The following is a 288358-nucleotide window of genomic DNA, read 5'->3' as shown; positions in this document are numbered from 1 at the left end:
TCTCCTTTATAATTTAATTTAATTTTTATTTATAATTCTTTTTTTGCTGAAAGTCATTTTTCCGCAGTGTATACCAACTTGTTAAATGTTTGAAGGAAAATACACGATTTTATATGATTTTTAAATGACATTAACAGAAAGATACCGAGTTCAATAGTATACAACGATTTTCAGTGAGGTGGCAAAAGTAAAGTTAAATCTGGATATCACATAAATGGAAGGACAAAGAAGTCGTTTTTCTCTTCTCTATCTCTCTTTGTTATTTAGATGCCGTTTTTCCACAGGGTATACCGACTTGTTGAATGTGAAAAAAATAAAGAAGTTCATGTAATATTTATTTATTTATTTATTTTTAATATTTATAGATATATATTTTCATATGATATTTTTTACATAATAGGCAGAAATTTTCCAAGTTCATTAGTATACAACGACTTCCAGAGTGGTGCCAATTACACGATTTAATCAGATTTCACAGAACTGGCTAGGAAAAAGACGTTTTTGTTTGTTGTTTTTTTCACTCTCTCTCAATTATAATTTAATTTAATTTTTTATTTATAATTCTATTTTTGCTGAAAGTCGTTTTTCCACAGGGTATACCGACTTTTTGAATGTGAAAAAAAATAAAGAAGTTCATGCAATATTTATTTTACTTATTTATTTTTATTATTTATAATTTCATTTATTTTCTGTTTTTTTGATATGATTTTTTGACATTATTGGCAGAAATTTCCAAGTTCACACATATACAACAGGTTCCAGAGACGTGGCAATTACATAATTTAATCATGATTTCACAGAACTGGCTAGGAAAAAGACGTTTTTGGTTTTTTTTTCACACTCTCTCCTTTATAATTTAATTTAATTTTTTATTTATAATTCTTTTTTTACACAAAGTCGTTTTTCCACAGTGTATACCGACTTGTTGAATGTGAGAAAAAATAAACAAGTTCATTCAATATTTATTTTACTTATTTATTTTTATTATTTATAATTTCATTTATTTTCTGTTTTTTTGATATGATTTTTTTTGACATTATTGGCAGAAATATCCAAGTTCACACATATACAACAGGTTCCAGAGACGTGGCAATCACATAATTTAATCATGATTTCACAGAACTGGCTAGGAAAAAGACGTTTTTGGTTTTTTTTTCACTCTCTCTCCTTTATACTTTAATTTAATTTTTTATTTATAATTCTTTTTTTGCTGAAAGTCGTTTTTCCACAGTGTATACCGACTTGTTGAATGTGAGAAAAAATAAACAAGTTCATGCAATATTTATTTTACTTATTTATTTTTATTATTTATAGTTTCATTTATTTTCTGTTTTTTTGATATGATTTTTTTTGACATTATTGGCAGAAATTTCCAAGTTCACACATATACAACAGGTTCCAGAGTCGTGGCAATTACATAATTTAATTATCATTTCTCAGAACTGGCTAGGAAAAAGACGTTTTTGGTTTTTTTTTTCACCTTTATAATTTAATTTAATTTTTTATTTATAATTCTTTTTTGCTAAAAGTCGTTTTTCTGCAGTGTATACCAACGTCTTGAATGTTTGAAGGAAATACACGATATTATATGATTTTTTAAATGACTTTAACAGAAAGATACCGAGTTCAATAGTATACAACGATTTTCAGCGAGGTGGCAAATGTAAAGTTAAATCTGGATATCACATAAGTGGTAGGACAAAGAAGTCGTTTTTCTCTTGTCTCTCTCACTTTGTTTTTTAGAAGTCGCTTTTCCACAGGGTATATCGACTTGTTGAATGTGACAAAAAATAAACAAGTCCATGTGATATTCATTTTTTAATTTTTAATTTTATCTTTTTTTCATGTGATTTTTTTTCACCCAGCCAAGAAAATGCTGTTTCACCAAGGAGGCCTCAGATCAGGAGGTCTTGAGCTTTGCACAGATTAAACTGGCAAAGCCGACAGCGCTCCTACAGCCCGGGTACTTATGCCCCCCGGGGCTGGTGGGCGGGGCCAGGGACAAGGGGAAGCTGAGCGCTAACTAATCAGAGGACACAACGAAACAGATAAGGTGGTGAGGATACCTAGAACCCGCCGCCCCCCTGATCAAATCAAAGCGGAAACAGACAAAAAAGAAAAAAAAAAAACCCGAAATGAACCTGAAAAATAAGTATAATGTGTTAAAAGCATAAAGAGGATAGTTTTCAAGCCAAAGTTCTAAACCGAAAGAAAGTAGGTCTAAATCGTGCCGCCTACGATAATCCGGTCTTCTTACCCGCAGTCCCGGAGGAGGTCGATCTGAGAGACGGCTGCAACGACTAAACCAAACCGGTATTTGTTCCACCTAAAGGTATCTCCACAGGCAGACAGCGTCGCCACGATTAACAAATCGACTTCTCCAGGCTCATTAAACAAGAGCATAGCTAAATCAAGATTTCCTGGAGCAATTTGTGCACAAGGAATCTTTTCAGCCAGTGGACGCTGTCTTCTACTGGACTCTAGAATAAAAAACACAAAGAAGTTCAAACTTCCTATTGCAAAAACATGACTCCTAGGAATGACTAGACAAGGCAGGCTCTGTTGCACCGCCGAAACTTCTCACGATGAAGAAGCTGTTTTCAGCGGTATATACCGATTTTACAGGATTTCGTGTAATAAATGCTGGACCGACCTCTCGTTTCTAACTCCTCACTTATTATGACTAAGAAATAGAGTTTGTCCATATACACCGACTTTGATGGCATAACAAACAGAGATGCAGATAAATCTAGATTTACAGAAGTAGCTACGAAGAAGACAATATTTTCCCCAATTTATATCAACTTCGAGGGGATTTAGTAAATGGGGGCAGGGTCTCTCCCATGGCAAATCCAGCATTGGTAGGATTTAAAAATCGCTTTGCCAGCACACATCGACTTCTAAGAGCTTAAGGATGCAACCATAACTCAGGCGGAACACCCCAGAGCTTGCTGCAAATCAGAAAGGGCTTTAGCAAATACACATCGACTTCTGTGAGCCTGACAATCAAAAACAGCAAAGTCCGAATTTTCCAAAAGTTCGTATGAGTGTGAAGTTTATGTAGTCTGTTGATGTGGGCTTCTGGATTTAGTGATAAAAAGCATGGCCAAGGGATCCCTGGGTGGCGCAGCGGTTTAGCGCCTGCCTTTGGCCCAGGGCGTGATCCTGGAGACCGGGGATCGAATCCCACGTCGGGCTCCCAGTGCATGGAGCCTGCTTCTCCCTCTGCCTGTGTCTCTGCCCCTCTCTCTCTCTCTCTCTCTGACTATCATGAATAAATTAAAAAAAAAAAAAAAGCATGGCCAAGGTGGGCTTTCTATAGCAAGAAATTCTAAGCAAAACCATACAAAACCAGCTAAACAGGACAAGAGAGTGGGTTTTGCCGATAGACTCGTACTTCTGTGGGACCCAACAACAAGGGTACTTGTTTCCAAACCACACTTTGCTACCTTCGAGTAACGACAGGCCTCAGAAACAGGCACAGCGTCCTGGAAAATCTGGACATATTCTCTCTTGAATTGAATTCCCGGGATCTTAGCTATCCCAGGCACGGTTCATTGGGACTCACTGCACCTGGAAAAGTGGGGCTCAGCTAAAGCTCCCAGCCTTATGCTAATCTCTAACCTGGGATCTGGTGGGAGGGAGAAATCTCCAAGGCAGGATTAAATACCGATTTGCCCAGAGTCCACGTGGACTCCTTTTCCTAAGGTGTTGCGGGCGTGGCAAAGCCCTTGATCTCCCTAAGCGGGATCTGCCGCGGCTGAGAAATGTCCTTCGCCGGTTTCCCCGATTTGTACAAGCTGCGGAGCGACCGAGCCCGACTTGCGGCGACCAGGAAATCCCGCGCCCCGCGCCGCGCAGTCCACATTTGCTAAAGGGAAGAAGTCGACGAGGACGGCGAGGTCTGGAGCCCCCGAGACCGAGCCCCGCGGCTCCAGCAGTGCCCGTCCTAAGGTCGGGGGTGGGGGCAGGCGGGGACGTCGCCGTGCTCGCGGGGAAGGGGAGCGCGCGGGCTCGTCTCGACCGGCTCGGGGACCGAGCGCCGCGCAGCCGCCCCCGAGAGAGCCGGTCGGAGACAGGAGGGAAGCTGCACCTTGACAGGGCCCGGGCGGCGTGGCTGGAGAGATGCCAACGGGGCCAGAGCGGCGGTGCTGGCCGCGAGAACCCGCGCTGTGCGGCCGGCGGTGCTGCGGCTGAGAAGCGTCCCCGCTGGCAGACGCCGAGACGCGGCCCGGGTCCGAGCTGTGACTCGCGCCGGCGGCTCGCGTCCCGGCCGGAGGGCGGCTCCGGGAGGGCTGGGAAGTGCGGGCACCACGAGGCCGGCGCTGGCGGCCCTGGGCGGGGGCGGGGCCAGGGCCCGACCCCGTGGCCGCGACGGTGCCCTGGGCTGGCCGGAGGCCCCGCAGTCCGCACCCGGACGCTGCTGGCGAAAGTGGCGCCGAGGAACCGGCGGCGGGGACCGGAGCAGGGCGGCCCCCCAGGGCCCCGGCCGGCCCCACCCCCGGCCCCCGGGTTTCGCGGCTCCGCTGGGGCCGCGAACCAAACACCCCGCTGAGCGAAGAGGGCCGAAGCCCGCAGAACACCCCGGCTCTGCGCCACCGAGTCCCCGCGGCCGGGACGCGCCAGCCGGGCTCTGCGGGCTGGAACCTGCGGCCGTGCAAGCGGGGGGGCCGGGGGGGCCGAGGCGGACGCGAGCCGACAGGGGGCAGCGGACCGCGCGGGGGGCAGCCAGGGCCGGCGCCGAGCACCGAGCATCAAGCGTGGAGCCCCGAGCCCCGGGCACCGAGCCCCGAGCCCCGAGCCCCGAGCCGGGCGCGCGCCGGAGGGGTCGGGCTCCGCGGAGGGCGCTGTGCTGCCCCCGCCCCGCCCCGCCGCTGGGCTCGCGCTCCCGGCGTTAGGGATCCAGAGAAATCGCGGCTTGTAGTCACAGATGATCTCGGGCCTTGCATGCCTGAAACACATCTGGGTTTGCGTCTAAAGTTCTGACAGAGAAAGAATTCATTTATTTAAAAGATCATTTATTTGTTTGTTTACTCAGGAGAGACAGAGACGTAGGCGGGAGGGAGAAGCTCCCGTGCAGGGAGCCCCATGCGGGACTCCATCCCAGGACCCTGGGATCACCCTCTGAGCCAAAGGCAGATGCGCAACCCCTGCGCCACCCAGGTGTCTCTGAGATATAATTTATACAGACATTCCCCCCTTTTTGGTTATTAAATAGAGCTCTTTAAAAAATATCACATATACATCATGCCAGCTGAAAGAAAGCCAACCTGCAAATATCTTAGTAAATGCTTTGATCCCCGTCTTACTGAGGACTCTCTAGCCCCGGAGGAGATCGACTTGTCTTTTTTCTTTTTTTTTTTTTCTTTCTTTCCTTCTTTTCTTTTCTAAGATTTTATTTATTTGTTCATGAGAGACCCACAGAGAGAGGCAGAGACACAGGCAGAGGGAGAAACAGGCGCCCCTTGGGGAGCCTGATGCGGGACTCCATCCCAGGAGCAAGACCTGAGATAAGGCAGATGCTCAATCCCTGAGCCACCCAGGCACCCAGAGACCATATTTCAAGTGCTCTGAAGAACTGCTCCGGAGCTTGTTCGCTGTTGCAGATTATACATAGGAAGAAGGCAAAGGGAGAGTGGTACTTGCAAACTGTCTCTGACCAATACTTGGTCATACAAGGTATAATTAGTTTGGTTGTAGAGATGAAGGCTTACTAAGTTCCACAGAGACATGTGAAAGACCCTCAGATCATTTTAACATATGTTTCTGTCATATCTGATTTTGAAAAATATTGCTTGTATGCCTCCACTTAACCTTTTTCCCAGTTTGTTTTCAATATCTCCTTGAGATCACCTGAAATGGCCCACAGAAGGCTAACATCAGCAGTTTTAGTGCACAATAATATATATCCATACATAGGTATACATAAATGCCCAAATGCAAATATTACAGCAACCATCTACAAATGTTAGCCATGTGTCAGGTATAATAATTCAAAATTCAAAAAAATAGCTGGGGACGCCTGGGTGGCTAGGTGGTTGAGTGGCTGCCTTTGGCTCAGAGCATGATCCTGGAGTCTTGGAATCCAGTCTCCTATCAGGCTCCCGGTATGGAGCCTGCTTCTCCTCCCTCTTCCTATGTCTCTGTCTCTGCCTGTCATGAATAAATAAATAAATAAACTCTTTAAAAAAAAATAGCTGGGTCCAAACTGCATTTTTGGCAGATGGTGTAAGTTAAGCTTAACTGCTGGGATGGGTACAGGTTTTCATTAAAGCTTTTTTTTTTTTTTTAGATTTTATTTATTTATTCATGAGACACCACACACACACACACACACACACACACACAAACACACATGGGGGGGGGCAGAGACATATGCAGAGGGAGAAGTAGCCCCGCTCCGCCCCTACCCCTCCACCCAGCAAGGAGCCCAATGCAGGACTTGTGACTCCAGGCGGCACTGGATCCAGGACTCCATCTAGACCCCCAGGATCATGCCCTGAGCCAAAGGCAGACATTCAACCACTGAGCCACCCAGGTGTCCCTTCAGTAAAGCTTTTTAATATACTGTTATATTTTTCGAGGAACCTATTTTCGGAGCTTTTGTTTTTTTTTTTAGAAATTTTTGTATACTAATAAGAGAATGCATTCCTTTGTCTTGGAGAGGTTTGGGATTCTCTTTCTTTTAGATTTTATTTATTTATTCATAAGAGACTCAGAGATGCAGACACTTAGGCAGAGGGAGAAACAGACTCCCTGCAGGGAGCTGGATGTGGGACTCAATCCCAGGACCCCGGGATCTTGACTTGACCCAAAGACAGATGCTCAACCACTGAGCCACCCAGGTGCCCCTGGATTCTCTCTTTTTAAGAGTATCCCTGAAACAGACTTACTTATCAAAATTAATGCTTCCCCAAAGTGGCTGCTGCAACTTCAAACTATCCACAAGTTTACCCATTTTTCAAAAAGGCACAAGATCCTGCTCCAAGTTTTGGATTAGGTGGAACCCATTTCCTAAGACAACAAATCAGCGGAGAACCCAGGAATATTCCACTGCCCCTAAACCCAGGAAAGCAAGGGCATTCTCTCCTTACAGACAGGAGTGTGACTTACCAACAAAGCAAGGAAGTTGCTCAGTCAGTTGCAGAGGTCACCACACAGGGAATGGAGCTTGGATTTGGGAGAGATCACCTGGAACTCCAGGATCAGCAAGGAAGCAGTGAGTACTACGGACTCCACACGTACAGCACTCAGTTACTCACTGGACTCCGGGTTCCTCGGGGTCTTTTCCAAATCCCACTTCTGGCGCCAGTCGCTGCACACAAATTTTTACCAAAAAGTCAATATAAATATTTTCGTGAGTAAGAAGCAAACTGTTCATAAAGAAGGAAAATTCAAGGGCAAATGTGGTCTGAGGTTCAGGGCTTTAGTGTTACAGGGTGGTTTCTAAAATGATAGTGAGGAACCTGCCCTTTACAATGATTGGTTCTTACAATGGAGGTTTCCAGGTGGCTGGGGGTTGATTAAGTGACTCTTATACCGTACTGGAAAGATATGCTTCAGTTATGAAAACCAGACACATTTATAAGAAATAACCTAAGTTTTGCTGATGTTCATGGCATCAGTTAATTTAATTTGCTTATGTGGCTAGTTGTTAGGTTTGCTTGGGAGATTTTCAAACCTAGTCTCTATTTTATTATATTTTAGCACCTGAAAGACAAAAGCAGCCCTGACATCCAAGAGCTCGATGTTGCTATGTATGATGCCTGTGTTGCCATGAGTTAGCCTGAGAATCATAGGTAGGCACTGGTGTTCTTAGGTTGAATATAAACAGTTTCCTAGAACATCACCATCACACAGGGTCATCCTGTGTCAATAATCAAGACAAAAATACTCTCTAATCATATCTGATCAGAGGCAAAAATGTGAATATTATCCTAACCACAAAAAGAAACAAAGATGCCTGTCTTCGATGATACCAAGTGGACTGCCTTTTATTTTATTTTATTTTATTTTATTTTATTATTATTTTTTACCAGTTTTAGGCATGCTCTCTGTCTGGACTTCTATCCTTCCAGAGAGATTAATTAAGATATTGAATCATCGGGGGCCCCTGGATGGCTCAGTTGGCCAAGCATCTGACTCTTGATTTCTGCTCAGATCATCATCTCAGAGTCCTGGGAGTGAGCCCCACATCAGGCTCCCTACTCAGTGGGGAGTTTGCTTGAGGATTTTCTCTCTCTCTCTCTCTCCCTCTCTCCCTGCTTGCACATGCTCTCACTCTCTCTCTCTCTCAAATAAATCTTTAAAAAATATAGTAAATCATAAAATTACCCCTGACTCCACACAGGGATATAATGCAGAGAAAAAGTTGCTTGCTGAAACCCTCCACAAGGTCGGTAAACAACCCCAACACATCCTATAACATGTCAAAACCCTCATATTGAGGCACCTCATGGTTCCCCCATGGCATAAGTTCATCTTGTGTAATGAGTAATAAACCACCTTATTCAACTGCACGTGTATTCCTGGTGGTCTTTGCCTGGAGCACATTGACAATTAAGGGATTAATGAAATCAATATATACCAAGGGCTTAAGGAATTAATGAAATCAGTATATGCCAAGGACATTAGCGGTTCTTTATTTAAGTAATTTGATCTTTCTGATTGGCTTTTATTTCAAATGAAAGCATATAAGAAAGGGATGGCCTAAAGTTGAAGTGGACGCATTGCCAGGAATTTGTTTTTATTTTGACCTTTCCCCCTAGGTTTTAAGAGTAATACTTTTATTCTTTGGGGAATATACATCATGTGTTTATTTATTATTTTTTTTAATTTTTTTTATTTATGATAGTCACAGAGAGAGAGAGAGGCGCAGAGACACAGGCAGAGGGAGAAGCAGGCTCCATGCACCGGGAGCCTGATGTGGGATTCGATCCTGGGAGCCCGATGTGGGATTCGATCCTGGGTCTACCAGGATTGCGCCCTGGGCCAAAGGCAGGTGACAAACCGCTGCGCCACCCAGGGATCCTACATTATGTATTTCAACTCATTGGTAGGGGTACCCGAGTGGCTCAGTTGGTTGAGCAACTGCTTTTGGCTGAGGTCATGCCCCAGGGTCTTGCTGGGAGTCTACTTCTCCCTCTCCCTCTGTTCCTCCTCCTTCCTCCCCACCTTGTACTTTCCCTTACTCTCTCTCTCTCAAATAAATAAATAAACTCATTGGTAAAGAAAGCTTGACCTGATATGTGATGAGGCTATGTACAGTGTTTATTTATCAATTTAAAAAAATTGTTGATATTCCACACTCTAAATTATGACCATTTTCAGTTTGTTGGAATACTTTTTAAAATTTGCTTATTTATGAGAAACAAAACAGAGAGGGAGAGGCAGAGACATAGGCAGAGGGAGAAGCAGACTACCTGCCAGGAGCCCAATATGGGACTCCATCCCGGATCCCAGCATTATGCCCAGAGCCAAAGTCAGATGCTCAACTGCTGAGCCACCCAGGTGTCCCTGTTGGAATACTTTTATAGGGGCATGGTTCTTGGGGTGCCTGGGTGGCTCAGTTGGTTGAGCATCTGCCTTTGGTTCAGGTCATAATCTCACGGATGGAGGGAGCCCTGCACTGGGCTCCCTGCTGGTGGTGGGGGAGCTGCTTCTCCCTCTGCCTCTGCCTCTCCCTCTGCTCCTTCTGTCTCTCACTCTCTCTCAAATAAATAAATAAAATCTTTTTTTTTTTTAAGAAATCAGTTCTAGAGGAAAATTTACTTCATAAGAATCTTTATGCTACCTGTTTGATCAATATTTCTATATTGTTCTTTAAAATGTTGTACCAAATTAAAAAAACCACTTGCTCAAATGACAGGTGTCTCCCCACTCCCAAGTGTCCTCCCCACTGCCTGCCACTTGCTAGGCTGTACACCTACTACCCTGGTGCCTTAAACATTTCCCTTCTCAAACCTACCACTACATCTTTGCTTATTGCTGTGGATTTTAATATGAATTTGAATCATATGATCTGAGCCTCATATGTACAAACATAATGATAATATGTACATGATAAAGGTGTATTGGGCCCAGTGCCTGGGAAAATTAGAAATGACGCTGGCAGTGTACCTAGCATAACACTTGAAACACAGGTGAGTTCTCTAATGGACACAACTACTTAGAACTACCCAGAATGGCCTCACTTGGCCAGTCCTTCCACTTCTTCCTTGCCTGTGTACCACTTTAAACTCTATATTCAGTTAGAAAGCATCACATTCCTGTCAGTTTTCACTTATAACCATTTTTATTTTTATTTTTTAAAGATTTTATTTATTTATTCATGAGAGACACAGAGAGAGAGAGAGAGAGAGAGAGAGGCAGAGACACAGGCAGAAGGAGAAGTAGGCTCCATGCAGGGAGCCCGATGTGGGAATTGATCCCCGGTCTCCAGGATCACACCCTGGGCCTAAGGTAGGCGCTAAACAGCTTAGCCACCCAGGGATCCCTATTTCTAAAATAGATAATCAGAAAGAGAAGAATGGATGATTCTTTCTCTTTCTTCTTTTCTTCCTTTCTTTCCTTCTTTCTTTCTTTCTTTCTTTCTTTCTTTCTTTCTTTCTTTCTTTCTTTCTTTCTTCTTTCTTTCTGATTTTATTTATTTGAGAAAGAGAGAAAGCACAAGCAGAGTGAGCTGCAGGCAGAGGGAGAGGGAGAAGCAGGCTCCTCGCTGAGAAGGGAGCCCAATGCGGGCTCCATCCCAGGACCCTGAGACCAAGACCTGAACCCAAAGCAGACCTTTAGCCACTCAACCGGACTGAGCCACCCAGGCACCTGGGAAGATCTTTCTTAAAGCAAAATTCCAATGGACAAATGTGTAGAGAGTGCTACCATTGGAAAATCATTTTGCAACCAATACATTAAAAGTTTATTTGGACAGGAGTTGCCAAAGGATACTAAATATGGAGGGGGGACTTTAATGAAAGCAGAATATTTGCATTATCTCAACTTGTCTGCCTTCAGATTGCTTATTAGTTGTAGGGTAGGGGTGGTGGGGATTGTAAGTCTGCAGTGGAGACATCATATAACACCTTGTTGGCATTATGAGAGTTAACACTGCCAGTTGGAGGCACACAGAGATTGTATACTTTCAAGTGTGATGCTTTGAAATTACACAAAATCCCTTATACGTATTCTAGCCAGAGATGCATAATGCCAATCTAATTGTAAGGAAACATCAAACAAATCCAAATTGAGGACTATTCAGTAGAATAACTGGCCCTATTCTTGAAACTGTCAAGGCCATGAGAGAGTAGGGAACTCCTCTGTCTTAAACAAGAAAGACGAAGCAGGATAAATAAATGCAACATTTATTTCTGGACTGGATTATGAACTGGAGGAATAAGTATGACATTAAGAATATTTTTGGGGGGCACGTGTGTGGCTCAGTGGTTGAGCATTTGCCTTTGGCTCAGGGCATGATCCTGGGTCCTGGGATGTAGTCCCGCATCAGGCTCCCTGCATGGAGCCTGCTTCTCCCTCTGCCAACGTCTCTGCCTCTCTCTCTGGTTCTCTCATGAATCAGTAAATAAAATCTTAAAAAAAACATTTTTGGGAAAATTGACAAAATTGGACTCTGGAGTTTAGATTACATAAAAGTATAGTATAGAGGTTAAATGTCCTGAATCTGATAATTGTACTGTACTTAAGGCAGAGCCTTAAGTAAGGTACCACTGAAACCTTTACCTATAGCGGGACATACTACATGCAAATTGTGTGTATATGTGCCTGAGAGACTGAGAAAGAGTAAGAAAGAGACAGAGATAGAGATCAAATGTGGCATATTGAAAACTGAGGCATAGGAATAAAAGGTGTGTTGGATTTCTATATTCTATTCCTGCAAAGTTTAGATTATTTCCAAGAGAAAATCTTTAAAAAGTCACCTTTGTGAGCGCTGGGGTGGCTCAGGTGGTTAAGCAGCTGCCTTGGGCTCAGGTCAGGATCTCTGGGTTTGAGGCCCAAGTAGGGCTCCCTGCTCAGCCTGCCATCTGCTTCTCCCTCTCCCTCACCCTCCGTTGTCTCCCCACCCCTTGTGCTCTGTCTCCTCTCAAATAAAGAAATAAGATCTTTAAAAAAAAAAAAAAAGTCACCTTAACTCCTAACTCTGGGAAAGGAACTAGGGTTGGTGGAAGGGGGGGTGGGTGGGCGGGGGGTGGGGATGACTGGATGGCTGGCACTGAGGGGGGCACTCGATGGGATGAGCACTGGGTGTTATTCTATATGTTGGCAAATTGAACACCAATAAAAAATACATTTATAGTAAAAAAAAGTCACTTTAGCTACCTATACTCATCATCTCCACCTTTCCCTTCCCAGCCTCTCCTAAACCTCTACAATGGGATTTTCATTTCCACAATTAGACTTCTGCATCCTCAGGGTCCTCCTAGGGAGCCTATTTCCTTGGCTTCCAGGATATCCCATGCTCTTTGTTTTCCTCTTACTTCAGCAGACACCCATTCTCAGTGGGCTGGGCAGGAAACCTCTTTCTATGCTCTGCTTCTGGAATGCCCCAGGACTAAATATTTTGGTTTACTAAGTATTTTGGTGTGATTGTATACTTGTAAGTGGGGCCTATAAGAATCAGCGTGGCCAGGCACAACAAAGGCACGCTCCCAAGTGGTAATTGAGAAGGTGGCGGGACCCGCTGCCCAGCTACAAAGGGTGGGCGTGGGCAGGTAGAAAGGGAGACCACAGTGGATGGGGAAGCACCCCAGGCTAGCACCCCACAAGACAACAGCAGGAGGAGTGCTGTGGTACAAAGAAAGTGCTGGAAGAGATGGCCACTTCACAACACTTTTGGCTTTAGAAGATGTAATTTACCTGATGCACCAGCTGGGAGAGAGCCGGGAATCCGCTACCCGCCTCACATTTGCGCAGGAAACCGCTAGAACCGCCGTGGTTCCCGCCTGCCTGCCCGCTGCTCTGAGCGGTGGAGCCAAGTGCTCACAGGTGTCAAGGACGGAGGCGGAAAAGGCACCTCTGATGCCGCCCAGGGACTGTGGGTGACCTTTAAAAAGTACATTCCCAGCCCTCAGCAAGTGGAAAGAGGGGCCTTGAGGCGAGGCGGCTCCCCCAGCGCTAGCTGGGCCCCCCACCCCCACGGCGCCCGGGTCCCAGGTTCGGGGTGGGCGCAAAGGGCGCACAGGCTGGCAATTTCGCCCGAATCAGAGAACCTGTTTCCTGGGTCCCCCCCTCCCCCGTTAAAAAATAGACCAGTGAGGGATCCTTTATGATTCCTCCACCCGCCAGGTCCCACCAGGAGGCAGCGAAGCCCCCTCCCCCCTCCCCGGGTCCTCGGGCCCCTCCGCCCGCAGACTCCTTTGCTCCCCAGCTCGGTGGCGCCACCCCGCAGCCCCAGCCCGACGTGAGCAAAAGCGCCCACACCGCGGCCAGAAGTTTTTAAGACTTCATTACCTGGAGAGAGAGAGGGAGTGACAGGGAAGAGGACGAGCAGGGGAAGAGCAGGGGAGAAGCCGACTCCCCCGCGGCTGAGCCGGAGCCTCGGCGCTGGACCTCAGGCCCCCCAGACGGTGACCCGGGGCGAAGGCGCTGGACCTCAGGCCCCCCAGATGGTGACCCGGGGGGAAGGCGCTGGAGCTCAGGCCCCCCAGATGGTGACCGAGGCGAAGGCAGACGCTGAACCCACCGCGCCACCCAGACCCCTGGGTAAGAATGATTTTTCAGACTCTGATATTTTGCAGAAGGAATGGAGAAACAGTTCCTCAATTCCCTGAACGACAATTAATTGTAAAGATGAATCCTGGAAAATTCTCTTTACTGCAAACGGAGGTGATTTCGCCTCGCAGGGGAGGGAAATAAACGAAGAGGAAATGAGAGGGAGACGAACCATAAGAGACTCAACCATAGGGAACAAACGGAAGGTTGCTGGAGGGGTGGGGAGGGGGGAGGGGAGCCTTGGTAACTGGGGGTGTAATGAGCCCTGGGTGTTCTATGAATCTGATGAGCCCCTGAACTCTACCTCTGAAGCTAATGATACACTCTATGTTAATTAATTGGATTTAAATAACATACAACTAAACCGAATAAAATAAAAATAAACCTAGGAAGAGTCCAGAAGGCAGGTTGGGTTTGGAGCCCTCAAGGGTCCCTGGCTGCAGGAGGTCCTGGCAGATTGGAGCCAGAGTCCCAGGGCCCACTGCAGCCAGCCAGGGTCCACTGGCACCCCAGTCTTGGGAGACCCCTGGGGCCCCAGGCTGTGCGCTGCACAAAGGTGGCCTCTGTAATTGCCATAGCCTGCTGGGACAGAACCAGCCCTCCCCTTGGTGCTTCAGGCTCCAAGGCAGGAGCTGGGGCCTCTTCTGGGCTTGGCTCTGTCTCTGTCTCTATCCCCCTCACTCCCAGGGCCCCAGAGAGCAGGGACTTTGTATGGCATCCAGCCCTGCCCTGAGGGTTCAGCAGAGCCAGGGGTTGAGGGAGTAGAGGGTCTCTCCTCTTGAGTGATGGCCACTTTGGGGCTTTACCCTATGCAGAACTGCAAGTCCCAGAGGCTGCCCTACCGCAGCTCCTGCAGAGCTGCAGGCAAAGGATTCAACAATAGCTCAACTTTATGTTTCTTATCCTGATCCCAATCCCATTCTGCCCCAAGGAGGGAAGTTGTGAAGTTTTCCCATTTAAACTTTTCTTCTGGATGAAATAGATGGACAGCATCCGGTAACCGATTCTTCCTAAGTATATTTGTGCAACCGGCATTAGCAAAAGAATGAACTTCATTCAGGGTAGATTTGCTGCCCAGTGAATTTTGCAGTCCCATTTACATTTTGCGGGGTAGGTTGGCATAACTGTTAGGATTTTAGCCTTGCTAAAATGTGGATTATACTCTGAATTTGACCAGCTGCTGATAAGAGAGTTTTTAGGGGACTATTATTCTCTCAATGAATTCAAGATGTGTTTTACTTATTAACCCCCTCCCCTCCCCTCCACGAAGTGTTTCTATTGGAATCACTCCAGAAAAAGTTCTGGATGAGATAAAGAAACAATTCTGAACAATAATTTATATCCCATCTTTACTCATTTTTTTTTTCTTAAACACACTTCCCAAGAAAAAAAGGCCAAAAAAGAAAATGAAGGACTTTGAGTAATTTATGTCTCCAACACACATCTAAGTTAACAGTTCCTAGAGTGGTGAGCTAGCTCTTACTGAAAACAATCCCCTTAAATATTTTTTTTTTGAGACTGAAAAGGCCAAAATATCACCCTGTGGCCCAAGAGAGGTGGATAAGCAGGTACTTTGCAGTTCCCTGCAGACGTGATGTTCACAGGAGTCTAGCAACAGCATCCACATCAGCCACGGTGGCCCAGGAAATCCTGACAGAGAGGAGGGTAGGGTGGGCACAAGGTGGGATCCTGGAACTGAAGAGGTGAGGTGAAGGAAGCAGAGAATTAACCCAGGGCAAGAGAGTCCGAACTTTCATACCACACAGCACAAAATCCCAGTGAATTTTCTTGTTCTAGAGAAATGGCAGAAGAAGGATTTCAAGAGTTATTATACTTAAGCACACACTTAACACTGATGACCGTGCTGGGAATTGTTAAGCCACTGTTCCCTTTGAACCCCAGAAAAGTGCCAATAAACTAATCCATTCCCTTTCTTTCTTTTTTTTTTTAATTTTTATTTATTTATGATAGTCACACACACACAGAGAGAGAGAGAGGCAGAGACATAGGCAGAGGGAGAAGCAGGCTCCATGCACCGGGAGCCTGACGTGGGATTCGATCCTGGGTTTCCAGGATCATGCCCCGGGTCAAAGGCAGGCACAAACCGCTGCGCCACCCAGGGATCCCTCCATTCCCTTTCCTATAAAGAGGTGGAGTGCTTTGGAAGACCAGCAGTCCAGAGTGGAGATTTGAAGCCAGCACACCCACTCCTTACCTTAGGGCATAAAGGCAACACTGTCAAGGGTGGTGGCTTGTGATTTGTTTCCCCTTGCCCAGGCCACATCTGCCTTCCCACAGCACCCCAGGATTCTTCCTGTCTGTGAACTCCATTGCTCACATTACAAATCCAGATCTGGAGAGTGTGAGACCGAAGGAGCACTTCTTGGGATTTTTGTCTGCACCTGAGAGAGAGACAGAACCCTGGCCCTGAGAAGCCAAAGCTTACCTGGGGCTTTTAGGAAGTGAGAGATGGGCAGCCCTGGTGGTGCAGCGGTTTAGCGCCACCTGCAGCCTAGGGCGTGATCCTGGAGACCCGGGATCCAGTCCCAAGTCAGGCTCCCTGCATGGAGCCTGCTTCTCCCTCTGCCTGTGTCTCTGTCCCCCGCCCCCGGAATAAATAAATAATCTTAAAAAAGAAAGTTCTTCCCTTAATTTATCTCTTTAAAAAAAAGAAAGTGAGAGATGCTATAGATACTATAGATGCAGCATAACAACTTGAAGTGATCCGTGGGCCCCTGAGATGAAGTTGGAGAGAAGGGCCAGCACAGTGGAGCAGGAAAGTTCCCTGGCTGAATGGAGTCCTTGGGGCTGCTGGCTGCTGGACCTCTTGGAGGCCCAGTACTTGAGAGCAAGTTTGACCAGGGGTCGTCCTGACCTCTGTGGCTCTGATGTCTGGGTGCCCCCCCACCAGCAAAGCCAGGTGACCAAGAGTCCTGCCTAGAAACAGCATCCCCACAGCCACCCCTAAACCTGGTCCTTCTCCGATAGACAAACCAGGAACATATGGGAGGAAGAATTTCCCTTCTGTGGGAATTGAGAAAAAGAGGAAAATGTACAAAGCAGTCTCAAGGACCCGCCCCCCGCCACCGCAAAGAGGCAGGTGGCTACAGGCTCCTCAGTGGGTCTGGATGGTCTGGGGGTGCCTTGGATTACTTGTGGGTTTCCTTTTTTTTTAAATTTTATTTATTCATGAGAGACACAGAGAGAAAGGCAGACATAGGCAGATGGAGAAGCAGGCTCCTCGCAGGGAGCCCGATGTGGGACTCAATCCCAGGACTCTGGGATGGCAACCTGAGCTGAAGGCATATGGCCAACCACTGAGCCACCCGGGTGCCCCTCCTCATGGGTCCCCTGATGGGTGGGGGCGCCCCGCTTCGGGTCTTCCAGGCTCTCCACATCTGTTACTGGGCAGTGCCAGCATAGCAGCCCACAGATGGGTAAGCATATCCCAGTGGAAGTCTTGGCGGTGGCTTCAGAAGCTGCCAGCCCATGGGGTTTAGTGATTTCCTGGCCTCTTGAACAGTCCTAAATGGATAGAAAGAAGCAGGATGGTGACAAGAAGCTTAGGAGCAAAGTGCAACAGAAGATGGAATTAGAGATATTAGCATAAAAGCCTATCATGTTGGTTGAAATTATCCTGAGTCAAACTCTGTGGCTAATAGATTGGCATAGTGGCTGAAAATAAGTACTTTGGGCTTGGGGGAGAGGACTATTTAAGGGGACCCTGGTTTATACAGAGATTATTACTGCTCGGAATCCTACTGGTAATCCTGGAGCAGAGACTAGATCCCTGTTCTGCCAGCGGATCAATGCTGGCCGGTAGCCCCTCAGGGATGATCTGAGATGTCAATGAGGAGCAGGGAAGGGGTAGTTGCCCAGGTCCTAGCGGGGTCTTTCACTCTCCCAGCTTTGACTTCTATGTCTGAGTTGCTAAATTGAAAGGCCTTCAGAAGGTGTGCATGTGTGTAACAGCCAGAAGCCGAGATCTCAGGCTCCAGAGGAAGGCCGAGTTAAGATGAGTTCTGTGTCTTTCTGAACAAGTGACCCTCAGCAAGTTTTCTAATTTCTCTAGGCCTTATTTTATAATATTTGAAAAGGAAGCCAAATTTGTTCTTGTTTCACAAGGTAGCTTTCATGAATGCATTCGATAGTACTCGTTAAAGTTTTGACGGTGTCTGGCAAAAAATAATTTCCTCAGTTGTTCCTAATATCATTATTACTGATTTTACAAGGCACAGAAAGATGTTCTCAATGGGAACAAATGTAAAATGGCAACTTTTTTGATGTACTCATTCTGTAAGTGCGTTATTTTTACTTCTCTTAACCGTGATGAGACTGTGTTGTAATACATTCTTCATCTGAGTCAGTGTACCACAACATTGATGGACACAAATGGAATTTCTCGTTCAGATATTAGTGTTTACCGTAATGAAATTTGATGATTATCAACATTTAACAGGCAAGTTGGGAGAGTCTTCCATGTTGTAGGTGCTGTGATGGGAGCCACACACACAAAGATGAAAAAGTGCCTGCAGCCTTCACAGACCTTGCAAACTAGTGAGAGCGCAAAGACATAGTCAAGAGACCTTGCTCTCCTGAGTACAGCCAACTCCATGTGCATCAGGCTATCTGTTTAAAGACCAGAAAGAAATGGTACTGAATATGTTTTATTTTCCCCACGGATTGAGAAAAATAGGCAGTTATAGAATAATAGATGAGGAATAATGAAACAGTAAAAAAGGATGATCAGCATCAAGTACCGACAAAGTGCATTAGTAAAAGTACATAACAGGAATAGCAGATCAGAATCAAGGAGGCAATAGACTCGAGTGTAAATATTGACAGAGTGTCTCCTTGGATTACCTTTGGCTCTAAAGTTCTGGGAGAATCCTGACGCAAGGTAATCCTAGCATGTTCATGCTAAAATTTACTGAATTGACATTGGCAGCCCAAACAGATTCTTGAAAATATTTTGCACATGTATCTATTTTGCACACGATTTTTCATCATAAACACACTGTCTGAATGCTCAAGTTTGAATGAATTTATCCTGGTATGTGTCAGACACCTTTGGATGTGGTCCTTTTTTTAATTCAAATTTTTATTTTATTATTTGTTTCTTTTTATTTATAAAGATTTTATTTATTTATGCATGAGAGGCACAGAGAGAATGGTAGAGACATAGGTAGAGGGAGAAGCAGACTCCCTGCGGGGAGCCCAATGTGGGGACTGGACCCCAGGACCCCAGCATCATGCCCTGGGTGAAGGCAGGTGCTCAACCATGGAGCCACCCAGGTGCCCCTCAAAATGTTATTTGGAAAAATTCAAGTACACACTCTATGTACAAATAGAGAAAAAAGTACAAGGAACCCTTATGTATTGCCCAGTCTTCTTTTTATTTTTGAAGATTTTATTTATTTATTCATGAGAGACAGAGAGAGAGAGACGGGAGGGGCAGAGACACAGGCAGAGGGAGGAGCTGGCTCCATGCAGGGAGCCCAATGTGGGACTCAATCCTGGGATTCCAGGATCACACCCTGAGTGGAAGGTAGGCACTAAATCGCTGAGCCACCTAGGGATTCCCTATTGCCCAGTCTTTAACCATGATCGACCTTTGGCAATCTCATTTGATCTATGTGTCCCAGATTTCAGGTAGAATGTTTTATTTTATTTTATTTTATAGATTCCATTCATTTGAGCAAGAGAGAGAGAAAGAGCACATGAGGTGGGGGGCGGGCAAAGGGAGAGGGAGAAGCAGGGAGAAGCAGACTCCCTGCTGAGCAGGGAGCCCAATTCAGAGCTAGATCCCAGGACCTGGAGATCATGACCTGAAGCTGAGATCATGATCTGAGCAGAAGGCAGGTGCTTAACAGACTGAGCCACCCAGGGGCCCCTCAGGTAGAAAGCTTGAAACCAGATCAGAAACATCTTATCATTGTACCTGTCAATACTATAGCATTTACGTAGAACAGATCAGACTTTGTTCATAATGCCATCATCATATCTTATAACTTTAACAGGAATTCTTTAATACCATTTGGCAGTCAGTACTCATTTCATCCTCTTCTGGTTGCCTCAAAAGTATCTTTTTTTAAAAAAAATATTTATTTATTTTAGACAGAGAGAGAGAGAGAGACAGAGAGCGCACCCATGAGCTCGCAAGCACTGGGGGGATAGGAAGAGGGAGAGAGAGAGTCCTGAGCAGAGTCTGTGCTGAGCATGGAGCCAACCCAGGGTTCAATCTCACAACCCTGAGATCACAACCCAAGCAGGAACCAAGAGTTGGATGCTTAATTGACTACCACCCAGGCACCCCAATATTTTTTTTAAAAACTTTTTTATTTTTAAGTGGGGCTCAAACTTACAACCCTGAGAGTAAGAGTCCCATGCTCTACTAACTGAGCCAGCCAGGCATCCTCAAAAGTACCTATTTATATTTGAATTCTTTACATGAGGATTCATGTACTGCATATGGTTAATATATCTCTTGACACTCTTGATTTATGATTCCCAGTACACCTTTTTTTCCTTGCCTTTCATTTCTGAAAAAGCAGGGTAATGTATCCAGTAGAATCATCCACATTCTGGATTTGACTGACTGATTGCTATGTGTTGCTTTTTCTTTTATTCCTCATAAGTCTTGTATGCTGTTAGATTTATAGGTATGATTGGATTTAGACTGAATTTTTAGGGACAAGAATACTTCATAGGTGGTGCTGTGTTTTCTTTTAATTAGGGGCCATGTAGCCTGTATTGTATCACCCTAATCATGGGTCCCTCTGTTAGTGAGAGTCAGAAATTATTAGAGAAGCTCCTGGGTGAGAACCATGCTTCAGGATCGGCTTCAGTATGAGAACTGCCTACAGCTAAGACTAAAGGAAAAGAAGAAGGTTGGTAGCTTAATGTGGAAATCCCGACATGCTTCACAATGGACAATGGCTGGGAAGAGGGACAGTTTATGGAAAGAAGAAAAGCTTCCATTCATTGAAGGATACATGAAAAGTGATAGATGACACTAAATAGAAGGTTAATATAGAATGGCTAAAGTGAACATGGAGAGAAGCTGCAAATCATTCTTGAGAAGGTAACACACTAAATAAAACTATGAAACTATCAAGAAGACACAAGTTAGAAACATGGGTGACTCATTGCTCTGGTGGTAAGGACTTGAAGTGAATAGACCTGTCAAGGGCTGGTATTGCTGTTAATTCTGAAAAGCATGATGGCAGTGTGTGTGGAAGGTCGTGTCCTTTGTTCTTCTAAACCCCACTCCTGGACCCGTATCACAGAAAGGGTCTCCTCTAGGTCCCTGGGGATTCCTACAAGATGCCGCTCATCTCGATATTGTTTGTGAGGGAGAGGGGCTGGAGGCAACTGTGAGGTTTCTGTAAAATGTCCTGTATTCATTCTAGAACACGGCGTGTAGCAGTTGGAAAAACAAGTTGCGCATAGAGCTAAATTGATTAATCTTAAAATCCTAATGAGGAGTGAATTATTAAATAGAAGTTTGTACCAGAATAACATTTCTATATGTGAAGAATGTTTACACACCCAAAGCTACAAATTCTATACAATACATAGATAACTACTTGTAAGCCAAAATTTTACCTGCAGCATTGTTTATAACCTAACTTAGAAGTGATATGTCACGACTTTCATCATATTTACGGATCATACAGATCAATCTCAGAACAATGTGCGAGGGGACCACATAAACGTGTACATGCCAGAACCATTGCTGGCCATCTTGGAGGCTGGCTATCACATTACTTTAAAGTTTAGTCTAGATTAAGAAAAGTAGTTACATAATAATTCTCAAGAGGTATAATATCATTAATGCAGCAAAAGTTCCTACAAACCATATAAAACCGCTCCAAATTTAAAGAAATAGAAATTTAAAATTGGGATATATATTTTACCTATCATAGGTATTTTAAGTTGTTGATACCCCATGTTATTAAGAGTGTAGGGCAGTAGACACTCTCATATACTTCAAGTTGAATTTGTTGCTACTGTATTTTGAAGACAATAAAGCTAAATGAACTAACTTTATAACACACAGAACTTTATACAACATATAAATTTAACTTTTAGCAATATATTTCACCATTCCATACGATAAAGATAACTTAAGCCAAAGAGTCGAAACTGGGAAATGTCTAATCATAGGAAATTGGAAATAAACATTCCCCTTAAAATGACATATATGGTTGGTAAAAAAAAGTGAGCAGTCACTATAGCCATAATAAAAGTTGGCTGGATGTTAAGGATGTTAAGAGGTAAAAGAGAGTCACAATGGTATCTAGATTATGATTTTTTTTTTTAGATTATGATTTTTTTTTAAGGTTTTATTTATTTATTCATTAAAGACACAGGCAGAGACAGAAGCAGGCTCCATGGAGGGAGCCTGACGTGGGACTCGATCCCGGGACTCCAGGATCATGTCCTGGGCCGAAGGGAGACTCAACCACTGAGCCACCCAGGCATCCCTAGATCATGATAAAGTATTTGTATATAACTAGAAAAAATACAGGAAGCTCTACAGTTTTTAAGAAATACTTAGGGCATATTTGGCGTAAAATTCAGAATGTAGAAAATTTTACACAGGCAAGTGAGTGCCCATCCTGATAGAACCCTGAGCACCTTTGCCTGGGGTACCAGTCTGTAACATGGTATTTCCATTGTGGAAAGTATCACTATTTCTGTTAATTGGGAGAAATAAAGAGCATAATACGCCTTCACTTGGCTTCAGATCTGCTTTGATGAAAATAGTCTTGGGGCCAATTGTGTGTGGGTTGGGGGGTGGGAATTCAGGCTTTAATAAATTTTGGACTTTAGAATCTCTAGTGAGACAGTATAGAACTGTACTCCACAGGCTATCGTGTTTAATGGCAAGCAGGATTGTAGAATACTTCCTTGTCTCAGTCTATACAGGAGATATTTTATTTTTAAGATTTTATTTATTTACTCATGAGAGACACAGAGAGAGAGAGAGAGAGAAAGAGAGAGAGAGAGGCAGAGAGAGAAGCAGGCTCCGTGCAGGGACCCGACGTGGGACTCCCGGGTCTCCAGGATCAGGCCCTGGGCTGAAGGCGGCGCTAAACCCCCGAGCCACCCTGGCTGCCCCTATACAGGAGCTATTTATCCCTTTCTCCAACCCCCATTGATTAGTCAGTGTTTTGGAAACAAAAACAGAAAAGTAGAGGAAAAAGAAACTCTAATTTCTGCCAAACTCTTACCTTCAGTGATTGTCACTTTTCTTACATACAATCCTTGGAACCAAAAATTATTGTATTTAAATGAAGGCACCCGAGCACCTCCAACATACCCCAATGTCTTCAATTCCTCAGGTGCTAGAATGTATGTTTCACAGCTAACTGTGTTGGAGAAATCAGAATTGAATCTGTAGTAACAGGAATATCAACCTGCAGTCAAACAGATGGACGTAAACAATGTTTTCCAATTCTCCCAGAAAGGCCAACAGGGACAGGATAAGCGACAGCCTCAGACCAGTGAGGGTGACGCGGTGAATCTCGGTGACAGGGAAAGATGGAAAGGGGGGGATGGATATATCAGAAAAGAAAGGAAAGGAAAGGGTTTAGGAAATAGCTCTTGGGGAAGAAAGCCCGGAGCATTCAAGTACTACAGAGCTAATAGAGTTGGACACTTTGCCCTTCCAGAATTGCTGGAAAAGAGCAACTGGCATCAAATCCCAGTTAACATTTATTGACTTTACACGGTGCTGCATGTATGCCTAAGGGAGTGCACCCTCTAAACACATCGCTAGGGTGGGAAGTATAATTAAACCCTGTTCCCGGGGTCCCGGGGTCCCAGGGGGGCTCAGTCGGTTAAGCGTCTGCCTTCTGCTCAGGTCGTGATCCCGGGCGTCCTGGGACTGAGCCCCGAATCGGGCTCCCTGCTCAGTGGGGAATCTGCTTCTCCCTCTCTGTCTCCCTCCGCCCCTCCTCCCACCTGTGTGCATGTGCTCTCTCACAAATGAACACATGAAATCATTAAAAACCAAACCAAACCAAACCCTGTTTTCCTTAATGAGGACAAAGAGGCAGAAGGGATAAAGTAAGTTTTGAAAGTCAAGAGGTGAGAAATTTGAAGAATGACTACAGCAGACTTCTGATTCTAAAACCATCAGCCTACATAGCCCAGCTGTCTGGGCCTCCATGGTCACTGGACTCCCTCCCACCTGCCCGCTGCCCCATCCTGGGAATGCAGAGACTCCTCTTCCTTGGACCTCCTCTGAGTTCCCAAGGTGACAGATACCAAACAAGCCCTCATCTGGTTTGTGTGTTTGGTGGGAGAGAGGAAATTCAAGAAACACTGGTGCCGATGACAAGCTATCTGAAGATACTAGGAGGTACCTCAAGACAGACTCTGAGGGAAAATATCCTAGGCCTAGCAGCAGAACGTTTATTTTTCTTTCTTTCTTTTCTGTGGCTCTATTCTTTTTTTAAATTTTTTTTTTAAATTTTTATTTATTTATGATAGTCACACAGAGAGAGAGAGAGAGACAGAGACACAGGCAGAGGGAGAAGCAGGCTCCATGCAGAGAGCCTGATGTGGGACTCGATCCCGGGTCTCTAGGATCAGGCCCTTGGCCGAAGGCGATGCTAAACCGCTGAGCCACCCGGGCTGCCCTTGCGGTTCTGTTCTAATAAAACTTTATTTAATTTTTTTTATTTTAATTTTTTCTTTTTTTAATTTCAATTCAATTTGCCAACATACAGTATAACATCCAGTGCTCATCTCATCAAATGCCCTCAATGCCCATCACCCAATCACGCCATCCTTCCACCTGCCTCTCCTTCTGCAACCCTCAGTTTGTTAGGAGTCTTCATGGTTTGTCTTCTTTTCTAATTTTTCCCTACTGAGTTTCCCTCCTTTCCCTGATAGTCCTTTTCACTATTTCTTATATTCTGCATATGAATGAAACCATAAGAACATTTGTTTCTTGATTGATTTTTTTGCCCCTCTTGCTCTTCCCATCATGTTGTCCTATCTCTCGGATCTTAGGCGACAGCTTTGGTGAGACGGTCTTGCTGACTGACTGCCTTCTTATTGCTAATCTTTTGTTTTTGAGAAAGAGATCAGATAAAATGCAGGTTTCATAAGAAGAAAACCACAGTTGTTTTTCTCACCCTGGTAGCACAAGTAGGTGGCAGCTGTGGTTCCACCTGCCTGACAGGAAGGGTGTAATGTGGTGCATACAGCGAATCTCCTGTAAATATTCTGGTTCTAATTTGAACCATTATTGTGCCGTATAAGTAAACTAATTTTATTTATTTATTTTTTTTAAAGATTTTATTTATTTATTCATGATAGTCACACAGAGAGAGACAGAGAGGCAGAGACACAGGCAGAGGGAGAAGCAGGCTCTATGCACCGGGAGCCCGATGTGGGATTCGATCCCGGGTCTCCAGGATCACGCCCTGGGCCAAAGGCAGGCGCCAAACCGCTGCGCCACCCAGGGATCCCAGTAAACTAATTTTAAAGAGGTTTATTTTCTCTAGATAAGTTTACATCTAGGAAAGTCTTTTAGAGTACAGTTTATAAATTGGGTTACCACGCTGCTTTAAGTAGAAGACACAATTGTTTTTAAAAAGTTATCTATTATTTATTCATGAGACACAGTGAGAGGCAGAAACACAGGCAGAAGGAGAAGCAGTCTCCCTGCCGGGAGACTGATGCAGGACTTGATCCCAGAACCCCGAGATCACGACCTGAGCCAAAGGCAGATGCTCAACTATGGAGCCACCTTGTGCCCAGAGGGACAGTATTTTTGAATAAAGAAAGAAAGATATCCAAAATATTGATAAATGACAAGTTGTTGATTCCTGTTATAATAGGATTTCTTTGGAGGGAAGTAAAAATAGTATGTTTACATTTGTGTAAAATTATAGAAAGCCTCCAAAATATATCCATTGTGGTTGCTTGTCATTTGGGCGGTAGAGAAAGTGAGGATGGAACTTCTGCTTTCACTTTATACTTTACTGTTTTATTTCTTTTTTAAAAATATTTTATTTATTTATTCATGAGACACACACACACACACACAGAGAGAGAGAGAGAGAGAGAGAGAGGCAGAGACACAGGCAGAGGGAGAAGCAGGCTCCATGCAGGGAGCCTGATGTGGGACTCGATCCCGGGTCTCCAGGATCGTGCCCTGGGCTGAAGGCAGGTGCTAAACCGCTGAGCCACCCAGGGATCCCCCTGTTTTATTTCACTTGGAAAGAAATATGTATTATTTTGATTATAGAATATTAAGGATAACTAAAAAATGAAAGAATTCTAATGCTATTCACTTTAAAGAATTCTACTGATATTTATGAAGAATGGATATATGATAGGTACTATATGATAAGTTTTATTTTTAGTATCTTATTTATGTATTTATTATTTAGCTATTATTATGTACAATTTACTGGTAAGGAAATGTAGCTTTGCAGAATCTGAGTAATTTGTTTGCATGAGGGGCTGCTTTGCAAGTGTTTAGTCTGGTAATGTAGCTCCCCATTGGGACACCCCACAGCTCTGTGTGTTATAGTCACCACGGCCAAGCATTCACATTCACTTTCCCACTGGAGGGGCCCTCGGGTGGCTCAGTCCGTTAAGCATCTGCCTTTGGCTCAAGTCATGACCCTGGAGTCTGAAGATGGAGTCTGAGGATGGAGTCTGAGGATTGAGCCCCAGAATCAAGCCCCGTGGGGCTCCCTGCTCAGTGGGGAGTCTGCTTCTCCCTCTCCCTGTGCTCCTCTCCCCACTGTTCTCTCTCTCACTCTTACTCTCGCTCAAATAAGTAAATACATAAAATCTTAAAAAAAAAAAAAAAAACAACAACAACCAATACTTTCCCACCTGGAGAGACTTATCCAAAATCACGTGGCTACTGAGTGGATATATAACCTATTCAATTTGCTCTTAAGGAAGATTAAAAAAATGATATACATTTTTGGTAAGATATGGGGAAAAATAATGTGGCCTCAGAAGAGTTCAATGGCAGCAGCTCTTTCTGCCCGAGGACACTGCCCCATTCTTTAAAACCGCCTTTTTCCACTGGAAAAACCCCACAAACAAACCCAGGAACAAAAGAGGCACCCCCTGGAGTGCTAAATCCAGAGAAGTGAACCTCCGCAATTGACTGCGACGTCAAGTCTAGAGAAGGAAGAGACAAAAAATACTTACATTAGCGCATGTGAAGCCTTCCTTGAAAACAAGAATGGGAACTCTCTCCAGAAATGTGAATTCCTAGGGGTGGTCTCTAGGTGTCTGGAGGATGGACCCTGAGAGCAAGAGTAAGCCCAACTGGCAAGGGATCACTGAGGATTCCAGTGGTGACCCCAGGAAAGTGGCTTCAGCATTTCCTGGGCTAAGGAGCAGAAATGTATCTGCCAGGTGTGAACAGTGTATTTCACTTGCATTGTACAGAGTGGGTGGTACCTGGGGGGCTGTCACACCCAGAGCAGTGGGGTTTCACAGTGGGGACTCACATTCCCAAGGCAGAAACCTGCTGAGCAGCCTTGGTTTCATCTAACTCCCCAAACCAGAAACTACTCACTGTGTCAGGAGATTTTATTAGGGAATCTTGATTTATACAATCTAAAGTTACACTTATTCTTAAATCAAAATGTTACTGGTCTCCAGTGACTGTGAAAGTTTCCTTGAAAGATCACTTACAATGTTTTGCTCTTACACATTTTTTCTTTTCTATTCTGTCCTGGAAGACGTTAGTGTGTCATAATTTAGAAACTAAGCAGCCCAAATGATATGGGGTAATATAATCTGATACACTTAGGAAGAAAATGCAAAAACACACCTTTACACACAATTGGTTGGATCTCCCTTACCAATCTCTTGGGTACATCTCTGGCCAATCTCATAATTTACTGGATCAGTATCATATATCTGAGTAGTCTTATTGTCAGCAATCAATTGAAACTGAATTGAAATTTCCATCTTTCATCCAAATCACATCTTACGGTTGTCTGGAGGCCAAGAAGCCCTCTTGGACAGGATGGTTCCAGTCCAGATACCTCCCACTTGGGTCACCAGTTGCTTTCTATCTGTTCATGATTGTATTAAACTTGTTCTAGACTCAGAGCCCTTGTACTTTATATTCTCTCTTTCTGATAACACCTCTCTCAGACTCTGCACGGCTTCCTCCATTACATTATTCAGATCTCAGTTGAAAGGACACCGCCATATCTGACAATTCCTTGACTGCCCTAGCTTAGATAGCACCCTCCCAGCTACAGTCTTTCCAATTATCTTGTTTAATATTCTTGATAGTACTTATCATACACACATATATATATATTTTTAATTTGTGAGCATGTTTCCTGCTTGTTTCCTCCCATGAATGTGTCAGGCACATCACACATAATTCACATCTGTGTTGTCAATCACTGTATCTCCAGGGCCTTGATCACCATGTAGCATAATGTAGGCACTTAGTAGGTATTCATGAATGAAAAAGGAAGGAGTTGGGGATCCCTGAGTGGCGCAGCGGTTAGGCGCCTGCCTTTGGCCCAGGGCACGATCCTGGAGACCCGGGATCGAATCCCACATCGGGCTCCGGGTGCATGGAGCCTGCTTCTCCCTCTGCCTATGCCTCTGCCTCTCTCTCTCACGCTCTCTGTGACTATCATAAATAAATAAAAATTAAAAAAAAATTAAAAAGAAAAAAAAAAGAAAAAGGAAGGAGTGTATGCAAAATAATCTCCAGGCATTGGCTCAACAGAGGAAGGGCAGGTGTAGATATCTTCCTTGGAAGCCTTTGTTCCTTTGTTTCATTTTGCTTCTCAGAAGATGCAAGTAAACTTGCTATGACCACGTAATGCTATGACCCAATCAGTTAGACCTGTAAAGCTTTCCTGAACTTGCTTTGATTAATGTCATGCAGAAAGAGCATATTTACCCGCTTCCTCTCACCACGCCAGGCTTTCTGAAGCAATCCAGTTTTCAGCATTGGGTTTTTGCTAATTAAAAGTGCTAGACTGGAAGACCGCTCCTTCCTTCTCTCTCTTGGCCCAGACACTGTTTTGCCATCCAGGAGCCTGATGGATGAGAGCTTCATCTGTCTTGCTGAGAGGGTTTGGTTGTCTGCCCGCAAGAGGTGGGAACCCTGGTTACTGTCGCAACTGCACATGATAGAAGCATGGACCTGCAGCATCCAGGTACTGAGAAGAGGCTCAGCCGAAGGCCTCAGACTGCTGAGAATAAGGGAGATCTGGAGACTTTCTTCATGCTACCAGCAGTTTGAAAAGCCACCTAGATAAGCTTACCTGGGAGTTGATACTGAGTTTCCAACTGGGCCATAGCAGATCCAGGGGAGGGGAGTTCTCTAGACCATGTGGCTGAATGGGACCCAGAAACGCTGAGACATGTCATTGCTGGTGGAAGCTGAGAGTCCTGTGACCTGATTTCCATTCAGGCAGGGATCCTGGAACTCTGCCCCCTTTAACCTGAACCTGGTGGCTTAGCCACAGCGCTTTCCTCTCCAGCCTGGCTTTTCCACTTCTTCCAAGTCCTGCTGTTGGAGCCGGCAGCCCACCCAGTGCTGGGTTCGTGGTACTGTAGGACAGCTTTTCAAAAGCATTTACTTCATTTTATTTGAAGGGCTACATAGTTTTGGGTTTTCAGATGTACCATAGTTTTCCCCAACTCTTTCCTGTAAAACACGTTTGTTTGTTCATTTTAATAGATTTTCTTCTTTCTTTTTTAAAGATTTTATTTTTATTTGTTTGAGACAGAGAGAGAAAGACTGCAAGAGGGGGGAGGAATAGAGAGAGGGAGAAGCAGACTCCTCACTGAGCAGGGAGCCCCATGGGGAGCTTGATCCTGGGACCCTGGGATCATGACCTGAGCCAAGGCAGACACTTGACCCACTGAGTTATCTGGGCACCCCGACTTTCTTTAAAGTGGTTTTAGGGCACAGCAAAATTAAACAGAAAAGAGGGAGAGTTCCCATGTACTCCTCCTTTCACACTAGCATAGCTACCCCTACTATCAACATCCTTCACCAGGGTGGAATATTTATTCCCAGTTATGAACCTACAGGGACCACCTGATTTCAGAAACGCTGTGCTGGAGAGTTCTATCCATGTTGACAATACTCCATCAAATATGGGTATTGGTGGGTGTTCTGTTTTTCCTGAAGCCATGAAAGACCCCTTAGCCATGTGTAGTGCTGAAGAGTGAATACCCCGGGTTGTAAGTCTCAAACCCTGGGGGATGGAACATTTATGGATCAGGAAAAAATAATGGAATGGAGGGCTTAAAGAATTTGGCAAGTGTGTGCTTGGCGTAATACGATGTACTGATTCAAAGCAAGCATATAAATATCACAGGCATCTGAGTGTTCTATTTCTTCTCACCGTTTGTTACTTTCTGGGCAGTTTTGTAAATATAGATGATGCAACTCTCTGAGCCATGGTTTCCAGGAAAGGCAGTGAAGTAGTAGGTACAGGTCTTGGCCCGAACAGCTGCTACAGTCTTTAACCATTTTCAACCTTTGGCAATCTTGTTTGATTCACGTGTCCCAGATCTCAGGTAGAATGCTTTAAAGCAGATCGGAGACATCATTTCATTGAACTCATCAATACTGTAGCATTCACGTAAAACAGATCAGACCTTGTTCCTAATGCCATTATCTTATAATTTTAACAGGAATTCTTTAATATCACCTAGTAGTCAGTACTCATTAAATTCTCCCCAGTTGCCTCAAAAGTATCTTTTTGTACTTGAGTTCTTTACATGAGGGTTCAAAGGAGGTTCGTGCACTGCATATAGTTAATATATGTCTCTTAAAACTCTTGATTTATTATCCCCAGTCCACCTTTTTTCCCCCTTGCCTTTAATTTCTGAAAGAGCAGGGTAATATATCCTGTACAATTGTCCACATTCTGGATTTGGCTGATTGATTGCTATGTGTTGCTTATTCTTTTATTCCTCATAATTCTTTCTCTTTTTTTAAAAAGATTTTATTTATTTACTGATGAAAGACACAGAGAGAGATGTAGAGACATAGGCAGAGAGAGAAGCAGGCTCCCCATGCGGAGCCCGAAGCCGGACTCCATCCTGGATCCCAGATCATGACCTGAGCTGAAGGCAGATACTCAACTACTGAGCCACCCAGGCATCCCCCTCATGACTCTTGTATATTGTTAGATTTAGTGATGTGATTGCATTTAGACTGAATTTTTAGGGACAAGAATACTTCATAGGTGGTGGTGTGTTTCCTTTTCATTAGGGGCCATGTAGCCTGTATCTATTGCCCTAATCATGGGTCCCTCTGTTAGTGAGAGTCAGAAATTATTAGAGAAGTTCCTGGGAAAGAACCGTGCTTCAGGATCAGCTTCAGTAGGAGAACCTCCTACAGCTAAGACTAAAGGATGAGAAGAAGGTTGGTAGCTTAATGTGGAAATCCCGACATGCTTCACTATGGACAATGGCTGGGAAAAGGGACAGTTTATGGAAAGAAGAAAAGCTTCCATTCATTGAAGGATACATAAACATGAAAAGTGATAGATGACACTAAATAGAAGGTTAATATAGAATGGCTAAAGTGAACATGGAGAGAAGCCGCAAATCATTCTTGAGAAGGTAACACACTAAATAAAACTATGAAACTATCAAGTAGACACAAGTTAGAAACGTGGGTGACTCATTGCTCTGGTGGTAAGGACTTGAAGTGAATAGACCTGTCAAAGGCTGGTATTGCTGTTAATTCTGAAAAGCATGATGGCAGTGTGTGTGGAAGGTCGTGTCCTTTGTTCTTCTAAACCCCACTCCTGGACCCGTATCACAGAAAGGGTCTCCTCTAGGTCCCTGGGGATTCCTACAAGATGCTGCTCACCTCCATATTGTTTGTGAGGGAGAGGGGTTGGAGGCAACTGTGAGGTTTTTGTAAAATGTCCTGTATTCATTCTAGAACACGGCGTGTAGCAGTTGGAAAAACAAGTTGTACATATAGCTAAATTGATTAATCTTAAAATCCTAATGTATAATATAATTTCATATGTATATATAACTAGGAAAAACATAGTACCTCAATAGTATTTGTGAAATATTAAGGACAGATGTGCTTTAGGATTCAGAATGCAGAGGATTTTAGATGGACTAGAAGGTGCATATTCTGAGATATTATTATTATTTTTAAGATTTTATTTATTTATTCATGAGAGACAGAGAGAGGGAGAGAGAGAGAGAGAAGCAGGCTCCATGCAGGGAGCCCGATGTGGGATTCGATCCCGGGACTCCAGGATTACTACCTGGGCAGAAGGCAGGCGCCAAACTGCTAAGCCACCCAAGGATCCCCTATTCTGAGATATTATAACTGTGACCATCCTGGTCTGGGGTAGCATTCTGTAATGTATCATTACTCTTCGTGATGTTAAAAAAATACTCATGATGATTGTAATAGAGAGCTTGATATATATTTACTTCAGATCTGTTTTGTTGCCTCATAGTTTGGGGACCAAATTGTGAAATAAAAAGACTAGGTTTTAAGAAGTTTTGGACCTTAGAGCTGCTAATAAGAAGTCGTGCTCCCATCTCTGTCTGTGGTCATTGGCAAGGAGGATTGTCGACTATCTACCATAGTCCATTCAGGGACTATTTATCCACATTTCATTCCCCTTTCCTGGTGATCAGTTATTAATTTGGAAAGAAGAAAATAAACAGTAAGGTTAAAAGTGAAAAGTAAAGATGGAATTTCTGGCAATCTTTTATCTTTAACAATTGTCTTTTTTTTTTAACTTGCACTTCTTAGAAGGAAAAATTAAACCAAAAAAATTGAAGTATTTAAGGAAAGGCACACCAGTGTCTCCAGCATATATCAACTGCTCAAAGTAGTATGATTTATGTTTTACAGGCTAGCCCTAACTGAAGGAATTGGAATTGACTGAAGTTACAGGAATGAAATAATATCATCTTGGGTTCAATAGGTGGATACAAGCAACGCTTTTTCAATTCTCTGTGGAAAGATCAAGTAAACACTACTTCCTGGGTAAGTTATAGCCTTGGCTCCAGGAGGGGTGGTGCAGAGAATCTTGTAACAGGGGGAAACGCGGTGTGATATCTTAGAAAATAAGAAAGGGGTGCCTGGCTGGCTCAGTCGGTGGAGCATGGGAGTCTTACTCTTGGGGTTGTGAGTTTGAGCCCCATGTTGGTATAGAGATTACTTAAAAAAATTTTTTTAAGTATTTTACAGAGAGAGCCCCTAATGTAGACTTCAAAAAAATATCTTAGGCCTGCCCAAGGACTACCTCTTTTTTTTTTTTTAAGATTTTATTTATTTATTCATGACAGACACACACACACACACACACACACACACACACACACACACAGAAAGGCAGAGACACAGGCAGAGGGAGAAGCAGGCTCCATGCAGGGAGCCCGACGTGGGACTCAATCCTGGGTCTCCAGGATCACGCCCTGGGTGGAAGGCGTGCTAAACTGCTGAGTCACCGGGGCTGCCCAAGGACTACCTCTCAATTGTATTTTTCCAATACCCCTTTTCTCATCTATTGTCCTATCTGCCAAATCTCAAGGCTGTCTTTGAGGCCAGCAAGGTGGCAGCTGCTCCAGTTAATGACCAGGATCACTCACTCATAGTCCCTATCCAAAGGCGACTTTTGGTTATTCCTGCTGCTCAAACCCAGAGTGTCATGGACCCCAGATAAGACCTCATTGAGCTACACACTGACCCTAAGTTGCATCCCTTTCCAACAGCTGTCCAGTTCCCCTACACACACACACACACACACACACACACACACACACACACTCACACAAAAAGACGCTGGCATTTGTGTACAGTTTTATTGAAAAAAGAACAAAAATTTTATAAAGACAACAAAGACAAAAACTTCTTACATCATTACTGAGCAAATTGGAGATATCTTAATTGAGCCATAATTTTTTTAAGAGGAAGATCCAATAAGAAGAATAATAGAGCTTTTATTGAGAATATTTTTAAAGGAGATGCAATCAAGATTTCCAAGCTGAGATCTCAAAGTTCCTGTTTGTCAAATGACAGGTGGCAACTGCCCACGAGCAGGAAGACAAGGAGGAGTCAACCCACTCCAAGCAGATGGAGGAATCTTGGCAGTGTCTTCTTCTAGCTGGCCCCAGAGGAAGGAGGTACTCACAAGGTCCCAGTTCTGGGGACTCTCTCAAGTTGTCTGTGGACCAGCTGGAGCAGGTTGGCGAGGAAAGTATACCTGGAAGGGAGTCTGTCGGCTTCCTGTGCTTTGCCAACTCTCCAGGTAGTGATTTGAGTCCCATGGGAGTTGGAGTCCTCTGTCTGGTTTTGGCATGTCTGTCCTCTCTTCCAGTGTTCCAGGCACTCTACAAATGTTCCTGTGTGGGCACCAGTGTGGCAGCTTGCAGAAACTGGAAAGCATTCCAGTTGAAATGCTGGCTATCCCAAGAACATGTACACAGAACTGGACACTGTTGTAAGTTGCTTGCTTTCACCATTGCCACTGTGGAGAGGACAATTCATCAGAGTGGAAATAGGGATTGTAAGCAAGCATGCCAATTCTGGAATCGCAGCCCATAACGTCCACATTTTCCAGGCTTGGTGATGTGGTGCTCCTGTGTCCAGGCCACAACTGCCTTCCACTTCACCTCAGTGCTCTGACAGCAGGTCACCTCGCTTGTGCGCACTGGGAATTGGGGTTCTCCATAGTTGTAGGCTGAAGGGACACTGGCTGGGATGTCTTTTTTTTTTTTTAATAAAGATTTTACTTATTTATTCATGGGAAACACACAGAGAGAGGCAGAGACACAGGCAGAGGGAGAAGCAGGCTCCATGCAGGGAGCCCGACGTGGGACTCAATCCTGGGACCCCAGGATCACACCGCGGGCCAACGGCAGCGCTAAACCACTGAGCCACCCAGGCTGCCCTTGGCTGGGATTTCCTTGGCGCCCAAGGCAGATAGCTGCTCTGGGCCCTGGGATACATAGTCGGGTAGATGAGTCTGGGGCAGTGGAAATTCAGAAATTCAGCAGGTGTAGCAGGGGAACAAGATCTATACGACTCTAATTTTCAACAATTACAGTCCCAGAGACACACGGGATCCAGTTCCTGTTGTTGAATTTCTTTCAACAATAGCCCGTTTATGGTGCTGTTTTTTCTTTTCCTCATTCTATTGTTTTCTGTCAGCCTTTCTCAGTCATATTCTGAAACTGTTCTATACCTGGATCATTTCCTCTCTCATCTCAATTTTTTTCCCTGAGATTTTCTTTTCTTTGCAATTTCTAGTTCTTGCGCCTGGATTCCCATGCTTCACTGTCTTCCAAGCTCATGTCCTCTTTGATCTTTCCCATTCTTGTCCACAACTTGATTCTGTTGGGCCCTCAAACCTGGCAGTCCCAAGGCTGATGCAGGGTAAAAGCCACTCCTCCCCTATGGAACTCATGTCTTTCCATACTGTGGAGGCCAACCTGCCTCCTTGTCGTTAAAAGATGGAATATTACTCAGCCATTAGAAACGACAAATACCCACCATTTGCTTCAACGTGGATGGAGCTGGAGGGTATTATGCTGAGTGAAGTAAGTCAATCGGAGAAGGACAAACAGTGTATGTTCTCATTCATTTGGGGAATATAAATAATAGTGAAAGGGAATATAAGGGAAGGGAGAAGAAATGTGTGGGAAATACCAGAAAGGGAGACAGAACATAAAGACTCCTAACTCTGGGAAATGAACTAGGGGTGATGGAAGGGGAGGAGGGCGGGGGGTGGGGGTGAATGGGTGACAGGCACTGAGGGGGGCACTTGACGGGATGAGCACTGGGTGTTATTCTGTATGTTGGTAAATTGAACACCAATAAAAAATAAATTTATTATTAAAAAAAAAAGAAATCTGAACGAGAGGGAGGGGAAGAAGAGCAGACAGAGAGACTTTTGGACTGGAAGGGAGGCCGGTCAGATGGGGAAGCTCCCTCCACATCCAAACCACAAAGCCACTCCAACTCCTCTCTGACCATCTACTATTTTTTTTAAGATTTTATTTATTCATGAGAGACCAGAAAGAGAGAGGCAGAGACACAGGCAGAGGGCTCCAGCAGGAGCCTGATGTGGGACTCTATCCCAGGACCCGGGGATCACGACCTGAGCCAAGTCAGACACTCAACCACTGAGCCACCCAGGTGCCCCTGACCACCTACTTCCATTCTCTGATCCCAATGACCGAGTGTGCTTACTCAGTTCTGCAAGGCGGGCAAGGCAAATGTGGGTTTGTCTTCGTTTTTGAAGCAATCGCAAGACTTCAGCTCTTCTACACAGATATCTGTGGTTTACGGTGGTTTGACTTATGATCTTCTGACTTTATGGTGGTGCTAAAGTGATACACATTCCATAGCGATTGTACTTTGAGTTATGAATTTGAATTTTTTCCCCAGGCTAGTGATACATGGTACGATTCTCTCTTGTGATGCTGGGCAGTGACCCCCACAGCTCCCATGATCACGAGGGTCAGGAACCCATGTGCTTCCAACCATTCTGTTCTCATACGTGTTTGCACACAAGCATTCTGTTTTTCACTTTCAGTATAGCATTCAATAAATTATGTGAGAGGGTCAACACTTTGTTATAAAATAGGCTTTGTGTTAGATGATTTTGCCCAACTGTAGCCTAACGGAAGTGTTCTGAGCACAGTGAAGGTAGGCCTGGCTAAACTGTGATGTTCAGTAGGTTAGACGTATAAAATGCTTTTTCAAATTCTGGTATTTTCAACTTATGATGAGTTTATTGGGACATAACCTCATCATAGTGAAGAATGGTTTGTGTTGAAATGTAGAACTGTCTGTGCGAAAGGAGAAATGTCCTCATAGGAAGACTAAATTAATGCCAGCGCCCATTTTCTGGGTCTTGATTTCTAACATCTGAGGGGACAGAAAAATTTAAAAGACAAACGTGTCCTTACTACAAGCTTTTTCACATCTCCCAGCGCAGCCATTTCCATGTAGGGTGCAGGCTGCAGGACTGAAGAAGTAGAAATCTTTCTCCTAGGACACCAACAGGAAAGAGTAACTCTCTGCAGCATCTAAGACTCCGAGGCCACAGCCTCACCACGCCAAATGGCTGCACTCAGGAGCCTTCACGTTTGCTGGATCTTTACTAGAGTCCATATGGATATTGGTACAAGGCAGGTCCCAAGAGAAGGCGGGAGAGGCGGATTCTGTAGCTGCTAGAATTGTCTGACCTGGGGCTGATGCCCTGGAACCCCACAGCTGTCAATTCAGAGAGCACAAGGCTTAAGGTCTTCCTTTTTCTATTTATCCCCCTAAACTTAACCTGTACCTTCCCCCTTGCTAATGCATCCTCCAGAACATTCAAGGAACGCTGACATCTGCTGTCCGCACTCAGCTGGAGGGTCACACTCAGCTTCAAGGGCGACAGACCCCTGACCAGGTGTCCTCTGCTGTTCCCTCCCTCGCCAATAATACCTCTGACTTCGGGCAAAGTGTTCTAGTTCACCTGCAGCTCTTCCTGCCCCAAGGCCACCTATATTCCTATTGAGCCTGATGCCACCCTCTGAGAGGTAAGCCCACACTGGAAAGTAGGAAGGAGGGTTCAATTGCTGTATACATACACAGTAAGAGAACCGTGACAAGTGTAAGTAGAGGTAAAAGTTCCTTGGCACATCATAGATCCCATTAAGAGCGTTTTTCTCCTAACTTAAAAAAATCTGTAAGTCATCCAGGAGAGGAAAAATCAGGAAGGTTCTGTATGGCAGGAAGAACTTCCAGGGGCGGGTCGCAGGCTCCTTGCAGGGCCCGGGCCGAGGCGCTGGGTGTCCCCTATCCGGGCCCGCCGCCGCCGCCTCGGGTCGCGGTGCCCGCAGCTCCGTGGCCGTCCGGGCCTGGACGCGCGCGCTCGGCCGCGGTTCTGGCCCCGGCAGGTGGGGCCCGGGGCTCCCGCCCGCACCGCGGCGCCCGTCCCCGCAGGCCTGGGGGCGCCGGCAGGAGCGCGGCTGAGCCCCCGGCAGTGCGCGGGCGCCCGGGGGCAGGAGCGGCTCTGGACCTGCCCCCGCGAGGCAGCTCCCCCAGCCGCGGCCGGCGGGGATCCCTCGCCTCGGCCTCCGGAGCGGCCCGGGGCGGGGGGGCGGGGGGGGCACCCAGCTCGGGTCGGGGCGCTGCTCTGGGGCCCGGGGCGTGCGAAGGACGGTCTCAGTCCCGGGGGCGGATCCTCATTTGCCTTGCAAAGTGCCTCCGAGCCCCGTAGGATTAAGGAGAAAATTGCGTCATTCAGGGAGCCGCTGCTGAAGGTTTGAAGAATTCCCCAGGAGTGGATTAAGGGAAGGGCAGGGAGAAAAAAGATGGTCTTTGGGGAGAGAGATACAATTCCTGGCTGTTTCCTTTTACCGTAGAAAACCCCTGCGGGCGCCTGGGTGGCTCAGTCCGTTAAGGGTCCGCCTTTGGCTCAGATCCTGATCCCAGTGTCCTGGGATCCTGGGATTGATTGAGCCGGAGTCGGGCCTCCTGCTCCGAGGGTGAGTGTGCTTGTTCCTCTCCCTCCACTCCTACCCCTATTGGTGCTTTCTCTCTCTCCCTCCTTCCCTTTCCCTCTCCCTCCTCCCCCGCTCTGTCTCTCAAAGAGACAAAATCTTAAAAAGAAGGAAAGGGAAAGGGAGAAAACTGCTGTGCTTGTCAGGCACTCGTGGACAGATCACACTTTTGGCACATCAGAGAAGATTGCCGGGTTTTTAGAGGTGAGAACAGCACGGTTAGATCCTTACAAGGTCCCAAAAATGGTTTATGCTAGAGCTGAATGGAGAGTATAGGTCTTCGTGTACACATATCAAGTAGGTAAATGAGTAAAGAAGTAATTAGGTATAGATGGGAAAAGGAAAGGCCCTGCGCCTTTCTTAGAATTATATTTTTTCTATTTTTGTCTTCATCCAATTATTTGAATCAGAGAGTCAAAGAGAGACTTCAAATACTCCATGCTTTTCAGACGCATTGGATAAGTGCATTGAGTTAATGCCACAGTTTTTAGTGATTTTTTTTTTCAGAACCTCTATCCAGTTTTATGTGATTATGTGCATTCTGTCATTAGTGATTGCTTTCTCTCTGCTCTCTGCTCTCCCTACAATTTGATTGTAATTCTTCCCATTACAAACTTTTTATTTGTGTTTTTGTTTTTAAAGATTTATTTATTTATTCACAAGACAGAGAGAGGCAGAGACACAGGCAGGAGAAGCAGGCTCCCCACAGGGAGCCCGATGTGGGACTCAATCCAGTATCCCAGGATCACACCCTGAGCCAAAGGCGGACACTCAACTGCTGAGCCACCCAGGCGTCCCTTTTCTGTGCTTTTGTAGCAGTCTTGTAATGTATGACATTCTTTTAAGTCTGTATATCTTCAATTCATGTATGGTTATTAAATTATATATCTAATTTAGTACGATTTTCCATTCAACTGCAAGTTTCTAAAATTGTTACCTCTACATTTCTTTTTCTTTTTTTCAAGAATTTATTTTTTATTTGACAGAGAGAGAAAGAAAGCACAAGCGGCCAGAGTAGCAGGAGGGAGAGGGAGAAGCCAGCTCCCCGCTGAGCAGGGAGCCTGATGTCGCTGGATCCCAGGATCCTGGGATCCTGACCAGAGCTGAAGGCAGATGCTTAACTGACCGAGCCACCCAGATGCCCCTGTACACTTCTTTTTAAAAATGTTTTTAAAGTTTATTTTTTAGTAATCTCTACACCTAAGGTGGGGCTCGAACTCGTGACCCAGGATCAAGAGCCGAATGCTCTTCTGACTGAGCCAGCCAGGTGCCCCTGCTACATGTACATTTCATAGGTTGTTTCCAATGCTAATATATTACCTTCTGATGAACCCTGCCACATTTTACCTCTCTGCTGCCCGCAGTGGACATTTGGAATGTTAACTACCCACCCTCACCACATATGATAACTCCTCGTGAGAGAATTTCCCTTGTATACCCATGACTAGAATTATTCCATAAAAAAAGTACAAAAGCCTAACTTTATTGAGTAATGCTATATTTTTCTTCAGGATACATGCAACATTCACCCCTCGACAATAATGCATAAGGATTATTCAATGTGCACATTCCCCGCAAGTATTTGGAATGACCCAATAATCTAACATTTGCCAGGGGCTTGGGGATTCTGAACAGATCAGCAGTGGTGGTAGCTGAGGATTCAGTGTTTTCCGCTTTCTCTTTGGGAGCCACTTTGCTGCATGGTACCGAAAGCCATTCCTGATGTTCAGGCAAAAATCTCTGTTCTCATTATTCCATGAAATTAAAAAAAAAAATTATCCCCTAATAAATTATGTTATGCTTACACTATTTGAGCATATTTCATTTCTGTTCCTTTTTTTTTAAGATTTATTGATTTATTCATAGAGACAGAGAGAGAGAGAGGCAGAGACACAGGCAGAGGGAGAAGCAGGCATCATACAGAGAGCCTGACGTGGGACTCAATCCAGGGTCTCCAGGATCACACCCTGGGCTGCAGGCGCTGCTAAACCACTGCGCCACCGGGGCTGCCCCCTCATTTCTGTTCCTAAAAAAAGCATAAAAAGAAATACAACAGGGAGGCACCTGGGTGACTCAGTCGGTTAAGCATTCCACTCTTGATTTCAGCTCAGGTCATGATCACAGGGTTGTGAGATCTAGCCCCAAGGGTTGGGCTCCAGACCTCCCCTGGGAGTCTGCTTGAGATTCTCTCCCTCCCTCTCCCACTGCCTCTCCCTCTCTAAAATAATAATCTTTTAAAAAAAGAAATATAACAGTGATATCACATTCAACATTACATTAACTTATTACAATCTTTTCCCTTTGACAATCTTAGGAGAATGAATCTAGATTTCCTTAATAATATGTAAATATTTAGTTTTTCTTTCTGTTTTTAGGATATTTTAATAATCTTTGTTTTAAACTAAAAGACAACCTATAGAATGGGAGAAGATATTTGCAAATGACCTATCAGATAAAGGGCTAGTATCCAAGATCTATAAAGAACTTATTAAACTTAACAGCAAAGAAACAAACAATGCAATCATGAAATGGGCAAAAGACATGAACAGAAATCTCACAGAGGAAGACATAGACATGGCCAACAAGCACATGAGAAAATGCTCCGCATCACCGGCCATCAGGGAAATACAAATCAAAACCACAATGAGATACCACCTCACACCAGTGAGAATGGGGCAAATTAACAAGGCAGGAAACAACAAATGTTGGAGAGGATGCGGAGAAAAGGGAACCCTCTTGCACTGTTGGTGGGAATGTGAACTGGTGCAGCCACTCCGGAAAACTGTGTGGAGGTTCCTCAAAGAGTTAAAAATAGAACTGCCCTACGACCCAGCAATTGCACTGCTGGGGATTTACCCCAAAGATACAGATGCAGTGAAAGACTGAGACACCTGCACCCCAATGTTTATAGCAATAACGTCCACAAGAGCCAAACTGTGGAAGGAGCCTTGGTGTCCATCGAAAGATGAATGGATAAAGATGTGGTCTATGTATACAATGGAATATTACTCAGCCATTAGAAACGACAAATACCCACCATTTGCTTCAACGTGGATGGAACTGGAGGGTATTATGCTGAGTGAAATAAGCCCATCGGAAAAGGACAAACATTACATGGTCTCATTCATTTGGGAAATATAAAAATTAGTGAAAGGGAATAAAAGGAAAGAAGAGAAAATGAGTGAAAATATCAGTGAGGGTGACAAAACATGAGAGACACCTAACTCTGGGAAATGAACAAGGGGTAGTGGAAGGGGAGGTGGACGGGGGGTGGGGGGTGGGTTGGGGTGACTGGGTGATGGGCACTGAGGGGGGCACTTGGTGGGATGAGCACTGGGTGTTATGCTAAATGTTGGCAAATTGAACTCCAATAAAATAATTTTTTAAGGGCAGCCCCGGTGGCGCAGCGGTTTAGTGTCGCCTGCAGCCCAGGGTGTGATCCTGGAGACCAGGGATCGAGTCCCACGTCGGGCTCCCTGCATGGAGCCTGCTTCTCTCTCTGCCTGTTTCTCTGCCTCTCTTTCGCTCTCTCTGAATAAATAAATAAATAAATCTTTAAAAAAATAATTTTTGTTATTTGTTTTATATTAATCATGATTTTTAGATGAGACCATAAACTTAAAAAGAGGAAAAATTTCAATATACCATCTTGAAATTTTACATCTTTCCTTTCTTACACATCCATCAAGAATTAAATGAGCCACTTTTTTTTTTTTGAGATTTTATTTATTCATGAGAGACATAGAGAGAGGCAGAGATATAGGCAGAGGGAGAAGCAGGCTCCCCATAGGAAGCCCAAAGCAGGACTTGATCCCAGGACCCCAGGATCATGCCCTGAGCCAAAGGCAGATGCTCAGCCACTGAGCCACCCAGGTGCTCCTAAATAAGCCATTTTAATAAAGAATTTGAATCTTTTCTGTATGTGTTAATAGGGTTCCTGAGACAGAGCAAGGAGCTTCTCCAATCTATGGGCACAAAGTAGTCCAGAGATTGGGGCATCCAAAATCTGATTTGGTTAGGGGCTGACACTGGTGCTGGCTGTGAGGTGAAGGGTTGAGGGGACTCTGAAACTAAAGACCAAAGTATAGCACCTTAGCTAGACCAAGCAAGAAAATTGTCTAAGAAAAAAACTTCATGCTTAACCTGATTCCTGCCTCAGCCTACTCATACTCTCTCTCTCTGACTCTTTGCTCATGCTTGCTTTGCTGATGCTGGATACCTTCGGCTAGCTGACCTCTGCAGAAGCCCACTTGGCAAAGAACTCAAGGCAGCTCCCACTAAACATCAGTCAGGGAATTTAAACTGAATCTCAAACTAGTAAAATTTAGCTACTTGGTTATGTTGAAAGCAAAATACCATTCATATCACATACATTTCTCTTTGTTTTAAGTTTATTAAGCAAGGTTCAAATTCCTAAAAAATAAAAAAAAATAGAAATTGAAACCACAGCATGTATCTTTCACCTACCAAATTGAAGATATTGTACATCGATATTACCAATGACCTTGACATTGTAAGGTAATATATACTTCATATACTGAAAGTGGGGCTGTATTTGGTAGTCATACAGTGAGATAAAGGGGCAAAGAAACTTACAAAGCATATATCCTCTAAAAACAAAAGTGAATTGGCAGCCTCTTACACACAGCACACAAACAAGCACACATCTCCCCCCTACACACATAGTATGCCCGCAAGTTCAGCATGCTTACAGTCAAAACTAGGAACTGGAAAGAGTGTAACAACAGGAAATTTGAAATAAATCATTTCAAACCCCTACTGGGTAAATGAAATTAAGAAAATTCATTTTGGGGACAGGTAGGTCGTTCAGTGGGTTAAGCCTCTGCCTTCCTCGAAAGTCATGATGTGGGGGTCCTGGAATGGAGCCCCACAGCGGGCCTCCCTGCTTATTGAGGGTCTGCTTCTCCCTCTCCCTGTGGCTCCCCCAGCTTATGCTCTTTATCCCTCTGTCAAATAGATAAATAAAAGTTTTTTTTAAAAAGTTCATTTTGTAGCTACAAGAAATGAATGAAAAAGCTAGCTACATAAGGGAATTATATTATTGCTCCATTTAAAAAATGATTGCATTTATTTTTTAAAAGATTGACTGATTGATTGATGAGAGAGACATAAGCAGAGGGAGAAGCAGGCTCCCCACAAGGAGCCCGACCGGAGACTCGATCCCAGAACCCAGAGATCCCAGGACCACGACCTGAGCCACCCAGGCTGCCCTATTGCTCCATTTCTGTTACGTATTTATATGCATATGTATTGTAACTAGAAAATCGACAAGTTTGCAATAGCTTCTCGGAAACACTGGGGCCAGATGCGTAGTCTGATTCTAGTCTTAGAATTCATCTAGTTGGGGATCCCTGCGTGGCTCGGCGGTTTAGGGCCCCCTTCCGCCCAGGGCGTGATCCTGAAGACCCGGGATCCAGTCCCATGTCGGGCTCCCTGCATGGAGCCTGCTTCTCCCTCTCTCTCTTTCTCATAAATAAATAAAATCTTAAAAAAAGAAAAAAAGGAATTCATCTGGTTCGGGAACTCCCAAGGGGTCGCACATGCTGAGCCTGATCCGTTCTCAAGGGCAGGCCCTCTCACACCGGGTGGGAGTGGGTACTCTAATTCGAGTCCCTCGGTAGCGGCAGTCACGGCCCTCGGGAGTGCGGGCGAGCCGGGCCTGCACCTTAGAGACCTTGCGCGGGTCCGCCCCGGGCCTGCACCTTAGAGACCTTGCGCGGGTCCGCCCCGGGCCTGCACCTTAGAGACCTTGTGCGGGGCCCGCTGGGCAGGGAGCTCGCAGAGCCGGAAGGTGGGGGGCACTGGCTGGGATTTGGCCAGCGCCCGAGGAGCCCTGACCTTCTGGGTGGGCTCGGAGAGGAGGAGGAGGGGGTGGGGAATGCGGAGGCGGGGGGGGTGCCCCGGGATGGAGGCGCCCCCGGGATGGAGGCCACGCGGCTCCCCGGCGGCCCCCACCGCGCCCCGCCCTTCCCCGGCAGGCAGACCGCGGGCGCCCGGGGGGAAACACGGGACTGGGGCCTTGTTCTCGGCCCCCGGGCAGCGGGATGAAACCATCTAAGGACTCAGATGACAAAATTGCTTCCGCGGTTCTGGTGCACGCGCAGAGCTGTCGCTCGCCGAGGATGCTGCGCCGAGAAGGTCTCCGCGGACACCGCAGGGCTCCCTGGTGGCCAGGGCCGTCTGGGCCACCGCGCCCCGGACCCTGGGTCTTGGCACCCGCGGTGGCGGCCCTCCGGAGAGCCCCCGGCCTCGGTGGCCCTGGAGGGAGGCTCCGCGGGTGGGGGCAGGTGGCTGCAGGCTCCCCAGGGGCGTCCCGCTGGCCTGGGGGCGCCTCGGCTGCCTCGTGGGTCCCCTGATGGGGAGGGGGGGCGCCGGGCTTCGGGTCTGCAGGCTCCCCGCGGCCGTCACCGGTCGGGACGGGAAAGCCTTTCCCAGTTGGAGTCTGGGCGGTGGGTCCCGAGCGAAGGGGGGCGGCCTCCGCGGAGGCGCGGAGCTCGGGGCCGGCGGCGGGGCCCGGGGCGCTGGGGCCTGCGCTGCGGCGTCCCGGGGCCCCTGCCCACGGCCGGGGAGGGCTGCGGGGTAGCGGCCAGCTCACGCCGCATAGTTGCGTCCGAAGACCCGATGATATGCCAATGAAAACCAGTCACCTCGGATGAACATATCCATATCCAATCAACTCTTCGTGGTTGATTGAAAATAGAAAGTATGAGTGCATGTGGAAAAGAAAACTGGGGGACACTGGGTTGTAGTGTTGTAGCGGGAACACAAACCCAGGTCTCCAAGCAGAGCGATGAATGGGAGGAGGGACAAAAGATCATTTGTGATACGAAGGAGGTTGCAGGGGGGGTGACCCAGTTCTTTTTTTTTTTTTAAGACTTATTTATTTATTATTATTTATTTTATGATAGACAGAGAGAGAGAGGCAGAGACACTGGAGGAGGGAGAAGCAGGCTCCATGCAGGAGCCTGACGTGGGACTCGATCCTAGGTCTCCAGGATCAGGCCCTGGGCTGCAGGTGGCGCTAAACCGCTGCGCCACCGGGGCTGCCCGGGGACCAGTTCTTAAAATGGATTTTCACTTTCCCGCTGTTGCCTTCTCCTGACGAATTGCTTAATTCAAGACTTCAGACAGTGTTTGAACCAGTGTGTGTTACTGCCAGAAGCTCCAGAAAGGGACTGCTTGGGTCAAGGGGGACGTCCCACCCTTTTCTAGATGAGTGACCCTCCGCAGACCCTCTCACCTCTCTATGTCGTCTCTGAAATGGGGGGCAGATCATTTCCTCATTACTAGGTAGCTTTCATCAATTTATTTATTTTTAAAGACTTTATTCATGAGAGAGAGTGAGAAAGAGAGAGAGGCAGAGACACAGGCAGAGGGAGAAGCAGGCTCCATGCAGGGCAGGATGAATAAAGTCTACCCCCCCCCTCCCCCCCCCCCGTGGGACTCGATCCCGGGACCCTAGGATCACGCCCCTGGTGGAAGGCAGGCGCTAAACCGCTGAGCCACCCAGGCGTCCCAAGGTTTCATGACTTTAATTTGCTCAATTATTACCGTGATTATCATTATTCTCAATATTATCATGGATAGAACGATAATCTCAAGGAGAACAAATGTTAAATACTGCTTTTTTTGGGGGGGGGGTTCTTTCTCTAAATGAATTATCTGTTTTCCTGAGTAAATCATAATCTATAGTGTATTGCATTGTGATACATCCCTCCTCATCTGTGTCAAGCAACCTATTGACAGAAGAACCCGTGGATACGTTATGGATTTTCTCCGCTAAACATTTATCTAGTTATCCCCAACACTGAGGAAGCACATCTTGATACCTTTCCATGTTCCAGGTGTTCTACGGGGAGCCACACCACACAAAGATGAAGAAACTGCCTATAGCTTTCAGACCTTACGTCCTAGGGAGAGAGCAAAGACACAGTCAAGAGACCAACCATTCAGAGCACAGCCGAGCTGTGAGCATTGCCAGAGATGGTTTGATGAGCAGAAAGAAATATTTTAAATGTGATACCTCCCTTCAAAGCCAGATTTTTGTTTGCTTAACTGTAGGGGGGGGGGGAATAGACTACAGTAGAAATAATAAATGAGAAATAGCAAAATAGAAAAATTGAACAATAGTAAAGATGGCAGATGATTGAGAGCTCTAGTTAGTTGAAAGGTATTATGGGAGCAATTTAGGATTCTCACAGCTGAATTGAAGATCTGAAAAAGATTCACAAATAGAAGAGCCCTGCCTGGGTTGTTAGTGGGGTGAGGCCAACTCAGAATTGTTTGAACCTAGTCACAGCTGAAATCTAAGGGAGAGGGGAAGAACAGCTAGCCTGTGTTGTGGGTGCACCAGAAAGAAGTTGCTCCAGGGAAAATCAGCAATGGGGTGCATCTGCAGATGCTCAGCATCCATTATCAACAAGGTACAATGGCAAAATATATGATAATGTTTCAGGGTGAGAACAAAGAGGTATATCGGCCCTCATACGTGGTTGTAAACATCGACCAAATCTCCCACTTGGATTAGCTAAGGCTCTGAAGTTCAGAGAAAATCCTGATGTATAGTAAATGCATATGACATTAAGCACATTTCATGTCAGATATTTGCTGAATCTGACATTAGGAGCTCAACTGATTTTTTAAAATGATTTAATTACTTAACAGCATGCTGTGGGAGTGCACACATGAGCTAGGGGAGGGGCAGAGGGAGAAGGAGAAGAAGGCTCAAGAAGGCTCCCCACTGAGCAGGGAGGCCAACATGGGGCTCAATCCCAGGACCCTGGGATCATGACCTGAGCTGAAGGCAGACGCTTAACCAACTAAGCAACCCAGGGGCCCCTCAACTGATTTTTAAACATATTTGGAATGTATATTTTATATATACACGGGTAAACTATCATCAAGTTTTGACTGACTTATATTCATATGTGTGGGACACCTTTTGATTCAGTTCTATTTTTATTTTTAAAATTTGTTATGGAAAAATACAACTAGGGATGCCTGGGCGGCTCAGTGGTTGAGTGTCTGTCTTTGGCTCAGGTCATGATCCCAGGATCCTGGGATTGAGTCCCTCATCCTGCTCCCTGCAGGCAGGCTGCTTCTCCCTCTGCCCAAGTCTCTGCCTACGTCTCTGCCTACGTCTCTGCCTCTCTCTGTGTCTCTCATGAATGAGTAAATAAAATCTTTAGAAAAAAAAAAAAAAGGAAAGAAAATACAAGTATATCCACAGAGGAAGATAGTTTATTGAACCTTATTGTATCCATCCACCAGATTTTAACTTTACAACATTTGGCAATTTTGTTTCTTCTAGCCTTTATATTTTTTACCCTCAGAGTATTTTTTTTTAAGATTTTATTTACCCATTTGACAGAGAGAGAGAGAGAGAGAGAGAGAGAACACACACAACTGCAGCAGAGGGATAGGGAGAAACAGACTCCCCACTGAGTGGAGAGCCTGATGCTGCTGTGGAGCTTGATCCCAGGACCCTGAGATCAGGATCCAAGGCAGATGCTTAACCAACCAGCCACCCAGGTGCCCCACCCAGAGTATTCTAAAGCAAATAATAGACATTGTATCATTCACTCTCAATTCTACAGCATCTATATAACACACCAGGACTTTTCCCAATAATCATATTGCCATTACTATATCTTATGTTTTAACAATAATTTTAGTATTATATAATAATCAGTATATGTTCAAATTGCCCCCAGTCTATTTTTTTTAAGATTTTATTTATTTATTCATGAGAGACATTGAGAGAGAGGCAGAGACATAGACAGAGGGAGAAGCAGGCTCCTCGTAAGGAGCCCAATGTGGGACTTGATCCCCAGACCGGGATCAGGCCCTGAGCCAAAGGCAGATGCTCAACCAGTAAGCCACCCAGGGGTCCCGAATTGCCCCCAGTCTTTAAAATGCCCTTTTTTCAGTTGATTTTTTAAAATCAGGATTCAGAGAAGATCTACACATTGCATCTGGTTGATTTGCCTCATAATTTTTTTAAAGATTTTATTTATTCATGAGAGATAGAGAAAGAGGCAGAGACACAGGCAGAGGGAGAAGTAGGCTCCATACAAGGAGTCCCATGTGGGACTGGATCCCAAACCCTGAGGCACTGAACCACCCAGCATCCCTTTTATTTGTACCAATTTACCAAGGCCCTTTTTCTTGCCTTTTATTGTTGAAAAATGTAGGTAATTTACCCTGTAGAATTTTCCATTTTTTGGATTTGACTGATCACTTCCTGTGTGCTGTTTAATTATTCTTTCATTACTCATAGCTCTGTGAACATAGGATCTTGATGTTTGTTAGATTTAGTTTGAATTTTATTTTATTTTATTTTTAAAGATTTTAAAAATCTATTCACGAGAGACACAGAGAGAGAGAAAGAGAGGCAGAGACACAGGCAGAGGGAGAAGCAGACTCCATGCAGGGAGCCTGATGTTAGACTCAATCCCAGGACTCCAGGATCACCCCCTAGGCCGAAGGCAGGCACCAAACTGCTGAGCCACCCAGGGATCCCCTAGTTTGAATTTTATAGGCAAAAATACTTCATATGTGATGCTGTGTCTCACTGTTAATTAAAAGGCACATAATATCTTATGGTGAGATTAATCATTGTAACTGGAGGGCAGTCCCAGTGGCTCAGTGGTTTAGCGCCACCTTCAGCCCAGGGCGTGATCCTAGAGTCCTGGGATCAAATCTCACATCAGGCTCCCTGCATGGAGCCTGCTTCTCCCTCTGCCTTTGTCTCTGTCTGTCTGTCTCTCTCTATGTCTCTCATGAATAAATAAACAAAATCTTGAAAAAAAAATTGTAACTGGATTTAAGTGATATAGGTTTGATCCTTCTTCTGTTGCATTTGCTCACATTAATGTATTACTTGGTGATAATTGATGTATTACTTGGTATTACTTGATCTAGGTTAATGATTATCACCTAGATCCATTATATCATTTGGGGGTTGCAAAATGATGATCACTTCATCCTACCATTTCTCTTCATTTATCATTAGATGTCTACCATAAGTACGCACTTTCGGTAATTGTTTTCTTAGACTACAATGCAATTCATATGGCAATGACTGAATAAATGTTTAATTCTTGCCCTTTGTCAATTTGCAGAGAAAAGGTATGCCTAGCAACATCCAGTGGTGATTAATAAAGATTTTGTTAGTTTTTAAGTATTTGGCATGAACACTGGCTTTTTGGTATATTTGATTTGTTTGATACTAACCGTTCAGTTCTCCCTTGAATAAAAGGACTTGATGCCCAGCTATGAGGAGCATAGTTATCTGACAGCCTCCAGGTCTCAGCTTCAGCAAAGCCTGACTCAGCTTTTGACTCCACCCAGCTATATTTGGAAGGAAATCACCAGGTCCAGCCTGCACTTAACAGAAGATTACAAGAGAGACATGAATACTAGAAGGCAGTGATGATTAGGGACCATTTTTAAACCTGCCCAATGGGCAACGTTCTAATCCCGAGTGGTATGAAAAGAACATCCATTCATGGAGAGCAATAGGATATGAAGTCCACTGGGCTGGGAAGGACTGGGAGTGCCATAGAAGATTGGGCATTGGTTATATATATGCAGAGGGACTCTAAAATTTTTATTTTAACATACTGAGAATCAGGATATATCTCACAAATAGTGGTGTTTATAGCCTTTGAGACATCATGGCTTCCATACTCTACAGAGTTGTTTTTAGGCTCAATCTTGTCTTCTGTTGGTTGGTCATCCCTCTCCATTTATATCACTGAAACTATTCACTTCCATGACAATGGACTTGGGTGTATCTGTGAGAAGCAGAGAGGAATGATGAAAAGAACAAGGGAGAATATGAGCTCATTTTATTTTAAAGATTTATTTTATTTATTTGAGAGAGAGAGAGCGCGAGAGTGAGCGCACATGCAGGGGTAGCAGCAGAGGGAGAGGGAGAAGCAACTCTGCTGAGTAGGGAGCCTGAGGTGGAAGCTAAGTTGAGGGGCTTGATACAGGACTAGATCCCAGGACCCTGAGATCTCGACCTGAGCCAAAGGCAGATGCCCAACCATCTGAGCCACCCAGGTGCCCCAATATGGGCTCATTTTAAATACACTGGTATTTATGCCACAGTCCTCCAAGGCTGCATGAGTCTTGGTTCTAAACTTGGAAAGATGATGACACAGAGGTTTATTTTTTTAAAGATTTTTCTTTATTTATTCGAGAGAGAGAGAAGCTCCCTCCATGCAGGGAGCCTGACATGGGACTCTATCCTGGGTCTCCAGAATCAGGCCCTGGGCTGAAGGCGGTGCTAAACCACTGAGCCACCAGGGCTGCCCGATGACACAGAGGTTTAGAGCTATCAGAGCAGGTGAATCCAGGGAGAAAAATAAGGTGAAAGAGAGAGAGAGAAAAAAAAAAAAAAAAGAGAGAGAGAGAGAGAGAGAGAAAAGGAAACTGTAACCAGGGCGAAGGGGTCCAAGAGCATCTGGATCTGGCGGTCCCAAAAGGACCAGATTTGGCTACTCTCCTCAGACAAAATCCAAAGGAATATTATATCAGTGAAGCCAACAGTGAGAAGACAGTGGACTAACATCACAAAGACTGTGTCCATGGGCAGCCCTGGTGGCGCAGTGGTTTAGCGCCGCCTGCAGCCTGGGGTGTGATCCTGGAGACCCTGGATCGAGTCCCACATCAGACTCCCTGCAGGGAGCCTGCTTCTCCCTCTGCCTGTTCCTCTGCCCCCCCGCCCCTCTCTGTGTGTCTCTATGAATAAATAAATAAAATTAAAAACAAAGAACAAAAAAACAAAGACTGTGTCCAAAGTGCTGAAAATACTTCTAGATTTATATAAGGAAAATGTGAGGCAGAGGTCATTGGGCGGAAAACACCTTATTGCTTGGGGGTAGAATTTCAGTTCCTATCACAGGGTGCTTTCTCCAGAGTCTTTTGTCTGAGTTAAGAGATAAGCTGGAAAGAAGAACTTCCTCAACTAGAAAGTGCAGACTGAGGCCAAAATGGGGGTCGAGGAAATCCTCTTTCAAAACCTTGGGTTGGGAAACAAAAAACAAGCAAAACACCCAAAACTAAAACAACCAACCAAAACACCTGTAGAATTAAAAGAGGAACTCAACTGTGATGGACATGTCACCCTTTGTCTACTAGAGACACCCGCCCCTCTCCCCCAAACCAAGGGTCACCTAAACTCATTTTTTTTTTTTTAAAGACAACTTGGCCCTGGGTCGCTGCTGAAAGTCCCACTCTATCCTCTTGTCCTCGTTGTGTTCATTTTGCATCCACAGTAGGGGAATGGCATTGACGGGGAAAGTGCTGGGATCCTGACTCTCGGCTGAGGGACATCCCAGTGCAGGGCCTCCTAGTGCAGGGCCTGACATCCCTCCTGCCTCCTGCATTATTTCCGGCGGCTGGAAGGCAGGACGAGAGCCCGCGGCTCGTTTCAATAGCCCCGCCAATTCCAGCCTGGGAGGGAAGCCGGGAAGCCCGCCGGCTCGCTCACCGCTGGGGGGCAGCAACACGCCGAGCTTCCGCAGGACCTGGAGGCTCCGAGACGGGCCTGCAACTTGCAGGTGCCTAACGTTGCACCCGGTCTTGAGGATTGATCAACAACCGCCTTTCTAGGTACCGCCACTAGGAGGCGACACTGCCTTCCTCCCGAAGAGTGGAATTTGAAAACTCCTTTTGTCTTTTCTAGCTTTATTGAGCTGTAATCGCTTTATGACATTGTGTGAGTTTAAGGTGCACAAGATATTGCTTTGATTTATATATTGCAAAATGATTGCTACCATAGCTTTAGTTAACATTCTCATTACCTCACATAATTACCATTTCTTTTTTGTGGCGAGAACATTTAAGATTTACTCTCTTGGCAACTTTCAGTATTCAGTACAGTACTGTTAACTGCAGTCACCATGCTGAACATTAGATCCCCAGAACTTTTTCGTTTCTAACTGGAAGTTTGTAGCTTTTGACTGCCATCTCTGTATTTCTCGCAGGCCCCACAGCTCCTGGCAATCATCATTCTACTCTGGTGGTTTTGTTTTGGATTCTACATGTAAGACCATACAATATTTATCTTTCTCCACCTCACTTATTTCATCTAATATAATTCTCTCGAGTTCCATCCATGTTGTTGGAAATGGCAGGATTTCCCCCTTTCTTTCATGACTGAATCATATTCCTACATAATACATACACCTGGTCTTTATCCACTCATCTGTTGATGGACATTTTGGTTATTCCCGTAGCTCGGCTGTTGTGAATAATGTTGCAGTGAACATAGGAGTGCAGATATCTTTTGGAGGTCCTGATTTCACTTCCTTTGGATATATATAACCAGAAGTGAGATTGATAAATCATATGATAGTTCTTCTAGTTTTGATTTTTTTGAGGAATCTCCATACCATTTTCTATAGTGGCTGTACCAATTTACATTCCCACCAAGAGTGCACATCCAAACCCTCACATCCAAACCCTTGTTTTTTGATGATAGCCATTCTAACATGTGTGAGGGCATAGATCATTATGGTTTTGGTTTGCATTTCCCTGATGATTAGTAGTGGAGTATCTTTTCACACACCTAATGGCCATTTGTGTCTTCTTTAGAAAAATGTCTATTGAATTCCTCTGACCATTCTTTTTATTAAAAGATTTTATTTATTTATTCATGAGAGACACAGGGAGAGAGAGAGACAGACACAGACAGAGAAGCAGGCTTCATGCAGGGAGCCCGATGTGGGACTCGACCTCGGGTCTTCAGGATCACGCCCTGGGCCGAAGGCAGACACTTAACCACAGAGCCACCCAGGCATCCCTGACCATTTTTTTTTAATTGATTTTTTTTTTACTGTGTTGTATGAGTTCTTATATATTTGGATATTATCCTCTTATAAGACATATAATTTGCTAATACTTCAAGTGTTATGTTTAAGTCTTTCATCTACTTTGAGTTAATTTTTGTGAGTGGCATAAGAGAGAGATCCAATTTCATTCTTCTGAATGTGGTTATCCAGTTTCCCCAACACTGTTTATTGAAGAGACTGTCCTTTCCCCATTAAGAATTCCTGGCAGCTTTTTCAAATATTAGTTGGCTGTATATGCTTGAGTTTATTTCTGGGCTCTCAATTCTGCTCCACTGGTCCATTTTTGTGCCAGTACCACACTATTTTTTATTACTTTATCTTTGTAGTATAGTTTGAAACCAGGAAGTGTGATACCTCTAACTTTTTGTTTTTCTTTCCCAGGATTGCTTTGGTTACTTAGGATCTTTTGTAGTTCCATATCTTTAAAAACAAGATCAACTCTCAATTTCATTGATCCCTTTTGTTGTTTTTTCTGATCTGTTTCATTCTTTCTGCTCTGTTCTGTTCCTTCCTTCCTTTGCTAGCATGAGCTTAGTTGGTTTTTCTCCTTCCTGAAGGTGTGAGTTAGATTGCTTACTGAGATATTTCTTTTTTCTTAATGTAGGCATTTATGACTACACACTTCCCCTTAGAACTACTTTTGCTGCATTCTACAAGTTTTTGTATGTTGTGTTTCATTTTTGTTTCAATATTTTAAAAAAGTTTCCCTTTTAATTTCCTCTTTGATCCATTGGTTGTTTAGTTGTGTAAGGTTTAACTTCCACATATTTGTTAATTTTCCAGCTTTCATCCTGTTACTGATTTCTAGTTTCATACCATTGTGGTTGGGAAAGAGATTTAATATGATTTAAGTCTTATTAAAATGTGTTAAGACTTGTTTTGTGACATATCATCTGGTCTGCCCTGAAAAACATGCCACATGTGCTTGAGAAGAGTGTTGGCTGGAATGTTCTCTATATGTATAAGGTTCATTTGATCTAAAAATATAGTTGAAGTCTAATGTTTCCTTAGTGATTTTCTGTCTGGATGATCCATTGTTGAAAGTGGAGTATTGAAGTCCCCTCCTATTACTGAATTGTTGTCAGTTTCTATCTTTAGATCTGTTAGTATTTGGTTAATATATTTAGGTGCTTAATGTTGGATATAAGATATTTAGTTGTTATAGCTTCCTGATGAATTGATTCCTTTAAGATTATATACTGCTCTTCTTTGTGTCTTGTTACCATTTAGCTTAAAGTCTATTTTGCCTGATGTAAGTATAGCTAGTCCTGCTCTCTTTTGATTTCCACTTGCGTGGAATATCTTTATCAATCCTTCACTTTGAGCCTATGTGAATCTTTAAAGCTGAAGTGAGTCTCTGGTAGGTAGCATATAGTTGAGCCTTGTTTTTTGTTTTGTTTTGTTTTTTATCCATCCAACTTCTCTATACCTTTTGTGGTTTGTTTTGGTTTGTTTTGTTTTAAAGATTTTATTTATTCATGAGAGACACAGAGAGAGAGGCAGAGACACAGCCAGAGGGAGAAGCAGGCTCAATTAGTTTTTTTTTTTTTTTCATTTTGGATTGGTTGATTTTATAAGATAAAAGTACATTTTAATAAAGAAAAAAAATTCAACATTGAAGGCTCAGACATTCTTGGGGTACTGGGAAGGGGAATTCCCACTTCTTCCTCCCACCTCCCCAGCATCATTGTGGAGGTGGGGTGACAAGGTTTTCTGATCATGGAAGGAATGGGGGGCAGGGAGACTTTCCTCTGTCTGAATGTCTCTCCTCAGGGGCTGCCTGGCTGCCAGTTGGTTTGTTTCTGTGTGACTCTCGCCTACCTTCAGCACCCTTGCCCAAGTCCCCTGTGGAATGCAGGGATGGTGCTGTGCAGGGGGCAAGAGGGCACGTCAGCTGGTGAAGAGACAGGTGATGGTGGTGGTGGCAGCGATGAGAAGGGGTGCAGGGGTGGGCCAGCCAGTGGGAAGTGGGGAGGAGGGAAAGGAGGGGAGAGAGGGAAGAAGACATGGGACTCCATCCCTGGTCTCCAGGATCCCACCCTGGGCTGAAGGTGGCGCTAAACCACTGATCTACCAGGGCTGCCCTCTCTATACCTTTTGATTGGAGAATTTGATCTATTTACATGAGTAATAATTGATAGGCAAGAATTTGCCAATGCAATCTAATTGTTTTCTGACATTTTTATAGTTCCCTTGTTCTCATCTTTCTCTCTTGCTGCCTTCGTGAATTGATGACTTTCTGTAGTGCTATGCTTGGACTCCCTTCTCTTTATCTTTTGTGAGTCTACTATAGATTTTTGTATTCTGGTTACCATGAGGCTTATGTAAGACATTGTATGGCTATAACAGTATTTTATAATGACAAGTTAACTTTATTCACATACAAAAACTCCACCCATTTATTCCATTTTATGTTTTTGACGTCACAATTTACTTCTTTTTATGCTGTGTTCATTAACAAATTACAACCATACCTCATGTTGTTGCACTTCACTTTATTGTGCTGCACAGATACTGTGCTTTCTACAAATTGAAGGTTTGTGGCAATCCTATCTTGAGCAAGTCTGTTGTCATTTTTCCAACAGCTTTGCCCACTTCACATTTTTGTGTGAAAACATCTTCACAACATCTCAAACTTTTTCATTATTATTACATTTCTATGGTCATCTATGATCAGTTTTTCAGATTTGCTGAAAGCTTAGATGATGGTTAGCATTTTTTAGCAATAAAATATTTTTAAATTAAAATATGTACATTGCTTTTTAAATATATAATGCTATTGCACACTTAATAGACCCCCATAGAGTGTAAACATACCCTTTATATGCGCTGGGAAACCAAAAACTTTGACTTGTTTTATTGTGATACTTGCTTGATTGTGGCGATCTGGCCCTGAACCTGCGGCATGCCTGCATTTAGCTACGGTTATTTTTCATATGCTCAGCATCTACACTGGAGTTAAGATGCTGACACACCACCCTATTACAGTTTTAGAGTTTTCTGAAGTTGACAGTGTGTGTGTGTATTTTCATACATTTTCATGTTACTCATTAGCACCCTTTCATTTTGGCTTGAAGAACTCCTTTCAGCATTTCTTTTAAGGCAGGCCAAGTGGCGATGCACTCCCTCAGCTTTTGTTCACCTGGGAATATTTTTATCTCTCATTTCTAAAGGATAACTTTACCAGATATGCTTGACTGGCAGTTTTCTCTTTCAGAACTTTGAACATATCATCGCACTCTCTCCTATAATGTTTCTGCTGAGAAATCTGCTAAGAGCCTAAAGGGGTTCTCTTGTAAGCCATGTTTCATTTCTCTTATTGCTTTGAAGATTCTCTGTCTTTGATTTTTGGTGTATTTATTCTAATGCATCTTGGAGAACATCTTTTTAGGTTGAACTTGTTTGGGGTCCTGTGAGCTTCCTCTTTTTAACATTTTATTTATTTATTCATGAGAGACACACAGAGAGAGGCAGGCAGAGGGAGAAGCAGGCTCCACGCAAGGAGTCCAATGTAGAACTCAACCCCAGACCCCAGGATTATGCCCTGAGCTGAAGGCAGACGCTCAACCGCTAAGCCACCCAGGTGTCCCTCCTATGAGCTTCTTGAACTTGGATGGACAAATCCCTCCTCCAGATTTGGGAGTTCTAGGCCATTATTTCTTTAAATTTTTAAAAAATTTTTATTTATTTATGATAGTCACACAGAGAGAGAGAGAGAGACATAGGCAGAGGGAGAAGCAGGCTCCATGCACTGGGAGCCCGACGTGGGATTCGATCCCGGGTCTCCAGGATCGCGCCCTGGGCCAAAGGCAGGCGCCAAACTGCTGTGCCACCCAGGGATCCCCCATTATTTCTTTAAATAAACTTTCTGCCCCTTCTGGTTCTCCAATAACTTGCAGATTACTTCTACCAAGAGAAAGCTTTCTTCACACTTTAATTCTTCTGCCTCTGTCCTCCTCTGAATGTCTCCTGTTTTCTACCACACAGATTTTCTTTTCTGCTTGATTAATTCTGCTGGTGGTGCTCTCTGTTGCATTTTTTCATTTTATTTGCTACATTCTTTACCTCAAGAATTTCTGCTTTGTTCTATTTTATGTTTTTTATCTCTTTATTACACTTCTTGCTTGGTCACACATCGTTTTCCTGATTTCCTTGAATTGTCTCTGTGTTTTCTTGTAGCTCATTGAGCTTCCTTAAAATAGCTGTTTTGAATTCTTAATCAGGTAAATCACAGATCTCCATGTCTATGGGGTTAGTTATTGAAGGATTACTGCGATCCTTTGGTGACATCATGTTTTATTTTTCATGTCCTTCATGTTTTGCACTGCTGTCTTCCCATTTGAAATGGCATTCACCTTCTCCAGTCTTCACTACCTGCTCTTGGGAGAAACTTGCCTTGTTAGCTCTGCTGGAGAGTCTGAAGCTCTCTCAACCTCCTAAGGGTCCACGTGCTTCATGCTTCTTGCTCCCTCTTGTGGCAGAATTCTTAAGTTTGTATGCCTTCTTCAGATCCTGCAGTGAACCTGGCCCAGTGCTGACAGCTTCTCCTTTGTTCCCCCCTCCACCCCCCCAAGGTGAAGGTGGCACTAAAGCTCAAGTTGAGGGTCTCTGGCTTGCAGGTTTGGGCGGGCTTTCAGTGCATGCACACTAGCCATCTGTCAAGGCTTGTTCTTGCTCCACAGTAGGGAGAGGGCCTCCCGGTCAGCATCCAGCACAGCTGGGGGGGGGGGGGGGGCAGTGCTTGCTCACTCTTGCTTCCCACCCCCACTCCAGAGAACTCACAGGCCAAGGCCTCCTCCCCAAGCTGAGCTCTCCTAGGGGAGGGAAGATGAAGATAAAATCAAGCTGTTTTCTTACTCTCTCCAGTGCATCACATCACGCTAGAACATCTTCAGAAACCTGGACTTTCACAAAGGCTCTTTTCATCTATTGGTGATTATCTAAGACAGTGTTTTCCAGGGGCTCCAGGACCACAGCTGAGAGGGGCTGGAGCTGGTTCATGGACCATTGTAGGGTTCACAGTCAGGACCAAGGTATATATATGCCTATTACCTGACACAAAGGTGAACAAGACTTCTCCTGGGTCCATTAGTGTATGGTGCTTCATCCCACAGCTCCCACACTTTTGTTTGTGGATGGATGTTAAATTAACGTTGTTGAGGGGGCAGATGAAAAGGAGGGAAAATCTTATTCTACCATGATGCTGATGTCACTTCTCTAGAAACTCATTTTAGACCCAGTCCGCTTAGCAATGTCTATTGAAGAAGGTGAAAGGAAGAGATAAGGGATGCCTGGGTGGCTTAGTTAAGTGTCTGTCTTTGGCTCAGGTCCTTATCTCAGGATCCTAGGAGGAGCCCTGCATTAGGTTCCCTGCTCAGCAGTGAGTCGGCTTCTCCCTTTGTGGTCTCCTGGTCCCAAATAAATAAGCAAAATCTTGAAAAAAAGAAAAAAAGAAAAAAAAGAAAAAAGAAAAAAAAAGTAGAGGGCAAATCTTTATAACGTTGGAGAAGGGGGGGAAATCAAGAACCAGGAACAACTTCTGAAGGTGTGGCCACTGAGGACCATTTCAGCTACAGGTGATCTAAAGCAAAGGATGAATAATATATTAAAATAAGATACAATCCAGGAAGAGGAAGAAATGGAATTTTAATACATTTAATCCTTTTCATATGATTTTTTACATGATACAGATTCATTCATTCAACAAAGAAATATTAAGCACCTACTATATGTAAGTTCTGGGAACTTCAAATACATAAGTGAACAAAAAAAAATATATCTGTCTCCATGGAGCTTATTACCCTTAATGAGAACACATGCTTAGTGCAAAAACCTTTAGAAAATACTGAACCTTTTAAGGAAGAAAAGAAAAATATTCTCTCATTCCACCATCAAAAGAAGGCCAGTGTTCATATTTTGTTGCATTTTCCTTTTCACTTTTGTTATGCCTATATTCACACAACTATATAATTCAAAAATCGGGAGATTCCATTGTACCCGACTTACATAATAGTATACAACTTATGAAAGGATATGAAACTGTCAAGTTTTCTCCATTAAAAAGGCCAAATATCTTTCCAGAAATATTGTTTAGTCAGTTGTCTGAAAGATACTAGACTTTAAAATCACCAGGACTTGGGGGGACACTAGGCTGGCTCAGTCAATAGAGCATGCAACTCTTGATCTTGGGATTGTAGGTTCAAGCCCAATGTTGGATATAGTGATTACTTAAAAAAAAAAAACCAACAGGATTTGGTAATACATGAATTCGATTTTTGTGTGTGTGGGAGAAAAAAAGTATTTCAGGTTTATGAGTTGTTCTACTAATGGGTAGATGTAGGTATCAATAACCAAGATTATAATTTCTGTGGGGGAGGAGGTGCCTGGGTGGCTCAGACAGTTAAACATCTGCCTTTAACTCAGGTCATTATCTCAGGGTTCTGGGTCATGGGATCAAGTTCCAGTTCGGGCTCCCTGCTCAGAGGGGAGTCTGCTTTTTCCCCCTCTACCCCTCCCCCCCTGCTTGTGATCTCTCTCGCTTTCATGTTGTCCCTCAAATAAATAGATAAAATCATTTAAAAAATAATAATTTCAGTGAGGGGAATAAATCCAATGTACAGATGTGGGTTTTTTTTTTTTTTTTTTTTTCAGATGTGGTTTTGAGGTAACTTGGGAGCATCCCAGTAGAGCTCTGGAGCTGAATATCAATGCCTAAGCTGGAGATAGAGGTGTGGATTGCAAGACCAAGAGTGAGATCACCTAGCTAAAATGTGTAGAATAAGAAGATAGAAGCTGAATTCCAGGGAATTCCCACTATCCCAAAGATTTAGGTCTTGGTCTTCCCAGTGTAGGGGAGCCTGGGATGGCTAGGATGTATCTAGGACATTCCAGAGTTTTCACCTACTTTAGCATACACCTAAGATGGCTCTCATTGAGTCATCCCTTGGGTTTATCCCTAATAAAATGGGCTCATGGGGGTCAAAGTTGAGGTATAGATTTCTGTGTTTATCTTTCCCATCTTCCTCCCTCTACAGTCCTTGGATTCAGCTTAGATTTTTCCATAAGCTAAACAATATTTCACAGCTTGCAGTATGTGAAAAATCTTAGAATTTTGAATCATGCTAGGAAAGCCTGAAGAAAAGTCATACACTGGAAGTTTAGTAAAAGCACTGCAAAGTCTCAAAATTATGTACAGAATGGAACTTTAAGAGTCCTAATAGAAAACTCACATTCTGGTAACTTGACTTTCAGAAGTCAAATGAATCATTCTTAAAGAGTTTAGCTTTAGGGATCCCTGGGTGGCGCAGCGGTTTGGCGCCTGCCTTTGGCCCAGGGGCGATCCTGGAGACCCGGGATCGAATCCCACATCGGGCTCCGGTGCATGGAGCCTGCTTCTCCCTCTGCCTATGTCTCTGCCTCTCTCTCTCTCTCTCTGTGACTATCATAAATAAATAAAAATAAAAAAAAAAAGACTTATAAAAAAAAAAGAGTTTAGCTTTAAAAACAAATGTCAACATACATTTGTTGAATGTCTGCTCTGAACCAACCACTGTCCTAGGCTCAAGAGTAGGTGCCAGGGGAGGCAGGAGGCCCCTCTGAAGCAAGGCTGCATATGCCTGAAAGGCCTCAACCATAGAACTGCAGTGACAGGAATGAAAGATAATTCTACAACTTTATGCTTTTATCCCTGCTTGCCACTATGAATTACTTTCTCCTCCTCCTCCCTCCTCCTCCTTTTTCCTCCTCCTCCTTCTTCTTCCTCCTCCTTCTTCTTCTCTCTCTCTTTTTTTAAGAGAAGGAGAAGTAGGGGGAGAGGGGCATAGGGAGAGGAAGAGAGAGAATCTTAAATAGGCTTCGCCCAGTGTGGAGCCAAATGCAGATCTGGATCTCATGACCCTGAGATCAGACCTGAGCCAAAATTAAGAGTCAAACACTCAAGGGACTGAGACACCCAGATGCCCGTAGTCACCAGCTTCTATTGATTCTATTGTTGATACTGTGGTATTACTATGTCCAAGATCCATTTCAGATCTTTTCCATTTAATTCTGTGATAGGCAGCTTCTAAGATCAATCCCAGTGATCATTACTCCCAGCACATACATTCTTTTGGCTGTGGGCTACACCTGGTGACTTGCTTCTAACAAATAAGAAACAGCAACAGTTGTGGAATGTCACTTCTGAGATTAGGTTAAAAAGAGACTTTGGCTTCTGTCTTGTTCACTTTCTCTGATGGAATCTAGCTATCAGTAACCTATCGGGAGCCCCACATGGAGGGAGGCCTTGCAAGAAAATTGAAGTCTTCAATTTTCCACACAGCGGGAACTGGACTCTATCAACAACTATCTGCCCAAGTGACCTTGGAAGCAGATCTTCCCCCAACCAACCCTTGAGATCACAGCGACTACAGCTGACATCTTGACTGCAACCTTGTGAGACACCCTGAAAATGCAGGGTGTCTAAGTATCATCCACACTCCTGACTCACAGAAACAGTAAAATAATGTTGTTTTAAGCCACACCATTTGGAGGAAATTTGTTACGCGCCTTTAATAACTAATACATCTTCCAATCTCAAACTTCTCCCCAACACACACACACACACACACACACACACCCCTCCTAATTTTGGCTTTTAGTAGATAAACTGGCCACCTATTTCATGGAGAAAATAGGGGTTTTCAGTTATGCAGGAATCTCAATTTTTGGAAGCAAATGTAACTCCTAAGGGCAACCAATCTATTAATCCTTCAAGTGATAATACAAGAAATGTCCTTCCATCTATATCTAAGTCTGATTCATTCACATATCCTCTCAACTTAATTTTCTCTAGCCTCTCTTGCACACTTAGCCCCTTTTCTTCCTGTATTTTTATCATGTCTAGCAGATCCTTCCCCATCAGCATTTAAATTACTTAAGTCTCTCCCATCCCAAAACACAATACGTAAAATTGGCTTGATTCATCACCCTCTATAAGTACTCCTTTCTCTTCTCCTTTATTTTTAATGAGAATTCTATCATTATTATCTCATTTTATTTTCCTAATTATTCCTTAACCTACTTGGATATAGACTTTTTAAAAAAGATTTTATTTATTTGAGAGAGAGAGCACAAGAAAGGGGAAGAGGCAGAGGGAGAGGCAGGCTCCCTACTGAGCAGGGAACCCAATGCAGGGTTCAAACCCAGGACCCTGGGACAATGACCTGAGCTGAAGGCAGACCCTTAACTAACTGAACCACTCAGGCCCCTGGATATAGGCTTCTTACCATCCCAACTACCTTTCACAGAACTTAATTAAAAACTGTTCTGTCTTCTACCGAAGACATCCATGATGCCAAATCTAATGGTCCAACCATTCCTTTTCTTTAAAAAGATTTTATTTATTTGAAAGAGAGAGAGAGAGAGCACGTGCACAAGCAGGGGGAACAGCAGAGAGAAAAGGAGAAGCAGACTTCCCATTGAGCAGGGAGCCCAACATGGGGCTCGATCCCAGGATCCTATCTTAGCCAAAGGCAGACGTTTAACTGACTAAGCCACCCAGAAGCCCCAGGACCAACCATTTCTAATCTTTATTTAGCTTGACCACTTGGCAGCATCTGGCACTGCTGATCACAACCTCTCTTTTAAAATGTTGACCTCCTTGATGTCATATTCGTCTGTTCTTCCTCCTTTCTCCAGCAACCACATTGTTCTTTCAGGTTTTTCCTTTGTATTCAACCCATAAACACTGATAATGTTCAGGGGTAAAGTTCTTCCATCTTGACACTGTGCACCAAGAGTCCAAACTTTTTTTTTTTTAAAGATTTGATTTATTTATTCATGAGAGACACAGAGAGAGAAAGAGGCAGAGACACAGGCAGAGGAAGAAGCAGGCTCCCTGCAAAGAGCCCAATGTGTGACTCGATCCCAGGACTCCAGGACTATGCCCTGGGCCGAAGGCAGGCACTAAACTTCTGAACCACCCAGGGATTCCCCCAAGACTCCAAACTTAAATGCTTTAGGAACAAGGCAAGCAAAGATGAATGATGTGGAGTTAAATCTAAGACATTAGAAAGTGATAAAAACTGAACTAGATAGCTCAAATCCCACATATATATAGAGGGCAGGTTCCCTTTGGCCTAGCCCAATTGTTGTATAGGAAAGTAGTTCTATACACTAGAATTTCCAAAAAGCCTATTTCTGGGACGCCTAGGTGGCTCAGCAGTTGAGTTGACACAGCACAGAACTTGACACAGGACTCAATCTAACAATCCTCAGATCATGACCTGAGCCAAAATCAAGACTCACACACTTAACCAACTGGGCCAGGTGCCCCCTGCCTACTACTTCCAAGGGCAAGGTATGTAACTGACTTTCCTAAGACAAAAAGCAGAGAGGTGGGCACAGTGAGGAGACCGAAGAGTATGTCACAAATGAAAGAACAGGACAAAACCATAGCAAGAGAACTTAGTGTAACAAATATAAGTAACATGCCTGATAGAGAATTTAAAATAATGATCATAAAGACATTCACTGGACTTGAGTGGAGGACATCCGTGAGACCCTTAAAAAAGAGATTAAAAAGAGCCAGAGATAAAGAACACAATAAATTAAATTAAGAATACACTTGATGGAATAAATAGCAGGCTGGAAGAAGCAGAGGAATGAATTAATGAACTAAAAGAGTAATGGAAAGTAATCAAGATGAACAAATGAGAGACTTACGTAAAATGAGAATAAATTTAGGGAACTCAGTGACTCCATCAAGCTTAATAACACTTGCATTATAGGGATCCCAGAAGGACAAGAGAGAGAAAAGGGGGTAGAACATTTATTTGAAGAAATAATAGCTGAAAACTTCCCTAATTTAGGGAAGGAAACAGATATCCAGATCCAGGAGGCACAGAAATCCCCCAACAAAACCACAGCAAGACACATAGTAATCAAAATGGCTAAAAGTAGTGGTAAAGAAAAAATTTTTAAATCCGCAAGAGAGAAGTTACATACAAGGGAAACTCCATAAGGCTATCAGAGGATTTTTCATCAGAAGCTTTACAAGCTAGAAGGGAGTGGCATATCTATTCTAAGTGCTGAAAGGGAAAAAAATCTACAGCCAAGAATGCTCAATCCAGCAAGGCTATCATTCAGAATGGGAGAGATAAAGAGTTTCTCAGACAAACAAAAACTAAAGGAGCTCATGAACCCTAAACTAGCTCTATAAGAAATATTAAAGGGTACTCTGTGTATGGAAAGGAAACATGGTGAGAGCATGAAAAGAAGGAAACACAAAAACAGTAAAAAAAAAAAAAAAAAAAAAGGCATTTCTGGGACACCTGGGTGGCTCAGTGGTTGAGCATCTGCCTTCAGCTCAGGCCATGATCCCTGGGTCCTGGGATGGAGTCCTGGATCAAGCTGCCCGCAGGGAGCCTGTTTCTCCCTCTGCCTATGTCTCTGCCTCTTTCTATGTGTCTCTCATGAATAAATAAATAAATCTTTAAAAAAATTATTTCTGTAAAGCACCAGTCAAGGATTCATAAAATAAAAGGGTGTAAAATATGGTAACAAATACCTAAAACTTCAGGGGGAGAAAGGAGGAAAAATGTGTTCAACCTTAAGCGACCATCAACTTAACAGAGACTATTATATGCAGATGTTATATACAAACCTAATGGTAACCACAAATCAAAAACCACTAATAGATCTGCAAAGAATAAAGAGAAAGGAATCAAAGTATATCACTAAAGAAAATCAGCAAACTATAAAAGAAAGAGAAGGATCAAAAAAACACTATAAAAATAAGTAACAGAACAGCAACAAATACATATCTAGCACTAAGTACTTTGACTGTAAATGTACTAAGTATTCCAATCAAAACACATAAGGTGACAGAGTGGGTAAAATAAGACCTACCTATATGCTGCCTTTAAGAATCTCATTTCAGACCTAAAGACACTTGCAGACTAAAAGTGAGGGGGATGGAGAAACATTTATCATGCACACAGATGTCAAAAGAAAGCCAGACTAGCAATAGTTAAACAAAATAGAGTTTATTTTTTTTAAAATATTATTTATTTATTTATTTATTTATTTATTTATTTATTTATTTATTTATTTATGAGAGACAGAGAGAGAGAGAGAGGCAGAGACACAGGCCAAGGGAGAAGCAGGCTCCATGCAGGGAGCCCAACGTGGGACTCGATTCAGGGACTCCAGGATCATGCCCTGGGCCGAAGGTGGCACCAAATCGCTGAGCCACCCGGGCTGCCCACAAAATATACTTTAAAACAAAGACTAGGGGATCCCTGGGTGGCGCAGTGGTTTAGCGCCTGCCTTTGGCCCAGGGCGTGATCCTGGAGACCCGGGATCGAATCCCACGTCGGGCTCCCGGTGCATGGAGCCTGCTTCTCCCTCTGCCTGTGTCTCTGCCTCTCTCTCTCTCACTGTGTGCCTATCATAAATAAAAAATAAAAATAAAAAAAATTAAAATAAATAAATAAATAAAACAAAGACTATAAAAAGAGACAAAAAGGTGAAAATCCAACAAGAAGATATAACAACTATAAATATTTATTCACCCAACATAAAACAAATGTTTGTTTGTTGTTAACAAACAAATGTTTGTTAATGACAAACGAAGAAACTAATTGATAGCAATACAATAATAGTAGGGGATTTTAACACCCCACTTACATGGATGGACAAATCATCCAAACAGAAAACCAACAAGGAAACAGCAGCTTTGAATGATATACTGGACCAGATGGATTTAACAGGTATATTCAGAACATTTCATCCTAAAGCAGCAGAATACACATTCTTTTCAAGTGCACACAGAACATTCTCCAGAATAGGTCACATATTAGGCCACAAAACAAGTCTCAACAGATTCAAAAAGATGAAAGTCATACTATTCATTTTTTCTGGCCACAACACTACAAAATCAGTAGTTTTGTAACTACTACAAAATCAGCCACAAGAAAAAAATCTGGAAAGACCACAAATATATGGAGTCTAAATAACATGCTACTAAATAATGAATGGGTCAACCAGAAAATAGAAGAAATTAAAAAGTACATGGAAACAAATGAAAATGAAAACACAATGGTCACAAACCTCTGGGATGCAGCAAAAGCAATTCTAAGAGGGAAGTGTATAGCAATACAGGCCTACTTCAAGAAGCAAGAAAAATCTTAAATAAACAACCTAACAACAAACAAAACCCAAAAACAGCAGAAGAAAGGAAATAATAAAAATTAGAGCAAAAATAAATGATATAGAGACTACAAAACAAAAACAAAAACAAAAACATTAGAGGGGATCCCTGGGTGGCTCAATGGTTAAGTAAGTGCCTGCCTTTGGCCCAGGGCATGATTCTGGAGTCTCGGGATCAAGTCCCAAGTCAGGCTCCCTGCATGGAGCCTGCCTCTCTCTTTCTCTGTCTCTCTCATGAATAAATAAATAAATAACATCTTTGAAAAAAAAAAAAAAACAAAACAAACACAATAGAACAGATCAATGAAACCAGGAGCTGTTTCTTTGAAAATATCAACAAAACTGATAAATCTCTAGCCAGACTCATGAAAGAGACACAGAGGGAGAAAGAGGATTCAAATAAACAAAATCACAAATAAAAGATGAGAAATAACAACCAACAGCACAGAACCAGTGTAAGAGAATATTATGAAAACCTATATGCCAATAAACTGGACAACCTAGAAGAAATGTATAAATTCCTAGAAACATAACCAACGAAGACTGAAACAGTAAGAAAAAGAAAATTTGAACATTCTGATTACTAGCAAGGAGATTGAATCAGTAATAAAAGAATTCCCAGGGATCCCTGGGTGGCTCAGCGGTTTGGTGCCTGCCTTCAGCCCAGGGCCTGATCCCGGAGATCCGGGATCGAGTCCCATGTTGGGCTCCCTGCATGGAGCTTGCTTCTCCCTTGGCCTGTGTCTCTGCCTCTCTCTCTCTCTCTCTGTCTCTCATGAATAAATAAAATCTTTTTTAAAAAAATAAAAATAAAAGAATTCCCAAGAAACAAAATCCAGGACCAGATGGCTTCATAGGTGAATTCTACCAAACATTTAAAAAAGAGTTATAATACCTATTCTCAAACTGTTCCAAAAAAATAGAAGGAAAACTTCCAAATTCATTTTATGAGGCCAGTATCATCTTGATAACCAAAACCAGATAAAGATGCCACAAGAAAAGAGAACTACAGGCCAATTTCTCTTATGAACATAGATGCAAAAATCCTCAACAAAATACCAGCAAACGGAATCCAACAATACATTCAAAAAATCATTTACTATGCTCAAGTGGGATTTATTCCCAGGTTGCAAGCGTTGTTTAATATTCACAAACCAATCAATAGAAAACATCACAACAATAGAAAAAGGATAAAAACCATATGATCATATCAATAGACACAGAATAAAGCATTCAACAAAGAACAATACCTATTCATGATAAATGCCTTCAACAAAATAGGTTTAGAGGAAACATACCTCAACATAATAAAAGCCACCTATGAAGAACTCACAGCAAACACCATGCTCAATGGGGAGAAACTGAGAGCTTTTCCCCTAAGGTCAGGGACAAGATAAGGATGTCCACTGTCATCACTTTCATTCAACATAGTACTGAAAGTCCTAACCACAGCAATCAGACAACAAAAAAGAAATAAAAGGCATCCAATCAGTAAGGAAGAAGTAAAGCTGTCACTATTTGCAGATGACATAGATACTCTACATAGAAAATTCGAGATTCCACCAAAAAAATACGAGAACTGATAAATGAATTCAGTAAAGTTGCAGGATACAAAATCAACGAGCAGAAATCTGTTGCATTTCTATACACTAAAAACGTAGCAGCAGAGAGGTTAAGAAAACAATCATTTACAATTATATCAAAAATAGTAGATACCTTGGAATAAACCTACTAACAAGGTGAACAACCTGTATCCTGAAAACTGTAAAACAGTAATGAAAGAAATGGAAGACAACACAAAGAAATGGAAAGACATACCTTGCTCAAGTATTGGAAGAACAAATACTGTTAAAATGTCTGTATTATCCAAAGCAATCTACATATTACAGTCCCTATGGAAATACCAACAGCATTTTCACAGAACTCGCACAAACAATCCTCAAATTTATGTGGAACCACAAAAGACCCTGATAGCCAAAGGAATTTTGAAAAGGAAGAGTTGGAGGCATCACAATTCTAGACTTTAAGTTATATTACAAAGCTGTAGTAATCAAAACAGTATGATACCGGTACAAATATAGACGTATAGTTCAATGGAACAAAACAGAAAACCCAATCATATGGTCAATTAATCTTTGACAAAGGGCAGCCTGGGTGGCTCAGTGGTTTAACGCTGCCTTCAGCCCAGGGCCTGATCCTAGAAACCAGGGATCGAATCCCACATCGGGTTCCCTGCATGGAGCCTGCTTCTCCCTCTGCTTGTGTCTCTGCCTCTCTCTCCTCTCTGTGTATTCTCATGAATAAATAAATAAAATCTTTATTAAAAAAAATCTTTGACAAAGGGAAGAATATCCAATGGTTTGAAGAAGTCTTTTCAAAAAAATGGTGTTGGGAAAACTGTTCAGATACATGTAAAAGAATAAAGCTGGCCACTTTATCACACCATCCACAAAAATAAATTCAAAATGGAATTAAAGACCTGTGTGACCTGAAACCATAAAAATCCTAGAAGAAAGCATAGGCAGTATTATCTCTGACATTGGCTGTAACAATATTTTTCTAGCTATGTCTCCTGAGTCCAGATAAGTAAAAGCAGGGATCCCTGGGTGGCTCAGTGGTTTAGCACCTGCCTTTCGCCCCAGGGCATGATCCTGGAGTCCTGGGATTGAGTCCCACCTTGGGCTCCCTGTGTGGAGGCTACTTCTTCCTCTGCCTGTGTGTCTGTCACTCTCTCTTTCTGTGTCTCTCATGAATGAATAAATGAAAAATCTTAAAAAAAAAAAAGATAAGTAAAAGCAAAAATAAACGATTGGGACTACATCAAAATAAAAAAACTTCTGCACAGGCAAGGAAACAATCAACACAACTAAAAGGCAACTTACTAAATGGAAGAAGGCATTTGCAAATGACATATCCAATAAAGAGTATCCAAAACATATAAAGAACTTATGCAACTCAACACCAAAAAACCCCCCAAATAATCCAATTTAAAAATGCCTTGTTGACATCCTGTTATTTTAGTTGTCTCCTTAAAATTATCTCTCCGCTCCTCATCGCTTCTCCCCATTTTCCCCAGCTATCTTCTCCATTTTGGTAAAACTGTACCAATAACCCATCCACTCAAGCCAGAAATCTAGGAGCCATTCTTGAGTGTTCTTCTCTCTCACCATCAATATCCAATATTAGTTACTTAGTACCCATGACATGCTTCCCAACCAATGTTGATTCTATTTCTAGATTCCATACAATTCTCCAATCCCACTTGCCACTATGATTTCATCTGGATTACGAATAGCCTCCCCCTGGTCTCTACTCTTTGCCTCTTCTTCCATTTAGCCTATTGTCCATATTGGTGCTTAGAATGATCTCTTTAGAGAGTAAATCTTGGGATTGAGGTAAAATGGCGGGCTCGTCCTGCCGCTGACACAGGGATGAAAATAGTTACACGTGGAAGCAGAATTTAAAATCCGTCTCTTCAAATCATCTTTCACACCACCCAATAGCATCTTGATTCACCATGGCGTTGGCAGCAGTAAAATGGGCAATATCAAACAGAACTGTCTGGAAACATTTATTTCCAATTCAAAATGGAGCTTTATATTGTTTTTGTCATAAATCTACATATTCTGGGATCCCTGGGTGGCGCAGCGGTTTAGCGCCTGCCTTTGGCCCAGGGCGCGATCCTGGAGACCCGGGATCGAATCCCACATCGGGCTCCCGGTGCATGGAGCCTGCTTCTCCCTCTGCCTATGTCTCTGCCTCTCTTTCTCTGTGTGTGACTATCATAAATAAATAAAAAATTTTAAAAAATCTACATATTCTCCTCTACCAGATGACTATAATTGCAAAGTAGAGCTTGCTTTGACATCTGATGGCAGGACGATAGTATGCTACCACTCTTCTGTGGACATTCCATATGAGCATACAAAACCTATCCCTCGGCCAGATCCTGTGCATAATAATGAAGAAACATATGACCAAGTGCCGAAAACCAGACTAGAAGAAAAAAATGAACACTTTGAGTAAGGACTCATGATAGAACCACCTAGCAAAATGTTCTTTACTACTAAGCACCGTTGGTATCCTCGTGGATGTTTCATAGACGTCGTAGGAAACTGAATCCTCCAAAAGACAGATGATACTGAGGTTTTCAGGAATCAAAAAGATGTTATCTTGTGTCTCATTTGCCATTTGAGAAACGCAATGGAGTATATTCACTAATATGTTATATAGGAAAATAATAATAAAATGTCTTTTCGTATGTTAAAAAAATAAAATAAAATAAAAAGTAAATCTTGGGCAGCCTGGGTGGCTCAGCGGTTTAGCGCCTACCTTCATCCCAGGGCGTGACCCTGGAGACCCCAGATGACTGGCATGTCGGGCTCCCTGCATGGAGCCTGCTTCTCCCTCCGCCTGTGCCTCTGCCTCTCTCTCTCTGTTTCATCTCTGTGTATTCTCATGAATAAATAATAAAATCTTTAAAAAAAAAATAAAGAGTAAGTCTTAAGATGTTACTATCCTGCTCAACCTTCAAGGTTTCCCATTTGCGATTGTAAGAAAACCTATCACCTTTAGCACTGTTTACAAGGCCCCTGTGGGTCTGTCCCACCAAACTTCCTTTAGTTCCCGAAATGCTATGATCTCGGGGCCTCTGGATGCGCTCGCTGTCCACCTGCTGACGGACACCCACAGACACTGGCTTTCCTGGCCGCTCCCCACCCCCACCCCATTACCTTGTTCTTCACATCTCATAACACCCAGAAATGCACCCAGATAATTAACTGTCCAAAAATACCTATCAGACTAAGTTTAGGAAGGCAGAAAACACATTCGCCTTGCTCACCAGTGCCCAGCCCGGCGCTGGCGCCCTAGAAATGCCTGTTGAGATAATGATGCCACTCACCCTTGCATACAGACTGCTATTTTGGGTCTTTCCCTGACCCCCACTCTATTTTCTTGTGAGAAAAAAAAGTAAATCTCCACTCGTGATCTTCCAAAGCATCCCCCCGCCCAGGTGAACGGGTGAATGACCCAGCCAAGCGACCAAGGACGCCGCGTAAGTCCCCGGCCTCCTCCGGCGCGGGGGCTGGGGAGCGGAGCGGCAGCAAGAGCGCCGCGCTCGTCCAGGATCGTCGAGGAGCGGAGCCAGGTCGCGAGCCCCGCGAGCACGTGCCGCCCGCCGAGCGCCGGGAGGAAGGTCCCAGGGGCCGGAACGTGCTCGCGCCCGGGGCCGCCGCCGCCGCCGCCGCCGCCGTCGCCGCGACGCGACTGCCCGGGGCGCGGGGCGAGCGCACGTGCGCCGGGGGACCCAGCGGAGGCCGCGTCCGGCGCTCGCGGGGAGATGGAGGGCGAGGCGCTGGGCAGCGGGGGCGCGCTGCGTGGGCCGAGCCTCGCCCCGCGAGGGGAGAGCGAGGACCGAGACGCTGCGAGGGCCCGCCGGCAGCGGGCGAGGACCACGAGCTAGGTGAGGCGGGCCGACCCGGGCTCGGGAGGGAAGGGGCGGGGCGGGGCGGCGGGCGCCGCGGATAAAAGCGCCCTGGGAGCGCGCGGCGAGCTCACTCTCCCGAGGTCGGGGGCGGCGGCGCGCGCGCACCTGAGCTCCGGCGGGGGGCGGAAGGGCGGCGACTTAGGATCCCCGCCCCGGGCTCGGCCTGGCCCGCGGCTGGCCCAGCCCCACCGCCGCCGGACTTCCTCGTTTCGGCGGTCGCGGCCTGGCGCTCGCCGAGCTTCGATCCTCCGGGTCGACTCCGCCCCCACCGGCCGGGGCGCGGCCCGTTCCCTCAGTGGTCGGCGTTGGGTCGGCGTCCGCGTCAGCCGGAGCCCAGCGCGGTGACGCAGCACGTCGACGTAAGTGACGCGCAGGCCCGGGCCGCTCCTCCTTCCCTGAGTGAGTGCCGGCCCGGTCGGGGCGGGGGAGAAGCGGGAGGGCGGGGGAGGGAGAGGCGACCCGGGAGTCGTTGTGGGCCGCGGGCCGGACCGGGTCCCGGGGCGGCGGGAGCCAGGGCCGGGCAGAAGGGTCTGGCGGGCCGTTGGGGGGCCGCCACGACTGTCGGGTCCCTTCCGCTGCCGGACCTGCGCGCCCCGGCGCCCGGAGCCTCCGGCGCTCTGCCCACCCCGCTGCAGCTCGCGTCTCCCGACTCCAATTAGGTCAGGCTCGGAGTCCCGCGGCCGCGGCTCCGGCCCCCAACGCGCGGCGGCCACCCGGCTCGCCTTTCTTTCTTCCCTCGCCTTCCTCTCCTCTTGCCTCACCCTCCCCCCTTCTTTTCACGTAGCTGGGGTTTTGGGGTTTTTTGTTGTTGTTGTTGTTGTTATTTTATGCATAAGGGGTTTTGTACCTCAGCCCGAGCTCATGGGTGTACGTTATCATGCTCCTCTTTTGTAGAGCAACCCGACGGCCATGGAGGCCGAAGAGACGATGGAATGCCTTCAGGAGTTCCCGGAACATCATAAAATGATCCTGGACCGATTGAATGAACAGCGGGAGCAGGATCGGTTTACTGACATCACCCTGATTGTCGACGGTGGGTACGGTGGTGGGCAGAGCATCGAATTTGTGGCTTCCGTTCTTATCTCCCCTTCCCCCACCCGCTTTTTCTACCCACCTTCCATGGCTAGTGCCTGTCGAGTGTGCGCTGGGACCCGGGGGTGGAGTGGGGTGCGGAACTTGTCAGTGTCCACTCGGACCGTGTTGCAGAAGGCTAGGTGGCTAGTCATGCTTTCAACGTAATCATCGCATCTTAACTTTTTGCAGCCTTTTTGAAGTTTTCCTGTTGCACACTTGAGAGCAAGATAATAGCGTTGGAGAGAGGGAAGCTCTCTCTAAATGTTTGGTTAATAGCCTTCTATTCATCAGCTGCTTTGAGGAGCCTTTTACAGCAATCATGTGGGAAATGTGGATTCTTTTTCTCGTTTCCCAGATGGTCTCGGAGGGAGAGTGTGAGAGATTCCTTTGCAGCACTAGTACCCTCTTTGGGAAGCCTCCAAATCCAGTGGGGTCTTTACCAGTATTAGGAGTTGTCGTTCGTTATTCAGGAGGCAAACGCAGTTTGGGTATCTTTTCTGTTTAGTGAAAATAGGCTTCTCGAGGGCAGCCCGGGTGGCTCAAGAGGTTTAGCGCCGCCTTCAGCCCAGGGCGCGATCCTGGGGTCCTGGGATTGAGTCCCACGTGGGGCTCCCTGCATGGAGCCTGCTTCTCCCTCTGCCTGTGTCTCTGCCTCTCTCTCTCTCTCTCTCTGTCTCTCATGAATAAATAAATAAAATCTTCAAAAATAAAAAAAGGCTTCTTGAGGCAAGGTATCCTTTATTACTGATCAGCTGTATTGTAGGTCTGCTGCTTCCAAATAGTAGGCATATTAACATGTTTTCCATAGCAAATATGTCAAGCTTTATGCTTATTCTATGGCTTTTTCTTCTCTCTTTCCAAAAGATGTATAATATTTTGGGTTGTGTTTATATTTAGCAGTTTTAAATGAATAGGATATATCTTGAAGAAGCTCCTTACCTCTTTTAGTTTTGTAAACTGACTTTTATAAAACTAACTTAATAAAAGATCTTTGAGATAATGATTTGGCTTCATGTCTAATTAAGATTGAAATTTAACAAGATAGCTGCTAAGATTATTCTGATTTTAGTTCGGTAATTTATATAGTCTTATGGTTATAATGTGGAGAAAGGTTTATTTTATATAAATTTACTACTTTATTTGTTGGTCTTTTGTGTGTGATACCTTTTTTTTTTTTTTTTTTTTTTTTTTTTGATCTAGGACACCATTTTAAGGCCCACAAGGCTGTTTTGGCTGCTTGCAGTAAGTTCTTCTACAAATTCTTTCAGGAGTTTACTCAGGAACCTTTGGTGGAGATAGAAGGTAAATGTCTGTTTTAAGTATAATACTTAGCAGATGTTATAATTGATGAAGAAGCATTAGTTAATTTAGCAAGATACTATAGGAAATAGCCATCTCAAATAGTTTATATTAGGTGATTGGGTAAATTGTCCTTTTGACACTTGAGAATTCTTACTTTCAGTAAAGTGCTTGGTAAAACGATCTACCATCTACATTGGATGGTAGATGTTGGTCTCTTAAAGGAGTCTTTTCCACTTCTAAAATGAGTGGTCACTCTTTTGGAAACGTGTTAAAAGTAAATTCCCATCTTTGTTCAGTGGGCTTATGTTTCAGACTGATGGGGATGCTTCAGGTTACAGTAGAGAGTTCTTTACTAGCAGAGGTACATATGACATGCACAGAATGAAGTGAGCTGCCATAATATGGAAAAGGCTAGGAAATAGGAAAGATGAACTGAAATAGCATTCAGAAGCTCTAGTGGATATAGAGTTTGGGATAGAAGGAATCATTTAATAGATACTACCTTAAAGTAGAAAGTGATTCTTGTACTTGCTTGACTTTTATAATAGTGGCTCCTCAAGTGCCAGCAATAGTGCTGTGTAGTTTTTGTGCCTTTTCTAAGATTTACAGCAATCCTTTGAAGTGAGTGGTATTATTTCATATTTTTACCTCAGGGAACAGGCTCTAAATGGTTGCTTGCTCATTGTTGTCCAGCTAGCAAGGGATTCACTTTGTGCTGTTAATTACTATGTTTTTTTCTTATACTGTCATGTTACCTACCCTTCCCTGTCATCCAAAACTGTAAGAAAAAAAAAAAAAAAAGCTTGCCTATGTGAATACAGAATTTTAGCTCTCTCAGTATTCTTGAGTCTTGGTTTTGTATCTTTTTCACAGTGTATATAGTTTTTGTTATAAATGAGTTGCCTAGAAACACTATTCCCTTAGGGAAATTTGATGCTCTGGGGAATAAAATGTAAAAAGTTAAGCATATTCTTTTTGGGGGTATACTCCAATTTATCTAGCATGCTGGCCAATACCTCCATAGATAATCTTTTCATTATCTGTGATGGACAGAGCCATAGGCATAATGGAAATCCACGAAGCTTACTGAAGTGAGAATCTAGCTGTGCCTGTACGGTATTGGTTTCTATTACAGGGCAAGACTTCATCCATTTATTTATCTGAGGTACTGTGTGACGCCAAGCAGGTTACTTTTACTTCAGTTGTGTATTTGCCTCTTCATCTGAAGACTCATTACTTCATAGGCTTGTAATGATTAATTGAAATAACATGTGCAGAGTGCTGAGCACAGTATTTGGTACATTGTTAAACTTAGTAAGTTGGGGCTATTTGTCAAATTGAAAACGTGTTATATGTTATGCACTGTGCTAGACCCGGACGTGAAGAATTGATGAATAAGACAGCCCTTAAAGAATTTGCAAATTTAATCACAGATAAGTAGTAGATATTAGAAACACACACACACACACAAAACGCAAAAAAAGTGTTACAGTGACTTTCATGGTGGAATGGTGGTTTAGTCTACCTTAGGAAAGATTTCAAAAAGGAATTGATTTCTGTTTCTTTCTTTTTTTTTATTTTTAAGGATTTTATTTATTCATGAGAGACAGAGAGAGAGGCAGAGAGAGAAGCGGGCTCCTCTCAGGGAGCCCAATGTGGGACTCGATCCCTGATTCTGGGATCACGCCCTGAGCTGAAGGCAGATGCTCAACCGCTGAGCCACCCAGGTGTCCCTGATTTCTGTTTCTTAAGCAGAATCTTAAAAAGCCAAAAAATAAGTGGCCCAAGCTAGAATATGCATTGCTTTTGGAGCAAGGAGAATACGTGGAGAAGTAGGATCTTTTCTTTTATAGATTAATCACCTTGAGATTGTCTCTTGTATCTTTTAGTAGCTCTGACCTGTTAATCTCCGTTATAGTATAGCACATACAAGTCTTCAGTACTTAATATAGACAAATTAGAAAATAAAATGTAAGAACATTTTCTGGTTTTGTTACCAGATTCAGGTTTCAAAAATCAGTTTGGCTCAGTGTTTTCTTAAGCCCTTAACTTTGAGATCACTGTACAACCTCTCTGGGTCACGTGGCTATAGAGAAAGCCCTAGGCATATAATTCAAAAACCTGAATTTTCTTCACTGTTGTCAGTTGTATAATCTTGGATGTGTTGGCTTCCCCTTTTTTTTTCTTTTCTAAATCTGAATCTGTAAGATACGTCAAGTAATTTTTTTTTTAATTTTTATTTATTTATGATAGTCACACAGAGAGAGAGAGAGAGAGAGAGAGGCAGAGACATAGGCAGAGGGAGAAGCAGGCTCCATGCACTGGGAGCCCGACGTGGGATTCGATCCCGGGTCTTCAGGATCGCGCCCTGGGCCAAAGGCAGGCGCCAAACCGCTGCGCCACCCAGGGATCCCAAATAATTTTGTATTATGTCACGGACATTTTGAATATCATGACACTGTGTTAGAGTGTCCTATCCTCTGGATTTGTTGTTCTGATTTTGATTTTTGTTTCTAGCAGGCAGTCATCCTGCTTTAGGTTCCGACTGCCTTATGTGGACTGGATGCAATTGCAGTTTAGTTTTCAAAACTTTGGTTGTGTTGTTCAAGTCCCAGGTATGCCGACCTGGGTGGTAGTCCGCATCATAGTGTAGTACTCAAACCCCTTGCTGTGCTGTCTGAGGTCAGTTCTACATGTGTAGCATGGGGGCTACAGCAAGACTTCATTCACAGAGGACCTTTCTTTAGTTCTCTCCTCTGACTACTGCACTTTAGCTCCTAGGAGCAACTTTTCCTGATCTTCTGGCTAGAAAACTGGGGTTTTAGCTTCCTTGTACTGTCTGTCATATGCTTCCCACAATGGGATCCATTTCCTAGACAAAGTGGTGAGAGAAAAAAATAATTCTCTCCATGCTTCTCAGATCAATAGTCTGTTTCCTAGTTCTCTGTCAGAAAAACTTTCTCTATGAATCAGTGCCTGCTTGGTGGCCATCAGTCGCAGGTGTGCAGCATCAGAACTGGGGGTTGCCTTGAGGCAGCACTGAGAGGAATTAAAAACCAAGAATCTCACCCCTGCCCAATACTCTCCATTGCCTTTCCTGGTTCTCTAGCTAGAAAGTTTCTTCGCAGATTATTTGACTGTTCCTGCTACACAGTTGGGGGTTATGGGCTGTCTTCAAGTCTAAGGTGGGATATGTGGGGGGAAAAAATCAGGAAATTCACTGCTGTTCTTTGAGTTTTGATTTCTCTCCCCAGCCTGCTTGCTTCTGTTTATCTTTGAGTCCTTATATATTTGCTTTATGTATTCTGCCCAGGATTTTTAATTTTAAGTGGTGGACAACATGGAGTGTGGAGTGGTGGAGTCTGCTTTCTTCATCTTAACTAGAATTGGAATCCCATCTATAAAATATGAATAATGACCTCACTATATATCTAGAATGCTGGCTTCTTTTGCTGCTTCTTAAGTGAAAAAGAAGATTCAAGTTAAGGTGTTTATATTAACAGTTTCCTTAGAGCCTTAGAAAAATCGTGTTCTACACATTTCTGTTAGGAAAGGAGCAAGATGGGATGCCTGGGTGGCTCAGCAGTTTGGCCCCTGCCTTGAGCCCATGGTGTGATCCTGGGGTCCCGGGGATCGAGTCCCATGTCAGGCTCCCTGCATGGAGCCTGCTTCTCCTCTGCCTGTGTCTGCCTCTGTGTGTGTGTCTCTTTCTCATGAATAAATAAATAAAATCTTAAAAAAAAAAAAAAAATGAAAGGACCAAGAGATTAATGAGAAAGTGGGCTGAGATTTGAAAGTTACCAGACTAGTTCTGATGGAGGATAGTGTTTTTGCAATTGAGCAGCGTCTGTCACCATGTCACTTACCTGGGCAGGTGTTATCAGTTTGGTTTGTGTTAGCTAATTAGGTCAGTGATTTATTCCTAGGACTGGTGCTGGATTGTCGACTTAAGAAGCACCTAAGATGCTTATTAAAAAAAAAAGTTCCCGATCCCAGTTTTGATTCTGGAGATCAGAGATCCATGTTTTTATTAAATCTACAGTGATTCTAATTAGCCAAAATTGGGAACTAAGTCCACAATTCCTTATGCAGATCCTTGGACACCAGATGTTTCTTGAAATTACAAATTTTCTAAAGATAATACAGTCTGTGTATTATACACCCAGTGGGGTCTGGGTTGACATCCTGTAACCAAATATGTTGGAAGAGCAGAATATTAGTATTTACTGTAAGTGGGATAAAGACTAATAAATAGCCTCATGTCAGTTCAGATCAAATTTTGCTGCCAAATTTAGGGAAAACTTCTGGTCTTAAGTGATTTGGGGGACTTTAGAATTATGAAGAGATTATGGGCCAATAGTGAATGAAGTCATGGGTATTCAAACTCTTTGAAGAAGGAATGTTTCCTGCCATTATCTTATTTAAAAATCTTTATCTTGGCCTTTAGGAGCCGGGCTGTCTGGGATTGATTCTCGTTTTATCACTTAAGTAACTTGCCAAAGTCACAGTTATTAATATCTCAGTGCCTCAGTTTTCCTATCTGTAAAGTGGAGATAATAAAGTTCTCCACAGGACTGTTATGAGGATTAAGTGAGTTAATACTTGTGAGGTGTTTAGAGTCATGCCTGAAATTTGTAGTAAGTATTACATGTGTATCTTTAAGAATCAAAATGTTCCACTTCAAGAAAAATTTACACATTGTTTTTAGAAAGGACTTTTGTTGTACTTTTAAACATTTGGTCAAAATTCCTTTAAAAAATGTAGTTATCTGTACCTTGGGTTACTCTCATATAATAAAGAATAACATGGTCAGAAGACAACCAAGAGAAACAAGATTTAGGAGATTCAAATAAAAGTAACCTTCAAAGAATCTAGTTGTTTTTAGTTTGTTTTTTCAGGTGTATAAAGTACATAGGAAAAGCTTAAAAGTATTTTTGTATTTGCAGTTGTGTATATTGAGTGCACTTTGGACTCGGATGTTTCATAGTGTACGAATTCTGTTAAAAGTAGTTTTCTCAGGACGCTGGGTGGCTCAGCGGTTGAGTGTCTGCCTTTGGCTCAGGGCATGACCCCAGAATCCTGGGATCGAGCCCCACAGCAGGCTCCCTGCATGGAGCCTGCTTCTCCCTCTGCCTGTGTCTCTGCCTCTCTCTCGGTCTCTCATAAATAAATAAATCTTTTTTTTTTTTTTCTAAGTAGTTTTTCTCTTGGGGTACCTGGCTGACTCAGTTGGTGGAGCATGTGACTCTGGATCTTGAAGTTGTAGATTGAAACCCCAAGCTGGGTTGTAGAGATTACTTGAAAACCTTTTATAAATAAATGAATAAATAAAAGTAGTTTCCTCTTTGTTTTGTAGGCTTACATTAGGAAACTGAAGCAGTAATAATACATAGCATTGAAGAGCACGAAGAAGTAGAGTATCCTTTTGGGCCAAAATTTAAACATAAAGCTTGTAAAGAAAAGTTGGAATTGTGGAAGCTTTTGAAAGTCATTTTGGTGTTTTTTGTTTTGTTTTGTTTTTAAAGATTTTATTTATTTCTTCATGAGAGACACAGAGAGAGAGAGGCAGAGACAAAGCAGAGGGAGCCTGATGTGGGACTCGATCCTGGGACTCCCAGGATCAGGCCCTGGGCCGAAGGCGGCACTAGACCGCTGAGCCATCTCGGCTGCCCTGAAAGTCATTTTGAAAGTGACTTTAGCTCTTATTCATTCCTACTTTGAACTGTAATGAACTATAATGTTATCTAATATTACAAAAATATTTTAGGGAGCATTGTGTTTGGTACTGTGAGGTGAGTGTACACAGACAAAAATTAATTTCCCTCAAGTAGCTTAGAGTCAGGAGTTGTCCATGAGTTGTTATTGTCAGAGTAGATACAGAGTTCAACGGGGCAGAGGTATTAAAAGTTTCATTAAATATATGGCAGTAGAATTGGGCCTTCAAGGTGCTAGTATTTGTTCAGAGATAAAGTGACTAAGCAGGAAGAAGGGTAAATGTTAATGAAGGCAAGGAAGCTTTTAGAAGTGAACAGTTTATTAGAAGATCATTATATAGTATGGGATTGATAAACAGTTTAAAATTTGGAAGTGCCTTAAGATAAAGGCAGAGTGGTACGGAGCTTTATTTGCTGAGCTGTGGAAGGCCCTCGAAGATTTGAGGCTGAGTTGATACAGAGATCTCTGGTAGGAAAGTAGCATGTCTGACATGTAATAGCCAATTCATATATTTGAGTGGTAGGTTTATTGTCATAAGAGCCTTAAGAAATCTTTGGAAAAAATCCTAAAGTAGTTGGTAGTTACTGCTGGAACTTGGCTACAGTCTTACTGTAGTGTTAATGAGAATTCCACCAGGAAATAATTTTCCAGAATTCAGATTTTAATCAGGTTTCGAACATTGAGGTGTTTTTTTTCTTACTAACGTTAGAAGATTTATCAACATGCATACATGCTAATGCACATCTTTTTTTTACAGGTGTTAGTAAAATGGCCTTCCGTCATTTAATTGAGTTCACATATACGGCAAAATTAATGATTCAAGGAGAGGAAGAAGCCAATGATGTATGGAAAGCAGCAGAGTTTCTACAAATGCTAGAAGCTATCAAAGCCCTTGAAGTCAGGTAATTATTTTCTGAGTGATGCACAGTTATATTCAGTCGTGTACACCCTGTTAGTCAAGAATTTATTATGTGTGTCATCCCATAGAGAAATGACATTTTAAAATTAAGAATATATAAGGATCTATAAAATTCTGGGTACTGATTACTCTTTCTCTCACACTTTATTTTTTTGTCCTTATGTAAAAACTGCTAAGGTTAACTAAAGTAGCATCTAATAAAATAATAATAAAATAAGGAGGACTAGGCAGCATTTAAGGAGTTGCCTGGGTTGCTGTAAACTGTTTTGTTGGATTTGAATTGTTAGTTACACCAAGCCTTACTCTCAAAAGGGTTTGGCTCACCAAGATTAACCTAGTAGTGTTTTAAAATAAGCAAGGAAATGGACGAAGATAAATAGACCAGATGAGGGCGATAATCAGTGAAGTTAGAAATATGGTAGTCAATATGCATGCCATTTAAGTCTGTATACTTGCTAGAGGGCTAAGTCTAGCTCTGAATTCTGAAGCAAAGACAAAGGAAAGAAAAATCCTCAGTTACATTATTCGTGGGTATGAGAACAAATTAGTTGCTTAGGAGCCATTCCTGGAATTAAGACGCAAAATTTCTCATAAAAAGCATTAAGAAAACAGTAAATGATATAATGAGTAAAGACTTCCAACATCTTACATAATGAATGGTGGTGCCATAATACTGTGACTGAGAAGAGCTCTGGACTCAGGCTGCCTAGGTAATATCCTAGCTCTACCATCCTGTGGCCTTTATGAAGTTACTCAACCTGTTAGCAGCTTGGTTTCCTCATGCATCAGATGGGGATAATGGTACTTTCTACATAAGATTATATGTGAGGGCTAAGTGAATTAATGCATCTAAAGTGCTTGGCGTGGTGTCTGGCATATAGTACTCTAAATGTGAACTGGTGTCTTATTATTGTTTCCTGGCTCTGTTTCTTATCATGACCCTTGGTATAGGTTATTGGCATAACACTAACGTGTAGTTTGGTAAAATCAATTACAAATGAGGCAAAATAATTTAGTTCAACTCAATGGTATGGTTCAGTCAAAAGATATAATTTAGAATAATTCTAAAAAGTAATTGAACTGTAATCATCCAGAAGTACCAATTCTCTTAATGAGCTTTTAATTAGTTTGCTGAGTTCAGAATTAAGCCAAGAACTTCATGTGTATGTATGCTCTAATGCCTAGTGCCTGGCACATAGTAGGTGCATGGTATACATTTGTAAATGGATGGATGGGTGCATGCTTATTAAAACCAGATCACTATTCTCTTGTATTGAGAGCTGAGATATAGGTAGCAAAATCGAGATATGTTGAGGACATATATCTGATGATGTCATACCTTTTCAAAACGGAAGTAAAGGAAACATAATATGGATAAGGCAGATTTGTGGTTAAATCCCGGATGAGAACCTTCTGGAAAAATGTTCTATGTAGTCCCCTTGCTGGTCATAGTAGTGAGTAGTATCTCACTATGGGGAAAGTCCTTGGCAGCAGAACAATGGAACATATTCTGACAATAGCCTAGGTTGGATTTGGAAGGGTTAGGAATTGAGTTCATGTGTGTAGTCATTGGGAAATGAAGGTAAGAACAACTGGGCACAGCTGTTTACCCAAGCCTATTTATTTAGAATCTTTAAGATTTATTATTATATAGGATCCTTACAATAATTACAACCATAAGTGCATGCTTTTCAGTATAAATGCAATGACATGTTGAATTGTTTGTTGAACCAGTTAGGCATACCTCTGAAGGGTTTTGTTTTTTGTTTTTGTTTTAAGATTTTACTTGAGAGAGAGAGGCAGAGAATGCGAGCAGGAGCAGGGATGTGGGATAGAGGGGAGAGGGACAAGCAGACTCCCTGCTGAGCAGGGAAGGATACAGGGCTTGATCCCAGGACACTGAGATCATAATCCAAGCGGAAGGCAGATGCTTAACTGACTGAGCCACCTGGCGCCACTCTGAAGAGTTCTTAAAACAGGAAGACAACAGCGTTATGTATTGGCTGTTTATAATCAATTCTGGAATAAAAATTTACTTGTGGTTAAATTGGTTAAGGCAACTCTGTATTGCGAAGATTATTATATAATGTTTTGCAGAGAGGTGAGTTAGGTGCTCCTCTCACATTTGCAGTATGCAAGTATCTTTGGAATATAGGGTCAACTTTTTGAGCGACACTGAAGAAATCATGAGGACCTTATTTTGCTTTGCCGGAATTGCATTATTTGAAGCTGTAAAGGAGAAAATTCCTGATGTTTATTAGGAAGCAGCAGTTGCCTTACAATTTTTCCTCTTCAGCCTGTTGAGGTGTAATTTATATGTAAAACAATTCATCCAATTAATACGGAGTTTGAATTTTGGCAGTTATATACAGTGGTATAATCACTACCATAATCAAGACATGGGAACATTTCCATCATTCTAAGTTTTCTCATGACTCTTGTCAACTCTGATCCCCAGCCTCAGTTATCCACTGATTTGGTCTTTATTACTGTAGTTGTATTTTATTTAGAATGTCATATAAATGGATTCCTAAGTGTAGTTTTTGTGTTTGACTTTTTTTGCTTAGCGTTATGTTTTAGAGGTTTGTCGGTGTTGTTGTATTACTATTTTGTTCACTTTTATTACCAAGTAGTAGTCCATTGTATGGCTGTACCACCTGTTGATGATGGCCATTTAGGTTGTTTTTACCTATTACAAATAAAGTGGCTATGCTTTCATTTCTCAGTAAATACCTAGGAGTAGAGTAGCTGGGTTGAATAATAGGTGCATTTAATTTTTTTTAAGAAACTGCTAAACTGTTTTCCAAATTGTGCTATTTTACATTCCAACTTGCAGTATATGAAAGTTCTCATTGCTCCACCACAGCCTTACTAATCCTTGGTATGATCAGCCTTTTTTCATTTTAGCTGGGTTGGTAGGTTTGTAATGGTTTTAATTTGCATTTCCCATTCAACTAATGATGAGCCGTATTTCATGTGCTTTTTTGCTGTGTGTTTATCTTCTTTTTTTTTTTTTTTTTTTTTTTTTTAAAGATTTTATTTATTTATTCATGATAGTCACAGAGAGAGAGAGAGAGAGGCAGAGACACAGGCAGAGGGAGAAGCAGGCTCCATGCACTGGGAGCCCGACGTGGGATTCGATCCCGGGTCTCCAGGATCGCGCCCTGGGCCAAAGGCAGGCGCCAAACCGCTGCGCCACCCAGGGATCCCAGTGTGTTTATCTTCTTTGGCAAGGTGTCTGTTCAGATCTTTTGCTCATTTTTAAATTGGGTTATTGTCAAGAACTGTGAAGGGTCTGAAATTTTATCCTATTTGCAAGCTATAAGTTGGCCTGCCAGTTTTTGGATGCTGGCAGAAGACATGAAACTCCTGAGTCAGAGAGAAAAGGACTTCATTTCTCTCATAGCATAAAGGAGCAGCATGAAATCTGTGTTACATATCAATTATTCTTGCCCCTCTTAGCCCCCACTCAGGTCCCATAAGGGTTGCACAGTTGCCTAGATGTGTACTATACTCAAAGGAGTTGGCATCACATCTGAAGAACACCTGACTTCAGGAAACGCAACTTTTTGATAATGAGCTGTAAGCACACCTGCCCAGAGGTGCCATTATCTTTATTGTAAGGGCCAGTAAATGAACCTGTCCTCCCCTCAAGAAGCATTCTCTTCTAAGGCTATTTGCTATACAAGCATTCTCTTCTAAGGCTATTTGCTATACAAACAACCGTGAAAAGATCCAGAGCAAAAGGCTGTCAGTGTCTTTGTTTACAAGACCTGCAGAAACATGAGGTATCCGTGGAGAGTTATCTTCCAACGGTATCTTTGTTTCTATATTATTTTAGCTTCAGGTGAATTTTTCCATGAGTGTACTACTCTGTAGCCACTCTGATTAATCTGATCAGTAGGGACAGGTCCTAATCCATTCCATTTTTTTCACACTGGATTTAATAAGGTAGCTATCAGCAGAACTTGAAGCAGCAGGATGTGACTACCCTGCAGTGCTGGGCCTAACCATCCATCCACTCCTCTAAGGTCCTGGACTCAACCAACTGAATAAGTCCCTAGAAAGCCAGGTAGCTTTTTTTTTTTTTTTTTTTTTTTTTTTAATTTTACTTATTTATTCACGAGAGGCAGAGGGAGAAGCAGGCTCCATGCAGGGAGCCCGAGGTGGGACTTGATCCCAGGACTCTGAGATCACCCCCTGAGCTGAAGGCAGATGCTCAACCACTAAGTCACCCAGGCGTCCCAGCCAGGTAGCTTTTATCTTTAGTTTCTATGTTGACTTTTCCAATTAGCCCTAAGCATTAATCCAAGTATAGCAAGATCTTTTAGCACTTGCACAGTCTCTGTGTTGGTCCACTGGGAGGAAGTCTAGGGCAAGTCTGTCCATAATAACCCTGACCAGTGATATAATACTGACATGAATGCCTTCCAGGGCCCCAAGTAGTATCATTGATCACATAGGCTTAAGTCAGGCACAGGTTTTGTGTCACCTTTTTAATTTGGATGGTTCCCATTATAGGGAAAACTTCCGATATAGCACACATAAATAACAAGTCAGTTATTCCTTCAGGAAACTCCCCAGGTACCCAAAAATTGCCTTGTTTTGGACACATCACTCCAATCATTTGAGAACTGAACTGATCTACTGAAGTGCAAGTCATCATACTTTTGGAAGGGAAGGAAGTTAGTACCTGGTTCTCACATAAGAAGTATAGTCTTAGGGGCATAAAAGTGGGTTGGAAAGAAAGTGTTGTTTATGATTGTGTCCCAGAGTAGGACCTTCATCAGTCAGAGGCATGAGCCTTAAATGTAGCTTCCGCCTTTCCCTGATTGAACTTATTCCTTGTTTTTTGGAGAGATTCCTGAGAGCAGTCAGTTCAGTCCATTCTGTTTGTCATGTGCACCTGAATGCCAGTTGAGTGGTAATTATCTATTCACCTCATGAACTTTGGGAATGGTAGTGGGGCAAATATGGAATATGCAAGAGCTTGGCCATCCCCTGCTGTTTCCAGAAGACTTCTCAGTATAGTTAAGGAAAAGAGCATCAGATCATGGTCTGAGTCATTGGGCAGGGAAGGACAGATCCAGCGGTCAATTTAAAGTTGCTTGCGACAGTTGAGAGCTACATCAGAGCATTTTCCTACTGAGGAAGGCTATAGGGGCGGTTCTAAAGGACAAAGACCATTAATCCCTTCCTCCCCCATACCTCCTGGAACCTAAGATTTTTCTCTTCTCGGGTATCAGGGTTGTTCTCCCTCCCACTGCATAGAATTATTGTGTCCCATTCTAGTAGCTATCACTTTGCCTCTTTTCCAATCATCCCCTTCTCTTACCCAGACCTTTCATCCAGAATGGTCAGGGACACATAGGCATTTTTATAAAACCTAGAGACCCATTGTATCTCCCACTATGACTCACAAGGGCCACTCTTTTTGTTGTTGTTGTTGTTGTTGTTGTTGTTTTTGCTTGTTTTTAAGATTTATTTGAGAGCGAGCGAGCACGAGCTGGGGAAGGTACAGAGGGAGGAACAAGCAGACTCTGTGCTGGATCTTAGGATCCTGAGACCGTGAACTGAGCCAAAACCAAGAGTTGGACACTCAACCAACTGAGCCATTCACGCAGCCACAAGGGCCAGCCACTCTTAAGTGTACCTGGCAAGCGGTATATTCAGCCAAATGATCATTATTTTTAGGATCTAAGGTGATTCAATTCAACAAGAGAATCCAGATAACTGAACTAGAATTAAGTTTGAATCTGCTAAGCCCACTTTTGACTGGGCTGTCACTTGGAAGAGACATCAACCAGACTGTGCCAGGGTTGCCATTGCAGGGGAAAGAAAAGAATTGTGCCTAAGAATGGTTAGGGCAGAATTCAAAATTTTCAATTAGGTTTCTATAATTTCCCACCCATTTTGTCTTGATCCAGGAAGCAGCTGAGAAGAGATGATCCCTTTCTGGGGATAGCTGAATTGAATGACTGAAATGCCTTCCTCAGATTTTTTGGACAAAAAGGAGATAAGGAAAGTAGAGTCAGAAATTTTTGTGAGTCAGTGTTCAAGGAAGCTTCTGCAGTGCTCTATATTATCTTAATCTGTGGGTGGTAGGGAGCTTGAAGGGTTCATCAGTACCTTGACTGTCAGCCAATTATTGAGTAGCTTTAGGCACAGAATTATCAGACTGCAGATGATCCAGAAAGCTAATAGATGACATAAATTAGTCTCAAGGGCACAGTGGTATGACCAGAACTAGCAGATCAGTCTGGAACAGCAGCAGTATAATCTTAAAGTGTTAGCAGTGGTGAGGCAGTACTGATAGCCCTGGGATGGGGCAAAATGTCCAGTGTAGTCAATTGTCAGAGACAGTGCTTTGCACGATGTAGCCTCCGTCGTGAGACAAACAGGCCTGTTTTTGGTGGGTGTCACTGGGATCCAGTGGTAACTTCTGCATCAGAAGCATAGGGTCCTTTATTTTATGCTCAGTCTGTGATGTTGGATATGTCACCATGTTGAGAATAATATTGGATCCAGGGGGTCAGTGATGGAAGTCTAGGCAATGCAGTGCAGGCTCGATCAGCAGCTTCATTCTGGTTAGTATTGTTAGAGAACAGGCCCTTACCATGGGCATCTGAATCAGTGGTCCAGATAGTTTGATCAGCAACTGCTGTATTTCCACAGTTGTGGTTCTGAGAATAGATGTCTTTAATATGTCAAGATTTCCAGCTCTTCCAAACAGCTAGGTCATTGGCAGCAGCCCAGAGTCAATAAATTATAACATGGTTCATTGTGGAGAATGTTGTTCAGAGTTGTGAAGAAAGCTTTTGAGTTCTGCCCTCCGAGCACAGTGACCACCACATCCACTTTTGGTTTTTTGTAGTGGTGCTAAAGCTGAGCATTTTCAGCAACCCAGGGAACACCATCAGTTCTTGAGTTTTAGCCAGACCATCAGTGAGTCAAAGACCCCATTGATCTAGTGGCTTTCTTTGGGCAACAGAGTGGGGGAGCTACCATTTTTTTCATGTAAAGCCAAGAGGTCATCAGCTCTTTCTTGAGTGTCTTATTCTTTTCTTTTTTTAAGGTTTATCTATTTGAGAGAGAGTGAGTGGGGGAAGGGGCAGAGGGAGAGGGAGAGAGAATCTCAAGCAGACTTTCCCCTGAGCATAGAGCCCGACATGGGGCTCGTTCCCACGACCCTGAAATCATGACCTGAGCTGAAACCCAGGAGTCAGACACTCAACTGACTGAGCCACCCAGGCACCCCTTGAGTGTCTTATTTCTTTTTGATAAGTGAGACTTGGGGGTCAGGTTTTACCTTGCTGGTCATGAAGTTGACATCCTGCCAAATGGCGGTATCAAGCTAAAGAGCCTCAAAGCCTCAATGGATCAGGTATCAGTTTCAGCAAGAGCCCAACAGCGAATTAATCCTTTCTTTTCAAAGGAGTCTGCCTTATAGATGTGTCAGGGAATTGACAAGTTACAAAACCCAAGGTATACCTTGTTGATGGAGCCTGACTACCTTTGCAGAAGTTCTAATGTGCAACAGCATCAGTCTCAAAGACTTCTAGTTCAAAAGGGCCATTAAGAGTTGTAGGGCCCCCAAAATTGAGTATGTGCCACAGCTTGATGAGCAACTTCCAGTGTAACCTTTTGGTTGGAGCCCCACTTAAAATATACTGATGTGGGTCGCTTGATTGGCTCAGTGGTTGAGCATCTGCCTTCAGCTCAGGTCATGATCCCGGGGTCCTGGGATCAAGTCCCACATCAGGCTAGCTGGAGAGAGCCTGCTTCTCCCTCTGCCTGTGTCTCTGCCTTTCTCTTTGTCTCTCATGAATTAAAAAAACAAAAACAAAAAAACGCTGATGTACAGATTAGCTGATATAAAAAAGTAGAATGGCTAAGTGAGGTACATGCTATATCCAGTACCCAAAAAAGTTCAATAGCCTGCCGATCCTCATTTTTGGTAGGGAGAGGAAAAAGGTAAAGAAACAGTTTTTCTTTTACTGCTGCTGAAGGGATTGAGTGTGTGAATCCACCTGCTTAGTCCCAAGAACCTTAACTTGATGAGCAGGCCCCTGAAGTTTGTTGAGGGTTTATTATCAACACCTACTGGTGGGGATGTCCTAACATTGCAGTCAGGGCCTTTTAGACAGACTTCTAGCATGCCGGTCAACAGAACATCAATATAGTGTAAACTTTAGTCATCACAAGACACTTGTGCTTAAACCCTGATCAGCTGCTGGTGGCATCTGTCAAGGGGTTTCTTCCAGTAGTTCTTCTCTACCTATGGCTCTTTCCATTTGGGACAATCCATCCCTTGTCCTTACAGAAGAGGGCAGTGTAAATGCCATACTAATTCCTGCTGTACATTCAGATGTCAAAGCAAGAACAATATGTAGACTCCGCGCCATGCACAGGGTTAAGACAGCCTCCCTTTCCTGCTGTGAACCTTGCCCGAATCCCATCAGTAGGATGTAAATGCCTCCTCTCCCCTTGGTAGGATGATGAATTGGGACACCTGAATCTAACAGAGCCATGAAAGTTTGGGTCTCTCCTGTTTCTGAGTTTCCTCAGCATCCTTGGATGGGTACATGGTGTCTTCACTATACCCTTGGGAACAGGGAGACCTTGGCTTCACCCCTAATTATCTTCCTCTAAAGATATGGGGGCAGTGGGAAGGTAGAAGAGGAAGAGAGACTGGAGGGAGAGAGTGACTCCATGCCAGTGAGCAAGGCATATTTACTTTTGGTTTCAAGCAGATGAGAGTTGCATGTGGCTTGACTAAACAAATCTCAAGTGTTTTCAGCCCATAAAAGCCCCCTATCAGCCAGCAAGGTCATCATTACTGACACTATCTATATTGGTTTTGAAGACCCCTTGATTCAACTGCCTTGTACATATTGATTTTCATTTGGGGCCATAAGATTTTTTTTTAAGATTTATTATTAGAAAAAAAAAAAAGATTTATTATTAGAGAAGGCTCACAAGCAAGCAAGGAGAAAGGAAGAGAATCTCAAGCAGACTCAGAGCCCAATACGGGCTTAGTCTCAGTATCCTGAGACCTAAGTGGAAATCAAGAGTCAGATGCTTAACCCACTGAGCCAGCTAGGGACCCTGGGGCCTTAAGATTTATATGTCTTTTGGCTGACTCAGATGACTTGCATACTCTGGTGACTTTTTAAAAAGAGTGTACCGTAATCTTGGACATTTGCTGCTCTGTTTTCACAATAACAACTCTTATGTTTTCACCTGGTTTAACATAAAAGTTAGGTGGATTTTCAGGAGGCCTGACCATAACAATTTATATTGTTTTGGATTCTTTTCTCATTCCGCAGTGACTCGTCTTCATCAACAGTGTAAACTCAATTTGCAGGAAGACTTACTAGTCAGTGCCTCATCACAGGAGTTTGTCTCAGAGAAATCTCCCCAGGAGCATCATAGCACCCTTATGGCAGCCAGGACACATTGCAGAAAAACAAAAAACAAAACAAAAACCCTGAGACGTTTTACAGTGCTCTCCAAATGCATCTAAGGTGGACATGACACACTGCGGGAGAGGCTGAGCCCTGTGATGGCCCAGGTGTTGCCTATTTATTTATTTATTTATTTATTATTTTTTATTTATTCATGAGAGACACCAAGAAATAGATGAAGAAGCAGGCTCCCTGCGGGGGATGCGGGACTCAACCGCAGGACCCCAGGATCATGCTCAACCACTGAGCCACCCAGGTGTCCCCAGTTGCTATTCTTGACAAGTATCATGTTGCCCCCTCATCTTTCACGTGGATTAGCCAAAGTTCTAATGACTCCTTTCTGTTAGTAACAGTTGAAGATTTCTCTCCTGTCCGTGTCACCCTTGGTTTAGGTAACTTGTTTGTCATGGGGCAGAACCTTCTGTCTCCACCCCTGCCCCCCCACCCATGAATCTTAGTTGTTTTGAAGGGGTAGACTTAAGGCTGACCACCAGGTTGACAGGGAGGTCTTCCCGCAGCCCTGGGAGAGCTTGCAACACTAGAGAACCGTTCCAGCAGCTGTCCTTGAACTTACTGCCCAGTACTCATCCTGCAACTTCCCAGTTTTCCCTCACTAGTAGGTGTTTCAGTTTTCTGAGGCTGCCTCAACAAAATACCACAGACTGGGTCCAATAGAAATTTGTTGTCTCAGGGTTCTGGAGGCTAGAAATACTAAACCACAGTGTTGTCTGGGCCATGTTCCCTCAAAAGCCTCCAGGGGAGGGGCCTACTTTGTCTCTTCTAGCTTCTGCCAGCCCCTAGTGTTCCTTGGCTTGTGGCAGTGTGACGCCAATTTTTACCTTCATCTTCACTCACGTTACTGTGTTTTTTCTCTCCTGTGTGTGTGTGTGTGTGTGTGTGTGTGTGTGTGTGTCTGCCCGCCCAAATGAACCTCTCTTTATAAGGACAGGTTGTGTTAGAGTAGGGCCCACTCTGCTGACCTCATCTTAACTTGATTACATCTGCAAAGACCGATTTCCAAATAAGGTTACATTCACAGGTATCAGGGGTCAGAACTTGAACATATCTTTGAGGGACACAATTTAACTCGTATAGTAGGCAATTAAATGGAAGACCACACATTGCCCAGTTAACCGTACAAATTTGGTCACCATACCTGCTGCCAGCTCTAGTGGACTTCCTCACATCCCATTGTTTGCTATATGAGGCCTCATCTTTTGTCTTTCAGAAAACCTTATCTTTTTTGGCATCCTGCCCTTGTTGCCAAAACCTGGTAAGAACTGTGACATGAGATTTTACGCTGTTTGCAAGCCAACAAGTTATCCTGCAGTTTCATGGATTCTGATAGAAGACATGAGACTGTTAAGTCAGAAAGGTTTTACTTTTTGCATAGTAAACAGCATGAGTTTGTATTTGTTCCAGTTTTCCCTTCTCCCCCAAAGGGGTGACAGAATGGCCCAGATGAATGCTGTGCATCTATTTGGTTTACATCATAGCTGAAGAATCTCCAGCTTAAGACGCCCACATCTTAGGTAATGGGCTACAAGCAAACCTGCCCAACCGTTACCCAGAGGGGGACATTATTATATGGATAGTAAGCAAAGCTGCCCTCTGCTCCAGAGGGAGCCACACTCTCTGTCTTTCCAGATTGCTGGCTCTACCGCATACAGCCTTGAAGAGAGTCCAGAAGAAAAGCTGTCAGTTCAGAAGATGTGCAGAAACATGAGACTCATGGATAATTGTCTCCCAATAGTTGTCTTCTCCTATTGAGTATATTGGATTGTGAGAATTCTTTTTATACTGTCTGTACAGACCTTTGGCAGATACACGTGTGCACATGTTTTGTCCTGATCTGTGGCTTGCCGTTTTGTTCTGTTGTTTTGTTCGTGGCTTGCCTTTTTGTTAACTATTTCAAAGGGCAAACATTTTTAATTTTGATGAAATCCATTTTATCAATTTTTGCTATTAAGTTTTCTTTTTGTGTGCTGTTTAAGAAATCTTATCCGTAACCCAATTTTATAAAGATTTTCTCTCTTTTTTTCTCAAAGCTTAATAGTTTAGTTTTTATCGACAGTCTGTGGTCCATTTTTTTGTTTGTTTGCTTGTTTGTTTGTTTTAAAGATTTTATTTATTCCTGAGAGACAGAGAGAGAGGCAGAGACATAGGCAGAGGGAGAAGCAGGTTCTGTGTGGGAAGCCTGATTGTAGATTCAGTCCCAGGATCCCGGGATCATGACCTGAGCCAAAGGCAGATGCTCAACCACTGTGCCATCCAGGTGCTCTGTGTGGTCCATTTTGAAATAATTTTTCTGTGTATGATTCAAGAGTAGTAGTTGAGGTTTATTTTCTCCATATAAAGACCAGTTATTCCAGCAGTACTGTTAAGAGATTCTTTTCTTCATTAAATTATCTTGGAACCTTTTTTCAAAAGTCAGTTGAATAAGTGGGTCTAATTTTGGACTTTACTCTGTTCATTAATCTTCATGTCTCTCACCAATATGGATAATTTACTGTAGTTTTTCAGTTTAGTCTTGAAATCAGGTTATAGTATAAGACTTCCAATCTTATTTTTCGCCTTTTCATATAAATTTTACTATGAGCTTATCAGTTTCTTTCCAAAAGCCTGCTAGGATTTTCACTGACCTTATAGAGTTTTAAGTCCATCTATTATGTTTTCAGGAACAAAGAAAACTCAGCTCCACTAGAGGAAAATACCACAGGAAAAAGTGAGGCAAAAAAAAGAAAGATTGCAGAAACTTCAAATGTTATCACTGAGTCATTGCCATCTGCAGAATCAGAACCTGTTGAAATTGAGGTAGAGATTGCCGAAGGCACAATTGAAGTGGAAGATGAAGGCATCGAAACGTTGGAGGAAGTGGCTTCTGCCAAGCAGTCCATAAAGTACATTCAGAGCACAGGTTCCTCTGATGATTCCGCCCTGGCACTATTGGCAGATATTACCAGCAAATACCGTCAAGGTGATAGAAAAGGGCAGATTAAAGAAGAAGATGGTTGTGCATCTGACCCCACAAGCAAACAGGTAGAAGGTATTGAAATTGTGGAACTTCAGCTGTCACATGTGAAGGACTTGTTCCATTGTGAGAAATGTAACCGTTCATTTAAATTGTTTTACCATTTTAAGGAACACATGAAATCACACTCCACTGAGAGTTTCAAGTGTGAAATATGCAATAAAAGGTATCTTCGGGAGAGCGCATGGAAACAGCACCTCAACTGTTACCACCTTGAAGAAGGTGGAGTCAGTAAGAAGCAAAGAACTGGGAAAAAAATTCATATATGTCAATACTGTGAGAAACAGTTTGACCACTTTGGACATTTTAAAGAGCATCTTCGGAAACATACAGGTAACTGGCAAATGCTTTATGTTAAAAGTATATTTTTCCACATTCGCTTCAAGTCTAAGTGTCTACCTTTTTCTTTTTTTTTAATTAGTGCCACAGAAACCATCTCTTGTATTTTCTAATATGCAGGCTGAGCTCACAATGTTCTGATACTAGCGTGTTGAAATATTGACACTTTAAGAGCAAAATCATTAATTTTGAAGTTAGTTGTTACTCTTACACCTTGTCAGTTTTTATATTTTTAGAAGAAATACACAAAACACAGTTTGTGATTATTTACCAAGGATTATAAATTATGAAATCCTAATTATAGGGAAACTTCGCTCTTAATATTTTTTCCTGTTTCTGATTTATAGGTTATATAGATAAGTACATTTACAGCTGACCTCTGGCATGTTTATACCTTTGCATACACTTAGTAACTGGTTTTGACCTGGTGGCCAGGTAGGCAGTGTGTGTGTTGTTTTTCCCACACCTCTCTAGGGGCACACAGTGTCAGGACTGATGAACAGCGGGGAGATGAGAAAGGTGAAGTCTTTCACTGCCATCCTTCTGGCAGCCCTTAGGCATGCAGGAGGGATCCCAGAGAGGCTCACTTTGGGCCTCTGTATCTATCCCCTATACCTGTTCTTCCCCTTGTCAGATTCCCTGTCCTTCCACTTCCCAAGCATTCTTTGCTGAGTCTTCTGTGCCATACACAGGAGCTACCACCTATGACTTGAATCTTGGGTGTGGGAAGAGCGGTGGATATGGTGTGCTAAGTGTCAGATTCTAGACACTTGTTCCCATGTTCTTGTGTGTGGTGGCTAAGGCTGTTTAGACTGTTTAAGTGAATACAACAAGGCTATTCCATGCTATTCAGTCTTTCTCTTTGCTGCAGTTTGGAGAATTTTGAAGACTTTTTTTCATAGATCTTTTGCTGTCCTGAGTTGCTCGCCACATACTACTTGAAACTGAGGAAATGGAGAGATTGAAATAAATGTGATATCCTTCATTTTTAAATGCTTGGTATCAGTACTCAGGGACTGAATAAATGCTTGGTATCAATACTTAGTGGTTACATGAAGAGCAAGAGAATCTCATAACTAAGTCTCTGTATGGATTTTAAAAGCTTTGGGGTCCAAGTTTGGGTAACTAATAGGTGTTAATGAAATCTTTAAGGGAAAGATGTTCTGATTTTCAAACATAGGCATAATACCTACTGTATATTTAGAAACTGCCTATAGTAATAGTTTTGGGTCCTTAAATGGTCATCTATTTTAATGTAATTAGTTTTGCAAAATGCTATAACAGTAGCACATTAAATTAGTAAATAAATGTTCCTTGGTGTAACTAGTGTGCTTTGATAAAGGTTTACAGTATCCCAACAGATGGTCACTTTTACATTAGCATAAAAGTGGAAGCAAGTTGTCTCCCTAACCCAAAACATTACCTAGTGGCTTACCCACTGTAAAACAGGCAACACAGACTATTTTGGAAGTTTTGGAATGTGCTTTCCATATCCTATCCTTTGTATTTTGGATTAAATAGAAGAAAATAGAGCTTAAAGTGTATTATGTTGTATGTCTTTATAATTATGTAATATAATTTAATTAAGTAGTTAGAAATTACAGAACTAGATGTCCATTGGAAGAACAGTTTAACACCTAAAGCAAACTGAACTTTGTTAGCATTTAACTGCAATTAACTGTACTAGTAATTAGTAATAAGATAGTTGCAGATGTGACCAGTGACTTGGTGAATCAAGGGAGCATAAGTAAACGGTTTTAAATTGTGCTTATGTGGGCAGCCTGGATGGCTCAGCGGTTTAGCGCCGCCATCAGCCCAGGGCCTGATGATCCTGAGGACTCAGGATCGAGTCCCACATCAGGCTCCCTGCATGGAGCCTGCTTCTCCCTCTGCCTGTGTCTCTGCCTCTCTCTCTGCCTCTCTGTGTGTCTCTCATGAATAAATAAATAAAATCTTAAAAAAAAAAAAAGTGCTTATGTTAATAAAGGATGGATCATTTTTTGCTTATAAGAAACTCAGTGTAAATGAGGAAACAATCCCATTCCTGTTTCCTATCCTCAAAATATACATAAATCTCCTTCAGTTTCATATTTTGCATACTTTTACTAGTTTATTTATTTTTTTTTTTTTAATTTTATTCATGAGAGACAGAGAGAGAGAGGCAGAGACACAGGCAGAAGGAGAAGCAGGTTCTCTGCAGGGAGCCCGATGTGGGACTCAATCCCAGACCCCAGGATACGCCCTGGGCTGAAGGCAGGCGCTAAACCTCTGTGCCACTCAGGCGTCCCAATACTTTTACTAGTTTAGCGGTTTGGTTTCTTTAGCATTCTTAAAGCCTGCACTATAATCTGTGGCTTGATTTGCAAAATTTTGGCTGTTTCTTGTCCTATGAATTAGTTTGTTTCCATTTGGAAAATAGTAACGGTAATACCAACCTGCTAGGTCTTAGAGGTAAGGAAATGTTAGAGTCCCTGCCCTCAAGGAGTTCACAGTTATGTTGGGGGAGACAAGTAGGCACAGTCACATGGGATGGGCCAAGGGTTGATAGAGGTCAGCACACAGTCTTATGTGAATGCCTGCCTGGGCTGTTTATTTATGTTGGAAAAGACAGGGATGGTTTCTTGGAGCATTCCCCTTATAATGACTCTCAAAGGAAGAGGAGTTAGCTAGGAGATAGGCATTCCAGGCAAAAGAAATGAAGTGTACACAGGCATAAAAAAAGAGAAGAAGAAAAAAAAAAAAAAAAAAGAGAAGAAGCAACTTGTTTGGAGCACTGCTGCCTGGGGGATTGGGTCCAAGTAGAGGAATGACAAGATGGAGCTGGAAGAGTTAGTAAGGGCTGACTGCGTGGCACATCCTAGGCATCATGAACAAGGGCAAGGGAGAGAAAGTGATGGAAGATGAAGCCAAGACCACACTTAATTTTTGTAAGTGCTGCAAATGAATTTGGATTTTATCTTGAAAGACCAGTCATTTAAAGAAGTTTAAAGGGTATCTGAGTGGCTCAGTCGGTTATGCATCAGCCTTCTGCTCAGGTCATGATCCCAGGGCCCTGGGATGGAGCCTTGGATTAGACTTCCTGCTCAGCAGGGAGTCCGCTTCTCCCTCTCTGCTCCCCCCACCCCACCCATGTTCACTTGCTCTCTCCTCTTGCTCACTTTCCCAAATAAGTAAGTAAAATCTTTAAAAAAAATTTTTTTTAAACCAGGATCAGATGTATATTTTAGAGTGATGACTGGCAGGAGATAGATTGGAGTGAGGTAAAACCTCCAAGATTTTAGGAAGCTGTTGGAGCAGTCTAAGCAAGAGTGAAGAGTTGAGTAAAGGTAGTGATAATGGAAAAAAAAATTAGAGATGTGAATCACATTAAGTAGGCAAAATCAACAGGATTTGGTGACCAGTGAAATATGGGAGTAAATCCTAGCTTTCTGGTTTGGTTTTATTAACTTAGAAAAAAATAAAAGGGTTAGCACTTTAGAGGAGGGAGGAGATACCAGACATTGACAGATTCACCTGTGGGACACCTAGAATGAAAGAGAACCTAAAAGTGACCTTTAACCATGTCTTCAAATAATTGTTACCTCATTTCCTAGAGAGGCAGTGGGGAATTATAGAAAGAATGTGGGTCTGGAAATCAGAATTAGATTCCACCTCCAGTTCTGACATTTGCCAGTATGATGAACTTGACTGGTCACTTTATCTTTGGACCTCTTCCTTGTCTGTGTCAAAAAGGGTAATGATAACCTACATTACAGGGTTATGACAAATAAGAGAAAACACTAAAAGCACTTTGAAGATTGTGCTGTCCACACATCTAAAGCAGAATTAATCTGTTGCTATTTTCTATATTTCATTGGTCTTAATTAACTAAGCTAATTGTTTACTTTTTTATTTTTTATTTTTAAGCTAATTTTTTAAATAGCAAAAGTTCAAATGACATAAAGGCTGAAATGACATACAATGAAAAATGAAATGCTTTCCTACTTCAGTAGATCTCTCCAGAAGCAACTACTGTCATTATTTTCTTAATTTATCCTTCCCCAGCGTTTGCATTTTCTAGTAACCATAGATGGACACAGAGTTTTGGGAGGGTGGGGGGAACAATAGAGACATGCAATACAGTGTCATGCCTTTTCTACTGAACTCTTTAAATATGTGAAAATTGAGGAATTTACATGTCTTTTTTTCCCACTGTGGCTGCATGGTGTTTGGGTGTATAGGTATGCCATAATTTACCTGTATTGATACACATTTCGGTTGTTGCTGGTCTTTCGCTATTACAGACTATGCTGTAATAATAATATACTGGTGCATATGTCTTTGTGTACATGTTCAAGAGCAGAATTGCCAAGTCAAAGAATATGTACATTTTAAATCTTGGCATATGTCATGAAATTACTATTTAAAGAAACTATAACTTTATATTTGTAGATTTTATTTATAGTGAAAAATTATGCACTACTAAAACCACAAAACTTAACCTTTTTATTTATCTCTTAATATTTGAGGAGTCGAAAACAAGTTTCTGTACCAACACTAATTCTAGGTCATAAGGTTTCTAATTTTTTCATCTCATGCATTGCACAAAAAAAATAAGCTTTTTTTTTGGTCAGAGTAAAAACAACTAGTTACTTAACTAGTATGGGGGTCACAACTGGGACCTCAACACCAGAACCTGTTCTCTGTAGGCATCGTGCTATCCCTTGAATCCTCCCTCTCCTTCCCTTACTCTGACTGTTGGACTCTACCTCAGTTAGCCTGCCAGTCCTTCATATCCCTCTCCACCTAGCTTATTGCCCCATTTCTGATTTCTCTATCTTATCTTGTCCTCCTTGTGTACAACTTGAATCACTTTTTCTTGGGGTGCCTGAGTGGCTCAGCAGTTGAGCGTCTGCCTTCAGCTCAGGGCGTGATCCCAGGATCCGGAATCGAATCCCACATCAGGCTCCTTGCATGGAGTCTGCTTCTCCCTCTGCCTCTGTCTCTCATGAATAAATAAAATCTTAAAAAAAAAAAAGAAAAAGAAAAAAAAGAATCACTTTGTCTTACACTCCAAGCATATTCCCTTGGCTTTTGAAGCCACTTGCTCTAAAAAATTTTTTTTAAAAATCCTGGAATTATTGGTCATTTACCCCTACTCCCTTGCAAAGGACTGTTGGAAACAATTCCTATCAGACTTTAAAGGAGGCTTTTTAGTATCTGATTTAGATCTTGTGAAATTATTCTGTACCTTCAGTCTAGTACTCAAGACCCTGCCCACACCCCACCCCAGCAGATGATGTATTTGTCATGTCAAAACCCTCCATCCTCTTTACTTCCAAGACTTTGGAGAAGAATTTCTGTACTGTTTTCATTAACTTGTCTCTCATCTCACCATAGTCTAGCTTCTAACCCCACCACGTCACTCACACTGTTCTCATTAGAGTTAGTAGAATCCCCTGTTGTCCTACCTGACATCTCTGTTCAGCTGACATTGTTTACTGCCCTCATCTTCCTGAATTTCTTAATTTCCCTCGGTGCTCTTTGTTCTGCTTCTGGCTGTTCTGATTCTGTTGTCTTTGCTGCCTCATTACCTGTTTCATTGAGTTCCCTCCTTGATTTTGTTATCACATAACATACTTAGAGTTTTAACCACATCAGAGGTTTTTATTACCACTCAAAGTAACTCCTAATCTGTATATCAGTCCACCCTCTATTTGGCTTCAGATTAATCTACAGCTGTTTACCAGACTTTTCCACCTTGAGTACCTTCAAATCAACAGATACAAAACTAAATTTATAATCTTTACCAACATACTGTACTCCAAACATACTTGGATTTCTGTGTTCTTTATTCCAGTTGGTATTCTAAGCCAGGAATCTGGAGGTCATTACTGATACCTTCCCTCCTTACTCCTCACCCACCATGTTGTTTTATATTCTATGCCTCTGCCTTGAATAAACTTCCTCTTTCCTTCTCTTACTCTATTCTAGGCAGGATACTCTCCTCCTTTCGTGCTGCTGCAATACATTTTCCAGTGCCCTTTTTTTCTGAAACAAGACTTCTACAATACATTGCAGGTGTTCATTGTGTATTTCACCTTCATAAAATACTCTGGCTTGTGATATGGAGTTTTTAACAAGAAGGGCCATTTATTTATCTTTCGTCACCTAGCACATTGGTCTGACACATAGTAAATGCTCAAAAAATTACCGTGGAGTGGATGGTGAGGCATTTCCCAAAAAGAGAAATTGATCTTGATTTTTTTTCCTAAGGGAAAATATATAGTTTTTTAAGAAATGAGAATACATGAAACAACTCTGATCCAAATTTTATTTCTTCCTCAGAGTACAAATAACAATTACAATAATCACTGAAAACTTACTATGTCCACCTCTAGAAGAGCTTTTGGATGTGGTGAAAACATCTTAATTATAAATTCAGATCTTCTTTCAAGAAGGTGCTATTAGAATTTACCAAAAAGAAAAAACTTTGCTTTTTCTGTTTTTCTTGATTTGTCAATATAATTTTTTTCTGTTGTAATAGGTGAAAAACCTTTTGAATGTCCAAATTGTCATGAACGATTTGCTAGAAATAGCACCCTCAAATGTCACCTGACTGCGTGCCAAACTGGAGTAGGGGCAAAAAAGGGAAGAAAGAAGCTTTATGAATGTCAGGTATGTGTGGATGTATTCTGTCCTTCGCAAAGTAGGAGTCTGTGTTTAAAATTAAAAGTGAAGGGTGGGCAGCCCCGGTGGTGCAATGATTTAGCGCTGCCTGCAGCCCAGGGCCTGATCCTGGAGACCTGGGATTGAGTCCCACATCAGGCTCCTGCATGGAGCCTGCTTCTCCCTCCTCTTGTGTCTCTGCCTCTCTATGTCTATCATAAATAAATAAATCTTTTTTTTTTTTTTTTTTAAATAAATAAATCTTTAAAAAAAAATAAAAATAAAAAAATAAAAGTGAAGGGTAGCAGAGTCTAGAGTAAAAAGTATAGAGCTGACAGTTTGGAAAGAATGAGAGTAAAGAACATCACTATCCTCTTGATTTTAGAAGGAAGATTAGAATAGGGTGTTTTTCTATCCAACCCCAGATTACACCAATGGCAATAAAATTACGTCCTCAATAATAGGTAGTCTGAAACCGTGGTTATTCTTAACCATCAGGCGATCATTAGAATTCTAGAGTGAGGCAGTGGGGCACTGACTAGCTGTGATCAGCTCTTTCATGATTCATGTGTATTTAGCCCACATAATGTAAGTGTTCTAAATGTTAATGGTACTATGGGAGAAATTTTAATATTGGTACTTTAATTCTTTGAATTTATATGGCATTTAAGCAATGAAGGCAGCATTAAAACGTTTCTCAAAATGCATTTAAGTTATTATTAGCTACATCAGCTAAAAGGCAAATAAGAGAATTATGAAATCTTAGACAACATTATAACATTTTTCAGAAAAATTCAAATTTTTCCTTACAGAGAATAAATGCACTCATATTTTCTTCAATTTGAATATTAGTATTGTTAAAACCATATGTTTGGTTATTTCAGGTCTGTAACAGTGTGTTTAACAGCTGGGACCAGTTCAAAGATCATTTGGTAATACATACTGGAGATAAGCCCAACCATTGTACTTTATGTGACTTGTGGTTTATGCAAGGAAATGAATTAAGGAGGCATCTCAGTGATACTCATAATATTTCAGAGCGTCTAATAACTGAAGAAGTTCTTTCAGTAGAAACACGTGTGCAAACTGAACCTGTGACGTCAATGACGATTATAGAACAAGTTGGGAAGGTGCATGTGTTACCATTGCTCCAGGTTCAGGTGGATTCGGCACAAGTGACTGTGGAACAGGTCCATCCGGATCTGCTCCAGGACAGCCAAGTTCATGATTCACATCTGAGTGAGCTTCCAGAGCAGGTCCAGGTGAGTTACCTAGAAGTGGGTCGAATTCAGACTGAAGAGGGTACTGAAGTACATGTGGAGGAGCTGCATGTCGAACGGGTAAATCAGATGCCAGTGGAAGTACAGACTGAACTGCTAGAAGCCGACTTGGAACAAGTGACCCCTGAAATCATGAACCAGGAGGAAAGAGAGCCCACCCATGCAGATGCCGCCGGAGCTGCCGGGGACGATCACGAAGATGCTGAGGGTTTAGAGACCAAATCAACAGTGGATTCCCAAGCCGAAAGGGCAGGGAATGAAAACAGAACACCTATGCCTGTTTTAGAATGAAATAACAAATGAATATATTTTTAAATTTATGTGTTCAGTTTTTGAACTGATGATGGGCAGTGTGACTGTCCTTAAGCTAACAGACAAGTGGACCAAAGTTAAAGTCTTTTCCTGTTGTGCTGAACTGTTTCTATTGAAACAAACTGATTCCCCCTCTTAATGCCACAGAGGAGGGATCTTTCCCATACGTGAATGGGAAGCTTTGAGAAGTATTATTTCTGCAAACTTAAATGGATTATATTCTTATTATATAGTTGGGTACGAATGTATCTATTTTCTTTGTGATAAGGGTTCTCCCTTCTCTTTCCCAGGTCACGTCCTTTCTCAGATTTTTTCCATGTTGTAAAATCAAACGTAAAACCATTAGAATACAAGTTTATGTATTCTAATGCATGTTAGAAAATTGAATATATAGGAACACAAGGCTGCATGAAGAAAAGTACATTGTTACTGTGCAGTTAAATTTTGGCTTCCGGCTTTCTTTAGTTTGAACAACCTTCTTGTCTATACTGATAGTCACAGATGTCATCTCTGCAACAGAAACAGTGGTGGTGGCAAAATTTCTAGAAGGAAAAACAAAATAAAACAAAAAAACCACACCCATGTGCCTTTTCAAAACCAACTAAACTTCTATAAAGCGTCTCTGGTTCTTTCAAAGTTTGTGTTGTAAGGAGCAATGTAGGTGATGCTGTAGTACTTTTATGTTTTTGCTTATAATGGCAACTACCAATTCTTTTTCTTGGTAACTTAGGTTGAGAAATTTCATTTAATGGCAACTGAAGGGCCATCTCCAATTGGGAAAATTCATTTATATTTGTGGTAAACTTTTTTTGATGAAAAGTTGCACTAGTATTTTACCACCAGATGAAAAAAAAGATGAGCATCATTTAAAAATTAATGTATTAAAATAAAGTACAGAGAAAAACATGTATATAATATATCAGGCTTTGTTTTGAATGAATCTTTTCCCCCGATCCTTAATGTAAAGATCTTGTGCTATAACTTTTAAAGCCATACAAATAAGAGTGCTAAACTGTGGACTTATAAGTAGGTGTGTAAATATTTTTAATCAGTATTACTTGGAAAATAAAATATAACAGCCACATAAAGTAAACCAATATGCTATTTTCTTTACCTGTTAAATATTGGGAGATATTTACATTTTTAAAGTAAAGTTTAAAATTATGTGTTCATGACTCTTTTTTTCTTTTTGATTACTAGTGTAGAAGTTGGTCTGTGGTCAGAGATATTTTCTCATTCATGACTGATTCATGAATTAAGATCTACAATTCTTAGTATATACCTCTAATCCCCAAAAAACAGTTCAAAAGAATGGAAGGAGGAAGAGGTTGGCATTTGCAGTTCAGTTCCATGGTAGGGAACAACAGCCAATGCAATTTTTTAAATAGAACTTTTTTTTTTAAGATTTTATTTATTTATTCATGAGAGACACACACAGAGGGAGAGAGAGAGGCAGAGACATAGGCAGAGGGAGAAGCAGGCTCCATGCAGGGAGCCCAACTTGGGACTCGATTCCGGGTCTCCAGGATCACATACCCTGGGCCAAAGGTGGTGCTAAACCAATGAGCCACCCGGGCTGCCCAGAGCTTATTTTTAAATAGACCTTCTCCACTTACTACTAGTATGTTAAATTTTATTTATTTTTAAAGGATTTATTTATTTATTTATTTATTTATTTATTTTATTTATTTATGAGAGGCAGAGACATGGGCATAGAGAGAAGCAGGCTCCTCACAGGGAGCTGGATGCGGGACTCGATCCCAGGTCTCCAGGATCATGCCCTGGGCTGAAGGCAGGTACCAAACCGCTGAGCCACCCAGGCATCCCTAGTTGGTTTAAAAGATCAATTCAGCTTATCCTCATTTGGTAATCCTAATATTAAATGGTATCACATGTATGAACTATTCCAAAGGCAGTGATTTCCCACAACTGGTGAGGTCATGGATTCAATATAACAGGAATCGGAAGTTGAGTTTTTAAGATAAAATTTTATTAACATTTCTAAGTCTGTTCTGTTTGGTAGTTGAGTACTTACTACAAAGCTTACATACATATTTTTTTCTTTCTTTGAAGTTAGAAAATACTGATGATAGAGTTAAATTATATTATGTGGGATTTTCAGCTTGCCATAAGATGTCCATGTTCCTGAGTTGGTTGTAGTTTTTTGTTTGTTTTTTTTTTTAAGATTTTATTTATTCATGAGAGACACAGAGAAAGAGGCAGAGACACAGGCAGGGGGAGAATCCGGCTCCATGCAGGAAGCCCGATGTGGGACTCAATCCAGCGACTCTGGGATCATGCCCTGAGCCAAAGGCAGACACTCAACCACTGAGCCACCCAGGCGTCCCTGGTTGTAGTTTATTTATTTATTTATTTTTCCTGGTTGTAGTTTAAAAAGAAAAAAAAATCCCTGACAGATAGTGGTTTCAAGTATGTAAATTACTAGTTAGTATCTAGTGAATTTTGAATGCTGAAAATAGCTCACGATGTGCCCTTTAAGCCAAGGTATGAAGTGAGATTTATTTTTAAACCTAATCTTTCAAGAGCTCTGACCAGAAGGGAGAGATCAGGGACAAGGCACAACAAAGTATTAAAATTAACATTTGAGTTCTCAGGTTTGGCAAGGCCTTTCAAAACTGGTTTAAGGGGTAAGTATAGATAATTTTACTTTCTTCAAAGGGTATAAAGGCCATATCAGTGTACCCTGAATACCAGTTAGTTTGATTGCATAAGAGGGAAGCTACCCACTGGTAGCTCCCATAAACCTGTCGATTTGCAGTTTGCAAAACATTTTACATATAGTAAAACAACTATGAAAAACCACAACATATATTTAAGAACTGAACTGAATATTTTATTCCTTCCATTTTACTCCTAGTGGGGTTTTAGGTCTACAGTGACAGCTGGGCCTTGGAGTGCCAGACACACTGGTCATCACAGGAATCCCAAGTGCACTGCAGAACTGTAGGAGAGCCTCTTTTGTCTCCCCTATTCCACTGTTCTAACAAACAGCAGTACTTTTATTCTCTAGTACCAACTGGGTGTCCAACAAGTCACTTCTGACACCAGCCAGAGTTAGCATAGACTCTGTAAGTTAAATGAGCAGTGCCACAAGACTGCCCTCACTTCAGACAGTAGCCAAAAATGAGGTATCCAGGATATCTGCACTTGTGCCCTGTCAGCTACAAATTAGGGGTTCCCACCCTTGTCAGGTTCAGTACACTAGAACAACTTAAAGAACTGAGGAAAGTGCTACATTTACTAGTATAGTTTTACTCTAAAGGATACAACCCAGGGGCACCTGGCTGGCTCAGTTGGTAGAGCATGTGACTCATGATCTCTGGGTTAAGTTTGTGCCCCGAGTTGGGTGAAGGAATTACTTACTAAAATGTCTTTTAAAAAATGCCAAATGGAAAAGATGTATAGGGCAAAGGGGAGGTGGGCAGAGCTTCTGTGAACTTTTGGTGCTCTACTCTCCCTACACAGGATGTGTTCACCAACCTGGAAGCTCTCTTAACCCTTTACCTTGTTTACTAAATTTCATTACCTAGATGCGATTGATGAAATCATTGGCCATTGACTATTGAACTTACTCTCCAGCCTCTCCCTGGATATCTTGGGGTGTGGCTGATTATTCCAGCCCCCTAATCATGTGGTTGCTTGCACTGGTGACCAGTGCCAAGATCACCTCATTAGCATAAACTCAGGTATAGGCAAAAAGGAGCATATGACAAAAAACATCTCAGGAAATTCCAAGGATCTTAAGAGCTCTGTGCCAAGAACCAGGGACAAGACTGAATATATATATTTTTATTATACCTTACCTACAATCCGATTCAAAGGAAAACTAAACTGAACCCTAATAGGAATACATTTAAAACCCAGAAGTCAGGCAGCCCCGGTGGGGTAGTGGCTTGGCGCCTGCCTTCGGCCCAGGACATGATCCCACGTCCGGCTTCCTGCATGGAGCCTGCTTAAAAAGGCTGACTTCCTCATACACTATTGAAAGGAATATTAGTGTGGAAATATATGTGCTTCTGTTTCTGCTACATTCAACTTGAAATTAAAGATTTCAAGACCGAAAGGGTCTTTGAAGTTCTAGACTATTTGCCCATGTTATAATTGGAATAAGGCAACAGTACCGAGGCCTAAATGTAGATCAAGTCCACAAGAAAATCAAGTATGTTTTAATGTACATCTTCAATTGAACATGAGTTGTTTTAAACACATTATCGGAAGGTCATCAGTGTATTCACATGGAAATAATGTTTTATAACTATGTCATACAAAATTAAAAGGAAATGCCTGACCTTAAAAGTTTAGCCTGATTCTGTTGGAGAAAACTTAGCTTCACATTCCTTAGGTTTAACACTCTTAATTACATCAAGAGAGGAGGGGAACCTAAGCTTAATATTTTTCAGATATGATGTGCTGAGCTGTGCTATGGCTCTTACACCATTTGTCATAAAAGACTTAAAATGAGAAGCGGCAGGAATTAAAATTTAAACCCTCCCCACCACCACTACCAATTAATACAATCCTTTGTAGTTGGAGACCTAGAAGTATATTGCTTTAAAAAGGTAACAGGAAAAAAAAAATAATAAAAAAGGTAACAGGGCAGCCGGGTGGCTCAGTGGTTTAGCACGGCCTTCAGCCCAGGGCCTGATCCTGGAGACCCAGGATCGAGTCCCACATCAGGCTCCCTGCATGGAGCCTGCTTCTCCCTCTGCCTCTCTCTCTCTCTCTCTGTCTCTCATGAATAAATAAAATCTTTTTTTAAAAAATTAAAATAAATTAAATAAATAAAGTAAAAAGGTAACAGAGGCTGTCATCATAAATGTATCCTGACCTTATGGGGATATCTTAAAGTTACTCTGCTGTATGAACATTACTTCATTAATCCTGTTGACATGGTGAATAGGAAGGCAGGCTGTGAATTCAATATTTTTTCTTCTCACTTTTCCTAAAACCTGATGTCATACATAATTATTCACCTGAAATAATGCCCACCTTGATGGTCATTGTTACAAAAGACAGTCTAGGGGCAGCCTGGGTGGCTCAGCCAGCGGTTTAGTGCCACCTTCAGCCCAGGGCATGATCCTGGAGACCTGGGATCGAGTCCCACATGGGGCTCCTTGCATGGAGCCTGCTTCTTCCTCTGCCTGTTTCTCTGCCTCTCTCTCTCTCTTTGTATCTCTCATAAATAAATAAATAAAATCTAAAAAAAAAAAAAGTCTAGGATAGAAAAATAGCATCATGGGCAGTCCCGGTGGCTCAGTGGTTTAGCGCCACCTTCAGCCCAGGGTGTGATCCTGGTGACCGGGATTGAGTCCCCCATTGGGCTCCCTGCATGGAGCCTGCTTCTCCCTCCGCCTGTGTCTCTGCCTCTCTCTCTCTCTCTCTGTGTCTGTCATGAATAAATAAATAAAATCTTTTTTAAAAAAGTAGCATCATTTATGAATCACTTATCATATGCTGAACATTTAATCATCTCAGTGACCTGAGGTAAATATAAATGAGGGAAAGTAAGAGAAGGAGATGAGAAACTGGTGAAGAAGGGAACCAGTATTTGAAACCAAGGAGCTTGACTGCACAGACTACAGTCTTGACTAAAATACAGTTAACCTTTGTATGAGCCTTCTTTTTGGAATCCACATCAGCCCATGATGGGGTTTGGGGTGCAGGGTACAGGAGATCAGAAAAGCTGGCAAGATACATGCAGCAAATTCTTCTGATGTCTCCTTGCCCTGACACTACACCATCTAGGCAGTGGTTCTCCCACTTAGTGCATGAGAATCTTGTTAAAACATACATCGCTAGACTTCACACCCTAGGCGGCTGATTTAATTGGTCTGGATTAGGGCTCTAAAAATTGCATGTCTAACAAGTTCCCAGCTAATACTAACACCCTTAATCCTGGAACCCCTGTCAGTTGGGGAATAACGGACATAGGGCACTCCAAGGAAGCACAGGATGAGTAGTCTTTCTGATGGTCTTTTTCTATAGTGTAGACAGGTGCTACTCTAAAAATATTTTGTTACCTATTGCTCATGTTTATCATTCAAGTAAAGGACTGGACGAAGGCAGCTATCTTCGGTTTTTTTCATTTCAAGCAAGAACATTCTGCTTGTTCTCAGTAAATAATTACTTCTCTGTTTCTAAAATGAAAATGCCACAAAGACAAGAAGCACTGGAGAATAGAGAAATTAAAAGCCAAAGTATCAAAATAATTGGCTAGGAATACTTATGCTGCTTCCAAGTAACCCAAATATACGTAAGACACAAAATGTTAGCTAATATCTGCTGAGAAGTAAATGCCAATATATGAATTCACTTGAGAGAATAGCTGATCATTAGTTGTGGTTTTGCGGTCTGGTAGACTGCCTGCCTATATTTGTCAGGACATAAACTGTCCTGTGAAATAATTGTTACTAGATATAGCTGGGAAAATACTACTGAGGAAATACTATGGGTTCAGAACCCTGCTCCAGTTAAAACAGTGCTCATTAAAAACTAAAGATTCAGGGCAGCCCGGGTGGCTCAGGGGTTTTGTGCCACCTTCAGCCCAGGGTGTGATCCTGGGGACCCGGGATCAAGTCCCACGTCGGGCTCCCTGCGTGGAGCCTGCTTCTCCCTCTGCCTGTGTCCCTGTGTCTCTGCCTCTCTCTCTCTCTCTGTGTATTCTCATGAATAAATAAAATACTAAAAAAAAAACTAAAGATTCAGACAAAGGTAAATGATTTATTTTTTATTTTTATAAATTTTCGTAAGATAATTTTACTTAAGTATCCGTGGGCCCAGGGCTCTTACGCTGTTCTTCATTGCTGAGTTGTAAATAATACCCAAGTGCCAATTATAAGAACATATTACACTAATTGCTACTACGGGGCTACACCTTCAAGAAAAGTTTGGAGTACAGTTGCTACTGTAAGTGAGAATCTCAGGGACTCAAATTTTATAGTGAAAATTACTTTTATAATGAAAATTTCTCAACATCACAATTTGTTTTTTTATTTTTCTTATGTTTTTTGTATTTTACCTTTAGGAAGAAAGTTCAATATTGAACTAAAGGATGCAACGGGGAGATCTGAAGTGAATTAAATAAAAATATTGAGAATATTGGGACACCTGGGTGGCTCAGTGGTTGAGCGTTTGCCTTTGGCCCAGGATGTGATCCTGGAGACCCAGGATCGAGTCCCACATTGGGCTCCCTGCATGGAGCCTGCTTGTCTCTCTGCCTATGTCTCTGCCTCTCTCCCTCTGTGTCTCTCCTGAATAAATAAAATCTTTAAAAAAAATTAAAAAAAATATTGAGAATATTGATAGAACTTAGGCTCACTGGCAGAGGGAAATGTAGTGGCCCTTCACTCAGCCACTGAAATTTGCAACCTCTTTCTTTTTCGTTTTGTTATTTATTTTTTTTTAATTTTTTTTTTATTTATTTATGATAGTCACAGAGAGAGAGAGAGAGAGAGGCAGAGACATAGGCAGAGGGAGAAGCAGGCTCCATGCACCGGGAGCCTGATGTGGGATTCGATCCCAGGTCTCCAGGATCGCGCCCTGGGCCAAAGGCAGGCGCCAAACCGCTGCGCCACCCAGGGATCCCTTTGTTTTGTTATTGATGTTAAATTACACCTACTCAAGTAAAAGATTTACATATTTTAGGAAATAAAGTAAAAAAAACATATCTTAGGTAATAAAGTAAAAAAATATTCTTTAGGGACACCTAGGTGGCTCAGCGGTTGAGTGTCTGCCTTTGACTCAGGGCATGATCCTGGAGACCCAGGATCGAGTTCCACATTGGGCTCCCTGCAAGAAGCCTGCTTCTCCCTCTGCCTATGTCTCTGCCTCTCTCTTTGTGTCTCTTATGAATAAATAAATACAATCTTTAAAAAAAAATTCTTTAGGAAATAAAGTGAAAGTTATTTTACTGGTTATTTCCATTTATCAGAAATAATGATTGTTAACATTGCATGAATATTTGAATATCTAGCTCTACACACACACATATACACATGAAAGAGAGAGGAAGAGGAGGAAGGAGAGAAGGAGAAGAAAAACAGAATTTAAAAAGGAGGAAGGAGAGAGATGAGGGGAGAGGGTGTACTTTTTTAAACAGTATTGCCATGCTAGCTTTAATTCTTTCAGTTTAATCTTGCTTGAATTTAATAAGCTGAATAAAATGGTAAAGCTCAGATAAATCTTTCTTACTGCAAGAAATATTAGTTCTTGGGACGCCCGGGTGTCTCAGCGGTTGAGCTTCTGCCTTTGGCTCGGTGTGATCCTGGAGTCCCGGGATGGAGTCCCACATCAGGCTTCCTGCATGGGGCCTGCTTCTACCTCTGCCTGTGTCTCTGCCTCTTTCTGTGTGTCTCTCATGAATAAATAAATTAAATATTTTTTAAAAAGAAATATTAGTTCTTTAAAGATTCTTACAAAGTTGACAAAGGATTTTAATAAGTATCAATTTTGATTAAATTTTAACTTGTCAGTTGACCCCCATGCTGTGAAAGTATGAACTTGGCATTCTCATACTTCCACTCATTGATTTTGTTGTATTTGCGCTGTCAAGGTTTATAAAGTCAGTGTTCAGGTTAAGCCACTGTTGAGTTACAGCTCAAGAAAGAATTAGTGAAATATAAGATCTGAAGATATTAACAGAATATAAAAGAAGTTAAACAGAAGGTAAAAATTTGGAAAACATCAAAAGACATGAGCTAGAATGAGGTCTGACATACATAATATCCAATTAGAATTCTGAAAGAAAGGTAAAACATGGGATAGGGGTCATAGTCAAAGAGATTGAGAATTTTTCTGAATTGTTGAGAGATATGCATTATCAGATTTAGGTAGCACACAGATCCTAAGCAGTATAGAGAAGACAAATTTTCTTGGAATAAGATATGCCTTTGGAGTTGCAGATCCAACTCCACAGCACTATGAAGTCTTAGAAAACTTTTACTCTACTTCCTCTCCCAAGATTTGTCAAATATCCCTATGGGAGGAAAGAAGGAAGGAGACTAGGGGTAGGAAAACCCTAATTCAGGCTCACATTCAGTAGGATAGAGTATACCAGGTAACAATTCCAGAAAATGAGGACTGTCCCTATATGCCCTAGACTAGTAACTACCAAATATGGAATCAGAACTTGAAATAGTAATAATAGCTACCACTTATTAAGCACTCATTAGAGGAAGCACTGACCTGTTTGTGGCCCGAACTACTTAAAGACTGTGATGAAAGTTGTATCCTTTCACACATTTTTAGTGGGGGCTCCTCCTGCGAACCACCCCAAAGCCCCTAAAGTCCAGATTAAGACAACCTAATTTAACTGTTTGCAAGAAACTTTGTCATTAATTCTCACAATTTCCAGAGTACAGATGAAGGACCTGACATTAGAAGATGCTTGAAACAAAAAAATAAATAATAAATAAATAAATAAATAAATAAATAAATAAATAAATAAGATGCTTGAAACCAAAGAATTCATACAGCTAAGCTAATCAGTGCCAGAACTAGGAGACAAGGTATAATGTTATGACTCAAAAATCTAAACTTTTGGCCATTGCCAGTGTTTCTCAAAGCATAGAGCAAGTACCTCCTGTGTTAGAATCACACAGGGCTGTTCCTAAGAATGTATTTAACTTATTTTCTGCCAAGACAATGGAGCAGAGCTTAGAAAACTGAGACTACCTGCATTGACTAGGTCTGTTTAATCAATTCTTTCAAAAAATGTTTTTTTCTCACATTAAAATATTTTTTCTGACACATATGCCCATTGTAGAAAATAGGAAAAAATGCTGGAAAATATTAAGAAGATCATTTAAATTACCTATGATTCCACTAGGTAACAAAAAAACATTACTAATATCTAGTGTATATCCTTCTACTCAAACATATCACAAATTTGTATCATTTGGCTTTGTAACTTTTGCTTTCACTTAATATCTTGAAAATACTTCCCCATACTATTCAAAATAAGAATTTTTAACTTCTAAAAAACGCTACACTGTAATCAACCTATTGAATGGCTCTTTCTAGAATAAAAATAATGCTTTTTTTCAAGTGGAGGGAATTGAATGAGCAGTCACTAGTCCTATATGGCTGGGGATCCCAGGACTTCCAAGGGAAGGGAAGTATGAAGGAAAGGCTCTGAAAGGGAATAGGCTCTAGCAGAATGGCTGCAAGAGAAATTGGGGTCAAGGGAGCTCCTGGAATGGAATCTGGCCAATGGACTTTGGAAGTGGTCTCTGATGCTGAAATTTTCCTGTTTTCTTTCAGTAACCTTCCAAGCCACTAGAATCTAGCATCTTTGGTGCTCTACAGGGGCATGATGGGAGGGTCTACGAAAGAGTCTATGTTAGGTTGTGAGTTTGAGGCTCTTGGCTTCCAAGCAGTTTCCTTAGGAACTCCTATCCTGTATATTATGTTACAGGATTCAAGTAGAATTTTATATTTTTAAACATGTAATGTCTTACCCTATGCTTTATTGCTTTAGAAAGAAAACAAGGGGGCAGCCCCAGTGGCTCAGTGGTTTAGCACCACCTTCAGCCCAGGGCCTGATCCTGGAGACCCAGGATAGAGTCCCATGTCGGGCTCCCTGCATGGAGCCTGCTTCTCCCTCTGACTGTATCTCTGCCTCTCTTTCTCTGTCTCTCATGAATAAATAAAATCTTAAAAAAAAAAAAAGAAAGAAAGAAAAGAAAACAAGGGGCACCTGGCTGGCTCAGTAATGCTCCACCTTAGTGGAGCAGGTGACTCTAGATCTTGGGGTTGTGGGTTTGAGCCCCATGTTCGGTGTAAAGAGTACTTTAAAATCTTTTTTTCATTTTTAAAAAAAGATTTTATTTGTTCATGAGAGACACAGAGAGAGAGAAAGAGAGAGAGAGGCTGAGACACAGGCAGAGGGAGAAGCAGGCTTCATGCAGGGAGCCCGACGTTGGACTTGATCCCAGGTCCCCAGGATCAGGCCCTGGGCTGAAGGCGCCACTAAACCGCTGAGCCACCCAGGCTGCCCTTTTAAATAAAAAAAGAAAGAAAGAAAACAAACTGATGGCATGTACTATTTTTAAAATCGCTCTTCAAAGAAAAAAAAAAACATTTTTTTTTCTTTTTAGGAAAGGGCCTCCCTTTATTTTTTTATTTTTTAAATAATTTTGAATTTGTCTTTTTTTTTTTTAATTATTTATGATAGTCACACAGAGAGATAGAGAGAGACAGAGATACAGGCAGAGAGAGAAGCAGGCTCCATGCACTGGGAGCCCGACGTGGGATCCGATCCTGGGTCTCCAGGATCGCGCCCTGGGCCAAATGCAGGCGCTAAACCGCTGCGCCACCCAGGGATCCCAGGGCCTCCCTTTAAAGACAAATCTTTCTCACAGAGAATTTTCCTCTTCCACAAGTAGATAACCACTCTCATCAACCAGGGATTGGTTGCTTGCCAATCTCAAGGGCCAGTCCCTGGAGCTGTCCAAGGTTTTGTTTCTTGCTCTTCCTGTTAGTGTCCCCCTTCGTCATACAAAGAGGCAGCAAAGTAAGAAGAAGGGCACGGACTCTGGAGTCCAACTGCCTGGGCTTGAATCCCAGCACCAGCATTGGACCGCTATGTGATCTTGAGCAGTCAAGTAACATCTCTGGGCCTCAGTTTCCTCATTTGACAAAACAGGGATGGTAATAAGAATACCTAATTTATAAGGTTATTCTGAGGATTTAATCAGTTACCGTTGTGAAAGTATGCAAGCGCCTGTCAAATAGCAAAAAAAGGAATCTCTGGCTTCCCTAATTTCTACCATAAACAGACTTTAACTTATTTGACTCCTTTAGCACTTTTGCTTTTTGTAATTATTACTCTGCAATGAGGAATACAGAAGAGTATGAGGAAGTGGCAAGAGTGCTCACCGAGCTGTGCCTTAGGGTGCCCGGTCTTGGCTTTGCCATCAACCAAGCTGTGTGATCCTTGTTAACTGACTTCTCTGACCTCACGTTCCTCCTCCGTAAAACGAAGGAGGTGAATTTCAGTAAATAACCTCTATGCGTTGACTCTCCTGGGAATCTCATTTTCTGCTCAACGCTCAGTTCCGGTGACTCGGCTTCCCTGTTTGTAAACTGTAAAAATATCTGGCACCTACCCTTAGCCGGAGGTTTGCAGCTGGGGAAGAGACAGGCGCTTGCAGAGGCTCCCAGCCTCAGCGCTGCCAAAGCAACGGACCTGACGCGGGCGGGGGTCCGGGCAGAGGGGGCACCCGCGCCGCTTTCTGCAGAGCCTAAGCCTGCCAGACTCACCTGGGGGAACGGTCACGGTGGTTTGCTCAAAACCCGGTTCTGTCGGGAAGGCTACGGGGTCGCGGTCTCCCACGGACCCGCAAACCTTTGATCGAGGGTCTCCAGCGGTTCCGCACCCGGCGTGAGTTGAGAGCCGGGTGTGGCCCTGCCGCCGCTTCCCATCCTTGCTGTGCGAGGGCCAGACCCCCGCCTCCGGGTCTCCGACGGGTGTCCCCGCGCCGCGCACCCCCTCCCCCCGGCGCCTCCTTCCTGGCTGCCATAGAAACCGGCCTACGAGGTCCGGGCCCGCGTCCCGGCGCCCGACCGGCCCCCGGCCACCACCCCCTCCCCCCCGGCCGGGCCCCTCCCCCCGGCCCCTGCCCCCCCCCCGGGCGCCCCCCCCCCCCGGCCCTGGCCTCCTCCCCCGGGCGGCCCCCTCCCCCCGGGCGGCCCCTCCCCCGGCCCCTGGCCCCCTCCCCCCGGCCGGCCCCCTCCCCCCGGCCGGCCCCTCCCCCGGCCCCTGGCCCCCTCCCCCGGGCCGGCCCCCCGCTCCCGATTGGTCCTCCGGGAGGCGCTGCGGGGCGCCTGGGTCCCCGCCGCAGAGCCCGGGCCCGGGCGGCGGGCGGGGCTTGCGGGGGCCGCCGTGGGTCCGCCGTGGGTCCGCCGTGCCTGACAGCCCGGAGCCTCCCGCGGGCCCGCGGCGCCCGCCACCCACGCACCAGCCGCCCGGGGCTCGCGGCCCCGCCACGGAGGTAAGCGGCGGCCGCGGGCTCGCAGCCAGCACCCCCGCCCGCGTGCCCTCCGCCGGGCTGGGGGCCTGGGGCCGCGCGGGGCGTCGGGGACAGGGAGACCCGGCTCCCCACGGGGCGGCGGGCGAGCTGGGGTCCGCAGAAGGGCGCCCCTCCCCTCCCCTCCCCTCCCCCCCTCCCCGGGCGGCGGGGCGCGCGCGGCCGGAGGGCGTTAGGCGGGAGGCGCGGGCGCGCTGGCTGCGCCCCTGGGCCCCGGAGCCCGCACGACGGCGCCCGCCCCGCGCACACCTGGCGCGGGCACCTGAGCGCGGGGCACCTGCGCGACCCCGGACGCCGCCAGCGGACGGCTGTGGCCCCCACCGCCCCGCGCCACCACGCCCCCGACACAGTCGTGCTGCCTCGGAAGACTGTGCAAGTAAGGAAGAGCCTCGGCTCCTCCTCCCGGGGGTCCCCTTCGGGAATATTAGGAGCTCCGGGATGACCCGGAAAGGATGGCAACGGGGTCTTTGAAATGTCATGTCTGGTCAGCGTCTGCGTGCCTGACCCAACATCTGGGCAGATGGACAGGTCAAGGCAACCCAAGGCAACCTAGGGCCGCCAGGATCAGCCGGCCCCCCTTTTTCCTTCCCTTCCTCCCCAACCTCGTCCTCCTCCCCCACCCTCCCCCGCTGCCCCCGTCTTCGTCCTCCCGCGTTCACTAGACAAGGGGGCCCTCTGTGAGACCCGCCTCCCGCCCCCTGGCCCACCCGCTTCAGAATGGGAGCAAGTGAACCACATTCTAAGCTCCCACCCGTGCGATTCAGACAAGTTTGGAAATTAAACAAATCGCGTTTGCGACCGGAGACCGCGGGAATCCAGAAGGGAAACAAACAAAACCAGACCCGAAAAAATCTATTGCAAGTTAAGTCAAGATTTCAAGGGAGAATCTAAAAGGACTATTTGTTTATGGCAATATGGGGTGTGTGTGTGTGTGTGTGTGTGTGTGTGTGAATGTTTGAAAAATCTGTATCACTCAAGCTTGCATCATCAGTATTCAATGGGATTCACAGAAGCGCTTCAAAAGATGGTTTCTGTTAGTGTTGCAAAAGCACTTCCAATTTTGGTTGCCATGGTAACCGGAGAAGTCGCCCCGCACCGTTGAGACGCTGCCTGGCTGGAACCAGGAACTGTTCTTGAGATCTCCTCCCGTCCCCTCATGTCACCATGGTAATAATAATCGAGCTTATAAGACACTTGTTTCTTTTCTTTGAAGTACTAGAAGCCCCGGGCTTGGTGTCTTTAAATCTTTATCGTTTCAGAGTTTGCAATTTGTGGAACAGAGATCTTCCCTCCCAGACAACTGAGTGTAAACACTTCCCTCCAGCCGTGGGCCCTGCTGGCCCAGCTCGCTCCCCACAGCTCTCTCCTCTAACGGGAGAGGCTTGAAGGAGGAGAGTTTGATGTTAAAGGAATCCTGGCCTGGCACCGCATCTCCCTCCCCATCCAGCATTTCAATTTGGAGTCCTAATTAGCTCTCTAATTAGGAGATGGGGGGAATGTGAGTGGAGGTACCAGAAAGACTAGAATGGGGGGAAAAGCTAAGTCCTACTGTCCTGGACTCTCCTGTCCTGTGGGCTGTTGAATTTGCCTCATGGCAAATTTATTTTTGGCTTGACCACTGTTCAGTGGTAAGCCTGGAAAACCCTTCAGAGAGGCCTCCTTCTGTGTTAGGAAAAAATGTGGGTTGGATATTTAGTTTGCGGTATGTGCTTTTTTCTAATAACTGAGCTGCATTTAAAATAAAGGCAGGTTTGTATGAAATCTAAATTTCCTGGTAATAACTACAGCTAGGCGGTGGAGCCCTCTATGCTCTTGGTTTAGCCTTAGGTTTTCAATGGAGATAGATTCATTTGGGGGCAGCAGTGGCATCATTCAGATACTTTCATTAGCAAGTGTTGGTGTCTTTAAAGAATCATAACTCTTGATCTATCCACAATCCCTGAGCGATGAATCCTATAAAATTAATTTTGTACGATGATGGCACATGACTGGGAAATTTGAAAACCTCTAGACTTAGAGTTTTAAAAGAAGGGAAAAATAAAAAAATATTTCATCCTAGTAGGTTAATGTTTTCAGGCAAATATATAGTTTCACTTTGAGAAATTTAAAGATTAAAATAATGTGAAATCCAACTTCATTTTTTGAAGTTCATTACAGTATCTCACTGTTAGAGACTAAAAAGCCTTAATTCGTTGGCTGATTTCTTTCAGTTCTTTTTTTTTTTTTTAAATATTTTTTCTTTATTTATTTATGATAGTCACAGAGAGAGAGAGAGAGAGAGAGAAATGCAGAGACACAGGCAGAGAGAGAAGCAGGCTCCCGCACTGGGAGCCCGACGTGGGATTTGATCCCGGATCTCCAGGATCGCGCCCTGGGCCAAAGGCAGGCGCCAAACCGCTGTGCCACCCAGGGATCCCTCTTTCAGTTCTTGAGAGGATCAGGTGTTTATAAAATTAGCCTCATTCTATTGTATTGTCATTTCCTATTGTTGTACTAGAAAAAAAATTTCTAGAATTGAAGTTATGTATTTTGAGAGAAGGAAATATTCAAATTTCTTGTGAAGACAATAGTCTACAATTTGAATTAAGCAGATCACAGCTTCTAAAATTATTTTCTCCCAAGAACTTCAAAATAGTTCAGCCAGTATTATATGGTATCCTGAGGAATATTAACCAGTTTTACAGATGGGCAAGTTGCATTCAGAAGTTTCAAGTCATTTCAGTTAATCATTACATGGAAAGTGAAGAGACAAAAATACACCAGAGTCAGCCAAGACTCAGAGAAAAATCAAGATGAGAAGAAAGACAACAGAGGAATTGTGAGAAGAATTTAAGATTAGACAGAAAAATAAAACTGTAGGGAAAAGGAGTCTTAACTGAGAAAAGAAAACGCACAGATTAAGGAAAAAGGAGTCAAAGAGAAAAAGTCAGGTGCAAAGAGAATTGCACAGAAACAAACTCAAAACCAAGACAGGGAGCAGGAAACTAAAAGGAACTCCTCATCTTTCATGGAGAACAGGGACCTTGATGTTTTTCCCAAAAGCCCAGGTATCTCATTTAGCAAACTCCTCTGACTTGTGTCGCAGAACTATGGGAGGCCTGAGTGGCAGATTGGGGTGCACGCTGGCCCACTGCCTCCTGTTGCACCCAGACCTTGAGATGAGGCAGCTTTCCCATCTGCAGGCCTGTCACATGAGGTGCTCCCAATCCTTAAGTCACCAGGAAAGCCTGTATCTCCATTTATTGGGGTCATTTAATTGAGATAATCTGTAGATGCACTTGATTATGTAATTGTATTTTTTTACTTTAAATTACAAGTTTTGATCTTTAAAAATTGCCTATCAAGTAATGCATTCATCTAATTTTATGAATTCGAGCATTTTAAAAGATTCTAACAAAAACAACAGTCCCCCTCCTTGGATACAGCCACTCTCTGCTCTTGGCTGTTTGATTACTTAACCTCCCCATTTCTGAATATTTGCTTGTGTAGCTGGTCTTGATTTATCAGTTTTAGACAGAATCTATGGGCCTTCTCTTATTGTAGGAGTGGATATAGCTCTCTCCAATCCTTGCAAATTCCCCCCCTTTATTTTTGCAACATAATTGATGGAAAGAAATCAGCCAGGGCACCATTGACATAACCTTTTATTTGGTTTCCCATTGCCGAGCATGGGAAAGCTCTTAAGAGCATCTGGCTTGGGTCAGGTGGGCTAAATGTTTCCTAAGACTTTAGCCAGTGTAGCCAAAGTTCAGCTAGTGTCGGAAATAGTTGATCATGGGTGGCCCTCGGACAAGGGAGGAGTTGCTCCTGCAGATTAGCATCTATTGTTTGCCTAATTTGGGTTTTATACAAGGGAATGGGGAGGAAAAGTCAGTGGCTGAGTCTTTTGGGATGGTAAGGAGCCAGAGCTGCAGGGGACAAGGCCTTGTGCACATCTCAGTGTAAAATTCTGTCCTACAACACCTCTGTCAAGTAATATCACAATTTTAATTAAATCGATGTTGAGTTAGCATTATGATTGTATAATTATTGTTCACTGCAGAGCCAAGTTGTAAACTACGATATTTCTTTTTTCTGTACAATTTTTTTGGAGAAAAGAATTATTTTTTATTTGCTTAATTTTTAGGAATCTATTGTTATTTCTTCCCAGATATGCTAATGGATCTGTAAAACACCTCTCGTATGTATTTTCTACACAACAAAATGCATCAGATAGTCGTTAGTTCCTTCTGGGCCGCCCCTCATCCCCACCCTCCAAAACGGAGCCCTCAGGGGGATCCCTGGGTGGCGCAGCGGTTTGGCCCCTGCCTTTGGCCCAGGGCGCGATCCTGGAGACCCGGGATCGAATCCCACGTCGGGCTCCCGGTGCATGGAGCCTGCTTCTCCCTCTGCCTGTGTCTCTGCCTCTGCCTCTCTCTCTCTCTCTGTGACTATCATAAATAAATAAAAATAAAAAATCAAAATGGAGCCCTCAGATCCCCAGTCTGAACCAGTTCTTTTGTAGCCTTGACACACACCCACATTGTGAGATTTCCCTTCACTTCACTTCTTTGCGAATTCCTTGTTCTCTTGTTTTTCTCTCTGTTGGTTTACTCTTTCATTTTGCAAAGCATCCACTGTGGTAACTTTTTTTTTCTTTTGTACTGCGGTAGCGTCTTAAAGAGTTATGGGAAAGTTTTGAGACCTTGCATGTCTGAAAATGTCTTGATTTTACTCTCGCACTTGGTAGTTTGAGTATAGATATAGTTCTAGGCTGGAAATTAATTCCTGCAAATTTCTGGAGGCATTGGTCCATTGTTTTTAGCTTCCGGTGTTGCTGTAAGTTCAGTATCATCCTGATTCTTGATTCTTGGCCTGAAATCTATTTTTTCTGTCTGGACTTTGTAGGATTCTCTCATTGTTTTATGAAATGTCACTAAGTATGAATTCATCTTCTATGGATTATGTTCACATACCTACTGGGCCTTAGAAACTTGTATCCTGCCCTTCTGGGGAATTAATGATATAGGCATACTTGGAAAAATCATTCCATTTTATTGGTTACTTTTCCTTGCCATATATTGATTATTTTATTGCATCAACTCAAGACTTCTAGTTTTGAATGACTTGGTTGCTGCTCTTTGGAATCATGCATGCTTCCAGGCCATTTTGCATTCCATTTGTTTTCTTACCACTTTTTGTCTTTTAAAAATGATCAGTGCTCGTATTCATATGGGTCATACCCGTAACTCTACTAATAGTTTTTATACTCTGCATTTGCTATATGGGACATGTGTGTTTTAAAATGTAAATTAAAGCACAAAGACAGCAAATTTGTTGTAGACTAAACAATGATGTGATGGCCAAGTCTAAAATGATGAGGGGGGCAGCCTGGGTGGCTCAGCGGTTTGGTGCTGCCTTCAGGCCAGGGTGTGATCCTGGAGACCCAGGATTGAGTCCCACGTTGGGCTCCCTGCATGGAGCCTGCTTCTCCCTCTGCCTGTGTCTCTGCCTCTCTCTCTGTGTGTGTCTCTCATGAATAAATAAATAAAATTCTTTAAAAATAAAATAAAATGGGCAGCCCGGGTGGCTCAGCGGTTTAGCGCCTGCCTTCAGCCCAGGGCGTGACCCTGGAGACCCCGGATCGAGTCCCACGTCGGGCTCCCTGCATGGAGACTGCTTCTCCCCTCCGCCTGTGCCTCTGCCTCTCTCTCTGTTTCCTCTCTGTGTATTCTCATGAATAAATAATAAAATCTTTTAAAAAATAAAATAAAATAATGAGGGATCTTTCATGCCAACTCTAGGTAATCTGCAACATAAATATTTCTCTAGAATATAGTCTTATTCACCCTCTCATTTTGCGGGTGAGGTAACAAATCCAGAGATATTAACTGTGTGGCCATTTCTCCTGACTCCCACCCCCTTTTTTTAAATAGGCTCCATCCCCAGCATGGAACCTAACATGGGGCTTAAACTCACCACCCTGAGATCAAGAACTGAGCTGAGATCAAGAGTCAGGCACTTAACCACCTGAGCCACCCAGGTGCCCCTCTCTTGACTCCCTTTTAAACATTCATTCTTTCAACCCTCTGTCTTTGGCTACCTTGTCTTCTATTCCTTTTCTTTTTTTAAACTTTTTTCTTTATTATAAAGAAGGATTATACTTCTTTATTATAAACTATGTATTATAAAAGAGTACATATTCCAGAGATAGCAAGAAGTAGTGGGTAAGTCTTACTTACTTTTACTTTTTTTAAAATAATTTTTTATGAAAGATTTTATTTGCTTATTTATTTGAAAGAGAAAAAGAGAGGGAGGGAGAGCGTGAGAGGGGGAAGGAGCTGAGGGAGAGGGAGTGGGAGAGAGAATCACAAGCAGACTCCAAACTGAGCCACTGAGTCCATCCAGCACAGGCTTGATCCCACAACCAAGATCATGACTTTAGCCAAAACCAAGAATCAGAACCTTTTACCGACTGGGCCACCGAGGCACCTTAAGTCTTATTTACTTTTTAAAAAACATTTATAGTTAATATACAGTGGGTTTTTTGTTTGTTTTTTAAATTTTTTTTAAAGATTTTATTTATTTATTCATGAGACACACACACACACACACACATACACACACACACACACGAGGCAGAGACACAGGCAGAGGAAGAAGCAGGCTCCATGCAGAAGCCCGACGTGGGACTTGATCCCGGGTCTCCAGGATCATGCCCTGGGCCAAAGGCAGGTGCTAAACCACTGAGCCACCCAGGGATCCCAATATACAGTGTTATATTAGTTTCAGGTGTATAATATAGTGATTCAGTAATTCCACATCATCCAGTGCTCATCATGACAAGTGCACTCCTTGATCCCCATCATCTATTTTTTTTTAAGATTTTATGTATTTATTCATGAGAGACACAGAGAAAGAGAGAGGCAGAGACCCAGACAGAGGGAGAAGCAGGCTCCCTGCAGGGAGCCCGATGTGGGACTCGATCCTGGGAATCCAGGATCATTGCCCTAAGCCAAAGGCAGGCACTGAACCTCTGAGCCACCCAGGCATCCTGATCCCCATCATCTAAATCACCCATCCCCCACCGCATCTCTCTGGTAACAAACCATCAGTTTGTTCTCTATAGTAAAGAATCTGTTTTTTGATTTGTCTCTCTCTCTCCTTTTGCTCATTTGTTTTGTTTCTTAAATCCCACATGTGACCAAATATACAGATATAGTTAACAGCACACCAGCACTGCAGTGTTTGTAGCAGCAAAGCCTACTATAGCCAAACTGTGGAAGGACTCACGATGTCCTTTAACAGATGAATGGATAAAGAAGATGTGGTGTATATATACAATGGAATATTACTCAGTCACCAGAAAGGTTGAGCACCTACCATTTACATCAGTGTGGATGGAACTGGAGGGTATTATGCTGAGTAAAATAACTCAATCAGAGAAAGACAATTATCATATAGTCTCACTCATATGTGGAATATAAGGAATAGTGAAAGGGACCATAAGGAAAGGAGGGGAAACTGAATGGGGAAAAATTAGAGAGGAAGACGAACCATGAGAGACTCTTGACTCTGGGAAACAAACTGAGGGTGGCTGAAGGGGAGGTGGGTTGGGGATGGGTAACTAGGCGATGGGCGTTAAGGAGGGCATGTGATGTGATGAGCACTGGGTGTTATACTATATGTTGGTAAATTGAATTCATTTTTTTGAATTTTATTTATTTATGAAAGACACAGAGAGAGAGGCAGAGACACAGGCAGAGGGAGAAGCAGGCTCCATGCTGGGAGCCCGATGTGGGACTTGATCCCGGGACTCCAGGATCACACCCTGAGCCAAAGGCAGACACTCAACCTCGGCCACCCAGGCGTCCCGACAAATTGAATTTAAATTTAAAAAAGAGGAAGGAATTAATGAGCTCATAAAAACTAAAAAAAAATTCCACATATGAGTGAAATCATGTGCTATTTGTCTTTCTCTGACTGACTTATTTCACTTAGCATTATACTCTAGCTCCATCCATGTTGTTGCAAATGGCAAGATTTCATTCTTTTTTTTTTTTTTTTAAGATTTATTTATTTATTTATGAGAGAGAGAGAGAGGCAGAGACACAGGCAGAGGGAGAAGCAGGCTCCACGCAGGGAGCCCGTCGTGAGCCCGACGTAGGACTCGATCCCGGGTCTCCAGGATTGCGCCCTGGGCCAAAGGCAGGCGCTAAATCGCTGAGCCACCCCGGGAACCCCGATTTCATTCTTTTTGATGGATGAAGAATATTCTGTTGTAAATACATATACCGCTTCTTCTTTATCCATTCATCTAATGAGGGACACTTGGGTTGCTTTCATAACTTGGCTATTGTAAATACTGCTGCCATAAACATAGGGGTGCATGTATCCCTTTGAATTAGTGTTTCTGTATTTATTATTATTATTATTATTTATTCATGATAGTCATAGAGAGAGGAGAGAGAGGCAGAGACACAGGCAGAGAGAGAAGCAGGCTCCATGCACCGGGAGCTCGACGCGGGACTCGATTCTGGGTCTCCAGGATCGGGCCCTGGGCCAAAGGCAAGTGCCAAACCGCTGAGCCACCCAGGGATCCCCCCAGTGTTTCTGTATTTTGGGGGTAAATACCCACTAGTGCAATTCCTGGATTATATGTTAGTTCTATTTTTAACTTTTTGCGGAAACTCCATACTCTTTTCCAGGGTGGCTTCACCAGTTTGCATTCTTATCAACAATACAAGAGGGTTCCTTTTTCTCCACACTCTCACCAACACTTCTTGTTTCTTGTTTTTCTGATTTTAGCCATTCTGACAGTTATGAGATGATATCTCATTGTAGTTTTGATTTGCATTTCCTTGATGATGAGGGATGTTGAGCATCTTTTCATGTTCTTGGCCATCTGGATATCTCCTTTGGGGGATCCCTGGGCCGCTCAGCGGTTTAGCGCCTGTCTTCGGCCCAGGGCGTGATCTTGGAGTCCTGGGATCAAGTCCCACATTAGGCTCCCTGCACGGAGCCTGCTTCTCCCTCTGCCTCTCTCTCTCTCTCTCTCTTTCTCTCAATCTGTCTCTCATGAATAAATAGATAAAAGCTTAAAAAAAAAAAAAAGTAAAAGGATCTCTCCTTTGGAGAAATGTCTGTTTATGTGTTCTGCCCATTTTTTAGATTGTTTCTTGGATATTGAGTTGTATAAGTTCTTTATATATTTTGAATGCCAACCGTTTATTAGACGTGTCATTTGCACGTCTTTTCCCATTCAGTAGGTTGCCTTTTAGTTTTATTGATTATTTCCTTCACTGTGCAAAAGCTTTTTATTTTGGGACCCTGAGTGGCTCAGCAGTTGAGTGTCTGCTTTCGGCTCAGGGCATGATCCTGGAGTCCTAGGATTGGGTCTCACATCACACTCCCTGCGGGGAGCCTGCTTCTCCCTCTGTCTGTGTCTCTACCTCTCTCTCTCTGTGTCTCTCATGAAAAATTAAATAAAATCCTTTTTTTTTTAAAGATCTTGGAAATTGATTTGTTTTCTTTTTCTTTTATTTATTTATGATAGTCATACAGAGAGAGAGAGAGAGAGAGAGGCAGAGACATAGGCAGAGGGAGAAGCAGGCTCCATGCACCAGGAGCCCGACGTGGGATTCGATCCCGGGTCTCCAGGATCGCGCCCTGGGCCAAAGGCAGGCGCTAAACCGCTGCGCCACCCAGGGATCCCAAATTAAATAAAATCTTAAAAAAAAAAAAAAAGCTTTTTATTTTGATGTAGTCCCAATAGCTTATTTTTGCATAGTGGTTAAATCTTAATTCTGAAAATAGCTTGTTGCATTTGAATCCTGGCTCTGTGACTCACTTACTATGTATGTGGCCTTGGGCATGTAATTTGATCGTTGTGCCTCATCTTTCTGGGGGTAATAACAGCACCTATATTCTAGGATTGTTGTAAGAATTAAATGAGTTGGTTCACATAAAGCTTCTAGAATGGTGCCTGGCACACAATAAATGTCATTGTTGCTAGTATTATTGTAATAAAATACAGAAATAAATGTTAAAATGAAAGAAATAATCATTTATAATTCTATCTCTAATCCTATTTTTTTATTTATTTATTTATGATAGTCACAGAGAGAGAGAGAGGCACAGAGACAGGCAGAGGGAGAAGCAGGCTCCATGCACCAGGAGCCCGATGTGGGATTCGATCCCGGGTCTCCAGGATCGCGCCCTGGGCCAAAGGCAGGCGCCAAACCGCTGCGCCACCCAGGGATCCCTCTAATCCTATTTTTAATCCCAGCTAGAGAGATTACCATGGTTAACATTTCAGAGGGTTGTTTTTTGATAGTTAAAAATAAAGCAAAAAAAAAAAAATTCTTGAGATATTGTACACAATTTTATTTGTTGTTCTTTTCACTTTATGTTTTGAGGTTTTCTCTCATGTTGTTGGATAGTCAGTATCATTCTGTATGGTATATTTGTTTTCTGTATTGATCCTAACCCAGAACCTTACAAATTACATTTTCAGTAAGCACTAATTGTCTGGGAAGACTACCCTTTCTTCTGGACCCTTTGGGTTTGGTTCAGGTGTAAAGAGAGATTCTTCCATTACGAATTTGTGAAGCCCCCCCACTCCCCCACCCCACCCCCGGTTTTAAATGCCACATTTCATTTGTTTTCCTGACCTCCATTTCCTTACCTTAGCACTTGTTTACTCACAGGGGCAGATTCCTTCAGGCCTCTTCTGCTTCAGGAAATTTTCCTTATACATTCACGACACCCAAGATGTTCTCTGAACGCCCACTCTCCTGTACACATCTCTAGCCAAGCGCTTTGTACATTGTATTTAAATGACCTGGGGCACCTGGGTGGCTCAGTGGTTGAGCATCTGCCTTTGGCCTTTGGCTCAGGTGGTGATCCCCAGGAATCAACACCCCCCCATCCCCACATCAGGCTCCCCACAAGGAGCCCACTTCTCCCTCTGCCTATGTCTCTGCCTCTCTCGGTGTGTTTCTCATGAATAAATAAATAAAAATCTTTAAAATATATAAACGGTCTTTGGCACAAAGTAAGTAGGCAGCACTTAAAAATAATGTTTGCAGGACTGGACGTTCCATTGATGCTGATGGAGAATTCCATTGTAGAGTGAGAGGGTAGCAGCCTCACATTGCTTAGGGTGGGAGTGAGGGCAAGAAAGTAGGGGAGAATCATCTGTTTGTCATCCTTCGTCTTTCTAGCAACATCTGTTCAGTGGGATTTCTGTGACACGCACAGCTCCTGCTTGTGAGACCAGATGAAGCAACAGCATCTGCTGTGTGTGAGGCACAAGCTCTGAGGTCAGATGGGCCTGAGCTGGAAATCAAACTGATATGTGTTTTATTGCCTGGATAACTTTGGACAAGTCCCTAAGTTCTTAAGTTTAGTTTCTTCATCTGAAAAATGAGGGTAATTGCAGGCACCTTTCAGGGCTGTTGTAAGGATTAAAGGTAATACGTATCAATTAATTGGAACAAAACAATGATAGCTATTCTAAGTTAAAAATGCTTTTGGCTGCAAGGAATAAAAGAACTTGTCTGCTTAGCTACAAGAAGTTTATTTTCACATAGGAAGAAAGCTCTAGGTAAGGTGTATTAGCCCAGGCTGCTGTAAAAAAAAAAAATACTATAAACTGGGAGCTGAAACAACAGAAGTCGATTTTCTCACAGTTCTGGAGGCTGAGATGAGGGTAAGATGAGGGTGCTGATGAGCGCTGCCTTCCTGGCTCTCAGATGGCCACATTCTCTCTGTGTCCTCACATGGCAGAGAGAGGGGTCAGGCGGGGGAGCTCTCAGATCTCTTCTTGTAAGGACGCTAATCCCATCATGGAGACCCAACCCTTGTGCTCTCATCTAAATGTAAATTCTGTCTCCAAATACCATCACCCTGGGGGTTAGGGCATCAACGTGTGAATTCTGGGAGAAGTACAATTCATACATAGCAATAGGTTATGTTAGCTTTGTTTGAACTGCCATCAGAGACCTAATTTATTGCTTTTTGCTCTGCCATTCTTCCTCTTGCTCTCAAAGTTATCATTTCCTTATCTTTAGGTGACCACTACCCCTCCAGACAAGGTCCACACTGGAAGAAGGGGAAAGGGGCTGTGCTGCTTACTTGGTTTAAGGCCGAGTCTCCTTACTTGGCATTGTTGTATAGGAACCTTTAGGAGTGTTATACCCTATTTTATTTTAGTGTTATACCCAAGTTACCAGAAACTTCTTGTTAAGGTCTTATTCTCCAGAATTATGTCTCCTGGCCAGCCCCAGCTGTGTGTGGTGGGGGCAGGGGGGCTTTCCAGCTTTTTTTTTTTTTTTTTTTAAGATTTTATTTATTCATGAGAGACACAGAGTGAGAGAGGCAGAAACACAGGGAGAAGGAGAAGCAGGCTCCATGCAGGGAGCCCGAAGTGGGACTCGATCCCAGGTCTCTAGGATCAGGCCCTGGACTGAAGGCGGCGCCAAACCGCTGACCCACCCGGGCTGCCCTGCTTTCCAGCTTCTATAGCAGAAGTCAAGGAAGGGAGAAAAGAGTTAGAAAGATGTTCATTGAGCCAGCCTGTAACTTTTATTTTTTTTTTAATTTTCTTTTTTTTTTAATTTTTTAAAAATTTATTTATGATAGTCACACACAGAGAGAGAGAGAGAGAGAGAGAGAGAGAGAGGCAGAGACACAGGCAGAGGGAGAAGCAGGCTCCATGCACCGGGAGCCCGACGTGGGATTCGATCCCGGGTCTCCAGGATCGCGCCCTGGGCCAAAGGCAGGCACCAAACCGCTGCGCCACCCAGGGATCCCCAGCCTGTAACTTTTGTCACATTGTCACTTATTGATAGAGAGCCCATATGTCCCCATAGGCCAGGGACAGCCCTGGTTTACACCTGTTGTCCCAGTGTGATTATTAAATAGCAACTCCTTCTATTCTCAAAATTGTCCTGGATTGAATGACAAATTCTATGTTCCCTCTATTTATTGAGTACTTGCTATTTAATGTAGGCTCTCAGTAAATAGTGGTTATTAATAAAAAAAAGATAGAATGCAAGCATAAGATAAATAATAAGCCAAGATCACATGTGATGAATGCCTGTTTGGTACAGGCAGCCAATGTGTTGGGTTTACAGGAAAGAGAAATGGGTGAATCTGTAAATGAGTTGGGGTGAGCTGATTAGGGTAGAGATGAAGTATAGGGGGAAATGTGACACCATGGCATGGAAAATAAATGGATTGGGTACAGTTCGGAAGATAGGAAAGTTTATGTGCCAGAGTTTGCTTTGAAAGGATGAATAATAACAGGGGCACCTGAGTGGCTCAGTCGGTTGAGCATCCAACTCTTGATTTCAGCTCAGGTCATGATCCCAGGGTCATGGGATTGAGCCCCACATCAAGCTCCATGTTCGGTGTGGAATCTGCTTGTCCCCCTCCCTCTGCCTGTCTCCAGGCTCATGCTCATTTGCTCTTTCTTTCAAATAAATAAATAAATAAATAAATAAATAAATAAATAAATAAATAAAATCTTAAAAAAAAAAAGACTAGCAATAAATAAGTCTTAACACTGCCTTTGTTTGAGTGATGAACACCTTGTAATATATGGGATACAATACTAAGATATTGATTTGGCCTAAGAGTATTTTGAGAACTTATGACACAAAATATAAAACATTTATATATTAAGTCACATATACTTTTCTGCCATCACAAAATTTATCAGAGAAATTTTGCATATGTGAAGAAACATTTTCTAGATTATCATCTTTTTTTAATAATAATTGATTGAGCAGGAGTAGGGAGAGGCAGAAGCAGACTCCCTGCTTAGCAGGGAGCTGGATGCAGGACTCAATCCCAGGACCCTGGGATCATGACTTGAGCTGAAGGCAGATGCTTAACCAACTGAGCCACCCAGGTGCCCCTCTAGATTATTATCTTGCAGAGCATATAGTAGAGTATGACCTTGAGCTGTTTAGTAATAAAACCCTCCTTCATCAGGAGAAAATATTTGTATCTTCTAAATTTTCTTTTGAGTTGATCTGAAAAGAAAATATTTACTTAGCTATTTTTTTTCCTTTGCTTGGTTTTAAAATCCCAATTTGTTTTATATATTCATTCATTCTGTTGGGCTGGGTTGGTTGGTGGGTTGACATAGCGGAAATAAGGTAAAGAAATTTGGTTCTTGTCTTATCCCTGGCCACCGACTAGTAAGTCTTTTTCCTCTCTGGATCTGTTTCTCAAATACAAAATAGAGATTAAATAATCCTATTTCCTCTCTACTTTGGGTTCCTAAGAGTCCATGAGTGGTTTGGGAAACCATGAGACAGCCAATCGTTTTACAGTCTCAGGTCACTTTGGTTTAAGGAGGTATTAAGAAGTAAGTTTGCGGGCAGCCCGGGTGGCTCAGCGTTTTAGCCCAGGGTGTGATCCTGGAGATCTGGGATCAAGTCCCATGTGGGGCTCCCGGCATGGAGACTGCTTCTCCCTCGCCTGTGTCTCTGCCTCTCTCTCTCTCTCTCTCTCTCTCTGTCTCTCATGAATAAGTAAATAAAATATTAAAAAAAAAAAGTAAGTTTGCAGAGGAAAACTGACATCAGGCCACGAAGTCCCTGAATGTCCATCTAAGCAACTTGCCATTCATTTTTGGCAGAAGGAAGCCATTTCCTAAACAGCATGGAAGATCAATGGCACTCTGATGGATTGGAGGGAAGAAAGACAAAGAAGGAAAAGACTTGTTTTATTCCAAGTTCTGAGCTATTTTACAGTGTTCAGTGACCTAACAACATGGTCCAAAGAGCAGAACACCAGTGAGGCTTAGCTCCCCTGTTGCTGGGTTGGTGTTCTGAGGAGTTCTAATGGCACATCACAGGTCTAATCACTGTGACGCTCTTCTGTTGGTAGATCAAGGCCAGCCCTCCCATTCCCATTCTATTATAGCTATCTGCCACTTTTCAGAGTTCACGTTATACTATTCCACTTGTAAAAAAGATCTACGATGGTACCTGTTTTCCCTAACCAAAAGAAACCTGAAGAGGATTTTGGCTTTTATGGAAAAAGTCAAAGAATAAAAATGCATTCAGCATTGGTTTTGCAGCGAGCCCTTACAGAGGTAGTGCCCCCGGAGCAGGGACAGAGGCGCCACCAACCTCTGTCCCTGGGAGCCACACTGAGCATCTCAGCATCAGCCAGCAGAGGTTTGAACTGTTGTCTGTGAGCATCTGTGCTTTATCTCCATTTATTTATTGTTTTTTAATTTTTTTTATTTACTTATGATAGTCACACAGAGAGAGAAAGAGAGAGGCAGAGACACAGGCAGAGGGAGAAGCAGGCTCCATGCCCTGGGAGCCCGACATGGGATTCGATCCTGTGTCTCCAGGATCGCGCCCTGGGCCAAAGGCAGGCGCCAAACCACTGTGCCACCCAGGGATCCCTATCTCCATTTATTTTGTGCAGCTGCTAGCAAAATATTTCCTAAAGTATCAGAAAAGCCCAAGAGAGGGATGCCTGGGTGGCTCAACGGTTAAGCGCCTGCCTTCTGCCCAGGGTGTGATCCTGGAGTTCTGGGATCCAGTCCCACGTCGGGCTCCCTGCATGGAGCTCTGAGGGAGCTCTGCCTGTGTCTCTGCCTCTCCCTCCCTCTCTCTCTCTGTCTCTCATGAATAAATAAATGAAATCTTTAGAAAAGAAAAGCCCAAGAGGGGTTATTTTTGGGGTCTGAGAATGCTAAAAAATTAAAATTAACAGTAATCGCTCCTTTACATTATGCCATCAAAGCTCATGAAAGGTTTTGCAGAAACTCTATACTTTCGAAAAGTGGCAGAAACCTGTATTTCCTTTCTAAATGACATCGCCAATATTCTGCAACCTTATTTCCCTATTACTTTTATTTTTGAAGGGAAAAATTTACAATCTAGATAATTTTTTTTAAGATTTTATTTATTTATTCATGAGAGACACACACAGAGAGAGAGGCAGAGATACAGGCAGAGGAAGAAGCAGGCTCCATGCAGGGAGCCTGATATGGGACTCGATCCCAGGTCTCCAGGATCACACCCTGGGCCGAAGGTGGTGCTAAACCACTGAGCCACCCAGGGATCTCCTACAATCTAGTAATTTGTCTGTCAGTCATCCAAACCAATTTTTGTTTAGATCTTCTCTTGGGAAATAATATTATCAAGTAGTTGAAGAGATTAGCATTCCAATATCATGCTGCCACTTTTAGGAGTAACCACACCATGGATTTTGATATTTAAGTTGCCTGTTGCAGTGATTTTCCCGTACTGATGTCTTCAAGTTTCCAAAGACTGCTGTTCCTGACCTGTTCCAAGATCCCATCTCTGATCACCACCTTTAATGTGGTTTGGAATTATTTTGGAATTTTTTTCTCCTTTTAAGTCTTCATCTTTACCTCCTCTCCTATCTTATCTTTCCCATTCCCAAAAACTCATTTCTTTTTTTTTCTTTTAAAGATTTTATTTATTTATTCATGAGAGACACATACACACACAGAGGCAGAGACCTAGGCAGAGGGAGAAGCAGGCTCCATGCAGGAAGCCTGACGTGGGATTTGATCCCGGGACTCTGGGACCATGCCCTGGGCCAAAGGCAGATGCTTAACTGCTGAGCCATCCAGGCATCCCTAAAACTCATTTCCTTTTATGAAATCTTCTTTAGGTAGATTTTGATTCTCTCAACTTTTAACTTGTCAGATTTAGAATTATCTGCTGAGCACTTCTACTTTAGCTAACTGATGGAAATGTTGAAAAAGATTCCTCCCAGTTCCATACTCAGGACAACTCATTGCCCTATCCAAAATTGTTCAAATCTCTGGGCTTCTGTGGCTATTCTGACCCACTCCTATGTAATGACTTTGCTCAGACCTCTTTTAGAAAGTATGAAGATGTGAATCTACATTATGAAATTGAAACAGGTCTGCTTGTATGTGGGTGGCACGGAGTACAAGACTAAATATACCATTTTAAGCCTTTTCACACATAAAAACACAGAACAGTTCAGATTTCAACTGAAATCCATTAAACTTACAGATTCATTTGGGGGAGAGTTTATGAATTTCTAATAGTATTCCCTTATTAAACATGGTATGTCTTTCCATTTATTAGATCTTGTTTTATGTTGTCCAATAAACACTCATAATTTTCATAATTTATGTCGCTCTCAACTCCTCTGTTGGATTTATGCTTAGGTATCTCATCAATGTTATTGCTACTCATATCAGTGGACTATGTCTTATTATTTCCTTATTATTACCAGATTACTGTTGGTAAATACAAATGTTATTGAATTTGCACTAATCTCATCTCCAGCAACACTCACTGTTAAACCTACGTATTAGTTCTAACGGCTTATAAATAGGGGTTCTGGAATTTTCTATGTTTAAAATCTGTGTCGGCAAATAGGAACACTTTTATTTCTCCCTTTTCAATATTTAGTTATTGTCTTCTTATCATTGGCTGGAGGCTGCAATAACTATTGAATAGAAGAGTGTTGGCCGGATTCTCGTGTTGACCGGATCGTGTTGACTTTGTAGAGAATGCTTCTAATATTGAGCCACTTAAGATATTGAGCCACTTAAAAAGATGCTATAGGTTTTTGGTAGGTAGCCTTAACTTGCTTGAGCAAGTTCCCCTGTATGCCTCATTTGCTAATATTTTTATTAATAATGAGTATACAATTTTATCAAATGCTTTTTCTGCATCTCCTGAGATATCCTTTTGCTTTTCTCCTTTAATTGAATTTTGTGTTGAATTAAACCCACACATCATCTATTGTTAAGCCATGCTTATATTCTTGGGAGAAATTTTACTCAGATGTGCTTTTATAGGGCAGCCCCGGTGGCCCAGCGGTTTAGGGCCACCTTCAGCCTGGGGTGTGATCTTGGAGACCCTGGATCGAGTCTCATGTCAGCCTCCCTGCATGGAGTCTGCTTCTCCCTCTGCCTGTGTCTCTGCCTCTCTCTCTCTGTCTGTCATGAATTAAAAAAAAAAAAAAAAAAAAAAGGTGCTTTTATAAACATATTGCTAGCTTTGATTTGGTACTACTATTTTTATTTTACATTTTTGGTATCTATGTTAGGGAGTGAAATTGGCTTATAATTTCACTTTCTTGTACAGTCTGCCTAACTTTCATCATGTATTCTCTTCCAAAAAAGCCTGAGTTGTGGTTGTAACCTAAAGTATAGTTTTGTTTCTTCTATGGTGTGTACATATACGGCAAACAATGCTATCCCTTCTTATTTATTACTTCCTTTGAAACATTTAAGTAATAATGATAATAATTATGACCCATTTTGGACTTTCTCTGTATAGTTGTCACTCAAAAGCACAATTATCTAGAGTTTCATCAAGTCAGTTTGGATACTTGCAGTAGTTATTTCTTATTGTTATTACTTGTTATTACAAGTCCATTACAAAGTTGAGAATAAAGAAGAATTTAATTTGTATATTAACTATCACTGATGTTCATCAAGCCTAATGGTTTATCTAAAAACAAAGCACTTTAAAGAATATTACTTTCTCATTCTCCTACCTGCCTTTGCTACTGTCACTGATTCATGTCATACCCAAACTTGGACTTCATGGCACTTGCTGGTTCCTTAGAGCATTATGTTCCACAGTAGAATACACCAAAGGAGGCAGCAAGTGGACTGGGGCAGGCTTGGATCCCATGCTGGCACTGCAGCTTCCCAGCTCTTTGAGTTTGGACAAATTCCTTAACCTCTCTAAAATTTTACTTATGCCATCAGTCAAATGGGAATTTTAATAGCTGTCTTGAAGAGTTTGTTATAATGATTAAATCTATAATATAAGCAAGCACAGCCTGGTATATTGTAAATGCTTAATAAAAGTAGCTTTTAGGATTCTTTCACTGTAAAAATGAATAAAATGCTAGCAATACTATGCTAGCACCAAATAAAAATATGGCTTCTCTCAAATGTCCTTCAAAAGGTGCTGTTGATTTGCAGATTTTAAGTTTATGTGACAGTACCTTTCATATCGTATGTCTTAATTCTTTTTCTTTTGACAAATATTTATTTGGTGCCTCCCATATCCTAGGACTAGATGCGAGGGAATATTGAAGATCTGAGATAATAAGCAGCAGAGTTCAGTCTAGAGAGACCAAACATAATTAGAATATGAACTGAGGGGATCCCTGGGTGGCGCAGCGGTTTGGCGCCTGCCTTTGGCCCAGAGTGCGATCCTGGAGACCCGGGATCAAATCCCACGTCGGGCTCCTGGTGCATGGAGCCTGCTTCTCCCTCTGCCTGTGTCTCTGCCTCTCTCTCTCTCTCTGTGTGACTATCATAAATAAATAAAAATTAAAAAAAAAGTATATGAACTGATAGAACATAAGATATGAAATATCAAGATGGGACATAAGGTAAAATGTGAGAATAGCAAGATAAGAGTTCAGTGGGACTCTTGAGAAAGAAGCAACTAACTGGCTAAGTAGAAGAAAACACAAAGAAAGTGATATTTCAGTAGGGTTGTAGAGGCTAAAAAAGGTAAGGAGCAGTGTGTTCCAGGCTGAGCAAACTGGATATATAAAACTATCCGGGCATGAAAAGATGTTTTATGTTAGGAAAGGTAAAACTTTAGGAATAAATTGCATAATTGATTCAGATGTCAGAACCTCCCTTCAGGGCTGGATATGTAGCTGTGAGTCTTTGAGCTTGAAGGAAGGGGGCCAGGGATGCTTTGAAACCTCTGCTAGACACTGACCCTCTGGTGTCCTAGAGGTAGGATTTAATTCCCTGCTAATTAGTGTTGGTTTTGGCTCCCCTGGGGAAGTTTAAACACATAAAGAAGGAAAGGAGTAGGGAGAAAGGCAAAGGCAAGTGCATGGATGTGTATGTTTGCTGAACTGTTTCAGAGGAATTGAGAAGTGCAGAAAAGGTCTTGAAAATAGAGCAGGGATTATTTTGCACGCTTTAAAATAAAGCAAATTTTGCTGGAGGCTGCTAACATCTCACACCCTAAAAATAAAAACAATGAGATATGGAACCTTTTTTTTTTTTTTTTTTAACTCTTAACTGTGATCATTTTAACCTCGTTAACCTTCCAAAGGGAAGCCATAATTGGGTTGCTTTTATTGTCTGTGGGCTGGAGCAAATGCTGGTCTGTAAACATTCTGATGCTTCCAACTCAAATAGCTTTCTTAGGAATGTCTACCCACATTTGAGGTGTGCTTCACTGGGAACCGTAGAATGTTATATAAAAGCAACGGGGCATCTCACCAAACCCCACAGTTTCAGAAATTTTCCAGCCAGAGGTGCTCTGGTTAGGGGCACTTATAACAGAGCCGCCCTTGTTTCAGGAGAAAACACTTGAAAGAGATTTGGAGTTTTAACATTTTTTGCCTTTATTTTTTCTTTATCATAGAACAGTTGTTAGTAGTGCTGTTGTTTTTCCACCAGAGAAGGATATGAAAGAAATATCTATTTCTGTATCTTCCAGGATCCATACTAGCCTTTTTTTTTTTATTTTATTTATTTATTCACGAGACACACACACACATACACACACAGAGAGAGAGACAGAGAGAGAGACAGAGACAGAGAGGCAGAGACACAGGCAGAGGGAGAAGCAGGCTCCATGCAAGGAGCCTGACGTGGGATTCGATCTTGGGGCTCCAGGGTCACGCCATGGGCCGAGGGCAGACCAGACACTCAAGCGCTGAGCCACCCAGGCATCCCTCCATACTAGCTTTTAAACTATCTGTACAACAGGAGCACCTGGGTGGCTCAGTCGGTGAGCGTCTGCCTTGGGTGCAGGTCATGATCCCTTTGGGCTCCCTGCTCAGTGGGGAGCCTGCTTCTCTCTCTCCCTCTGCTGCTCCTTCCTCCTTGTGCTCACGCTCTTTCTCATCAATTAAAAAAAAATCTTTTAAAAAAACATCTATACAACTCAGATCCACTCAGGCAGCATTTATGAACTCCTCCTGGGTACTCAGTGTCCAGAATCCTGAAGCTAATAAGATTGAGGACATGCCCCATAGAAACCCGCATTCCAGTAGGGAGGACAAATATGTACACAAGTAGCACAAGCACTAGACGGAATTTGAGGATCTTCAAGGAAAACACAGAGTTCATGGAGGAAATATCAGGGGAAGAGCTGAATTGTGTGTGGACTATCAGGAAGAGAAGAGAAGGGAATTTAGGCCAAATTTGAATAGCAAGTAGACTTTTAATCATGAGGTGATTGAAATGAGGAAAAGAATGGAACTAATCTCCTGTAAAACAAGAATTTAAAGTAATTGTTGTGCTTAACAACAAAATACACCTGTTTTAATTTGCTTATTCATTCGTCTATTCCATAAACGAGTACTGACTACCTGTGCCAACTAGCTGTGCTGTGCCAGGCACTGCGCAGAGATAGGCGACGAGCACAGCCTTCCTCCCGGCCCTCAGCACCCTCACCGTCAGCAAAGATGGACAGAGACGTTCACACAAGAGACAGTATCCACAGAGACGCGTGCGAAATTCGCTGAAAGTCTCTTGGACTCAAAGGAGGTGAGGAAGCCTTCACAGTGGGATAGAGTTTTGAAGGTTCAGTGGGGGATGGGTTGAAGAAAACAGTCCTGGTAGAAGGAACCATTGGAGGCTACTGCTCCTCGTCAGCCCAACACACACTGTGGATGGAATTCAAGCAAAGATCGCCGAAGATGTCTAATGAAACACAGGTTCTGATTTTTCTTAGGAGCCTTGAAAAAAAATATATCAAGTATCAAAATATTTTAAGACTTGTATTGCCTCCTCCCTGCCAGTGCCCTAAAGCATGCATCTCCACCTATTGTGGGGTCCAGCCTTGCTGGGTTGAGGCAGCAGTCAAGGGTAAAAGGACTGGGGTGGTATTGACGCCGGAAGATTTAGGACTTGCTTCACCTTTAAGACTAGGAGAAGGCAAGAGAGAAGTCTGGGTTGGTGCTCAGATGTCTGACTTGGCTGACAGGGTGTTGGCCACACCCTGCCTTGGGATTTCTACTCCGCCATGTGTCATTCTGGTCATTCCCCATGTCTGGCAGAGGCCCCTCGGAGGCAGGCAGGCCTCCAACACTTGTTGCCCTTGCAGAGTCCCTCCATTTTTTGCACTTAGTCCAGGCTCCAAAGGGTGTTTTATAATGGCCCCCTCTGAGGGCCCCAAGCAAATCCTCACAGGCTTTCAAGTCCTCAGGACCAGATTCAGCCTCTGACATAAGTATCATTTCAGCACAGCTGTCAGGAGGCTCCTGATACATGCTTGGCTCAGGACAGGAGGGCTCAGCAGGGGCTCCCAATCCTCTCACTCATCTCTTGTACTCCCTCCCCTGGCTAGTGCTCCTCCAAGCAAAGGTAACCTGGTCCCCTTACTCCCTGCGGGACTGTGGCTCAGTGACAATAAAGAGAAGATGCAAGGGATCCCTGGGTGGCGCAGCGGTTTGGCGCCTGCCTTTGGCCCAGGGCGCGATCCTGGAGACCCTGGATCGAATCCCACGTCGGGCTCCCGGTGCATGGAGCCTGCCTCTCCCTCTGCCTATGTCTCTGCCTCTCTCTCTCTCTCTCTCTCTGTGACTATCATAAATAAATAAAAATTTAAAAAAATTAAAAAAAAAAAAAAAGAGAAGATGCAGCCTGATGGAGACCCATCCTTATCCCAGCGTCACGCATAATTAACCCACTCCCAGCCCCCAAGTCTGTCTGGGAACAAAGCCCCAGGCAACAGCTAAATATATCTCTGGGATTGTTCCTGAATATTCTGAAGTGTCAAAGACTGAAAGACTTTTCCATCTTATCCTGGGCCTAGCATTCACTACATTGTTTTCTTCAGGATTCCCAAAGCCCCAGCTTCAAGAGAAACAAACAAAAAATATCTACAGGTACATTATCAATAGAGGTTTAGCTTCCTCTCCACATTCTCGCAGGCCCAGGGCAGGATACAGGCTCCCTACATGCCATGTATTTTCATCACCAATAATTGAGCGTCTAAGTCTGCTTGGGAATCTATTCTGTAGTCGGATGGTAACTATGTCACCATTTCAAGTGCTTGATTTAATATGGTGCCAGATTTCATTTCTTTCTAAGTCATCCTATTTCTGGATTCAAAACTTTAAAAAAGATCTCATCTTTGGAGTGCTGGACTAGACCATCTCAGTCGGGGGGGCCAGTGTATCATACTGGGGATGAGTCACTTTTACATTCGTGGTCATCAGAAATCAGCCACAATTCCCAGATATTGGTGAAGATAAGTGTATATTTTTAGCCCTTAAGCCAAGAAAATTTCTGTTGTAATCATAGTCAAAAAAGTATCAACAGCAAAGGTACACACAGAAGAATACAGAGTAAAATATGACAGAGCTCTTCGAATTTTCCCCCTTCACCCCAATTTCATTTCCCTCCTTGTCAACAGCTAGGAACCCCATACATCCAGAACCTTCCCTGCACTTTGCAGATATCTTTCCTTTTTTTTTTTTTTTTTTAAGATTTTATTCTTTTATTAATGAGAGACAGACAGAGACACAGGCAGAGGGAGAAGCAGGGTGCATGCAGGGAGCCCAACATGGGATTTGATCCTGCGACTCCAGGATCACACCCTGGGCCAAAGGCAGGCCTTAAACTGGTGAGCCACCCAGGCGTCCTGATATCTTTCCTTATACATGAATATAGATCCCTGCTTAAGTGAGGAGTGACTATTTCCATGAAGCTCTCAGAAATCCCATTTCATGGACCCTGTGGTCATTCCCCTATGATCTCTTATTTTTACAGTTATACGTAATTCATGAAATTCAAACTCAAGTAGTACAGGGTGGGGAGAGGGGAGTGTGGGCTGGGAATCACAGTGGAACCCTTGATGCATCCTTCTGAATCTTTGCATGTTCGGTCTGTGATCTTCTTGCAGTTTTTTTTTTTTTTTTCTCTTCTTGCAGTTTTATGCATTGAAATAATATCTAGTCTCTAGAGCTCAAGCTTTTTTCCGAGCTGCCCTGTGAGATGAGAGATCCTCATTATCTACTTTGACTTGCCTCCTTGGGGAGATTGCTTCAGCCAGAAATACCGGTCAATTAGCAAGCACGAGGGAACAGTCTGTAATTCTCAGAACTGGCTTCCAAAGCCTCCAGGCTCCCTGGTGGGCAACACTTAAGCTGCCTCCTTAGCACTGTGTAATCACTTCTCCCATCAGCCCCAGAATGGTGGCTGCTCTGGGGAAGAAAGTGTCTCTAATTACATTTGCTTCTCTCTTCCTCAATTGCAAAGGTCCTCTGTGCGGAGGTCTGTGCCAACCGGTTCTTGGAGAAATAAAGGCACAGCCAGCCACGAGAAGGCCCTCCCTCCCCTTTTAGAGAGCAGTTTCTTTTGCTTTTTGTTAAGCCAGGTAGGCCCATGTGACCTTCTACTTCGCTACTCATACTCTTTTTTTTTTTTTTTTAGATTATTTATGTATTCATGAGAGAGGCAGAGACACAGGCAGAGGGAGAAGCAGGCTCCCTGCGAGGAGCCCAATGGGGGACTCGATTCCAGGACCCCGGGATCAGGACCTGAGCTAAAGGCAGGCGCTCAACCACTGAGCCACCCAGGCGTCCCAACCATTCATGTTCTTAAATGGATTTACATCATTATTTACCAGGCTCTCTTCAGATGAAAGACCAGTTTGGTTTTGCTGTATTTTCTCTTCATGTAAAGTCCAGAGTGACTGCATGATTTATGAATTTCCTTCCCCACTTTAGAGGTTTTTCAGTTTCCCATCAAGAAGAACACTTTTTTTTTTTTTTAAGAGTTTACTTATTTATTCATGAGAGAGAGAGAGAGAGAGAGAGGCAGAGAGAAGCAGGCTCCTTGCAAGGATCCTGATGTGGGACTCGATCCCGGGACCCCAGGATCACGCCCTGAGCCTAAGGTAGGTGCTCAACCACTGAGCCATCGAGGCATCCCCACTTTTTTGTTTTAAAAAAGCCACTTAATCTTTGATCCTGGTATATTTATAGGTATAAACCTATAAAGACAGGTAAATGCCCTTTATTACCATTTTCTTTCCTGAGAGCATTTAAAAATGTAGAGAGGCTATATTTTATATGGACTAAATTGCTCTGGTCTGAAGACCTCAGGAATGATTTTCTGTGAGATGAGTTGAGGGGGTGTCCTTTATTGGAAACCGGGCAGGGAGTTGTCACTGTGTCTGCTCCCAGCTGGCCCTAAGCCAGCCTCCTACCAAATTACGAGTTGTTCTTCATGACAACGGATGAAAGGCTGCAGCAGCTGAGATCAGATGTAGTGGCCATGGATGTAAAAGAACGTCTTTTCCCCTCTGGTATGCAAGATTTGAGTTTAAATGTGAACGATGTCTTGAGATCAACGCATTCAGTACCTTTTAGTGATGCAGTAAAGAAAAGTATCCAAAATTGAATAGAAAGATAGGGAAACGTTTGCTTAATGAATGAAGGCTTTTTGGAAAAAATGAGCAAGGATAAAGTATTTTGGGGAAGCGTGGACAAGTCATGTAACCTCTCTGGGCCTTTGTCCCCTCATTCCTAAAACAAAGAGGTTAGAGGAGAGGAGCACTGAGGTGTCTTCTATTTCTAACATTCCAGGATTGCACAGTTCTTCCTTCTGGCCATTTTGGACAGTCTGGGCAAAGACCAGTAGGCAAGAAAGAGGAGTAAGCTCTTAAGAATGTGAGCAGGAATGGAAGTTGCAAGCAGAGATATGAATTACCGAAAAGGGAATATGAATGTTCTGGAAGCAGGTTTTTTAATCCAAAAACGTGGTCCAGGTTGTTACAGAAAAAGATTTGGAGGCAGCTGGCTGGGTGGTTTGTATTAAGTGAATATTTTCTAGTGTAACATTTTAATTCCTTTCATTATTTTAAATGTATTTAAAAGTACACATTTAAAGTATACAATTCAATGGCTTTTCATGTATTCACAGAGTTGTGCACACATCACCACAACCAATCTTAGAATATTTTCATTACCCTAAAAAGAAACATTGCTCTGCTTAGCAGCATTTCCAACCCCTACCCCAAACCGCAGTCAGCCACTGATCTGCTTTCTGGTTTTATGGGATTTGCCTATTCTGAACAGGTTATGTAAATCGGATCATATAATATATGGCCCCTTGTGACTGGTTTCTTTCACTTAGCGTATGTTTTCAAGGCTTGTCCATGTGGTGGTATATATCTAGTACTTCATTTCTTTTTATTGATGAATACTATTCTATTGTTTGTATATACCACATTTTATTTCTCCTTTCATCAGTTGTTGGATATTTAAGTGGTTTCTACTTTTTGGCTATTATGAATTATGTTGCTATGCTTGTATAAAAATTTTTGCGTAGACATATGTTTTCAGTTCTCATAAGTATATACCTAGGAGTAGAATTGCTGAGTTGTGTGATAACTATATTCAGCTGTTATTGATTGATTGTGCAAAAAGGTGATTTTATTAAAGCATGGGGATAACAATTGATTGATTGTGCAAAAAAGGTGATTTTATTAAAGCATGGGGATAGGACCCATAGACAGAAAGAAGTGCTGCTATGCAGCTGTTTTAAAAACTGACAGATTGTTTTTCAAAGTGGTGAACTGTTTCATATGCCCATCAGCAGTGTACCAGGATTCCAGTTTCTCCACATCCTTGCTAACACTTGTTATTACAACTTTTTGATCCTACCCATCCTGGTGGGTCTGAAGCGGTGCCTTATTGTGGTTTTGCATTCCGTGATGACTAATGATGTTGAGCATCTTTTCATATGTTTATTGGCCATTTATATGTCTTCTTTGTTTTTGTTTTTGTTTTTTTTGAAGATTTTATTTACTTATTTGAGAGACAAAGAGTGGGAGGGAGGGGGCTGGAGAGCAGAGGAAGAAGGACAGGAAGACTCCATGCTGAGCTTGGAGCTAGACGTGGGAGTCAATTCTACCACCCTGAGATTATTACCTGAGCCGAAATGAAGAGTAAAATGTTCAACCAACTGAGCCTCCCGGGTTCCCCTGTATATCTTCTTTGAATATATATCTATTCAGATCCTTCGTACATTTTTAAATTGGATTATTTATCTTTTTATGATGGAGCTTTATTTATAGATTCTAGATACAAGTCCCTTACCAGATAAATGATTTGCAGAAAATTTTTTCCATTCTGTAGGTTGCCTTTTCACTTTATTGATGCTGTCCTTTGAAGCATAAAAGTTTTTGATTAATGATGGCCAGTTTATCTGTTTTTATTGTTGTTCTTGCTTGTACTTTTGTATCATAGCTAACAAATCATTGCCTAACCCAAAGTTGTAAAGATTCATGCCTATGTTTTCTTCTTTTTTTTTTTTAATTTTATTTATTTATGATAGTCACAGAGAGAGACAGAGAGAGAGAGGCAGAGACATAGGCAGAGGGAGAAGCAGGCTCCATGCAGGGAGCCTGACGTGGGATTCGATCCCGGATCGTGCCCTGGGCCAAAGGCAGGCCCTAAACCACTGCGCCACCCAGGGATCCCCCTTATGTTTTCTTCTAAGAGTTTTATAGTTTTAGCTCTTATAATTGGGTCTTTGAAGCATTTTGAGTCAACTTTTACTTATGGTATGAGGTAGGGGTCTAACTTCATTCTTCTTCTACATGTAGATAGCCTTTTAATTATTTTTAACTATATATATATATATATATATATATATATATATATATATATATATATGTTATTTGAGTGGTTGCTCCAGGCTTAAAATATATTTTTTAACTGATCAGAAATTAGTTTAAATTTATACTAACATAATTCCAGTGAGATCTAGATATTTTACTCCTTTATAGCTCCCTTCCCAGCTCCCCTTTGTTTTGTTATTATTGTTATAACTATTACATCGATGTGTGTTAGAAATACAACATATTGTTATGTTACTTTGTATAATTTCATGTACTTTAAGAAAGTGAAAGAAGGAAGGAAGGATAGCAAGTATAGATAGATTTGGGGGTTATTATGAGCCCCTGAGGTGCAGAAATGCTCTCTGCTTTGCTCATCTTCATGTCCCCTGCACCGAGAACAGTATTTGTCACATAGTAGGTGCTTACCTAATACATAAATGAATGAATAATGATCTCCATACAGATAATATATAGACTCCCAGAGAGAGAGAGAGAGCGAAAGAGCATCACAACAAGATGTGGAGATGAGTAGTGAAGAGATAAGAGAATAAGATTACATGATTGTGGAGGTGTTGTGGGAGAGATAATAATCACAGTAAAAAATATGAAGACCATGTCTTTCTCATTCAATGTCATGTATCTGATGCCTAGTGCAGTGTTGACATTTGGGAAATGCCCAGTAGAGGTTTGAATGAATAAATGAAGCATCCCATGACTAGTGCAGATCTTGGGGGAGGAGGCAAGAGTTTCAGCCTCAGAAGTCCCGGTGCTCTCCAAATGGACACATTCTCTGACTCTTCTCAGTGACCATGACTCTGCACTGGTGCTTCTTCTGTGGTTCTCACCTGTGTCCCACATCCCCACTAGACTGTCAGCTCCCTATGTGTGTTCTCAGCAGAAAGTCCAACCACTGAAGGATAAGAAGTACAAACCTGTTGGTTAGAACTTAGCAGAGGAAAGATGGTAAATTTATCGTTAACCAAGTTGGTAGGGCAGAGAGTGGGCCATGAGAAGAGGAAGAAGAAAACTATTGATAATAGAATGAGACAACTGAGAGAAAGCCTGTGATATTCTAGATTTATTTAACTCACTCATTCCTCCACAACACCTATATTGAAAGCCTGTTTTATACTAGGCTAGAGATGCATATAACAAAGTGTTCAACTTTTCTTATACCAAATATTAAATCCTAGACATAAAAAACTTACTTCATTGTTGTAAGAACATTCTGGAAATAACTATACAGCCCTTTATAGTGACTAAGATGTTTAAGACTGGAGCCTTGCTCCCTGGGCTTGAATCCCAGCTGGGTGGATCACCTGATGACCTCCTTGTGCTGACTAGAGCTCCTTTTCCTGTAAAATTGAGATATCCAGACTTCTGGATTAAACGGTGAGTACACATAAAACACGTAGGACAGTGCCTACCACATAGCATATAGTAAATAAGAGCTAGCTGTTATTATTGATATACAATTATTATTAAACAAAGACCATAATAGTTAATTGAGATCATCTAGTAAGTTTCTTTTTCTTACGAAAAGATTTTATTTATTTATTTGACAGAGCGATAAAGAGAGCCAGAGAGCACAGGCTGGGGTGGGGGTGGGAGTGGGGGTGAGGGGAGTGGGGGGTGAGGATGGCAGAGGAAGAGGGAGAGTGTAGGCTCCCCACTGAGCAGGGAGGCCAGTGTGGGCCTGGATCCCAGGACCCTGGAGTCATGACCCAGGCCAAAAGCAGACGCTTACCGGACTGCCACGTAGGCGCACCCATCTAGCAAGTTCTAATACAATTTTAGAGTTCCAATTTCATAGTACCTAGCTACCCAGAAATCTTCTTAGTAGCAATCATTTATGTACAAATGAATTTATTTATTTAGAAGCTTTAGCTATTAAGAAGGAACAATCCTCTCCTTATGTATGATTCATTTTGTTAAATGATTACGATGGCAAAGAGCTGTTTTCTATCTTTGAATACCAGCTCCATTCCAGAGGTTACCAGAACAGAGAGGAACCCGCTGGATGGATATATCAGAGGGCTGGAAAGAAGTTGCTTTATTTTTTAATTTTTTTTTTTCAAATTGGGTTAATATGAATGAATCCCTGTCTGAGATTTCAAAGCTGTGGCAGATCAATGGGCTCAGGAATCAAAGGCACCAAACGTGATGTTGCTAATGTAAATGTATAAGCCATTCAGAACACTAATTAAAGACTGTTCCCAGTTGGTTTTATCATGTAAAAGAATAGCATCATGAAAGATTCTGAGGCTTAAAAAAATCTTCAGAAAGATACCGTAGAAAAAAAAAAGATACTGTAGAAAGGTTGAATGATTTTTTTTTTTTTTTAAGATTTTATTGATTTATTCATGAGAGACACACAGAGAGAGAAGCAGATACAGAGGCAGAGGGAGAAGCAGGCTCCATGCAGGGGGCCCAGCGCGGGACTCTCGATCCCAGGACTGAGGGATCACACTCTGAGCTGAAAGCAGTTGTTCAACTGCTGAGCTGCCCAGGCGTCCCTGAATGATTTATTTCTATTACTGTATTCAAAAACCTCCTCCCTCTCCCCACCAAAGTGTTCCATAACCCACTATTGCTTGGAGTCCTAAAGTACAATTCAGGAGTACAATTCAAGAGTAAGATTTTTCTTACTGTAGAACTGCAGGTTCCCTCCTTTCAGTAGTTTTCTAGTAGAAGCAGAGAACTTACTTCAAACACTGAACATTAGTACCTGATGTTCTTTTTTCATCAGTAGATTGCCTGTGTTAGGTCATGCATGTCCAGTGAATGTCCAGCACTTTGGGTCCTGAACAAATACATCATGTGGAGAGGAAGTTGATGGCACATAATAAATGTTTAATAAGTGTTTGTTTAATGAATAAATGTGGTGAGGGCAAACTGAAAAAAAATTGATTATAAAGAGGAGTCTCATCTAGATAATTTCACCCTGAATGATTGCAAACAAGTCATATAACTGGATCATTCCATGCCTCAGTTTCCATGTCTTTAAAAGAGTTTTTTTTTTTTTAAGATATTATTCATTTATTCATTAGAGACAGAGACAGAGAGAGAGAGAGAGAGAGGTGGAGACACAGGCAGAAGGAGAAGCAGGTCCCACGCAGGAGTCGGATGTGGGACTGGATCCCAGGACTCTAGGATCACACCCTGGGCCAAAGGCAGGCGCTAAACGGCTGAGCCACCCAGGGATCCCCATTTAAAGGGTATTTTTTGGGATCCCTGGGTGGCGCAGCGGTTTAGTGCCTGCCTTTGGCCCGGGGCGTGATCCTGGAGACCCGGGATCGAATCCCACGTTGGGCTCCCGGTGCATGGAGCCTGCTTCTCCCTCTGCCTGTGTCTCTGCCTCTCTCTCTCTCTCTGTCTCTCTCTCTGTGTGACTATCATAAATAAATAAAAATTTTAAAAAATTTAAAAATAAAGAGTATTTTTGATACATTGTGGTTTAAATTAAATTGTGGATTAAAATATTAATTAAAAAGTTGGTGCTTTTAGGAGTAAAATAGAACTATGTTAATTCAAAATCATAACATTGAAGACTCCCACTGCCCAGCTCACCTGGCTACAGTAAGGAGCAGGGAAGCAGTCTAAACATCACGTCGTACAGTTGCTCAACCCTGGGCATACGTTGATCATCAGGAGAATGAGCACTCACTCTTATTTGCCCTGAGATTCCTTTGAAAGAAGTGACACTAACAAGTAAAACAACACAATGGGTATGCAACTGTATCATTATTCTTAGCCTCAGGGACTGTCCAGGGGAAGAAGAAAAAAAAACAAAGAGGAAGAGATAACAGACATAATAAGTAGGATGATCACATTCTATATCATGCAAATGAAGACACTTTTGAAAATGAAAAAGCAGCTAATATTAATTACATGGACAGTTAAAGAAACCGGAATGTCTGGTTAGCCTGGGTCTACACCATGCCCAAAACCCATTCAAGCATATAGGATCAATTCTACCCTTTTTACCTAACTAATTTTTTCCCTTCCTGACTCCATCTTTTCTGATAAAACTCCTCCCAGCTCCTCTAGGTAAACACTGGGAGTTCTACCTTCATTTGATAGTTACAGCATCTGTGGTTCTCATTATAGAATCATTGGCATCATAGAGGCAATGAAGATTGAGGTATATGCCTTTCTGCTCCATTTGGTGAAATTCCACCTGTATTTTTAGTTAATTTACTTACATGAATGCTATCCAGTTTTCCACACCTTATTTTGTCTGATAAACTATAAGTCCTTGTAACCTGTAGATAATCTCTTGAGTTTGCTGACCTTTGACTTTTATTACTACTAACAAACCTTGATACTTTTCTTACCTCCAGTGCAATAGGTTTTTCCTTCTAATTAGCACTGCCCCCTCAACAGTCAGAGTGTTGACATCTCTGCTGGCCATACCCATTAGGATACCTGTGTGTTGTAATGGGAAAGAGGCAGGTCTTTTATACATTTGGTCAACAAATATTTAATTGAGCATTTATTGTGTGCCAGATACTATTTAGAGCCCTCGATTTGCAGTGTAGTCTGTGATTTGTCTTTTGGTTTTCATATCTTTCGATATGCAGAAATTTTTACTTTCATGAAGTCAAACTTGCCAATTTTTTTCTCTTTTATGGCTTGTGTTTTTTTGTGTCTAGTCCAAAAAACTTGCCCTACTTCAGGTCCTGGATATATTCTATGTATACTTCCAGAAACTTCATTGTCCTAAGTTTTATGTATAGGTCAATGATCCATCTCAAATTCATTTTTGTGTGTGGTATAGGATAAAAGTCAAGGTTCAACTTTTATTTGCACAGATTATCCCCCTTTCTCCTTTCCTAGGTTGTCCGGTAATACTTCTATTGGAAAACCTTCCCATCGGGCTTTCTAAACTGTGAGGGGAAAGCAGTTGAGTTACAATATTTCAGCATGTCCATATAGGCTTATGGGTTTTTAATCTCATTCGTGTGAATGTTACAAAGGTCCAGAAGGGGGCAATGTGACACTTGGACTTCAAGAGGGTTTTTTTCCACAGATGCTTTGGAATTCATCCTATATCGTTAAAATCAAGAATCTTAGGTTAGGGAATGATTCTGTAGACATCACGGAGTCCATCACTCTCACTTGTCAGGAAAGAAACTGAAGCCCAGAGAGGGGAAGGGACTTGCTTAAGGTCATACAGGCATTTAGTGGGAAAGTCTAGACCCCAATTTCATCCTAAGTTTTCTTCCTTCTGGCCTGTATACACCTATAAAGCAAAACAAATGTTACTGACTAAATACAAACAAAGCTTCAACCAATGAAATTTCGATTAACAATATCACTTGGGGGGCACCTGACTGGCTTAATGGTTGAGCGTCTGCCTTCGGTACTGGTTGTGATCCTGGGGTCCTGGGATCAAATTCCACATCAGGCTCTCCACGGGAAGCCTGCTTCTCCCTCTGCCTATGTCTCTGCCTCTCTCTGTGTGTCTCTCATGAATAAATAAACAAAAATTAAAAAAAAAACTCAACAACATTATCACTTGAAAAATATGAATAATTGTTTTGTTGAAATTAATTTGTTCCTTATAAGTAAATTAAATAATTACAGTGCTTTTAAAAACAATGTCATAATTATTCATATCATACTTTAATTTCTTTCAAATGACCAGTCCTCAATAAATATTTGTGAATTTTCTTTGTATTGAAGGTATAAATAATTTAAAATATCTTAAGATCTCAGAAACCGTTATCTGAAGTCTCTGCAATTTTTATTCTCTCCTTGACCCAAGTACTTTCTCTCTATAGGTATCACATTTTTCAAATAATTATACATTACAAGACATTCAAATGATATGGAAACATAGGAAGTAAGAAATGAAACAAGCTCATTTAACATTATAAATATTGTATAACATCAGGTTGTAAAAATATTAGGTTGCTTTGACAAAGGTCAAAACAATGACCTTAAGGAAGGCTTAAAGAAGGTAGAATCTTAATTCTCTCACAACCAAATCTACAAGTGAGTGACCCTGGGCTGATACGGTGGCTCTGTAGTGAGGGAGGCCCAGGTTCCCCCCCTCTTGTGGCTCTGCCATTCTCAGGCCATGGCTTCCATCTTGGTCTAAGATGGCTGTTTCCATCTACACCACCATGTCTGTATTCCAGCCAACAAGAAGAAGGGAAAAAAGAAGAGGAGGATGACACGCTTCTTTCCTTTCCTTTTCCTTTTGCCAACAACTCATGACCAGAATTCAGGTGCATGGCTGAACCGAACTAGAAGGGAGACTGGGCAATACACTAGCAGGATAACAGCACGCCCAGATAAGACTTCTTTGTTGTGGAATAATGGCTTTCAAATCTGGTTATGCAACACAGTCACCTGGGAAACTTAAAAACAGACCAAAAAAGTCTGCCCTCTCCCAAGATCACTGAAATCACAACCTTTGGAGGTAGGAGCCTAGGTTTCTGCATTTTAAAAGAGCTCTGTGGTGATTTTGATGCAGATCAGGGCTAAGAATCAGTGCTATAACAAAGTACAGACAGGAAGGAAGGAAGGGAGGTAGAAAGGAAGGAAAGGAAAGGAGGGAGGGAGAGAGAGAGATAGAGAAAGAAAGAAGAAAGAAAGAAAGAAAAAAAAGAAAGAAAGAAAGAAAGAAAGAAAGAAAGAAAGAAAGAAAGAAAGAGATAAGAAAAGAAAGAAAGAAAAGAAAAAATAGAAGGGGTTCAAATAACAGCCTCTACAATACTCCTCTTTATTACCCCCAACTCTGCATCACCCTCTTCCCACCTCCACCCCTACAGGGTTGTCACCTACTACTTCAATCTGTATTCTTCAGACCTTTTCCAGTGAATCCACAAATGGACACATCTATCCATACATATGTGCGTGTCCAAACACCCAGTAGTGACTCTCAAATTTCTCTATGTATGGGTCTTGGGATTGCAATATTGTGGAGGTTTTTTTGCATGACAGTTTACGTTAATTTAAGAAAATATAGATATCAGAGAATGGGGAAATCCAATGGGAGAATTTGGGGTGTTGGGAGAGCGATAGCCTACCTGAGACACCTGCTGGCTCAGTCTCTGCAAATATCACATTATGGAATCATTTATATTTTGCCAGTGATTGGAAATGGCATGTCTATTACACGGAAATTTCCATAATCCGTGAGATTTTTTTTTTAATTCTCTATTCTGTTAGTTCAGATTGCTATTGTACACTGACACAGGTTCACTTTTTCATATTGGATAACTTCTCTCCTGTTCCCTGTCACCTTTACCTTCGCTTACCTACACTACTAGGTAAATATTTACGAATTCTCAGATTTGTTGTTTATACTGTGTGACGGGATCGCTGAGATATGGGAGGCTCTTAATAAAGGTATCAAATCCACCTGAACTTTTTATATGGTAAAAGTAAAAGCTTTTGTTCTGGAACACGTTTCTCCCTTTCCCAGATCCTAGTCCTCTGGCCTCTGGTCATGCTAGCTTTCTTGAGTTCTGCTCAGATAGAAAAGGACAATGTTTTCCTAACTTCTAAGGCCATCACTCAAACGTGGTTCCCTACTTCGTGAACGTGCTATATCAGAGTTGAAGTTCTAAGGCAGCAAAAGAGCAGTTTCTGTTTTGACTTGCAAATATTTTTAGCCCCCTAAAAATAAACGGTGAGCTGCAAATAGACACAAATGTTCCCACACTGTGTTTCCTAAATTCATTATTTTTGAAGAGATGAAGCATACATTTTGTTTTTCTGCTTAGGGCCACCTGCTTATCTTTCAATCCATGATTCCATTCTGTACCTTAATGTTATTCCTTCTCCATCCTATACCTTAATGTCATTTCTTTATTTGTTTAGATGCCAGCATACTCCCTCAGAGGAGATGGGAAGATTTATGTTTTGGAAATGGATTAATCACACATAAGATTAAAATCCTTATGGGGAAGGCCTTGGGTTTCTGCTATGTCCTGACTGAAACATAATAACATTCTCTCCCTTATGTGTTTGAAATTCCTGATTCCACATGTTACAAGGCTTAGGTACACAGTCTTCTCCCTCATGGTGCTTATAGTCAAGACATCAAATCAACTTCTTTCTTTCTTTTTCTTCTTTTGACTTAAATACGTATTTCCATTTTAAAATCACTTTGTTTTGTTCCTTCCATCATGGTAAGTGTACTCTTTAATCCTCCTCCCCTATTTCTCCCACCCCCCACCCACCTCCCCTCTGGTCACCTCCCCTCCGGTTTGTTCTCTGGAGTCAAGAGTCTGGTCCTTGGGGACACCTGCCTTAAGCTCAGATTGTGATCCCGGGAGCCTGGACTGAGTCCTAAGTCAGGCTCCTTGCTCAGCAGGGAGCCTGCTTCTCCCTCTGCCTGCCACTCCTCCTGCTTGTGCTCTCTCTCTATCTCTCTGACAAATAAATAAATAAATAAAATCTTAAAAAAAAAAAAAAGGCCTATTTCTTGGTTTGCCTCTCTTTTTTTTCCTCTTTGCTTATTTGTTTTGTTTCTTAAATTCCACATATAAGGGAAATCAGAGGGTAGTCTTTCTCTGACTTATTTTGCTTAGCATTATGCTCTCTAGCTTCTCATGTCATTGAAAATGGCAAGATTTCATTATTTTTTTATGGCTGAATAACATTCCATCATAGATATAGATATAAATATAGATATAGATAGATATTTATATCCACATCTTCTTTATCCATTCATCTACCAATGGACACTTGGGCTGCTTCCATAGTTTGGCTATTGTAATTAATACTGCAATAAACATGGTGTGCATGTGTCCCTTTGAATTGGTGTTTTTATATTTTTGGACAAATACCCACTACTGTAATTCCTGGATTGTAGGGTAGTTCTATTTTTAGCTTTTTGAGGAGCCTCCATACTGTTTTCCAGAGTGCCTGCCCCAGCTTGCATTCCCGCAACAGCGCTCAAGTGTTCCTTTTCTCTACATCCTTCACTTGTTGTTTCTTGTGTTTCTGATTTTAGCCATTCCGACAGGTGTGAGTGTGAGGTGATACCTCACTGTGGTTTTGATTTGCATTTCTCTGATGATGGGGGATATGGAACATCTTTTCATGTGTCTGTTGGCAAAAGCAACTCTCTTAACTTTAGTCAGGCTTAGTTTTGTTTTTTGTTTCTGTTTTGATCTATGAAAAGGGAATGACAATACTCCACATCACAGGACTGTCATGTCATGTCATTCATTCATCTACCCATTTGTCACTGTTGCCTATTGTAAAATACCTAACATTTTAAAATTACATATATAGTTTTGACCTAGTATGTTTTAACAATCTTTTTAAAAATAGCAATAGAAAATGTTAAACAGATACAAAAATGGTGCAAAGACTGTTATAAACTTCCATGTGCTCATCACCCAGCTTTTAAAATGATCAATTCGTTGCCAAACTTGTTTCATTTAAATTTTACTATTCCCTCCACTCCTGGTTACTTTGAAGCACATCTCAGACATATCACTTCATTTAACAATTATTTTTTCTGGAACTTTATCTTTTTTTTAATTGACTTATACTTGACACACAGTGTTACATTAATTTCAGTTGTACAACATAGTGATTCAATAAGCCTATGCCTTATGTTATGGTCACCACAAGTGTAGCTACCATCTGTCACTATATATTTTGACAATACAATTGACTGTATTTCCTATTTTTTAAGATTTTATTTACTTATTTATTCATGAGAGACACAGAGAGAGAGGCAGAGACATAGAGACAGGCAGGGAGAGAAACAGGCTCCATGCAGGGAGCCCAGTGTGGGACTCTATCCCGAGACTCCAGGATCACACCCTGGGCCGAAGGCAGCCGCTTAACCGCTGAGCCACCCAGGCGTCCCACTGACTATATTTCCTATGCTGTACCTTTTATCCTTGTGACTTATTCATTCTGTATCTGGAAGCCTGTATCTCCCACTCCCTTTCATCCATTTTGCCCATCCCCCCACCACTCTCCCCTCTGGCAACCATCAGCTTGTTCTCTGTATTTTTGGGTCTGTTTCCGCTTTTTGTTTGTTTTGTTTTGGATTCCACATGTAAGTGAACTTGTAAGGTATTTGTTGTTCTCCATCAGACTTATTTCACTTCTCATTATACCCTCTGGATCCGTCCATGGTTTTGTTTTTTTCTTTTTAAAGATTTTATTTATTTATTAGAGACAGAGAGAGAAAGAGGCAGAGACACAGGCAGAGGGAGAAGCAGGCCCCATGCAGGAAGCCTGACGTGGGACTTGATCCTGGGTCTCTAGGATCAGACCCTGGGCTGAAGGCAGCGCTAAACCATTGAGCCACCTGGGCTGCCCTGGATCCATCCATGTTGTTACAAATGGCAAGATCTCATTCTTTTTTATAGCTTAGTAATTTTTATGGCTTAAATTTATTTTTTAAAACATTTTATTTATTTATTCATGAGAGATACAGAGAGAGAGGCAGAGACATAGGCAGAGGAAGAAGCAGGCTCTCTGCGGGGAGCCCGATGTGGGACTCAATCTCAGAACCCAGGATCACAACCTGAGCCAAAGGCTCAACCACTGACCACCCAGGTGCCCAATAGCTTAATAATTGTGTATATTCACCACATGTTGATCTATCAGTGGACACTTGGGTTGCTTCCGTATCTTGGCTACTGTAAATAATGATATAATAAACATTGGAGATGCATATATCTTTTTGAATTAGTGTTTTTGTTTCCTTTGTGTAAATGCCTAGCAGTAGAATTACTGGATCATACAATATTTCTATTTTTAGAGGAGCCTCATACTGTTTTCCACAGTGGCTGCACCAATTTATACTCCTACCAACAGTGCACAAGAGTTCCTTTTTCTTCATGTCCTCGCCAATACTTCTTATTTTTGTCCTTTTGATTTTAGCCACTCTGATAGGTGTAAGATCATAGCTCACTGTGGTTTTCATTTGCATTTCCCCAATGATTAATGATTTTGGGCATCTTTTCATGTATGTCTATTTGCCATCTGTATGTCTTCTATAGAAAAATGTCTATTCAGGTCCTCCGCCTATTTTTAATCAGATTATTTGTTTTTCTTTCGTGTTGGATTGTAGAAGTTCTTTATATATTTTGGATATTAACCCCTTATCATTTATATCATTTGTGAGTATCTTCTCTCATTCAGTAAGTTGACTTTTTGTTTTGTTGATGGTTTCTTTCACTGTGCAGATGCTTTTTATTTTGGTTTAGTTCCAACAGTTTATTTTTGCTTTTGTTTCTCTTGCCTCAGGAGACATATTTAGAAAAAGGTTGCTAAGGCCAATGTCAAAGAAACTACCTCCTATGTTTTCTTCTAGAAGTTTTATGATTTCAGGTCTTATATTTAGGTCTTTAATCTATTTTGAGTTTATTTTTGTACATGGTGTAAGAAAGTGGTCCAGCTTCTCCTCTAACAATCATTTTTAAAGATTAATGTTTGTTCCCACTTAAAACTTTAAACCTCTTTAAACATTTCAAACTGCATCTATAATTTAATTTATTTCATTTCCTTTTAAATAAGGTATTTTATTTCATTAACAAAATACTTCCAAAATACTAGTAATTTTTATAAATATAATTTATACATATAAACAGGGTAAGCCTTACACTTTTCTTAAATACATTCCTATGCTATTTATAAACAATGAAATTTCAACACAAAACCACAAATGTAAACCAATTTTTCAATTCTTTATTTAAAATTAGAATCATGGGTTCCTGGGTGGCTCAGCTGGTTAAGCATTTGCCTTTGCTTCAGGTCATGATCCCAGGGTTATGGGATTGAGCCCTGCATTGGGCTCCTTGTTCAGTGGGAAGCCTCCTTCTCCCTCTCCCTGTCCCTCTGCCTGCTGCTCCACCTGCTTGTGTGTGCTCTCTCTCTCTCTCATAAATAAAATCTTTTATTTTTTTTAATATTTATTTATTTATTTATTTATTCATGAGAGACAGAGAGAGAGAGGCAGAGACACAGGCAGAGGGAGAAGCAGGCTCCATGCAGGGAGCCTGATGCGGGACTTGATCCTGGGACTCCAGGATTACACCCTGGGCCGAGGGCAGGCACTATACTGCTGAGCCACCCAGGGATCCCCCTAAATAAAATATTTTAAAGAAAATAAATAAGTAAAACTAGAACCACAAAACTTTTTGTCACTTTATTCTGTTAATTTTTCTTTACAAGTATATAAAATACCAATTTCATACATCATCACAACAAAAGTATTAATACTATGGGATTTAAGTCTCCTAAACATCTCTGGTTTTGACAATAAATCCTCCCAAGGTTAAAAGATACTTGACCACTAAGTAGCTACTATGTCATTCTAGATGTCACAGAGGCAGGCATCTCCCAGCCAGTCTGCCACATTTGTGGATTAAACTCAACTAATCTGTTTCTATTCTCTACTGAATAGTTTCACTAATCTTCTTGGGACCCAAACTCCTACAGATATTTAATAGACAGTTGAGTATTTTATAGCTTTGTCTAACTCTGAGGTCAGAGTTGTAAGAAAAATGCCAATGACAGATATGCTGTGAGAATGAATTAGATGGTTAAATAAGCTTCATAAACACTGAATTGAACAAGCAAATGAACAAAACACAGACCGTGTTTCATAAACACTGAATTGAACAAGCAAATGAACAAAACACAGACTCGTGCATGTGCATGAGTGTGTGCTTTAAATATCACAAGACTATAAGGTACGAATGCAGATAGCTGAGTGGTATCACATGTGCCTCTCCCAGGTGACCTCGACTGTGGACCTCTGGATGACCCTCCCCTTTTCTTCAGGAGATATTCCTAGAAAACCTGGAGCCGACTCTGTAAATTGGCAACCTGAATGCCAAATCTGGCCTGATGGTTCAGTTTCACTTGGCCACACGGTATTTTTTAAATCTTTAATCTACCATTTAAAAGTTGAGAGAGTTCACCAAAAACTTGATTTCCAGCTGTTTTTAAACAAAGGCCAGACAGAAATAAGCCTGCATTCTAATGTGGCTACTCTGGCCGGAACTGAGTGTGGGCTTCTTCCTCATGCTTGGGATGGGCATTAAGCAAGGTATGGGCAATGCACTGAGCCTCATAGAACACCTGCGTGGCCCTCTAGGTAAATTTGAGTTTGTGACCTTGATGGCTGAAGTTGACCTTGATGGCTGAGGAAACCTCAAGGGAAGTTGAACTCCATGTGGGAAGAGCTGATGTAATAAGTCATCAGACTGGGTGGATTGGCCATGGATGGTGGTTATAAGTGGATTGGGGGACACCGAGGCTGAGTGGCCAGAAAAGTAGCCTGTAAGGTCAAGCAGAGTGAGAGATAGTGTTAAGAACAGCCCTCTATTCATTGCTAGGGCACACCCAGTTCTCCTTGATTTTCCACTTGCTTCAAAATTTCCCAACTGCCCCCCATGGAGATCTTGATGTGTGTTGAGAAATAAAGAGCTAAGGCCAAAAGCTAAGACGGTGCAAATGATTTTAAGTGGTAAAATATATTTTTAAATGAAGCCTATTTGTTAAAGATTCTCCCTGAGGGTGCACCATGCCTGAGAAAGAATTACATGGGATTTGTCTATCATTGCATCTCGTTGCCACACAGACAACCCAGCTTTTCCTCTAAGCAAACCAGTGCCTGCCTGCCCTTGCCAGCCAGTGAAAAGGTTGTCTGAAAGCCTTGCTCAGAAATTTTGTAATTTAAACTCAGACAAAGAGAATAAAGGCCAGATGGTTTTCTTTGATATACTCTTCTTCACAGTGGGTTGCAAGTCAAGAGAATGAATTACTTAAGGAAGTTCTGTTTTCTTTCATCTTATTTAATGCATTGCTATTCAGCAACAGTAAGCTAATAATTAAGGATGGTCCTGCCTCCTCCAGAAGCTTTGATCTATACTGATGTGACTCCATGTTTTTGGCTGGTTGGGTTTCTAAGCTCTCATTTACAAAATCAAAAGGGCAAAAAGTAAAACCCCCAACAAATGTCTCTGAGAAAAGGGGGATTTCATCTGCAATTAGGTATGTCATCATTTCCATCATTTGCATGATGTAACTTGATGTTTCGGGGACCCTACTAGAAAGTAATCTAGATAGAAGCTATTTATAGCAACCCCACAACCTGTAATCAGGACATCTATTTCCAAACATCTAAGAAAAGTCTTAGGGGAAAAGATTACGAATGCAAACAGTATTCATTATACACATACCCAAATGGGATTTATCTTTCCATTAGATTTTTTTCTTCTATTTTTTTTATTCTATTGGACTGAGAATCATTACTACTTTTGAAATTTGTTGGAAATTCAGGGCAGTCCCGGTGGCTCAGCGGTTTAGCGCTGCCTTAGGCCAACAGTGGAATCCTGGAGACCCAGGATGGAGTCCTATGTCGGGCTCCCTGCTTGGAGCCTGCTTCTCCCTCTGCCTGTGTCTCTGCCTCTCTCTCTGTGTGTGTCTCTCATGCATGGATAAATAAAATCTTTAAAAAAAATTTTTTGTTGGAAATTCAAGTACAATAGGAATCTAAATAGGAACCATGTCTCATTTTACTGGGGACACAATAGTGTGACTCTAGAAATTCTAATAATTAGATGTTGGACTTCCTGAGTTGATCGGCTAATTTTCTTCCTTTTTTTCTCTATTGTTCATGTCTTCTAGATTTTTTTCTTTTCTTTTCTTTTTTTTTTTTTTTACAAATGTTCAATCAAATGATTTAATTTCACTTTAGAAAAGAGCTCTTTTTGGTTCTCTGAGGGTTTGTGTGTGTTTGTTTTAGCATTTTGTCCTTGTTTCTATAGATGCAATATCATTTCTTCAGTCTTCTGCTTCCTGCCTTGCTTGCTGTTTCATTCAAGTTCTTCTCAGTGGTTGTTTTGATTGAGTGCGGTTTCTTTCATTTTGGAACCTTTCCTCAGGTGGTGCTTCTCAATTGGACATTCATTCAAAGCAGGAGGCACTAGAATCTGATTGGAAGCCCCCTGGCTGCAAGTGAACCCCACACCTGGGGCCTTTGTGTTGAAGAATCTGCAAATACTGGTTTCCGGAGATCTTTTCTCTTGAGAGCTATTAGGTTTATCCAAAAGAGGAATCCAGGGCACCCAGCTGGCTCAGTCAGTAGAACATGTGACTCTTGATCTCAAAGTCCTGAGTTCAGCCCCACAATGGGGATAGTTTTTACTTAATAAAAAACAATAGGAAAAAAAAAAAAAAGAGGAATCCCCTGCCTGAAGATTATATACTTATTTCCCTCCATTCTAAAAACTCAGAGTGCAGGGGTACAGAGAAAAGGGAAGGAGGGATCCCAGAACCCAGAGTCCGACCAAACCCTCTGTCCTGGGCCCTGTGAGTGGGAGGAGAAAGTAACCACCTGGCTTTGAGAAGGGGCTCCTGCTCTTACCGCTCCATATTTCAAACAATTCCTGTTGTATTTTGGTCTGCTTCATCCCTCCATACATGGAGGTACTTGGTCTCTCATAGTTTGAAGTGTTTTGAGCATTCAGATGTTGCAGTTTTTGTCACCGTCTTTGCCAAGTTACTCATTCTCCTCAATTTGTTTTCCAAGCCTGCAGAAACATGTTGACATTTCACTGGGCTGCTCTCCTTTCTTTTATTCTCTTTGTTTTTGTGAGTTTATACCCTTTTTCCTACTATTCCTATTGTGGATTTTTGGAAGGAAGTAGAAATAAATGAAAGTATAAATTTTTCAGTATTTAGTCAGAATTCCTAATTATGTTTTGACTTTACAAGCAATCCAATAGAGCAAGATTATTGTGTAAGATTGCAACACATTACATATTTTTGATTTTCTAAGTGTAAATACATGCACATGGAAAAAATGTACATCAGTTAAAAGAGTAAATAGTGAAAAGTACACTTTTCTGTCACTTTGATCCCCAGTCCAATTCTTTCCCCCCCAGATACAGTAATTATTGTCAATTCTTTAGGGATGCCCTCCTCTCTTACACTCCTGATACCACATTTATATACACTCTTCCAATCTCTTAACCATATATGTTGGATATTGTAACTCATTCTTTTTCAAAAGTGCATAGTAATCCATTATGTACATATTATCATTTATTTAACCAGTTCCCTCTTGATAGCCACATAAAAAATTTCTAGTTTTTGCTGCAAAGCAATGCATTAATGAATATCAATCTAACAATCCTCATATTAGAAATAGGTATATTTTTATGCAGTGTGCATGAGTTAACCTCAGAAGTGGAATCACTGAGGCAAAGAGTATGTATGCATGCGCTTTACTAGTTACAGCCAAATTGTCCTCCAAGCACTTGTACCAATTTATAATCTCAGTAGCAATAATGACAGTTCCTGTTTCCCCAGACCCTCTCTCACCAGTGCATTATCAATGTTTCTTTTATTTTTAAGGTTTTATTTATTTATTCATGGGAGGCACACAGAGAGAGGCAGAGACATAGGCAGAAGGAGAAACAGGCTCCTTGCAGGGAGCCAGATGTGGGATCATGCCCTGAGCCAAAGGCAGAGGCTCAACCACACAGCCACCCAGGCATCCCTGTTTTAATGCTTTTTTTTTTTTTAAGATTTACTAGTGCATTATTTAAAACTTCTTTGTAGTTTCCAAGTTTATTGGTAAAAAATCTAATTTCAGTGTAGTTTCATGTGCATTTCTTTGGTTGTAAGTGGGGTTGAACATCTTTTTCTATATCATAGAGCCATTTGTATTTTTTGTGAAATGTCTGCTCATGTTATCATTTTTTTTCTTTGGAGATACTTTATTTTTCTAATCAATTTGCAAAAATCACTTATCTAAAAATTAGATCTTTGTCTATCATGTGTTGGAAAGCTTTTCCTACCGGTTTATCATTTAATTTGCTTTATTTGGGGTGCCTGGGTGGCTCATCAATTAAGCGTCTGACTCTTAATTTCAGCTCAGGTCTTGATCTCAGGGTCATGAGTTCGATCCTCACATTGGGCTCCATGCCTAGCATGGCACCTACTTAAATAATAATAATAATTTGCTTTATTTGTTTATGATACCTTTTGGCAAACAGTTATCATTTTATGTAGTCAAATTTAATGTTTTCTTTTATGGCCTTCTCTGAGATCATAAAAAAATTTCTTTTTTTTTTTTCTAGTATATTATGGTTTCATTTGTTTTACATTTGCTCAAGTGACCTATTTGGAACTTATTTTGGAGTAGGATGAGTTAGGGGTTCAAATTTTCCAGTTGGCTTGCTACCTGTTTCAACAAGTTGGAGTTCATCCTCAATACAAACCCACTTCAACGTTTTCAAAATTGCCAAAACTCCTTTATCTGATCTAAACAGAAGATTAACTATCTCCCTAGCCACTAAGGCAAGACAATTGGTTTCAAGGCCATTGTGCAAGAAATTTAATTTGCAGGTAGAGGGTATATAGTGCAAGATAAAGCCTGACACTTGATAATTGTGCCTAATCCTGTATTAGGAAGAAAGAAGGGAGGAATTCCTGGGGGCACCTGAAGTTAATCAAGGTAGCGAGTCAAAACCCAATTGTAAATCCCTGGCCTGAATGGAGTTCAAGAAACAGAGCCCAAATCAGGAGAATGGGGGAACCAGAAAAGCAGAAAAGTCCTGACCAAGCATGAGAAGTCAGAGAGCAGGGCAGCCCCTGTGGCACAGCGGTTTAGCGCCGCCTGCAGCCCAGGGCCTGATCCTGAAGACCCAGGATCGAGTCTCACGTCAGGCTCCCTACGTGGAGCCTGCTTCTCCCTCTGCCTGTGTCTCTGCCTCTCTCTGTCTCTCATGAATAAATAAATAAAATCTTAAAAAAAAAATTACCTCTACTAAATCATACCCAAATGCGACAGTTGATAAATTGGTATATTAATTCATTCCTTCTTCATCAAGCGTTTATCAGATAGATAAGTGGCAGGCAATATGCTGAGCTCTGGGAGATAGAGGGATAAGGTACAGGTCCTGGCTCTCCAGGTGCTTGTCTAGCTGGGGTACAAGTAGGTGAGGTGCAGAGATGGTGCAGTGGTGAGGCACCCCGAGCGAGACAGGCATGCCCAGAGTTGTGTGAAAGGCCCAGGAAGGACACAGAGCCAAGAAGTTCTTCATACAGCCTGCTGGAGCATGAGATGGCCAGCACTGCTTTCCTGTCTAAAGTCTTTACTCTCTTTATATAGGTAAAGCTAAAGAATTATAATTTCCAAATTATAATTAATGCCACTCCTCTTCTCATCTGTGTGGTAACTTTCTGCCAGGGATCTGAGGAGACCTAGTGCCACTTGATCTTCATAGAGATTCTTACTCTGAGGTCGGGTTTCAAAGGGTCCGTTAGCCCCTTAAAATTGGATGCAAATTGTGTGCGCATGCTTTTTATTTCTGGGGAATAGGGTCATAGATTCCCCAAGAATCTCAAAAGAGTATGTGACCCCAGAAAGCTAAAGAACCAGTGACTAGATTTTCTTCAACCTAATTAAAGATCTTTTATCTTAAAGACATCTTTAAAACGTCTTCACCAGGGGCACCAGGGTGGCTCAGTTGGTTAAGCATCTGCCTTCTGCTGAGGTCATGATCCCAGGGTGCAGGGATCAAGCCCCGAGCCCCATGTTAGGCTACCTGCTTGGCAGAGAGCCTTCTTTTCCCTCTCCCTCATACCTGTCCCCCTGCTCGTGGTAGCACCTGCTCTCTCTGTTGAATAAATAAATAAAGTCTTTAAAAAAATAATAAACCATCCTAATCAGACTATAACCTAGAGATGTGTGTGGTTACTAATGCCTGGCCCCTTTTACGCCTTTATCCCTGATCTTCCAGCTTCCTCACTGTCCAAAAAGAGGAACAGAGCTGGGCGGCAGTTTACTTTCCCATCTTTATCTTTATTTGGCAACCCCACACATAGCATAATAATAGAAACATCTCTGTACTTAATTGTAATAATGTGATATCATCAAACAGAATCAGAATTCACATTTCTGGGGCACCCGGGTGGCTCAGTAGTTGAGCATCTGCCTTTGGCTCAGGTCATGATCCAGAGCCAGGGATTGAGTCCCGCGTGGGGTTCCTCGCATGGAGCCTGCTTCTCCCTCTGCCTATGTCTCTGCCTCTCTCTCTCTCTCTCTGTCTCATGAATAAATAAAATCTTAAAAAAAAAAAAAAAGAATTCACATTTCCAAAGCAATCTCTCATGTTCACACAGGTTTTGGTTCAGAACTCTCAAATCCAAAAATCAAATTCAACACTCTTTAGGTAGGACATTGTGTTCTGTGCTGAGGGAGTGAGGAAGGGAACAAGACATACAGATGAATTAAACCCAGTGCCCACTTTCACGGAGATGGAAAATGCACAACATGCTGTGGGAATTGAGAAAGTGATTATTTCTTACTGTACGTTGCAGGAGGAAAAGTCCTGAAGATGTTTATGCTGGACCGTATTGCTTTACTGCGGAGGCCACAGACTTAGCCCTCCTGCAACATTACCCTTGGCTTCTGCACCTTCAGAATGAGCTGACTGGCCTGGAGGCAAATACCCGATCAGAAATACATAGAAAATAAGCCTGGGAGAAAAATTAGCCTTTATCATGGAATGGCACATAAAGAGTGGGAACAACCATTATCAGAAAAATTGTGCAAGAACATACAGTGTAACAGGAAATAGAATACATTGTTATTTGAATCAATGTAAGGATTTTGGAAAACTGATATTAATAGGAAATCTTTATCATCATTAGTACTATATTATTATTTTAAAAGTCTGGCTTTAAAGCAATTAAAGGCAATATGTATATTTTCCTTAATGTCAAGAAACAGAAAAATAGTATGGCTAAAAATATTAACAGGCTGTGAGGGCTTTTCTAAAATGTAGATCGAGGAGTGAGTGTATGTTCACTTTCTTCCTACTAAATCATATACAATCAAGCATTCACCACTGATAGTCACAACTGAAATTTGTGTGGTGCTTTTTTTTAGATCAATGCTTACAAGGCAGTTTCATGTTCGTTGTAAATCCTGTGCAGTACATTAGCATAGGCTAATAAATTTTCTTATTCTCTCTTCTTAGGATGAATCAGCACCTGCCAAATTTTTGAGACAGCTCACGGCTTAGAGGAAGGCTCATCTAAATAAAGGCCGGCTAAAGTGACATTGCAGGGACTTAATCCTTCTCGGGCAGCCCTTGTGACCAGAAGGCTGATTTGCAAGTTTCTTCTTTTCCTGGGGTCCAGATCATTGGGTCCCTGGGGCCCTGCTACTCGCCAGCAGAAGCGCAAAATGCAGGAGGTCAGAGCAGAAGGCCAGCGGCAGGGCCCCGGGGGCCTCCGAGGGGCTCTCACACACCAGTGTGAAAGATCCTCCAGCCATCAAAGGAAATAGCAAACTGGAGCCTTTGTCCTGGGACCAGCCGCCCACCACAGAGCATCAGACCGCATGGGTGGCCAGAGGGCTCCTGGAGGCTGAGCAGGGAAGTGGTTATGGTAACTGGCTGTGTGCGGGCCTGGACGGGGAGAGCTGGGAAGTGCGCCGTGAAGGCAAGTGTGAAATGTCCCGAGTGATGGGGGCAGCTCTTGGCGTGGCTGCGCAGGCCCTGCCGGCCTGTTGGCCTCTGCCCTCCTCCTACTGAAGCCACCGGGGGGGCCCCCTGGCTCCGCGGGCCACCTGTCCCGCTCCCGGGGCTCCCGCAGGCCCAAACTCCCGCCTCCCACCCCTGGGCCCTTTGCACCGCCCCGCACCCTGCCTGCCTTCCCATCGGTGCCTCTGGCCGGGCCGGACATGTGAGCCCGCGTGGACGATGACTGCAGTGTACGCGAATGGAGGCGGCCTGGTGACCCCCCACTATGCCAGGTGGGACCGGCGGGAGAGCGTGGAGAGCGGCTGTCAGACGGAGGGCAGCAAGGAGGACGGCGAGGGGCAGCCCCGCCAGCTGACGCCCTTCGAGAAGCTGACGCAGGACATGGCCCAAGATGAGAAGGTGGTGAGAGAGATCACGCTGGGGAAACGGATCGGCTTCTACCGAATCCGAGGAGAAATTGGAAGTGGGAACTTCTCCCAGGTCAAGCTGGGGATTCACTCCCTAACCAAAGGTAGGCGCTGAGCTTCCAGGATCCCCTCCTGTGGCACTGGGACAAGGGGAAAGGGTTAGGAGGCCAGGGCCAGGGCAGTGGGTGAAGGAGGCCCCATGGGACGCCAGCGCTGTGCCACACACCTTCCATCCTGACCTCGGTTAGTGTTCTCGGGAACCTGTGAGGTCAGTATTTTTATTTCCATTACCAGAGAGGGAACCTGAGATCCAAAGAAATTAAATATGGTTTCAGCAGTTCAATCTCGAAAGATTTTCACTCTAAACGTTCTCTTGCTTATGGTGTAGATGAATTCACTCAACGTTGAAGGGGCCCTGTCCTCTCCAGTTAGGCCTTGGAGAAGTGGAGTGGAGTGTGGCTTGGTTCGAGGCAACTCATCTTCCAAGTCCTTATTTGTAACTTCTGTGTATGTGCATCTGTGTCTGTGTGTCTATGTGTCTGTCTGTGTGTGTGCGTGTGCATGTGCATGTGTCAGTACTGATACACAGGAGACCTCCCAGGTCACTATTATCAGGGGATATAGCAGAGTTCAGGCTCCCCTCCTCATCCAAGGCTGCTCCTCCTGCTATATTTGGGGAAATGGCTTTTGATCTCAGGACTTCTCTGCTCCGGTCTACTCCGTACTACTACTTCTCACGGTTGCTTGACTCTTTGCTCTCTACCAGAGACCACGCTGGCTTGGCTCCGGACGCTCTGGACCCCAGACCAGCAAAGCCCACCGCTCTGGCCTCAGGGAGGACCGATGCAGAGCGCCCAGCTGCCCTTTGCTGTCCCAGCCCAGTGAGGGCACTTCCCTGTGCCACCTGTAACTTAGCTGAAGCCTGGAGATTGTAAGAAGGGAGGCGGAAGGCAGGAAAAGACCACTTGCAACTTGGTATCATTTACCAACTTCCTAAGGCCCACAGACTCCTCCCTGTCCTGGCGAGTATATTTCTCACCTGTACTGACATTTCTCACCTGCTACCATATCTCAGTGCTGCTCTTTTCTTATATTAGAGTTGCCTTTTGTTTTCTTTTCTTCTCTAACCCTCAGGCCCAACCCAATATCTGGCCCCTACATAAAAAGCACCCACATATACATACACGGAGGCACTCATACTCCCAAGTCACTGGAGCTCCAAGTCTCCATCCATCTTACTCGGAGACCAAGTGTCCAGGTGGGTCCACATGCTCACATCTCAGCCACTCACCGTACTCAGCCCACTACATGCCAGTACTTCTGTGAGCCTCCGCACCCCCACTCACACAATGCGGCCAGTGACAAGTGCTGACTTTACCCACAAAAGTAGATTGAGTGCTGTGACCTGAATCTAATTGGGACACGTGTTGCCTTTTGGTGGTGCCAGAGCAAGAATGAAAGACCAAGGTGTAAGACACAGGGAGAGGAAGGTTCAGAACCTGAGATAGAAGACGTGATTAGGGAGAAAGAGGACAAGGTGGGGAAAGACAAACCCGAGAGAGGTGCTCAGAAACAAGAGCATGTCCAGCGCAGCAGAGAGCCCACGAGGCCAGAGTCCAACCAAAAGGCCAACGTGAGCTGTTTCCTGAGTGTGGGTTCAGGTGTTAGATTCCAAGGGTGAGGAGGCAGCATGCGTGGGGCAGTGGAGAGAACAGGCACTTTGGGATCGGGCACATTTGCTTCAGGTCCTGGATCAGTCCTTTACGAGGCACTTCTTTGGCCCCTAGTTGCCTCAGCCATAAAATAGAGAGGATTCTTCTCTTAAAATTGTTGGAAAATCAGAATTAACATACACAAAGTACATGGCACACTCATTGGTACAACTTGTTTTGTTTTTTACTTAAATAAATTTACTTCAAAAGGAAATGTAGGGCACCTAGGTGGCTCAGTCGGTTAAGCATCTGCCTTCAACTCAGGTCATGATCCCAGGGTGCTTGGATTGAGCCCCATGTGGGGCCCCCTGCCTGGCGGGGAGCCTGCTTCTCCTTCTCCCTCGCTTGTGCTCTCTCACTCTCTCTCAAATAAATAATCTTTTTTTTTTTTTTAAGAATAGTCTTTTTTTTTAAAAGAATAGTCTTTAGAAAAAAAAGGAAATGTATTATTTAAATAATGAAAACTAGTGTCACTTGCTATGAATAGAAGGTAATGGTAAAAACATATAATGGACACTTAATTTTTTATTATTTTTTATATAAATTTTTATATAAATTCTTGTGCGTATGATGAGAACTTTTCAAATTTACTCACTTAGCAACTTTCGAAAAGTTCTCAAGGAAGATCGCCAAGTAATAGAGAGTAAAACACTCCAACAACCAGTCTGAGACTTTCTCTTTGCCTTACTTGGGAGAATTAAAGAATAACTCAAACAGGAATGATTGTTCCTGGGCTGTGATTCAGTGCTATTTAAGGCAGTTTCTCTGCAGGAAAATCAGTTGGCGCCCCATGAATGGTGCAGGCTCCACTTTGGGAAACACCGACTTCATCCAGTCCTCCCAATTTCGGGAGGCAGCACGGCTTCATGGGGCAGCCCACGGTCTCGGGCCTTCTCTGGCCCACTGGCTCGGTGAGAGCTGTTCTCTAAGTAGCAGACGGTCATGTGATAAATACTGTGGGAAGACACTAGCTCTGGAATCCGTGAGACCTGGGGGGAATTCCTAGTCTTTCCAACTCTAGCTGTGTGACCCTGAACAAGTTACTTTATCATTCTGTGCCTCAATTTCTTCATGAATAAAATTTAAAAATGTAACAAATGTCTACCATGTGCCTAGACAGAGCACACAGTAAGTATTCATTAAATGCTCCTTCTAGCCTGATGTCAAAGAAGTCTGGGTTCTTTGGGCCTCCTGAGTCACACAGCATTGGGTTCGCGGAACAGAAGCCTACTCAAATGAGCTCACGTGGAAAGGGGTGAATCATGGGCAGGGGAACCCTGGGCACCCACAGCAGGGAAGCAAGTGAGTTTCGAGATATGACCCTCTCCATCTCCTCTTTTTATCTGGGGCCTCACGGTTTCTCATTTCTACTTCCCTTGATGAAAGTGTTCTTCATACTTCTTTCCGCAGAGTGGCTTCCTCTGCAAAGTTATCAGAGGACTCACGGCGAAGAATGGTGGTTGCCAGTCCCCCATCTCTATGGTCTCCCAGCATTGTTACCCCTCTCCATCCCCTAGTGTCATTCTGCACCAGCTCACATTTTAAAGAGAGAGAATGTGATTGCTCCCTAGCCAACCGAGGACAGGCCACCGCGGAGCTCAAGGGCACCCCCAAGTCAAGTCAGCTGCGGCCTCTAGGGTCTCGCATCCCACAACCGTGTCAGCAGAGCCTGAGGTCCTAACTAGTGTCTCTGAGAGGGGAGGATAGAGAACACAGCAAATCGACGGACACATCTGCCCTCGAGATAATAACCAGCAGAGTAGAGAAATCAGCACAGGCCAGAAGCAAGAAAGTGAGTCTGGAGTCAGGCTGTGCAGTGAGGAGGGCAGGAGAAAGATGACTCACCCATGACTTCGATTCATGTGATTTCCTTCTCGAATGTCACAGGCTTCTCGTCTCCCGTATGGCAAAATTAACTGATTCCAGTTCCTTGAGTTCCAGAGAACATGCCATTTGTCTGCTGTGCCAGTTGGGTGCCTCAGTGGCCTCAGCAACATGCTCTCCTCACTGCCGACCCGCTGCAGTGTAGCCCTGCTGTCAAAGGTTCGGTGTTACCCTCTGGCTGTGGGACATATGTACACAAGAGAGAGGAAGGCCCAAAGCACAGGCAGTGAGAAAGGCAGTTCAACCAGCAAAGTTAAGCAACAGAAAATGCTAATGGCAGGTCACTGAGCAACCTAAAAGTGAATCCTAGACCTCACTTGTAGGCCCATCCCATAGTGGCCTGATCCTAGAGCCTCACCCCACCTCTCTTCTATGGTTCTGCCCTCAGTGAGCCCCCTAGTTAGGAGGGAGCAGGAAGGTGACAATGAAGGCAGCTGAAAAAGGGGGTGGAATGGGGGAGCAGGGAGCCCAGATGCCAACAGGTGTGAGGGCTCAGGAAAGAAAAGGGTGGCTTGGGTACCAGGAAGTAGAATCTCTTAGGGACTGGAGGACTTGGCCACCCCGAGCTAAATGGAATGGAAAGTTAGCTGCCACATACCTCCAAACTCTTTACCTCTGAAAGAGGAGATTCATCAGTGGGTGGCTTAGAAAGCCACGCTGGGCATTCCAAACAGTTGTCCCACTGCCCGGCCATATCAGATTGTGTAACATGGATGGCAATTGTATAAATGTGGTTCCTGTACAAAAGCCAAATAGCCCAGAATTGTCATCAGGCTTTCTAGGAAATGTGGACTATCTAGATGAGACAATGGAGGGATTCCCAGGAAAGCAGAGGGTTTGGGTGCCAGGAGCAGCAATTAGGACGTAGTTTTAAAAGGGCACCAGCTGTTATGGATGCATCTCTAGAAAGAAGACTCCAGGAGAGGCCTCTGTTGGCTGGAGTTTATTTTTATAGCTAACAGCTCAGATTCCCCTGGGCCTTGCAAGCTGATAGGACAGCTATGAGTCCCCTTTTAAGCTGATTAGAAATTTCACAAAAGACATGATGCACTCAGCTTCTGAATATTTTATGTTCCATCTGCTTTCACAAACAAAAGTAAATGTGGCCACGAGGTGCCCATTCCTTCCTCTGTTGCTGCCCTCCCTGACCTGTTCTTCCCTGGTCTTCCTGTCACCCTAGTCTCACATTTCTAGAGCCTTTCTTTTTTCCCAATTTATTTATGCATCAGTTCATCATGTCCCCCCGCCCACCCCACACACCTTCCTTTTTTAAAAAATATAATTACCTCTCCTGTGCCCACATTTTGTTTTGGGCCTTAAAGAGATGAATGTGATACAGCTCCAACCTGTTAGGAACTGGCGGTAGGTAGTGGAGACAGGATGCGATTGGTAAGTGTTGCTGCAGAGTAAGGCCAAAGGGTGTGCCGTGCTGTGCCTGAGGGCAGCAGGAGAGGGTCATGTAGCAGGACGGCCTGGTGGTAGGTCCTGAGATATATGAAGTGCATGGAGGTATGAGCCAGTGAGGGGAGTATTTGGAGATTCAAAAGGAACCAAACCATGGGGACCCAGAGGGTGATGTAAGCAGGGCCTAGATCATGAAGAGTCTTCTTGCACTTTGGGGTTTGTCATTTAGGTATTGGGGAGTCACTGAGGAACTTTTAGCAGGCAATTAATACAAGTGATTAATATGATCAGCGTTCAGTGAGGAAAGCAAATTGAAGTTGAGGAGTGGCAAAAGTCAGAGAAGCCAGAAAAAATGTTAGTCTCAGGTCCAGATGAATGATGATGTCCATCTCAATTAAAGAAGTGACAGAGGGTCACCTGGGTGGATCAGGTTGTTAAGCATCAAACTCTTGATTTCAGCGCAGGTCATGATCTCAGGGTTGTGAGATGAAGCCCCGGATCAGGCTCCATGTTCAGCTGGGAGTCTGCTTGAGATTCTCTCCCTCTTCCTCTGGCCCTCACCCTGCTCTTGCTCTCTCAAATAAATAAGTCTTTAAAAAAAATATGTCCACCACCCAAAAACAATTATAAAAAAAGAGAGAAGGGACAGAAAGAATGAAGTGAAGGGAGTGCATTTCAGAAATATTTCAGAATATCGGAAAACCCTATGGTGAGTTGCATGGGAGAGAGCAGGAAGGGAGAAGAGATATTGAAAGTGACTCCCAGGTTTCCAGCTTTAATGACACAGCAGTGAATAGTGCTAATGGAGAAGAAAGGGACTTGAGAATAAGATTTGGAAGCACTGACTTGGAGGAACATGAAGGTCATGGAGTCCAACAGCCACCTTGGAGCCCAAGAGAAAATATGGATGGGAAATCAAGATTTGGGGCTTAACAAATCCAGATATGGTGAAAATCTTGGGTGTTCTGGTTACAGGCTCTCTGGTGTAATTAAAGCATCTTGATCCTTAGAGTTTCCCTACATGGCTTATAAATAATGACTACTCTACAAATATTCGGTGAATTAAGTTAGTATAAAATTTCTCATGAAAACCCAGTAGTGGCAGGGAAGAGATTTTTGAAGGAGCAAAGCATGGTATACTCTCTGGTGGGTTCTCTGCTGTCACCTCCCGGCAGACGCACCTGAGGACTAAGTCTTGAGTAAAGCTTCAGAGGGAAGGCCTGTAGCCTTTATAGATGCAATACCTCCTCCTGAACACATTCACTAAAATAACAAAGCTTGTTTTTTTTTTTATTTTAAAAATGGTTATTTAGTGGCTTTGGTGAATCCATATTAAGTTCTAAATAAGTTTATTAGAAATACAACCAAAAAATGCTCTTTGTGATGTTATTTATAGTGCAAAGGACTATAGTGTGATCCAATGATGTAAGAATGGTCAGGTAAACGAAAGCATACACACCGTATGGAAGGTTACACAGCCATTAAAAATCAGGATTAATCCCCCATGTTCATAGCAGCAATGTCCACAATAGCCAAACTGTGGAAGGAGCCAAGATGTCCTTTGACAGATGAGTAGATAAAGAAGATGTCGTGTGTGTATATATATATATATATACACACACACACACACACACACACACACACAATGGAATATTACTCAGCCATCAGAAAGGATGAGTACTTACCATTTATATGGACTTGGGAGCCAGAGGGTATGATACTGAGTGAAATAAGTCAATTGGAGAAAGAATTCATCATATGATTTCACTCATGTGGAATATAAGAAATTGTGAAAGGGACCATAAGGGAAGGAGAAGAAACCGAATGGGGAAAATCAGAGGGGAAGAAAAACCAGGAGAGACTTCTGACTCTGGAAAACAAACTGAGGGTTGCTGAAAGGCAGGTGGGTGGGGGGAATGGGGTAACTGGGTGACGAGCATTAAGGAGGGCACGTGAGTGATGAGCACTGGGTGAGCACTGGGTGTTATACTACATGTACGCCAACTGAAACTAAATTTTATTTTATTTTATTTTACTTATTTATTTATTTTAATTTAAGATTTATTTACTTATTCATAGAGACACACACACACACAGAGAGGCAGAGACACAGGCAGAGGGAGAAGCAGGCTCCATGCAGGGGCCCTGATGTGGGACTCGATCCCGGGACTCCAGGATCACACCTCGGGCTGCAGGCGGCGCTAAACCGCTGTGCCACCCGGGCTGCCCTGAAACTAAATTTAAAAAAAAAATCAGGATCACAAAGAGTCTATGGTAACATGGAAGGTGCATGGAACAAAAGAGTAAATGAAAAAGCCCACTGCCAAACTGAGTTTCCTCTGCAATGATAATACTCAACCTGGGTCCTGTGGGGTTGGCGACTACATTCATTCAACAAATATTTGTTGAGTACCTACTGGGTAACAGGTCCTCTTCTAGGGACTGAGGATACAGCAATGAGCAAAGTAGACAACAATCTCTGTCCCGTGGAGCTGATATCCTAGGAGGGAGAGACCAATAAAAATAAGTCAGGAAAGTATTCACTGCTTTACATAGTGATGGGTGGTAAGAAGGAAATAGAGCAAGGGGCATAAGGAACAGTGAGGGCCATGTTTTAGAGAAGTTGGCCAGGACATCTTTCCTGGAGGGTGATCGCTGACCTGAAAGAAAAAAGTCATTGGCTGCAGATGTAGGGGAGAGGTGGCCGAGCAGAGGGGACGGCCAGCCTAGGGAGGGAGTGCGCCGGTATTGGCCCTGGAATGACCAGGGTGGTGAGGCCAGGGGCAGCAGCCACCAGATAGTGTGGGGTCATCATATCACAGGAGGGACTCTGGCTTTTCCCCTGAGTGAAACTAGAGCCCTTTGAGGGAGCAGAGAAGTGACATGATCTGGCTTATGCTTTAATAGGATCACCCTGGCTGCTCTGTTGAAAATAGACTGCGAGGGGTCAAAGGCAGAAAAAGAGAGATCAGTTAGGAGCCTACTGCAGTTATCCAGGCAGGAGACAATGGTGGCTTGGAGCAGGAAGGCAGCTGGGGTGAGGTGCTCAGAAGTGGCTGGATTCTGGCTGTATCTAGAAGGTAGGGATAACGGGATCTGCTGACAGATTCCAAGTGGAATGTAAAAGAAGATTCAAATACCCAAAGATTTTTGGTCTGGACAAGTGTAAGAATAGAGTTTCCATTTACTGAAATTGGGAAGACTGGAGGAAGAGCAGGTTTGGGGAGGCGGAGATCAGGAGCACAGTATTGAACGTGTTATGTCGTGCATACTTGTTACACATCTGTTACACTTCCGTGGCAGAGGCCATGGGTGCCTCACCCACATCTCCCAGCGCCTTACCACCTCGGGGCATGCAAGCCTGACCTCCCCATGCCAGGTTCTCCGTCTCCTTGCCTCTGGGCTTTCTCTGGCTGCTGGAGCCTGCTCTTCCCGCGTGCGTGGGAGGCCAGAAATAGAGGGAATTGATATCCCCCAGAGCAGCCAACCACCAATCACTGGCAGTAGTTGATGTATAAATACCCCAGGCTCCTGTGATATTTAGGCAGAGTAACATTTAGCAGGACTGACTGGTAACTTGCTTGGTAACACACTATTTATTGGCCGTCTTTCCCATCTCTGTTCCTTATTCTTGTGCCTGTATTTCCTAGGTTACCTCTTTCGTAAACTACTTACACCTAAATCCCTGCCTCAGGCTCTGCTTCACGTGGAACCCAAACTAACAACTAAGTGACAAGGTCGTGTAGGCGGACATGCTTATGCATCTGGAATCACTGAGGAAATGATTGTAGGGAAGGAGTCCAAGGACTATGCCTTTAGGTAGCCAACATCCAGAGGCTACGGAGATGAGAAGGACACAGCCTTGGAAGTAGAAGAGGCAGGAGAAAAGACAGATACCATGGGATTCACTTATATGTGGAATCTAAAAAACAAAACAGACATATTCTTAAATACAGAGAACACAGGGTGCCTGGGTGGCTCAGTCAGTTGAGCGTCCAACTCTTGATTTTGGCTCAGGTCATGATTGAACCCTTTGTCAGGCTCTGTGCTCAGTGGGGAGTCTGCTTGAGATTCTCTCTCTCTCCTTCTGTTCCTCCCTCTGCCCAAATAAGTAAATCTTTAAAAATAGATAAATATAGAAAACAAACTGATGGTTGCCAGAGGCGAGGAGAGTGGGGGAATGGGCAAAATAGGCAAAGGGAATTAAGAAGTATAAACTTCCAGTTATAAAATAAGTCACAGAGACGAAAAGCACAGCATAGGCATATAGTCAATAATACTGTAATAATGTTATACGGCGACTACTTACCGAGGTGAGCATTAAGAATGTGTGGAACCTGAATCACTATGTGGTCTTCCTGAAACTAACATAACATCGTACTCAACTATGCTTCGGTAATAAAAAAATAAATAAAAATAAAAATAAATAACTAAAAAAAAACCAGGGACACCTGGGTGTCTCAGGTTGTGATCCCGGGGTCCTGGGATCGAGTCCCACATCAGGCTCCCTTTGGGAGGCCTGCTTCTCCCTCTGCCTATGTCTCTGCCTCTTTCTCTCTCTGTGTCTCTCATGAATAAATAATAAAATCTTAAATAATAATAATAATAACCAAAGAGAGATAGGAAAAATGCCAGGAGTGTGTGTTGCCCTGGAAACCAAGTGACAAAGGTGTTTCAAGGAGGAGGAATAAAGCCTAAGAAATGACCATCAATTTTAGCAACTTGGGGGTCTGAGTGGTCTCCAGAGTAGGGTGCACATTCCCTAAGAATTGCGCAAGATAATTCACTGATGAGGGAAGGCAATATTAGAATTTCCATTTATATTTATTTGTCCTATCTTTTCCATTTCTATGATTATATATATTTAAAATGTCTGTATTAGTAGTACATGTATATAATTTGTAAATGTATATAAAAGTAGTGCTCAAAAATATTTATTGATAAAGCCAATCAAAAGCCAATTTTTTTTTAAGATTTTATTTATTCATGACAGACAGAGAGAGAGAGAGGCAGAGATGCAGGCAGAGGGAGAAGCAGGCTCCATGCAGGGAGCCCCATGTGGGACTCCGTCCTGGGTCTCCAGGACCACACTGGCCTGAAGGCGGCACTAAACCCCTGGGCCACCGGGGCTGTCCCTCAAAAGGTATTTAGACCAATACCCTAAAGTATCAAGGTCTTTCCTGCTTCAAGACCTTCTCTCCTTCTCTCCTACACATCCTGACCATTAGAACCTACCCTCATCACTTCCCCTCTACTTTCCTCTAACAGTCAGATTTCAGGGAGAGCCTTCCAAGTCTTCCCTGATCGCCAGACTAGGGGTACACCCCCTTTATGCCTGCATTGCCTCCCACACCCTTAGCCTGTAAGCCAGAGACCTTCCACCTGCCTCTCCAGATCCACTCTCCACCCCTCATTCTGCTCTCTGCCCCGGGCTACAGCCAGTCTCCTTAGTTCTTTGGGTTCCGGTTGGCTTTGGTCTCTCGCAGAGGATCGGAGGAAGGAGCAGGAGGACCTGCTATCTGTTCTCCCAGCTTCTCGCTGTAAGGTTGGCTCAGCCTAGCTATGTGTCTGGAAGGAAGGTCTCAGCTCCTCTCATGGCAAATTTCTCTACACAATATTCTGTGTTCTAAGGTCTTTTTTCTTCCCTTGCCCCTTTGCTCCCATAGACATGTTTTGCTTGGTCCGATCTAGGTTTAAAATTTTGAATTTGTTGCTGACACTTAGTGATTGGAACATTTGCATAAATTCAGATGTCTGGCTTCTCTTGAAAAAATCAGATTTGACAACACTGGAGTTGTTTGCCCTAGGGCATGCACTCCTCAGACTCCATAGTCCCCACTACTCCCTATTGCCTTGCAGTAAGCTTGCTGCCCTCAGACTCTTCACTAGATTTGGAGAAAGGGGAGGGTTACTTTCAATAGTGTCTACACTTTCTCTCATCTGCCAGCACCAAGAGGGTCCTCAATCTGGGATTGCCATAGTCCCCTCCTTACCCACCCGCCTGCTCGCAGGCCTATCCTTCTATCAATTTCCCACAGTGCAGCCAGAGTACTCACTCTGGCACGGAAATCAGAGATCACACTCTCCCTTAAAACCATCTTCCACTCTCCTACAGATAAAGGCTGCATTTCTTAAAACAGTCTCCAAGGCCCTGGGTTTTCCGACCCTGCCTACAACCCCAGGCTGGTGTGGACCCACTCCCCTAAGTCTCTGTGTCAGCACAGCGGGCCCCTCTCAAGTCCGCAGACACACACCCACACGGTCCCTCGCCCAGGCCCAACACTGATGCTGCTCCCACAGCCACGTGCTGGGCCTCCCTCCTCCACCTCTTGTTCACAGTGTCCTTTCCCGGGGAGGCCTCTCTGTTCTATCTGTACTCCTCCTTCACAGTGCTACACTCGTCATCTGGGCTTTTTTCAAAGTCTTTGTCCCTCGCTGGACTGTAGGAACGGTGTCTTCTTTATCGCCTGGTACTCGCTTGTACTAGTAGGTACTCGCTTGTACTCACTGAACATTTGTTGAAAGAGTGGATGTGGAGACCTAGCTCTTCATGGAAGAGCAGTTCCTGCCACTCGGCAACAGTTCAGAATACTGGGCTTTTTTCTGTTTTTCATAAAGATTTTATTTATTCATTCATGAGAGACACAGAGAGAGAGGCAGAGATACAGGCAGAGGGAGAAGCAGGCTCCCTGTGGGGAACCTGATGTGGGACTCAATCCCAGGACCCTGGGATCATGACCTGAGCCAAAGGCAGATGCTCAACCACTAAGGCACCCAGATGCCCCAATACCAGGGCTTTTAAAAATGTTTCCTGTGATTACCCATTTATGTTACCAAGCATGGCAACAATCTGATTGAACGCAGAGTGGAGGAAGTAGGTCGGGAGGAGTGAGACCCCAGGGTCCCCAGGGCACAGGGTTTAAGGAAGCTCGTCCCCTCGCAGCCCTTCTCCTGCCTTTCTTGGGTCCAGGCCCTGGGAGGGCAGCCTTGCCAGGAACCAGCCAAAAAGAAGAAAAATGAAATAAGACGAGGACTATGCTCCAGGGAGGTCTGTGCTCCAGGGAGGTTTGTAACAGCAGCCTGACCGCACCACGACCTGGTCATCGGGGGCCTGCAATGTGGGCAACAGTGAATGGCAGAGGGGACATGCGTCCTCACGGAACCTCCCAGAACCTCCCAGAAGTCTGGGTCGGCTCTGGTGGGGGAACAGCAGCTGGCCCTCCCGCAGGCAGTCTGCCCGATTAAGGGATGGAGCTCTTTATTCTCACCCTTAAAAGAGCAGCTCACCTAGCAGGCTGCCAGACCCGAAGTTTCTATTTCTGGTAAGCAGGTGGAGTGAATCTGCAGCCTGAAGCCTGCCGGGTAGCGGACACAGGACCCGGGAGGCCAAATGCATCGGGCTTGGCGGTGGTGACCCTGTCCCTGGGGCTCGCTGCCTGCAGAGGTCACATAAACCCCAAGGATTCTGCTCCCTTATGGCTGGGCTCCTCCTTCCCTAGTATCGCCTCCACCAGAGCAAGAGTGGTCACATCGGAGGCCAGTGGACCCTGCCCCTTTCCATTCCAGAAGCCCTAATGGGCCTACTTTATATACCGACAACGCTCTACTTGCAAGCAGCCCCATCTGTTTTCGTGCCCACACCCACGGTGCTAAAATTCTTCAAGGCAGTTGTTTGCAAGTGGGTCACAGGGGCCCTGCAACCCTGGTTTCCCATTTACTTGCCTGGAAATTTTTTTTCTTACCTAATCGAAAGTCTGGTCCCAATTCGAGCCAAAAACTGAATTGTTTTACTTTGGAGTAGATTCATCATTTTCAGACATTAACCATTTTTATTACATAATTGCTGTCAATTGTGTAAATTAATTGCAGGAAAATTAGAGAATACAGATAAGTAAAAATAACTTTTTTAAACCACCCATAATCTCCTTATTAATAAAATCACTATTCTAAATATTTTGATGCAAAACTTGCCAGATTTTTTTTGTATGCAAATGATATTTGTATTTTTTTCTCACTTGCTCTACATTGAACATCTCTTCATTTCAAGAAATAAAGACCCGCACCATTATTTTGATAGCTGCATGGTGTAGTGTCATAGAGATAGAGGAACCACACTTCGGTTAAACCCATCTCTCTTGCTGGATGCTGTTCCCAATAGCACAGAAATCTACATGTGTCAGATTATTTCTTTAAGATTAATTGCCAGGGGGCACCTGGGTGGCTCAGTGGTTGAGCATCTGCCTTTGGTACAGATCTTGATCCGGGGGTCCTGGGATCAAGTCCCACATCGGGCTCCCTGCGGGGAGCCTGCTTCTCCCTCTGCCTGTGTCTCTGCCTCTCTGTGTGTTTCTCATGAATAAATAACTAAAATCTTAAAAAAAAAAAAAAGTAAATAAAAAAGATTAATTGCCAAAGGTGAGGGGCGCCTGGGTGGCTCAGTCAGTTAGGCATCTGCCTTCAGCTCAGACCCTGGGATCACATCCCACACTGGGCTCCCTTCTCAGCCGGAGTCTGCTTCTCCCCTTGCCTCTCCTCTGGCTTGTGTTCTCTCTTGCTCTCTCTCTCTCTCAAATAAATAAATAAAATGTTTTTTAAAATAATAATTGCCAAAGGTGAAATGGCTGGGCCAAAACATGCACTATTTTTAGGGCTGTCAATACATAATCGCAAACTACAGTCCAGAACAATCTGTACCAGAGAACCCTCACTCCCGGTGAGCATCACACGGCCTGGTCAGTCTGCTGGTGACTGCCCCCGCCCCGCCCTGCCCCCCAAGTGCCACTGTGGCTTGTACTGTTGCAACATGTACCTGGCACTGACAGAGTCAGACAAAATGTGAAGGGAAGGGGCAGGAGGGGCAACAGACAAGGAGTCAACAGTGTGCTGAGACCACAGTACACAGAATACACAGAACCCGGATGTCCTAGAGCAGGGAAGCAGGGACGAGCCAGGCAGAGGAAATGATCCAGGGGGAGGAAAGGTCCCAGGCTTGGGTGTTCAGTCTCTTTTCAGGGAACAACAAACAGTTGTGTAACGGATTAAAGCCATGCATGGGGTGTTGGGAACTGTGGGCCAGGGGTTATGAGGCCGAAGAGGTGGGTTAGGTCTGAATGGGAAGGGTTTTCTGGGCTAAGCAAAGAAGCTTTAACTTGATCCAGAAAACTGGGTAAAGATCATCAAACTGAATCTTCCTTGGAAGGTAGGAGTGGGCACCAAAGTCTGTGCCTGGAAGACTCACACTGATCCAAGGGATGAGCACTGACAGCCACTCAAGAACGGCTGTCATCACCACTGACGAGCTCTGTGAGCTTGGGAACGGCCATTTACCCTCTGTGTCTAGTGAAATAAAGGGGCCAGTTTGGGTCCCTCGCAGTTCTAAGCTTTTGTGCTCCTGTGAACACTGGCATATCCTTTGACTTTTTCCCTCCCAGAAAAGGTGGCCATTAAGATCCTGGACAAGACCAAGTTAGACCAGAAAACCCAAAGGCTACTATCCCGTGAAATTTCCAGCATGGAAAAATTGCACCATCCCAACATCATCCGTCTGTACGAAGTCGTGGAGACCCTGTCCAAGCTCCACTTGGTGATGGAGTATGCAGGGGGCGGGGAGCTCTTCGGGAAAATTAACACCGAAGGGAAGCTCTCAGAACCAGAAAGCAAGCTCATCTTCTCCCAGATTGTGTCTGCCGTGAAGCACATGGTGAGTGGGGGTGAGGAATAGAGTTTTGCTCCCACATCACCCATGGTGGGAGCCTGGGCTCTGGTTCACCCATGTCCGAGCATCCCAGAGGCCTTTCGTCCTGCAGGGGCTGACGGGAGTCCCTTCTGGGAGAATCCAGAGTCTGAATTTGATCACACTCATAGCCTCTAAAGCAGTGCCCAGGGGTCTCCAGTGACATAGCGGCCCCCTGGCTTCTGGGGAAGTTGGCAGAGCTGCTCCCATAGCAGGAGCACCCTCACCAGTCCCCGGCTCTGGCCTTTCTCCGCACCCACCCTCCACAGCAGGAGAGCTGGCTCCTCGCAGCTTCTTGGCCCTGGCTACCTACCTGTGTGTGTAGGAAGCTCTCTCCCCTCTTACTATGTCTCATTCCAAATCCTTTCCACACTTCACGACTCCACTCAGTCCTGTCTGTCTCTGGAACTTTCTTCAATCTCACATCAGCTCACACAGATCTTTCTCGCCATCGGTAGATCCCCCCAGCTCTAGCTGCCTCGGTGCTCAGCAGATTAACACTTGCTTATGTCATTCTTACTTTAGTTCTCTGATTATTTCATTATGTAAATCTGGACTCCTAAAGCACCCCCCACCCCAGTTCCTTCAAGAACTGGTTTTCCTGTGCCTTCTCCGCCATTGGCCATATTGCCACAAACACAGAGGGGCTGGACACATGGGCCTGGCCACCACCCTTATGGCTCCGCTAGTCTACGAGTCTGGGCTGTTCTCTTTACCCAGTACAGTCTCAGTCCAGTTGGCAGAAAAGAGACACTTGCCTGGGGGTCTTTATGAGCTGAGAGGCTGTTTCTGGTTCATTCTCTGACTGAATGCTGTGGGGGCAAGGCTGGGGTCAGTGGCTTCCCAAATTACTAGCAGGGAAGTTAGTGACCTGGGGACCCAAGACAGGCATCAGGAGAGAGAAGGGGAGGGGGAGAAAGTGAGCAAGAGAGAAGAGCACGACTGTAACGGCAGTGGGTGTTTCAGACGTGTGGTGCCAAGCGTTGCCATTTAAGTGGCCCTATGCTGCCGCGAACTTTCCCAGGGCCAGGGAGTAAGCGACACCCACGCTGAGCAAAGAGATGGGAAGAGTCTTCCTCATCCTCTGTAGGAAAAAAATCAGGTGGGAGAGCAGAAGAGAACCCAGGCTGAGTCCTCCGCAGCCCTCTGCCCCTGCCATTCCTCCCGGCTCTCTGGTCTCTGAGAAGAGGGCTGGTGAATCACGGATGTAGACCCGGATTCCCGAGCGTGCCTACTGTGCGCAGGGCCTTGCTGGGCCCTGCAGATACAGCATCGAACACCGTTCTCACGGCAGTCTCGTGAGATGGCTCTCGATCTCTCATTTTACCAAGAAAGAAAACACATTGCACAACTGGTATCGTTGAACCTAGAATTAACCAAGCCGTCAGGCTCCCAAGCCTGGATTCTTACCCCAAGAAGCCCAGTGAAGTAACATTAAACCATCTCTTGGGACTAAGGAGGTTAGGGGTCCCAAGATGGTCTGTCTGGATCCATCCCGATCGTGAGAGTGGGGGTGGGACATGCTCTAGAACCTTACCAAATATAGCCTCCTAACTTCTACTGAATTCTGCAAAGATAAAGGAGCACCCCCCCAACACACACACACACACACACACACACACACACACACAAAAGAGCGTGGTTGAAAAGTTGGGGGAGGCCTCTAAACCTTCTTGGGAGGGATACCTGGGTGGCGCAGCGGTTTGGCGCCTGCCTTTGGCCCAGGGCGCGATCCTGGAGACCCGGGATCGAATCCCACATCGGGCTCCCGGTGCATGGAGCCTGCTTCTCCCTCTGCCTGTGTCTCTGCCTCTCTCTCTCTCTCTCTCTCTCTCTCTCTCTCTCTCTGTGTGTGACTATCATAAATAAATAAAAATTTAAAAAAAAAAAAAAAACCTTCTTGGGGATGGTCCTTGCCAAGAGATTGCTCAGCCAGAAAAACCCATATATGGCCTCAAACATGAAGGTTACTGTTTGAGAACATTCAGTTTCGAAAGATCCAAGTCTCATGTGGGTGGGACAAACTCCAGCTGTTGCCCCACAGAAGAACAGAACCTTTGGTCTCTTTGGGGGGGTGTGGCTGTTATGTGTGCCAAGGGTTTGAAGACAGGGCAGCTCTGGAGGCCTGCAGATGTGACTTAGGTTGACATGCATTGAACTCCTGCTACTACCCCATCATCACCTCCCTGTTTCAGAGCAACCCACGCATTGGTCTTTCCGTTAGTGTCATACCTTGAAAGTGATGACTTTTCCCTACGTCTCCTCCCGCAGCACGAGAACCAAATTATTCACAGAGACCTGAAGGCAGAAAACGTATTTTATACCAGTAATACTTGCGTGAAGGTGGGTGATTTTGGATTCAGCACAGTAAGCAAAAAAGGCGAAATGCTCAACACTTTCTGTGGGTCGCCTCCCTACGCTGCGCCCGAGCTTTTCCGAGACGAGCATTACGTCGGCGTTTACGTGGACATCTGGGCCTTGGGGGTGCTTCTGTACTTCATGGTGACTGGCACCATGCCCTTTCGGGCGGAGACCGTGGCCAAGCTGAAGAGGAGCATCCTGGAGGGCACGTTCAGCGTGCCTCCCCACGTGTCGGGGCCCTGCCTCCGCCTCATCCGGGGCGTCCTGCAGCCGGTGCCCACCGACCGGCACGGCATCGACTCCATCATGAGCAACGAGTGGATGCAAGGGGTGCCATACCCCACCCCTTTGGAGCCTTTCCAGCTGGATCCCAAACATTTGTCCGAAACCAGCACCCTCAAAGACGAAGAAAATGAGGTCAAGAGCACTTTGGAACACTTGGGTATCACAGAAGCGCACATCCGGAACAACCAGGCCAGAGACGCCCGGAGCTCCATCACAGGAGTCTATCGGATCATTCTACACCGAGTCCAAAGGAGAAAGGCTTTGGAGAGTGTCCCGATAATGATACTCCCGGACCCTAAGGAAAGGGACCTAAAGAAAGGGTCCCGGGTCTACAGAGGCCTAAGACAGACGTCTAAATTCTGTTCAATTTTATAAATTGCATTAAACTGCTGGTAATTCACCAAGAGCATTGTTGCTGCTTTTAATTTTTTTTTTTTCATGGACAACTTGGGTGGAGACACTTTTGTAATTTTTAAATAAATTATAAACTGAAGATCTGCATTTCCTCCCCCAAAAAAATTTGTCTAGATTTGCTGTCTTATTCACCAACTCTAGCGTTCATTCATTTATTTAATCAAGGACTATTTATCCAGCACCTGCCGAGGGCCAGGAAGTGTTCAAGGTGCCAAGGAAAGAGCAAAGCGTGAGAGAAGCCGGACCCTTGCGCTCCTGTGCAGGGGATTCTAGGGCTGGAGGAAGGCACTGGTGGAAAAAAACGTTTTTTAAGGAAAACCATCAGATAGTGAGGGATGCTCTACGGAGCATGCAAATCGGGGATGTGAGAGTAGAGGCTTGCTCCTTTGTGTGGAACCAGTAGGGAAGGTCCCTCTGAGTAGATGACGATCCGTGACCCTGGAGAGCCGGCCAGGGGCACAGCAGGCAGCGAGGGGTTCAAGGCGGCTTCCTGCCAGCGCAGGGCACAGGCTCCAGGCTGAGGAGCTTCTCTGGGGAATGATCCCGGGGAGGAGTGAGGCGCCGGGCAGAGAAGCAGGGTGCTGGGCCCTCGGCCTCGCGTGGTGCCTGAGGTGCCCCGTGAGCGCGTCAGGTGCTTGCCCGGGTGCAAAAGGGGAAGCCAAGGGGAAGCTGGCCAAGAGCGCCCGCCCGGGGCCACCCGCCTGCCGTGCCCTGCGCTGCGCTGAGTACGACCCGGCCACCCCGGCACCGGCGCGTGGTTGGGAAGGAGGGTGCAGACTATGCGGCGGGAGGGCCAGGGGCGCCCCTGGTGCTCCCCAGCCTCCCTGGGGGGAAGGGCACCCAGCCCTGGCTCTGGGCTGCAGGACGCGGTGCAGACCCGCACCCCACGGTCGCGGCCTCGGGGGCCGGAGGAGCGTGTGGCCCAAGGAACCCGAGGGACACAGAGGGGCTGTGGGACACGCTCCACCCCAGGCTCCCCGCAGCTCAGCCCCCGGTTACATGCAAACTGCTGGGGCCCCCGGGAAGGACCTCACGGGGTCGGATGGGTCGGCGGGTTACAGCGTGGCCCCCATCCCGGCGCATCAGGATCCCCTGGAAGCTTGTTCAGGCTGCCCGGAGGACCGGCGCCGCCCCCAGGCTTCTGATTCAGCACCTCTGGAGTGGGGCCCCAAGAATTCGCCAAGAGTTCCTGGGCATCGCTGCCGCTGCCACTGCCACAGAGGGACCCAGAGCCACAGGCCGCGCCGCAGCTGGTGGGGCTCAGCATCTCAGCTGGGCCCGAGCGAAGTAGGCATCCTGATCAGCAAACATTGGAGCCTCTGGGGCTGGCTCAGTTGGTGGAGCATGGGACTCTTGGTCCCGGGGTTGTGAGTTCAAGCCCCACGTTTGGTGTAAAGATTACTTAAAAAAAAAAAAAAAAGGTAAAAACAACCTTAGGTGCACCTTGGTGGCTCAGTCTGTTAAGTGTCCACCTTGGGCTCGGGTCATGATCCCAGGGTCCCGGGATTGAGCCCCACATGGACTCCCTGCTCAGTGGGGAGCCTGCTTCTCTCTCTGCCTGCCCCTCCCTGCTTGTGCTCTCTGTCAAATAAGTTAATCTTTTTTTAAAACACACCTTAAAAAGCAAAAGATTTGAGCCCTTATTTGTCTTGCTACAATCTCTGTTCACTGGTATCACGAGGCCCCAAAATTACGCTCCAGTGAATCTCTTGGGTTCCAGACCTACTCCTCTATCTCCTCATGATAATCACGCCCAACAGTCTCCACCAGTATAACAGCTCCTTTCTTTGCCTGATTGGCCACTGGCACAGGGACCTCAGAGTGACTGCGTGATAGTCACGGATTCCAGTTCACTGGACCCTTACTGGAGCCCCTGCTGAAAGTATCCCCCTGCCCCCTGGAAACCCAGACCTCTAATCTAGCTGACCCTGGGCCTAGGAAAGAGAGGTACTAATTCTTCAAGTGGGTCCCTGACTGTGCTGGCGAGAAAAGGTTATTTGCTTTCTACCTGTTGGCGCCCAGGCCTACATTGTGTGTGTGTGTTTTTAAGATTTTATTTTTAAGTAATCTCTCTGCCCAATGTGGGGCTTGAACTTGGGACCCTGAGATCAAGATCGCAGGCTCCACCAACTGAGCCAGCTGGGCGCCCCCAGACCTGTGTATTTTAATAACAGGGGACAACATCCATCAGCCTTGGAAGACTGTCAGGACGCGACCTCAGGCCTACAGCTAGGGTCCTGTAGCACCGGTGACTTAGCTGACCCACTCCGCTGTCCTGCTCATGCTGCCTGCATCTCATGTCAAGGCGCATAGTAAGATGAGTAGATGCCATGGTCAGGGGCCCATCGTCTTTTCCAAAAAGTCTCCGAGGCAGTGTTATGAGAGATACCCTGAAAAGAGATGAGCTGCTCTCCGTGTCCTAGCATGATGGTGTTCAAGGATACGTTGCAATCAGGACAAGCAGACCCATGTCCCGAGTAGGTGGCCGTCCAGTAAGGTGAGTCGCTGTGGTGCCCATCTGAAGTTAAACCCCGTGGATCTGATGATGCCCAGCTCACGAGGAGACAGCTCCAGGGGCTTCGTCTCCTACTGCCCCGTGATCAGGTGCTGCAGCTCGCGAGGGCCCGGCGCACACCAGCACCCGGAGGAGTCCCTTGTGGAGAGCATGGCCTCTCCAGGCCCCTCCAGGCCCCTCCAGGCCCCTCCAGGCTGGGCTGTGATCTTGTCCTGGGACGGCCAGAGACGCCACACGGTGTTCCTCTCTGCCGTGTTTACGGCCACGGTGCCAGTGCCGTTTGCACCAAAGCCTGAACTGGATCTTTCGGTGCGTTTGTGGGGATCCGCTTGAGCCTGGCAGCCGTGACCACTGGGTGCAAGAATGTGCTAAGCACCATGTATGTACCTCCAGGACCCAGACAGACCTAAGCCCTGGGCCTGACTTCGCACCAATGGATCTAAGACCCAACGATCTATCCTTTGCTGCGGAAGGAATGTGGAGCCGTGCCCCCAGGCCACTGGCCCTCTAATCCTCCATCCGTGTGGCAGGGCCCCGATTCTTCCTGGAGTCTGTCACCCACACTCCGGCACACATGGGTCTTGCGAGGCCATGTGAGTTCCTGCCACTCCGATGCTACACCCCCTTGGCACACTGTCGCAGCTCTAGGCTAGACGTCCTGCAGGCTGCCAAGGTAATCAGGTCCTGCAGACCCTGTGGTGACCCAGAGTGCGAGACTTGCAATTGCCCGGAGCAGATGAGAATAGCTGCCCATCCCGGAGGAACCTGAACTGTTCTGATTCTCCTTTTGATGGAAATTGAGAAGAATGCGTTTTCCAAAGTAATAGCATATCAATGCCAGAGGTTTCCGGTAAAGACCCCACACCCAGGGTGGCAGCTACAACAGACTAACAACTACCCTCCTCTATTATCCATCTGCTCTCTGTAGCAGCCTGATGGAGAAGTTAAAGGAGGTGGTGATGGGGCCCTTTACCCTTGTGTCCTTAGAAATTTTTGATGATGAGACTGACTTTGAATGCTAATACTGATGGCTGCATTTCCTCATGTGATTGCTCATGATTTACTAACATGACCTCGGAGAAAGTACAGTTCCAGAGGTTTCCATGTGGCTCTTCCCCCACAGGTCAGTGGTCTAAACATAGTTATCCCAAATATATACTTGAAGATGGGGGAAAGAGCCCCAAGGTGGGACCCATTGTGAGGCAGACGTTGGCCTGAACTCCACCCGTCACCCAGTTTCCAAAGACCCCTATCCACACATGGGCCATAATAGCGTTTAGGATTCCCTGGTATTTCAGTTTAGACTTTTTAATCCAACAGTCCTTAAAACTTCTGGGTGTGTAGTTGAAGTACTTGTGCCAGCAGGGCTTTTCCTCAAGAAGACCTGGCCTCCCAGTCACTGGGCACTGGGTCTATAAATTAATCTGCATCTGGGACCATGATTTTCTCGTCATGACAGGCTACAGCAGTCTCTGCTCACCAGCTCTCCTCTTTTCATTCTTTTGTTGTTATAAAAGGAACACTCCAGCCAGCTGTCACTCAGGACTCTGTGATCTATTAGCCATTGTCACAAAGTCCTGCAGATCAAGACACCTTGATTTCCACTTCAGCCTGACTGTCCATTATATTCTGTCCATTGCCTCTAACACTTAAATAATAATGCATGGCCTCTGCCGTTCTAGAATCTCATCATCTCCGCTGATAGTAGCATGCATTTCCCACTGTCAAGGCCTACCAGCAGTGGCAGCCATCACTGACCTTTTCAGAGCTGCTGGGACACCCCTCCCCAGAACATTCCTTGTTGCCTCCTGGGGACTGTAGGTAGGGGGTTCTTCAGTTGATGTTTTCCTTAACACTGCCATCTGTGACTCATTTACTGTGGGCCATACTCCCCTCCAGCTTCTCTAGCCAACCCAACTGCACATTAAGACCAGCTCCGGGTGTTCTATTGAACCAAGTGATGGGTAAATGCTCCCGTGATGATAAACTCTCTCCTTCCAGCATAACGGTCTCCCTTGGACCTCCACCCTGGGCCCCACACCCTCGGGATCCACTTGAACACATTTTGCCCCGGTTCCTGATAGTACACATTAGCCCGATTCTGCAATTCCTTCCAGGAGACCAGGCCGTTTCCTCCCACACACACAGAGGCTGCGCTGGCTGAAGCCCTGTCGAGACCTGACCTGGCTCTGGCTTTACCTTTGGGGGAGGATCTCAGGGAGGTCATGCACCATCTCACAGGCGTCTGCCTCCCTGAGGTCTTGGCCGGGTCTTCAGGCAAGGAGGGACAAGCTGCTCCTGCCAACCCTATGTGAGGGGAACCTTGTTTTCAACACTTGCAGGTGCATCTACACTGTTGTTACCCACTGAGGTCCCAGGGTCCCACTCTCTTCCTACCAAGGCTCTGACTTTGATAAAGAATTGTCAGGATGGCATTTTATCTCGTCTGCAGCTCAGCCCATGTTACAATGAGACCCCAGGCCTCTTTTAGGTTCTCTACCCTCTGCCTGGGAAGGCCCCAGAGCTTCCACGGTGGGCCTCGAGTTGAGAGCTGGCTGTCTCAAGCCAGTATTTTTTCCCCCAGGCTGCCCAAGCACTTAATAAAAACTAGCCAAACCCACCATCTTCCTCATTGCCCACCTACCGCTCAGGTGCCAACAGGTACTGTAAGGTCGGGTCAGCACGTCATCCACCCGCATCTACAGCTGAGTCTGGGTAGCGATCGTGCCCTCCACACGCCAGGGCTGGTCAGTCAGCACCTGCTCACCAACAGCGTTAGTGGTCTATTGTTGTGAACAATTACTACAAATGTAGCTGATTAAACAACACAAATTAATATCCGACAGCTCTGAGGTAGAAAGAAATCCCTCCCGGGGCTCTCTGGCCTAAATCAAGGGGGCACAGAGCTCCTTTGGGGAGCCTGGAGAAGAATCCATTTCCTTGCTTCTTCCTGCCTCTGGAGGCTGTCCCACATTGCTGGGCTGGTGGTCCCCCGCATCCACCCACAAGGCCAGCCACGCAAGGCCAGCCACGCCGCAGCTCCCCGGTCATCCGTCCACGCTCGCCTTGCCCTCTAATCACAATCCTGCAAAGTTCTCTGCTTTTGAGGACTTACATGATTAGGGTGGGCCTATCTGGACAACGCAGCAAAATTTCCCCATCTCAAGACCCTTTACCTTAATTCCATTTGCTTTTTCCAAGTTGGGTAACCTCTTTGCAAGTTCCAGAGATAGTCATCTTCTGGGATGGGGGAAGTCGTGCCTACTACATTTGCCCCCTACAAATGGCAGTGTGAGCGGTTGCCATGACTGGTGAGCAAACCAGCTGCAACCTATTATCCTGAGGGTCTGCATCACAGAGCTATTCTGGGTACCGGTGGGCTTTGCCTGGATTCTCCAGAGGAGAAAAAAAAAAAAAAAAAGCCTGACATAAAAGCTTACATGCAGCTCACTGATTTGGGAAATGATCCCAGGATGCATGAGATGTAGATGCACACAAAGAAAACAGAAGAGGAAAGGCAGTGTAAGGGTGCACTACCCAACTGGCCGTGGCAATTGGTAGTTGGTTCTGCAGGATCTTCTGAGGAACCCGGTGGAATGCTTTATGCACTAGCCAAATGTCCACCACTGGTCCAGGGTGGCCCCATGGGAACTTAACTCATCTGTACATCCAGGCTGTGAAACTGTGAGTGCCAAGTGAGTTCTGTGGGAGTCCCACATCACAGTGAGGCTAAAGTGAAAGGTACTTAGCAGGAATCCAATGGAAGGTGCTAGCATATTCTCTGAGATCCTGGTCAAAGACCAAATGGAAAGAGTTGCCACATCTGTGGCTGAAGCTGAAGGCAGGGCAGAGAGCATGTGAAATGGGGCGCAGGGGTTCAGACACACGGAGCAAAGACTCTAAGACTGGAAGAATAACCTTGGCACATTTGAGGAATGAAGACAGGGTCGATGGAAACATTGTAAGCCTTGGTGAGGAGTGTGGTACTGACTTGAAGGAGGCAGACAACAGAGCCCCTAGGAGTTGGCAAGCCTGAATAAGAAATTTGCAATGTGCTTATTGCCGAGTGGGGCAGTCCAGGTAGTCTTCAAGGAGGAAGCAACTCTTGAGATAAGCCCTCAAAGATCAACAAAGTTTGGCTAAAATGGGTTGGAGATGCTAATTTAACAGCATCTGAAAGACATGGAGGCACGGCAATGCTTTTGCAAAGTTAGTCTAACAAAACTTTTATTCTTTTTTTAACAATAGATGCCTGCGCAGTGATGAAATAGGACAAAGATGGATTCCTTTTTTTTCTTCTAAACATTTAAAATAAAAATATTTTAAATTTTTATAAGCTGGAGCCCTCATGATCTATGAACTTCAGGAGGATTGGTATTCATAATCTTCAGCACCAAATTACTATCTTTATAATACTGTTTTTTTTTGGGGGGGGGGTGGGGGCAGTGGGGAAGAATCACAGATCACCTATTTTCTTTGACTACCAATAAGGAAAATAATGAGGAACCCAGGGTTAATTAAAAGTAGTTGCTAGGAATCTTAAAGAAAATTTTCATTTTTTTAAAAGATTTATTTATTTATTTATGATAGACACAGAGAGAGAGAGAGAGGCATAGACACAGGCAGAGGGAGAGGCAGGCTCCATGCCTGGAGCCTGACGTGGGACTCGATCCTGGGACTCCAGGACCGCACCCTGGGCCAAAGGCAGGCGCTAAACAGCTGAGCCACCCAGGGATCTCCGAAAATTTTCATTTTTATGTCAAGATTATCTAGCTCTAAATTATTTAAAGACCCAGGGTGACTGGGTGACAGGCACTGAAGGGAGCACTTGACGGGATGAACACTGGGTGTTATACTATATGTTGGCAGGTCGAACTCCAATAAAAAAAATATACAAAAAAAATTATTATTTTTTTTTTTTAAATTTTTATTTATTTATGATAGTCACAGAGAGAGAGAGAGGCAGAGACACAGGCAGAGGGAGAAGCAGGCTCCATGCACCGGGAGCCCGACGTGGGATTCGATCCTAGGACCCCCAGGATCACGCCGTGAGCCAAAGGCAGATACTTAACCGCTGAGCCATCCAAGCATCCCTGCTTTTATTTTTTATTTTTTTATTTTTTTAAATTTTTATTTATTTATGATAGTCAGAGAGAGAGAGAGAGAGAGAGGCAGAGACACAGGCAGAGGGAGAAGCAGGCTCCATGCACCGGGAGCCCGACGTGGGATTCGATCCCGGGTCTCCAGGATCGCGCCCTGGGCCAAAGGCAGGCGCCAAACCGCTGCGCCACCCAGGTCATCCCTGCTTTTAATCTTTAATTGCAACCCTTAATCTTAGGTTATTTTAAGGAAAATATAGTAATTTTCTTCATAAATACTTATGGCAAAGTTTATACATATTTACTACCCACTTGGGAGTTAATGTCTTTGTCTCCAGTTTAAGGATAACGTATTATCAGTACAAATTCTTCTATGTTAGATAAATAGCTCCTTGAAGGCAAGACCATATATCTTGTTTTTTTTTTTTTAATTAAGATTTTATTTACTTATTCATAGAGACACACAGAGAGAGAGGCAGAGACGTAGGCAGAGGGAGAAGCAGGCTCCATGCAGGGAACCCGACGTGGGACTCGATCCTGGGTCTCCAGGATCACACCCTGGACTGAAGGCGGCGCTAAACTGCTGAGCCACCCGGGCTGCCGTCTTGGTAACTCTTTAATTCAGAGTGCCTTGCTTATATCAGGTTTTCAAATGTCTGTTGAATGATGAACGAATAAATTAGTGAATGAATGAACTGAAATGAAACAAATACCCATACTTTGAAATAGCACATTAGCTGATTTTTGCCTAAACTGTTAGTTCAAGAGGGAAAAAGAATACACACATATCTGAAATATTTCTCTAAAACTTTATTCAAAGTTATTCACCTCCCTGTTAATAAGGTGTACAGTTAATGCTCTGTGCCAATATTACGAGGCTTGCCCATTGCCGGCAATGGACTTTGAGAAAAACCCATTTCCTGACACCCAAAAGTTAAATTACTCTTTTCAAAACATACCAAACTCCCAATACTTGTGAAAGTATTACATGCACCATTTTCCCATTAATCTTTAAATGTGAACTTACATTATTAATCTACATCAGTGGATGTTAAAATGAAGTCATTTTAACAAATGGACTGTACAAATCAAAATACCACTAGTTAATATTAGACAAGAGTATTTTACAAACACTACATTACATATTACCTTGCAATTTGAAACATTACAGTTCATGTTTGTGTAAGTTTATTTTAGATAACTGAAACTTCACAGAATTTAACAGCAAATAAAGTTTAAAAAATTTAGTTCTGTACATTAGTTCCAACTATCTCTATTTTACAGTCTATAAGGCTCATGTCATAGTTCAGCACCAAAAAGATCTACAAAACTGTCTAACCAGTCTTCTTATTCATTTCATGTGATAGTATTTTTTTAAGTGAAAGTCTGAAAAAATGCTTTATAAATCCTACTCCCAGACCTTGAAATGGAATACTTTTTTTGGCCGTTCATACTATATAAAACTTGGGTTGTCCTTTTATTTATTTTCATTGAAAAGATACCAGAAAAAGGGAAAAGAAAGGAAAATAACACTTATACCGTGAATTTAGGCTGTCAGTCTGTAAGTTGAATTTATAACACTGAAGCATCACAGGTAACCTAACAATGCCCTGTGCCCCATCCTTCTATTTTGTTTTAAAATTTTAAAAGGCAGCCAGAAAAAATTTTTATTTATTCTTTAAAATAAGGCGCAAAGAAGGATTGCAACAACTTCCTCATACACCGCTTCACTACCATCTCCACCTTGAACCAAGGATTCCAAAGCTGACCCAGAGCTATGTCCATAGTTTCCCAGTGTACCACACGGTCTATACCAGACGTCTGCTCAATGCTAGCATCTCTCTGTTCAGAGGTCATTACAATAACTCGTCACTGCTGGACTGGATTTAAAGCAACATTCCAGTTTCCAGAACCAGTGTTACCATCCCAACTCTTCTCCCTCTTTAGGATTTATAAATTATAGAAAAAGAGTATATTTGTCTTGCCATTTTTAAACAAGGTTTGTGCATATCACATTTTAAGACTACATTCCATAAACTAGAAACTTTTTTTTTTTTTTCAAAAACCAGATACTTTCACTAAGCTTGTTGGTTCAAAGTACAAAAGTCTTACATGTTTAAAAAAATTAAAATTGGAGACTAGTACCTCTGCTTTCTTCGCCTGAAGCACACAATTCATGATACCACATTCAAAAACTAAGCTTCATGCATACGAATGGCCAGAGAGGTATGAAGTTTACAGAGCCCTTAAACATCATTCCCGTACATTAAGCACTGGCTGGACCACAACAGGAAGCGTGTGAGCAAATTGAGCAAAGAACTCTCCCAAGAACACGATAGTTTTCCAGGCTTCATGTCAGTCACATAAAAAGTTACACAACATGTAATCCTTTAAAACTGTCCCCAGACATCCCATTCCCAGAACTGTTCCTATACAGACCCCCCACCCCAACCCGCACAGAAGTTTTCCACCTCACAGAAGTATCTTAATGCTCCCCGTTACTAATGACAGCTGCTTCGGCTTCTGCTGCTGTGGCAGGGAGTCTTGGCACTTTCTTAGCAGGACTTGGGATATGCTAAAATCAAAGGAAAAAAAACTTGTCAACTCTCATAGCAGTTTTTTTGTTTTTTAAAAAGTCATTGTGTTAAATTCTAGTAAGAAAAAAACTGAGAAGGGACAACTTTGGAGAGGTTTATGCTAAACATATATATTCTATAGAACTTTTTGTGGAACTAAACAGCCATTCTTTACTTTATGGTGAAGTTATTAGACAAATATTCCTAGAACAAGGAAGAGAAGGAGGCCACAGAGACCCACCACACACAGCATTCTACTTGTTACTCTTGCATTCCCAACTCTGACTCAGGTGGCCCGACTAGCTACTTCATCGGTGTAATAACAAGAAGAAAGACTATGCAACCTTCACATTGGTGCTGAACAGATAAAAGAAACAACTTCAGGGTTATATATAAAGTTCTCAGTTCAAATTGGGGCCATGATCCTTGGCAAGTCATTTAACTTTTCGCAGCTTCGTCTCTAAAATGGGAATAATACCATTTACCTCAAGATGGATTTTTTAAGGATTAAATTAGAAAATGTAAATAAAATCCCTAGCATATAATAGGAATTCAAATCCTTGCTATTAGTGTTACTTCTTGATAATCTGCAGAGAGATTTGACAATGGCCTAAGATGAGAAGGGCTCCAAACTCCGCTCTCACCTAGACATGACCACAAATGGGCCTTCTCTCTACATCAGTCTTCCTTTCAATATTGGTATTATTAACAAAACCTAGTCTTTACTGCGTGTTTTAAAAATGTTAATAATTATAAATGCAAAGCTCATTCTTTATCAACATTCCTTTAAGCTGCTCAGTCTCAGGTCCTGAAGCCCTGAGATCTGAGGATGGAGACTTCTCAGACTGTCCAAGGCCAAGCAAAACACGAGGAGCTTCACCTACCTCAGTGGCTGCACTTGAATGTACGAGTCCTACTCCTTCACCCAGAGTATCCTCACTGGGGGAGGGGCGCCGGGCATAGGTCCTCCTGTGCTTCTCATCCACTCTGACGAGGTACCAGGTCCCTTCGAAGAGGGAATCTACTGAACTCTGAGGAATATAGTTGACTAAAGGAAAAGCAGAGAACATGAAACATTAGTTAGGATACATAAGTCACTTGGTAATAAAACTAGAGAAAAGTTGCCTATTTCCCCACAATTTTCACTGATAACACATTAGTACAGAATAAAGCCTAGACACCCTTATCTTATATGTAACATGTTTCAGGTTATTAGAGCCTTCTCCAGTAGGCTTTGGGTGTATACCTCTATGTTTAAACACAACTTAATATTTTTACCCAAGTGATGAGTGTCCTCTCTGAGCTTCATGTTTTCAGCAAAGACATCTGGTGCCACACAAGTTCTTGAGTCAAGTCTTGATTTGAGGTCACATAAACTTGCTGTTATTTTATCAAGAGCAGACCCTAAAACAGTAAATCCCAATATTAAAAGAGAATTTTTTTTAAAGATTTATTTACTTATGAGAGACAAGGGGCGGGGCAGGCAGAGACACAGGCAGAGGGAGAAGCAGGCTGCATGTAGGGAGCCCGACGTGGGACTTGATCCCGGTGATCCCGGGACTCCACCATCATGTCATGGGCCAAAGGCAGGTGCTCAACCGCTGAGCCACCCAGACGTCCCAAAAGAGAATATTTTTATATTCTCTTAACTGACTGGGTGGCGCAGTCAGTTAAGTGTCTGACTCCTGACTTATGCTCAGGTTATGATCTCAAGGTTGTGGGTTCGAGCTCCACATCAGGCTCTGCACTGTGTGTGGATCCTGCTTAGGATTCTCTCTCCCTCTCTCTCTGTCACTCCTCATAGCCCCCCACAATCTCTATTGGAAAAAAAAAAAAAAAAAGGCAAAAGTAGCACATCCCAAAACTTGAAAATGCTGCCAAAAAGAAAAAAAGCTTTCCATTTCTTGAAGTACCAGATACTACTTAGGTGGAAGAGAAAATGGTATCTGTTTGGCATAGCTCCCTATGGTCTCTGACTAGACATTTGTTCAGTATCAGCCAAGAGACAAATCAGGAAATAGATGGGATGTTAAACTACAAATAACTTATTGTCCATAGTCAACCTGACACAGTTTTAGATTAATGTCAAGTCTTCCATCAGTTTTTCTCCATGTTTTTGCTCCTTCCTGTTCAAGAATATAAGACAAGACCATAAACCTATAAAAATTAGGTATGTTGTATGAAACGAAACCACAAGAAAAGACTTGGTATTACTCATTCATATGATCAGGCTCCACAGCTGCCTGCATTAGACAGATCTGCTTCCCTTACCCTCCCGACTGCACCTCCCCTGGTTATAAACACTTTACAAATGAGAATAAAATAAAGTTACTTGCTGGAGACAGAAAAATCAGACATTGTGCCATAAAAAGATTTTTTCAGCTCATTATATATTTTTTCTGACTTGGAAAAAAGGGAAGCTCTCCCAACGCAGATAATCCTGCCATTTACCCAGTTAAAGTGGATTCTTAGAGAGTAAAAATCTGGCTACGTTGAAAGAAATGAAGATACAAATGTAATGGTCTATGGGGCAGATTCAAGTGCTTGCTTGAGGAGTCTGCTCAATCAACCTTAGCACAGTAGGTCACAACATGTTCTTGTTAGAAGAGCTGCGTTTACCTGGTGTGGCATCTTGTGTAACTCTAAGGGAGTACAGGGTGGCAGCCAAACCAGAACCGTAAGAGAACACACCAATCCTCTTTCCTGCCAGCTGCTGAGGGGAGTACCTGTGTAGGGGGAAGAAAAGTTATTAAAAAGTCTCACTGATCCTTTCTCTCTCTCTCTGCCCTTTCTCTTTCTCTCTCTCTCTCTGTCTCTATGAATGACTAAATAAAATCTTTAAAAAAAAAAAAAGGGGGGGAGCCCCGGTGGTGCAGCGGTTTAGCGCCGCCTGCAGCCTGGGGTGTGATCCTGGGGACCCTGGATCGAGTCCCATGTCAGGCTCCCTGCATGGAGCCTGCTTCTCCCTCTACCTGTGCCTCTGCCCCTTTCTCTCTCTCTCTGTCTCTATGAATGAATAAGTAAAATCTTAAAAAAAAAAAAAAAAAGTCTCACTGAGGGGCGCCTGGGCGGCTCAGCTGGTTAGGCATCTATCTGCCTTAGGCTCAGGTCATGATCCCGGGGTCCTGGGATCAAGTGTGGCATGGGGCTCCCTGCTCTGTGGGGGGTCCGCCCCTCCTCCAGCTTGTGCTCTCTCTCTCTCTCTCTCAAAAAAAAAAAAAAAAAAAAAAAAAAAAAAAAGCCTTTATAAGTAAATAAATAAAAATTAAAAGTCTCACTGATCCAAAACTACAATGTGTGGGAAGACAGAAGTTAAGAGCAAAAATTCATCCGGTGGCCTTAGGAAGTGGACCTAAAGCTCTATAACAGACCAAAACCAAGAGTCTTTATCTTTTTGGTAATGATGGGGCTTATGAAAGTCATTATGCCATAAAATAAGTTACTTTGTCAACTAGGGGTTTATGGTTCAACTGTAGGTCAAGAATAAGATCATGAGAACAGCAGCCAGGGAAGCCAGCATGAAATGAAGTACTCAGGAGTAGCTTCATCCCATTTATCCTTAAATCAATGGACAGTAGCCTCAAGAATCTGGATGTCATCCTGTGATCTGCCACCAACATGCCTGACCCCAACGTTGGTCTTCAAAATCTAACATCCCCAAATAAGAGGAGATAGGCAGCTGAAATATGTACTTACTGTGCTAGAACAGAAGCGAGGGAGCCATAAACAGACGATGTGTACATATTTCCATTTTGATTTGACACAAGCAAAGATGCCTTTGTTTTCTGATTAAAGAGTTCAGCACTAGCCTTCATAAATGCCTTTTCCACATCTCTATCAAAGTAGGTATCTTCTAATTTAACATCCCTGAAACATTTAGAAAAAAGGCCATCTTACAATGTTCAAAGACTACATTTTTATTATAGTAGCCAATGTAACTAATATTCTAATCTGCCTGTATGATTTGGTTTCCCTATTTATTAAAAGCCAAGTAGTAACAGGTTAATTGACGTGGAAGATGTAACAGTTGTACACATTAGGTCCTTTTTGTCAAATCTTTGTATAACCAAGTTAAGACAACTTAATTCTAATGGGTTAATAAATTCCCTAAAACTCTATTGTCACCAAACAGAATACACTATACTATTTCAAGTCCATCATAATGCCTATTTAGTTAGCAAAGTCAGGATATTGCAGAAGCTGAGTCTTAAAAGTTGAGTAGAATTTATTAGATGTAGAAGGGACAGGGTGACCTTAACAGGCACGGCAGGGAACTTTAAGTGGGGAAATGTGGAAGGAGCATGAAAGCAGACTTCAGTAGTGGCGGCGCACAGCATGGGATGGGACACAGGCGCTGGAGAGGAGATTTCAGAGGCTGGAGTAGTAAATATAGGCCCCATGGGGCTCTATTATCATGGTGACAGAGGGAACAGAACTAAAAGGAGGAAATCAGAAAATAGGAGTAGAAATGACTAAAGAATTCATGTAGATAAACTACCAGTTCTCTGGGACTCAGTTTCTTCTACTTTAGACTAGATGACTTTTAAGATCCAGTTAACTTTAAAATGTTCATGTCTATAGGGATCCCTGGGTGGCGCAGCGGTTTAGCGCCTGCCTTTGGCCCAGGGTGCGATCCTGGAGACCCGCGATCGAATCCCACATCGGGCTCCCGGTGCATGGAGCCTGCTTCTCCCTCTGCCTGTGTCTCTACCTCTCTCTCTCTCTCTCTGTGACTATCATAAATAAATAAAAATTAAAAAAAAAAAAATACACAAAGAAGAAAAAAAATCCTAACAAACTTCTCTTACCCAAAGGCTTCCAGGCCACTATATATACTATTTTTATCTCTGTTCTGGTCATTAAGGAAGTCATTCAGCAACATCCGAGCTAGAGACTTCTGAACCAGCTTACAGTAGGGCGAGTGGAAGATCATGAAACCAAAATCATTCAAGGTAAAATCTTTATCATTTCCCTCTGCAAGAGAAATCCAAAGAAATTATGAAATTCACTTTAAAACACTAACTTTTGAAGTATGATTTTAGAACAAGGCTAAGATGTTCTTCTATCTTTAAACAGCAACCAAAAATAAACTGTATAATGAAATTATCTCTATGGCTTAAAATGCATATCAAAAAGACACCCAGAGACAGAACACTACCCATCACTACATCACTGTTTTCAAACCTCAGAGCTTAAGAGTCTGTAATTAATTTAGTGGGTTGGGCCTGTTTTTTGTTTTTTTTTTTTTTTAACCTTACGGTATTTTTTAATGAAATAGAATAGAGTAGAAAATAGCTGTGTAACCTGTGGCATGGTAAGTAATTTCATGATATTTTTGTGTGAGTTTAGCACATACAGAGAGTGTAGAGTGTACTACTCACTGTGGGTCCCAGAAAGTTAGAAAATCACTGTCCTGTTAAATACCATCAAAAGTATGACATTTTACACACTGCAAGAATGCTTCTTCTCTAGGACTACTCAATCCTACTGTGTCATTCAATACTTTTTTTTTTAAACCTCTCTTACAGCCTATAGAATGCAGATCTATGAAAAAGCCTAATTTATATGATACTGTGTGTTTTAATGGCATTAATTCAAACATTGTCTTTTTGAGTATCTCAAGAACATTTTCAGGGTTAAAGACAGAGATTAATGAGGATACTGCAAAAGCAAGGATGAATTCATAGGTCAAATGCAAACAGGCTGTAGGGGGATGGGGGTCAACATCGGTAATTTATTTTCATTAGAGTTTGCTCTGGATCACAGTTGCAAACTAAAGCCTTGTAAAAACACCTCTCCCAAAAGATGAACAAAATTCAGGTTACTTTCTTTGCCTCAGTGTTGATTTTTTTTACTGGGGGTAAGCCTAAGCATTTCTGCACAGATACACCTCATTTTCAAAGCTTCCCTGTTTCCCTAAATTACACATTCCCAGAATCTGTGGGGAAATGCTATCTGGTGGAAGGAATGGTTCAAGGACACTAATGAGGGATGCCCACAAGGCAGTGTCTCACTGAAGACACTCAGCACATTACACTGCCCTCAACGGACGTCAAAACCAAGGGAAATGGATGAAACGCACCTTTCTGCCACTGGGCTCGGATCTTTTTGCGGTAGACAGAGTAGCAGCGGTCTAGTGCACTGAGGTAGCACTGTATGGAGAGTTTGCCATCTACTATAGGATATTCCGAAAGCATGTCAGGCTTGTAAAAGTCATAGGCATGCTGCATATGTGTCCCACGAAGTCCTATGAGAACAAGAAAGGAAGAGGACATGTATATCTGCAACCTGATGTTTGTATGTTAGTCAGCAGATTGCCTTGTTCCTAAAGCATCTAATCAACTCTTGCCACTTGCAGTATGGAAATCACAAGGTGGAACCAACACATAACTGAAAAGAAACATTACAGTATCCATGGACAGGCCTCAGACTCCTTTGATACACAACATTTTATACAAGTTTCCTACCTCTAACTGGAAGATCACAATTGCTCTACTGAACTGAAAACAAATGAAACTTGTCACTAATGAGTGACAGTGGGCAAGTTACTCCTCTGTTCTTACTTATACCCATTTTCTCTGTAAAATGAGAATGACATTACTTACCTCATAAAATTGTTATAAAGACTAAATATGCTAACATGCATATTTAGCAGGTAGTAACTGCATTTAATGAATACTCAGTACTAGTTTCTATTTGTACTTTCAACTTTCTTGGCATACTTTGTTTTAATAAAAAAAAGAAATCCGCTCCCCCAAACACTCACCTCGGTCAAAAATTAAAGGCGCATTTGGCCCAATTAGCAGAGCAACAGCTCCCACTCCACCTGTAGGTCTAGCATTTCCTGTGGCATATACAGCAATATCTCCCGCAACTACCAGGGCATACCGTCCTGAAAAAGATTTTTGTTAATATGCAAGAAGGTGATCACCACTAAAAGTATCATACATATACACTGAAGTCTTCTGTTTTTCTAAAATATGCTTTCCCATCTTTGGCAAAGGAGAAAAAAAATGTAAATCTTTATAATTCTGTCCTACATGTTAAAGAGAACCAGTTTATAATTCAGGTAAGTTGAAAGAGGTACATTTCTGACCATATTCAAACAAGCATAACTGGTAAATTCACATATGGCATTAATTAAAAGGTCATGTGGGCCTGCGCATCCTCAAGGAGAGTTTCTTTGGAATAACGTAACATACCATCCCAGGAGCTGGACTCAATCCAATTAACAGCATTGAAGACAGCGGCTGTGCCTCCATAGCATGCATTAGTTGTATCTATTCCTTCTATATCTGTGTTCCCAGACTCCTCAAAGAGCTGCATCAAATTAGTCTTCACGGATTTTGATTTGTCAATGATTGTCTCTGTTCCAACTTCTAAACGCCCAATGCAATCATACGAAAGGCTATGTCTCTCCATAAGGTTCTGAACCACAGTCAGGCAAAGAGAGTTGATATCTTCTCTATCCGTGCAGAAGCCCATCTTGGCCTGGCCCAAGCCAATAGTATACTTTCCAGCATCTACACCATCATATTTTTCCAACTCTGCTTGATCAACATATTGAGAAGGAAAATAGATCTCAAGGGCAACAATTCCCACATCTTTTGGCCAGCAGGCTTCTGCATTCAAAGGAAGTGACCCAGGCATGGTGAAAGAGCTTTAGAAAGAAAAACAGAAGAAAACATCATTCTAGGTTATAAATTCCAGACTGTCAAGTTCAAACTTAAGAAATCAACATTAGGAGTTCAACTATCACCTGAAATGTTAGTTTCTAAGTTTAGTATACTTCATCCAGGGCAATTTTATTATTATTATTTTTTTAACTGAAGTATCGTTGACACACAATGTTACATTTGTTTCAGATATACAACAGAGTTATTTGACAACTCCATGCATTATGCTATGCTCGCCATAAGCGTAGCCAGCGTCTGTCACCATATAATGCCATTACAATACCATTAATTATATTGGGGCAATTTTAATATGTGGAGGTAGCAATTATAGTATGAATGGAACACTATTATTTATAATTATTGTCTTAGAAAGATTTGCACTTTATTTAAAACCAGACCTCTTCAGGGGCACCTGGCTGTATCAGTCGGTGGAGCATGTGACCCTTGATCTCAGGGTTGTGAGTTCAAGCCCCAGGTTGGGTGGAGATTACTTAAAAATAAAATCTTTAAAACAAACAAACAAAGCCACCTAGACCTCTTTAGATTAAGACATGATACTTAAAGGTAAATATAAGAGTCTTCTACTATAAAGAGCTATAAGATATAAGAATACAATGACCATTTAGTAATATGGTCCACCAATCAGAATTCAAGTACCTGATCTATTCCCGGCCACCCAAGAAAGTTTAAATAAGTCAGCCAGTCATTCATCATGGATATATTCTTCATTGATCTAAACAATCTCAGCAAGTAGAAAAGGCACACTATGGAAGTCTACAAAGTCCATCTACACCAGGCCCCTGATACTGTAAAGAGCCCCTCTCCTCTGCCCAGAACCCAATGATTAAAATTTTACGCAAAAATAAGTTCCAGGACCCATAAGAGGGTCATATGCCAATATCCCATGCTTTCTACAGCTAAAATATGGGCAATAAATGACCACAGAATAACAAAAAATCACTTAGCTTCTAAATCAGGAGATAAACCCAAACTGACTCAAATTTGAAAACTGGTAATCCACATATTATTTGTGTGGCAGCTAGAGAACACCTCTTAAAACCAACTCTTCTATCTTAAAAAGGGCACTACAAAGACTGTTGCCACACTGTAAATACTTTCAGTAGTATCTAGATTTACCAACAGTAAGTTAAATGTGCTAGCCACTTAAGACCATTGATATGTGTGTATGAGCAAGTCACATAACTTATCAGAACCTCCTCAATTTGTTTAGAGACTGTATTAATCAGGAAAAGTTATTCTAAGTATTTCAAATAGGGGAGAATTTAATACAGGGAAATGGTTACAAACTTGTTGGCAGAGCTAGAGGAGCAAAGGGAGAAGGTGGCTATTCAGATCCCAAAAGCTCATACTCCTAACTAAAGCTGCTGGAGCACTTCTGCTGCTGAACTAGGGTCTACACATCTTCCCCCCCACCTCCCGCCTCCCCGCTCCTTCCTGCTGACAAAAACAAGCAGGTCTCTTCTTCCTAACTTCTAATCTCACTTTAGTGAGATGGGCAGTCCACCCAGAACCCAGTTGGCATAGGAGTCAGAAAATACAGTTATCAGGCTTTGAAGAATGGCATAGCCTATTAGTTTTAGAGACAGAATTTTCCTCCCTTTTAAACTTCTACAACTTAATTTCCTTTTTAGGCATCACATAATTGGAAGGTGCTACTTAAGTGACAGGATTTCAGGTCTTCATTGACCTAAACGTCTTAGCTTATGAGAGCTACCTGAGTCCTACCCTTTCACCAACTCACTACTACTTCGACTCCTAAAAATGAAGTAAAATCCCATATTTATGTCATTTGTCCTCTGCCACTCTGAAAACTCTAGTATAGTATCGGTATGAAATTAGAGACTATTGCCTTGGTCAGTTGTTAATTACTGAAGCCTTGAAAGAACATTGAAAGCAGAGAAGTTATCCTTAAATCATGTAATCCACCCTTAGCCTATAAGTCATCAAGTATATTAAAACCTAAAAAATAAGCACCTAGAAATATAATCACAAAATCTAAGTTAAAGATCTTAAAGGATACCACTGAATCTTCCTTCCAAATATACAAATCTTATTTATGTTTTTTCATTCATTCAAACAATGACAACATGTTACACGCCAAACATGTGGGATAAGTTTCATAAGAGATAATCCTTGCCCTTTCAACTAGTCACCATTTTTATGCATAAGATATAAACAACTAATAATAAACAAGTGAAATAACAATCACATTATGTTCCAAGAACTACTTAATTCAGCCTGGAGGCCAGGGAAAGAGTAGGAAGGGAGGCTTCTTGGTTACTGGTGCTGACTTGAGTCTTCAGAATGATTAAGGAGTAATCAGTAAAGCTCTGCTGAAGCAAATGGTGGTAGGAGATTTTCAACAGGGTGGACAATACACAAAAAGGCACAGTACAAAGAGCTACAAAAAGTTTTGCTAATTTACTGAAGTGAAATGTGAGGATCAGTGAATAGATCACGCAAGCAGTACGTCAGGAGAACTGGATCAGGGTCAGGACATAATGGTTCCGGTATGCTGATGTTAGGGAGCTTCAATTTCATAATGAAGACAATAAGGAGCCATCAAACCATTTTAGACAGGAATAACTTGGTCATATTCATGTCCAGATCAATGTTTCTCCAACTCTGGAATCAATTTGGTGGATGGCAAACAATGTATTTTAAAATGTAGTAGAAAAGGACAGAAAATAATCAGATTGCATGGCACACAGTAATTAAAGAATTTTTCCACGAAAATTCTGTTTCATTCATTCACACATATCCTAGGTTGCAATATAAAGTATATTTCTTACTGAAGGTCATAGTCAAAAAAGCTTGCGAGTCACCGTTTTGGCATAATCACTAGTGCCACCCAGAGAATGGATTTGGATTAGGGAGCAGATATGGAAGTCCAGTTAAGACAGGTTATGTACTAGAGCAATTATTACATGAGGGGTGAGGGAGCAGCTTCAAAAAATAGGGAAGCCAAGTGGCAGAAATTGTGATTGGCTAGAAGTTAGGAAAAGAAGGAAGTGTTTAGGATGGCTCCCAGATTTCCAGCCTCAACTGTTTCACAGCTTCACATGCTTACTATCACATCAGCTAAGTGAACAGAGAAGCGCCTCTTTACTCTACTCTTTCCTCTCTTCCACGACAACCTCTCAGTTTATGCTCATCTAAACTGCGCTACACTGAAGTTGAAATAAAGACATAAAGGGACTCAAATATCACTAGGCAGATTCTAAGTTTAGAATAAACTACGATTAAGTCCTCTGCATAATCAATAGAAAAGAGCTCTACAACTAGAGAACCAGTCCGTATCTTTTAAGAGGAACCCCTCCTATATGCTACCCTCTAAACTGCCAAACCAGAGGCAGTAGGATTACCCACCTTCCCAGCCTTTCCCACAAGGTTACCACCCTGGATCCTCTCTACTCTTCAAACTGCTCTAAACACACTGAGGATAGTGTGATTTTCCCTGCTTGGACCAGTAACTTGCAATGCTTTTAGAAATAAAATGGACAAGTATATACAATCTTCTGAAAGTATAAGCCAGTTTATTAAAAGCCACAATGCAGGGCTTTGATTCCAGAATTAATCTCTATTTACCATAATCTGACTAGCTCTGATCAGTTCTTGTATTATTGCACTTAAGAAATAAGGTGTAACTATTATTCTTAAACTCCAAGAGGTTAAAAATAAGTCCCTTGTTTCACTTGGGGCGGGGGAATGTAGCTTAACTAACCCACCCACATCACGTTCAAAGTGAATCCTGACTCTGATCGTGGTGTGGAAGAAATTTCTACATTATCTGACTCAGTCTTTATTGCTCATTCTCTGAGGGGTTTTGATAGCCAATATGTTCTCCCTATACTCCTGATAAAAAGCTGTCCCATTTGAAATATTTAGCTTTTGATTGAAATTAAGGAGGCATAAGATTAAGCATGAAAAGAATGGAAAATTAATACAGGGAAATAACTGTTTCTATAGCATTTCAAATAACAAAAAATTTGATACAGTTTCTGATCTGTAATCTTTACTTTTAACTATCCTATTAAGGTATGCTCTTATGCTGTCCTCTCAAATGCTCTCTGAAATAGACCAGATACAGTAAGAAAAAGAAAAAGGCCAGCTAAAGATCTGAGATGTTCACATTATGGTGTTAACTCCATACACAATAGGGTATTCTAGTTAATTCACTATTCTAAATAATCACAGACAGAAACATTTCTAAATAAAATATAGTCTAAAAACCTGACAGCTTAAGAAATTATCTGCATATATTTTTAACTTTTTGCTGATAAAAAGCATTTTTCAGAGCATTGTATCCACAATTAAAAAAAAAAAAAATCTAAGCCAGATAATGGGATTCTGTATTTATAATAAAGTATGTAAATTTTCTCTTTAGAAAGGGTAAAAAAAATTAGTTTCTAGATTTAAAACAGTAGTCTAATAATCACAAAGTTGGACAGTCTCCCAAAGCACTACACCATTAATTAATATTTAAAGATAAAGTAACTCCATAATAGATTTTAAGAATGTGTGGGTCACACGAGTGGTTATTTGCCCTGGGATAAAAATTCAATTTCCCCCTTTCATTTAGAGAGGAAGGCTTTCCTTCAGCAGCATGCTAGGATGCCATACCTGTGTGAGGAATAAAGAACTGCAGTCTCCAGGTCTGTCCCTCTGTTTCCTCCTCCAGGCACTAGGAATTTCAAATAAGAACTTCTTTTAAAGTCATAAATCACCACAGAAATTCAAATAATGAATCCAATTCAGAGTTAAAATAAACATTTCTTTGTCCAATTATATTACTACATAGAACTGATTTTGACTTTGCTAGAAATATGGTAAAGCTCATAAAACTTTTTCCCCCTTTGAGATTCTCCCATTCAAGAGCTTGCTCTAGGGGTCCCTGGGTGGCTCAGGTCATAATCCTGGGATCAAACCCTGTGTCGGGCTTCCTACTTTGTGAGGACTCTGCGTCTCCCTTTGCTTTCCCCCCACTGGTGTTCTCTCTCTCAAATAAATAAAATCTTAAAAAAAAAAAAAGAACACTTAGGAGTTTGTGGCTTTAGCAATTTGTACCTCTGAGTTCATCTATAAAATGGAGTTAATACCTGCCCTCTCAGGTGGTTGAGAAGATAAACTATGTGGATAACGCTTTGTAATAATATAAAGCATCAATACATCATTATCCTAGTTCTTAGTATTTCTCAAACAAAACATGTATCTTTCTAGTAGTAAGACCTAATTACCTACATTTATTTGATCTTATGCTCCTGACCTTCAACATGTCCACCTTACCCTCCTCAACCTTTTAAAAGTGATTTTTCCCAAACTGTGCTGGTAATAAAAAGATAAGCATGTGGTATCAAAAGAAAAGAGCATTATGCTTTATCATCATTTAAGTTATGTGGAGATAAAATGGGAAGGTGACACCAGCGCACTCACCTCAGTCTATCTGTTCTGAAGGACTGTTTTTTGTTTTTTTTTGTTGTTGTTATTCTGAAGGATTGTTAACTTGAGACAACAACAGTTCTTGTGCTTAATGAAAACGCAATTACCTTTGCTATTTAACTACTGGCAAATTGAGCATCCGTGCTTGCCTGATTAGTCAGAGACTACATTCAGTCGTCTGAATTACTTTTAGTAAATAATTTAGTAAGATTTCTTTGACATGATTAGATCATTTGAGTGCTCTTTAGATTTCATCCCTTTTACTACATTGAGTTTACCCTTCCCCCCGCAAATAAATAAGCCCTGAACTTTGTAGGAAAAGAGAAGACTTCTACATTCCAAGAGACCTCTTTGATTACAGAATTATATATACAGGGGATCCCTGGGTGGCGCAGTGGTTTGGCGCCTGCCTTTGTTTTGGCCCAGGGCGCGATCCTGGAGACCTGGGATCGAATCCCACGTCGGGCTCCCGGTGCATGGAGCCTGCTTCTCCCTCTGCCTGTGTCTCTGCCTCTCTCTCTCTCTCTCTCTGTGACTATCATAAATTAAAAAAAAAAAAAAAAAAGAATTATATATACACTTTGAGAAAATAACCTATATTTTGTTCTTTATTATCTTCAACTATGCTTTTGTAACCTGCAAATTAAGTAGACCACAGGGACTGGTTCTCACTGGTGGGGGGAAAACATGATTCCCCCTCCAGGTTGGGACTAAGTAACTTAGTAATATTTCTTCTTGAAACCATATTATATATATGCATTTGATGCTATTTCCATCAAGGAAATTTCCCCTGAACTGCCAATATTCCCTCTTTCAATTTTGATTATTTCAGCTGAGGAGAGTTTAGGTGGGGCAAGCAGGGGCAGAGACAAGAGGAGGAGGGGAGGGGAAGAGGGGGAAGAGAGGAGGACTTTAGAGCAAAGAAAAAAACAAAAGAAAGAAGATTCACGAGGACTGCCATGCCTAAGCTCTCGGGAGAGTCCTGGAGGAAAGGAAATGGAGGCTGTAAACGCCACTTTCAGGAACAGTCCATCACGAAGGGATTAGGCTTCCCTTTCTCTTCTGCAACTGCTAGAGGGTTCTTGATCCTGAGATGATCGAAACTGCACTGCCAAAGTCTCCAGCAGGTCATCAGCTATTTGTAACAGAAGGTCTTTTCAGAGCAATGATGGAGGGGGGGGCAGCACAGGTCAGGAAGCAGTTAATGAATGGCAAGCGGCTGGCAGGTTACCACACAGCATGTTTGGAGCCTCTGGAGCCACAATATAGGCATTTTTGCCAAACCTAGTTTGGCAAAGAGAAAAACTGAAGAATGCGGGAGGCTGCTAGCATCAACTAGGTTCATGCAATGAAGCTTTCTTTCTCCTGGGGTTTATTCAGAGTTCTAAATTCCTTCTTTGGGATCCCTCCTCAGCCTTGATTCAAACAAAGAGTCAAAGAAGTTCATCCAGCACACATTTAGGTACATGATAAACAGTAAGCGGTTACCTGCTGATCTTTTTCACTATAACAGGAGAGAAATACAGGACATCCTTTATAATGAGAAAGACCTTTCCTCCTTGGGAAGAAGCAAGCAAAACTACTGGTGAAGGCTTTGCCCATGCCTGTACACTCTGGTCTAGTTCTCTGTTAAAAAAATAGACATTCCGGCCTCTGCCCCAGAGTTCCTGGTCTGCTTATAAATTCTACTTCTATTGCAAGGCCCTACTCTAAGCTACCTCTTCCAGGAAGGTTTCCTCAAGTTTCTCATCAGGGCTCCGCAATTCTACAGCAGGTATAGGTCATTCACACAAAGTCTTCATATTCTACTCCCTGGAAAAATAGTCATGGGCAGTCTTTTGATCCATACTCAATTCCTAGAAGTCTCCTGGGAGAGGGGGCTGTATTTTGATCCTTTTTTGAAATCTCTCTAAGGGGCTCCTGGGTGGCTCAGTGGTTGAGCACCAGCCTTTGGCTCAGTTGTGATCCCGGGGTCCTGGGATTGAATCCTGCATCGGGCTCCCTATGTCTCTGTCCCTCTCTGTGGGTCTCTCATGAATAAATTAATAAAATCTTAAAAAAAAAAAAAAAAAAAGAAAGAAAAAGAAATGTCTTTGAGATCTTGGAGAAAAGGGCATTCAACTGCCATTTTTTGAGGGGCTGAATTTGGAGTTATCATAGTTAGAGGACAAATCTTTTAGATTTAAGTACTTGTACAGCTCTCATCAGTAAGTTCTTTTTGCTATCACATTTTAAATGAGTTGCAGCACCAAACAGTGCCCGGAACGTGTTTAAGAAAACTGGCTTTCTACTAAAAAATGTAGGTGATCCAATGGAATAAGAGAACATGTGTTGCTCTTACCAACATTCCCATATGCACATATCCCCAGTCACAAAACCTGCAACGATGAAGCCTTTGAAAAATTAGCTTCTCTACTGCTTTCATTATACTCAGTTGACAGACAGTAAGTGAGCATCACCATATACCAAGAAGTCTCAGAATGAATAGATTGTTAAGAGTTGAGGGCTACTACCATTCCATTAGATTGAGTAACATATTTTTCAACCTTCTGAATCTGTACCATCATCTTGAGAAATATAAAAATGTCAAACAGGGTGCCTGGGTGGCTCAGTCAGTTAAGCATCTGCCTTCAGCAGATGTGATCCTGGGGTCCTGGGATCCAGCGGTCCAAGGGGCTCCCTGCTCAGTGGGGAGTCTACTTCTTCCTCTGCCTCCCCCCACCTTGTGAGTGCTCGTGCGGTCTCTCTCAAATAAATAAAATCTTTTAAAATAAAATAAAATAAAATTATAAGACTCAGTTCTTTACATGAAACTAAATATAGATTCTGATATATAGTCCATCAAATTCCTCAAACCAGAACCTCAACTGTATCTCCTCTCATTCAGTTCCATTGCCTTTTTTTTTTTTTTTAAAGATTTTACTTATTTATTCATGAGACACACACACACACAGAGAGAGACAGAGAGAGATAGAGGGGCAGAGAGAGAGAGGCAGAAGCAGGCTCCATGCAAGGAGCCCGACGTGGGACTCGATCCTGGGACTCCAGGATCACGCCCTGGGCCGAAGGCAGGTGCTAAACCGCTGAGCCACCCAGGGATCCCAGCTGTTTTATGGTTTTAAATTATTCTAGAGCACTGAGTAAATACACATTACATCAATTATCAGGGTTTTGCACTTCCTTCCATGAAAGCTATCTAAAATCTCAATCAAAAAGTCTTAAAGTCCATCCCACAGTTAAGAGAAACAAGATGTAAAAGCACTCTGGAGGAATACCTAAGAAAACAAAATCAAAAGCAAGGCCCTGAAATAGCCAGCAGATGACGTGGCCTTTTATGGTACATAAAACATCCTGTAATTTCTCCCCATTGGCAGCGCCTTCCTAAGAATTGGTGTTACCTATTAAACTAGAATTGGATAAAAAGGGCAAATCTACAAATTTAGGAGAGACCTACAAAGGTTAAACACCGAGAAAAGTGAGTCTTTCTCCTTCCCCGTAAAATATACTATCCCTGCCCTCCTTACCCCTACAAAAATAACTGAAATTTTAAAAATATAAAGTTTTGATCAAAGAAAGAACACAAACTGCTTAGAGGTCTCAAGATGCAAAGAACCATTTGGACAGATCCATGTTAAGGGCTTTCAATCTCCCTTCTAACAGAATCTGTACAACTAAAGTCCAAACTCCAACTCAGAAGGAAAAACCTGTTAACTACATGAGCGTCTTCATTTGTCGTGATTTTGTCATTTATCTTGCCACTGTTTTTCAGAATTCAGCAGTGTGATAGAGCAAACATCACTCAGCCACAGCCAGAACACATCATCCAACTGCGGCAGGTTGACAGGAGCATCAGCAGCTGTGGGAAGCGCTGCAGCAGAGGTGAGCGGTGAAAAGAAGCCTTTGATGGCCTAAGGCCAAGGCCACAGGGCAAACATGACAAGCAGAGATAACCTCCTTCATTACCTGTTGTCCACATTCCTCCTCCAGGGAAGCTCAGAGTAATCCTTTTCTCTACCATCCGTCACACAAGGACACGTTTTTTCGAAGACACCATACACTTAGCTTAATCCCCAATCCTCCGTGTGTGAAGGCCCTGCGGGTACCTGCCCACTACATCACAGCAGGTCAGACCGGCTCTAAAACTATTAGCAAGAGGGAGGCACAGGATTTCAGAACACCCAGGAAACCATTTTTTTTTTTTTTTCCCTTTAACAGGGGCATAGAAAATTCGGAGGCGGGAAGGTAGGTGGGAGGCAGGAACCTGTGATACCCGAAGCAAGCCGACGGAAGCAGTCAGCAGCCCAAGTACTCGTTAAATCACGGTTTTAGGGGGGCACTTGATGGGATGAGCACTGGGTGTTATGCTATATGTTGGCAAATTGAACTCCAATAAAAATAAATAAATATATAAATATTAAAAAAAATAAATAAATCCCGGTTTTGATGCTTCTCTGCACCTGAGCTAGGGAAGAAAGTCATGCTCGCCCGCTTCCCTTTCCCAGCAACTCTATGTGGCTGCAAGAGGACACACCCCCTGCCAACCTACGAGGCTCCATCTAACCAGGCGTGGTCTTCTCCATCCCTCGGCGTCCACCCTCACCCCAAAGCTCGGGGAACGCCCGGGCAGCCCAGCTCCGGGGGCGCCCCCCGCCCCCCGCCCCTCAAGGCGATCACGGCCGCGCCCCGGCCCCCCGGCTCCCCGGCCCCCGGCTGACTAGGTCACTAGAACCCTCGCCCTCAACGCCCTTTCGCCTTCTCCCTCCGCGACTCCCCAGCCCCCCGTCAAAGCCCCCGCCTGCGGGCCCGGGCGGCTGGCGGGGCGGCCCCGCGCCCCCATCCAGGGCCAGGTCCACGCCTCCGCCCCTGCCCGCCGCCCCCCCGCCGGGACGGAGCTGGAGCTCCTTCGGGCCTAGTCAAGGACACCGCCCGCCCGGCCTTCATCCCGCCCGGCGCCGCGGCAGCCCGGCTCCCCCCGTCGCGGGGCACTCACCCAGACGTGACCGGGCGGCTGCCGGGAAGGGAGCGAGCCACGCAAGGGCAGTACGCGGCGCCTCCCCTCCGCCACCAGCTTTATAGCCGCCGACCCACCCGACTCCCGCACCGCCGGGAGTCGGGGGGAGGCTGGACCGCGCTTCCGGCAGCCAATCGCGGCCCGCAGAGCGGCCCGGCAGAGCCCGCCCCCCCGGCCGGCTTCCGCCAATCCGGAGAGACGTGGAGGCGGGCCCCGGCTAGGGCTTTCCCTCGTGCCTGGAAGGGCGGGGGAAGGGGCGGGGACAAAGCTGGAGGCCCGAGGAAGTGGGGTGAGAGAGTGACGTGCGGTGGCCCGAGAGCCGGCCTGCCAATCACAGAGCGGCGAGAGCCGGCGAGAGCCAACGGGAGCGGAGTGAGAGCCCCTCCGACCAATTGGGGTTCAGTGCGAGGAGACGGGAGCCAATGAGGCCTCCGCGTCCCACCACTGGGGAGAGATGGTCAAGTGTGGGAGGCAAGTTGGTCCCCACTCGAGAGGCTGTCAGGTTGCCTAGCAACAGAGCTGGGCTTCACCTGTACGATTTCTGCAATACTTTATTTGAATTCAATTTTAACGCTCTCTAATTTCCAGAGCGGCCAAAGGCGCCTGCATTACATGTTGGAGCAGGATGTCACCCCGAATTTGTAAATGTGTCCATGTTGTGAACGCTCGGTTTGTGAATATCTAATCCCTCTGTTCAAAGCTACCTTGACAGAAAGGGAGACTTCTGTCATAAATAAAGACTCCTAACTCTGGGAAACGAACTAGGGGTGATGGAAGGGGAGGAGGGCGGGGGGTGGGGGTGAATGGGTGACGGGCACTGGGGGAGGGGCACTTGACGGGATGAGCACTGGGTGTTATTCTGTATGTTGGTAAATTGAACACCAATAAAAAATTTATTATTTAAAAAAAAGCAATTACCTTGACTTTTTTATTTATTTATTTATTTTTTTAAGAGACTGCTATTGGGACAATTCTTCCTAAGTAAACTGGAAGCAAGTTGGGGTTAGACACACCAGTAAGTAGACAGTAAGGGGCCTTGCCTGAGCAAGGAAGTGGATTCTGATTCTAGGAGTTTTGCTAGCTCATACACTCCGAAGGAAGGGGCTCCATCTGGCCCCATTGTATCTTCTGAGCTTGATATGTGATAGGTGACAACCTAAAGATTGTTGAAAGAAGGAAGGGGCCCAATAATTGTCGATATGGCAAATCCATAGGATATAAGCTGCCTAGCTCCCCCAGAAAATAGAGAGGAACAAGCTGGGGGAAATCACTGAAACATTGTTTGTGAGAACCCAAAGGAAGACATTTAGGGCTTTAAATTAGACTCTACCTCATCTCCTCCTCAGATTGAGAAACCCTAAAAATTAGCTTTGATGGGGACCCTGAGAGATGTCTTTCTCTCTCCTGTTTCATTGAGACCCAGGAATGCTGTTGATAAGAGGCCATTGATGATTCTGTGCATCACACAACTACTGTTACAGGAAATTTATTATCCACTATAGGTAATAACTTAGTAAGAGATATTCTCAGCAGCAAAGTGGCCAAATATATTGGCAATGGAACCACTGAGAGGTGGTGGCATAAGTTACTTGTGGGAATGGACCACTCAATAATTAGCACTCCATAGTAATGCCCATTTCATACTCTTGTAAAGCAACTAGGTGATAAAGAGAGAGAAAAATTGCCTGGTTATGATCAACAGCAATTTTGAAGGGGGAAATTCAACATTCTTGGCATATTAGAATGTACTGAAAGGCAGTACACAGAAAGAAGATACAGGGATGCCTGGGTGGCTCAACGGTTAAGCATCTGCCTTCAGCTCAGTGTGTGATCCTGGAGTCCTGGGATCGATTCTCACATCAGGCTCCCTGCATGGAGCCTGCTTCTCTCTGCGTATGTCTCTGCCTCTCTCTCTCTCTCTCTCTCTCTGTGTGTGTGTGTCTCATGAATAAATAAATAAAATCTTAAAAAAAAAAAAAAAGAAGATACAATTTGTCCTTAGGGAGAGCAAATAGTTCCAACTCCAGGAGTTCATAGGAAATGATTAGCCAGAGAGCTATGAGGATGACCACCTTGCACAACAAGAAAGTCCCACAAGGCACAGCTTGTCTTTTTGATCAAATTAATCTTCAGTTAAGCAAAGTGAGCATGGTACTGGGAGGCTAATGAACGATGAAGTGGGTTAATAATTAGATATGGAGCATCTCAATCAAGTTTTTAAGAACAAGCCTCTGAGAGTCTGTGAAATATAATAGCAGATAATGCCAGCCTACAGAAATATTAGCTATGGCCCATGCAATTGAGGACAAAATACACATATACTTATTTTCAAAGGGGCTGTAAGTTTTTTGAGCTACAATTTTACACAAGCACAGTGAAGTCGATGTCATACTAGAATGTGCATCTTAAGATCTATGTTTTATTATAGTTTCTAAATTTAATGCTAACTCATGTTGGTCATACATTATAGATGCTATACATCAAAGGCAAAATACAGTTTATTGTTCTGTCCTACTTTGAAAGAAGCAAAAGTTTATTAAGAGGCAGGAAGATGTAATGATAACATTTAATAACATTTAATTTATAATAATAAATTCATCCATTGAACAAACATTTACGTTTTACTTGTTCTGTGGCAGGGATTATGCTAGACCTATGCTGTCCAGTAAGACAAGCATTAGCTGCATGTGGCTCTTGAATACTTGAAAGTTGGCTAGCAAAGTGAGATGAAATATAAGTGTAAAATACACACTACATTTTATTATGTTTTAAAAGATATTTGAGAGAGAGAGAGAGAGCATGAGCAGGGCAGGGAGGAGCAGAGGGAGAGGGAGAAGCAGGGTCCCCACTGAGCAGGGAGCCTAATTCAGGGCTCTATCCCAGGACCCTGGGATCATGACCTGAACAGAAGGCAGACGTTTATCCTACTGAGCCATGCAGGTGTCCCCACATCACATTTTCAAGACTTAGTACAAAACCAGGAAATATCATCTTAATTCTTTTTGTATTGATATATCTTATAATGATAATATTTGGATTGTATGGTTTATATGGCTCCCATTTGCACTAGATAGTGAGAAAACACAATTAAAGACTCTTTCCTCAAAGAGTTCGTAGTCTAAAGAATGGGGAACAGAAAAGTAAATATAGCAAAAGGCTGGGTTTCCAGTCTTTATCTCACTAGGTAAAGAGTAGGAGAGGGTGGAGTAGGAGGAATTTTCAAATTTCCCAATTACAGGTCTCTCCATCTCTTCAGATTGACAAGCTTTATTTTGCCTAACTATTCCATAGATTCTGAGTTTAATTCCCTATCAGGGCTGTCTCTCTACAAGCCCCTCTACTGGGCAAGATGGCATCTGCAGGAGTTTCCTGGGTTGTTGTTTACATCAGAGGAGGAGACTCAGCACTGATTGTGGGTTCTTTACTTTCCCTTTGCTGACCAGGACCCACATTGGCTCTGGCACTGCGGAACCCTGAGGCTCATCACAGCTTTCACTGGATGCCCTACCTGTCCACCCTCGGCAGTCCTATAGCAGATGTCAGCTCTAGGCTCCCTTAGCCTCCTTTGCAGAAAATCCCCTCAACACGGCCAATCAGTTTCAGCTCTCATCTGTCCTCTGCATGATATAAGTAGCTTCTGTAATTCTTCCGTACAACTCAGGACCTGTCCCTACCTGACAGCACGATGAGACTAGTTCACCTCTATTGTTACACTTCAAGGTACGTTTGTGGTGCCCAGGGAGATAGTCTCCTCTCTCCAGAACCATCCCTCACTTCCTCCCCAGAGTGTTATTAGGGGGAACTTGATTGAAAACCCTACTGATTAAAAACAAACAAACACCAAACTACTGATAAAGCATTCTTACCCTAACAATCCAGTATTGTTTCCAATATAACTCCTCTCTAGGGTTTTTACCTTTTGCCCCTCCTCTTTCCCATTTTACCCCTGAAAGGGCTACTACTATGGGAGGATACATGAAAGGTATTTCTTAAATAGCACAATGAACAATCACAACATAGTTCAAGCACTACACAAAGAAGCCTGCCCAAAGGACACTGGAAGCTCAAAGGAGGAGTATCTAACCCATCCTGGTGGTCAAGGAAGGCTTTCCAGAGCAGGTGTTCCTTTATCATATTTAGGGACCTTTCTTGAACACAGCTCTGTGCCCGGCCCTGTTCTAGGCTCAGAGGTTCTATGTGGTATACAAGACAGATACAATTTCTGATCTAGTCAAGCTTAGTGGAGGAAACCTAAACATTAGGTAGGAAAATGAATAAGCTGATGTCTCTTCAGGCAGTGATAATGCTGTGAAGAAAATAACACAGAGTAGTAATGAAACAGAACGTGACTGTGGGGGTGGATAGGTCCATGAGGTGGTTAGGAAAAACCTCTCTGAAATGGATGGTGCTACGTGAAGGCTGAGAAGGAGCCAGTCTATGAAGCTCTGGGGGCAGAGAGATACAAGTGGAGGGATTAGCAAGGGCAACAGCTTGCCTGTTTGAAGAAAAGAAAACAAGAGGCCCAGGTGTCTGACCTTGCATTTTGAAGGAATTACAGGAGATATCTGGGTTGCGGACCAGAGGGACCAGAGGGCAGGAAGAAAAGGAGGGAAGCGAGAGTCATTTTAGGGAAAGGGATCTATCAACTGTATAATGTGGGAACTGCAACCTCAATCAGGAATAAAAAGAGTAAGTCCAAGCGATGGTGAGTGCTGCTAAAACCTCCCTTGTCTAGGCTTTTCAGGTAGAAGGAATGTTAATAGAACAGCATACGATATTTTTTCCATACCACTGGGAGGAAAAAGAGTGAGTTCAATGGGATGTTCTTCCCACAGTGTGATCCTGGGGTTAATCTACTCACTCATCAACATTTGTCATAAGAGTTTCCTGAGTAGCTACTGTTTTTCAGAGATGACAACATGTGTCTTGTGTACACTTTCCCTCCAGTTTACCACTGGGGAAACTGAGGTGCTGATAGGTTAGGTGACTTGTTTCAAGTTACTCAATTACAAGGTAGCAAAGATACTACAAAAATATGGGTCTTGTGATGTCAAAACCCATGTTCCTTGTACTATCCTATATAAAAAAACACAGTTGTGCCCAAAGAGGGTAGACTAGGGCAGGTGGTAGATGTTGGATAAAGGAAAGTAGGTAACTTCTCCCAGGAAGCCTCAGAGGACAGCGCTAACTACCTTGAGGACTCTTATCATACAACAATTTGGTGCCTGGCTCATGGGCTCAGCAGACTTCTTTTATCAGCTTGCTTAAAACAAGTCCATCATGAAGGGGTGCACTACACTCACCAAGTTTATGCTGCATTAAATCAGTTTACTATTTATAATACAAAAGGGACCACAACCCTTGAAGTCTACATGACTCACCCTCTAGGTTAACCAACATGGAAAGTCATGTCATCCTCAGAACATTGACTGGTAAACATGGACTTGGGAAGAAAATTAGAAATACAGTTCTTTCAAGCTCTTCTTCTCATCAGGTTAAGATAAGATTATGTATCCATTTTTCAATAGGATGGTCTTCCCAATAGGAGTGAAGATATGCCAAGGCCATGAAACTACCAATGAACTCCACCCATGCCACTTTACGCCTGTCTTTGCCGTTGACTCAAGAATACTTGAAATCTACTCCTAATCTCTTCTCTTCTGTGACCCATCCTTAACTGGACACTGTTTGTATTTGTATCTATGGCTCTCCTTTTTTATGAGTCCATGGCTGACCATCTCTACTTCTTCTGTCCGTTCTTTAAACAAGTCAGTATAATCGATCAGGTTAAAGTCTGGTCTTAACTGCCTGAGTAACATTTGGTTTCTTTAAAGTGATTTTCCTATCTCTGCTTCAGTGTGTATTAACTTTTTAAAGGTTACTTTTCAACAGATGACCCTATTTCCAGGTCCTAAGAGGGCACCTCACAGAAGACTCCACCTCCTGAAAGCACATAACAGCCCTCAGCACCCCCACAGTAGCGTATGGAAGAAATGTATTGAGACAGTGCCCAACTCACAAACAGCCTGGGTAATGCAGTGTGATTACAAGTGAGTCACCCTGGATTTGGAGCACACAGACAGGCATGAATACAGAGGCCCAAAGCTGGGAAGGAAAGAAGCACTAGATACTTCACCCTCTAAAGAGCAATACTGAAAAAAAAATAAAATAAAATAAAGAGCAATACTGGAGCCAGTTTCATTCCTACAAAGGGCTTTTGAATTGGTGAAAGGAAAAGTCTTTCTACAATCAACCACCACCTGCTCTACCTCCAGGATGGAAAAGAAGAGGGCATGGTGAGGGTAGGAAGAGAGGGAGGTCAAGACACATCAGTCCAGAGAGGAGTTTGGGATTCTAGGGAGAGGACAATTTCTTCTTGCCCTATGGAGGAAGGTTAGTTCCTTCTCTATTGCTCCCAGGTTAAATCAAAGTTGAAGGTTGTTCAAAAGAAGAGGAGACTGGCATTCCCCTTCCTCGCTTCCTGATTGCTGAGCTGTGAGGGCTAAAGTCCTGTCCCACTGCTGCTTTAGGAACACCTTGTGGCATGCAGAAAACATTCTTTTTTTTTTTTTTTAATTTTATTTATTTATTTATGAGAGACACACAGAGAGAGGCAGAGACACACAGAGAGGGAGAAGCAGGCTCCTTGCAGGGAGCCCGATGTGGGGACTCCATTCTGGATCTCGGGATCATGCCCTGAGCTGAAGGCAGACGCCCAGCTGCTGAGCCACCCAGGCATCCCTACAGGAAACATTCTTTTTTTTTTTTTTTAAGATTTTATTTCTTTATTTATTCATGAGACACAGAGAGAGAGAGAGAGACAGAGATAGTGACAGAGGCAGAGGGAGAAGGAGGCTCCATGCAGGGAACCTGATGTGGGACTCGATCTCAGGTCTCCAGGATCAGGCCCTGGGCTGAAGGCAGGCACCAAACCGCTGAACCACCCAGGGATCCCCATACAGGAAGCATTCTTGAAAAAATTTTACATACATCCCAGGGGAGGGGAGGAACACATTAAATATAGAGACTAGTGTCACTTTTGGTCCATAGATTTTTGAAAGAACGAAAGAAAACACATTGGAATGGTCACATGGGGAAGTACCTGGGAAAAGACAGGAGATCACCCGATCCTATGACACCACAACACTGAGGGAGTTTGAAAGAGAGCCTCAGAGGTCCCCACGGCTCCATGTAAAGGCACTCGTAATACACAGGGAGCAAGAGTTGTGTGGCCACTGTGTACAGATCTTGCTATGTATGGTTTTGCTCCACTAACCCCAGGGCCTTGTTTGGCTTTTATCCTAGGCTTATTTAGTCACATCACAAGATGGTTGCAACAAGTCTAAGCATTACATCCCCACCTAACAATATCCCAAGGCTGGAATAAGGAAAAAGGCCATCCTTCCCTAAATCCCTTTGGAAGAACAAAGACAACTTTTCTAGAAGCCTCCTTAGACTTCCTCTCATATTTCATTGGGCAGAATTTCATCGCATGCCTGTTCCTAAATCATTTATGATGAGAGAATACAATTATCATTATTAGCTTCAGCCTTCCCCAAAAGACTTTCTAGATTCTGGGGCACCTGGATGGCTTCGTCAATTAAGCGTCCAACTCTTAATTTTGGCTCAGATCATCATCTCAGGGTCCCGAGATTGAGCCCTGCATCAGGCTTCATACTTCTCTCTCCCTCTTTCTCTGCACTACCCCCTCCCCACACACCACTCATGTGCTCTCTCTCTAAAAAATTTTTTTAAATAAAATAGAAAAGAACTTCTGGATTCTATTTATGAAGAATATGGAGTAAAGGTAGTCAGGAACTGCATTTGCCATGTGGAGGGATCCCCAGCTGACATCTGTTCTGCTTGAGCAGTCACCTTCCTATGTGTGGATATGGGTGACTGGGGGCTGCATGGACACTATGTAATTACAGAACTCTTCCTACCGGACATGGGATTTTATGGCAACAGACTCCCTTTAAACCCTAATTGGTTGCTGGTTGAGTTCATTTGGAGATTCCATTTACTGGTATATTAGTCAATACTCTTTTGGTTGCAAAGAACAAAAGCCAACATAAACCAGCTTAATCAATTTGTTTGCATAATGAAGAATCCAGGAGGTTGGTTTTATTTCAAGGATAATTGGATCCAAGAGGTCAGTTGATGTCTTTTACTATTATAGTGCTCCCCAACTCTGAAGAATGATTTCCTCCATGTAGGCATTTTTCACAGAAAGGCATTTTTTTTTTGCTCATGATTCCCATCCCAAAGTCAACAGTTGAAAACAAGATAAGCAACAAGAATCAACAGTTGAAAACAAGATAAGCAAAGTCCTTGTTCCCATAGAGCTTTCTTTCTAGTGGGGTGATCTAAGGAAAAACACATACTCCTATATGCTTCCTCTACTCTGGGTACTCTAACACTGCTTTATTTCTGACACCAGACATGTGGGTTTACCACAAATGAAGCAATTCTTTAACACCAGCTAGATATACTGCAATTTAACTCAATTCTGACACTGTCTACCTGGAGATAGCATCTGGTCTTACAGGTTAAAGGCTCAGTCTCACATGACTACCTCCCTCTCAAACCACTTCAGATGTCAATCACTAGTCTGGGTTACTACCTGTACCTCTGACCCATCACCTACAAATCAGAGATTCCCATGGCACCCTCCTTAGGTTCAACTAATTTGCTAGAGCAACTCACAAAACTTAGGAAACCAGCTTATTCCTTAGATTACTGGCTTATTACAAAGGATTTTAAGGATACAAACCAATAGCCAAATGAAGAGACACATAGGGAAAGATCCAGCAGTGGATCTTGTACTAGTGTATCTTGTACTCTGAAGTACAAGAATTTCTATCCCCATGCTGCTGGTATGTCCTGTCCAGAATTGATGTGTTTATGTGGGAAAAGGTCAGGGAGCTCTAACTCTCACAGCTTCCAACCAAGCAAACAAAATGCTTCTATGCAAAAGTTATTTTTAAAATAGTAACTGTTGGGATCCCTGGGTGGCGCAGCGGTTTGGCACCTGCCTTTGGCCCAGGGTGGGATCCTGGAGACCCGGGATCGAATCCCACGTTGGGCTCCCGGTGCATGGAGCCTGCTTCTCCTTCTGCCTATGTCTCTGCCTCTCTCTCTCTCTCTCTCTCTTTGTGTGACTATCATAAATAAAAATTAAAAAAAAAAAAGTAACTGTTTAGGGCACCTGAGTGGCTCAGTCAGTTAAGCATCCAACTCTTGGTTTCCACTCAGAGGTCCCCATGGTCTCATGGATCATAAGATCAAGCCCTGAGTCAAGTCGTGCTCCTTGCTCAGTGAGGAGTCTGCTTGAAAGATTCTCTCTCCCTCTGCCCTTTCTCCCACTTGTGTGCACCATGTTCTCTCTCAAATGAATCTTTCTTTAAAAAAAAAAAGATTTTATTTATTCATTCATGAGAGACAGAGAGAGAGAGAGAGAGGCAGAGACACAGACAGAGGGAGAAGCAGGGTCCTCGCAGGAAGGCCAATGTGGGACTCGATCCCAGGACTCCAGGATCACGCCCCGGGCTAAAGGTGGCGCTAAACCGCTGAGCCACCCAGGGATCCCGTGAATCTCTTTTTGTTTTAAGATTTTACTTAGGGGGGAATCCCTGGGTGGCTCAGCGGTTTGGCGCCTGTCTTTGGCCCAGGGTGTGATCCTGGGGTCCTGGGATCGAGTCCCACATCAGGCTCCTTGCATGGAGACTGCTTCTCCCTCTGCCTCTCTCTGTCTCTGTGTCTCCCGTGAATAAATAAATCTCTTTATTTATGAGATGCTCAACCACTGAGCCACCCAGGCACTCCTCAAATAAATAAATCTTTAAAAAAATAAAATAGTAACTGTTTATATTCCAGAATACCCTATTCTCGAAATGAGAGTCCTAAATTATAGCAAATGTTAAAATAAAGAATAATTAATATGGTCAATATGCCCAGAACATTCATCAAGATTGTTACTGGAAGCTGAATACTTAAAAAAAAAAAAAAAAAAAAAAAAAAAAGACAGGAAGAAATAAAAGGAAAGTTTGGTTGCCATTTTAAAATATTGGCTTGAGGTTCAGTTTCTGAATGAGAAAAGGATGTTAAATCACTGTACCCACATACTGAAAGCTTCCAAGTTTAAAAAGTAGAAAAAAACATATATTATGAACATGAGAACTTCAATATTTCTTGTTTTAGCTCTTTTCTTACTTGATTCTCCTACTTGGGACGAAGGTTTATTGTTGTATTAACTTTCTCTTTCATGGACTTTAGTTCTTTTTTTATGAAGACTTCTTTATTGGGGTGCCTGGGTGGCTCAGTGGTTGAGTGTCTGCCTTTAGCTCAGGTGGTGATCCCAGGGTCTTGGAATCAAGTCCCACACCAAGTTCCCTGCAGAGAGCCTGCTTCCCCTTCTGCCTACATCTCTGCCTCTCTCTCTCTCTCTCTCTCTGTTTCTCATGAATAAATAAATAAAATCTTTTTTAAAAAAAGATTTATTTATTTTAGAGACAGTGTGTGCATAACCCTGAGATCATGACCTGAGCAGAAATCAAGTGTCAGATGCTTAACCAACTGAGCCACCCAGTGACCCTGAACTTTAAGTCTTGATAAGTTGAACTTTGTATTTGATCTCTCCGGTGATAATAAAAGCACTATAGAATACAAAACTGTGGGGTTAGGTATGACCTATTTTAACGCTCGAAACTATTTGGTTATTTGCTCTACTGCCAAAAAAGTGTTAGAGTGCACATTTGTTGTCTTTTCTCTTCACTTCTTAGCATATGGACCTCTTCCCCATATTTAGGGAATTCCCCATGAATTCTTTTCTTCCCACAATCAGCTGAGAACAGCAGATATTTACTTGCCCAGTTCCTAACAAGGAAAAGGCATGTGACCTGGATTTAGCCTGTCAGATGCATCCACCTGGGTCTTTGAATCTGAGGTTAGTGTCGCAAAGAAGCAAGGCAAGTGACAATTCTTTCTGACAGGAGCTGCACCATCCATTTTCTGGCCAGAAGCCAAACATGTGTTCAAGATCAGTGATACAAGCCACCGCCCTTGCATGTGTTCAGCAGGGGTGGTAAGCCCCTCCTGACTGGCTAGCCACCTTTAGTTTCTGTCCATTTTCCAATCCTGTTTTTTTAGCCTTCCCTGAAGTTCTCCATGATGTATAATATCATTGCAGTAAATCCATTTTCTATTTAAACTCAGCCAGAACTGGTGTCTGATTCAATGGCTAACTTTCTATGGTTATACCTTGCTGAATTTATTGTACTTAATTTTATGTTTAAAAAAATCCTTTGAAAAAAAATCCTTTGACTCTCAATCCTAGGAAACAAACTGAGGGTCACTGGAGGGGGGACGGGGTAACTGGGTGGGGGGCGTTAAGGAGGCACGCGATGTCATGAGCACTGGGTGTTATATTGACTGATGATCACTAAACTCTACCTCTGAAATCAATAATACGTTATATATTAATTAATTGAATTTAAATAAAAAAATTTAAAAACCTCTGAAGTTATTTTATTCTCTGTATTGTTAATTGGGAGATTACAAATGTGGGATTTTAACTGATAGGTGTTTTAATATAACCCTGTCTGTATCTTTTTAAAATTGGTCCATGTGAAACCGAGAAAAATAACACAAAGATGGCATAGACCCTATCGAGGTAGGGATGGCGCGTGGAGGGCATGACTGCATAATTCTTCTGGCCTCCATACCCACTTACCCTCCCCTCCCCTGACACGAGGAGAAACTTGCTTAAGAGCGGCTTTGGAAGAAGATGCTAGAGATACATTCCCCCTTCCCGTTGGGCACAGTCGACCTGCAGAAAGAGGGTGCTCCTAGCTATTCTTCACCACATATGACTTTTGCAATATCAGCCTGGCTCTTCTGAAAAAGACCTGCCCTGGTCCCCACAGCATCTGCTAGGACTTTTACCACTCCTTTATTTCCTCGCCAACAAAATTTTGTTCCTGTTGTTTCTTCTTCTAGGCTTTCTACCTTTATGGATTTATGGCTTTTTAGAAAATCCACATATGATCGCATTAGTCAGTTTTCATTAGGAAGCAAATATCAATGTATGTTTCATTCAGATATTTACTTGGAAGGCTCCTCTGCTGAAGGAGGGAGCTCACCAACTCTCAGCCTCAGCAGTTGCTATGGGTCCATGCTGCCCCCACCTTCAGGGAACACATGTCAAATCTTGGTGGTCCCAGGGTGTCTGGGTGGCTCAGTGGTTGAGCATCTGCCTTTGGTTCAGGTTGTGGTCCTGGGGTCCTGGGATTGAGTCCCGCATCAGGCTCCCCACAGGGAGCCTGCTTCTCCCTCTGCCTATGTCTCTGCCTCTCTTTGTGTGTCTCCCATGAATAAATACATTTTTTTTAAAAGCTAAAAAAAAAAAATCTTGGTGGCCCCACCACAGCCCAACCTCAGTTGAGATAAGGTGGTCAAAGCATACCTCTGTCCAAGGAAATTCTCCTCACTAAATTGCCTTTGAGTACTCCTTTTTCAATTTGTTCTATCAGCCAGGGTTCAACCAGAGAAACAACCAATAGGAGATATATATTAAGAAATTTATTGCAAGCATTGACTTACATGATTGCGGAGGCAAATTCATAGGGCAGGCTGTCTAGAAAGGCAGCCTGGAAATCTCTGGCAGCAGCTGAAGCTGCATCCCACAGGTGAAACTTTTTTCCTTCAGGGAAACCTCAGCTCTGCTCTTAAAACTTTTCAACTTTTGATTGAATCAGGCCCACACAGATTATCTAGATAATCTTATCTAAAGTTAACTGATTTTGGATTTTTTTTAAAGATTTGTTTATTTATTTTAGAGAGAGCATGAACAGGAAGGGCAGAGGGAGAAGGAGAATCTCAAGCAGACTCCACGCTGAGCACAGAGCCTGATGTGGGGCTTGATCTCACAACCCTGAGATCACAGCCTGAGCCAAAACCAAGAGTGGGATGCTTAACCACCTGTGCCACCTAGGTGACCCTGACTTTGGATTTTAATTACACCTACAAAATACCTTCTCAGCAATACATAGATTTATGTTTGATTGAGTGACTGGGGACTGTAATCTGGCTATATTGACACGTAAAACTGACCATGACACCCTAAGTATGGGGTAGGTATTTCTAGAATTATGAAATAGTGTTTGATCATTTCCTTTGAAAATCTGCAACTGATTCTAGCCTTCACTTTGGAATTTTGTATCTATTATACCAATTTAATTTCCTTAAATATCCTCTTGATACTCAGCATAAGAGAATATTCCAAACAAATGAGCCTCTTATTTGTAGTTTCCTGAACCTCCCAGCCTTACCCTCATCTTGTATAACTCACTGCTCACACATATAACTGGCTATGCTTGTGTCATTCCACTTAAGTGTCATGTCCCCACAGAACACCCTGGGTTGCCACATTGGAGGTAAAGTGTGCTCTGACCTTACTACTCCATAATGAAAAGTACCAAGCCAGGGACAGTCCCATATCTCCACTACCCATGGCACAAATTGGGCATCCCTTATTACCTACAGAATTAAATACCAAAGCCACAGTCACTGAAAGCCCTCCATAATACTATTCTAGTCTATTGAAGAATTTTCTCCACCAAGCAGGTGGTTTGTTTTCCCTCAAACACAGTCTATCTATCCTCTCCCACATTTCTGACTTGACTTGTGCTCTTCTGTTTCCAATGTCTTTCCCATTCTCTACCTCTGCCCCCAACTCCACCTACCAAGTTCTCACCCATCCTTCAAAGTCCACCACAAATGGAATCCTGCCCATGAATCTTTTTTTGGTATTTTTAATTGATGTCATGCCTCCCTCCTCACAACCTCTGACTACTTATGGCACATATATTATTCTTGCTTATATTATATTTATTCCACATATTCATGTTATTTCCTACCCATCCCTAGGGGGGAAGCTCCGTGGGAGCAGATAGTTCTGCTCATGTTTCTATTGCCTCTAGCATCTAGGACAATGCTTTGCCCAAAGTAGATACTTAGGGCAGCCCCGGTGGCCCAGCGGTTTAGCACTGCCTTCAACCCGGGGTGTGATCCTGGAGATCCGGGATCGAGTCTCATGTCGGGCTCCCTGCGTGGAGCCTGCTTCTCCCTCTGCCTGTGTCTCTGCCTCTCTCTCTCTCTCTCTCTCCCCCCATGTCTGTCATGAATAAATGAATAAAATATTTAAAAACAAAAGTAGATACTTAATAACTAATTTCTGATATGACTGTAGTTGATCTGGATCATTATTTCTCTAAAAAGTTTGTGTAATGAACTGCACATATAATATCTGAATTAGGGAACCTGATTTTGAGCTTAACCCTGTTAACTTCATTTCTTCTGGCCCTCATCTTTAAAATGAGAGGTTTAGGCCAGATAATTTTCAGAGTTCTTGCTTTGATGCTCTTAACTTCTAAGATTGTTTAGTGCCTAAAATGAGAATGCTGAGTTGTTTTCACAGTTCCTCAAAGAAATTATCTTCGCTCGAAGGAAACAAAATGTGCTCTTTCAGGTGACAAATGTTTCAGGAGATGATGGTATGTTGGCTGCCCTGACCTGTCTGGTCTTGCCCTGACCAGGCAGCATGCTATTGACATCTGCAAATCAGGGAGCAGGAAAACTGGTCAGATGTACTAGGGTGACAGCAGGTGACATGGGAGCAAATGAAGGGCCTGAAGAGAAACTGAACATGCTATCTCAAAGAGAGGTGAGTGAACTGGAATTTCCAAGCCTTGAGGAAAGAGAAGAGATATCAGTAAGTGAAATTAAAACAAACAAACACAAAGTCTTGGGGCAAGGGGAGAATTTGGTTAAGAAAATCTACTTTTCGGGGATCCCTGGGTGGCGCAGCGGTTTGGCGCCTGCCTTTGGCCCAGGGCGCGATCCTGGAGACCCGGGCTCGAATCCCACGTCGGGCTCCCGGTGCATGGAGCCTGCTTCTCCCTCTGCCTGTGTCTCTGCCTCTCTCTCTCTCTCTCTCTCTGTGTGTGACTATCATAAATAAATAAAAATTAAAAAAAAAAAGAAAAGAAAATCTACTTTTCTATTAATGGGAAAATAGTGCATGTAATACTTTCACAAGTATTGGGAGCTTGGTATGTTTTGAAAAGAGTTATTTAACTTTTGGGTATCAGGAAAACGAGTTTTTCTCAAAGTCCATTGCTGGCAACAGGCAAGCCTCATAATATTGGCACAGAGCATTAACTGTACACCTTATTAACAGTGAGGTGAATAAGTTTGAATAAAGTTTTAGAGATATTTTTAAAAAGGTAAAATCCACTTTTCTAATTGCTAAAGAATCTACTTTTAATTTAGATGAGTTTTAGGCTTATCAAAAACTTCAAACATTGTACAAAGAGCCCTCCTATACCCCACCTAGATTCCTCTATTATTAATGGCCTACATTTGTCCCAACTAATAAATCAATATTGATATGTTATCATGAACTAATTTAGATTTCCTCAGCTTTTCTTTTTCTGTTCATCACCCCATCCATGCTACCACATTACGTTATTATGTTGCCTTAAGCTGTGACAGTTTCTCAGACTTTCCCTGTTTTGTGTTTTTATTTTAAATATTTTTTCTTTCAGTTTAATAAAGATTATAATTGATATACAACACTGTATAAGTTTAAGGTGTATAGAATAATAACTTGACTTACATATATCATGAAATGAAGACCGTAAGTTAATATCATCATCTCGTAGAGATATCAGAAAGAAGGAAAGGAAGAAAGGAAGAAAGAAAGAAAAAGAAAGAAAGAAAAGGGGAAAAAAAAGAAAGAACAGGGAAAAAAGAAAAGAAACTTTTTTTTTTTCCTTTTGAGGAGACCCTTTAGGATCTAGTCTCTCAGCAGGTTTCAAACCACATGGCAGTGTTAACTATAGGCACCATGCCGTACCCTTCATCCCCAGTACTTCTTTATCTTATAACTAAAAGTTTGTACCTTTGGCATCTTCATCCAATTCTCCTCCCCTCAGACCTTCCCTGTTTTTGATAACCCTGACAGTTTTGAGAAATGCTGGTCAGCTATTTTATAGAATGCCCCTCCATTGGAGTTTGATGTTTTTGCCATGGTTAGACTGGGGTTGTGGGTTTTGGGAAGAGGACCAGAGGCTAAGGTGCCTTTCTCATCATATCACACCTAGGTCGCACACTCTGAGCCTGACTTACTGCTGGGGACGTTGGCCTCAGTCACATGGCTGAGGTGGTGTTTCTCCACTGCTAAGTTACTCTTTGCCCCCGTCCCCATACTATATACTCCTTTGAAAGGAAGTCACTTTGCACAGCCTACTCCTGGGGTGATATTTCTCTGCTTTTATTTTTTCTCATCCTGCAGATTTATCTTCCTTTTTCTAACAGCCTCTTTGTCATCCTGGCCCCCTTACCTTTTTTTCTTCTCCTCTAGCCTTTGACGTAGTTGCATTTCCCCTGTGACAGATGAATCCCTCTCAAAAAGCATTTCTTTCTCTCTACCTCCCTTCCACCAGAAATGTGATGTATTAGTCAGCTACTGCTATATAACAAAATCACTCTAAAACTCAGTGATTTACAACAGCAATCATTTATTTGTTCACATGTCCACCTGCTAATCAGCGGTTAGCTGATTCAGGCAGGGTCAGAAGAGAAGCTCCATTCAAGCTGTGGCTCTGGCCAGCTCAGATCTCTTCTCTGTGTGTTTTCATTCTGGGGCCCAGATTGGAGGGAGAAGCTACCTAGAGTGGAGAATTCTTCTCCAATTACTGAGTGCATGAGGCCCAGCCTCACCCACAAGCACTTTTTAAGCTCCTAGTTGTGTCACATCTGCTAACTTGCCAATGTAAGTCATGGGGTCAAGTCCAAGGTCAAGAGGAAGGGAAATACACTCTGCTTTTGTGGCAGGAAAGGCAAAGTCACACGTGGGGCTGCAGAGAGAGACAAAGAATTGGGGCCAATAATTCAGTATATCATGGATGACCGTAGTAGGCTTCGATTTCAGTGAATTGCCACTACAGCTGACAACACAGGAAAGCCGGTACCAGTTATTGTCATGGATCTTCAGCTATGGCTTTGGGGAGAGCTTGGTGAAAAGTGGAAGCAAAGGGAAAACAGACAAAAACAAAAACATTACAAGCTCCCTTATCTCAAAGAGCTGTTTGCTGTACTTTATCCTTTGCTATTATGTTCATTCTTTCTAACTCTTTCCATTGAGGTCTTCTTGGATTTTTTTTTTCTTTTTTAGATTTCATTTATTTATTCACAAGAGAGGCAGAGACATAGGCAGAGGGAGAAGCAGGCTCCCTGCAGGGAGCCTGATTCAGGACTCGATTTCAGGATCCTGGGATCACACCCTGAGCCGAAGGCAGACGCTCAACTGCTGAGCCACCCAGGTGTCCCTTCTTGAATGGTCTTGATAAAGAAAGGGCAAAGGGAGAGTAGACTGTGACATTTTCTTTAATTTTTTTTAAATTTATTTATTTATGATAGTCACAGAGAGAGAGAGAGAGGCAGAGACACAGGCAGAGGGAGAAGCAGGCTCCATGCACCGGGAGCCCGACGTGGGATTCGAGCCCGGGTCTCCAGGATTGCGCCCTGGGCCAAAGGCAGGTGCCAAACCGCTGCGCCACCCAGGGATTCCGACTGTGACATTTTCTAAACTTATTTCCAGCCCCATACAATTGGTGAAACAGAAGCAATTTTCCTGCTGTGGAGCAAATAATGTGTGTGCCTAAAAGATGAGGATGCATTATTTTGATGCTCAATTGAGATATGGTATAATTGCACCAACCTAATGGTCAGGTTTTACTCTTCTTCAGTGTGACCCCCGCCGGGCCCCAGGTATTATCCCACCTGTGCTCAGGGACAGGCGATCCGTGTACTTTTGCTCTGGCCTTATTCCTGCTGCCCTTTGCTGCCACAGCTACCAATGACCCCATGAAGTTGTTGCTCTGAGAGGCATAGACATCCTCTATTCTATTGGTGACAGCCCCCAGTGTCACCACTCGGGTCTCGTGAAGACACTGCTCTCCCCTCAGCTCTTCTTTCTGGAGCACAAAGCTGACCCTTCCCAGCTCTCCACAGCAGAACTGACTCCAGGTTGGAACTGCCTAACAGGAGCTCAACTGTTAAGAATCCGAGGGCAAAAGTGGAGCTGGGGGAAATGCATTCACCTCAGAGGTTTTTCTTATTTTAAACAAACCAGAATACACTTTTCCTCAAAATACAACTGATAGTTACTGGGCACCTCTTATGTATCAAGCACTGTGTTTTACGGTAAATCCTCGCAACAGTCTTTTTTTTTTGAATGATTTAAAACAGCACAAATGTATTACCTTAGAGTTCTGTAGCTCAGAGGTCTGAAATGAGTGTCCCTGAACTAAAATCAAGGTGTCTCCGGGACTGTATTCCTTCTGGAGATGATCCATTTCCTTGTCCTTTCCAGCTTCCAGAGGCTTCCCACATGCATGAGCTCACAGCCCTCCTCCCTCCAGCCTCTCAGCCAGCAAGAGTGGGTCGGGTTTTGTCACAGCACATCACAGTTCTTCTCTGAGACAGACTGTTCTTTGGGTGTCACATCTCCTTCTCTGGCTGCACAATCTTTTGAGATAGGTTTTCTTATCTCCATTTACAGATAAACAACCCAACATTCTGTATAAGGACTGCAACCAAGGTCTGCTCAGAACAATTCAGTGCTTTCTCTAACACATAATGCAACACAAACAAACAAACAAACAAACCAAAGATTAACAGTAGCTCTTAAAAAATAATACTCATTTTAAAATTTAATTCAACTTACAGTAATAAATTGAATGTGACATAGTTTTTAAATATCCCATAGTATTTCAGGAACGTTTAGTTTATTTTATTATTATTATTTTTTTTTAGGAACGTTTAGTTTATAAAAGATTCACATACAGTTTCTAAGTTGCATGTGTATGTTTTAAATAGCAATTTTTAACTCCATAAAAACTCATGCAAGATTATTAAAACTAATATTTTATTGGAATTATTTACATAACAGTTATTATGAGCATATTAGTTCCAGACTGTATATTTTCTGTGTCTTCACTGCCTGTAATTTCTCAGTCTGAAATATGAGAAAATTGGCCTGATTTAGGGATTTGGTTTGGAACTAGAAATGCTGAGTTTCCTCTTTTATCCCTAAAAAGAAACTTGAGCCCATTTTGGAGTGAGGAGCTAATTCTAACATTAAAAAATGCTGTGGTTGTGTTGAGGGCAAACCCAGTTGAAATAAGCCTTGTCCAGACACGTCCTCTCAGAGAATCAGTCTTGGAATTGTCACCTGTGATCCATAGGATTCAAATATCTGAAATACAGTATCTTCTATAATCAGTAAGATTTGCTCCACTGGTGTGAGATGTAAATACAATTAGATTTCTTTTATTTTTCCAATCAACTGATTGCAAATTAATTTTATTCACAACTAGAGCATTTCCTTCTCAAGACCTCTCTATCTCTTCCACCTGAATCGTCTGAGAATTCAGTGCAAAGCAGAGCACTCCTGCTTTCCAAACACCAGGTAGAGAGAGAGATTGGAGGCTACCAGCACCGATGCTGTGCTTGCTACCATAAGGTGTTGTTACTATATTCCGGATCTTGTATCCTTTATTAACAAGTTGGGCAGATATTCACGAAGCACCACCTATGTACCAGACAGTGGGCTACGCATCAAGAGTGTAGCTGGGAACTCACTAGACTTGGCTTCTGCCCTCATGAGCCTTTCCCAGTACTATGGAGTCCAGAGGATTACCAGCCCAGACACACAGACCAGCTTATGGAAATGCTCCGTGCTTTGGTTCCAGAGTTATGGCTCTCCTGGGTCACAACCAGGCTCAGACACTAACACTTAGTGGCAGGGCCTTGAGAGCTTTGGCTCTCAACCACACACTGAGGTAGAAAGAATCCACCTCCACACCAGACACCGAGTCTCTGTTATCAAACCTGAGTCATTAGCTAAAAAGAACCCTGCCCTTCAGATGAGTTTCTTTTAGTAGCAGTTGGTGCCTTGCCTGACACTGGGTTTTGGCAGGTTACTCTGACAGTTTTTCCTGACTCCCATTTTGGCAGTTCAGGTTAGAGTGTTGATCCCTCTTCCCAGATGCTCTGACCTCCTTGTGCCAACTGTATACTTCTTCCCCAGCGTGTCAGAAAGGGAGGGAGCAAGATCTTACTGTGACCTTTGCCTTCACCCTCTGATCTTACATTTATGCAGCAAATGGAAGCCACTCAGGAAACCCCTCACAGAACAACTGAGACCAGCGAATCACCTTGCAAGGTGACTCCGTTCCTGCCTAGAAAAAAAGAGGCTGAGATCACTGAAACCGTAACAGCATGGCATTCTCCAGAGAATTCTTAGACTTTATTTGCTTAATAAACATTGATATTTTTTGTTACTGAGATTTAATTGACATATAACATTGTATTCGTGTCAGATGCACAACATAATAATTTGATAGATGTATATATTGCAAAATGATCACCACAACACTCACCACCAAACATGTTACAATTTTTTTCCTTGTAACTAGAATCTTTAAGATCTACTTTCTTAGCAACTTTCAAATGCACAGTACAGTATTAACTATAGCCACCATGCTGTATGTTATATCACCGTGACTTTATTTTATAACTGGAATTCATACTTTTGGCTCCCTTCGCTCATTTCACTCATCCCCCACCCCTGTCTCTGGCAACCACGGTCTTTCTCTAAATCCTTGAGTTTGGGGTTATTTATATTCCACATACAAGTAAGATCGTATGTGATTATTTTTTAATTAGAGCAACATGGGACAAAGTGATGCCTTGGGGGTAGGGGTAGGAGGAGAGAAAGAAATAACAGTTTTCCATAAAAGCAAAATGTCTCTGTGTGTGTCATGTAGAATGTTATGTATAAATACAAAATATTTTATATATTTATGCTATTGCATGTTTTACTTATGAAATTTTGGTTGTCTGTCTGCTAACCCATAAAGTGCAGAAATGGGCATTTCTGACGTCTCTCACACAAATGTTCAAGTCACTAACCAAAACTGACAATGAAGTGAATCGAAGTTGGGCAAAAAGCTAAGCCTGTCAGCTTGCTGCTCACCAGTGTCTGTGATACTGATTCCTTTGCATTGAATCCTGTTCCTTCATCAATATGCTTGTGAGATGTGTCCATATTATTGCATGAATTATAGATTGTCCTTTCTCATTGATGGATAGTATTTCATTTTATGAATGTTACATTCTAAATCTTTCCATCCTACTGTTGATGGGCACTTAGGTAGTTTCCCATTTTCCGGCTGCTGTGAGCATTTTTTACGTGTATTTCGATGAATATATTCACTTAACTGGATATCACTTAAGTGTAGGATTTGGGGGCATAGTATAGGTATATAGTTAGTAGATACTTCCAGACAGTTTTCCAAAATGATTTTATTGATTTTCACCCCCTTGAGCACACAGAAGAGTTTTGATGGCTCCGCATCCTTGTCAACACTTGGTACTTTCATCTTTTTAATTTAGCCATTCTGGTAGGTCCAGAACAACTCTGAACGTAGAGAATCAAACAGGGACTCAGCTGTTTTCTTCACCCTTTATAATTCCCAAGGCCTCCATCATCCCATTCTCTTCCCAAACCTAGATTTTCTTGCAGATCATACAATCTGCCTGCACTGTGATCTGAGTTTAGCAAAATCAATCCATCAGAAACTCTTTCTTCTGCCCTCCCTCCTCTACAAAGAAGGTTCTTTAACTCACTGACACAGATCATTATGCTCTGGGAGAAAGATGAATAAAAATGGAGATCAAGTCCATTTTAAGGATAGGAAGGTGTCAGAGCTATAGGGAAGAGTTAAAGAATATGAATAAGAAAAGCTTGACGGGTGTCTGGGTGGCTTAGTCAGTTAAGCATCCAACTCTTGATTTTGGCTCAGGTCGTGATCTCAAGGTTGTGTGATAGAGCCCCATGTCTGGGTCTGTGCTTAGCTAGGAGTCTGCTTGAGATTCTCTCCCTTTCCCTCTCCCGCGTGCATGCTCGTGCAATCTCCTTCTCTCAATAAATAAATAAATCTTAAAAAAGAAAAGAAAAGAAAATCTTGAGAACATTAGAGCCCAGTCCCACTGGGTTTATTTAGTGTACTCTCCCAGGCCAGGTCTTGGTAAAATTTAACCCTTGGTACCCTCTCACTCTTCAGTAGAGGGTGGTTAGAGGAGGGCATGACCATTCTGTGGTGTCTTATTTTCATTGTAATTGGCCAAATGAGAGGTCACTTGCCTATATAAATTTTATCGGTAAATATTTACTGAGTGCCTACTAGGCGCTAAACCCTGGAATGAAGAAAGGGGTTATTTACTTGTTCAGTGATTAATGCAGAGATAGAATGACAACAAGATAGAAAAGCTACAATATGCCAATTAATCAAATTATCTGTCAGTGATTTATGAGAAAGAGTATAATCACAGCATTTAGGGTATGTTGTAATGAATTTGGAGTTCTCTAAAAGTTTACCAGAGGGAAAACATGTGTTTTTTAAAATGCTTTATCGGGACACCTGGCTGTCTCAACTGGTAGAGCACACGACTCTTGTTCTCAGGGTTATAAGTTTGAGCCCCATGTTGGGTGTAGAGATTACTAAAATAAAATAAAATCTTTGAAAAGAAAAAGTGCTGCGGTTGTCAAAAGAGCATCAAATTGGTTATATAAATTGTGAAAACATATGCCATAGTTCTATTTGTTCTGTAATAACATAAAAATCCAGATCTTACAAGGTGTACTAATGCCAGGTCACCTTTACCCGCCTTCCCACATTTGCTAGTCAAGTTTCTTGGTATGATGAGTGGAAGCATTCTAGATTATCTTCTAGCCAACCCAATTTGGACTGGAATACTTGGTGGATGTTTAATGGTTCATATTAAATGTTCATATTTCTATAAAATGGAAGATCCTCTTCAACTTAGATTAGACTGAAAGCTGCAGTAGTCTTCCCATCAAAAGGGGTAAATAAAAAACTTACCCACCCCCTCAGAGTGACCAGAACACAGAGGCAGCAAAGAGAAAGCTATTGTCTATGCTGATAGAAAGGCCTTTGCCAAATTTTAGGTATTTGGAGACAGAGACATTGCAGACGCTTTGCATATTAAAGGACACAACTCTCTCCAGCAAAAAAAAAAAAAAAAAAAAAAAAGGAAAAGAACCCTATTATTTGAAAAACTTAGAATTTTGAGCAGCTTCAGATGCACAAACGTAGAATTCTCTGCAACTAGGAGGAGGAACCCTGATATCTTCAGCGAGGGACTGACAAAAATGAGAAGAGCAGAGACAATCTGGATGCCTGGCTACACCTGGGGAAGAAGTAAAATAGTGATGCCATATGAATACTACAGAAAGTAGTTGTATTTCATCAGATTCCAGTTGCCTGAAGAGTGAGTTATATGCATAGTTCATTGTTAGAGAAGGGTATTACATACACTCTAACACACTACTTGGCCCAGCAGAGAAAAAAACTTACATAGTCAGGATGGTTCACATGCTGTTTATTGATTGTGCTAATTTTTGATTGCTACATAACAAAGTACCATATACTTAGCTTAAAACAATACCTCTTTGTTAGCTTACTGTCCTTAAGTCAGAAGCCTAGACATGTCATGACTGGGTTCTCTGCTTAGGGTTTCATAAGGCTGAAATCAAGATATTGGCTGGGCCATATTCCCTCTGGAGGCTCCATGATAGAATCTGCTCCAAGCTCATTCTTGTTCCTGGCTAAATTCAGTTCCTTCTGGTTGTAGGACTAAGGTCCTTGTTTCCTTGGTAACTCAATTGGAAGCTGCCCTCAGCTGACTTGTATTGGGGAGCAAGAATTCATGTCCTCTCGAAGGTCCTTCTAGCTGGATGAAGAATCAAATTGGCATGAGACATATTAGCAAGAAAATATCAAATTTAATAAGCATATGTAAGGGGAATCTACATAGACATGGGAATTCCAAAGTTGGTCAGGCAAAATGAGGTCTATATGGCCTTCTGAACTAAGGAGAAGAGGTTAGGTGTCTGGGATTTCAATAGAAAGGAATGCATTTCACAGGGTGATAAGAAGAGCAAAGTCTGGGAATTAGATATTTGCCCTACCATACAGATGGGTCACTCAGGTAGAATTTCTCTCTGTTAATAACACTTATTCTAACCCAATTTAGATTCTTCTATGTAGTTAAGGTAGGGGCAAAAATTTCTCTTGAGCCCTCAGGGTCTCAAGCACCTTCAGGTCAAAATAATTCACATTCCAAAGTGGCACATTGGTGGCAGGGGGTGCTGTCCTGAAACCCTTCACTTGCCCCAAAGTCAGCAATGGCATGTTGAATCCTTATGTTTTGTATATGTGTTACCAAAGCAAGTATGAATCCTTATGTTTTGAATCTCTCTTGACTACCTGGTCTGTGACTTCTAGACCCAGACTTTTCTTTTTTTAAGATTTTATTTATTTATTCATTAGAGACACACAGAGAGAGGCAAAGACATAGGCAGAGGCAAAAGCAGGCTCCCTGCAAGGAGCCCAATGCGGTACTCAATCCCAGGACTCTGGGATCATGACCTGAGCCAAAGCCACTCAACCACTGAGCCACCCAGGCATCCCTAGACCCAGACTCAAAGAGCTCCTGTGATTAAGTCACACCCATGCAGGTAATCTCCCTATCTTAAGGTCAATTGATTTGTGTGACCTTAACTACATCTGAAAAATACCTTGACTACAACACCTCAATTAGTGTTTGAGAGAAGGCAGGAAATTGGTGTGTGTGTGTGTGTGTGTGTGTGTGTGTGTGTGTGTGTATGGGGGGGGTCCTTTAGAATTTTTCCAACTATGCTGGTTTTCAATTTTTGAGTCTACCTTAGATTCTAGATCATTGATTCTCAACTGGAGTAGGGGTGATTTTGCACCCCTCCCTTAAGGAACATTTGGTAACATCTGGAGTCCTTTTTAGGATATGATCTTGTGAGGAGAGGCCAGAGACACTGCTAATCCACCTACAATGTCCCCATTGTAGAGAGAGTCCCCAGAATAATTATCCAGCCCAAGTAGTCAGTAGTGCCAGGGTGGAGAAACCGCACTTTAATGAAAGCATGAAAGAAAATTCTTATTCCTCTTATTCTACAGAATCATCGTGATCACCCTCTGCCATGTAAATCTAAAAGTATAGCTGATGTGACACAGATGGAAGATAAAGAAGATAGAAGGTAAAGAGTCTAGAGTGTTACCTATATCTCCCATTCAGAGGAAACTTAAATTCTACACTCCATAGGCTAATGGATGGTATGTCATGGATATATTAATCAAAGTTACAAAGATAAATAATAGTAATAAAACTCAAGATGGAGAGGGAGAAGGGAAGGGGAATTGGGAGTAGGAAGGAGACAATAGACATAGCTTAAAACTGATAAACAAAAATAATATTTTCAGCATTTCATTTAAAATTATAGAGGTAACCACTGATGGGTTACCCTAAAATGTGTCAGGTTGACATACTGAATATTTTAAGCTGAAGGACTTTTAGAAAACGGGACAAGCAAGAAGGTCACTCTGACCTTCCATCTTTCTCTTTGAAACAGGTCATAAAACAGTTAGGAGATGAACACTTAAATAACTGTGTATGTTTTTCTTCTGTTAATGCCTTTGTCAGCTTAATTTTCAGACCCATTTAGGGACCCTAAGAGGATTGAGAAAAACTTCTCTTCCTGTGTAACACCAGAACTAAAACTTTTGAAGAGGTTAAAAGAGGTTGCATCAAAGAAGTAGGTCTGGGAATAGGGAGGATACAGTGAGAGAATGTTTTTAATTATAAATTCTGCTGTAGTTTTGATTTTTTTTACTACCTACTTGCATTACTTTATAAAAATATAACCTTAAAAAACTTAGGGGGTTAACCCAGGTGATCTATTCATTTGGGAAAGGTAACAGTATTGGTGACACAATAATGTTTTAGTAAGTGTGATATCCCATGAAATAGAATTTAAGAAGCTGCTCTCCCAGGTACATGGTCCTCATACAAAATTTCACTTACTCGCATTGTAGTAAAATTTTATTTTATTATTATTTTTTTAAATTGTATTTTAAAAAATACAGTATATTAACCTACTGTCATTACGGCTGCCCCCCAAATTGTGTAGAATTATGGACCTGTGCTGGAAAGAGAACAAAATTTAAAATAGTTCAAGTTGTTGGTTGAGAGTCTTAGAGATGAATTTTGAAGAAATTTTTGTTGACTATATTCCCTATGTTGTACTTTTCATCTTCACAACTTCTTTATTTTATAACTGGAAATTTTACCTCTTAACCAATGTTTTTATTTTATCTTTTCAGTAATGTTTATTATTATGATTAATTTAAAAACTTGTGATTTATTTTCAAGTTACTCTTAAATTACTTTGTATTTGATGCTTTCTCCAATTTTAAAAACCTGTAATTTGATGACACTGGATGGTATTACTACAAGATTAAAAAGGAGTATTTATTGCTATAGTCTGAATGTTCATGTCCCCCTACAGCCCATGTGTTGAAATCTAAACCCCTGAAGTGTATGGTATTCCTGAGTGGGGCCTTTAGGGGGTGCTTAGGTCATGATACTTGAACCCTTATGAATGGGACTCATGCAAAATAAAGGAAGTTCCAGAGAGTTTCCTGGTCCTTTCCACCTTGTTAGGACACAGGGAAAAGTCAGCAGTCTACAACCTGCAAAGCGGGCTCTCACCAGACACCAAATCTGCCGATGATCCAGGACTTCCCAGACTCAGGAACCATGAGAAACAAATGTTCGTTGTTTACAAGCTCCCCAGTCTCTGGCATTTTCTTATAGCAGACTGAACAGGGTAACACATTTAGGAACCATGCCCCTTAGGATCACCTATATTATATTTAAAAAGCATGATGGGTTTGAATGTGTGGAGGTCGAGAAAAATTAAGGTCATCCCACCTCAAGTTTAGCCATTAGCACAAGTACAGCCATCTTAGGCCCCTGGGAATAAGAGCTGAACTTTACAGGAAAAACTGCAGAATGTCCTAGGCAGGGAATCCCATATCAGATCTTAAGAAACTCTCCCACCCTTTCCCCCATATTGGAATGGAAAAAATTCCTCCACCCCTTCTGAAAATCCCCTAGACCAGCCCATAAAAAACCCAGCTGTAACCCACTTCGGGGTCCAAGTCCCTGCTCCGCTGTGTTGGGTATACTTGGACCCAAGCTCGAGCTTGCAAATAAGCCCTCGTGCGCTTGCATCGGTGTCAGCTCCTTGGTGGTTTCTCGGATTCACAATCTTGGGCATAAATTTGGGGGCTCGTCTGGGATCCGAGAGACCTCCAGGACCTCCATCTGGAGGGTTTCACGCGTGGTGAGTGCACTCAGCTTTTTCCACCTTTTGTGCGCATATTCTCTGAGAGCTCTAAACTGTACTTTTACCTGTAGGAATTCCAATCTGTATTGGGTCTACATTGGCTTAGGCAGATGCGCTGGTGGGCCACCGACCGGGGTCTTGGGAGACGTCCCTTGTCCCCACCTAGAGGACAGGGTCCTCGTCTGTAAGGAGGACGGAAGCCCTCATCTGTGAGGGGGACGAGGTCCTCATCTGAAAGGAGGACGGGGGTCCTCATCTGTAAGGAGGATGGAGGTCCTCATCTGTAAGGGGGACGGGGTCCTCATCTGTGAGGGGGATGGAGGTCCTCATCTGTAAGGGGGACGGGGTCCTCATCTGAAAGGAGGACGGGGGTCCTCATCTGTAAGGAGGACGGGGGTCCTCATCTGTAAGGGGGACGGGGTCCTCATCTGTAAGGGGGACGGGGTCCTCATCTGTAAGGCGGACGGGGGTCCTCATCTGTAAGGGGGACGGGGTCCTCATCTGTAAGGGGGACGGGGTCCTCATCTGTAAGGGGGACGGAGGTCCTCATCTGTAAGGGGGACGGGGTCCTCATCTGTGAGGGGGACGGGGTCCTCATCTGTGAGGCGGACGGGGTCCTCATCTGTAAGGGGGACGGGGTCCTCATCTGTAAGGGGGACGGGGTCCTCTCTGTGAGGAGGGCCGGCCGCCAGCCCTTCAGGTAACTTTCTGTTTTGTCTCCGCGGCCGCACTGGAACGTTTGCGTTACCGGGTTCTTGTTACCTGTTTTGTGCACTGGTCGGTGTTACTGTGTCCATTGTTAACTGTTTGTGCGTTTGACTGTGTTATTTGTTAACTGTCATAACTATCTGTGCCTTGGTGTGGACGGGGGACATAATGGGGCAGATGCAAACCACACCCCTGTCCCTTATGCTCTCACACTTCTCAGATGTGAAGAAAAGGGCTCATAATCTGAGCACAGACATACGGAAAGAGAAATTTCAGATTTACTGCATATCAGAATGGCCAGCCTTTGACGTGGGATGGCCCCAAGAAGGAACTTTGCACCTACCTATTATCTTATCTTATCTGAAGGCCGTGATCTTCAGGGACAAACTGGACGGCCACCCTGACCAGGTGCCCTACATCCTGGCCTGGCAGGACATGATCGAGAATCCCCCTCCTTGGATAAAACTATTTTTACCCCCCAACGCAGGACCTACCAAGATTCTAGCCCCGCGGAAAGGCCGAGAAGGAGACGGACTCTAAGACAAAAGTGCCTCTTTATCCAGTTTTATAGGATTCCTCTCCAGAGGACCTGATCCTCCTGCCCGACCTACTGGGCACCCCCTCGCCCTTCGACCCCCCATCAGAGGCACCGGGGTCTGCAGAAGGGGCGCCCCCCACCCTGACGACGGAGTCCCTGTGCGCGGGCCAACAGCGCGGATGCGCGGAGGGACCCACGGGGCGGCCCCACCCCGGATCGCGGGCGGCTGACTCCACCGCCTCTGCTCTCCGCCGTGGGACCCCCCAACAAGACTGGCGGACAGCTAATGTTGGACTGGCCATTCTCCACCAGTGCTTTATATAATCGGAAAACCCAAAATGCAAAGTTCTCTGATAATCCGAGAGATCTAATCGGGCTTTTAGATACTGTTCTCTTTACCCACCAGCCTACTTGGGAGGACAGCGACAGCTCTGCAGGTTCTCTGCACCACCGAAGAGAGGGAACGAATTCAGGTGGAAGCCTGGAAGTCTGTCCTGGGAGAGGACAGACAGCGGACTCAAAACCCACTCCTCATGAATGCTGCCTTCCCCTTATCCCGCCCCACCTGGGACCACAACTCAGCTGTAGGTAAGGAGAGACTCCGGGTCCACCGCCAGACTCTAGGGGCAGGTCTCCAGGCTGCTGCGCGCAAGCCCACCAATCTGGCCAAGGTCTATGATGTAAGACAGGGCAAGGATGAGAGTCCAGCAGCCTTCTTAGAGAGAGTCATAGAGGCTTTTAGGCAGTGCACCCCAATGAACCCAGAAGCCCCGGAAACCAAGGCCGCAATTATCATGGCCTTTGTTAACCAGGCTGCTCTGAACATTAAAAAGAAATTGCAAAGAGTAGAGAGACTAGGATAGAAGAGCTTGCAGGACTTAGTAATAGTAGCAGAAAGAGTCTATAATAATAGAGAAAGTCTGGAAGAGCAGCAAACCGAACTAAGTGACCGACAGACCCGAAACCTGGCCAAGATCCTGCTGGCCACAACCATGGATGACCCACGAGAAAGACGGAGGCACCTCAAGAAGCTGGTTTCAGGGACAGGTAAGGAGGATGGCCCTGGTCCCCATCGGGAGTGCCCTAAACTGAACGAAAACCAATGTGCCCGGGCAGCCCTGGTGGCGCAGCGGTTTAGCGCCGCCTGCAGCCCGGGGTGTGATCCTGGAGACCCTGGATCAAGTCCCACATTAGGCTCTCCGTATGATGCCTGCTTCTCCCTCTGCCTGTGTCTCTGCCTCTCTCGCGCTCTCTCTGAATAAATAAATCTTTAAAAAAAAAAAATCAATGTGCCCATTGCAAGGAAGGGGGCCACTGGGTGAAAGACTGTCTTAACAAAAGACCTAAGGCCCCTGCCAAGATCTTGGAGATGGAGGACCTGGACAACTAGGGGAGTCGGGGTTTGGGACCCCTCCCTGAGCCCAGGGTAACTCTCAGAGTATAGGGGCAACCCGTTGAATTCCTAGTGGACACTGGGGCACAACACTTGGTTTTATTACAACCCCAAGGGAAATTGGCAAGCAAGACTTCATGGATGCAAGGGGCCACGGGCACCAAACAGTACTCATGGACTACCCGAAGAACTGCGGATCTCGGCATAGGCCGGGTATCCCACTCCTTCATGGTCATCCCTGAGTGTCCCTACCCGTTGTTAGGTCGGGATTTGCTCACCTAGATGGGGGCACAAATTCGCTTCCATCCCGAAGGAGCAAAAATCCTAAACAAGGAGGGGCACCCAATTCAGATGCTTGTCCTGAGTTTAGAAGACAAATAGCAAGAAGAGGGCAGCCCCGGTGGCGCAGTGGTTTAGCACTGCCTGCAGCCCAGGGCATGATCCTGGAGACAGGGGATCGAGTCCCACGTTGGGCTCCCTGCATGGTGCCTGCTTCTCCCTCTGCCTGTGTCTCTGCCTTTCTCTCTGTCTCTGTGTCTCTCATGAATAAATAAGTAAAATCTTAAAAAAAAAAAAAAAAGAAGACAAATACCAAGAATACCACCAATTACTTAACACTGCCCCCCTCCAGATTCCCCCACCAGTGTCTCAGATAAAAATTGAGGATGGGGAGCAAATTGATTGACTTTAAATGGATCCAGATGGGACATAGTAAATAGGTCTTGAAAATTATCACTACTAAACCTGAAACTTTTATTCTATTGAGGTTTACTGAAGGTCACATAAGCTATGTTATCTTTTTGCAATTTGTTAGTAAAAAAAAAATGGCTAAAATGATGGTTGTCTGTTTCCAAGTTCTCATAAGTAATTGTTAAGATACCTTTCAAAGTCCTTGGTAACCTGAAACCTTAGTTACACTTTGATGATAAATGGAATTAAATTCATCGGACATCTAGGTCTTTTCCAAACAGGAAAAAGTGCTGAAACGTTGATTTGAATCTGTTGGTGAACATGCTTTGTACTTAACTGTTTCATAAATTTGCTGTCTAAAGAGTTCTGGTGTTCAAAAAAAAAAAAAAAAGAGTTCTGGTGTTCAAAAATCGGTTACTCCTTAGTTTTCACTGGAGACTAAGGTTCCTAAGAATGGAAAAACTCTGCTAAAATAAGACTGATGACTGATAAAGAAAGCAACTCTGTATGTAGAAAAGGAGATATGTAAGAAAAATGTAAGGAACGGGAATAATTTTTGTTCAAGGTAAAAGAAAGTAATTTTGTCCCAAATGAGACTGACTGGAAAATTCTGAATGCAGAGAAAGGTGTAAAAGTGTCCTGAAGGGAAATCCTTGGAAAGGAATTTTAGATGTGGTCAGGACAGACTAAGATCGAAGTAAATGGATTTTAAAGTACAAGAGTATAAGATTAAAAGTCTACTTTCTGTTCAAAAGTTTCCTTGATTTGTTGGTCTGCTCTTTTTTTTTTTTTTTTTTTTAATTTCTTTTTTTTATTTATTTATGATAGTCACAGAGAGAGAGAGAGAGGCAGAGACGCAGGCAGAGGGAGAAGCAGGCTCCATGCACAGGGAGCCCGATGTGGGATTCGATCCCGGGTCTCCAGGATCGCGCCCTGGGCCAAAGGCAGGCGCCAAACCGCTGCGCCACCCAGGGATCCCTGTTGGTCTGCTCTTGATAAGAGCAGCAGTTTTGTCCAAGAAGGAATCAGAGATGCGGGGGCAGCTGTAACCACGGAGACGGAGACCGTCTGGGCGGAGCCACTGGCAGCCGGAAAGGCGGCTCAACGGGCAGAACTGATCGCCCTGGCCAAGCGCTGACCATGGGGGAAGGTGAACGAATCAACATCCACCCCGACAGCAGGTCCGCCTTCTCCACCGCTCACCTCCGCGGAGCCCCTTACAGAGAGAGAGGGCTCCTGACAGCAGAGGGAAAGACTGTTAAAAACAGAACGGAGATTCTTGAACCCCTGAGGGCCCTCTGGCTGCCCAAGGCCCAGGCCATCACCCACTGTCCGGGGCACCAGAGAGCAGACACACCAGTAGCCAGGGGAACCCGGCGAGCAGACTCAGAAGCTAAGGAGGTGGCCCTTACGGTGACCCAGGTCTTAGCAACCACGCGACCTGATCCGGGGGCACCAACCCTGCTTGGCACCCCCAACTGTACTGACACTGACTTACACTGGATCAAACGCTTGCCTGTGACCCAGTGCTCGCGTGGCTGGTGGAGGGCCGCAGACTCCAGCATCATCTTGCCAGAGGAACTAGGACGGCGAGTCCTATCCAGAACGCATCGGAGCACTCACATGGGGACAAGGAAGATGGAAGACCTCATACGACATGCAAAGATCACTATGAAAGACTCTCCAGCAAAGAGCTGCCACGCATGCCAGTTAACTAATGCCACCGCCCATGGATCTAACTCGGGCACCTGGCTCCGAGGGGACCGCCCAGGAGCCTACTGGGAAGTGGACTTCACTGAGGTAAAACCTGGACGATACGGGTACAAGTATTTACTAGTGTTTGTAGATACTTTTTCAGGATGGACAGAGGCATTTCCCACCAAACATGAAACAGCACAGACCATGACCAAGAAACTGCTGGAAGACATCTTACCGAGGTATGGTTTTCCTGTTAGAATTGGATCAGACAATGGCCCAGGATTCGTCTCTAAGGTAACACGGGGAGTGGCACTAGTACTGGGGCAGATTGGAAATTACATTGTGCATATAGGCCCCAGAGCTCAGGGCAGGTAGAGAGGATGAACAGAACATTAAAGGAGACCTTAACTAAATTAGCTCTGGAGACTGGCGGGACTGGGTGACTCTCCTCCCCTTCACCCTATATAGGGTGAGGAACTCCCATATAAGTTGGGACTGACCCCCTACGAGATCATGTTCGGTCTTCCTCCACCTAGTATCCCCAATTTAAAACCTGAGGTGCTTGCTGAATTTGATGATCACTAACTCCTTTTCTCCCTCCAAATGTTACAAAGAACCCATGAGCAGGTGTGGCCTAAGCTGAGGCCTCTATGAGCCTGGGCCACTCCCGGGCCCCCATCGATACTGGCCAGTTGACTGGGTGTACGTGTGGACATACCAACACCAGACACTTCAACCTCGCTGGAAGGGACCCTACATCGTGATCCTGACCACTCCCACCGCTCTCAAGTCGATGGGATTACTCCCTGGGTCCACTACACCCACATCCGGCCAGCTGACCCACACGCCCTTCTCAAGGACTTTGTTCCAGAATGGAAAGGCCATCCAGACAAGGACAATCCCCTAAAGCTAAGACTGTGCCGTTCTCACTTACCCCACTAATGTTGCTTATGCTCTGTCCTCTTTGTGCCAGAACCAATCCCCATTAACCATTTAAAAATGTGCACCCAATTCAGCCTTGCTTTTAAAGTCTTTTAAGGTCTAAAAAGATGGGAGCACCTTAACTATAGAGAGGCTTTTGCAAGCAAGGGGGGCTATGTGCTGCCCCAAATGAGGAGTGTTGCTTCTTTACTGACCACTCAGGAATAGTCCAGGAATCTATGGCAAAAGTCAGAAAAGGTTTGGCTAGACGTAAACAGGAGTGAGAACAGCAACAAGGTTGGTTTGAATCATGGCTTAATCATTCCCACTTGCTCACTCTGAGACCAACCTGGACCCATAATTGGGTCCTTCCTTAGGTTCCTCTGAGAAGGGGAAATGTGGAGGCCAAGAAAAATTAAGGTCATCCCACCTCAAGTTTAGCCATTAGCACAAGTACAGCCATCTTAGGCCCCTGGGAATAAGAGCTGAGCTTTACAGGAAAAACTGCAGAATGTCCTAGGCAGGGAATCCCACATCAGATCTTAAGAAACTCCCCCACCCTTTCCCCCATATTGGAATGGAAAAAATTCCTCCACCTTCTGAAAATCCCCTAGACCAGCCCATAAAAAACCCAGCTGTAACCCACTTCGGGGTCCAAGCCCCTGCTCTGCTGTATGGAGTATACTTGGACCCAAGCTCGAGCTTGTAAATAAACCCTCGAGTACTTGCATCGGTTTTGGCTCCTTGGTGGTTTCTTGGATTCGCAATGTTGGGCACAACAGAGTGGGAAAATGCTGTGTTGTTTTGTTTTGTTTACAAAATCTGTCTTTAAGTTGAAAAGAAAACCTCCTGTGAGGGAGATTTTGCAAAACAAAAGTTACAAATAGTGTGCAATTTCCTCCACTGCCTAAGAATGTGAAACTCAATAAAATCAGGTTGGGGCCTGTTTTAATCTGTGAAGGTGGTTATTGTCACTATCACCAGCAATGCAAGCAGCAGCATGTTTTAATACTAGACTTCCAAGTAAAACCAACCGCTGGCATCCTCTAACCCTTTGTAAAGCACCAGGTGCACAGATCTTTACCTGAATTCCTCTCCCTCCACCCCACCTCCCCATCTACATCTTTTAGAGTCCACTGCTGGGGATGCCAGAACTGGGGAGGGTCTGGAGACCTGGATACAAAGCTTGTCCCTGCCACTTCCTGTGGGACCCTGGGCAAGTAATTTTACCTCTCCGAGCTTCAGATATCCTTATCCATAAAGCAGAAATTTTAATAAAAAGCTCAAAGGATTGTTGGTGAGAATAAATCGATCACATACAAGTTAGTGTCAATGAAGGGAATTAGGCCATTTGATGATATTTGAACCTACATCAAGCTCAGCACTTCCATGCTGCCTATTATTACCTCCAAGTCAGCCTGGCAACATCACTGCTTGGAATTGGCCAGCAGGGAAGCACAAGACATCTGACACCTGGCAACTTGGACACTGTGTTCCTGCCATCTGATGGCTGCTTACGAAAACTAGGTCTAGGGACGCCCGGTGGCTCAGTGGTTGAGCGACTGCCTTCAGCCCCAGGGCATGATCCTGGAATCCTGGGATCAAGTCCCACATCAGGCTCTCTGCATGGAGCCTGCTTCTCTCTCTGCCTATGTCTCTGCCCCTCTCTCTCTGTCTCTCGTGAATAAATAAATAAGATCTTTTAAAAAAAGAAAGAAAGAAAGAAAACTAGGTCTTACTCTGCATCTGGAAGCTTCTGTGGACCACGAGGACCCCAAAAGACAAGCCATGCAACAGGATCCACCCACAAGGTGTGGAAAAGATGGGCCAGGAGTTAAGATGTAGGCTCCTTTCTAGGAGAGCCTAAAATCACCCCACATGGGATCCAGCTCTGGATCCCTCCCTAGTGCACTCACTGTGGGAGGCAGATGGCTTCCTGAGCAACGCAGACTTTTGTTTTTTCAGCATCAGAGCTGATCAATCCAAATGACAGTAGTTACTCAAATTGGATGTGATATTAAGGTGATACTCAGCTCAAACTTTTCTTTGTAGAAAATGAACTCCAATGTTTACAAACTCTAAATAATGCAATAGGAATATACACATTCACCTAGAAAGCATTCTTAATCAAAACTGTTAAACCTGAATGTGGTCATAAGGAAACAGGCAAACCCAGAATGTGGAACAGATTCTGCTCTAGACCCTTTTTTAAGAAGTCTGTGCCACGGGAAGAAAGAAGAGGAAAAAAGCCAAGGGACTTTCTTAAGTAAAAGATACTAAAGAAATTTTAAAAAAGAAAGAAATATAGCAATTAATTGTAATATGTGAACTTTGATTGATTAAAAGAACTATACGAAATTATGCTCTGAAAATAGTTGGGGAAAATTTAAACAATTATATGCATATAATTATATGCAATTATGTGCAATTTAACAATTCATCCCATATATAATTTTTGCCTTCAGAATCCTGGTTTAATAAGGACTTGTTTGGGACTTATCCCAAACATCAGGCTGTTCACAAAAATAACCCACAGTATCAACTTCAGAAAACAAATCTTAAGACTATTACACTAATTATTTTTCTAGAGGATGCATTTGACATGCCAACTCTCATTCACAAAAATACACTGTGGACAAAGGCTGTGTGTTTTGTTTTGTTTTGTTTTGTTTTGTTTTGTTTTGTTTTGTGTTGAACAGCCTCACACAGCACTCTTATGTGGGGTATAACACACATACCCTAACTCAAAGCTGTTCTCAGGTGCTACTGAACTAATGTGATTGCCTTTGCAGTTAAGGAAGCAACTACTGAGCTCATGTATGAATGGAAAGAACTGTACTCCCTGCATAACAAGAGATTATTTTGGAAATGATATATATATATATATGTATCACATAAAATATATGAGACACAACTGTTCATTTTTAGGTATAAGCCTGATAATGTGATTATATATCAAAGGTCTTTATTCTTGGGGATGTCAAGTTATAACACTAAGAAATAGAATGAGAAGTGAAGTATTGTTACATTTGCAATTTATTGTCAGTTTAGCAAAAAAATTATGTATTTATATATAAAATGTTTTATTCACACGCACCTCCCACAAAGAGAGAAGAGAGAAAACAAATGTGGCAAGATATTAACAATTATTAATCTAGGTGAAAGGTATACAAGTGTTCATTGTACCAATCTTTCAACTTCTCTGTCGGTTTGCAACCCTTCATACTAAAATGTTGGAGAAATGGTATCAGTATGCTGCTCTTAAAATATGATATGAAGATAAGTGTTGTCTTCGCATTTCATTTTCAGATGAGCATATTATTGGCTACATTTGCATCCTGTATAACCGTTCCTTTAGAACATCTATTTTGTTTTGCCCTGTTGACTCCCAATAAGGAGCATTCACAGGATAACTTTATAAGGAACCATGGCCAAGTTTAACTTGAGGAACTGTCTGTGTAGATTCCTTTGTAAGCATGTTAATAAGGACTTTTATGGCTGTGGATTTCTGGTTTCTCCTGATGTGCCCCTTTACTTTTCCTCTTGCCAGCCTGTTTCTTGTGGCAAATGTTGCCTTTGGTGTTTTTCTTGGCCGCTTGTTCTTTCATCCACTGCTTAATAACATGACTGTGCGGGCTGACACAGAGTCTTCTGCGCCTGACGTGAAGGCTGTGGGGGAGGGAAGATGGACAAATCAGTGCCAGAAAATCCAAGGAAAAACTCCGTGACTCAGGCAGTTGCCACGTTTAGTTTCAAGACCGCCTCCTACAGCCGTGGACCACCAGCTGGAGTCTTCGCTCCCCCACAGCTCCTGGGATGGCAGCTTGGGTGGGGGGGATGAGGGAAAGGAGGAGGAGGAGGAAGCAAAGAGTGAGGGAAAGGAGAGAAGCCAAGTGAATACAACAGTCCTTCCTGACCAGGAGCTTCATCCACAAAAGCAGTTCACGCCTCATGGCCCACCTGGAAGGTCTCCTCTAAAGTTTTTCTAGATTCCCTCAGCTAAATGCCCTGCTTTCCCTTGCAGTCTGCCAGCATTCCCTCTCTTTTGGTTCGTAGCTTATGCTGTCTTTTGTATGAATTTTCATTCAAAATTTCTCCTTGTCCTGTGATGCTATGCCCCTTGAGGGAGGGATAGTCTGGAATTGTCCTGAAAAGGCCTGGCTTGCTGTAGGAATTCAGTAATGAGTTACAGATATGAAGCGAAGATTGTTCAAAATAGAAACAGTCTGGGGGCACCTGGGTGGCTCAGGTGGTGGAGCACCTGCCTTCAGCTTGAGTGGTGGTCCGAGGTCCTGGGATCCAGCCCCGCACTGGACTTTCTCCCTCTCTCTTTGCCCCCTGCCCCCCTCCTCGTACTTTCTATCTCAAATAAAGAAAGATAAAATCTTGGGGCACCTGGGTAAAATCTTAAAAAAAAAAAAAGAAAGAAAATCTTAAAAAAAAAAAAAAAGAAAAAGAAAGTCTGGCTTTTTAAAAAATGAAACAACTAAAATATTCTAGGTGTTTGATAACATTGCAACATACTACAGGTTCATACCCCATCTCCAATGTTTCCATGTTTTAAATTTTGACCTCGGGGTAGGAGAACCATAAAGCAGCATTCACGATTTCTAGTAACTGAAAGAGCTTTTTTACCAAAAATATTGTGACTTTTAATTTGCACTCAGGTGCCATCTAGCTCTTCTTAAATCTCAGGGATCCTGCAGGCTCCGCGTAGACAACAGTTCTGTGTGTGGGGAAAATGAGCCCCCTGGCCCCCTTCTGGAGGGACAGAGAGCAGGTTGCTGGTTTCTCCAGGTGAGCCAAGAGGAATAGCAGCCAGCGTGGGGACTCCTGCAATGAGAGCAAAAGCTGGCAAAGGCCTGTGTCGTAAGCATCATAAAGCCAGCATGTGGAATATTAATTTGAAAGTAGTGAGGCTTCGTGATAGGAGGACAATCCGTTCTCAGCCTGTATTACACCCAGAGGTCTTCTAAAGGAAAGCTCCCTGTCACTGTGGCCAGTTGGTTTGCTTTGGCCAGTACAGGAGAGAACCTGCTGTAGGACTCGGAAGGGGAAGAAACAGAAAAGAGTTGAAGCTCCTCTCCTTCCCAAAGGACTCAAACTCTCTCCTTCCCCTGTGGTGTCAGCAGGCATCCAAGCAGACACCAGTGGCAAAGACTCCACTGACATCCAGGTAGGCCCACAAGGCTCACAGGAGGGAACTAGCCCTCAACTCTCGTTCTGTGAGGAGTGAGTGGGGAGCTTCAGGGAGGGCACTGGTGCAGGAGCTGAAGGTGAGCCCCCAGTGGGGCAGGGCGGACAGAGGACCCGGGAGGTGCACAGCCCTAGGGATGCAGTCTAGTGGGGCCTTGACTTCTCAATGTAATACAAGGGGAAAATATCAGCTACCAGAACACAGCCTCCAAATCCAAGATGCTGTGATGTTTTAAAATCTTTTTTTTTAAGATTTTTATTTATTTATTCATGAGAGACACATAGAGAGAAGCAGAGACACAGGCAGAGGGAGAAGCAGGCTCCATGCAAGGAGCCCGACGTGGGACTTGATCCCGGGTCTCCAGGATCACACCCTGGGCTGAAGGCAGCGCTAAACCCCTAAGCCACCCAGGCCGCCTGATGTTTTAAAATCTTAAAGTTTAAAGACTACTTAAGCCTGCACTGGTAACCCCTGTGCATTCTCTCATCATAATAAAAGGAGATGAGGTGGGTGCCTGGGTGGCTCAATCAGTTAAGCGTCTGCCTTGGGATCAGGTCATGATTGCAGGGTCCTGGGATCGAGTCCTGCATCTGTGTCAGGCTCCCTGCTCAACAGGGAACCTGCTTCTCCTCTCCCTCTCCCCTGCTCCTGCACTCTCTCTCTCCCAAATAAATAAATAAATAAATAAATAAATAAATGAATAAATAAATAAATAAATAAAGTCTTAAAAAGAGAGAGAGATGAGATGAGATAATGTTAGACAAGGGGTAGCCTATTCCACACTCTCTCTTCCCCCCCTCCCCCCTCCTCCCTCCTATTCTGCAGGGCCCTGACTCAGCCTGTTGTGTATTTCTCGGTGGAGAGTTCAGGCTCTAAGAACCATAAGGTTGATCCTGATTCTTTTGCCCAAAAGAAAGAAGCTAGAGAGGGTCCGACAGACCTACAGGGGTGGCCCTGCCACCTGTAACTCTTCCCTTTACCTGATTTCATTGCCCCTTCCCCTAAGCACAACAGTCCCACAACAATCACTTTTGAAAAAATGCTCAAGCTTCCCAGATAACTTTATTTAATAACTCCAAGTTTTCTTCCCAACAGATATCTGTGTGCTTCCAAAACCTCAGCCCTCTGCCCAAGATAAACAACTTTGTACTGTGTTTATGCCAAGAAACAGCCAGAAGCTCTTTAATGAAGCTGCTGTGGATGGGTTTTAACAAGCAAACCCTCCTCTCGGAGGAAAGTTACAATGATCATCTACAGGGCGTGAAACAACAGACCTGTTCTAGGCAGGAAAGGAAAAGGAAAGAAATCTAGTGAGTTCACTAGAAACTCACTTATATTTGTTACTTGTGATTCATAACACATGCTTTGGGGAGTTATATTGCCAACACTTGCAGTGTTTTCTGCATTTAAAATATTTGTCTCGGGCAGCCCGGGTGGCTCAGTGGTTTAGCGCCGCTTTCGGCCCAGGATGTGATCCTGGAGACCCGGGATCAAGTCCCACGTCAGGCTCCCTGCATGGAGCCTGCTTCTCCCTTGGCCTGTGTCTCTGCCTTTCTCTGTGTGTGTCTCTCATGAATAAATAAAATTTAAAAAGTAAAATAAAATATTTGTCTCTAACTTACGTACTCAAAGTTAAGGAACCACATTTTACAGGAGTAAAGACATGATCTGTACTAAAACAATTTGAAAATGAGAGAACCTTTATCTATTTATGTTGAATGTTAGAAAAAAACAACAAAGAACGTCTGCAATTTATGATAAAAAAACATACTACCTGGTCAGGGATCCCTGGGTGGCTCAGTGGTTTGGCACCTGCCTTCAGCCCAGGGTGTGATCCTGGAGTCCCAGGATCGAGTCCCATGTCGGGCTCCCTGTGTGGAGCCTGCTTCTCCCTCTGCCTGTGTCCCTGCCTCTCTCTCTCTCTCTCTCTCTCTGTGTGTCTCTCATGAATAAATGAATAAAATCTTTAAAAAAAAAATACTACCTGGTCAAATTTCACCTTACTTGAGATGAGGTCATAACTAGTCTATTTTTCAGCTGTCTTATAGCACAGCAGGCCAATTTACAAACCTGTACTTCTCTTTATTTTTTTTTATTTTTAAAAAATTTTTATTTATTTATGATAGTCACAGAGAGAGAGAGAGAGAGAGAGAGGCAGAGACACAGGCGGAGGGAGAAGCAGGCTCCATGCACCAGGAGCCCGACGTGGGATTCAATCCCGGGTCTCCAGGATCGCGCCCTGGGCCAAAGGCAGGCGCTAAAGCGCTGTACCACCCAGGGATCCCTGTACTTCTCTTGAATTAAAATCAAATGCTTTTTAAAATGAAAAGTCATGTTTTTTAAATCATATTTTCCCTTATCAAATGAGAACTTACATCACTTCTGTTTTTATATCTTTTTAGATCTCTCATACTTTCTTATCTCCAAATTTTTTTTTCCTGAAAATCCTGTTACCAATGGCATCTCCTACTAATTCCCATGAACTACTCTTACTCTTATATACAGAAAGAAATTTCTTCTGCTTCTTTCCCCATGCCTTCCAGGGAGTCCCATGGGATTCCTTATGGAGGCTTCCATATTCTGAGGTGACGTATGTCAATGAGGCAGAAGTGACGGTTGAGAATTTGGTATCTCTGAGAGTAGCCAGAAAGGCAAGTGGGTAGATCTGACTCAAATACTGAAATGTTTTCAATTTTCCAGAGTACTATCTATCCATGAACTGCCTACGGATTTTTCACTCTCCAACTATTACCAGCACAATTTATTCAGATTAAATAAAAGTCTGTTAGAATCTTGGCCATGTACTAAAGGAGTTTTTGAAAGAAGTTGGGAACTTGGAACACCCCTCATTAGGTACCTCACTAGTAAGTTTTACCTTGTGTGACAGCTTTACCTTGTGTGACATGGAGATAATTTATGCCTTCCTCACAGCATTGTTGTCAGAATCCAGATTTGCTAAATACCAATGCATTTCAGAAGTTAGTTTCCATGGGGACATGAAGAACATAGAAATCTGAAGTTTTTAATAAGTGAGCCAGAGGTAAGCGTGGAAGGGTTCACCACGAGCCAACAGCCCAGAATCAAGAGCAAAGATGGGCATTTGTGCTTGATTGCATGTGACAGGTACAGACATCTCTATACTTCTGTTTGAACCTTGTATACAGTCCTGATGAATTCAGAGAGTAAAAAATGACAGCAACCCATAAACTTGCCTGGAAAAAGCTATAGTTAAAGCCACAAAACAGAACAGAGACACCTGTTTTTATTTTTGTTTTGTTTTCCACTCAGAATGCCCCTACTTTTGCTTAGGAAAGTCATACACATTGTCCAATAGACTGAAGGTATTTATCCTGAATCACAGCACTGCTGTGCAGGGTGGCAGAGGCTAGTGTGGGGCTCTGCACATGCCAGTCCTGAGAGACTGTGTGCTTACTCCAAGGAGCCTGGGGCCAGAAAGGTGGAATATTTGCTCTCCCCTCCCTTGTTTGATTATTTGTATGCTGCATATGAGGCAAAGACTTCCCAATCTATTGCTCACAGGCCAAGAAATGATCACTGGACGAGTTGAGACCTCCCTGCTGAAGAGCACTCACATGACAGCAGCCAAGTCACAATCCCCATCAGCTCTCTGGATGCGACATATATTCACTCTCTCCAGAAGCCTTCTGGAGATATGATGTGAAACCTCAGTGCAACAGCTAGAGGCAATGGGAAGTATAGCTAAAAGAAGAAAAGAAATAAAATGTTACATCTTACAATTCATAGAACAATGGCCTAGAAACTAAAAATAGAAATAATCCAGGGCACCTGGGTGGCTCAGTCGGTTAAGCACCTGCCTTCCACTCAGGTTATGGTCTCAGAGTCCTGGGATTGAGCCCCACATGGGGATCCCTGTTCAGTGGGAGTCTACTTCTCCCTCTTCCTCTACCCCCTATGTCGCTTATGCTCTCTCTCTTTCTCAAATAAATTAATAAAATCTTTTTTAAAAAACCCAATAATCCAATTAAAAAATGAGCCGAAAACATGAACAGACATTTCTCCAGAGAAGACATCCAGATGGCCAACAGACATATGAAAAGATGCTCATCATCACCCATAATCAGGGAAATGCAAATCAAAACTACAATGAGATATCACCTCACGCCTGTCAGAATGGCTAAAATCAAAAACACAAGAAACAACAAGGGTTGGTGAGAACGTGGAGAAAAAGGACCCCTTCTGCACTGTTGGTGCAAATGCAAACTGGTGCAGCCACTGTGGAGAACAGTATGGAGGTTCCTCCATAAACAGAACTACCTTATAATCCAGTAATCACATTAGTGGTTATTTATCCCCAAAATACAAAAACACTAATTCAAAGGGATACATCATGCACCCCTATGTTTATAACAGCATTATTTATAATAGCCAAATTATGGAAGCAGCCTAAGTGTCCATCATATCTATCTATCTATCTATCTATCTATCTATCTATCTATCTATCTAATATATATATTCCACTATATATATAGATATATAGATCTATCTCATATATATATGTATATATATATATAGTGGAATATTACTCAGTCATCAAAAAGAAAGAAATCTTGCCACTTGCAACATGGATAGAGCCAGAGAGTATGATGCTAGGTGAAATAAGTCAGAGAAAAAAAATACCATATGATTTCACTCATATGTGGAATTTAAGAAACAAAACAAATAAGCAAAGATAGAGAAGAAAGAAAAAAAGAAAGAAAGAAAGAAAGAAAGAAAGAAAGAAAGAAAGAAAGAAAGAAAGAAAGAAAGAGAGAGAGAAAGGCGAGAAAGGGAGAGAAACAAACCGATAGATCCTTTTTTTTTTTTTAAGCTGATAGATTCTTGACTCTAAAGAACAAATTGATGGTTACCAGGTGGGGGGGATGGGTGAAACAGATGATGGGGATGAAGGAGGGCACTTGTCCTAATGAGCACAGAGTGATATATGGAACTGCTGAGTCACTATACTGTACACCTGAAACTAATGTAACATTGTATGTTAACTATGCTAGAATTTTAAAACAAAAACAAACAAATAATGCCCTGGCTTTCTTCTTTTTTTTATTTTATTTAAATTCAATTAATTAACATATAGTTTATTATTAGTTTCAGAAGCAGAGTTCAGTGATTCATCATTTAAACAACCAGTGCTCATTACATTATGTCTGGCTCTCAGATTCCAGAGAAACAGAATGCCAATCTACTGAAGCAAGGGGCAAACACTTGCAGAGGGTTTGTGAATGCAGACCTGGGACAGGACATGTCTCTCCCTTCCAGAACCTTACACTGTATTGGGGGAAGATAAAACATTAAGGCAAAAACACAACACCACTGAAGAGATGAAAAACAGCTCCAGACAACGATGCTAGTGGATTGAAGATTGACTTGATTAGAGATGAAAGTAGTGAGATTGACAGAGTGTCACACATAGTTTAGAAGAGGACCACATGGGCCCCTGGAGCAGGGAAGGATTTGGATGAATCTTTGAGGATTTTGAGGGGTGTAAAAAATTGAAGACAACTTGTTGAGACTAAAGGAAGTGGATGGTTAAGAATTCTAAGACAGTAGGGGTGCCCGGCTGACTCAGTCCTGGGATCGAGCCCCACATCAGGCTCTCTGCTCAGTGGGGAGTCTGCTTCTCCCTCTCCCTCTGCTGCTCACTCCCAGCTCCTCATGCTCTCTCTCTCTTTCTCTCTCAAATAAATAAATAAAATCTTTTTTAAAAATTCTGAGACAGGAAAGCCCAAGATGCATTGAGGGTATGGAGAAAAATCGACCACTTTGTCTGAACTGAGTAGTTAGGAAGGTGAGTGGTGGGAAATATGGTTCAAAAGATAGGCTAAGGTCAACACCACTGAGGCCCTAAATGTAAATCTAAGGTTTAGCTTTTATGAAGCAGGGACCATTAAAGATTTGGGAAAGGAGAAGCGTTTTAGGAAAATCCATCTTGCAATGATAAGCAAAATGCATTAAGCTGGGGAGTGCCTGGAGAAGTAGGTCAAGCTAGGAGAAACTTAGGTTCCCCAGATGTAAGGAAGGCAATACAAATATGAAAGGAAATCCAACCCCCTACTAAAACATGTATCTGCAGACTCCTCTGTGCCTCATGCCCACAATATTCTCTTATGCTTCCCATTCCACCAAGTGGGTAGCAAATTTTAAAAATATTTTTTAGAAATTACAGTCAATAGTGGGTGTAGGTGGCAGCCTCATAATAACAAAAGTTAGCCACTGAATGAGGTGCTCAAAGAAATGTTTAGATCAAAAAAAAAAAAAAAAAAGAAATGTTTAGATCCCTCTATCATGTCAGTTCTAAGCAATAGAGGCACCTGCTCTTAGGACAGGGGAAGATCTCTATCCATGCTTTGTCCACATGGACACATCAGCTCACTCACAACTATGGAGTAGTGGAGAAACTGAATATGAAACTAAGAATATTTATGTCACTCAAAAAAAAAAGGATGTTAATGTGTCTCACTCTTGGAGGATCAAAACTTTCCAATATTATTCATTTATTCACTCATACATTCAATTGTTTAACAACATTTATTGAGCATTTAAAATGTTCTAGGGCAGCCCGGGTGGCTCCGCGGTTTGGCACCGCCTTCAGCCCAGGGTGTGATCCTGGAGACGCAGGATCGAGTCCCACGTCAGGTTCCCTGCATAGAGCCTGCTTCTCCCTCTCCTTGTGTCTCTGCCTCTCCCTCTCTGTGTGTCTCTCATAAATAAATAAATAAAATCTTTAAAAAAATGTTCTAGGCACAATGCAGGGGGGATACACAAGTCCATAGAACAGTATGTCCCTGTCCTCAAGAGGCTACAGTAGAGGAGGCACATCTGGAACTCAATGCTGAGGCTATAACCCTTGTGACCTCCTACATTGTGCTTCTGGAATTCCATCCTTCCAAAAGGCTCCCACAAGTCATAACGACAGGTGCACAGCTGGTCACAACAGCAGAACATTCCAGCTCACCTAAATGTCTACCAATAGTTAAGTAACAGTACATCCAAATGGAATAAAGGATGAAGTATATCTGTATATGTACCCTAAGACAGATGAATGTCCATAACTGATCATTAAGTGAGAAAAGCAAGTTTCAGTACAAGGATGATCCCATTTTTATAAAAAGAATGTGACACATATACAGAGGGAAAATTATAGAAATAAATATGCCCAAATTTATAAGTAAAGACTACTTCTAGAGAGGGGGCAAATTTTCAACAAGCATCGATATTTCTATTTTTTTAAACCTCACCTGATTGAGAGAGGGAGTGGAACACTCCCGTAGAAGGAACTGTCTCCAGAATATGGGGAGAAGAGTATGCTTTTCTTGGTTGTACATCTCACAGAGTCCGAGTCCTAGACCAGTATACTCCTGTCAACAATGATGAAAGAACCTCTGTGCTGACTTCCAGTCATCTCCAGAGCCTTGGGAAAATGCCTTGCCCCTAGTTTCAGAACCTCATGAAGGATCTGTATAAAACTAGCTGGCGCTCTTTCTCTCCAGAAAGAGTGACTTTTACCTTCTTCTCCTGTCCCACCTGTCCTGAATAGTCCAATGCTGCCATATTTAGAATAGAATCTCAGCTTGAGATACAGATCAGTAACAACTTACCATCAGCCCAATACATATATTTTTAATTCTTGGAAAATTATATTATACATACAATTCCCATATGTGTGTGTATAATATTTACATAAATCCATTTGCAAAAATGAGTGTCTTCAATAACCTTTATTTTTAAAAAATTTTAAAGATTAATTTATTTGAGAGAGTGCGTGTGTGCGCGCACACACACACACACAGACACGTCTAAGCAGGAGAGGCAGAGGGGAAAAAGAGCAAAGCAGATTCCACACTGAGCACGGAGCCTGACTTGGGGCTTGATCCCAGGACCCTGAAATCATGACCTGAACTGAAACCAAGTGTCTGATACTCAACCAACTGAGCCACTCAGACAGCTCTCAATAACTTTTAAACCACTAATTTGAATTACTGTAGTTGAAATATATCCACATAAGTGATATAGAGTGTTAATGGTTGTGCTCAGCCTCACTTCTGTTTTAATTTAGCTGTCATGCAAGTCTGCAGCAGCCCAAACAAGGAAAGTGTTTACCTTTCCCAGTGGAAGCTACGTCATGCCATAAGAATCTACCTCTTTCCTCTCAACCTAGACCCAGTAAGGGGGTTTTCATTTTGTTATGCATATAAGGAGTGTGCAGAGAGGAATACCCAAGCACCAACCAATCAGATTCACTGGAATAAGAAAAGCAAACATTTACTGAGTGTCCACTCTGTGCCAAGTCCTGAACTCTGCATTGGAAATGTTGAGATAAATAAGGCACAGTTTCTGCCATTGTGATATTTAATAGTCCAGTGGGAGGCAGAGAGGTAAATAATCACAATACAGCAAAACAAATGTTAACAGATTGATGTTCAAAGCAGACTGGGGTTACAAGTGAAAAAAGCAGATTCAAAAGGCCACATATTGTATGATTCCATTTATATGAAATGTCTGGGACAGGCAAATCTATATATAGAGAGAGTAGATTAGTTGTTGCCAGGGGTCAGGGTTGGTGAGAATGGTGAGTGACTGCTAACAGGTGCATGGTCTCTCTTGGGGTTAATGAAACATGTTGGAACTGGATAGTAGTGATAGTTGTACAAATATGTGAATATACTAAGAAACCACTAAATTGTACACTTTATTTTTTTAAGATTGTATTTATTTGAGAGAGAGAGAGTGAGAGAAAGCAAGAGCATGAGCAGGGGGAGAGGGAGAAGCAGGGTCTCCACTGAAAAGGTAGCCTGATGTGGGGCTTAATCCCAGGACTCCAGAATCATGACCGGTGCGGAAGGCAGACGCTCAACTGATTGAGCCACCCAGGTGTCCTGAATTGTACATTTTAAAATGGTGAATTTTATGGTATGTGAATTATATTTCCATTTGTTAAGTGCTATAGGAGAACAGAATACTGGTTGTCCTTACATTAATCAATGCATTCATTTCCTAAAACTCATTGCTTCTTCAGCTACACTGTGCTGCCTACTCTCCAAGTCAAACTATTTTAATATCTCAAAGTTTTGGGTTTATTCATGTATCCATCCATTCATTCACCACCTTACTATGTAAGTGATCTCTCTCTCTCTCTCTCTCTCTCTCTCTATATATATATATATATATATATATATATATTCTTATATATAGTGAATCACTACGTTAGACCTTGGGAGTAGAGACATGAAGAATTACTATCTTCAGAGAGCTAATACTCAAGAGCACTGCTATAAGTTTCAACCCAAGCAGCTATAAAATATGAAATGGACTTTCAGAAGCATTGAGGGTATTAAGAATCATAGGCAAACCTGTGTGGTTAGGAATTTCAGTTATCTGAGAGCTGACATCAATTCAAAGAATAGTTTTATACCAGAAAAGCACCCAGCACCTCTATCTACTTAGTAAACTGGATTACATTTCTCATATATTAAGGTAGGATGCACACACGTGGCTGGAGATCATTGAATCTAAATCGGATTAACTATCAAAAGGCAAGAAGCAGGCCAGATTTATTATATGTTGACAGAAGTGACCGGTGCCCTTCTGAGGCAGCTGGAAATATAAAAGACCAAGAGAGATGGAATCCTTTGAAGAGTGCTCAAAAAGTTAGGCAACCAAGCTCCCTGAAGACTCAGCAGCCATGTAGGCCAATCTTCCTCTCTAGGGGGAAACGTGCCTACTGGACATCTCTTCATCTTACTGATAAATAAGCTACTAAGAAGGCAAATGTTTGTCCAAACCAACACAGCGGGTCAGAGCAGCATTCCTGCTGACTGCCAGGGTTAAAGACAAAGGAGAGGAAAGAAGAAGTTGTCATCACAGAGGTGGTGAAGTGGCCTCTGTCACTGGTGAGCTGGGATCACAGTTCTGGCTCGATGCTAGGAAGGACCATGAAGTTGTTCATGGAGCTCACGGATGACCCTGGATGACCAGCCAGACAGCAAGAAAATGCATCTGTGTCCCCACTGTGGAAACGTGAGCCCCTCGAACAGCAAGCAGGATAAGAACCAAAACTGGGGGATCCCTGGGTGGCTCTGCGGTTTAGCGCCTGCCTTTGGCCCAGGGCGCGATCCTGGAGTCCCGGGATCAAGTCCTACGTCGGGCTCCTGGCATGGAGCCTGCTTCTCCCTCCTCCTGTGTCTCTGCCTCTCTCTGTCTACCATAAATAAAAAAAATAAAATCTTACAAAAAAAAAAAAAAAGAAGGGTAAGAACCAAAACAAAAAGGAAAACAAAGCGTAGCCTAAGAGCTCACAGTCTTCATTCCTTGGCGGGGTGGTCAGTGCCAGCACGATTGGCGGAATTGTCAAAGCCCAGGGTGAGACACACAGAACTGAGGAAGAAAGGAGCCCCTGCGGACGTGAGGGACACTGAGCTGGCCTGCCTGGCTGACCTTGGGAGGATTGGCCTGGGCTGGATTTTGAGGGAGAGGCCTCAGTGCTGGCATTTTCTCTGGGAAATCTGATAGAATTCTCCCCTCCTAGTCTCCTTCAAACAACCTTCGGTGAACCCTGCATTATTTTAACTTGACTTGGAGAGGAGTTTCTGCTAAAATGTATAGAGCATTTAGCATTTCTCATTGATCGTCTCACTGTACCCTATGAATCAGATACTAGTATTATCCTCATGCTACAGGAGAAAAACGAGATTCAGAGAGGTTAGTACACTTGCCCAACATCCCACAGCAGTGTAAGTGGTAAAGCCTGTTGGAATACTGGTTGCCTGACTCCAAGGCCTGAACTCCTTGCACAAAGACACTTCTGGAAGAAAAACATTTTGGGGTGTTTTGAAATGCCCCCAGAAAGGAAAATCTTTGGCTCTGAACAAAGACCAAAGAGGTCAAAGTCTAAAATTTAAAACCCCCCCAAAGAAAAGGGGTGAAAGTCTGAAAAAGGTAAAAAAAAAAAAAAAAAGTATGAAGTATTTATTCACCAAGGTTATTCTAGGATCTAATTCTTCAGTTTGTTCCTTACAACTGTCTTAATGTTTCCTATTTCTTTACAGCGTTATTACCTGATTAAACAAAATTAAATAAATATATATAAAGAAGGTAGCCAAGTTGGGGTATGAGGTTATGCACAAGAAATGGTGCTCCTGGGATCCCTGGGTGGCGCAGCGGTTTGGCGCCTGCCTTTGGCCCAGGGCGCGATCCTGGAGACCTGGGATCGAATCCCACGTCGGGCTTCCAGTGCATGGAGCCTGCTTCTCCCTCTGCCTGTGTCTCTGCCTCTCTCTCTCTCTCTCTCACTGTGTGCCTATCATAAATAAATAAAAAATTAAAAAAAAAAAAAAAAAGAAATGGTGCTCCTAGACAGACATGAGTTGCGTGTGATTTAGAACCAAGCTGGGAGCCTGTATAAATATTTCTAATATTGAGAATGTGAGGACACAGGTGGCTTTCCAAATGGATCCCTCACAAACCTCAAGGATCTGCTTTAATTAGAGTTGTTTAAAAAGACACTGGTTGGGCAGCTCCCGTGGCGCAGCAGTTCAGCGTCTCCTGCAGCCTGGGGTGTGATCCTGGAGACCGGGGATCGAATCCCACGTCAAGCTCCCTGCATGGAGCCTGCTTCTTCCTCTGTGTCTCTGCCTCTATGAATGAATGAATGAATATATAAATAAACAAATCTTTAAAAAAATAAAAAATAAAAAGACACTGGTTGACCAGAGAAATAAAAAGCATGTGTTCACACAAAAATCTGCACATGAATGTTTGCAGCAGCTTTATTTGTAATTCTAGCTTTCCCCAAAACACTGGATTCAGTCCAGATGTGGCCGAATGGTTAGATAAACTGTGGCACATCTATACTATGGAATATTTCTCAGCAATAAAAAGGAACAAACTTGAGGCAGCTGGGTGGCTCTCAGTTGGTTAAGCGGCCAACTCTGGCTCAGGTCATGATCCTGGGGTCCTGGGATCCAGGCTTTCATCTGACTCCCTGTGCAGTGGGGAGTCTATTTGAGGGTTCTCTCTCTGCCCCTCCCCCATTTGCTCTCTCTCTCTAAAATAAATAAATCTTAAAAAAAAAAAAAAAAAAAGGAGGGGGGACTCCTGGGTGGCTCAGTGGTTGAGCACCTGCCTTTGGCTCAGGGCATGATCCTGGAGTTCCCGGATTGAGTCCCACATCAGGCTCCCTGGGCAATGTTAAGATTCTTTTGGAGAACATCGCCCCCTACAGGTTTTTTCATTGAGCCTCTTGTCAGAATAATTCCATTTCAAAGAATGGTCCACAACTTCCTCTATACTGATGATGGTCCAGAACTTCCAGATAGGAAAGATTTAGAGGGGGCAATAAGGTTGAAAAAAAGGGATTAGGTGATGGTTCTTCTGCATTTACATGGTTTTAATTCAATTGATACAGTTACCTAGTTCGGAAAGCAAGCTGGTAAGAGCTAAGCCTTCCCCAGAGCACCCTGGTCCTCCACTGCATAAAGCAAGGAATCCCATGGGAAAGAACCTGCTTTTGTTCCAAAGCTGGAGTTTACACAAACACAGGCCTGTCTGATGGAGTAGGGGTTCCCAGAAGGAAATGTGGGAAGAAAATTATTGCAAGTAAAAAAGAAATCTTCATAGCGGGCTTAATAAAAGTGCAGGACCCAGAGGTGTGGGCGAGCAATGGTCTCTGGCTTATTGTGAGGCTTATTCTGCTCCACCCCACATCCTTTCCTAACTGCCCCAGACATGTCCCTTTGCTTTGGAAAGGACATTCCAGAGTGTTTCAGTCCAAGAGCCCTATCTGGGAATCTCTTTGGAAAGGTGATTTCTCCCACCTGGTAGCTTATTTTTTAACTATGTTTAGAGTTTTTCCTTATGGTTTGCTATTATGTCTTATTCAGCCAGAAATCATAAAAATAACATTGTTTTAAAAGCTTCACTTTTTAGCAATCAAGCCTGCCAGTTCTCAGCCACAGACACCAGCTCACCAGGTCTCAGGTTCCATGTTGGGGCTTGAGGCTAAAGTTCCAGCCAGTGTGAGTCCTGCCTTAACTAAAGCAGCCTCCTGGACAATTTCCCCCACAAGCATAGTTTAGGGTGACCAGTTGAGGACTTGTCACCTGGCATCAGATCCCATCATCAACTCTCAACAGGTTTCCCCCAGGTACCCTATACTTTCTTTTAGAGTGTTTGTAGTTTATCTTCATTTTTTGGTTTATGTCTATTCTCTTTGCTAGAATCTATACTCCTTGATAGAAAGGACAGTACTAAAAAAAAAATAAGAAGAAAGGACAGTACTTTATCCATTTTCATATCCTTGGTGTCCAGGACATAATTAGTGCTCAATAAATATTTTCTTTTTAAAATTTTCTTTCTTGGGCAGCCCGGGCGGCTCATTGGTTTAGCGCCGCCTTTGGCCCAGGGTGTGATCCTGGAGACCTGGGATCGAGTCCCGCGTCGGGCTCCCTGCATGGGGCCTGCTTCTCCCTCTGCCTGTGTCTCTGCCTCTCTGTGTCTCTCATGAATAAATAAAATCTTAAAAAAATAAAATTTTCTTTCAAGTTTTATTTATTTGAGAGAGGTGAGTGAGAGAGCACACAAGTGATGGGGAGTGGCAGAGGTAGAGGGAGAAGCAGGCTCCTCGCTGAGCAGGGGGCCTGATGTGGGGCTCTATCCCAGGACCTCAAGATCATGATCTGGGCCTAAGGCAGACGCTTAACTGACTGAGCCACCTAGGTGCCCCTAATAAATATTATCTAATGAAAAAAAAAAGTTTTACTTTTTACACCTAGAATTTGTTTTATGTATGTTGTGAGCCAGAAAAGGAATCATTTGCATTAGGATAACCAATAGCTCAGAATCATAAAGGTAAATAAAAATTTTCTCCATTTATAAAGGACAAAGAGACCATTCCCCCCTTCCCTTCTTTCTTAAGAGTGTTTCATTAGAGACATAGTGAACCTGAGTTCTTACCCTAAGCTTTGCAAGAGGCAAATTTCTCTAAGGATTAAACCCAGTCTCCAGTTGTCATACTATAACTATATATCTAAGGTAACTGCCAAAGAACCTCTAGGTATGTAAAAATGTACCTCTGGAATTAGCTCAGGGTCTCTTCCAAGATGCACACGGACTGCCACACGAGGTAAACCCCCATTTTTTGAGGAGATAAGAAGTTATTCTTTCTTCTTTTTTCTAGCATAAAATATGTGCAATTCTGTTCTAACTTCAGAATCACTTTCAGGCTTGTAAATCTGCTAACGCTCATTCAATAATATATTCTGTTCTCTTTTCTCTTTTAGGACAGAGGGATCTTTTGTTGGCAGGATTGCTTCCTTTCCACAGTGGAACTGCCCAGTCTCACTGATGCACAAACACCCCTTAAGTCTTCATGCTCCCACATACACATAGGTCTGTTTCTGGGCTTTCTCTTGTTTCATTGCTCTATTTACCTATCTTGGCATCTGTTCCATACTGTCTCAATTAAGGTTATTTTTTAATCAATCCTAATACCTAACACAATTAAGTTTACTTATCCAACTGATTCTTCAAAATTGTCTTGACTGTTCTTGGCTCTTTACCATTCCTATACATTTTAGAATCTGCTTAAGTTCTTCAAAAATCTTTGGAGCTTTGGCTGGAATTGCACTGAATTTACAACTAAATTTTGGGAGAGCAGACATCTGAAAAAAATACTGCTTTCCCATCCATAAATATGCAATTATCTCTCTAGTTATTCAGGGTTTCTTTGATGTCCTTTAAGACCTTTATGAAAAAATAATAAAATATTGTTATATATCCTTATAAGTTTTGTGCTATTGTGAATGGTCTTTGAAAGATTACCTTTTCTAGGGCAGCCTGGGTGGCTCAGGGGTTTAGCGCTGCCGCCTTCAGCCCAGGGTGTGATCCTGGAGACCTGGGATCGAGTCCCACATCAGGCTCCCTGCATGGAGCCTGCATCTCCCTCTGCCTGTGTCTCTGCCTCTCTCTGTGTGTGTCTCTCATGAATAAACAAATAAAATCTTTAAAAACAAAGAAAAATTACCTTTTCTAATTTTTTTTTGATGTGTAAAAATGCTGTTGATTATGTTGATCTTGTAGCCAACAACTTTGCTGTACTTTTTTTTTAGTTGTAATAGTTTGGAGTTGATATTCTTTGGTTTTCTAGGTAAACATACTTTTTTTTTTTTAATCTCTTCCTTCTCAAATCCTGTATAGCAATGAAAGGCTTTTCTCCTTTATTTAAAAAAAATCTTTAAAGTAATCTCTACACCCAATGTGGGACTCAAACTCACTAGTCCAAGTCAAGACTCAGGTGCTCTACAGACTGAGCCAGCCAGGCACCTCAAGGCTTTTCTCCTTTATTACCTTGCTAAATGCCTAGAACAGTGCTTACCCCACCATAAACTCAATACACAAAATTTAAATTACTATGATGGATTAATCTATTTTCTTCCTTGCCCTCTGGAGATAAACCATACTTGGTCATAATGTATTAATCGTTATACGATTCTGAGTTTGATCTGCTATTTATTTAGATTTTTACATTTATTTTCATAAACAAGATTTGTCCATTCTTTTATCCCCTAATATCAATCTTGAAAGTTTTGGATATTAAGGTTATATTAATCTCAAAAATGCACTGGGTAGTTTTCTCTGCCATTCTATTATTTGAAGAGATTTTATAAGATGAGGATGGTCTGTTCCTCCAGTGGTTGGTAAAATCTCTGAAACCGTCTAGGCTTGGTGTCTATTTGAAGGAAATGTGTTCAACTCTGATTTAATTTCTTTAATAGTTATTTGTTTTGGGGGGTTTTCTAGGTCTTCTCTGCTCAATCTCGGTATCTTAGTTTTCTAAGACATTGTCCCTTTCATCTACAATTTCTAATTTATTTTTACTGAAGGCATTCGGAAAACGCCACCTCATTATTTTAAGTTAAAGCCACTTAAAAAAAAAAAATTGCAATGCACAAAGGCCATCCTAACTTTCCTAAAATCCCTGGGGAGATAAAACTCCCAAGTAAAAGATGCTCTCCCTGCACTTGGAGGAAGGCATTTTTATCACCAGAGGGCGGCACTTCATCCCTTTGAGTCAGCTGGTGCTCCTCTACTCCAGGGGAAGTCGAGGCCGAGAGAAATCTGTACAAACCAACTCTGTTAAGCGAACCCTTATCTATCTTCCTGGTCACCTCGCCCAAGTCCCTTTGGTCACTTTTCCACAATTTACCACTCTGTCCAACTTTATAAGCGTTGATTCAAACTTCTTTGGGTCTTCATTTCCTTATGAAAGCTATGTCAATTAAAACTTACATAGATTTGTATGCTTTTCCCTTTTTAATGTCTTTTGTTACAGAAACCACCCGTCAAGAGATCCTGGTAAGGGTTTTTTTTTTTCCCTCCCCTACATTACAAAGTTGCATTGCATTTTTTTGCAGTTCGGGTTTGTTGTTTTTTTTTTCCCCATTCTTAATAGGGTTTGAAGAGGAGGTTCTCGTGCAAAGTAACCGTTTAAAGCTTGGATCTAAGTAATACACGACATATTTATAAACTTACAAATATCATGTTTTGAAGCTAAAAACCATTTGATCCAGATTAAAGAAAAAAGATCACAGTACTCTGAAAAGTGGAAGTACTACTTATTATAACAGGCGGCATAGCCTAAGTGCATTTATTTAAAACACACGCACGAAAAAACAATTAAGCGTTCAACCCAAAAACCTACAAGAGAAAAATCAAGAGGACCCTGAACCCAAACCAAAGATGGGAAAAGACAAAAGCGCGACGTCGCGGCGCTTTACGGCCGTCGCGCTCACGTGTCTGCGGTCATGGCGGCCGTGTGGGAGGAGAGGCCGGGAGCGGGACACTTGGTGCTCGAGCCGGAGCCCAAGCCGGAGCCCAAAGAGGAGGAGAAGGAAGGGCGGACGCAAGGAGAAGCGGGTGGTGTTCCTCGAGGCATACTGAGGCCACATCCCGCCGCTCCTCCGGCCTCTGCGCGTGCGCAAAGGGCACGGCGCCGGCGGCTTTTCAGCTAGCCCGCGGCGGCGCGCGCGGCGCGGGGAGAGGACGTTCCGGAAGCAGCGGCCCGCGTCCAACGAGGGATACGCCCAGGGGCGGGGCCACGGCCGGCCCCTCGCGCCAGCCTCTTCCGGGAGGGCGGCCGGAAGTGCGTGCGCCTGCGCGGCGCGGCCTGGGCCCTCGGGAGCCGCTGGGAAGCCCGGCCTGCACCGCCTGCCGACGCCTGCCCTTCAGGGAGGCTGCTTCAGGAAGAGCTGCGGGAAAATTTTAGGGTTTTTTTTTTTTTTTTGAAAATTTTTTTTTAATTTTAGTTTTTTGAATGATCTGTCAGTTTCTGATGCGGGTATGTTAAAAAAAAATCTCACTATTGTCGAGATTAGGTCGGATTTTTTTCTTATGGTTTGGCAGTACGTGTCCGCTGGGCTTATATTTCAGACGCACGCAAGGGCCCTTCTATCCTCAGCGGGGATTGGAGTAGGGCGCTAGCCTCAGGGGCAGTTTTCTTTTTTTTTAAGATTTTATTTATTTATTTTTAAAGACTTATTTATATTTATTTGTTTATTTTACAGAGAGAGAGAGAGAGGCAGAGACACAGGCAGAGGGAGAAGCAGGCGCCGTGCAGGGAGCCCGACGCGGGACTCGATCCCGGGACGTCGGGGTCACGCCCTGGGCCGAAGGCAGATGCTCAACCACTGAGCCACCTGGGCGTCCCGATTTTTTTTTTTTTTTTTTTTTAAGATTTTATTTATTTGAGAGAGAGCATGAGCGGGGGGAGGGCCAGAGGGATTGGGTGAAGCAGGCTCCCCCGTGGGGGCGTCCCCTGGATGCCGGGATGCCATGGTCATGACCCGAACGGGAAGCCGGTTAACCCACTGAGCCCCCCCCAGGCGTCCCCCAGGGGAAAAATTTGACATGGGTGCCCCAAAAAATTCAGTAGTTGAGATTAAATAATATTTTAGGCAATATTTTTTAAAATAAAAGTTCATACCAAAAAAAAGTGTATGACGAATAAAATACAGTTGACCGTTGAACAACGTGGGTTTAAAGGGTGTGGGTCCACCTCTGAGGATTTCTTGTTGATAAATGCAGTGCCCTAGATGTATTTTCCTCACGATTTTAACATTTTCTTTAGCTTACTGTATTTTAAGGACATAGTATATAATACATGTAAACATGCAAAGTACGTATTTATTAGCTGTTATTGGTAAGCTTCTGGCCAATGGTAGGTTACTAAAGCTTAATTAACTTAGTGGTTAATTTTTGGGGAAGTCAAAAGGGATTTTGGGGGTTTGGACATCCCCTACCCCTGGGATGTTCAAGGATCAACCTTACTACAATTTTATTATTTTTAAAAAGATTTTATTTATTTATTCATGAGAGACAGAGAGAGGCAGAGACACAGGCAGAGGGAGAAGCAGGCTCCATGCAGGGAGCCTGATGTGGGACTCGATCCTAGGTCTCCAGGGTCAGGCCCTGGGCGAAGGCAGGCACTAAACCGCTGAGCTACCCGGGCTGCCCCTTACTACAATTTTAAATAAAAACAAAATTTGACCCTGCACTCTTAAGGCAGTCTTAGGTGTACCTTCTTGGGGAACTGATACTTTTTATCCTCCTGTGAAATTCCTCTAGTCCTATTCCAAGTTTTTGCCTATGTTCTACTTTTCTGATACCAATATTGTGACACTAAATCTTTTGATTAATTACTTACCCACCTTATTTTGTGTTTTCTTCTTATCATCCTTTTTTCCCTCCTTTCCTTGGTTGGATTGATCAGTTTTCTACATTTCCTTCATTTTATTTTTTATTGAAAATTTAACCTTTTTCCTTGATTAGGTCAAGGAAAAACCCCCTTGGGAAAATATCAACACTGGCTCACACACATTTTTTGAGTTTGAATCATTCCAGCAAATTTATTATTTTACTAATGAAAGTGATTGCCAGGTCAGTAAAATTCCATCAGCGTTTGTGGAGCACCTACTTGGTGTCTTTCATTGTTCTAGGCACCAAATATACAAAAATTAGGAAGTCCTAGTCCCTGCCCTCAGGATGCCTCCAATAGCAGATGTTTGTCTAACGTTCTTTCAGGACCTCCTTACTGCATTTGACATTGGTACCCATTCCTTCGTGGACACTTTCCATATCCCTGGTTGACAAGACCTTAATCCCTCCTAATTGTCCTAATACTGAGAAATTACATTCTCTGCTCTGAATTTCTCCTTTGCCTTCTCCTCAATAGTTGGCATTCCTCAAAGTTCAGTCCTTGACCTTCCACTCTTCTTTCAGCTCACGTCTTCTGATGCTTTGAGTTATTATCTCTATCAGTAGCTTTAAAATAATCTGTCTACTTTAGCCTCTACCCCAATAATCCTGACGTGTATTCAACTGCTATTGAACATACACTTGAATATTCCACAGGCTCCCCTAACTTAATAAATCCCTAACTGAAGGCATTATTTCCTACCACTGAAAATCTTGTTCCTTTTCTCATCTCGTTTAACACTCATTTACTGCTACCCAAGCCAGAAACCCATGTCATTCCATCCTGCATTCCCCATGGCCAAACTCCTGTGTGTTTTACTCTGTTTCTCAGAACTGTCTCCCTCCTTTTCATTCCTTTATTCCTGAGTTCAAGATGTCACTAATTGTTTCCTTTTTCCCAGTCTTGTTTTTGTCTCATGTGAATCTGTGGTCCCAGAGCATCCTATGCTTTGCTATCTTTATCATATATAAAAAATTAAGAGTTTATATGACTGTCTTTTGACTGTGAGCTCCCTCAGTATATGTTTGTATACATGCAGCACGATACCTGTTATTAGTGCTAAATAAATGCCTCGAGCTGAACTAAGCTCTTTTGTCTTATATATCATTGTATTTTGTTTTAAGGCTTTTAATGCTATAAAAATTAATTTTGGGGTAGCCTGGGTGGCTCAGCAGTTTAGCGCCACCTTCAGCCCAGGGTGTGATCCTGGAGACCTGGGATCCAGTCCCACATCAGGCTCCCTGCATGGAGCCTGCTTCTCCCTCTGCCTGTGTCTCTGCCTCTGTGTGTGTGTGTGTCTCATGAATAAATAAATAAAATCTAAAAAAATTAAAAATAATAAAAATTAAAATTTTCCTTTTTTTTTTTTTTTTTTAGGAAATAAGGTTACCTATATTTGGTCAATGTCTTAAATCTCAAATGTCCTTAAATTACACAATGCTTTTCAGAAACATTATCCCTCCACCCTCACTCAAGTAATTAGGGGTCAATTCAATATGATAAATCATTTGCCCATTATATTTAATAATTTAAAGAGATTAGTATCTCATTAAAGCATTAGTTTGTCTTATTAATGAAAGTGTTATTGCTATTGTTTCTGTTGGTTTGGGGTTTTGTTGTTAACAGCATTTCCAGTATTAAGTGTCAGAGATTTGGGTGGGTGATTTGCCATGAATTTCTGTCCCTGATTTGGTTCCATCTGTGACCCAATTTTGGATCAAGGCTTTAAAGATTTCCCGCTCAAGATCTGTCAAAATGAATACTAAAACACTACACATCCAGTCTGTGATATAAAAATTAGATTTTGGGCTTTAAGGATATGATTCTTTACTATAGAGAGGTTAACGAGCTTCCTCTCTTACTTACATGTATTGTATAGTCTCCTGCCACTCAAAGTGTGGTTCCCAGAGCTGCAGCAATTGCATCACTTGGGGACTTTTTAGAAATGCAGTTTGAAGGGCACCTGGGTGGCTTAGTGATTGTCTGCCTTCGGCTCAGGTTGTGATCCTGGGGCCTGGGATCGAGTCCCACATCAGGCTCTCCACAGGGAGCCTGCTTCTCCCTTTGCCTATGTCTCTGCCTCTCTCTCTGCATGTCTCTCATGAATAAACAAATAAAATCTTTTTTAAAAATGTAGTTCGAAAAACACTGATATAAAGAACACTTTACAGAACACAGTAAAATAGAAACAGAGCAAAGGCTTGTGCTATACTATTGTGGAAAGGATTCCCAGGCTAAAGATAAAAATAATTAGAAAGATTCACTTGCCTGCTGACAGTATCTCGAGTTTGAGTGCCATTTAAGAAGGCCAACATGTAAATAAACAATGTTTTGAATGTGTTTGGTTAAGGATACAGTTCCCTAGTCTAGTGGACTTCACATCTTAATGGAGCCACATCACACTGGATGCCGACAAATGAAGGTGTCCGTCGATGACACCGAGGAGGCAGGAAGGGCTCACCAAGCAACGGCACATGGAATTGCTCTGCCCAAGTAACATCCTCCTGGATACTTTTCAGAACCTTGGCATCATATTTAGGTAATAGAGAGTGAATCAGGTTTTTTCTTTACCTTAATAGGAAGACATTTGGTCACTAGTACTTCTCACAGCATGGACACTTGGAGGGCTCGGGGGATAGTCCTGAAGGGGATAGGAATGACATTGTGCCAGAGGGACACACCGGAAGGCATTACTGTACATTACTTAAGCATATGGAGACAAGCAACCAGATTCAATCCCTGCCTTTACCACTTTCTAGCTTACATTGGATGAGTTAATTCTCTGTCTCATTTTTATCTGTAATATGGGGATGGTGATAGCACCTACCTCATGGAGGTGTTATGAGGATTGCATGAGTTTATATACTTAAGTGCTGAGGACAAAGTAACAACTAGCTGACAATAATTAGAAACAAAACCACATTGCCTGCCCCATAGTAAGTATCCAGGTGTCAATATGAAGTGTTTGTGAAGTGTGCCCATTGTCCGTTTACTCCCCTCAGCTTCAACTTCATCCTTAATTGTCAATTCTATAAGATTAAGATGAGCCCTTTAAATATTTTTCCTTCACCAGCTGCCATGATGTCAAACTTTGTCAGTAGGGGACCCTGGAAAGGCCTTGCAGTGAGAAGGGGTTTTCCCTCCAGGCTCCGGGGCACTCCTCCTCAGCTGGCTCACGCAGGCCCCACTCCTGCCGTGCTGCAGCTCCTCTAGCACCAGGCTCTGGGAGCGGGCGCGCAGGACAGCGGCAGCACCCCCTCAGGCAGCTGTGTGGCTGAGTGCCTCCAGCAAGACACCTCCCTTGAAGAACCTGCCTCTGCAAACTGGAGGGCACACCAAGTGATTTTTTTTTTGCCATTTGGTGAGCCAAGGCTGTGTCTTCTCCAACGAGGTCTGAATCTCAGCTGGGCTGGGAAGGGGTACAGGGTCCCTTCCCTTGAGAACCCCGCTTCAGGCCTACCCATATTAGTCCTACATTATCAGCCCTACCTATCCCTGTACTCTTTAGAGTTCTTTTACCTCTTTCTAGCCTATATCTTGTTACAGTTAGTAATTTGATATATTAAACTTTCCCTGTCCAAATTTTTGTCTGGTTTCTGTGTCCTAATAGGACTCTGACAGATAATGAATGAGTCAGCGGAACTTCAACGTTCCAAATTATTCCCGGAAGTTTGTACGTTGTCTATAAACTTTAAAGAAATGACTATGTGTATTAAAAAGCTATACTCTTATATATGATTAATTAAATAAGAAAATAGTAGGACCCTGCTGGAGCCACCTCTGCCAGCAACATGTTCAAGGTAATTTGGAGGTCTGTGGGGCCAGCCAGCCTGAGTCTGCTCACCTTCAAAGTCTATGCATCACCTAAAAGGGACTCACCTCACAAAACTTCTGTGGAAGGTTAATGAGCTTTCACTCTACTCGGTTCCTGGGGGTTAATCTAAATATGTGTAGGAGCCAAGGACCCAACTTGAAGAAAGCATTTCACATCTCCCAATATTATTGCAAGCTATATACAAGTTGGTGTCAGGAAATGTACTCACAAACCAAGGTTCAATGGGGGTTAGCTATGAATATCTCCAAAATGCACCTCCTGGATTTTTTCCAAGACTTGGTGTTATTGGCTTTGCTGGCATTGTTGGACTTCTTTTGGCTAAAGATTCAAAAACAAAGAAGCTGGTATATCCGTCCGCCTGAGTTCCTGGGAGTAGCTGCCTCTCTTTATTATCCACAACAAGCCATCGTATTTGTCCAGGTCAGTGGGGAGAAATTGTATGACTGGGGTTTACAAAGATACATAGTTGTAGAAGATTTGTGGAAGGAGAACTTTCAAATGTTATAGGTAAACATTGGAAACTCCATGCAGTAAACAAATATTTCTATTGAAAAATGGCAGAGAAGTCAATACTGACTTGTATAGTAAATTGGCTTTCTTCTTCAGGAAAAACTATACTAGGCTTCTTTGTTTTCTTGGGTGATGCCATACTGCAAGTGGACTAATTGGAAGTCCTTTCACCTAGAGATAATGTCCAGCATAATGAGAACTCCTTATTCTCATGTTGCTATTTATGTACATAATTAAAATTCCAAATTAAAATATAAGAAAATAGTAAGTAATGTGTAGACAGTGGTTCTTTTTATGCTTTTAAAAATCTGTGTGAGGGTTGCCCGGGTGGCTCAGCGGTTTAGCGCCGCCTTCGGCCCAGGGCCTGATCCTGGAGACCTGGGATCCAGTCCTACGTCAGGCTCCCTGCATGGAACCTGCTTCTCCCTCTGCCTGTGTCTCTGCCTCTCTCTCTCTTTCTCTCATGAATAAATAAATAAAATCTTTAAAAAAAAATCTGTGTGAATGTGTGGGGGTTCATATATGTAAATGCACAGAGTCCAAAGTGACTCTTCCCAGTCTTGCCAGTATTTCTCAAGCTGGGTTTCCTAGGAGGGGGCCTATGGGTGTGCTTTCAGAGTTCATGAACTCTCCAGACAATTCCTAACTTTTGGTATGTCATCTCAATCATAATCTTTAAATAGAAATGTTCTGGATCTTCTGGAAGACCATCTTAAAAGAGCATTTTCAGGACATTCAAATTGTACTTATGTTTATGCTAGTGTTGTTATCAAAGTCAGACCCCACCTTAAAAATGGTCCCAGGTCAGTCAGAAAAGAACAGACTGGAATCTCATACTGCATTCATGCTAAGGGAGGACTCCATTATATCACTGTGGTTCAAACAGAAAAAAAGTGATGAGGGAAAAATCGCTTCTCATTCTGAACATGGTAGTATATGCACATAAAGCTCAAAATCTGCATCTTAAGAATCGGTGCTATATTCATGTTTGGAAGGATAATGTTAGTTTTGGCCAAACGTTAACTATTAATTTAAATTAATACTATTATGTTGAAATATTCTTGGCTTCCTGGTTGTGTTTTTATTTAAATTTTAAATTTATTTTGGGGTTTGTAACTGGTTTAATGTTTATATATCAAATAACATAGGATAATAATTTAAAGGTCATCACTGAGATTAAAAGTGACCCATGTATGACTCAGATTTGAGAAGATCGTTGGTATATCATACTGCTTCTCCAGACATAGAAAAGGGTTTTTAAAAACCCCTGAGGGCGCCTGGCTCAGTCAGTTGAGTGGCAAGACTCTTGGCTGGGCACAGGTCTTCATCTCTGGGTAATGGGATGGAGCCTGCCTCGGGCTCCATGCTCAGTAGGGAGTCTGCATGAGATCTCTCTCTCTCTCTCTCTCTCTCTCTCTCTTTCTGCCCCTCTCCCTAAATAAATAAAATCTTTTTTAAACATTAAAAAAAATTTAAAACCCTGAACTACATTATAGATATGACCGAGTTTTTGAACCAATCTAGATACGAGGGGATCCCTGGGTGGCTCAGCGGTTTAGCGCCTGCCTTTGGCCCAGGGCGTGATCCTGGAGTCCCGGGATCGAGTCCCACGTCGGGCTCCCTGCATGGAGCCTGCTTCTCCCTCTGCCTATGTCTCTGCCTCTCTCTCTCTATCATGAATAAATAAATAAATCTTTAAAAAAAATCTAGACGCTTAATCTAACAATGGTATTGAATTCAGGGAATGCAGGGTGTGAGGTTTTTTTTGTTTGTTTGTTTGTTTTTAATTTATGATAGTCATAGAGAGAGAGAGAAGCAGAGACACAGGCAGAGGGAGAAGCAGGCTCCATGCACCGGGAGCCCGACGTGGGACTCGATCCCCGGTCTCCAGGATCGCGCCCTGGGCCAAAAGCAGGCGCCAAACCACTGCGCCACCCAGGGATACCCGGCATGTGTTTTAATGAAAAGGTACAACAGGGGAGAAATTGAAGGACAGGTTATTGGGCACATCATGTCAGGCCCTACAGGGACCACTCCTGGTGAAATGGAAAGTCCCAACTGTTCAGAACAACTTCAAGCACAAATGTATATTCTTGGTAACCCTCCCTACTGAGTCTCCTATGATTAAAATAGAAAATACAGGGCACCTGGGTGGCTCAGTTAGTTAAGGGTCTGATATTAGCTCAGGTCATGATTTCAGGGTCCTGGGATGGAGCCCCACGTCAATCCACTGTCAGGCTCCACAGTTGGCAGGGAGTCTATTTCTCCTTCTCCCTCTGCCCCCACCCATGCTGCCTGTCTCTCTCAAACAAATAAAATCTTAAAAAAAAAAAAAAAAAAACCCAGAAAATAAAATTTTCTTTTAGGATGCAAGCAGCAAGTCCCTAGCAAGTATCTGTGTAAGAAGGAGCCATATTTTGAGAAAAACAGGTTGCCCGAAGGAAGTCAGTTTGGGACTCTGAAGCAAAACCCCCCACCTTGCATCTGTTGGACACAAGCAGAGCCTTACTCTAAATGTATATAGTGAAAACAGCCAGGCCCACAAAGCCCGAGATTGTGGCTTTAAGTAATCTGGTCAGGGCACTGAGAGTGGAGGAGAGACCTTTTTATAGACTCATTACTGAGTTCTGGGAGCCAGCAGCCACGTCAGCAGGTATAGAGCTTGCCCTCCTAACTTTGGGTAGGATCCAAGCCTTTTAATTGCAGGTAAGTCAACTGCTTCCTGATGTATGCATAACACTTTGGGAATGCCAATTACTGAGCCATAACATGAAAGTGGCCAATTATGGCACCATTAAGACAATGCAACAGTTGATGCCTGTAAGAACAAATCCTATTTCTCAACGTCCCAAACTGGCACAGACCACTTCCCCAGCCCCAACCCCAGCCTGTGGCAATTGCCAAAGCCACCTATTCCTCAGTATTCCAGCTTCCCGCCTCCCTCCCCTCCTGCCCCTGCCCTCCCATGGGGCACGTGGGACACAGAGATACCCAATGGAAGTCTTTTGAAGAGAGCAGCTGGTTGCCCTTCTCAGTTCCACGATTGCTCTCAGGCCTGCTTTTGTGTATTTTAACCTGACGTCGCTTATTTTTAAATGGCAGAGGGTTGGCGCTTCTCAGACATTGTGATTTTCTGGTGGCCCAAACTGCCTGAGGAAAAGCCCTGGGAATAACCCAGAAGGCCACTGTGGGGTCTCCTCAGTTCTTTCTTTCTTACCCGTCACCAACTGTTCCTTTTTCAAACACCTCTGTGTTTTGCTGTCTCACCCACTCTGCCAAGACTGGGCCCCCTGCGAGGCTCAGCCCTGGGTGTCTGGCAGGGGCATCCCTCGTCACCCACCCCCCGCCCCCCACCTGCCCTTCTTTCCCTCCTCTCCTGCAAGAGAGGTGCTGCTCTTGCTGCGGGGACAATTGAAAACAGGTCAGGAAGCTGAAAGGGGAAACCTGCACTTTGATTCCAAAGCTTTATGTAAAAAAAAATTTGCATTGCCAAAATCAGGTATAAAGCCTTAGCTGGTAAACCTTTGAGAAACCGTGAAACTGAATCCTACAGTTTCAATGGTGAATTTTTCTGAAAGTAATTTTACAGAAACCTATAAAATGTCACACTTGTGTTTTTGTCTTGATAAGATAGATGGATAGAAATAAATAAGAGATTATCCAGATTTTTTTTTTTTTTTTTCTGTGCTCAGTAATATAAACCCAGTACTTTGGTGCATGACACTGGCTCCTAAACAAATGCCTACAGGAACCAGGCGCTTCATAGAATGTAGCCAACTTCGGTGAAGGACAGAGGGCTAGTCTGCTCTAGCCAGTTCTTGCCAGGGGACATGGAACCACTGTTGCCAGCTGTGATTTTTCAAGAGAGACTTTACAATCCCAGTTTGTGTGTGTGTATGTATGAGAATGTGTGTATTAAATCTGCCAGTTTTTACATGTTGGCTTAATGTTTTCAAAAGAGGACCAAACAGAACTTTTATTTCACCTCTGTTCTGGGTTTAGAGAATCTATTCAGAATGAAGTTTCAGAAAAGAAGACTGGGGAAAAGAGTCAAATCAGTCAAGTATTAAGTACTTATGTTTAGGTTTTCCTAAATACAGTAGGAAACATTGCCTCCGAGTCCAAATGCAGTTATAATCTCTGTATTATGCTAGCAATCCACAATTGAAGTTCTCCTTTTGATATAATTTGTATGGTTCAATCTCCCTTATCCTGCATCCCCCCTTTTTTTGAAAGGCCTACTTATTTATTTGAAAGAGAGTGAGGGAAGGGGCAGAGGGAGAGGGAGAGAAGCAAACTTCCCACTGAGCGTGAGCCCCAAGTGGCGCTCAATCCCACCACCCTGACACCCCAAGACCACATGACCTGAGCCAAAATCGAGTCAGAGGCTTAACTGACTCAATCACCCAAGTGTCCCTGGCCTGAATCCTTTTTTCATTGTCGGTTTGAAGTTGTGGTTTTTAGCATTCATGGGGCTGACTTTGTTGCTTACCAAACCCCTAACCCAGAAGATCAAGTCTGTCTTTCTTCCAGGAACATGCACATTTGTATCCAGTGGAGCAGGTTAGGTGAAGGAGGAGACAGATGAGTAATAGGGGCTTTCCTCCAACCTCTACCCGGGGATTCTCTAAGATAACTGTTGTCAGAAGAGGAAACACAGCTCAAAGCTCCAGGATGGAAGGCTCTCATCCTCCGTGTGGCAAATTATTAATATTCCTGTTCAAAGGAGGTTCCATCCTTGAAGATCAGGGACTTAAACCCATGCCACTCGCTCATAGGTAAATGGAAATTCCTACCTGAATGCAGAGATCAACCTTCCTGCCCCAAAATACCACCAGCACCTCATTCCTTCCAGCTCCATCTTGGGAGGCAGTGCCTCCTCTTTCTGCTGGAGGCTTACAGAGCCAGCACCCCCACTCACCTTCTGAGGAGGGAAGGGCCACACAGACAGCCAAGGCCACGAGAGCGAGAGTGAGTCCTGTCTGCTGCATTCCTGTCTCCCTCACCAGCCCAGGCTGCTCTGCAGGTGAGGCTGGACGATCAGGAAATGAGGCTGAAGGTGGCCTTGGGTGCCCAGAGTGTGGAGGAAAATGAAGCCAGGGAGCCCCGCCCCCGAAGGTGCTGGGGTACCTATTTCTCATGTTTCTTTCCTTGAAACAGGCTCTTTCTGAAGACCACACCTGTCCAGTCTGGCAATGCCAGCGGTGAGCTGGCAGTTGGTGAGGTCATTGTGAGTTGGGGGTGTGCAACAGAATCACTTGGGAACCACTGAAACATAGTGATCTACTCACATTCCTCCACAAGGGGGCTGCTGCTTCAAATCCTATAAATCAGGATTTGAAGCAGGGGACCAGCAATCTAAAATCTTTGGAAGCTCCATAGGTGATTCTGATGAACACTTCTATTGAAAACCATCTCATAAAGGAATCAGAGTTTTTAAGTAGCTTGGTGAAACTAAGAGTTTCTGGTTTCGGGGACAAGGGTGACAAGTCATAAAAAAAAAAAAAAAGAAACATTATCTGGTGAAAAGATATGGAAAAATTCGACCCCACTCTGGTCTTGGTTTACAGCCAAATTGTTTCCAGTGGAGCTGTAGTTTATTTAGGAGGAAAGTAAGATAGGTAGAAAGGCTTCTTCCCTCCAGGCTATGCCTCCTGGAAAAGAGAGGCCTAGAGCAGGTGTGACCAGGACTAAGGAGGTGGGGATTCTAGCCCAGGTTTACAGCTAATTAGCTTTGAGAATAAGACCATAGGGTAGATGAGGAAATTGGATTCTAATCCCGCCTTTTCTATTAACTGGTTGCATAACTTCAGAATATGTACTTAACTTTTCTGTAAATAAGAGTCAGACTGGACAGTCTCCAAAAACCTGCATACTTCCTCTATAATTGCTCTGTTTCATGCAGTAGCCTTTGTCCATATGTGGTCCTTGACCATTTGAAATGTGTTAGTCCAAATTCAGGTGTGCTACGAGCACAAAATACACACTAGATTTCAAAGACTTAGTACAAAAAAATCTAAAATATCTCATTAATATTTTCATATTGATTACATGCTGAAATGTAACTGGATATGAATGCATTTGGATATATTGAGTTGAATAAAATACTATCCAAATTAATTTCACTTGTTTCTTTTTCACTTTTTTTCATATGCCTACTCAGAAAATTTTAAGTTACATATGTAAGCTTACATGATATCTGCTTTGGGCAGTTGCTTTGTAAGGTCAAGAGCTCGAGGTCAGAATTGTCCCCCAGCTGTCAAGATGTGGTACTTAACCAAGCCCCAATGTCACCATCCAGAACAGCCATAAAAAAGAATGAAATCTTGCCATTTGCAACAACATGAATGGATCTAGAGGGTATAAGGCTAAAAGACATAAGTCAGGGAAAGATAAATACCATATGGTTTCACTCACGTGTAGAATTTAAGAAATGAAGCAAACAAAGAAAAAAAAGACGAAAAAGCAGACTCTTAAATGCATAGAACGAACTGGTGGTCGCCAGAGGGGAGGCGGGTGGAGAGATGGGTGATATAGGTGATGGGGTGATGAGGACAAAGAGCATGCTTATCATGAGGAGCACCGACTAGTGTGCAGAAGTCTTGAAACATTCTGTACACCTGAGACTAATAGCACAGACTGTTCGTTATACTTCAGTTTAAAAAAAACAAAAACTTTTAAAAAGAAAGAGAAGCAGGGGCGTCTGGGTGGCTCAGTTGGTTAAGTGTCTGCCTTCGGCTCAGGTCATGTAAAATCTCTAAAAACAAAACAAAATAGGAAGGCTGGACTCAATATTGATGAGCCTGGCATTAGAGCCCGTGTACTTACTCTTCGGCTCTTATATGCTTGTCTATTTGATGGGCCTGCCTTTGTTGCACCGGGTGCCTGTTCTGGTAGGGAATGTCACCAGGGGCCTGCCAGGACGAAGGCCTGGGGACAGAATGCAAACACTTGGACACACCACTGGGGCTTCTTCCTAAGTTGTCTCGGGTGGTTAGCATTTTCCTTCTCCTTCTCACTTCTTCCTGGGGGCCACTGTGTTGAGATGGTGTTATAACAGGCAGCACTACTGCATTTACCACCTGAAATCACTCAATTACCTGGGGCAAGGCTGTCAGGTCAGCGTGCTGGTGAAAGGCAAGGCTGCAGGAAAACCTGGTGCTGTGTTGTTATGTAACTAGAATGAGAGGCATGCTGGGCAGAGCCGTTTGTCTAGAGCGAGGGCAAATGGGAAGATGGAATTATTGCCTGGGGAGAACATGGTGCAAGCTACAGTTATGGGGCTTGTGCGTCTGTGTGTGACAGGGTGTTCACTAGCAGACATGGGCCAGAATTAACTGGGAAGGAGTCTCAAAAGAGTGAGATCAGAACAACTGATTATTCAAATATTTTTATCTGGGCTTGGAGCTTCTACAAAATCAAATGAGGAGGAGCCTGGGAAATGTGTGCCTTGAGGACCTGGCGGATAGTTGGAGGGTAGAGCCATAGAAGGAAACAATTTGAGGACAACCTAAAACTATGTATAGTTTTGTGTTTTCCATTGGGAAACATCCCTGGCTAAAGATCCAGGATGCAAACTTTATTTATTTATTTTAAAGATTTTATTTATTTATTCATGAGAGACACAGAGAGAGAGGCAGAGACATAGGCAGAGGGAGAAGCAGGCTCCATGCAGGGAGCCGATGTGGGACTCGACCCCGGGGCTCCAGGATCAGGCCCTGGGCTGAAGGCGGCGCTAAACCACTGGGCCACCGGGGCTGCCCGGATGCAAACTTAAAAAAATTTTTTTTTCTCTTAATTATATTGGGAAAAAAGCAAATCATTTCACCTCAAAGAAAAGTATAAACCTCAGACTTTCATAAAAATGCTTGGTACCATCCATGCTCTAGGGAAAATGACCAGTGGATTAGGAAGATGAACAAGATTTCTGAATGGTAGCTTCCACAAAATAAAATACCAGTGAACTTCCCTTGAAGGTTTGTCTTCAAAATAAGCGGATGGACTATTCTGAAAATGATGTCAACACGTATAGGTCTTAGGAGAATTTACAATTTAATGGATCCCTTCCATGAATCATCTGGTGTTGAGACTAATTACCTTTTAATATGTGTGATATTTGAGTTTTGATTTGTAGAAAATGGCTTTGATGGAACAAGGCAGAGCCAAACAGGAATCTCATCTTAAAAACTGGGCTCCAAGTACTTTAAGGCAGGCTCTGAGTTATGATGTCTAGTAATTATAGGCTATCTTTTCTAACTACAAAACTGTATTAGGTCCGTTGTAGAAAATTTGGAGTGTGCAAAAAAGTATAAAGAAGAAAACTGTTTAAATATCCAGAAATCAGGGATCCCTGGTGGTGCAGCGGTTTGGCGCCTGCCTTTGGCCCAGGGCGCGATCCTGGAGACCCGGGGTCGAATCCCACGTCAGGCTTGCTGCATGGAGCCTGCTTCTCCCTCTGCCTGTGTCTCTGCCTCTCTCTCTCTCTCTGGGTGACTATCATAAATAAATTAAAAAAAAATAAATATCCAGAAATCAGCTTTATTAACCTGTGGTATATATCCTTCCAGTCTTCTATGAAGATACAGTCATTCATACATTGAATAAACCTTGACTGGGGCTCTCTTATGTGCAAGATGTTGTGTTAAACAGATGGCAAGCAAAGGGGCCATAGTCCCTAATGCAGGGAGGACCAGGCTATTAAGCAAGCCATAACAATATTCTGTGAAGTGCCAATACGGACAAGTACAAGGCTTATGGCACTCAGAGCAGGGACGTTTCACCCAGTCTGGAAATGAACCGGCTCAAAAAGAGGCTTTTTTTTTTTTTTTTTTTTTTGAGTAGGCTCCATGCCCAGCATGGAGCCCAACATGGGGCTTGAACTCATGACCCTGAGATTAAGACTTGAGCTGAGATCAAAAATCTGACAGTCAACTGACTGAGCCACCCAGGCTTTTTAACTGTTGCATAGTTTAGTATTTCATAATACAGAGGTATTGTATTTTATACAATACCTACAATTTATTGTACTCATCTCTTAATACTGCACTTTTAGACGTGGATTTTTTTTTCATCATCATAAATAATTCTTCATTGGACCACTTCTATAATTCAAACCTTTATACTCATTCTTCAGAATAAATTTTGAAAAGCAGAAATGCATAGTTAAAGGCCACAGTTAGGGGATCCTTGGGTGGCTCAGTGGTTTAGTGCCTGCCTTTGGGTGTGATCCTGGAGACCCGGGTTTGAGTCCCGCATCGGGCTCCCTGCAGGGAGCCTGCTTCTCCCTCTGCCTGTGTCTCTGCCTCTCTCTCCCTCTCTCTCTCTCTCTGTGTGTCTTTCATGAATAAATAATAAAAAAATAATAAAGGCCACAGTTATTGGAAAGGCTTTGGTACATACTCAGACTAAGCTGAAAATTTTATGTATGTTTTTCTCCAATACTCTGGAGAAAGTACATTTCTCCAGTACAATTTTCCAGTGTCCTGCAATGATAGCTCTAATTATATAAAGCAGGGATGCCTGGGTGGCTCCGTGGTTGAGCATCTGCCTTTGGGTCAGGGTGTGATCCCAGGGTCCAGGGATTGAGTCCCGCATCGGGCTTCCTGCATGGAGCCTGTTTCTCCCTCTTCCTTGCCTCTGCCTCTCTCTCTGTGTGTCTCTCATAAATAAATAAATAAAATATTTTAAAAAATAATTATATAAAGCAAATAATGTGCTTTACAATGGTGGAGACACCCACCCAGGCATCCCGATCTCAGTGTCTTCTTAAATAAATATTCAGAAATGGAACTTCTTGTGATGCCTGGGTGGCTCAGTGGTTGAGTGTCTGCCTATGGCTCAGGGTGTGATCCTGGAGCCCTGGAATGGAGTCACACCTGGGGCTTCCTGCAGGGAGCCTGCTTCTCCCTCTGGCTATGTCTCTGCCTCTCTTTCTGTCTCTCATGAATAAATGAATAAAATCTTTAAAAAAAAGAACAGAAATTGAATTTCTCAAAGGTATCTCCATTTAAATCACTTTTTAATATACATTGCCAAGTTATCTCAAACTGTTCTAAACACCTATGCGTGTGCTTCTATCCTCCGGGAGAGTAGGGCTTAGTGAGGGCAGGGCTTGTATTTTATTCATCATTCTATCTCAGTGCCTGGCTCAGTGCTCAGCAAATACTCAATTTGTCGAATGCACAATGAACTGGATTATTCAAATAAGTAAGCCTTCATTACATGGGCAAAATCTTGTCAATGTGGCCACAGAAGTCTACAATTGGTCCTCTTGTTCTTTTCTGAGTATCTATAACCTAATTGGTAATAATATTTTAAATGTTTATTTCTCAGAAGAATTGTTTTCTATACCATATAGAAAACAAAAAAATATATACATAGAGTTTTCCTTAATGCATAAGAATGATTAGTTATAAAAATATATATCATCGGGATTTACAGGCTTTAAACCAGGACCAAGGGCAGTGAGTGTGTGTGTGTGTGTGTGTGTGTGTGTGATATTTCAGAAATCTGTATTCTTGGGGCACCTGGGTGGCTCAATGGTTGAGTGTCTGACTTCATTCAGCTCAGGTCATGATCCCGGGGTCCTGGGATCAAGTCCTGCGTCAGGCTTCCTTCAGGGAGCCTGCTTCTCCCTCGCCTGTGTCTCTGTCTCTCTCTGTCTCTCACGAATAAATAAATAAAATCTTAAAAAAAAAAAAAGAAAAAAGAAATCTGTGTTCTTCAGAAACAAGATAAAACATCTTCTAGCTGAGGTGGCTTCTAGGAGAGCCAAGCCAGGCTGTGGTTTCATGATTTACACTCTGTAGTTAATTAAATGTGTGATAGGGTTGGGCATCAGATATGCCAAAGTAAACAGGGAAGAAAAAATGCAGGACTAATCAGTGGGAACAGAGTTTGAACCTAGAGCCAAAGTAGGGAATTTCCCTCGTCCTGAATTTCTTATTCCTGGTTAACAGTTTAGTTTCCTTTTCAGACTTAAATGTATAACTTTTATTTTTTAGCATCCATGGTTTCCAGATATATGAATAATCCAAATTCATTCCAATATTGTTATCAGTTTTATTCTGAGTATACTGAGGCACAGAATTTAGGTGACTTGACTAGATTAGTCAGTAATTGGGAATCCTAGAGCAGAATACTATCTCAGTCTAATAAAAACAAAAAAAAATGCCCCCAGAAAATCTTTAAAAGGAGAGCAATGGGGCAGCCCAGGTGGCTCGGCGCCGCCTTCAGCCCAGAGTGTGATCCTGGAGGCCCGGGATTGAGTCCCGCACCAGGCTTCCTGCATGGAGCCTGCTTCTCCCTCTGCCTGTGTCTTTGCCTCTCTCTCTCTCTCTCTCTCTCTTTCATGAATAAATAAATCTTAAAAAATAAACAGCCATTCTTCAAAAACAAAAAACAAAAAACCCAAAAGCTAGAACACCTGTGAGAATTTAATATATAATAAAGCTAGCATTTTACATCAGGGAAAACTGTGGATTAGTCAATGAATGTTTTGAAACAACTGGTTAACCATATGGAAAAAAGTTAAGTTGAAACCTTAAATTTCAGATGTATTTAATATCTAACCTGAAGAATGAAAATATAGAAGTATCCAATGGAAATACAGAAGACTTTTTTTGTTGCTAAGTTTTGGGGCAGGGAAAGACTTTATAAGCATGAAACAAGACTCAGAAGCCAAAAAGAAAAGAACGAAAAATTTGACCATACAAAAAAAAAGTGAAATTCCATCATGGAAAAATGAAACTCAATAAAAGACAAATGACAAAACGTTGTGTGTGAGGGGGTTGCCTGGCTGGCTCTGTCAGAGTAGGTAACTCTTGACCCCAGAGTCATGAGTTTAAGCCCTACGTTGGATGTAAAGATTACTTAAATGAATAAATAAATTAAAATCTTAAAAAAAAAGTCATGTGTGGGCAAGAGGACATTTGTAAGACAATAGACAACAGACAGGGCTGTTACATAAAGAGATCTTGTGTATCAATAAGGAAGAGACCAGTGACTTAATGGGAAAATGGGTTGTGGCTTTGAACATGTAGTTCACAGAAATCAAAAGGCTTATATTTTCTTAATGCTTGACATTATTCAAAATTTCTTATATTTTCTCAATGCTTGACATAATTCAAAATTATTTAAACAAAAATAAAAACAACAAAATGAAACACATTTTTCACCTGCCAGACTGGCAAAGACCAAAGTGTTTCATATTACATAGTGTTAGCAAGTATTTACTCATATGTAGGTGGTAGAGGTGTAAATTGGTACAAAGTCCTAGGACATTAATTTGGCAATATCTGTGAATTTAAAATGAAGATATCCTTTGACTGAAGACTTTCACTACATACATACACACCACACACAGAGGCATGCACATGCTTATATATGTAGAAGATTTCTGGAACAATGAGGCACAAGTTCTTATTAGTGGTTGCCTCTGCGAAGGATAAAGATCTGGGGTGGTAGACAAATCTCTTTCATTTTATGTACATTTTTTATGGTTTGAATTTTTACTAATTATATTAGTTTTCTATTGCTGAATAACAAATTAGCACAGAACTAGTGACTTCAAACAACATCTGTTTTTTATTTATTTATTTATTTATTAGCTCACAGTTCCCATGGGTCAGGAGTTGAGTGTGACCTAACCACAAGGATCTCACTAGGCTGCAATCCAAGTGTCAGCTGGGGCCACAGTTTCATGTGAGGCTCCCAGGGTCCTTTCCCAGCTCATGTGGTAGCTGGCATTCACTTCCTCACAGTTGTTGAACTCATGGTGGTTTCTTCTTCATGGTCAGCGGGAGAATCTCTGATCTCCAGATTGTCTTTTAAAGAGCTCACCTGAGGGGATCCCTGGGTGGCTCAGTGGTTTTGCATCTGCCTTTGGCCCAGGGCGCGATCCTGGAGACCCGGGATCGAGTCCCGCGTTGGGCTCCTGGCATGGAGCCTGCTTCTCCCTCTGCCTGTGTCTCTGCCTCTCTCTCTCTCTCTCTCTCTCTCTCTCTCTCTATCATAAATAAATAAAAATAAATCTTTAAAAAATATAAAATAAATAAATAAAGAGCTCACCTGATTAGATCAGACCCACCCAGGATTATGGCATCTTTGATTCACTTCAAGTCAATTTTAGGGACTTTAACTACATCTGCAAAATTCCTTCCTCATTGCCACATTCTGTTGGTTAGAAGCAAATCACAGGTCCTGTCTGCACCCAAGACAAGGGTATTGTACAATGGCATGGTTACCAGGAAGCACGAGTCACCAGGTTCTAGAAAACCAGTTCTACCTACCGCACCGATATGACCAACTATAAAACCACCATCACCACCACACCAATATCTAACACTTCAGAAGAGCTTCTTTCATAGTGGGCACTATTTCAAACATTTTGCATATATGAGGTCACTCCATGGCCAGGGCAATCCTATGAAGCAGAGCTCTTCCTTTTACAATAAGGAAACAGAGGCACCAGTTTAAATAGTTTGCCCAAGGTCATAGGGCTTATAAGTGATGGAGCTAGTGATGCACCTCAGGCAGTCTATGTTCCCAGTACTGTGTTCCTTGCTACACTCTGTGTACATTTGGCAAGTACGCACAGTGGCAAAAAAGGATTCAATGTTCCGATACCTGAGGCTACATAACAAATATGCCAACACTTGTAGCTTAAACCACCACAGCATTTGGTTTGCTACTGAGTCTGCTTTTCAGGCAGGGGATAGCTCACATCTGCTCCACTCAGCATCACCCGGAGTGGTTTGAGACTGCAACCTGGAGTCACCTGGAGGGGCCCACTCCTGCAGTTGATGCTGGCTATTAGCTGAGAATCTTAGCTGTACTTATGCAGGCCTCTCTGTGTGATTAGTTCACCTTCCTCACAGCATGGTGGTGGGTTCCCAAAGGCAAGCACCCCATGAGTGAGAGAGCAAGCCAGGGAGAAACTGTATTGCCCTTTATGACAGGAATTTATACAGGTTCCCTTCTATTGCATTCGATTAATTAATCAGGATAGTCAAAAAGTCCTACCCAGGTTGCAGGGCAAGGAATAGATTTCATTTCTTAGTTGTGAGTGGCAAGGTTCTAGAAGGACATGAGGACCTTAAATATTGCTGTCAATCTTCCACAAAAGATCGATGAATTTATTTCTCTATCTTAAAGCTAGCCTGCACTCAAACCACCCCAACAATTTAGCTTTCAGATGCTTCTTTTCAGAAGCATCAAGAAAAAAGCCCCACAATCTTAAATGATAAAAATTAATGTCTTTCTTTTTCCTGTTTTTATACTCCTAGATCATCTCCCTTAAGGTAGAGAACAAATGAAATTTTAAGCTCCTCCCAGGTCTTCACTGCTAGCTTTGATTCTGAATACTATTTTCTTTCTTTTGGCTGACATTTCAGGGAAGATTCCTGAGGTATGACTATCTAGAACATGTCAGTTTTTATTTTCTAAGAAAATAGGGAAGGATGAAGTAATTATAACCACCAGTCATTCTTTTATTCAACAGAATGAACTTCCATCTTGCATTAAGCACAGCCCTAGGGAAAAGAGTAAAAGATGCAATGACTCAGTCCTCAAAAAACCCATGCTGGGGGCAGGTGGGTGGCTCAGTGGTTGAGTGTCTGCCTTTGGCTTGGGTTGTGATCCCGGGGTCCTGGAATTGAGTTCTGCGTTGGGCTCCCTGCAGAGAGTCTGCTTCTCCCTCTGCCTGTGTCTCTGCCTCCCTCTCTGTGTCTCTCATGAATAAATAAATAAAATCTTTAAAAAAAAAACCCACCAAAAAAATCCATGCTAGTGGAAGAAGAGAGAAAAAGAACAACAATTTCAAGATTAATTCCTATGGTAGGGTCCATTCTTTTCTGTTCCTCAAGGTGAGTCCTTTGTTATTCCCTCAAGCGCACAATCAAGACAACCACCCTTACGGGTCTTCAGCTGGGTCTTTGTCTTGTCTGGGACTGATGCTTCCCAGAACCCAAGTCCTCAGAAAGAAGGCTGCCATTGCATTCAAGTTAGTAAGGAAGTTCCTAAACTGTGTGCCAGAGCACCCTGGGGTGCTGAGATGAACTCATAGGGGGTGTCGTGGGATGTTCTAAGTTATTGAGGGAAACAACAGGTGTCTGTTGGACCTCACCCAACTACTACTACTAAGTCATTTGGATCTAACTAAACAACTGGAGATCTTTGATATTTCTTTTGGCCTAATGGTATGGTGAAAAAAATCACTGACATTAAGAACACCAACTCTCAGCCAAGAAAGTTTGGTAATTTCTAGAATACCTCATCTCTCAATTTTCCCAGTACTTATTCGCATTTTTCTTCAAAGTGGACACACACTATTTGAGCTGTTCTTTCTCCAGGACAAGGCCTTATCACTTGGGCGTCCTGCAGGGACTTCTCCCTGGGCCTTCGGAGGGACCCTCAGGCAGGCATCACTTCTCATCTCTTCCCACGTCTGCCTCTCCTTCTGTAGCCTCCTCCCCACAGCTTGCCTTCACCCCACGCTCTGCTCTGGCACCTCTCTGTGGGAATAATCAGGTCTCGATCCTCACAGGTGCCTCGTGGTGACTTGCAGATGTGCATCCCTGTCCTTGCCTCCCCTGCCCAGGTGTGGTTACTCAGCAAACAGTAAGGGTGGGGAAGAAAGATAAGGGCCATGGTCGGGTTAGCACCCCAAGATTGACTCCCATTTGAACTGCTGGTAAGATGAGAAAGTCCATGGGGATCCCTGGGTGGCTCAGCAGTTTGGCATCTGCCTTCGGCTCAGGCAGGCCGGGATGGAGTCCCACGTGGGGCTCCCTGCATGGAGCCTGCTTCTCCCTCTGCCTGTGTCTCTGCCTCTCTCTCTCTCTCTCTCTCTCTCTGCCTCTCATGAATGAATAAATAAAATCTAAAAAAAAAAAAAAAAAAAAGATGAGAAAGTCCATCCCTTTCATGAACATATCTTTGCACTGGTTGCTTGTTAACTAAAATCCTGGGGCCACTACCCTAAGGTGTCATTTGCCTCAACTGAGCATTCTATGTGAATGGTAAGTGATAAATGCCCAAATATGTCCTGATTTGTCTTTTTAAAAATTTATTTATTTATTTTAGAGAGACAGAGAGAGAGAGAGAATGGTGTAGGAGGAGGGGCAGAGAGAGAGGGAGGGAGAGAACCCCAAGCAGACTCCCTGCTGAGCGTGGAGCCCAGTGCGGGACTTGATGTCACCACCCTGAGATCATGCCCTGAGCTGAAATCTGGAGTCAGATACTTAACCAACTGAACCACCCAGGCGCCTCCAAATGTGTCCTAATTTCAAGGCTTCTCCCCTGACCCTTGTGAGGGTGTAGATGCTGAAGAAGCTGAAGACCAGGACAGGAAAAGCATTTGGCCTTTGCCACCACGGACACATTGTGATAACCACCAAAGAGAAGGGCACAGAGGATTGAGGTGGAGCCTCGCCCTACCTGGGAGGCTACACTGAGAGGGTTAAAATGATCTGCAGGCAGGGTGCACTTGAGGTGGGTCCGCAGGGACGAGTAGGAGCTGTATGGACACCTAGGTGGGGAAGGGAAAGCCCTGCAGCCAGAGGGAGTAGGCGGCAGGCCAGAGCTCCCCGCAAAGGCTACCAGCCAAGGCCAGAGGCCGCATCCCTGGTTTGCATAAGGTAGAGGTGATTTTGCTTAGATACCACGTCTAGTGTGTTAATCTTAGGTCGTAAGCAGGCCAAGTTCAGGAGTCTGGGGCCCTGAGCGCGCAGGCGGCCGAGCCTCTCCTCTTCAGCACCCGGTGGGAGGCCACGTGGCTGCACCACCTCAAAGAGAGTGCGGGAGCTGAGCTCTCCTACAGCCTCCAGGAAGAAAGGCCAACAGCGTCGAGCCAACCTCTGGCTGAGACCTTTCAATGCTCCCACAGCACCCATGAGAGACACAAACAGAGAGGCAGAGACGCAGGCAGAGGGAGAAGCAGGCTCCCGGCGGGGAGCCCGGGGCGGGGCTCGATCCCAGGACCCCCGGGGCACGCCCGGAGCCGAAGGCAGATGCTCAACCGCTGAGCAACTCTTAACGAGTAGAGGAGCTGTTCCAGGCCTCACCGTGATCAGAGGACCGCGGCCCTCAGGCTTCACCTCTGTCCCGCCTCAGACACCCTGA

General features: G+C 43.2%; 5 protein-coding genes, 7 long non-coding RNA genes and 1 pseudogene across 33 annotated transcripts; 6 read left to right on the top strand and 7 right to left on the bottom strand.

Moving 5' to 3' along the window:
- Window positions 1–1281: 1281 nt before the first annotated feature.
- LOC144312914 (uncharacterized) lies at window positions 1282–7527 on the bottom strand. Its single transcript, XR_013378561.1, has 2 exons — window positions 7114–7527; window positions 1282–2480 (listed from the first exon to the last, which is right to left on the bottom strand). It is a non-coding gene; the product is annotated as an uncharacterized LOC144312914 (long non-coding RNA).
- A 9301-nt stretch (window positions 7528–16828) lies between these two features.
- On the bottom strand, window positions 16829–27097 carry LOC144312913 (uncharacterized). The gene is made up of 3 exons (XR_013378560.1): window positions 26920–27097; window positions 18147–18351; window positions 16829–17247 (listed from the first exon to the last, which is right to left on the bottom strand). It is a non-coding gene; the product is annotated as an uncharacterized LOC144312913 (long non-coding RNA).
- Window positions 27098–28646: 1549 nt separating this feature from the next.
- On the top strand, window positions 28647–41495 carry LOC144311928 (uncharacterized). Its single transcript, XR_013377403.1, has 5 exons — window positions 28647–28910; window positions 32609–32743; window positions 33779–34007; window positions 37077–37290; window positions 40632–41495. It is a non-coding gene; the product is annotated as an uncharacterized LOC144311928 (long non-coding RNA).
- Window positions 41496–71645: 30150 nt separating this feature from the next.
- On the top strand, window positions 71646–103070 carry ZNF131 (zinc finger protein 131). 7 transcript variants are annotated; one of them, XM_077896075.1, is made up of 8 exons: window positions 72129–72216; window positions 72712–72850; window positions 74092–74193; window positions 80666–80810; window positions 92973–93333; window positions 93436–93658; window positions 100191–100321; window positions 101197–103070. In XM_077896075.1, the coding sequence occupies exons 2-8, from the start codon at window positions 72727–72729 to the stop codon at window positions 101881–101883; spliced, it is 1773 nt and encodes a 590-aa protein (XP_077752201.1). In that variant the 5' UTR covers window positions 72129–72216; window positions 72712–72726; the 3' UTR covers window positions 101884–103070. The 7 variants fall into 7 exon arrangements, with proteins under 7 accessions (XP_077752199.1, XP_077752200.1, XP_077752203.1 ...); XM_077896073.1 differs by lacking the exon at window positions 72129–72216 and adding an exon at window positions 71646–71793 and having other exon boundaries at window positions 92973–93658; XM_077896074.1 differs by having other exon boundaries at window positions 72043–72176; window positions 92973–93658.
- Window positions 103071–112495: 9425 nt separating this feature from the next.
- Window positions 112496–114428, bottom strand: LOC144312912 (uncharacterized). The gene is made up of 3 exons (XR_013378559.1): window positions 114187–114428; window positions 113803–114009; window positions 112496–112920 (listed from the first exon to the last, which is right to left on the bottom strand). It is a non-coding gene; the product is annotated as an uncharacterized LOC144312912 (long non-coding RNA).
- Window positions 114429–114761: 333 nt separating this feature from the next.
- Window positions 114762–181243, top strand: NIM1K (NIM1 serine/threonine protein kinase). Of its 13 annotated transcripts, XM_077896067.1 has the most exons (7): window positions 163424–163564; window positions 164227–164482; window positions 166329–166474; window positions 166583–166964; window positions 167060–167215; window positions 177892–178160; window positions 180465–181243. In XM_077896067.1, exons 5-7 carry the CDS (start codon window positions 167119–167121, stop codon window positions 181212–181214), a joined length of 1116 nt encoding a protein of 371 aa, XP_077752193.1. In that variant the 5' UTR covers window positions 163424–163564; window positions 164227–164482; window positions 166329–166474; window positions 166583–166964; window positions 167060–167118; the 3' UTR covers window positions 181215–181243. The 13 variants fall into 13 exon arrangements, with proteins under 13 accessions (XP_077752183.1, XP_077752184.1, XP_077752187.1 ...); XM_077896068.1 differs by lacking the exon at window positions 164227–164482 and having other exon boundaries at window positions 163427–163564; XM_077896069.1 differs by lacking the exons at window positions 164227–164482; window positions 166329–166474 and having other exon boundaries at window positions 163425–163564.
- Window positions 154677–167537, bottom strand: LOC144312910 (uncharacterized). The gene is made up of 2 exons (XR_013378558.1): window positions 167018–167537; window positions 154677–155828 (listed from the first exon to the last, which is right to left on the bottom strand). It is a non-coding gene; the product is annotated as an uncharacterized LOC144312910 (long non-coding RNA).
- Window positions 181244–189280: 8037 nt separating the features above from the next.
- Window positions 189281–209725, bottom strand: HMGCS1 (3-hydroxy-3-methylglutaryl-CoA synthase 1). 4 transcript variants are annotated; one of them, XM_077896053.1, is made up of 13 exons: window positions 209570–209687; window positions 208543–208721; window positions 203764–203824; window positions 198646–199103; window positions 198210–198335; window positions 197526–197690; window positions 196252–196417; window positions 195140–195310; window positions 194063–194169; window positions 192722–192847; window positions 192328–192491; window positions 191339–191442; window positions 189281–189523 (listed from the first exon to the last, which is right to left on the bottom strand). In XM_077896053.1, the coding sequence occupies exons 2-12, from the start codon at window positions 208595–208597 to the stop codon at window positions 191353–191355; spliced, it is 1689 nt and encodes a 562-aa protein (XP_077752179.1). In that variant the 5' UTR covers window positions 208598–208721; window positions 209570–209687; the 3' UTR covers window positions 189281–189523; window positions 191339–191352. The 4 variants fall into 4 exon arrangements, with proteins under 4 accessions (XP_077752179.1, XP_077752178.1, XP_077752181.1 ...); XM_077896052.1 differs by lacking the exon at window positions 189281–189523 and having other exon boundaries at window positions 189658–191442; window positions 209570–209685; XM_077896055.1 differs by lacking the exons at window positions 189281–189523; window positions 208543–208721 and having other exon boundaries at window positions 189658–191442; window positions 209570–209724.
- An 18092-nt stretch (window positions 209726–227817) lies between these two features.
- LOC144311927 (uncharacterized) lies at window positions 227818–232746 on the bottom strand. The gene is made up of 2 exons (XR_013377402.1): window positions 229808–232746; window positions 227818–228282 (listed from the first exon to the last, which is right to left on the bottom strand). It is a non-coding gene; the product is annotated as an uncharacterized LOC144311927 (long non-coding RNA).
- An 8531-nt stretch (window positions 232747–241277) lies between these two features.
- On the top strand, window positions 241278–243641 carry LOC144312904 (uncharacterized). The gene is made up of 2 exons (XM_077896050.1): window positions 241278–242229; window positions 242605–243641. Exons 1-2 carry the CDS (start codon window positions 241433–241435, stop codon window positions 242642–242644), a joined length of 837 nt encoding a protein of 278 aa, XP_077752176.1. The 5' UTR covers window positions 241278–241432; the 3' UTR covers window positions 242645–243641.
- Window positions 243642–245929: 2288 nt separating this feature from the next.
- On the bottom strand, window positions 245930–276418 carry CCL28 (C-C motif chemokine ligand 28). Its single transcript, XM_077896051.1, has 3 exons — window positions 276159–276418; window positions 251702–251828; window positions 245930–246580 (listed from the first exon to the last, which is right to left on the bottom strand). Exons 1-3 carry the CDS (start codon window positions 276376–276378, stop codon window positions 246391–246393), a joined length of 537 nt encoding a protein of 178 aa, XP_077752177.1. The 5' UTR covers window positions 276379–276418; the 3' UTR covers window positions 245930–246390.
- Window positions 264930–267978, top strand: LOC144312907 (uncharacterized). Its single transcript, XR_013378557.1, has 2 exons — window positions 264930–265476; window positions 265707–267978. It is a non-coding gene; the product is annotated as an uncharacterized LOC144312907 (long non-coding RNA).
- Window positions 270471–271829, top strand: LOC144312905 (MICOS complex subunit MIC26 pseudogene; annotated as a pseudogene).
- Window positions 276419–288358: the final 11940 nt, after the last annotated feature.

Source organism: Canis aureus, chromosome 4 (assembly GCF_053574225.1).
Source record: "Canis aureus isolate CA01 chromosome 4, VMU_Caureus_v.1.0, whole genome shotgun sequence".
NCBI lineage: Eukaryota > Metazoa > Chordata > Mammalia > Carnivora > Canidae > Canis > Canis aureus.
The sequence above is the reverse complement of the archived record's forward strand: the minus strand, read 5'-3'. Positions and strand labels throughout refer to the sequence as shown.

Coding starts and splice junctions, on each gene's coding strand:
- ZNF131 (XM_077896073.1), top strand. CDS start 72,727: ATGGAGGCCGAAGAGACGATGGAATGCCTTCAGGAGTTCCCGGAACAT. Junction 74,194..80,665: donor ACCTTTGGTGGAGATAGAAG/GTAAATGTCTGT, acceptor TTTTTTTTACAG/GTGTTAGTAAAATGGCCTTC. Junction 93,659..100,190: donor GCATCTTCGGAAACATACAG/GTAACTGGCAAA, acceptor CTGTTGTAATAG/GTGAAAAACCTTTTGAATGT.
- NIM1K (XM_077896057.1), top strand. CDS start 163,273: ATGACTGCAGTGTACGCGAATGGAGGCGGCCTGGTGACCCCCCACTAT. Junction 163,565..177,891: donor GATTCACTCCCTAACCAAAG/GTAGGCGCTGAG, acceptor TTTCCCTCCCAG/AAAAGGTGGCCATTAAGATC. Junction 178,161..180,464: donor TGTCTGCCGTGAAGCACATG/GTGAGTGGGGGT, acceptor CTCCTCCCGCAG/CACGAGAACCAAATTATTCA.
- HMGCS1 (XM_077896053.1), bottom strand. CDS start 208,597: ATGGTAGAGAAAAGGATTACTCTGAGCTTCCCTGGAGGAGGAATGTGG. Junction 194,170..195,139: donor CTCGCTTCTGTTCTAGCACA/GTAAGTACATAT, acceptor CCCCCTACACAG/GTACTCCCCTCAGCAGCTGG. Junction 192,492..192,721: donor AGAGGACACTCATCACTTGG/GTAAAAATATTA, acceptor CTTTTCCTTTAG/TCAACTATATTCCTCAGAGT.
- LOC144312904 (XM_077896050.1), top strand. CDS start 241,433: ATGGGGGAAGGTGAACGAATCAACATCCACCCCGACAGCAGGTCCGCC. Junction 242,230..242,604: donor CTGGAAGACATCTTACCGAG/GTATGGTTTTCC, acceptor AATGTTACAAAG/AACCCATGAGCAGGTGTGGC.
- CCL28 (XM_077896051.1), bottom strand. CDS start 276,378: ATGAGAAATAGGTACCCCAGCACCTTCGGGGGCGGGGCTCCCTGGCTT. Junction 251,829..276,158: donor GGCCCTTCCCTCCTCAGAAG/GTGAGTGGGGGT, acceptor TTCTTCTTTTAG/CTATACTTCCCATTGCCTCT. Junction 246,581..251,701: donor TGTGACTTGGCTGCTGTCAT/GTGAGTGCTCTT, acceptor CCTCCCCCACAG/CCTTCACGTCAGGCGCAGAA.